The 235,265-nt window shown below is 40.3% G+C and overlaps 4 protein-coding genes across 5 annotated transcripts; 2 read left to right on the plus strand and 2 right to left on the minus strand.

Annotated features, from left to right (window-relative positions):
* Positions 1 to 371: 371 nt before the first annotated feature.
* On the plus strand, positions 372 to 44,592 carry znf366 (zinc finger protein 366). The gene is given in 6 exon segments (XM_052020005.1): positions 372 to 468; positions 18,400 to 19,693; positions 33,623 to 33,825; positions 39,701 to 39,731; positions 39,733 to 39,865; positions 42,317 to 44,592. Coding segments are annotated over 5 exon segments (2,106 nt in total). The 5' UTR covers positions 372 to 468; positions 18,400 to 18,421; the 3' UTR covers positions 42,784 to 44,592.
* A 22,165-nt stretch (positions 44,593 to 66,757) lies between these two features.
* LOC127572234 (isocitrate dehydrogenase [NADP], mitochondrial-like) lies at positions 66,758 to 121,270 on the minus strand. 2 transcript variants are annotated; one of them, XM_052019187.1, is made up of 12 exons: positions 120,746 to 120,807; positions 120,345 to 120,526; positions 105,932 to 106,023; positions 97,829 to 97,994; positions 94,869 to 95,029; positions 89,090 to 89,233; positions 86,133 to 86,269; positions 81,775 to 81,926; positions 74,081 to 74,193; positions 70,329 to 70,426; positions 68,874 to 68,966; positions 66,758 to 67,212 (listed from the first exon to the last, which is right to left on the minus strand). In XM_052019187.1, the coding sequence occupies exons 1-12, from the start codon at positions 120,781 to 120,783 to the stop codon at positions 67,128 to 67,130; spliced, it is 1,461 nt and encodes a 486-aa protein (XP_051875147.1). In that variant the 5' UTR covers positions 120,784 to 120,807; the 3' UTR covers positions 66,758 to 67,127. The 2 variants fall into 2 exon arrangements, with proteins under 2 accessions (XP_051875147.1, XP_051875146.1); XM_052019186.1 differs by lacking the exon at positions 120,345 to 120,526 and having other exon boundaries at positions 120,746 to 121,270.
* A 3,354-nt stretch (positions 121,271 to 124,624) lies between these two features.
* On the minus strand, positions 124,625 to 155,599 carry ptcd2 (pentatricopeptide repeat domain 2). Its single transcript, XM_052019189.1, has 10 exons — positions 155,459 to 155,599; positions 146,809 to 146,901; positions 146,195 to 146,324; positions 142,214 to 142,331; positions 133,686 to 133,764; positions 132,095 to 132,186; positions 131,255 to 131,368; positions 127,659 to 127,733; positions 127,175 to 127,290; positions 124,625 to 126,325 (listed from the first exon to the last, which is right to left on the minus strand). Coding segments are annotated over exons 1-10 (915 nt in total). The 5' UTR covers positions 155,556 to 155,599; the 3' UTR covers positions 124,625 to 126,324.
* A 44-nt stretch (positions 155,600 to 155,643) lies between these two features.
* Positions 155,644 to 226,762, plus strand: mrps27 (mitochondrial ribosomal protein S27). The gene is made up of 11 exons (XM_052019188.1): positions 155,644 to 155,848; positions 164,953 to 165,033; positions 171,692 to 171,762; positions 176,750 to 176,808; positions 193,822 to 193,936; positions 204,781 to 204,859; positions 205,949 to 206,064; positions 209,847 to 209,949; positions 210,561 to 210,703; positions 214,633 to 214,788; positions 226,389 to 226,762. Exons 1-11 carry the CDS (start codon positions 155,644 to 155,646, stop codon positions 226,626 to 226,628), a joined length of 1,368 nt encoding a protein of 455 aa, XP_051875148.1. The 3' UTR covers positions 226,629 to 226,762.
* The last annotated feature ends 8,503 nt before the right edge of the window (positions 226,763 to 235,265 follow it).

Here is a 235,265-nt window from a genome sequence, read left to right on the forward strand (position 1 = left end):
GTGTTTGAATTGAATGTTGACCACCAATAATGGGGGTACAAAATGCTTCTTGTTCACTAAATTTCTCATAGATTGTGCTTAAACTCTTAACTTTCTATAAAAATAACAAACCCCTGTAAGCAAGCAGTGCCCCAATCTAGGCTGGGAATGAAGGTTCAAACCTCTATCTAATTTCCTTTTTTGTTGTTTCCATATGAATCTCTTTTTTTTTCTCAGAGAAAGATGACTATCTGGAGTTTCCTTATTTTTTTGCAGGAAGTCAAAGGGCTGTTGGCTTCCTCTCCCCTCCCTTCCTTCCTTTTTTTCCGAAGGTACTCATCTGAAAAAAAGAGAACGAAGTAATTCTGTTCCTGTTCTCTTTCTTGGGTAGTTTCAAACATTGACGCGATTAGTACGTTCTTTTAATCAAATCTATGTGTGGAGGCTGTGAGGAGCAGGTAGCCAGACACGTACTTTGTAGGCTCACTGGTAAGTTTCACAGAGAAATTCAGATTTCAATTGCTGACATGTAAGTTAATTGAAAGGTAATATCCTTGTGATTTTTAGTCTGACAAGGTAATACTTGTCTAATGAATGCAGTTAATTACAAATATCTAAAACTTCACGGAATTCACATATTGCTATATAGTTCAATGGTTTGATCAGACTTTCTTCATTTGCAAATCAATGGTTCGTAAGGATACTATGTTTTTAGAAAGAAAATAATAGAAAGTTGTTAAGAATAAGTTCTGGGTGAAGCGGGTATTCTGTTCTTTTGCTGATATTGCATATTTAACATACTTCTCAAAAAGGTTGAGATCAATCTGTATAAATGATCAAGCTTTCAGCAAGAACTTCTTGTCTCATTCAGTCTCAGTGATTTAGTCAGGTCTTCAAAACTATATTTTCATGGTTAGGAATAAAACTGTGCCCATGGTCTAGGACGGCCCCCAAAGTAATTTGTGTACAATTCAAAATGTAACATTTGCCTAAGAAAGAATTTACAGATATGTAACTTATTTTGCCAGTTTAAATAAATCAGCAAAGTAATAATAATTGCATCATTTTTAAGCAATTGGTGCATTGTAATAGATTAATGTTCATTTTGATAAATATTTTCAAAAGTTTTGAGATTATCTGATTTTCTGTAACATTAACACAATGCAAAACATTGCATCAATGGCGCAGAAGTCTGCAGAGAGCCACACAATACTTACATTATGTGATGCATTCATTCATGAAATCTGGTTGAAATTTGCACATTCCATTTCAAAAATTCATGAAGTTGTGTGGAAATAATTTTAATAAATATCAATGTTTAAGCACAATATATAACTAAACTGTTTAAATAGTATTTTCTTCTCAGAAGACAGCTTTATTTTACCTAAAATCTTGAATGATTTTTGGAATAATTTTCTAATTTACATTTAAAATTAATCAGAAAATAGTCTGGTAACTTCTATCAGGTGAAGACTGCACACACACACACACACACACACACACACACACACACACACACACACACACACACACACACACACACACACACACACACGCACACACACACACAAGCATACACACAGACAAAAGATTCCCAATAATGTACATAATAGAAGTAATTATTCGGCGGGATAAATTTGCAGTTTTGCTTCAAATGCAGAAGAGCAAATTGAAACTAAAAGACTTAAAAGCAGGAAGTGTTAATCCATTTATCAGCAAATAAAGGTAAATTCCCAGTGCAAAACACAGCAACAGCAAAAGTCTTGTCTCTTTGTCTGTGGAGAGTATCATATTCAAGCCAGCAGAGAAGCCCGGTCAATTTCACTTCTCTATTTCAGTAAATCATTTTCAAAACAGATCACAGAATTTCTACTGATAAATTGACTGCCAACATTTTAGTATTCTGAGGTGTTAGTCCATAAATTTCCACAGCAGATCCTGCATAGCAAGTATGAGAAGAGCTTTTACAAATGCCTAATAACACAGTAGTCAGTCACTCTGTTCCACAAGAACCTAAATAGAATAAAATTTTTGTCTCATAAGGACAATGATTTCTAAGTGAATAAGCACATTTACATACTTTGTTAAAACGTCTGCAATTGAACAATGTATTTCATTCCATGTGAAGTACTTTGGAATGAATCTGAGACATGATCAGGAACAGTATAAGTGTAAGTTCTTTATTTTCTTTAGTAAGTTCTGCTCTGGTGATTATTTTTGACAACAATATTAATGTGATAAGGAAAGATGGATTAGCATTTCTATAATTAAACTACATACAAGCAGGACATGATGGCTTGCTTCACTGGCACCCCTTCCACCACCATAACTATTCATTCCCTCCACCACTCTTGCACCACGGCCATAACTTGTATCAGCTAGAGAGGTCTAGACGACTTCAACAATGCCATCCTAACCCACAACCTCTGCACCTCGAAGGACAAGGGCAGCAGGCACGCGCCACCCTGACATGGAAGTATATTGCTCTTCCTTCAATGGTGCTGAATCTAAATCCTGGAATTGTCTCCCCCAGAGTCTTGTTGGAGTACCTTCACTAGAGGGCTGTAGGATTTCAGGAAGGTAACTCAGCGCCACCTTAGAGATGTGGAATAAATGCTGGCCTTGCCAGTGATGCCCCCTGTTCTGAAGAAATGACTATAAAGACAATGGAATGCATTAATATTGGACTGTGTTTGTAATGGATGCATTACAATATGGATGGATTGCATAGTTCAGCCGGTATTGCCAAGCTTATTCAAATAAATAACACCCATAGGAAATGAAAAGGTCACATTGATGAAATAATGATTTTATGGCATAAAAACAGGCAGCAAAGGAAATACAATGAAAATCTGTAAAGCAAGTCTGCTGTACGGTCTAATTATCAAATTCTGCACTTATCTTTCCAGACCTATGTTTTATTTATGTTTATGCATCGTCTCTGTGGTAACATTGCCTTTTAGTTTGGAACATAGTGGGTACAACTCCCACCTTAAGAGACTTGTGAACATGATCCAGTGTTGCTCTGGTGGAGGTACTGCCTTTTGCAGGTTTGATCTGCTTTCTTAAACAGATGAAAATGATCCCAATTCAGCCATTTGAGGAGGAGCTGGTTTTCTGGATAACACCCACCTCCCCCAACTTCAAAAAATATTTCAAACAGACAACAAAAACAGAAATTCTTGAAAACACTCAGCAGGTCAGGCAGCTTCTTTGGAGAGAGCAAAACAGAGTTAATGTGAAAGAGGTTATTACCCAACTCTGAGCAAATTAGCCATTACTCACATTCCTCTGTGTTACACAAGGTTTATTTTAATTCATTTACAAGATGTGGTTGTCACTGGCATCCATTTATTGTCCATCCTTATTTGCCCCTGAACTGAGGAGACAAGTAAGTCAACCACGTTGGTGGGTTCACCCTCTCCTTTAGCCAGACTGTGTTAGGTTGGCAGATAAGACAAAATAAGATCGGATATCTTTATTAGTCACACGTACATTGAAACACACAGTGAAATGCATCTTTTGCATAGAGTGTTCTGGGGGCAGCCCGCAAGTGTCACCACGCTTCCGGCGCCAACATAGCATGCCCACAACTTCCTAACCTGTACGTCTTTGGAATGTGGGAGGAAAGCGGAGCACCCAGAGGAAACCCTCACAGACACGGGGAGAACGTACAAACTCCTTACAGACAGCAGCTGGAATTGAACCCTGGTCGCTGGCACTGTAAAGCGTTACGCTAACCGCTACACTACCGTGACTGCCCTTTCCTTCCCTGAAGAACATTAGTGAACCAGGTGGGTAGTATGATAGTTACCTTTACTGAGTTAACCTTACTGGCTGCTCTTCCAGTAACTAAGGCACTATGCAACCACGCTCCTATATAATCATTTGTGTATTGGTATTGGTATTGGTTTATTATTGTCACTTGTTCCGAGGTACAATGAAAAACTTGTCTTGCATACCGTTTGTACAGATCAATTCATTACACAGTGCATTGAGGTAGTACAGGGTAAAAACAATAACAGAATGCAGAGTAAATGTGTCACAGATACAGAGGAAGTGCAGTGCAGGTAGACAATAAGGTGCAAGGTCATTACATGGTAGATTGTGAGGTCAAGAGTCGATCTCATCGTATAAGGGAAGCGTTCAATAGTCTTATCACAGTGGGATAGAAGCTGTCCTTGTGCCTGGTGATGTGTGCCCTCAGGCTCCTGTATCTTCTGCCTGATGGGAGAGGGGAGAAAAGAGAGTGACCTTGGTGGGTGGGTTCTTTGATTATGCTGGCTGCTTCACCAAGGCAGCGAGAGGTATAGACAGAGTCCATGGAGGGGAGGCTGGTTTCCGTGATGAGCTGGGCTATGTCCACAACTCTCTGCAGTTTCTTGTGGACTTGGGCAGAGCAGTTGCCATACCAAGCCGTAATGCATCCAGGTAGGATGCTTTCTATGGTGCATTGATAAAAGTTGGTGAGTGTCAAAGGGACATGCCAAATTTCTTTAGCTTCCTGTGGAAGTAGAGACGCTGGTGAGTTTTCTTGGCCATGGTGTCTACATGCTTGGATCAGAACAGGCTATTGGTGATGTTCACTCCTGGGAACTTAAAGATCTCAACCCTCTTGACCTCAGCACCATTGATGTAGATAGGTGCATGTACACCACCCCCTTTCCTGGAGTCAATGACCAGCTCTTTTGTTTTGCTGACATTGAGGGAAAGGTTGTTGTCTACAGTATCTTGTTAACTGTGAAATATTGGTGATGATTAGGGCTTGCAAAAGGTGCTGTATGCAGGAAAAATATTTCTTTCCAGTATTTGCATTGTGGACCCTTTGAGAAAAGGGAAAGCCATAGATCCTTTGACACTAGGTTACTTTGTAAAATATTTTTCTGTATTCCTTTTCACTGCTAGCCTTCAGCTAAATAAAAAATACAAATAACAAATAAGAGCCCGCTCTACTCATTTTAGTGTGATCATGGTTAAAGTGCTATGTCGGTTCCACTTTCCCACTCTATCTCAGATCCTCTGTTGATTGATCTCCGCCTTGTATATATTTCTGAACTAGCCATTCACACCCACAGATTTCAAAAGATTCACAGACCTCTGGGTAAAGAAATTTCTTGTTATCCTAGTCCAAATGGGTGACCTATTATCCTGATTATATGACCCCTAGTTCTGAATTCTTCTACCAGGAAAATACATCCTTCCAGCATATAATTTATCCAGAATTCAAAAAATGCAATGCATTTCAATGAGTTCCTTTATCAATTTTCTTAACTCCAGAACTTAAGCACCAATTTTACTCAATTTCTCCTTTTAATACAAGTCTCTAATCCTGGTATTCAATCCAGTAAATCTTTGTTGCAAACTCTTTAAAGCGAGTATATCCCTCCTTGGGGAAACAAAACTGCACATGGCATTCTAGGTGTAATCTCACTAAAGCTCTATAAAACTGGAGCAGGACGTCCTACTCTTAGGTTTCAATAAAAGCCAATGTATCATTTGCCTCCACTGTTGCTTATTGTTAATGCATGTTAACTTCTTGTAACTTTCTTATGTCCAGATTTTATTGACATCTTCCAGACTCTCATCTTCTAAAAAACATTCTGCTTTTCCATTCTTCCAAGCAAAGTGGGCAATTTCACACTTTCCCACATAATGCTCCATCTTGGTTAATCACTTGCCTGATCTGTAGACCTTTGTGGTCTTTTTGTAACTCCTTAATGTTTACACTCAAATTAAATAACAACTTGGGTGGTCATTGGTCATGGGCTGAAAGTGTAAAGAGAGTGACATGAAATTTCAGGGTCTATTGGTTTAGCTGAAAAAAATACAGAAAGATAACTAACAAGCTATTAAGGGAACCTCAAACAAACTCTTAAATAGACTTCAAAGAAAGTAATTTTTATTTAGCACAACGAAAATATTCATTTTTATTGGAGAGCAGGAAATGTTTTTGATGCTGCACATTGCTTGTTGGAGCTTTAATGCATTGGCTGAAAAGATTTCTTCATCAAAAACAGTTCTCTGGAGTCGTTATATATTTGGATAATAAAAAGAAATCCTAATGAAACATAATAAAAAAAACTTTCTGTTCTGGCTGAAAAAAGAATCCTGTAATGAAACAGCAGTTTTCCATATTAAATGCGAGAAGGAATGGCCTTAAGAGAGGGGTTTTATTTTCACATTAGAGTGGCTCTGTTAACAGATGATCTGAAGCAAATAATACTTCTTGCTTGTAAACATCATCATTATTATTCAAGAAAGCCCTATATCCTCTGAGATTTGGGAGACAGAGCTAAGAGGATCATCTTTAGGCAGAGTTTTATCTCTAAACTCACTCTATGGAAATGTTTATCTCTTCAAACTTCAAATTCTTTATGCATTTTTTGGCACATGACCTAAACTATTTCTTGTAATTTAATTGTTTTTTTTGTTTAGACCTGGTAACATTAAGTCAGCTCCGATGGACCCTGGAGCTCAGCTGATTTAGCTCCTAAAGGATATATAGAGTAGTACTTGGTTTTAAAGGAAAGAATCAGAATATTGGTGGACAACCTTGACATGTTGAATTTAAACCAAGAGACAAACCTTTGTCCTTGTATGAGAGATCATGTGCAATATTTCTCAAAAGTATTTTTCAAAGGTCTTGCTGTCTATTTCAGAGTTTTGATAGTCTTTTTTCCTTGAAGTATCACCTTCAGAAGAAGAAAGAATGGAAAAGTCAAAAGTAAGAGAGAGAGAGGGAGAGAGAGGGAGAGAGAGGGAAAGGGAAAGGGACAGGCAGAGGGAATGGGAGTGGGATAACAGTGAGGGAAGAGGAAAATAAAACTGACTGAGAGATTGAGAGACAGAAGTGGAGAACAAAAAGAATTTAAGATAAATGAAGGACAGACAAAGTGAGAATGGAGAGAAATACAGAAATGATCAGGAGGAACAGAAAAAGAAGTGGAGAATGTAAGATACCCTTATTCTGCATATGCATAAAGCCATGATTTGGTTTTATCTTGTATAATTAAAATCTTGTATTTCTTACTTAATGAAAAGCTTAAAAGTTCATTCCAAGGATGAATCAAGGTTTGATTTGTTATTGGACTGTTTAGCTGACATTGTTGTTTAGGTGTCTTGTCACAAAGAAAAGAATTGTAGGATTTGTTTCTCTTGACATGTTTTCATCAGCTTATTACTAAAACATATGGTTACCCAGTTTTGAGATGGATGGAAAGGATGAGAGTTCTGAAGATAAGGGGTTGTCATTTGTTGTTTTGAAGGAAATACATCCTTTCTATGGCCCTTGTCCTCAAAAGCATGTCTCAAAATCAATGAAAAAGTTAATGAGAAACAGACCATGAAGATCTCAAAGTTTCCCTAAGTTATAGAGAGTCAGGATTGGAAAGCAACAGCAAGAAGCTCCACCCAGATCAATATGGCAGAATAGTTATGGTTTGTACCTGGAAGTTATCAAATGCAAATGAACAGAAGACATTGTGCATCTTTTAATTCTTTTTAGGGTTTCATGGATTGAAATGTGTCACAAGAGAGAGTAAAAATAGAAAAGGGAAAAGGGAACAGGTGAAAGGATTAAAGGAGAGAGAAAAACACAAAGGAAAGAATCTTGTTACAGACTTAAGTAGAAATCATGAGAGTTATTGGCATGATCCAACTCAATTAATTAACATTATTTAAAATCATCATAAAAAATGACATTTGACGAGAGCCCCTTGAACAAAGTCAAGCAGATAGAAGATTATGTGAGTGAGCTATGCATGTGGCAATCCTTCAGTACCTCTGCCATTATTGTATTGGTTGTTGTATTTGTGCAAGCAAGGAACGTTAGACAATGCTGCCTCACTTGGTCTGCAAATCTCCACATTTCTCTGTGTTTTTTCCCAGAACTCCACTGGAATGAGATTCCAAGTTTCTTGCAAAACTAAATCATACAGGGTTTCTTTTCCCAAATGCCTTAGCTGCCTATACACACCTAGACCTATTTATCAGAACAAGTATAGCAGCATGGAATGAGGAACAGATTAATATAATTAAATAATTTGGACAAGTGTCAAGAAGAGTTGCCCTGATATTGTGGCATCATGACATAAACAGGTTTTAGGACACTATACCAGTTCCATTTATTAAATAGGAACCACCACAATATTGTTGTCAAATTAGGCTTCCCTCCTGAAGTAAATCGAAGTGCAATATTATTATTTACATTGACATATTCACTTGGATTGTTGATGTGAAAATCCAAGTAGCATTCATACAAAATAAACTATACCAGTTCCTAGCACTAAATAGTGTGCTGCAGATCAAAGCAACTATCATATGTAATTTCTTCTTGTGGAACTGAGACCCTGTCATGTTTTCTGCTGTTTTGTTAACAAATACATTGTGTCAAAGGCCAAAGCAAGCAGACAAAAATGAGTGTTACTGGGCAGAGAGAAATTCCTATTGAAAGCAATGGAACCTGAGTTCTGCAGCATGTGTGTGCAATTTGCAATAGCTTTAGTCCACCTCTAACCCTCACCCCAGGTGATGATTTTCTATCTTTGTGAATGCTTTCATCCTGAACTACCTCAAAAACAAAATTATACTGGCAGAGTCAGTGATAGAAAGAACTTTCATAATATATTTTACTTTATTAATAGAACCAAGTACAGAAAACTAGTTTTGCAATAGCTTTCAAATCAGACATTTTTTCATTCTGCTGATCCAACTGTCTTGTGGTCAAGCATATTGCTACAGACATAATGAAAGGATTATCTAGATCTAGGTTTCTGGGGTAATATTTCAGTGTGCATTATCTTTATGCAGCCTTGCCTACTGGTAGCATGTGGTGGAAATCTGGATTTTTTTGGTACATTAAAGTAATGGTCAGTAAAGCACGTCTGAGTGTCTGATTTTTTTTTGCTAGGGAGGCCCCATCAGCAACAGTACAAAACCAGAAAATGACAATTTTGTTGTCAGTGACCCTGCACCAGATGTTAACAGGAAGAACAAGCAGAAATGAAGATCATGCTTTTTTTTTCCTTCTTCCTCTATCCTTCCACATAAAACCTTGGCTCTGGGCAGAAAACAAAATCATTTATTTTGCCATCTAGTTTAGCGTTGTCTGCAGATTTGAATAACATTTATTATAGTCCTGTATCCTCTTCACAATGAACAGAACTAATCTCAGAAAAAAACACCATGGGAAATGACAACCAACTTCCAACCACGTGAAAAAATTCTCCTGCCTTATTTCTTCCCTTCCAACAAGTCTTTAATTCAACTTGTACCCTCCCTCCATAATCACTCTTAGTTATACCACATCAATCTTCTTTTGCCATACCAGATCAAAGACTTTCTGAAAACCACACCTACCACACATTGCAATTTTCCTGCCAATTTAACCATGAAATCCATCAATTTCCAAAGAACCAAATCAGCTTTTGTAGGCATAATCTATTTGTTTCCCTGGTTACTAACTACATATATTGTGTCTTACTATTTAATTAAAGGGTCCACAATTTTACATACCAGATTTGTCAACTGTTCCAATATTAAAGAATCATAGAAAATAGACTGCAAAGGGATCCCATTCAATACTTACACTCTGCACAGTTCTTTCAAAGATTATGTTATTAGTCCCATTCTGTTGTTCTTTCTCTCACATCCACACTTTATTTTCTTCTTCAATAATTTATCCAAATCTTTTCTGAAGACTACTAATGAAGCTGTTTCTAACACCCTCTCAGCCACTGTGATCCAAACCAAAACAACTCATTGTGTAAGATATACTTCTTTTGTCATCGTTAGCTGTTTTGCCAATCACCATGAAGTAGAGCCCTCTGGTTATTGTTCCCTCATCCATTAGAAACAGTGGAATAGAAACTTGTCTCTGGTCCTACATGGCAACATATTCGATGGAATCGATTTTGGAAGCAAAATTCAGTGCACTACTGAATTGCAGGTTCTGCAAATGAGAAGAGTGATTGATTTCTACCCCAGTTTTTCCTTAATTACTCTATTTTATGCCCTTTACGATTTCAATCACCTTATCAAACTTCCTGCCAGTATTCTCTGCTTCCATCAATCCTTATATCTATAAATCCTCATCTCTGGGAAACTGTAATGAACAGCTCCGTGCCTTTACATCTTTCCTAGAGTACAGCACCCAGAATTGGATAGAACTAATATTTGATGTAGCTTTAATGCCCTTGAAATTCCGTAGTTATTTACTCTCATGCCTTCACAGATGCATAGGCAGCTGAAAACTAACGATTCACACTATTTCTTTGGAGGTTTCCTATGTCTTCCTTCTGGCAGGAAAGTGTTAGAGATCTCAGGAATGTCACTACCAATGTGCTCACCCTGTTGAATTCCACATGTTCTTCTTTTCAGACAACAAAAAAATTCCAAATTTTCAAGTACCTTAATATTATACTCTGCTGATACAGGCTGCATCCTATGGCATACAACCTGGCTCTTAAGTTTTCTGGTAGTTTTATTTACCTCAGGTTGTAAATGTTTCCCTTAAGTTTTTCCCACATGTGATTAACCTATGTATTTGTCCTCTCATTCCCAACCACTGAAGGTAATTTGTTATTATATACCTTTTACCTTCTCAGCTGCATTAAAAACACATTATATCTTTGGTCACTAAAAATATAGAAATCGTCACAAATTCTGACGCTTCATGTGATCTTAGATAAAAAGAATTTATTATAATATAAATAACTAAAAGCAGTGACATGAGGCAAATATTTTGCAAGCTGTAATATGCAATGGAAGTCCATGGGAAGAGTCAGCTTTCATCCTACTTCCTTCATAGGACATGTGTCATAACTGTTACTCATGATTTGTGAAACCCATGTTTCACAGTGGTATTAAATCTCAGCACAGTCACTGTCTAAAGAGTAATTCACAATTCCAACACAATACTCTTGTCAGCCTTGAGATGGCATCTAGAAATTTTAGCAGCACTTTCAATGGATGCTGAGCCTGTCCCAAGCAGGTCGTGTAAAGAATGAGAAAGGCTGTCTTCATTTCAGAGTTTACTGTGAATAAACTTCAAAAAGTTGTACTCTGTTTAAATATGTTCACTATATGTAAGTAGGAAACTGAACATTAGTACTTAGTACTAATCGGTAATCAGTGAAATGTCTAATATTAGCAATGTGCAGACTATCTTTTGGCAAGTAACATTAAGACTGCATCTCTCAGCCCATGATTTTCCACTGACTTAGTTAGGAGATATGGGTTACCTGAAACTGACCTCCTCCAATCTAGTTTGTTCAGTGCTCACGATGTGGCCTCCTGTACATTGGCGAGACCAAGCATAGATCAGGCGACCATTTTGCAGAGCACCTGTGCTCTGTCTGCACCAGCCATCTTGAGCTTCTGATTGCATGTCATTTCAACTCTCCTTCCAATTCCTACACCAACCTGTCTATCCTCAGCCTTATCCATAAACTGGGAGAACAAAATTTCATATTCTGCTTGGGTAGCCTATAACCCAATGGTATGAACACCGCATTTTCCGATTTCAGGTAACCTCACTTTCTGTGTTCCTTATCCACTCCATCAGTCCTCCCAGGTACTCTCTCCTTTTGTGCACCTTTTGCATTCCTTCTCCCCTTCCCCCACTTGGCTCTATCTGCCCATCAACCACCCCCCCCCCCACCCGCCCTCCCCCATCTGGTTCCACCTATCACCTACCAGCTCCTGTCCCAGTACACGTGTATACTGACCTTTTTCCTTCCCCTCCCCCCGACCCCCTTCCAGTCCTGATGTAGGGTATCAACCTGAAATGTCGACACATCCCTTTGACCTACACAGATGCTGTTTGACCTGCTGAGTTCTTCTAGCAATTTATTTTTTGATTCAGATTCCAGCATCTGGCATCTTTTGTTTCTCCACAAGGAGGTTACAAATGGTTAGAACTGGGTTAAGTGATTGAAAAAGGTCTGGTAAATATAGGGTAATGTAGTAAAATATGAAATTGTCCATTTTGGCAGGAAAAATAAAAAGGAAACATTGTGAGAGATTGCAGAGCTCTGAGATGCAGAGGGATCCTGGTGAATGGTTTGCAGGAGGCTAGTGTGCAGATACAGCAAGTAATTAGTGAAGCTAACAGAATGATAATATTTATTGCTAGATAATTAAAAATAAAAGTATGAGTTTATGCTACAGTTATACAGGACATTGCTGATATCTCACCTGGAGTACTGTGTGGAGTACTGGTTTTATTATTGGAGGGAAGATGTTAATGTGTAGCAAATAGTTTAGAGGAGATTTACTAGACTAAAACCTGGAATGGACAGGTTGACATGATCAAAGGTTGGACAGACTAATATCCACTGGAATTTCAAAGACTGAGAGATGATTTGATTGAAACATAAAAGATCTTGCGAAGCCTTGACAGGATGGATGCGGAGAGGATGTTTCTTTTTGTGGGGGAATCGAGAACTAGAGGTCCTTCTATTCCTCAATATTCCTTAAGGCCCTACTATTCATCCCTACCTTTATTAGTCCTCCCAAAATGCATCTCCTCACACTCATCTGGATTAAATTCCATCTCCCACTGCCTGCCTGCCCATCTTGCTAACTCATGAATATAGTTCTGTAGCCTAACACTGTTTCTCACTCTCAATAATACATTAAATGGCAGGGCAGGATTGAGTGGCCAAGTGGTGCACTCTTGCTTTTAATTTGTATATTCAAATACATTCTTATATTCATTAGATTATCACTAATCTTTTCTCTCAAGTCTATTTTCCTGCCCACTGCCTGTATCCCCTGATTCTCTTCAAGTAGAAAATCAAAATCTGTTGACCTTATCCTTCAATATTCTCAATGACTGAGCATCCAGAGCCCATTGGGATAGAGAGTTTCTTAGATTTGTAAATCCTTGAATGAATGAATTATGGTCCTATATTGGATAACCATATACACTGTGAATATATCGTCCTTATCATAGGCAGCACCTTCTGGGTTCAAGAACGACATCTGTGGGTTCTGAAGTGACTGGTGTATCCTCAGCAGAATCTGCCAGATGTGGAGCATATGGAATTTGACAGTGGTGCTTGTCTGGACTGTTGTACCTTCATTCTGCTGTTTGCACTTGGTCTCCATGTGCTTCTGTCAGTGAGACTTGAAGTGTTTGATGTTTTCCTAGATGTTTCTTCACCAGTTTGAGCAGTCTTGGGCCAAGGACTTCTGAGAATCAATGAGGATGTTACATTTTTCCAAGGAGATTTTGTGGATATCCTTGAAGCATTTTTTTTACCTACTGGGAATCATTTGTCCTCATGGAGCTCAAAATAGATTGTCTATGTTAGGAGTCTAATGTCAGACATGCAGACAGTGTAGCCCATCCAAAGCTGGTTGAGTGTGATCAGAGCCTCAATACAGAGGATACTGGCCTAGGAGAGGATGGTATGTTGGTTCACTTATCATGCTAATCGATTTGGATGAGTTTGTGCAGGCAGCATTGTTGATTCCTCTGCAGCTGTTTGAAGTGGCTGTCACTTGATCTGGCTTGATCTCAGTGTGGAACCATGTGCCCACTGGTGACCATCCCAGGTTGTATGCCATTGTGGAACAGGTGAAAAACAGTAACAAATCTTTGAAAACAGCTGAATTTGAGAAGAATCCTCCATATCCCCACTCAGTCAACAGAGTTATAGACATTTGTGAGGTTAAAAAAGGCTGGATTGGTAGTTTGTGCTCTTGTCTAAATTGTAATTTCTCATGCAGTGAATATCATAATCTATTATGCCCCTTGATGGACAGAATCAGCATTGAGTGGTTGATGGTCAGCAGGGACTCAGTGGGCCAAATGACTGTTTCCACACTGTGTCTCCCTGTGACATTTGGATTTTGTGAAGAGTTCCTATGCCACAGGGAGGAGTGGTCAAGGAAGAGACCTGCTATGGCTTTCCCTGTGGCAAAGAACAGGAAGAAACTTCTGTCATTACCACAATCAGACTCCATTCAAGAGAACTGTCATTAACATTAACTGTCTTTAACTTCTTGGCTGAAGTGGTGTCAATATTGCAATGTGGCTTGGAATCAAGAACACGCCAGACAACTGAGGAACAATAGTCCAGTTGTTCAGTCACTGGATTAGTTATTCAGCAGTGTCACGAACCAGCAACAAAAGAAACACACTGAGCATGATTCAGTGTTAAAAACTATTTTATTAATCACTACTATTGATAATATGTAAAATAAAAGTAAAAATGTTAGTATGTTAGAATTCAAAAATGTTAAACCTCGAACGTTAACCCCAAAACTAAACTCGTCGTGTGTGTGTGTGACAAAGTCCAAAACTCCCAGTTCCTGAATGGTTCTTAAAGTTCAGTTCCGCAAGCCATAAGGTGAAACATGAGCAAGGGCTTCTTCAACAACCACCGTTGTCTGAAGATAAGTGTAGATGTAGAAAAACATAGAGAGAGTACATACGAAATCCAAATGTTCCACGATGGAACCCAAACGACACTTCAGTGTTTACTCGGTAGTGACTTCCTCACCCCGAAAAGCATCCGAACCGTGGTCGTCCACACACAAATACCTGTTTCCTTCTACAGGTCAGCAACAAAGTGAACTCCACCGGATTACTTCCAACTTCCATACATGGATTTCAGTGGTAAACACAGTTATTGTTTCTCATCCATCGATAGAGAAAAACAAGCAGGCTGGTGTCTCTCTCCCTTCTCTCTCTCTCTTCTTCTTCTTCTGCTTCTGACCTCTTCAACAACGTCATTACGTCCTTTATCTTCTATTGACGTAAGCACGCCCCACACACACATACACACACACTCTCTATCTTAAAGGGACTTTCACTGAGTCCGTAACAGCAGGCCTTGACTGACAATCCAGTAAATTAGTTCAAATTCCACTGCATCAGCTTAGGAATTTAAATTCATCCTTCTAAATAATCTAACATTTTTGTTATCGCCAACGTCTAGTTCAGGAGAGATGAGAGGAAGTTGAAGTGGAGCTGAAATGCTGGCATGGACTATTGGGCCAACTTGTCCATTTCTGTACTTTATTTCCTAAGTAATTTTCAAAGTGCTCCTTCCAGTGGTTGCTGACCTCACTGACCTTGAGGAGCTCTCCTCTTTTCTTAGCTCTTTGCAGGTGGGTCCTTCAGCGTTTAGGCCAAAGTTAGTCTTACAGCAATGAAAAATCCACAAATGTCATGGTTGTCAGTGAGTTGTTAGGCATTCTGTCTTTTTTTTCACTCACCATCTATTCTTTAGGTCTGAAGATTTTTGTTGTCCTTTAGCCTTGATGCTTGTAGATCTGTTCTTTATCCTTGATCTGTGATGAAATTTCCTGATCAAGAATGTGTCTTTCGTGATGGAGGTGATGGAGCAAATGAGATAGTGGCTGCTAATTTAGTTACAGTTTTGGTGATGCAGGCAATGATAAAGTCTATCAGGTGGCAATGTCTGGATCTAGACTGCTGCCATGAGGCCTGGTACTTGTCCCTCTGTTGAAACAGGATGTTGGTAATGTCACGTTCATGTTATAAGCTTTTTGTCAGGAGAAGAGTCCATTGGGGTTGGCTTTCCCTGCTCCTTCCTGCTAGACTTACCTTTTCAGGGGCTTGTGTCCAGTCCAACTCTGGGAGTTAAATCACCAAGGACAATCCACTTGTCTCCCATTGGAATTCATGTCAGGGATTGCTCTGAGTTGGAGTAGAATTTCTCTTTGATCACACCTATAGCTTGCAGCATATGTGCTGATGACTGCAGGGTGCTGGTTGAGTTCTAGAATAAGTCAAAGGGATATGGGCTGGTTATTTATCCCACAAGGGAGCCAATGAGGTGCCAGATTAGTTCATTTTTGTTGGGGCATCTAATCCTATCAGAACAGTATTCTTCTTCTGATTTTCCCTTCCAGAAGGAGATCTAACCATCATTTTATTCCTTAAGTTGGCTTTTCCTGCTTGTTATATCACAGAGCAGTGATGTCAGTGTTGTAGATTCTGAGTTCCCTGAGTATGACTATAGCTCTTGGCCCTAGGTTGCCCAGCCTGAGCTGACAAGTTCTCAACAACTATCCTGTCCTCTGGTGCTATCATTGACAAATATCAATTACAATAGTTTCTGTGAACAAAGATCACTTGTGAGAGCAAGTAGGATCAATAGACCCCCTCTTACTGGTGAATTATTTGATTAAGATGCTTAAGTTTCTTTGTACTAATTGGTTTGAAAATCGATTGATGAGTGGAGCTTGCTTTACACTGAGTTAACTCTGGAGGTGGGATAAATTCTGTCACAATTGTCGTCAGGAAGCTAAATGAAGAAAATTGGCAATCGTTGACACACCTAATTTTTTGTATAGAAACGCCTCCTGGAAGCATGGAGATGTAACTGATAACTATCAGATAAGCATATCTCCAATTTTCTACCCACTCACTAATAGAAGAAGTTAATCCTTTTCTTTTTAATTACGTACTTTTATTATTATGTTGAGCATTTATTAATTTTCTTGACAACTGCTTGGCAAGATAGAACTCCCATGTCACCTGTCAACCCATGCAACTAGATAGCCACAAAAACAACATTTAGGTCATAACAACACTCAGCAAAATTTCAAACTGGGCTGTCAATTTGACTCCAATAATTTTCCCAAATATCTCACGATAACCATCAATCAGATAACTTGGAGGACCTTCTGACCGTTTTTTTTAGTTTTATCCCCATGCAGCAATCTGAAGATGATTCTCCAAGACTAGAGGTTTTCAATGTACACCTGATCTCACCACAGGAAGTATTTCACTAGATCTCTATTGGGGTTGTGAAGGTGCCAGAGCTTGAACGTCATGGGTTAAAGTTTATCTCCAAAGGCTTGAACCCTTATCTAAAATGGTATTCTAATTCAGTTCCTGGGAGTGCTGAACTGACAGGGGATCAACTTTTGGATGAGATATATAACTGAGATCCCAACTGTACCCTTGGGTGGTTGTTGAAGACAGCTGGGCAAAACTTGAAGGAAAGCAGAAGAGCTCTTTTGATTGGTTAATTGTTACTAATCTTTCAATCAAAATCTGGCAAATTTGTAGAATCTATTCCAAAGGTACATCATCAGCTGTACAGTGTTTTGGAACATCCTAAGGTCATGAAGGGCACTCAAAAAAATGCAAGTCTGACCTTTTATTTTTTACTGCTGAAATTCTTCCTATATCATTTTAAGTCAAATTAAATCAAAGCACTCAAAGGCAGAAGACTAGGATATCTTTGTTAAAAATATGTTATGATATTGATAGATGCTTACATACTTCTCTTTTAAGTTGTCTTTTTCATTCTCTATCAAGATATCTCTTCAGAATGCTTTTCTGACAATGATTAGAGGAGCACATTCCTAAAACAAGAGGTAAAAGCCTGATCTGTCACAGAACCTGGAGTTGAGTTTCTATTTATTAATGCAACTCAGGCTGAATCAACCTAATCAGTGTAAAAGATTAGGGAATTTCAAATATAAGTGAACTTCCTCCAAAATCACCTCTAACTGTTCTGAACTCAATCTGTTTTGCTGCTTCACAATTCAGTTTCACCAAGTCTAGTTACACCCCAAAAGTTGGCGAGTTCCCAAGTTGAATTTGTGAGATTCCACCAAATGTGTTGGTTAGGAAAGGCTCTTTATTTTTTTAAAACACAAATACCAGGAGCCATATCTTAAAGGCTTTTTGATCTGAAAGAAATACTCAACTGGCTAAGAAACTAACCAATGAAACCAGTAACTAAGTCATTCACTGTGATTTTAAATAAGCTATTTAAGGTGGAAGACTTAAAACCTTATTGGAAGTATTTTTGGTGAAAAATCTATTTTCAGTTGAATTAATACTGTATTACAATTATATAATTGTGGTTGTTCATTAAACTTTTACATTAATGCTTACACAAATTATTTTTAACTTAAATTATATACTAGTTGGCACAATTTCAAATTAACTCTAAGTGTAATTATGCCAAACAGAACATGTACATGATGTTTCTCATAAAATGGTTATTCTTAAATGATTTCTATCAAGATCCCTTTTGACATGGCACATTATAAACATTTATTCATAAATCAAAACCCATCTTAATTTTTAATACCTCATGTAGAGGACAATTTCTAAATTTTGTTTTATTTATTGGTTTTTCATGATTCAACATTTTTACCCATCCCTAGTTGCTGTCAGAAAGTGGTAGTGAGCCATCTTTTAAAACTATTGTTTTTTTTGTCAAGCTTCACTAACTTCACCACCAGTTTCCCATTGGGAATGAACAGAAACATGAATTTTTGGGGAAAAAAGATAAAGATCAGGCAGGATAAGGTTTAACCTGGACTACCAGTTTTCTATCATCTATTTATTTATTTTACTCTTTGGTGAAGGCCAAATTCACCACTGATTTTTCATTTTTGTGTTATTTCCTCTATTTTAAGGAGAGAAGTTGCATCAACATCAATGGAGAACAAGCACACGAATGAAAATAATAAAGACATACACGTTTCCAGAGATGTGAAAGAAATACGGACTTCTCCACACTTCCCCATGCAGCCTCTCCCACTAACCATAAAAACAAACAAATTTACAGCCTTTGAAGATGATGAACCATCAATTCCCTATTCTGGAAATGACACATCTAATGGAGGCATGGAAGGATTCTCAGCAAACTCTGAAGGAGGATCTCGTAAAAGGAAAAGTACTCCCACAAAAGTAATTCATGCTGTTCATTCAGAAGACTTGCCAAAAGATGTGGAAGAAGACATCAAAGTTGAATTGCCATCACCAAAACCCATAAGCCAAATGATAGATTTGAGCAATGTAGGATTTCAGCTGTTCAGAAATTTTGATCACCAAGACACTATGTGCTTGAAGCACGAGCCCATTAAGCATAACGTAATGTGGCCTACCAGCCCTCTGATGGTGCATCCTTCTCGACCATACTTTGCCAATCTCCCTCCAGAATTCATGCTTCCTTTTGTTATGGCACCATCAAGTCTGCATCTTAGATATCCCCTTTACCAAAATGCTGCTCTGAGAAATCTTAATGCAGGTACCACTACCCCAGAAGAAAAGAAGAGCGCAGTCGAGAGAGTTGATGTTAACATTCAGATTGATGACAGTTATTATGTTGATGTAGGTGGCAATCAGAAACGTTGGCAGTGCCGAATGTGTGAGAAGTCGTACACATCCAAATACAATCTAGTGACACATATTTTGGGACACAGTGGTATCAAGCCACATGCTTGTTCTCAGTGTGGAAAACCCTTCAAGCAGTTGAGCCACCTGCACACTCACATGCTCACACATCAGGGCACCAGGCCTCACAAGTGTCATGTTTGTCACAAAGCTTTTACTCAGACCAGCCACCTCAAGCGACATATGATGCAGCACAGTGACGTGAAGCCGTATAATTGTGGCATTTGTGGGAGGGGTTTTGCTTATCCGAGTGAGCTTAAAGCCCATGAAACCAAACATGCAAATGGCCGGGATAACATTTGTGTTGAATGTGGACTTGACTTCCCCACCTTAGCCCAATTAAAGAGGCACCTTACATCTCACCGAGGACCAACCCTGTACCGTTGTGATGAATGTGACAAAACTTTTCAGTACCCAAGTCAATTGCAAAATCACACAATGAAGCATAAAGATATCCGTCCATATATCTGCACTGAATGTGGGATGGAATTCATTCAATCTCATCACCTCAAACAGCACTCCCTGACTCACAAGGTAGGAATTTACTGTGAAATAAAGGATATTACTTTAAAACCTTCTCAAAGGTGTGGACAGAAAAAATAATTCTCTACAGCAGGAGGCGATAACATTGAAAATAATTCCTTCTTAGCACTATTCTCAAACTCCAGGCTATCCAACATTCCTTCCCGGAACACCATGTTAGCAAGTATTCTTCATGATTCTCTCTCCTCATGCACTTTTCTATTCTCATTTAAGTCATCATCACTCATCTCCTCGAAAAAACAACTATTGTCCACTCTGTCCTTACAAGCTAATATCTCATCTCCAGACTCATTTTCATTTCCTTCATAATGTTGATGCCACCTGATTTCATGTCCATCTTCATGGAGCTCCTTGCTTGAATCTTTCCAATTAGTTTTCCATCCCTACCCAAGTAGCAACATGGCTTTTATCAGACAATGGTTTTATCAAAATCATTCACCAAGAAGAAGCATGGGATTCTGCATCTGGAAAGGACAAACAAGGTAAGGGAATACAGTATCAATGGTAAATTTCTGAGGTACAGAGGAACAGAGAGACCTTGGAGATGTCCACAGATCCCTGAAGGGAACAGGACAGAAAGCATAGAGGATACCTCCTCTTATTGAGTGTGTAATTGGCTAAAGGTCAGGCTGTTGTGTTACAACAGTATAAAACTCTAATTAGCCACAGGTAAAATACTGTGCCATGCTGGGAGACTACATGATAGCATTTATAGAGGGTAAAGCACAGGTTCACAAGGATGCTGACGTAGCAGAAGGAATTAGTCATGAAGAAAAATTGGGTAGGTTAAAGTAGTTTTCTTTAGAGCAGGGGAGTCCAAGGGGGGATTTAATTGAAATGCATAAAATAATGAGATAGGGTGAGATATTTCGCTTTCCAGAAAAGTCAGTAACTAAAAGTTGCAGATTTAAAGTAGTAGATAGAAACCTTAAAGAGGAATTGAGGGGAAAATGTTTTCATTGAAGAAATGATTAGATTTGGGAAGTCACTGCTTGATCAGGTGGTGACAGTGATTGGATGGACACTTGATGTGCTGTAACCCATAAAGCTATGAATCAATAGTTGGAAGGTATATTGGTCTGAATAATTCATTTTGTCCTGTAAGGAAACAATGGGCTAAATGGCCTCCTCTGCTGTGCATTCCTTAAAGTCTTTTATTCACTAATTCTATGAAATCCTGACTGCTTGTGACAAATATAATCTATTTCTCCTCAGTCCTTCTCAACCTGCCTGCAGTCTGTAACATGATTGACCCTGTTCTCGTCCATTGAGTCTCCACTGTCATCCAACTGGGTCAGATAATTTTGTCAGGTTCAATTGTCACTCATTCAATTATAGACAGAGAATCAGCAGGAATGGCATCTCTTCCCATTCCCATTCCCATGGGAACGCTCTCCAAGAATCCAGCCTTGTCCCTTTCCTATTTCTCACCTACATGCTGCCCCTTGCTATTAGGGTGTGAGTTCCCACAGGTATATTGATGACACCAACCCTACCTCACCATCACTATATCTCTTAACCCTTCCCAAATATTAGGAAAACCACAGCCATTATCCCCAGTCCCCACTGCTAACTCTATTTCCTGGCCAATGAAATTGTCTGCCATTGAAACTGAGAGCATCATAGAGTGTACAGCACAGAAATGAGCCCTTCAGTCCACCATGTTCATGCTGACCATTGTGCCCATCTATACTAATCCCATCTGCCTGCATTAGGCCTGTATCTTTCTATGGTTTTCCTGTGCCTGTCTAGAAGCCTCTTAAATGTTGTGATGATATCTGTCTCCACCGTCTCCTCTGACAATGAATTCCAAATGTCAACCACTTTCTATGTGAAAAACCTTCCCCTCTGATCCCCTTTAAACAACCTCCTCTCAACTTATATCTGTGCCCTCTTGTTTTTGATACCCCTACCAAAGGAAAATGATTCTTACTATCTACCCTTTCAATTCCTCTCATAATTTTATATACCTTTACCAAGTGACTCCTCAGTCTCCTTCACTCCAGGGAAAACACACTCAGTCCATCAATCCAATCTCTCTTTATAAATAAAGCCCTCTGATCCGGGCAACATCATGGTGTATCTCCTCTGCACCCTCTCCAGCACAGTTTGATCCTGAGAAATTTGAAACCCCAGTGGCATATTTGTTTCTGAACTTTAGGATGCATTCTCACACAGTCCAACTATTCCCACCCTGTAACGTCACCAGTTTCACTCCTGCTTCAGATCATCTGGTGCTGAACTCCTCATTTTTGATTCTGTTATCTCTAAATTTGTCCATGACTCTTAATATTTACAGAGTGAACAATTAGAAACCAGTAACTGTATTTGGATTTACAGAAGGCATTGCATACAGTGCCACGTTAAAGTTTACTGCACAAGATAGTGAGGGGTTATATATTGGCATAGAAAGGGGATTAGCTAACTAACAGAAACCAGGATTGGATAATTGAGTTATTTTCAGGTCAGCAATAGAAAATAGTGAGGTGATACAGGGATCAGTGCTGGGGCCTCATATATTTATGAAATGTCCAAGTATAGTGTAGCCAAATTTTCTGATGATTCAAAGATAGGTTGGTGAGCAAGTTGTGAGAAGGGCACTAAAGATTAAAGATAGGGCAAAAAATTGGCAGATGGAGTCTCATATGGGAAAATGTGAGGTCATCTATTTTGGAAGGAAGGATGAAATGCAAAAAAGAATAAGACTACAAAATGTTGCAATACATAGAGATCCAGGGATCCATGAAACACCAAACATTAACAGCATGTAATTAGGAAGGTAATAAAACGTTTGGCCTTTACTGCCAGGGGTAATGATATAGAAGTAGGAAAGTGTTAATGAAACTTTACAGAGGGCTTGCAGGGCCATACCAGGAGTATCACGTAAATAGACTCCATATTTAAGGAATGATATATTTGAACTTGGAGGCAATGCCAAGAAGGTTCACGAGGTTGACTCCCAGTATGATTAGGTTGAGGATGAAGAGAGGTTGACATAGTTGGGCCTACACTCATTGAAGTTTGGAAGAATAAGATGTGATTTCATTGAAACATAAATTTCTGTGAAGAATTGACATGGTAGATACTGGGAGGATGAGTTCCCTTATGGGAGTCTTGAGAACTTGAGAGTATAGTTTCAGAATAAGTGGTCACCCACTTAAGGTGGACATGAGGAAGAATTTCTCCCAGAGGAACATGAATCTCTGGGATTCTCCACCTCAGAGAGCTGTGGTAATTGAATCATTGAGTATATTCAAGGTGGAGTCAAAGGGTATGGGTCGAGAGTGGGAAAGAGGTGTTGAGGCCAAGACGGAATCAGTCATGATCTTATTGAATGGTGGAGAGAGCTCAAGTTGCTGTTTAGTCTCCTCCTGCTTCTTATGTAACTGTGAACTTGAGGCTATCCAAAATTCTGCTGCCTCTGTCAACTCCTGCCAAGATCCATTCATCTATTAGTCTTGTGTTTGCAACCCACGTTTTGTCCCAGCCAAGTAATAACTCAAACCTCATTTTCAAATGCATGCATCTCCAGAATCTCTCTCAGTCCCACTTAGCTTTGAGCTATCTCTGCTTCTCCAGTATTGGCCTCTTGATTGGCCACTGATTTGATTGCTCCACCATGAGTGGTCATTCCTTCAGCTGCCAAGTCCTTGAGCTCTGGAATTTCCTCCTTAAACTTCTCCACACTCTTTTTGAAATTACCTTTTGATACTCATTCCTAACATCTCCTACCGTGGCTTGGTGATAATTTTGTTCAGAGACCTTCCACTAAAGTGCCTTGAATAAAAATAGTGATGTTAAAGGTATTATAAATGCAAGTTCTGTTGTTGATCTTTTTCATGTTTGCAATTAAATCGAATCTTTTTTTTTAATTGTGTTCACATTGAAGACTTTATGGGCTTATTCTGTGAAGTGACAAGAAGCCTAATTATGAGTAGACTTTAGACATCTTCCAATCCTTCAGACACTTTTCAGAGATGCATGGACTGCCCCATCTGAGATTTTGATGTGCCAGTGATTGAAGTGACTTATTATATTAATTTTTGTGGGAAGTTGTGCAGAAGGACGGACTTGGTTACAAAGAGCTAATTATCAGGAATTGATTGCAATGCGGAGGAAAATGGAGATACTGTATCTGAGAATCCTCAGCCACATTTGGGTCACAGGAAAACTCTGCCTGCTCCAGGTTCCCTCCAGAATTTACCACAAGTCAAAATTCACTTTAAACTTGTTAAAAATAAGGCACAGAAATCCAAATAGAGGCAGCAAAACCGGCGACTCCTTTAACTGCTGCACCCTGCCCGAAAGACATTATGAACCTGTAAATCTGAAATGAAAACAGAAAACGTTGGAACTACTCAGCAGGTTAGGCAGCATCTGTGACATGGCAATCGCATTTCATGTCAGTGACCTTAAATCAAAACCAGTAAAATTTAGAAGACAGGCAAGCTTTGCAAAGTAAGGGGAGAGGTGGGGGAGAGAGAACAGAGAATGTCAGTATTCTCTTTGTTCTCTCTCCCTGACCTCTGCCCTACTCTGCAACTTAAACCTTACCTATTTTAACACCATGGTCTTGACTGAGAGAATGTGGTGACAGTGTATTAATGCAGGTAATCTATTTGGAGAAGGTGTAAATAGAAGGGGGGGGCACAGAAGAGAGGGAAAGAACATTAAAATCTACATTGGAACGATGAAAAATAAAACACAACAATCACTGGAAATATGAAATAAAGGAGAATGCTGGGAAAAAAAATTCTTTTTTTCCGAATGCTTTAAAATGGCTGCCGCTTTAGTGTCAAGTTGATCCCCAGCTGTCCCAAGGTAGCCCTTTCTAAGCCTCCTTTCCTACAGCACGTTGGCCAAATCTATGCAACATATTGACTGTGACTTGACCCTTACCACCCTGATTCTACCACCCTTACCCCCACAGATTAGGGCTGAGCATCAACAGGGCCAAGGCCTCATTATTTGGTGTTCTCAATACCAAACATGAATCAGGTGTGAGCATTCAAGAATCAATATTTGAATAGCTTTTCAAATAGAAGTGTTGTGAAGGTAAAGGGATTATAAGAGCATTAAAGTGAGAAAAAAAGACATTCAACCCTTGGGTGCAACTTCATCTAAATATTATTCTTGTACAATCTGCCTCAGTACAAATAAAAATCAAAAAACTGCAAATGCTAGAAAATGGAAATAAAAACAGATTAACATTGGAAACACTCAGCGGTCAGGTAGTATATGTGGAAAAATAGAAATAACATTTCAGGTCAAAGACCTTTGTCAGACTGGGAAAGAGAGAAAACAAGTCAGTTTTAAGTTGCAGGGAAGATCGGGGAGGAATGGATCAGACAAAGGGAATGAAAATTTAAAAATTTTCAGCTGTACACAGTACTCCAAGTGCAACCTAACCAATGACTTGTACAGTTGCAACATGACATCCTAACTCTTATACTCAGTGCCTTAGCCTATGAAGACAAGCAGGCCAAATGTCTTCTTCACTACTCTATCCACCTATGTTGCCATTTTCAGGGACGTATGACCTGTACATCAACACTCCTGAGGTTCCTGCCATTTACTGACTATATCCTGTAGTATCTGATGCCCCGAAGTGCATTACATCACACTTGTCTGGATTAAATTCATGTATAATGGAATTACCTTGTCTAGTAAATGGTTATTTTCACTGGCAGAGAAAGGGTTGCATTGGAAAGAGGAGTAAGGGAAATTCAGGGCCTTTCAATGGTCCTGTCAGGTCACTGGAATTTAGTTGTGTGGATTATGATTGCTTAGAGGGGTTGAGTGGGTTGAGTCATGACTGGTGGCATGTGGGGTAGGTTAAGGGTGCAATCAGGCTGTGATTTGGTTGAGGGGACCTAATCAAGACCTGCAATAAGGGGTGGATAGTCCAAAGTGTAAGTTAAAATCTTAAAAAGCAGCTACGTTGGGAGGACCAGGCTTCAAACACCACAGTCAGTTCCCCTTAAAGTGGCACAGATGCAGGCTTACACTTGTGAAAGTTGGCCATGTAGGCATAAATTAATTTTAAGCAAATGACATTCAACCCTACCTTGAGCACTGCCTGACACCAACATGCATCCTCAAGTGTCTCCACTTGTAGGCACATAGTACACATGAAGGACCTGCAACAAATTTGACATCCCATAAGATCCATAAAATGAGTACCTGATTGTACTTAGTATTTTTGATTAAATTTTCTCACATAACGCACTGATCCTTACACTACTTCAAAGAATTCCTATTCTATAATCTTTTCCCCATTTAATAAGACATCCAAATCCTGATACACAATTGCAGAGAGCCAGCTCAATGGATACAAATCATTTAATTATCTCTAATTTTAACCATCTTTTAAGCAATTAATTTTTTTAAAAATTGGTCTTCTTCAGGCACCCTTCCCTGACTGATGATCTGCCATGTTATTCATTTCCTCCCCAGTTTAGAAGGCAGAGCAGTGCAGTTTAAAGACATTGCTCTGGATTGTTTTTCATTCAACTCACAACTAAACATACTTGAACACAACAGGAAGGGACGCCGCCTCTTGTAGTTAACCTCTCGAGACTGGTGCAGCTTTGCCTCCAGAGGATTAGAGCTACCAGCAATAGACAAAAGAAAAGTTGAGGAAGTTGACTGAAAGAGGACAGGATATAAGCAAGGCTGCAAGCTTGATAGATAGAAAGACCATGGCACTCCTGATATATACACAGCAGGAAGAGGAAAGCAGCTGGTGCTGAGATGTCTTAAAGTTGTTTTGCTTTTTGCTATTCGTTACAAATTATTAGGAGGCTCCTTTTCCCATCATTATGTGTGATTCTTTAACTTTTGGTGTAATTCTGCATAGAATAGTTCAAGTAATTTTCAATGATAGTGGACATACTGAAACATTATACAAACACTGCCCAGAAATCTTGGGGCAGAAATCCTTTCACATGCAGAGGGCACATTAGAGTCAGGCTGCATGGGCCAAGAGCAGTTTCACATGATGCTACAGGGGAGTTGTATTCTAATGAGCACAAAGTATGAAGTGTGAATCCTGGGCCTTCTGTGCGTAATTACCCAAACACATCCGTTGGAAGCAAAGTTGTGCGAGAGGCACCATTTTTACTAAGCAGGGACTCTGAGGCAGACTTGGTTGTAATTGAGATGGATACCATGTGCTTCAAACAGCTGATGGGACTATGCCATCAAAATTAGCTACTTGGGGCAACAATCCTGTGGGTAGGGGAACCCCAGCAATAGATAACTTAAAGGTTTGCAGCAGATGATGTCAGAGCTATCAGTCAGCTGAGTTTGGGATGACTCCTCTAACTGATGTGGAGGCTGGAATTCATACGGCAGTAAAGGTCTGTATCTGCAGTCGAAGCCTGTGCATAATTGCACGGCAAGTTCACAACAATGATATGAATCATGGATTAAAAAATATGTTGGAAACACTCAGCAGGTCAGGCAACATCCGGGGAGAAAGAAACAGAGTTACTGTTTCAGGTCAATGATCTTTCATCAGTATTAGCTAATGTTAAGAATCAAACATTTCATTTGCACAGAAGTGGGAGGGGTGACACGAACAAAGGGAATATCTGTTATAGGGTGGAGATCAAGAGAGACTGAATGGCATAATGAGGGTGGTGCCAGCTGAGAGCGGGTGGTGAAGGCTTGTTAATCTCAGCTGATGGCAGGTTAGGCATCAAACTGAAATATTAACTCAGTTTTTCCCTCCACAGACACTACCTGATCTGCTAAATATTTCCAGCATTTTCTGTTTCCAACATCTGCAATTTTTTGCCTTGTTTGACAATCAGGGGTTGCATATAATTACATTGCACTCAGTATTCTTCTTTGTAAGCACAACAGACACATGGAAGACAGTGATACAACAATGATCTCGGGGATGAAAGGATGAATGTATGATGAGTGTTTGATGGCTCTGGGCCTGTACTTGCTGGAGTTTAGAAGAAAGAGGGGGGATCTCATTGAAACCTATCGGATACTGAAAGGCCTGGATAGAGTGGACGTGGAGATGATATTTCCCTAGTGGGAGAGTCTAGGACCAGGGGGCACAGCCTCAGAATAAAAGGACATCCCTTTAGAACGGAGATGAGGAGGAATTTTTTTAGCCAGAGGGTGGTGAATCTGTGGAATTCATTGCCACAGACGGCTGTGGAGGCAAAGTCATTGTGTGTATTTAAAGTGCAGGTTGATAGGTTCTTGATTAGTAAGGGTGTCACAGGTTACAGGGAGAAGGCAGGGAAAAATAAATCAGCCATGATCAAATGGCAGAGCAGACTTGATGGGCCAAATGGCCTAATTCTGCTCCTATGACTTATGGTTTTATGGTCTTATGATATAATTTCCCAAAGAATCCCAGGCACTCATAGAGTTGCTGATGGCTTTTCAAGTAAAATTCTGTCATGTAGTACAGGAAACAAAGTACACAAAATATAATTTCTAGCCTATTGCCTTTATCTCTTCTCCTAGATACTTACCAGGAAAGCACTGCATGTTGTTCTGTCCTTAAGTGGCAAGAAATATTCCCAGCCAAATGCTAGACAATGAGTGTCTAAAAGAAAAGAGTACAAAACGTCTGCTTGTGGCATTCAAGGACACTACCATCATTAAATTTGTCACCATCAACATCTTGCCATTGGTCAGAAATTCAACATGAACCAGCTGCCTAAATGCCTTGGTAACTAGAGCAGGTCAGAAGGTGGGTTCTCTGCAACAAAAGACTCAATTTCTGACTTCTAAATAGCTTCGTATGTGAGGTGAAATGCTCTCCTTGTTGGAATCTTTGTCCAACACCGATATTAAAACATCTTCAATCTTTTCCCATGCATGTAAAGCTGGGCAATAAATGATGCCTATCTAGTGAAGTCTGTGCCTTGTGAATTAACTTGTTTAAACATTAGCTTCGGTGAAATACTCACATTGCTACTTTTGTGATCCTATCACATCTCATCCATATTGATAGTGATAAATGGTCTGACCTTACAACAGCATCACTGTTGCTGTGCTTGAACAAAATGCTTGTGACCTGACACTAGACTGAGGTAGAGTGAGAACTCCACACAGAAGTTGTCTCTCTGTTTTTCTATACGGTGATTTTGGGCTTTAACTCCTGATTTATGCTCCACAGGTTTAGCAATAGTGTTTTCAAAGGAGGAATAGAAGCAAAGAATGTTGCTTAAATGGAGAAAAAATAATAACTGCTAATCTGCAGAGAGGTTTTGGTGTTCTGGTTCATGAATTGCTGTTACAGCAAACATTTGCGAAGAAAAAGAACGTATTGATCTTTATTACAAGGGGGTTTCGTACAAGAGTAAGGAAATCTTGCTGGAATTGCACAAGGCGTTGGTAAACCCACATCTGGAGTACTGTGTGCAGTTTTTTGTCTCCATAATTAAGGAAGGATAAGCTTGCCTTGGTGGCAATGCAGCATCGATTCACCAAATTGATTCCTGGGATTTTCTAATGAAGAGAGATTCAGTAAGATTGGACTATGCTCACTGGAGTTTAGAAGAACGAGAGGGAACCTTATACAAAGCCTATAAAACTCTAACATGACTAGGCAGCCTAGATGCAGTGAGAACATTCTCAATGGCTGGAGAATCCAGAATCTTGGGTCACAGCCTCAGGATATGGGACATGCCATTTAGAACCAAGATCAGGAGAAATTTTGTCACTCAGAGAATGTTGAACCTGTGGAATTCTCTACTGCAGAAGGCAGTGTAGACCAAGTCAATGAATATATTGAAGAAGGAGGTAGATATATTTCTTAATGCTAAAGGGATCAAGTGGGGAGTATATGGAACGCACTGCCAGAGGAAGTGGTAGAGATGGGTACAATTATGACATCTAAAAGGCATTTGGACAGTTACAAGGATAGGAAGGGTTTAGAGGAACATTGGCTAAATGCAGGCAAATGGGACTAGCTCAGTTAGGTAACTTGGTTGGCATGGACCTGTTGGGCCGAAGGGCCTGTTTCCATGCGGTATGGCTCTATGACTTTATATACGGGGAGCAGACACTGAAGTGGACGATCAGCCATGATTGCGTTGAGTGGTGAAGCAGGCCCAAAGGGCTGAATGGCCTACTCCTACCCATACTTTCTATATGGCTCATATAAGATTCTGGGAAAGATTGATGGGGTAGGTACAAAGAAGCTGTTACCCCTGATGGAGAATCTAGAATTGTGGGGGGGAGGGTGGGTGTGGTGGGGAGGGGTGGTTACAGTTTTGGGTTAAGGCCCTTGGGCTAAGGTGAAGAGGAATTTCTTTACTGAGGATTGAGATCCTTTGGAACTCCCTGTACCAAAGGGCTGTGCATATTCAGTCACTCTGTAGGGTATGCAGGGTTAGGTCATCTTCAGATTCCAAAGTGAAGTCCTGAACTTGCAGGTGGTAACTGGCTGTTCTCCTGAAGTGGGTTGTGATGTGGTGGAATTTCCCCAGCATTTACATTGGGGAATCCATTGGAAGAACCCATAGCAGGAAAGACCTGAAAATTCTCCTCCATTCACTTCCATGGGTTTAACTTTTTTTCAGTTTGTTCATAGGACCTGGACAAAGCTGGCAAGCATCCCTGGTCAATCACATGAGTGGTTCTAGAGTTGCATATTGATCAGACTGGGTAAGGACGGCAGATTTAGTTCCCTGAAGGACATCAGGGAACCGGATATTATCTTTAAGACAATCTGGCAACTTCCTGGTCATATTATTACCCAATTATTCCAGATTTATTTAATTACTTACATTTACTTTCCCCAGCTGCCATAGTGGGAATTGAACTTGCGCCTTCGGATCAATTGTCCCGGCCTTTGGATAAAAGTCCAGTAACTTAACTTCTATACCTCTTAATTACTAGAACTCAGTATCCACATTTGTTAGTTTTAGCATTGTCAGGTTTTAACTTTGTTTACTTAAATATTTTAAGTGTTTTTAAAAGTTGTAATTTATAAGAATGTCTTTTGTGATAACTTTTTAAATAGATAGATGGAGCTTGAACAATTTTGGAATACTTTTAAATGTTTCTAAATGTCAGAAACATTCAGCAATATTTACAGGATTTTTGTAGCTTTTACAACTGGCTAAACCAGAAGGTGTGGCTTTACTATAATAAACGAAAAACAAAAAAATGCATATACTGGAAATCTAAGAGAAAAACAAAAAATGCTGGAAATACTCAGGAGGTCAGGCTGCATCTGTGGGAAGAGAAACAGAGTTAACATTACAGGTTGAAACCCCTGTGTCAGAACTGGGAAAGAGACCAAAGAAGCTTGTTAAACTGCCGGGATGGTGGGGAAGCCAGAGTGACCATGGGAATAAGCTGTAAACAAGGTTATCTGGTCAATGAGTGAATGGGAGCAGTCAGAGAGTGAGAACATAGACGAAAGAACCTAGAACAAAAGAATGTAGGAGTTGCAAAATACAGAGCAGGGAGATCTGTCTGGCAGGTCAGACTGAGCATGTCCTCCACTCTCAGAGGGAAAAAAAAAGAAAAAGAAAGGGGAAAATAAACAACAAACAAACTGAGCCAATATCACAGATGGATAACTGATCTAGACGGAAATCATGTTACCTGAAGTGGTAGAATTCAAAATTGTCCAGAAGGCTGCAATGTACCCAGACACAGGATGGTTGCTGTCCTTCAAGTTTGTGTTTAGCCTCACTGTGATAGTCCAGGAGGCCACAGACCGATAGGTCAGAGTGGATGGACAATTAAAGTGGCAGGCAATGGGAAGCTCAGGGCCACTCCTCCAGACTGAATGTGGGTGTTTCACAAAGGATTTACTGGTTGTCAGAGTTTTTTTTGGCAGTTTGGTGGGTGGGATGTGATGGGATTTATGAGTGGATGGTTCTGATGCCAAGGAGGGCCTTACCGCAGAGCTTGGTGATAGCACTTCATTGTAAGTTCTCAATGGGGCATGCCAGAAGGGTAAATGAAACCTGCTCTTGTAAGTCAGCAGTGATAGTGGGCAGCTCACCCCTGACTGCAAATTCTGGACCATTGTGTAGATTTAAGACTGAGATCAATAGATTTTTCGAATCAAAGAATGATAGAACCTGTTGAGAAAGGAAACTTGTCAGCTTGACACAAATAACTTTCCAGACATGCTAGTGAACCAAGAGTCTAATGAAAAGAAGGAATAACTGAAAATATTTTCAGTAAAAAAATGTGCTGGAGAAATTAATGGCACTGAAATCTAGTAAATCTCTGGGGCCTGATAATCTGCATTGCAGTGTACTGAAAGAGATAACCATGGAAATAACAGATGCATTGATTGTTGTCTTCCTGTGACGGCTGGACTGTTGGAGAAGGAGAGGTTGAGTAGACTAAACCTGTATTCACTAGAAATGTACAAAATTCTGACAGAGCTTGACAGGTTGGATGCAGGAAGAAAGTTTCCTGGGCTGGGTGACTGGAACCAGAGATCACTGTTTCAGGTTACAGTGTAAGGGATAATTGGGATTGAGCTGAAAAAATCCTTCACTCAGAGGCTGGCAAATCTATAGAATTCTCTGCACTGAATTATGAAGGCACTGAATATCTTCAAGAAGGAGAAAGATAGATTTCCTGGCACAAAATGCTTCAAGGGATATGAGGAATGAGAGCTATTTGGGACTGAGATAGAGGATCAGCCATGATCATACTGAATGGCAGAGCAGCTCAATAGGACAAAGAGCCTACTTGGTTCCTATTTTTCAAAGTTTCAGGTGGAGGATCAGTTGTTATAACATGATTAGAGAGGCCAAATAGACCATTTGCATTTTGATTTTTTAGGTTTTGATCTTAATGTTAGGGAGATTAAATCATTTTGGATCAACATTCAAATTGCATTGTGAATGCTCTGCTAATTCCATTAGTTTGATGTGGATGCTGAAGAATGAAGCATTTTCCACAAAAAGGATTCATCCAAGGTTGCTCAGGAGTTGGAAAATCAGACAGCCCTCTTCCACTGTTAAGTGAAAGAGAGCCAGGACTTCTAGCTGGCTGTTTCTGAAGAATCAAATATCATTAGCAAGTTTGGGACCTACCCTGAGAGAGGTCAGGGATATCAAAGAGGATCCTTGTCTCTCCAACAGAAGAGAGCACAGTAGTTCTGGAAACTTGTAAATTCTTAAGAGCAATTATGCCATTCTTAAAAGCAATTAGGGCAGATATGGACTCAGCATTTCAATCCTCAGCTCCACGAGAAAGTTAGTGAAGATTAGGCATTTCTTGTCTATGGAGTCACGCTTGAGTAAATGTGGAGCTTCTGACAGAGATGGGAGTGATGGCACTGTATCATGGCTGGCAGTGGATTTGGGGTATTTGAAAAAACTCATCATGGAATGCACACCAGCTTTCAGTAGATAAGGGTCCAGTGGGGGCTATAAGGTGTAGACTTGGGAGTATTTCTTGGAAAAGCACAGAGAATGACACATATTTCTTTCTTGAGATACAAGGTCATATGGAAGATCTGACCTCCTCTCTTCCCTCACTCAGAATTTTCCATCTAGTAGCTGCAGTGTTAATCCAGGCAGATCTGAATTCCATTCCATATTTTTCAACCCTTCCGCATTTCCTTGGCAGTTACATTACAGATAATATCCTGAGATGCAATGGAATATCAGGGCTTCTTGTTTAGGCTCATGCATGAAGAATAACCATTTGAGAGCATATGGGTAGGTGCCCTTGGAACAGTCCTGAGGTATAAGTCAGTGCATTTTGAAAAGGAAGAGAGAAAGCAAAGAAAAGATAAAAACAGAAGCATTTGTTACATCTAGTTCTCATTTCTTTGTGGCCTAAATTTCAAATTGAGAGCTAAAGAAATTACATCAAATCAACATATTTGAAAGCACAAAATGAGATGCATCAGGGGAATTCCTATAGTAAAATGTTTCCTCTTTTTGTTTCTTGTTTCAGGGCGTGAAGGAACATAAATGTGGGATATGTGGACGTGAGTTTACTTTGCTGGCAAACATGAAGAGGCATGTCCTAATACACACCAACATCCGGGCTTATCAGTGTCATCTTTGCTTCAAGAGCTTTGTGCAGAAACAAACGCTGAAGGCGCATATGATTGTTCACTCTGACATCAAACCTTTTAAATGCAAGGTCAGTACAGAGTAATGAAAGTCAAAAAAAATGTAGATGCTAGAAATCTGAAATAAAAACAGAAAATACTGGGAACACTCAGCAGGTCAGGTAATTTCGAGAAACAGAGTTAATATTTCAGATCTGAGACTTGTTGAACTTGCTGAATTATGCTGAACAAGAGGCCAAGTATCAATTCTGGGGGAATGGCAGAGGAAGGTGGTGAGGTGATTTGAATACTCACACGTTCTTGCAGAAGTTGGAAGAGTGGCTATTTAATCCCTGGCCTGTTGTCAATCTCCTTCCCACTTGGAATGGAGAGGAAAGTGGGTGGGTCAGTGGCTCATAGCTGGCCTCTAGCATTCAATTGGCTAGCAGTGGCCGTAGAAGGGAAAATGACACATTGAGTGGGGAGATCCATGCAGCTCTTATAGGGTCTGGAGAAGCACTCCTGCTGGGTCCAGGTGGCTTGAAGATTTATAAGCAACTTGATTTCTGGTGGTTGGGTAGAATTTTATTCACAAGAGGTGAAATAGTAGGCAGACCTACAGAATGCATGTAATTGTCCTGCTTGCTGTAATTTTAAGCCCCATATCAACTTTAAGAGAGCAAAATATAAGATCCCACAATGATAAACTTCACTAGTTAATGTTAAATGGTTTCAAAATTAATGCTATTTAAATATTTTAAATCTGTATGTTCACATAACTCACAATGCCACTTGAAATTTCAAATTATCAACATTAACCTTATGGTAGTTCAGTAATTCTAAGCAGATGCAACTTGCCATTTAGTAACTTAATACATAGCAGGTTCTAAATACACTTTCTAAAAGTAGATGTGTTTTCTAAATGGGGGAGTTCTGTAAATTTTATCTGGCAACCCGGACATGCTGATGACATGAAGCATTTAAAACAGAGATTCATAACATTAGTTCAATGGGCGATGCTCACATTTGCCAAACCTCTGAGGTCTCAGCTTTCACCATGTGCTGAGAAGATTGTGACTTACTGCAGATAGTATTTTTTTAAACTTTTGTTCAAATATTTTATAAGACATCTTTCCATAAACTTTTAAAAATTGGAGCCAGACAAGATTTAATTACAAAGCCTTACTTCATTAATTCCCAAACTGCCTTTCAGTACAGGAACTAAACAAATCATTGCCTCAAATCTCACCTTCAGAGAAAGCTTTTGTACACCCGAAAACTGTTTTATTGAATTATAAACATTTACAACGGAAGACAATAAAAGGCAGCAAGAATGCAAAAAATCCAGAGATGCCCTTAGGATATTATAGCAGGCTACAATTTAAATAAAGTCCAAAAAGTCATGAGGGCAAGCAATACAATAGTAGTTACTTGGTGAAGAAGGAACAGACAGGCCAAAGTGAGAGGTCAGTAAGGAAGAGCCAACTTCTGACTCCTTTCATCAACCACGGAGCTGGCCAGTATTAACTGAGCGGGTGAAATCACACTACATCATATTCAGATATAAATCCATCACAGTATTGTTATAGCTACATTTCACATAATAATTTCATTCTAAAACTGAACTGACAAAATATGATAATCCTACAAAAGAAAAAATGTAATTTACAGGAAAATTGAGCCCACAACATAATAAAAAAATTACATCATGTTTCCCAAAAATAGTCACTTAAGGCAGGATCAGAAAGTGTTGCCATCATCCATCTTATTACAGCAAGAGTCCCATTCTTTTCAACTGCTTTCGGAATACAAAATGTTTTAAAATGTCTGAAACTGTAGGTAGTGTTTATCAGTGACTTGCGCAGTGGTTAAAGGAGATTACATATTTTTTGACACATCTTCAAAGTCACATTGGGAATTAATGACCAAAAGCTAATAGTGCAAATTATACATATCTTTTGATCTTTATCAATGCACACAGTTGAGGTATGACTTACAACATGTTGCTTATGCTGAGATGCTGCAATTAATGGATACTTCATGTATCTTTCATTGCTGCCAGAATAATTCAACATTAGAAAAGCTATACATAATTAGTGATGAATGTGTATTTTGTAAAATCTAAATGATAAAGGGTTGATGAAATCTACAAAACTCAAACACACATACTATGATCATTTAACTTATTGTTTGGGACATAGTAAGTAAAAGTCTGTCTCATCATCAAAGGCTAAGATTGGTGCCTGATCTTGGCTAGTACAGGGTTAAAACAGTGACCAGATAGATGCCTTTTGGCAAGAGACTCCTCTTCAGCAGAAGGAAGGATATCGCTACACTGACTGCCTGCTTAACAATAGTTTCATGTCCCTGGGGAACTTTCTGCAAATAGATTTCATCTCGCTTTCTCTTGTACTCCTTAAAACTTCCTGTTTTCTCACGGTCCTTTTGGACAGTTTACAGACTTGTTCCCTCTCTCTGAGAACTCGGAAACCTCTCCAAAAGAATTCATAATGTAGACAGCAACATTGTTTCATAACCTCCTATTCCCAGAGAATTTAAATTTGGGATTCAGGGCTATATTTAGTGGTGTGGTGGCTACCTGTTAGTATGAATTTGTAAAGACAAACAAATTGAAACTCTGTAACTGACTGCAGGCTGTGGAAATGCTTATTTGAATCATTGGTAATTACACTTATTGAGTTATTTGCACAAGTTCAGAAGGACTTTACAAACACAGTCAGGGGTTTATTGATGTCCAAGGTTCTGGTCATCAGGATAATACCATTCCTCAATAAGACACATGCAGCTTCCTTCTCTATGTATTATAGAGAGAGAGTGGGTGTCCTGCAATGAGTGATTCACCTCCTGACTTCCCAAAGCTTTAAGATTATCTGCAAAGCATGATTTAGAGGTTTGATAGAATAGTCTCGACCTGCCTGGATGACTACAGCTCCAACAACTCTCAATAAGCTCAATACCATCTGGGACAAAGCAGCTTACCATATGGCATAACACCTCATCGCCAGATCTGACCAACAAGCACAAAGACCTCGCTTGGCTGGTGGTGAAAGGTGCCCTCCCAGTCAGAGCTTTCCTCTACAGACGACATATCACCCCCAGAGTACGCTGTCGTCGGGACAGCTGCGGTGGGGAAGCAACGGTCACCCACCTCTTTGCAGACTATGGATTTGCCAAGAGGGTGTGGAGAAGGATGCAAGGGTCCATGTCCCAGTTCATCCCCAGCAGCTGCTTGACAGAGGACTCCCTGATCTACGGGCTGTTCCTGGGGATACACACCGAGACAGACATCAAGTGCTGCTGGAAGGTCATCAAGTCGGTGAAGGATGCTCTTTGGTCTGCCTGAAACTTGTTGGTCTTCCAGCACAGCGAGATGTCTGTAAGGCAATGCTGAAGACTGGCACGGTCAAGGCTGCAGGAGTACTTACTGAGTGACGCACTGAAGCTCGGTGCAGCCAATGCTAAGGCTCTGTGGGGAAGGACCACAGTCTAGGCTCCTTCCGCTACCACACATGGAGGGGCTGAGTCGGGTGCGGAAGCCCCTCGAACAATGAAAGGTGTATCATCTCAGGGAGCCACATAAGTGGCAATGGTGCTATGTTTGTTTGAGTGTTTTTTTTTCTTTCCTAACATTTTACACCACTGAATGTAACAACCATGAATGTTAAGCTTTTGTAATTTGCACTATGTTCTTCCTTTGTATTTTTTTAATTATGAATAAAGTTTATTTTTGAAATTAAAAAAGCTTTCTTAACTAGCATCCCATCCTAAACATTCATTCCCTCCACTGCTGGCCGCTCTGGCTGCAGCATGTATTGTTTACAAAATGCACCACATTTACTTGCCTGGGTTGTTCTAGATACACAGGTTTTACCACTGAGAAGGATAAGGGGAGCAGGCAAGTTGAGCACCGTTCTGAATTGGAGGTATATTACTGTTCCTTCATCGGCGCTAGGTCTAAATCCTAGAAATCCTTGTTTAAGAGCACTGTGAGAGTACCTTCACCGGAGGGACCGCAGTGGTTCAAGAAGATGGCTCACTACCACCTTCTGAAAACCAGTTAGGGATGGGCATTAAATGCTGACTTTGTCAGCCATGCCTATATCAAAAATAAAATTAAAATCCTAGGATGCTCTCAGTCAATGCTATTCTGTCACCAACCACAATGAAGTGGCCAAGTGCAGTATGTTGTGATCTATCCTTTGATTCCCTCCAGCTTTCCAGAGAAGTTTGTAATGTGCACTTAATGCTTTTTCATGAAGTTCTGGCTGAGACAGATCTTGACATGGACTTTCTTGCATTTTCAAAATAACAAGCTGCAGCAACAAATAAAAAATACATGGCAATAACATCCCATCTTATTTGTGCTTCAATCAGGCCGTAAACAATTCACTTATAGCAAAACACAGAACGACAAAAAGTACTTACAGAACATTTCCCCCTCACTGAAGACCCTGAGTTGATTAGTTACCCATGCTGCTGTATCTACAGTACCCAAGTTCTTGGAAATAATGTGTTGAATTTTCTTCCAACATGTGTTTTTCTCTGGTCTGAGACAGTCCTGGCTCAGATGTGATCCTGGGACATGCCTCATTAGGTGAAATCTCTGGAAAAGCAGGGAGACTATCAATGTTAACCAGGGAAATCACATCTTTGGAGCACCACTGAACATGGCAAAAAGGAACACTTTAAAAGCAAGTTTAATGTCATATCCAAATGACAGCCTCTCTGACAATACAGCACTCCATTGAAGTGTCAGCTTAGACTTTATGCACTGGTTTCAGCAAGGGCAATTAAATGACAACCTTAACGTGGTCAGAGGAAAGAGGCTAGAATACTTAGCCATGTTCAGCCAAGAACAGAACAGGGGCAGAAAGCCTACAACTTGGACCATTCCTTCCAAAGGCATTGTAAGCAAGCATTTTGATGCTGTCTCAACCCGGAAGCTGGCACAGGATTCCTGCAGTTGGCTTCACTGACAGGTTTCTTTTATGTCACTGGAATTCTGTCTGGAAGAGAAGCAAGTAGAGAGGTAAAGCTCGATAAACAGACATGCAGTGGTTGATAATATAAAGGTGAATAAATATATAGATCACCCGATAGAGATGTAGGTAAATAAATAGATTGATTAACAATAGATAAATATCCAGAGAGACACAAGAGATTACAGATGCTGTAATCTGAAGCAAAAAAACAAGCTGCTGGAGGAACTCAGTGGGTTAGGCAGATAAGTATACAGGTGCTTTAGCATGCAATAATGTGAAACTAAATGGAGAAATCAAAACTCACTGGCTCAAATGAGTTTTCTGCACCAGTATTCAGACACATACTGAGACATTGTGTAACATAATTTGGTTGAATTTTCAGTAGAATGTTTATCATTTCTCCATCAGAGACAAAAGTAGCAACATATTAAATTCCCACCTGCACAGTTCAGAAATACTTCTCACTTCCCAAGTTTTTAGGAGCTTGGTATCTCAGAACTGGAGCTAGTGTCCAACAAAGGATTTAAATTTCCAATGTTGGTAAACCAGAATGGTAAATTGATTTATTATCGTCACATGCATGGAGGTACAGTGAAAAACTTGTCTTGCATACCATTCATACAGATCAATTCATTACAACAGTGCGTTGAGGCAGTACAGTATGGAACATCTGACATGAAATATATCTGTGAAATATATCTATCCACAGGCTGGGGGTACAACTTTACTGCTGACAGCTTGCAGGTTCCATTGAAATGGTGCAAAAATACTAAGGCGCAGAAGCAGCAACAGTTGTTAACTGTCAAAAAAGTCTCGGTGATCTGATGTAAGCCATAGTAACTATTTTTGGAGCGCACTGTAACCCCTGGGTCTGTTTTTATATTATTTACTATCTCAGCAGAATATTGCTTTCTTAGAAATTAATAAATCCCACTAAAATTACATCTTTATTTTTATTGACAGCTGTGTGGGAAGGAGTTTTAATCGGATGCACAATTTAATGGGCCCACATGCATCTGCATTCTGACAGTAAGCCGTTTAAATGCCTTTATTGCCCCAGCAAATTTACTCTGAAGGGAAACCTTACTCGTCACATGAAGGTTAAACATGGAGTCATGGACGGAGGGCCTGATTCACAAAGTAAGAACACAAGTTTTAATGATGTATAGAGATTTCTTTGCAAAACATTGAAAATTCATTTAACAGAAACAAGAGTGGATCTAGTTCACTACAATTGTTAGGCAGGTAGCATTGCGGGTATATTATTAGATCAGTAATCCAGAGACCTAGTCCAGTCCATTGCAACCACGGAATTTGGTACAGACTGCCTGATACATTGTCCATCGCCACAGGTGAGCTGGACATTGAGAGGGCAGAATCCTTCTCTGTTGGGAAAGTTGCCATGATATTGAAAGGATCTTGCAACATAACATTGATGCAATCATTTGCAGCTTATACCATGGGGAAACTGCATTATGGATGAAGCCTGGTTCCACTTTGCTCTTCCCTTGAGGAGTGGGATGTAATATGTGACATATACATCCCTCCAGGTGTAGAGAACTTTAATGATCTTTTTGCTATGACAATGATGTCAGCAGGGAGGTGTCATGTCACTGCTATTTCATGCTGTAGCCTGGAAGGAGCCTGTGGATTAAAAGTTAAGAGGTCACAGTGATCATGAACGCTACTAGCTGTGCACCCCATGCCATGGTTCAGAAGTTAAGTGGTGACTCCAGTGGATCGTACAACTCAGTGCTGACCTCCCCAGTAAAGCAAAGGTATCTGAGACAGTGCACATCAGTGAATTTTGGCAGCAGAAATTGCCATGTGTACATGCCTGCTCCTTCCTCTCGCCCCTGTTCCTCCTGCTCACTCTTAGCTTATTTCTTGGCCCACCACTCTTGCCTTCTGTTCCCAATGTAACAAACTGCCCATGGTTGCAGGAAAACACAGGTAGAGATGGAAATCAGTGGCAGTAATGAAAAATAGACCAAAAACACCCAAAGGTTAACCTGAAGACAAAAATGACAGACTTTCCTGAAGTAAGGACTGATGGTTGACAAGAGAGCACATTTAAACATTAACAGCAGAATTAAGGTTGGATAGAATGGAAAAGGCTTCAGTGAAATCTGGCTAAGATGTGAAACAAGAAACATTAAGCATTTATAGAATGAGAAATCATAATCAGATCAAAAAGCTCATTTCTTTCTTTATATACACTCTTCCCTGTGATGTGCTCAATCCCACCCACTTATTTCTGTGAGGAAACCTTGTGTGTAAATATTTTCAAAAGCTCAAAGGTTATCCTGTAAAACTTACCCTTGAATCTTTGTTTTTAATTCTGGCCAACTTCCTTCCACGGACTATATCCTCCTGCCATCCTTCTACAGAGGCCATTGTGTAATAGTGATTATTTGGTTCTATCAACACACAACATCCCTCCAGGACTGATTAAAGTACAGAGCTGCTTTCATGGTAACGTTTCTCAGGCTTAAAAAAAGAAGAAACTGGAGAGGTACCTAAAAAGGAAAGTCAGGAACAAGAAAGGTGAAAAGCAAGGACAGAGAGAAAGGCAGAGATGTGAAGCAGAGGTACAGAAGTACTTCAGTTATCGAAGGGTGGCAGGTGGTGTTTTTGGACTGATGTCAGCCAATAAATTGACAGTATTTAAACATAATTAATGAACAGGCAATTAATTAATGTTTATCAATGAAATATTGTACATTTTTCTTTCTTAATCTATGAAATTTACTGTTTAATAACAGTATCTATGCTCTGAATTGGGAATACGTTAATTCTTAGTATCCCTTTGCTTTCACATAAAACACATTTGGACCCTGACCAGAATGAAATGCTATTCTTTTCTATCAATATTCTATTGACATTACCTGTAATAAAATGTCATAGAGTGCAATTATTCTGCCTAGCCAAAGAAGTCAGAGCAATAAATAAATTAGTTTTCTAATCAGTATGTAGTCCAGAGGGGATGAAATCATTTGACGGTTTAAACTACTTGCAACAGGCCAGTGGTGTCATGACAGGGAGAGATTAACATCAAACACTCAAGCTCATGTGCTCTAATATTTATAGCATTTTATTCTCTTTTGTTCCAGTTGTGAATGAGTACATTTGTACTTGTTGTGACCCTGCAATAACTAAGTGTAACAGTCAAATGCTGTACTCAAAGGGTAGGTTGCGAGAGCAACAACATTTTTAAAATAATGACCTTCAGAAATGTAACCTTCAATCAAAACCCACTGAATGTATTGTTTTTTTTTCTATTCCATTCTGCTGTGCTTCTCTACTTGCAAATGGTGAATAGAAAACAGAAATTTATAAGTTTAATATGTCTTCTGTCAATAATTAAGTTAGTAGAGAGACTGGAATTGCTGTATCATAGAATTGTCACAGTACAGAATGAGGCCATTTGGTCCATCCGGTCTAATCCTGGTCTTTGAAGAGCCATCTGTTCAGAAGCCCTCATAATCTTTTTCTTAAAGTACTTAAGGATTCTATTCTTCATTGAAAATAACATAAAATATTTCATGCAATCTCTTGATGGATGATCATGTTAATTTTCCTTAATTTTAGGCTTCAGGAGGAGAGGACGCATCGGATTTGCACAAAGCAATCTAATGAGTAATTTTGTACAGGAAGAACCCTTTGACCTCTCTCAAAAGAGCAGAATAAAAAATGTATCCCAGTCTGATGGTGAGAGTGCCAAAGGGAGTTCTTGTCAAGAAGAAGAAGAAGACAACTACTATACAATAGAACAATACAGTCCTGATGAGTATTGCAGAGAGAACAAAATATACATGCCAGAAGACTTATCCCAGAAGACAGGAAGACTGATTCAAGATTTCAGAGACTCAGACAATGAAGTGCTAACCAAAGGAAGAGTGATAAATGATGAAGATGAAGACTTGATGGCTCATGAAAATTTTATGCAGAATGGAACTGAATCTAATAATCGTAGCTCTGCTTCCATGCACTATCTATTTGATATCAGTGAAAACTACAATGACTTTTGTCTCAACAGCAGATGCAGTCCAGTATGAAAATATCACAGCTGATAAATATTAATTACCATAATGATTTAGAATTCTATAAAACAAAGGATTTTTATAAACAGAATGTGGGATGCTGATTGAAAATCAGACGTGAGGGGCACAATAGTTTTTGTCATTTTAATGTTTGTTAAAATCATGCAGTGTATTAGCTTGCATTTTCTATAATCATACATCTACATCCACACAACTTGCACTTCTGTCAAATGGCACCCGTGGCACTGACAATTCCTATAAAAACATCGATTCTATCCAATGCTGCAAATTTTGATGTTTCATAAATTTTTAAGCTATTCACCTGCCAGCCATAAATGGATGCCATCCTCGGTATATTTTCTGTGGGCTATAAAATTTGACTGTTCTTTATATGTTCATACACAGAATTTAGCCAGCTTGTGTTCTCACAGTGATATGGAAAGAGTACTTGTTTACTGTGTTAATAAGGAAAAAAATAATGTGCAGAGTAACTGCAGGTTTGTCAAATGATCAGATGCAAATTAATATTATTGTTTCTCCAGATATCATTTTGAGTGCTTATTTTGAATGTATCTGTCTAAGTGTACCTGTCTGTATAATTACTAATCAGATTTTGATGTATTTCTCTGGTATATGTTCTAGATTCAAAATATAACTTTAAATTATGCCCTCTAGTGAAAACCTTCTTTAGTCTTATCCAATCCAAGCAAAGAGTTTTAAGGTCTTAAAATATATTCCCTGAAGTATGAAGCAATGCCGGAACAATCCAAACCAACAGCAAAGGGAGAAAATGTGCAACAATAAAATAACTATTGGTTTCAATGAAATGTAAAATCTCATATGTTTGTCATCTGTAACTGATCTTAAGTAAGATAAAGAAATGAAAGAATGCTCTTTTACGAGAGACATGAATGGCTTGTGTTTTTCTTTGGTCCTTGTGAAGATTTCATTTTAAAAACTCCTCCATAATTCAGGTCATTCTGGAGTAACCATTGACTTAGAAGCTCAGGAATGACAATCTCACATTACTGCTGTGGATTTAAGTTCCGGTGCTGGCTCATGCTTGAAATTTGCCATTTAACTAGGAAATAAAACTAATTGCTTTTCATCCAGGCCACATAACACTGATATGGTTTATTTATTTTGGAAAGGCATGGAGAAAGTGTGTATATTTTCATACCTAAAGCACTACTATAGTCTGGGTCTATTGGTGCTGAAAACTGTGGTGAGGTCAGTAGATGTGAACTCAAAACTTAGAGAAAAAGGCTGGATGCATGCAATCATGAGTGAGTTACTGGAAGAAAATTAGAGATGTACCTTTAAAGCATTTGTTCAGACGATATTGCCACAATATTCTGTCATTTAGTCATGCACACATTTCTAAAATTATTTAAAAACTACTGGATATGTGTGCTGGAAATCATTGTTTTCCAATATTCAAGGGGGACATCAGAGGGAGGTTTTTCACCCAGAGAGTGGTTGGTGCATGGAATGCGCTGCCTGGGGTGGTGGTGGAGGCTGATACGTTGGTCAAGTTCAAGAGATTGTTAGATAAGCATATGGAGGAATTTAAGATAGAGGGATATGTGGGAGCAAGGGGTTAGATAGTCTTAGGAGTGGTTTGAAGGTTGGCACAACATGGTGGGCCGAAGGGCCTGTATTGTGCTGTATTGTTCTATGGTTCTATGGTACTCTAAAGATTAAGGGAAATGTAGTAAAGGACCAATATGGAATACATGGAGTAATGACCAAACTGCTTGTATTTATCTTCATCGACAACTCAAATATATAATTTTCTTCATCACTTTTGTATCTGCTATATTGTCAAGTGAGCAGGTGGCTATATTATCAGAATCACAAAACAGTACCTTACCTTTATAGGTTATTAACTGCACTCATTTTTCAATATTGACAAGACTAATAGTTCCAGCATGTTTTCAAAATGATTAATAATACAGTTGCAATTTGCATTCCTAATTGTTACATATATTCTTTTATAATGTCCATATAATTTACTCAATAAAAATGTACAAAATGCCTCATGTGTTCCTGAATATCTTGCTAAATAAAGGTTCTGCAATAAGGGTACAGAAATTCAGTGAATGTTTTCAACAACTTCCAGGTCAAACTCTGTTCCCAGAATTTGGGGAAACGGGAAGAGGAGAAAGTCATTCAGTTCCTAAAATTTGTTCTGCCATTTAATTGGATCATGGCTGGACGCAACTTCATTGCCATTTAATTGTTTTTGCTCAATCCCTTCTGACACCTTCAGCTAACATCAATCTCACTTACAAAAATTACAATTGACATATTAGCCATGGACTTTTGGGCTGGGGAGTTCCAGATTTCTACTACCCTTTATTTAAAAATATACTTCCTGATTTCACTCCAAAATGGAGCTCTAATTTTTTTCTTGTTATTCTTGATCACCTCCTCAAAGGAAATAGTTTCTCTATGCCCACAGCATTGAATCCCTCTTTCATTGTTGATAAATAGTTTTACAAAAGTGGAGGGAATACTGGGTCAGAAGCTTGGCATTGTTTCATGTAGGACACTGAGATTTTAAATAGTGTGGTTCAGCATGAGAAAGAGGACAAGAGGGATTCTGAAATATTCACTTAAAATTTCACCAAAGCAGACAGTTTAATATTCCATTCAAAGTACAGCACCTCTAATACGAACCTCACCACCATGCATAATGCCAGTTTGCTTCATGGTTTAAGCCAAGGAAGGTGGTCTTAAACCCACAACATCTGTATTCAGAGGCAATTGCGACAAATTAACATCTGGAATTCAGCTAGGATATTGTTATAAGAGTTAAACAAAGAGATTCCCGATATGAATTTATTCTCTTGAACGCGTCATGTTAAGGATGATTTCATTGAGATTTCCAGAACTCTGAAGGAATTGATAGAGTAGGTAGAAACACTGAAAATCAAAAAAAAAAGCTGGATGCTGGAAATAGAAAATTCTGGAAACATTCAGCAGGACAGGCAGCATCTGTGGGAAGAGGAACAGAGTTAACATTGTCAAAGTCTTGTTGTACACTGATTGCAAATTTCAAAATCAAAATATAACATAAATAATGTTGCCTAATATTCCCAGTTTTAACAATGTTTGAAATTACTCAAAGTATTCGCCATGAAATTACTCAAAGTATTCACCACAAAGATTCTTTCGGTTACCTAGAACTTGAGTGGGGCTTTCCACTGTAATCACTCTGCTGTCTGAAATGAGTAGATAAAGCCAAACAATACACTCCAACTCTCAAAATGCAGCACTATTAACCTGTATTGTTGCTGTGTGGATAAATCTCCTGGACTGCAATTAAGATTGGCTGCTTGCAAGTTAATTGGCAGCAAGTGAGGCACCTGGGCCATTTTCCACCAGTTTTGTAGGGTGGCAATCATCTGCAGAGTTGTGTGTGTTATATATAGAAGTTAAAAACAAAATGTTAAACTGACGATTGATATTCTAAAATAGGACCATGGCCAGTATTAATCATATGACACAAAGTCTCAGATCTGGAGAGTAAACCAGACTCCAAACCCTCTGGTACATGTTCAGATGTGCACTTTTTCATTATTTTTATATCAGCCAGTTCAGCAAAAGTAAAACAAAAAGTGCTGGAATTCCTAGCATTTCTGTACTTCCTGTGAGATGATAGTACTTTGGGTGGTGGGTAGAGGGAGTAGAGCATCAATTGTACTAGAATTGCTCAGAAACACATCCAAATGGCATTGCTAAAGTGCAACTTTGATAGTTGACATTCGTGGCAATAGATCTATTGACTTTAAGTACCTTGCAGGCTTATTGGATTGGATGCACTTCCAGCAGGGGCAGCTGGATAATGGATAATCAGAATTTTGGCTAATGTTATCCTTCCTAGCACAAGGCACAGAGGCCAATTTCAATGACGCTCTGCTAAGATTCATTAATCATTACCAACTGGGTATTGACAGTGCCTTTCTTTGGCTTTGTCCAGGTATACAAGTTACCAACAATTCCAGAACTAAATGATAAATTAAAGACTGCATTAGTTCCTACAATGAAGATTTTGAGGGGCCTGTTATGGCAAGGGATTCTTCCAATCATCTCATCAGTATTTTCATTAGGATTCTATCAATCATCCAGTGTTACATTAGCATACACAGGAAGTAAAAAAGGAAATAAGAAAAGTAAAACGTTAGAGTGCATGAGAAAGAAACAAGTTGTAGCAAACATAAAAGAAAATCTTAAAATATTGTCTAGATGTATGAAAAGGGTAAGGGAGATATGGGACCAGGATAAAGGAGATTAGGGAAATCCATTCCTGGAGGCAGAAGAAGTTCTGAACAAGGATTTTTCATCAGTATTTTTGATGGAAGAAGGTACTGCTGGAAGTTCATAAAAGGGAGATGTAGTTGAGATTCTGGTAGTGCTAAAAATTGATAAAGAGGAGGTATCAGAAAGGATAAATCACTTGGTCCAGATGTTATGCTTAGTATGCTATTGAAGAAAGTAAGGGAAGATATTGCAGATGCTCTGGCCATAATCTTCCAGAGATGGAAACATAGAAAAGAGAAGAAAGAGTAGGACTTTTTTGATCCCTTGAACCTGCTTCACCATTCATTGTGGTTGAACATCTAAATTCAGCACCCTGTTCCAGCATTCTCCCTATATCCCTTGACTCCTCTGGCCTTAAGAACAACATCTTACTCCTTCTTGAGTATATTTAATAATTTGGCTTCAACTGCTATCTGTAGTAGAGAATTCCATAGTCTCACTGTGCTCTGGAAAAAACATTTCTCCTTATCTCTGTTATAAATGTCCTACCTAAGACTATGACCCTTGGTCCTGGACTCCTTGGCCATAGGGAATATCCTTTCCTGCATCTGATTCCTCACATCCTGTTTGAATTTTGTAGGTTTCTAAGAGATTCTTCTAAACTCTAATGAATGTTTATCTTAATTGGGCCAATCTCTCTTCATCCAGGTGAAGTGGTAATTCACTTGCACTTCTTCCAATCTAGTGAACTGCATTTGGTGGTCACAGTATGGTTTCTTTTACATTTGATCCGGAGCTTCCCTTTGCCTACCACTTTAATTCCTACTCTGACCTATCTGTCTATAGCCTCCTGCAGGATTACAATGAGTCCCAATGTAAGCTTAAGGAACAGTACCTCCTAGGGACATTGCACCTTCTGGAATCAATATTGAATTCTTCACCTTCAGGTGACTCACTGTCTGTGTCTGTCTTGGAATGAGCCAGGCCATATATCAGTGATGTGGGCTCAATTTCTCTCTCACAGCCTGACCCATTGGGCAGTTCCCATAGTCCTGCATTTCACAGCTCTCACATTCCTTTGTCTTTATTCTCACTCCCTAACTGCCTACACTTCATAGCTTTTATGAACAAAGGCCCACACTCTCCCTCCTCAACTGCCCCTATTAACCAATGGACCAGATGACCTTTACTACAGCTTATGTCTAGGGCAACCCTGGCCTCACCTGATCAGAGAGATTCGCTTTGTCCTATTCATCATCCCTTCCCCATCCTCCTACCCAACACCCTTCCTGCAGATTGATACTAACTTGTTTTCTCCTTATCAGTTCCAACAAAGGGTCTTTGACCTGAAATATCAGCTTTGTTTCTCTCTTCACTGATGCTGCCTGACCTGCTGAGCTCTTCCAGCATTTTCTGTTTTGATTTTCCAGCACCTACCTGCAATTTTTTGATCTTCAATTACTCTTAAGATGATTGGTCTTAAGTTGACTGAAAAAAAAATCTCGCTCTTGATTCCCTTTTTGGTGGAAGAAAGTCAATCACAGCTGAGGGTTGGAAGTAGTGGGAGGAAATCCTTGCTGGGTTTAATATAGATTGTGTAATACATATCATACAACTGCCAACAGGCTTAACATGTGCAGCTGCATCTTTATTAATAATGAATGAGGAACTTTAGTTTTTAACAGTGCTCACTTATTGCAATTAAAGTGCTGAGATAGTCATTGCACTCTGTACTTTGGTTTTATAAAATCTAAACAAATTACATTTTGTTGAGTAGTCCAGTGGAAGTTATGAGGTATTATAACACATCTCTTCTTTTTGGGCAGTCCCTCGGGATTGCTTTCACTCCAGTTTCAAGGGTTCTGGGGTGGCTGATGAGACCATGTGGAAGCCACAGTCTCTTCCAGGGACGGGCAGGGGGTGGATAATTTGTGAGGTGGTGTGCTCCTTCCACCACTTACTCAGGGCTTCTTTGTGCATCCAATGCATGGACTTGAGGTTCTCAATACCACCTCAAATGCTCTTATAATTGTAGGCTAATTATTGGCCTGGCTGGGAAATAGACTGAATAGCATGAAAGAGAAACAAAGGTAATAGACAGGTATTCAAATTGTCAGGGTATGTTTTTTTATTTGTCATTTCTGGATCTGGGCATCATTGTCAAGGCCAGACTTAATGCCCATTTCTATCTTCCCTTGAGAAAGTGGTGGTGAGCCCTTTTCTTGAACCACTGCAGTCCTCCTGGTGAAGGTACTCCCACAGTGCTGTTGGAGAGGGAGTTGCAGGATATAGACTCAGAGATGATGAAGAATCTGGAAAATATTTCCAAGTCAGGATGATATGCAACTTGGAGAGGAATCTGCAGGTGGTGATGTCCCTGTGTGCTCTCTATCGTGTCTTATTTGCAGGTTGAGGTGGTGGGTTTGAGAGGTGCTGTCAGACAAGCCTGGGCAAAAAACTGCAATGTATTTTGTAGTTGATGCACACTGCAGCTACTTCCAAGGAGGGAATAAATATTTAGAATGGTGGATGAGGTACCTGTCAAGGCACTGCTTTGTCCTGGATGGTGCCAAGTTTCCTGAAAGCTTGTTGGAACTGTACACATAGAGAATATTCCATCATGCTCCCAACCTGTGCCTTGTAGATGGTGGAAAGTCTTAGCGGTGTCAGGAGGTGAATCATTCATTGCCAGATACCTGGACTATGACCTGTTCTTGCAGCCACAGTCCTTATGTGGCTGGTCCAGTTGGTCATTGCCTGGCACATTTATACTGCAAATCTTGCTTGCCATTATCAGCTTATGCTTAAATGTTGTCTATGGTTTGAACATAGGAGCAATGATACAACTGATTGGCTTGCTAGGCTACTTTAAAGGGAATTGATTAGTCAACCTCATGGGATTGGTCTGGAGTCACAAACAGACCAGACAGGGTAAGGCTGGCAGATTTCTCCTCCCGAAGGACATTAATGATTTTGATATGAGTGGTGGGATCCAACAAAGTGGGATCTGCAGAGGCAGCAATTTTTTACAGCATTTGTAATTGACTTGGATGATAGGATAGAAAGTCATATATCCATTTGTGATGACACAAAAGTAGTACCATTGTGAGTCGTGCGAATGGAAGCGTTAAATCACATATATGTATTAATAGAGTAAGCAAATGGGAGCACAATGTTGAAAATGGATTTCATGCTAGAGAGATGTGAAGTCCTCCATCTTGGACCTAAAAAGAATAAATGTACTTTCTAAATGGTGAAAATCTGGAAGCAAGGGGGATCCAAAGAACCTCGGTGTCCACAAAAACAAACATTGTAATAACCTTTACATCCGGAGGACTGGTGTTCAAGAGGATAGAAGTTATTCTACAACTGCACACAACATCAGCTAGAAAATATCCAGAGTATTCTGGGCACTATATCTCACAAAGGTTATATTGGACAGAATGCTGCATAGATGTTGTTTGCTTGTACTTCAAGGGTAAATTACAAGAAGTGATCAGAGGCTCTAGTGTGGCATTTCCTGAATTTAGAAAGTTAGGGTTCTGGTCAAAGTTTTCAAGATATTAAAGGGACATAAGAGGACAAATAATTAAATGCTGTAACTGCCGGTTAGGGTGTGCAGGACGAGGGACATATAAAAATTAGAGGCAGGCCAATCAAGGGTGGTAGAAATTTGGAATTCTTTTCTGCAATATGAATTGCTGCTAAGTCAATTGTTAGTTAAACCTGAGATTGATAGATTCTTGGTGATTTTTGATTTAGTGCTGTGGGATTAAACAGGATGTATGTAATTAAATCACCAAACTCATTAAGTGGCAGAACAAACTGGGGAGAGATTCCTCAGCTTAGTCTCTTATGTTAATTGTAAACTTACAGTTCAATTATTATCATTTTGAAACTCTTTTGCACTTCCTAATTATACAAATCAAGTATTTTGTTCCTTTCTATCCTGTGTTAACATGGTCCAGCCGCAGTAATTAGCATCAATTAAATAGCTACAAAGAGAATGCATAAAGTGGATACTGCTTTTTTCACTATAGCAGGAAAAGGAAAATACTACAGTATTAACATTATAGTTAGGCAAAATTACAGATGAGAGTTAGTTACAAATCAATTCATTCACAGAAGACAAGATGTGGGCACTATGTGCAATGACCTACAGACATTAGGACCCATGTGGGAGCCTGTGTTGTAATCCTATGGTTATCAAGGCCCTCTAGTGGAAAGGGAGACTGAAAATGAAAATGGCTTCTAATACAAGGATCTACATGCTTTAACTGTTGAATGGTAAGTTTATTTTTATTCAAAGTTTGAATATAATGAACAGGGCAGTTATGATAACCGGTGATGGGGATGAATGCAGATGAACTAAGGTGTTTTTAGGGGTAAGTGTTGCTTGTCCCTGATGTATGAAGTCAGGGATCCTTTTTCTGGAGTTGTGGAGAGGCAATGGTGTACTGAGGACAAATTGGATTTCATAGATTTAGTCCACTGTGCTTTCAACATTTGTGTTGTAACATAGTCAGGCTGATCACACCTTCATGGTTTAATGGAGTTGTAGATTCAATTTCTGAAAAGGATGAAACATGTTTTTTAATGTAAATTACATTGTGGAAGGGAAGGTGAAGTCTATTTTTGTCTCCTTTGTAAGTGCTAAGATGTGGAAGTTGATACAAACTTTGCTGGCTCCAGACAAATCAAGAGACAAGACACATGAATGGTTGGTTCAATGAGTTGAATGGTCTAAGTGTTCCAACTCCAGTTTTAGCACAAGTTTGACAATTGAATCAGATTTATTATCACTGAATTGCATGATGTGAAATTTGTTGTTTTGTAGCAGCAGTACAGTGCAAAGACATAAAAATTATTATAAATTACAAAACAAAATAGTGCAAAAAAAGGAATAATGGGGTAGTGTTCATAGACTGTTCAGAAATCTGATGGTGGAGGGGAAGAAAGTGTTTGTGAACTGTTGAGTGTGGATCTCGCACTCAATTGGGATCAACATCTGGATAACATTTTAGCAGGTTTTTGTAAATTTAAGATAGATTGGTGAGCACTATGAATATGGTACAAGTTTAGAGAGATTGTAGAATCCAAACCATACATATTCAAAGAATATAAATGAAAGTGAGAGTAGGCTGTTTGATGTCTCGTGCTTGCTCTGCCATTTAGTAAGTTTGTGGTTATCCCTACCTCAGAACCACATTCCTGTACTAGCCCTACCTTGCTTTATTCTACTAACATCTTAAAACTATCAATGTCTGTATTGAATCTACTGAGCCTTCAGAGCCCTCTTCAGTAGAGGATTCATCACCCACTGGATGAAAAGATTCCTCTTTTATTTTTGTCCTGAATGGCACACTCATTTTAAGACTGTGAACTCTAGTTCTAGACAACACATTTAGGGGAAAAGTTATCCCTGCAATTACACTCTCAAGCCCTGTGAGTATTTTCAGCGAGATCACTTCTCATTCTTCTGAACTCATTAAAGTCCAAAGCCAGTCTGCTTAATCTGTCATTGTACGACAAACACATCATTTCCAGGGATCAGTCTGATGAAAGGAGGTTGCTCAGCAAGAAAAAAAACAGAATTTCTAATATGCACTTGATATTGCCCAGGTGATAGAGATGGTGATTAAGGTTTGCAACATCACCCAGAAGAGGCTCAGCATGTTACCGAGTTGGGTGCAAACTCTAAGGCATCTTTTGGGAAAAGGGAAAAACCATCTGAAAAAGAGATGTCAATGTGGCATCAAACTCACGAGTGCATTCACAAAAAGTCAGCATGTCGTATTTCTGGCATCAAGGGATATTTGTCCATAGTTTGTTTGAAAGGCAGCAAGACCCTGAAAAACTTGTGCAACTTAGCACTGTGAGTAACCTTCTGGGAAGGTTAAAGTACTAGGTAAGGAATTTGGTGACCTAGGTAAATCGTGTAAACTGATCACATCAAGTCAAAAGGCTATTGAATCTTTTCATGTCACCACACATTAAATGTAAAAGAATCTTATTGGAAACTGGCATTACTGCTGCAGTATCAGTGATGTGCAGACAAGAATTTGAGTGGCATTGCTCTGATTCTACAGTGAAGCTCACAGTTATCCACCCTCCTTTGCACCTACATTGGGGAAAGCATCAAGGTGAAGGGAATATGTGAATCTAGAGTGAGAAGTGGGGAAAGTGAAGCAAAGCTCCCTCTTTTGATTGTCTCCAGTTGAGAAGCCGGAAGTGGCCATAAAAGATAGAGCTGGATTGCAGAGAGATCAGGAGCATGAACCAACTATCTGTATCTACTGCACTTGGTAGGAATCAAGGTGCTTTGTGAAGGACTGACCCTCCTCCCACCCCTGAGCTGAGGCAGAGGGCTTTCCTCATGTCCTTCAAAGCACACCTTGCTTCTAGTAGTTTGAAGAGGCAAAAGAGATCACAGGAAGTGGGTAGCATTGAGATGTTTGAGCTAAAACCTAGGGAGGAATATAATGGCAGCCCATCCATTACTGTTGGTTTCCCAGTCCAAGGGGACAGTTAAAATCTCGCCCAAAATTTGCCACTTAAAATCTTAAAGAGCAAAGGGAAAGGAATGGGAATTTGTACAGATCTTTCCATTTATTTAATTTTAAGATTAAAAGGTAAAGTGGCAAAGGAAATATTTGCAGGTGCAGGAGCACAGAGGAAGGAGAGTGAAACAAATTGATAACCTTTTCGGAGAGTTACATCGGGTCATGGGTCAAATGGTCTCCCTCTTTGCTATATCATTGCATTGTTCTGATTGCCATATAGAACGATTCAAATAATCTTCAGACTTGAGTTGAATTTATCCCTCTTCTTCGCAACCTCCTGCAAAAGATTGTGGGTTGTGTGAGGGAGATTACGTTAGGATAGGTAAGGGAGTGGGCTAAGGAAGAGGCTGTCAACAAAAGCTTGTGTGTCTGTGTGGGTGCTTGTCTACATACATGTGTGTGCTGTCTATGCAGTAGAGCCTTGCCTCCAACTGTCTTTGACACTTTGCCATTGGACCAAGACCACTCTCTGTCAAGTCCTTTGGTAGCTGATGTGCAAAGTCCACTGTGTTTAAAAATAATTTGATGTATAGGCATCTTGCACTCAGAACTGGAGTGTAAGCAAGTTGTACTTAATCCCAAAGGATTGCCTAAAGAGGAAAAGAAATATAAAACAAAATCCTGTCTCAAATCCACATAGTTTTAATGTGGGTAAGGCAAGAGGGGGGGTGGGGGGGAGTTATTTACTTAATTATTTTACTGATACTGTATGCCTTGAACTTCCATGGTCTTCCCAAGAGCAGGACTACTTGCTACCCACCCACTATGATGGCCTGCCTCAAATTACACACAATCGGAGCCCCTTACCTACCCTGCCACAGTTTATAACTGGGCACTCATGATCAGATTTTATCCCCCACCATCTGACACCCCCGCCACTACAATCACTGATTTCCCACATCTTGCCCTCTGCACCCCATCCACAACTCCACAATCACCATTTGACTCTTCAAACCACATTGTCCCCGATCTTCTCTCGCAATCTCAAACGAGAGCATCAGGAATGCTACCTTTTAAATACATGGCACATGCACTGGGGAACGTTCTTTGGATTTAAGTTCAAGTACAAGAAACCTGAACATGAATTCCATAGGGTTTAGGGACCAGAATTCCAACCTGACTTGGAACTCCTGTTTCAGTAATTGTCAGGATCAACGTCACTGGGATAGAAAGAGATAATAAGCTTCAATTGATTTCTACACACAATGATTGTATTGACTCTAGCCATCGTGGACACCAACATAGAGACCCGTCATTGGGATCTACAACATCTGTATAGTGGGGAGCTTGTGTGGGAAAGCAGCAGTAGGACCCTAAAGAGAGCCACTGAACATATGAAAGAAGTGTAGGCATGCAATAGTCAGTAGTTCTGATTTCCAGATTTTATTGATTAAATGCAACTATCCATTAAATGCAATTGCCTCTAAGTTGTGCTGAATGTACAAAACAAATCACTTGAATCCAATTCTTTTTTAAATTCAGAAATAAAGAGAAGAGATTTGAATATGAAAATATGATGTCAAAATGCACAGCTGTTTAATAATCTGAAGTAAATACAGAAATAGAAAATGCTGGAAATGTTCAGTAGTTCAGGCAGCATCTGTGGAAAAAGAAAAAAAGCGAACTTTTCTGGTTAGAGACTCTTTGTTAGGGCTCCTTTTCATTTAGAAACCAAAACATCTAATGTTCTGAGTGTGCCTTTCAGGAGAAATAATGAAGGACCATATTCAACGTCAGCATCAATCTTTTATTTTTAGGGTTTTCGCTATAATTCAAGCCTTACAGTATTTTAGAAAATCATTTATTCATGCTGCTGGTAAATTAATTTCTATTGTAGTTTTGCAAAGATGACAGTAATATAAAAGAACCATGATTATAAGTAAAAATGGCAGCAGCAGGTTCATTAGCAAGTAACAGGCAGAGCAGAGTTTGCAGTCAGACAAAGGAATGATTGGAGCAAGTGAGGAGGAAGATGTCTCTTTTTAACTGGGAGAGGCTGGATTCAATCCCTCGAGGCCCTGTATCAGTGCTCCTCACTATTTCCTCTTTGCTGCATGCACAATATAAAACAAGGAGGCTGGCCATTTTAAATTCCATTTTTCTCTATGTAGATTGCAGTTGTTCCCTTATTTCTTCAAACAAAGGAAGTGGAAGGGAAAATTACCTTTGTTTCTCTGAGGGATTGTGTTCACACAAGAATGACTGATAGGGGGAAAAAGGGGATTATGAATATGGAAAAATGTACAAGATGGGTATTTTAATGTTGATCTGTTCTCCACAGGTTGAACAAGCTCGTATCCAATTTCTCTTATATTAAGTTTGCTTCGACAACTTGATATATTAGGAGTAGGTGAAACATGCTGAGAGTACCTCTTAAATGCAGTAAAATTGTTAAAGCACATCTCATTAGTAAATGTTGTCACCACAATGGAGCTTTTATTAAGTGCATGATATAGTATTTCAGTTTACATACTATGACTAGATAAGGAAGTCGAGGTGTCTAACACTTATGATATTCAAATTAAACCAGTGGTACTCTTAATTTTATGCTATAGGAGGGGCATTTTCGATGTCCACACGTCTATAAAGACAAACAAAAGTGCAAGGCATATAGTCCTAATGTGGGCAACTGGGATTGGTGTCGACGGGCAAACAGGTCAACATGGTGGGCCAAAGGGCTTGTTTCTGTGCTGTACAGCTCTATGATTCCATGACTCTATGATTCCATGACTCTATGATCATGCAACATGGCACTCTAGGTCAGTGCATGATGCACAGCCCTCTGCATCCTATTTAGAAGCAGTGATTGGTTAGGTGATTCTCTTGTGAATCTTCTCAGACTGCACTCTATATTACTACTGATCTTGTCAAGATATTTTTCTTAATTCCCACAGCTTGCATCTGTTTTGTTTTCAATTTGTGTGGATAGAGACATGAAAGTGAAACCACAATGTTGTGAGATACTCACATCCTCTTTATGGCACCCTTCTGGACTCCAGCATGTGACAATTGTCAGTAATCCAAGGATTAGTACATTTCTTTATTACAATGAAAAAAATATATTTTGGGATTCTCCATGTTTGGAAAGATACCTAATAAAATGCAGCCTATTGAATCTGCTTCAATAATAGAGACAATATATGATAATTCCTTTGGAACATGGCTTTAATTCCAAGAGCTAAAGAATCTCAGTGCATTGATTGCCTGCAGGGGAAGAAAGGAAGGAGTCAATATTTTCTGAAAAGATTGGAAAAGTGCTAGAGAAGGACATGTGTGATCTGACCTGCCGGCTGCATCCAGCCCCCTGGCTCAGGACATTTGTGCTCTGCCCCTGAGCTCGGTGCTGGGTCCAGGGGCAGTATCTGTCCTTCAGCTCGTGCCTGACTTCAACATTACAATGTACAGATGTGGAAATTAGGAATAGAGCTGAGGTGCATGCTTGCTTATGATTGACTACAGAATCACTGCTGGCAATCAGTATGATCCAGCTCAGTTTTAAAAAAAGCCTCCAAACTTGCACATTTTTAAAATAAATCTCACTGTGCACAGTTAATCCCTCACATACTATTGTGAACACTGGTACGGAAATTTGTCTTCAGCTGAATGCATTTGATGCATGGTATAGCTGTAAACAGATTTTGAACTCCAGTTATGAAATTTGGTTCCATTTGCCTGCACGTGGTCTGTATCCCTCCATTCCCTTCCTGTTCATGTGCCTGCCCTGGTGCCTTTTAAACGTTGCTGCTGTATGTGCTTCAACCACCTCCCCTGGCAGCACGTTCCAGGCACCTACAACTCTGTTTTATTAAAATAAAACTTGCCCTGCATATCTCCTTTAAACTTTCCTCCTCTTATCTTAAATCTATGCCCTCTAGTATTCGACATTTCCACCTCAGGAGAAAGACTCTATCTATGCTTCATAATTTTATATACTTCCATCAGGTCGTTCCTTAGCCTCGACCACTCCAGAGAAAACAATCTAAGTTTGTCCTTGTAGTTAATACTCTCTAATCTGGGCAATATCCTAGTGAACCTCTTCTGCACCCTCTCCAAAGCCTCTCCATTCTTCCTGTAATATGCCAACCAGAACTGCACACTGTACTTCAAATGTGGCCTAAGCAAAGTTTTGTTTTACAGCTGCAACATGACTGCCCAACTTTTATACTCAGCGGCTTAGCGGATGAAGGCAAGCGTGCCACATGCCTTCTTTACCACCCTATCAACTTGTGCAGCCACTTTCAGGGAGCTATGGACTTGCACCCCAAGATCCCTTTGTACATGAGTTCTCCTGAGGGTTCTGCCATTTACTGTACACTTTCCTTTGACATTTGACCTCCCAAAGTGCAACTCCTCACACTTGTCTGGATTAAACTCCATCTGCCACTTCTCTGCTTACATGTCCAACTGGTCAATATCCTGCTGAATCCTTTTAACGACTTTTCTCGCTATCCATAACTCTGCCAATTATCGTCTCATCTGCAGAAGCATACCAATCACACCACCTACATTTTTGTCCAAATCATTTAGGTCCCAGCACTGTTTCTTGTGGAACACCACTGGTTGCAGACCTCCAGTCAGACAAACACCCCTCCACCACTACCCTCTGCCTTCTATGGCCAGGCCAATTTTGAATCCAGTCTACCAAGTCTCTGTGGATCAAGTGCCTTAATCTTCTGGATTAGCCTACCAAAAGGGACCTTGTCAAAAGCTTTACTAAGGTTCACTGACATCCACTGCTCTGCCATCTTCAATCATTTTCATCACCTCCTCCAAAAAAAAACTCAGTTGAGCTTGTAAGATGTGAATGACCCTGCACAAAGCCACACTGTCTATTCCTAATAAGTCTGTTTTTCCCAATACATGTAGATACTACTTCTAAGAACTTTCACCAATAATTTCCCTACCACTAAGGCTCACTGTCTGATAATTAACTGTTTTGTCCCTACAACCCTTCTTAAACAGAGGAACAACATCAGCTATTCTCCAATCCTCTGGGGCCTTGCCTTGTTGATGCTCTTGTAAACATCTTCAGTATTTCAATAACAATTGGTTAAAGCATATATGGTGGCTTTACTGAAATTAGGATTAAAATTGGAATTAAAATTGGAATTGAGATTTCCAAATGTAAATGCAAATTCAATAGTGGCATGAAAAATGCAAAGGATCTTCAGAGATGCTTTCTGATGCATCCTCTATTTACTTTTACATTGGACTCATTGAAGGTTTTTGGGATTGTGATAGATCAAGAATTTAAGAACAGGGAAACCACCTTTCAGTTTGCTCTGCCATTCAGTTAATCATTGATCTGCATTTAACTGTCTTGGTGGGGGGGGGGGGGGTTGTGACATCACAGATGGTCATAGATCTCATCAGATTACTGTACCATTTTGCTTTTGTTTAGCTGATAGGTTATTTCTATTGCTCTCCATTAAATGTAAAATATTCCAAATTAATTTAGTTAGGTGACTTCCAAGGAGATCACAGAAACCTCAAGGAAAATCACCAATTACCATGGGTATTTATCCGAAGACTCCCTGTAAGCACGTCAATGTTTGCAGGAAGTTGTAGAAAACATAAAATAGGAACAAAAGCAAGTTATTTGGCCCTCATTCAAGCTTGCTCCCTCATTTAATATAATCAGATCCTTGGGAATGTAGTTAATTTCTGCACACAGAAGACTGAAGACATCTTTATTAAAAGGTAAATCAACACACTTGCATTCATTTACCTAAGAAGTCCCAAAATGTTTTACAAACACCAGTATGTATTCTTGGAAATATAATCACTGTCATCAAAAACAACATTTAACCTGCAAATAATAAATAATGATCCACTGATTGTTTGCAAAGGAATGTTCATTACGATAAGAGAACTTTTTACTCTGTTTTGGATAGAAACATGCAATCTTGTATATCCTTTCTGAACGGGCAGATGGGTTGATTTAATATCCCATTAGCGAGATGAAGACTGATCAGTGCTCCATTTCCCTCAATACCATGGTAAAATCTCACATCTACAAAGAGCCATAACATTCTGGCTGCATGAGTTTTAAGGGTAATTTTGAGTTCCAAAGGATAGATGAAGTAATCAGGTGATATGTGATAATAACACATGCCACAATATTATAGAATGATGCTTCAGTCTGTTCTGGAAGACGCAGAACTAACAATGAGTTGACTTTGCTTTCAGACATAACAAGGTTGTTTGTAAATGAGCAGTCTCTCCCATTACTTTGCAGGCATGGTGGTGTAGCGGTTAGCATAATGCTTTACAGCGCCAGCGACCCCGGTTCAATTCCAGCCACTGTCCGTAGGGAGTTTTGTATGTTCTCCCTGCGTCTGCATGCGTTTCCTACAGGTGCTCTGGTTTCCTCCCACATTCCAAAGAACATACAAGTTAGGAAGTTGTGGGCATGCTACGTTGGCGCTGGAATTGTGGCGACACTTGCGGGCTGCCCCCACAACACTACGCAAAAGATGCATTTCACTGTGTTTCGATATAATGTGGACTAATAAAGATATCTTAGGTGTTCCCTTAACCAATCAGGAACTTTCGCCTCTACTCTTCTGAGCTGTGAACAGTTCTGTTTCAAGGGCATTTGCTCTTGCTCATCCATTTTAGAGAGCATATCCCCTTTCACAATCATAACGGCATTTGCTTCAAAGTGGTCAGAAATTCAAAAGAAGTGAATTTCACTTATTTTTTATACAGTTAATTTTATATGAAAACATTTCAAGCATTAAGATATACTATTGTAAAACCATTCCAATAGATGTTTGATTTTAAAATGTGGATAATTATCTGAACAGTCATTTTCAAGAATGAGCTTAAATAGTGCATGTTGGCAGGACCACTCATTTGTAGCTGGGTTCCAGCTGAGAAGGATATTTCCCTCCCCAGTATTTATATGCATCTCTTACGAGCAACTATCAGGAATCCAAACCCCAAGCCCATTTTCTCAAGCAGTAGAGTGTTCATCAGAAGAATTTTGCTCATTTTTTTAATTCATGTACAGGCCATCCCTGGGTAATGAACCGGATTCCACCCTTTACAGATGTCCATAAGTCAAGTTTGTCCATAAGCTGGAAATACACTAAAATCACTTGATATTGTAACCCACAGTATTGTAATGAATGGCATCAAAGCTCATAGAACTGATATGAAGGAACAATTACTAAAAGTGGAGAAAGAGGAAACTCGTTCTGCTATTTATGGGAATAATCATATGTACATAAGTCAGACTTTTGGATTTAATAATATTATGGGAGCTTGTTCATATGTATGGGTTGTCTGTAAGTCGGGCATTTGTAACCCAGGGATGGCCTGTACCTTAAATTTCTCCTGGTTTCTTATTTAAACGCAAGAGTGGAAGTAAGAAAGCTTATTTTGTCTCTATTCATTGCAAGTTTACATTACATTACACCACCTGCTATTGTTCCTTGCATCTCTCTCACTGAAATGAACATTGAATGTCTTGATAAAAACATGCCCATTAAGACTCACTGTACTGTGGCTTATAAACAGTCAGTTAAAGCCATTGTCGTTCACCAAGAATATGCCAAAATAACAGCTAGAATTTTTGAGGTAGTCATCATCACTATAGGTAATCAGAATATGTGATTATGCATATTACCTTTAAGGAGGCAAGATAAGATTTTGCAGGAGAGACTATAATCAAAAGGAGAACTGGATGTCACTTGGTAATTGGTTGGGAGATGGTGATGCAGACTGAGCTGAGAAAAAGGAAGGTAACTCTGTGGTAAATGATATTCCCAAGGCCTGTTCCGGGGTCTCAGCTTGTCACCTTTGCTGCATTAGGAGGCAAGGAATCAAGGAGTGTGGGGTGAGTGCAAGAGAGTGATACAAAGATGAAAGATCAGCCATGATCTTACTGAATGACAGAGCAGACACAAGGGGCCAAGTGGCCTATTCCTTATTCTTGTGATGCACAACAGAATGCATGATGAAAGCAGAAGTAAGAATGGGACATAGACTAAATGAATGGGCTAAATCATGACATTGGACAGGGGAAGTCTCAGGTAATCCACTTTGTGTTTAATAAAGGCATTTTGGAATGTTTTCTTAATGAAGGCAAAGCAGGAATTGTGAAAGACCAAAGGATACTTGGTGATGATCTTTAGCTTTGGGTTGTCCAGTGATGCAGCTAGCAGAGCTACTGCTTCACAGCTCCAGTATCCTGCCCTCCGGTGCTGTCTGTGTAGAGTCCTCACTCTCTCCTTGTGACTGTGTGGGTTTAGATGAGTGGTAGAACTTGGAACTTGGAACTTGGGTGCTTGATGGTTGCGGCAGACTCAGTGGACCGAAGGGCCCGTTTCTGTGCTGTGTATCTCTGTGAACCTATGGATCCATGCAGGAATCTCCCTACAAAAAGCTGGTACAAAAATCTAAAGGAATGTTGGGTTTTATCATAAGAGGCGTGCAATATAAAGCAGAGGAAGTTAAAGTTAGGACATACCAACCTTGACTGGGCCCCTTTTGGAGTATAAGGTTAGTTGGAAATTTAGAACAGCAAAAGTTTGTGGATGATATCTGGAAATCTTCAAGACTCAAATTTGTATTCGCGAGAGTGGTAGGCTTCAAAGATGGGTAAATGGAGATCTGATACAAATCAGCCTTGACCTGATTAAAAGCCTTGAGACTGAATGGAAAACCGTTCCCATTAATGGTCTGGTCCACAATCTTGTAGTGGTCAGAGACCTGGGTCAGCAGATTGCAGGGTTGCTGAACCAAAACATTGACTGGTTTCTCTTTCCACAGATGTAGCTTGACTGGCCCCAGTTCTTCCAGCATTTCTGGTTTGCCCAGCACATGGTGGAGGTGGGTGGGTGGGGTGGCGGGAGGTACACAAAGCTCAGTCCCTGTTATCAATTACAGAAATCATCAGTCCAGAAAAGAGGAAATCATTCCCAGATATCCTTTCCATGTGAATTGCCCAGTAACTCCCATAAGTCTAGGTTGACTGTCTCTAGTGCTGCACCACAATGGGTGCCTCTCCCATAAACCCAAGGACAACTTTTATTGTCAATAAACCAAAATTACATGTTAAAGATCATGTTATAGCAGTGAGGATATACAATGTAGTAAGTCAAACAATAGTTAAATATTTCCAGGCTTTCATTTAAAAGGGAAGAAGGGAAGCCAAGAAGGCAAACATCATCCGATTAAAGGTGTCTCCTGTGTCAGATTGTACGGTTTGATCTACTTTTGCTGGCTGTGGACTTGAACGATTGTAGCTGCACAATGAGAAAGTAAACAGGAAGGACTGATTTCCCCGAACAGGGCAATAACTAGGTGACATAGCTTTAAAGTGACGGGTTTGCAAAGAAGCTTTGTTTTAAATCCAAGGAATGGTGAGTGTCTGAAACTTGGTGCCTCACTCAGTACACTAGAAGAACCTCTCACAACCTTTAAGAAGTACCTGAATAAATACTAGAAAAATGACACAAATTATGGTGAACCAGAGCCTCCCTCCTGTGGTGAAAGTCAATTTATACCAGTAGTAGGAGAATCAAGGGAGTGTTAATAGGCATGTGAGAGAGAATAGGTTAGAGAGAAATAAGTGGGATTGATGGGTTGCTCTAAGAGCCAACACATTTTCTTATTTGGTCATTGAGTCTATGAGAGATTGGTTGGAAGCCGCCATTTTAGATGGAGCATGTGTATTACAATTGTCCAATTTCAGAGCTATGAGAACAGTGTTGGTTCCCATCCCCCTATGATATCTCTGAGTAGTTTGAAGAAATTCACAAGATTGGCTGTTGGTTATAATGACATGGAAGTTTTTTGCCAACAAAAGAGGTGATGCAAGAATCCACCCAAACTAAAATCTTTACTTAGACTGCACAGCCTATTTACTTGGCTTTTATATCAAGCTTTCAACAAGATTTGAGCTTTGTTTACAAGATCCATTAATGGATGTCTTTGTGGTCCCAAGCTAGTGGTGTGGGGAGTGGCACTTGCATACCCCTCTGGTCTTCCTTCAATTTTAGAGCCCTCAGCTACCTCAAAGTCTCAACAACCGTGGTCCATTTTTGTTTGTACACGACTCTAACCTTGGCCCAAATATCAGAACAGCAAGATGTAATGAAGAATTCCTGAGGGGCTTTACCACACATAAAGCTACAAGTTGCAGGCATTGAGATAGTCATCTTAACCTAACCAATCTAATAGAAAAATCATCTGGTTCAGTTAGCCAGCTGACCCAATATTATTCTTCATTTGAAGACAATACAGGGTAAATTCTAGTGAAATGGTAACCAGACATCCTAGTTCCATATGGCCATTTCCCACAAGCCAGTTAAAATAAATGTAATTCAAACTACAAATGTAACTATTGAGAACCACAAGAAATTTTCTTTTGAAAGAGACATAATGCAGATGATTTTCAGTCATCAATCATGAGTCATAGAGTTATACAACATGGGAACAAGCCCTTCGGCCCAACTAGTCCATTACCAACCAAGATGTCTACCTGAGCTGGTCCTATTTGTTTGTGTTTGGTCCATATTCCTCTTAACTTTTACTGTCCATGTACCTATCCAAATGTCTTTTAAACATTTCAATTGTATCCATCTCCACAGCTTCCTCTGGCAGCCCGTTCCATATACCACCACCCTCTGTGTGGAAAAGAAATTGCCCATTGAGTCCCTTCTAAATCTTTCCCCTCTCACCTTAAATCTGTATCTTCTAGTTTTAGACTCCCCTACCCTGGGAAAAAGACTAACCAGTTACCTTATCTATGCCCCTCATGATTTTGTATACTTCCATAAGGTCACCCCTCAATCTCCTTTGCTCCAGGGGGAAAAAGCCCCAGCCTATCCAATGTCTCCTTGTAACCCAAGCCTTCCGGTCCCAATAACATCCCCTCAAATCCTTTCTGCACCCTTTCCAGCTTAATGACGTCCTTCCTATAGCTGCGCTATAGCTAATCATTTGTGGAGTTAATGTTCCAGGTCAATGATCCTTCATCTGATCAAGGGTGTGAAATATTAATTCTGTTTCTCTGTCCACAGACACTGCTGAGTATTTCCAGTATTTTCTTTTATTTCCGATTTCGAGTTTTTTTGCAATTTGGTCACCCCATCTTCTCCTTGTACGTAATAAAAAAAATCCTACAACTCACTAGGATTGTGAACTCCAAATAAATGCATTCCTGGAGGAATGGTCGAATGACAACACCTCCTCCAATCTTCCTGCCCCTGCAGCTCCTTCACACACCAATTGGAAGGCAAACAGATTTTATAATATCAATTATACCTTTAGTCCTTTCATATTTATGAATTTAAAAAAAAATTCAATAATTTCTCTCAAGTTGCTGAAACCAAATCTTAAAATGAATCTTTCAGACTTTAGTCAACCCTGGAGGTTTGGTAACCTTACTGCTCACTTAATTCCCAAGGCCTAGTGTGAATCTTTCCCCTTCACCACTGTCAAGTCGGCCTCAAAAAAAAAAAGCAGCTAACAGTCCTGACTGAAGTACGTAGGAACCTCATTAAAATATTTACGTTGGAGTCCTTTGCACTAATTTCAACCTGGATGTATTGTTGTCCTCCTATGGATGAAACATGTAGTTTGGAGATCAGAAATGACATTCCAGCAGTCCCTAAGCGTACTGCTACAGGCCACTTGGAAAACTTCAGAAAATCTGCCTTTTAATAGAAGAGTGATCATGTAAATTCACCAATTCCTGTTTTGTTATCTGCTAATCTGATTTATTAATAAATTGTCGTAGAAGATTGGGATATGGGAAGGAGGAACGGGAGAAAGTCTTTGTATTTGGAGTTTCAAAAGAATCTCAAAAGTGCAGAGCCTGAGTCATTGTCTTCACAAACGGTAAACCAATAGATAAGGGAGCTCATGATTGAAATAAAGTGTAGAGACTTCCCAGATATGATCTGCCTCACAGCTCAAAGACCTGTGTTCAGACTGACTTTGGGTACTGCAAGTGCAGAGTTTGCATTTTCTCTCCTTGGACTTCTGGGGACTCTGGTTTCTCCCAGATCCCAAACACTTGCTGGTAGGTTAATTGTCCACTGTAGGTTACTCCTTGGTGCAGGTTAGTAGTAAATATAATCAAAAGGGAAGTTGATGAACGTGTGAGAGAAATCACAGAAATGGGGAAGAAAGAAGAGGGGAATTTGGGACAGCTCCTTGGCAGCATGGACCAGATGGGCCAAAGGACCTCCTTCCAAGTATGAGATAAGTCTCATCCAATTGTGAAATATTGTTCCCTTAAGAGTCACAAGTTATTGAAGCTTACGTACAGGGCATATGTGAATCCCATCCATGTCTGTCTTTCTGTACTTGATCAGCTGAGGACATCTGCATCCCCAATCTCCCAAGTTGATGTGCCTGCCTGTCCATAAGGAATGGATTAGTTCGGCTTTATAAGGTAGACTTCACTCTCCACTGACAGTGAGACTGTCATCTGTTGAAGTAGATCTGGTCGGAAGGATGGACAAGTAGATGTGTGAAGAAGAGTAAGATGACAATCTTGATAAAGGCATCCTGCATCCACTATTTTTTATAATAGTCATTGAGTCACACAGCAGGGAAACAGGCCATTCAGCCCACTATGTCTATGCTGACCTGCAGGCATCAATATTAATCATCTTCCAGCTCTTGGCCCACAGCTGACTAGGCCTTGACAATCCAAGTGCTTGTCTAGACACTTTTAAGTGATATCAGTGACTCTGCTTCCACCAGTCTTTCAGGCAGTGTACCCCAAATACTCGACACTCCCAGGTTGAGAAAGGTTCTCCTCCCAAGATCCCCACTAAATTTATGTCCACTAAACCAATGTTTCATGTATCTCTGATATAATTAAACTAATCACTATTAACAAGTTAGCGTTCACTCCTTTTTTTGTTAACTAGGACGTTGTGTATAGGCCATGCATGTTAACAATACTGAAAGGTTTAAAGGTTGCACTATTATTTTTGTCTTAATCAACTGTGGGCAGATGGAGAAAAGTTTAAAATGAATTGCCAGTATTTTGGAATTCTTACTAACAGAAGTGTTATAGGTAGGCCTTGCTGAAAGAGTTGCTACTCAGTTACCATTCACTTATCCTGGATCTGCAGGATCTGAAGCGGGAAAAGTTAAAGTGATGCTACAGCAGAACAATTTGAGAAGAAAAGTACAAAGCACACTATTCCTTTTTAATTCACAAAAATCTACAAATTATCCATGTTCCATTGGTTACCAAACTTTCAAATGGCACTGAGAATTTGTTACTTTCAGATTTGCTTTCGTGTGACAGGCTTTGACAATGATACAAAACAGAGGTTTCAGGCAAACTACTGAAACAAAGGACGGAATTATAGGCAGTTGTTGAAACTGAATATTTTTGAAATTAAAATAAACATGTTCAAATTAACATATGATAATAATAAATGTCATTTCACTTCCAATCAAGAAAGCCCTACAGCTGGAGTAAATGTCGGCTTCAGCATAGTAACTAGCAGCCTGGAAAGAATTTAGAAGATTCTTTATTGTTCTTGGTCTGTTTCAATGACTCAACTTCTTGTCTAGGTTTTCCTTGATGACATCAAGAAATTCTTCAGTGTACACGTAATGCTGCCCTGGCTTTATACTAACAATGGAGGAAATTACAGCATGTTAGTGGAAACTTTCAGCAACAGGCTTTCAGCTTTCAATTCCTTTTCAACTCCGGCACAAAGAACAATTTGATATTTACATCTAGACCCAGTTGGAATTGGTGCCTATTGTTCTGTAACCATGATTATGAGTGACTGTTCCCTGTGCTGAGCATGAACTCTGCATTGCAGCCTCTTGATTTAAAACTTTTGATTGGTGATGCATTGCATTTGTGCATAAGACAGACTGCCTACTGATGAGCATGTTGCTTTTTATTTCCGAAAATGATTTACTTTGTCTTGCTCCCTTGCTGTCAGCGCTGAATTCTGACACTTTGATGCAAATCCATTTTGTAAACTACTTTCTATTTATAGGAATTCATTTCTTCATTTGGTATATTTTTTGATTTGCTCGTGTTTACCCAATTGATGTTTAATTATTTGCTAACAAGTGCTCATGGGGAAAGTTACAAAATTTGGTGTTAAGTTTCTTGCTATAGATATAATCTTAGATGCAATGATAAAATTATGAGGGGCAAGAGTCTTAAAATAAAACTACTTCAGATGGGTGAAGAGTTTTGTTAAGAAGGGCAGTCAGATTTAAAGTGATTGTCAAAAGAACCAGAGCCAATATATGGGGAAAAACTCGGCTAACAAAGGGGCTAGGTTCTGGAATGCATTGCCCATTGGTGTAGTGGAAACAGATTCAAAAGGGAATCGGATAAAAATTGAATGGATTCTACTGAAAGAGCCACGGAATAGGATTAACTGGTCATTCTTCAAACTAGATATTGCGCAAAGTTTTTGTCCTCAGTGCCTGTTAGAATCTCCATTCACCCTGAATCTCCATAGCACTCTAAGGCTAAACAAGTCTCGTTGCAAATATGGGGTCACACATGACCCCAAGATGAGCACCAGAACACATCAGCACAGTCACTAAGACTGCCCATTTCCACCTCCTATTATATTGCTCAACTCTGCCCCATCTCTGCTGAAACACCCATCCATGCTTTAGTTAGATCTAGATTTGAACTGCTCCAACTCATTCTTGGCTGACTTTATACCCTCTAGTTTTTGTCTCCATTACTCCCAGACACTACTCCTTTCTACAGATATTATTCTGCCCTTTATCAGTTTTTAAACCACGAGGTCTCAATTCACAGGCAGTTTCATAAAAATGTGTTGTGGAAAAACCTATGTTTCCATTCAGTGGCAACCCTCCAAGAGCTAAGTCAACATACTTTCACTGTATCTGGGCTAATTTAACTGCACCATATAACTCGCATTTCCTAATTTCATGAGAAATATAACTCTTTGCATTTTCCCCCCAATTATTTCATTAATCTTTTCCACCATTCTTTTGCTGCTTTTGTATGTCCCTCTTTCACCTCTGTTTTGCTCTCTTTAGTAAATCTGAACACTTCACTGGTCAGCTCATTAACGTAGATTAGAAACAGTAAAGGGTCAACCACTGAACTTGTGGAAATGGTGTCAGTCACAAATATACTTTCTTCGCTGTTGTAGACGAATGTGTAATCTAATCCCATACTTTATTTCCCTCTGCTTTCTGTCTACTTAGACACCTTTTAAATTTTATTTAAAGAAAGATTCTGCATTGACTACATCTCTCTCTTTTTAAAAAAAATAAACCACTTACTTCTGAAGTCCATAAATGCAAGCAGCCAGGTCCTTTGTCATGATACCACTCTCCACAGTTTCAACACACACCTGCTCTAGTATGTCAGAAAACCTAGAAGAATGTAATGTAGCATAAATATCAGACAATTTCATCATTGTAAAACAGGCACCAAGTCACAGATTGGGAGGAAGCAGGTTTGCAGACATCTTGTTTAAAAGGTATGTATAATCTTCACAGAAGACTGAAGGAAATGCAGTAAGTCATGCTTGGTGCTGCCTTCCACACTGGGAGAGGCAAACGGTCAGGCACTTCATCCCATTTAAACGTTCTGACAAATCCCTGAATCCCTTGGTTAAATCTTGTTTGGATCTGAATTCACCAGGAGCACTGTTTGCTTGAGAGTGATGTTCTCAATACTTGTTTCAACCATTGACCCAAAGTAACAGCCATGCAAGTTTCAGTACAACACAAAACCACCATAAATATGGGGGTGGCCTCGGTGTAGGTAGCTAGGATTGAATTAGACCAAAGAAAAACTGTATAAAGGAGCATCCAGTTTAAAATAAGGATTAAAATAAAGTTAAAATAGGCAAAACTAAGGGGTTGGCTTGATGTTAAAGACTGGTAAGAATCAGAATTGAATTCCTCATTCTCTACGTTTTCAGACATGACAGGGACAGAGAAGTCAGACCCCCTCCAGAAGGGAGAAAATAAAATTTCCTCCCTTTCTCTCTTCTACTGAAGGGTCAGAAATTCACTGTGGCACACTTGTGTGCCAAATGATAGAACTGTATCACAATCAGCACAACTTGCGAAGCTTGCCAATCTGCTCCCAAAGCATGGAAGTGCCCAGATATGCTTAGTGGCACCTGCTCACTTGAATGCTACTCACTTTAATTTTTCTGCCCATGAGTCCCACGACCATGGCCCACTCTTTCAGAATCCGCTTCACAAGGCATGCGTGACCCACTCCAGTTCAAGACAGAGGAGACCAGCTCTTGGACCCACCTTCAGGTAGATTCCCTCAATTTGTCAACTCATCCCTTGCTCCCAACACCCACCTTTGTTCCAGAGCTCCTCAAATGCATCCATGCCCCAACTTTCTCCACTCCAGTATCTGATCTGGACCATAACTCCGTCCTCCCCAACAATGCTAACTCTCCCTTCATTGACCTCCATTCAACTTCAATTTCTCCCCATTTGACTCTTCTTCTGGCTGGAATCTAAAGTGTAAAAGAGTGTACTCTAGTGGGTTTGCTTTAATCTGCTAATAAAATTGAAAGAAAATGACAGAGCAGCATTTTGTATTACAGTAAACACAAAATCCATCCCCAAGAGAGATTTAATACTGGATGAAAGGCCCATCAGACAGATTTTTCCCACTAAAGTTCACTAGGTAAAACACTTGGGTCTCATTCTCCACATTCTTTTTATAAAATCACTCTTTAAATCAAGATACAAAGATTGACTTACTGCTTAAGTTGCTGATTGCTGTCAAGTTTTGCTCTGTGCTCCAGCCCTCGAGTCCAGGCAAATATGCTGGCTATTGGATTTGTGCTGGTGGGTTTGCCCTGGTGTTAAATTGAGACAATTTAGAGTCACAATATGGAATGTTGAGCATAGTTTGATATTGAAACACAATCCCAGACTATGATACTGTGTACCATCTGCAAAACGTGCCTACTTGCCCACATGGGGGCCAGGCCAAGGCAGATATGTGGACCTAAGAAATAGAAACGGGGAGTAGGCCATTTGAACCTCTTGAGCTTGCTCCACCATTCAAATAGGTTATGGCTTGCCCTGTCCATATCCTCAGATTCTGAGTGTCCAGAAGTCTGTTGGTCTTATTGTTGAATATGCTCAGTGACTGAACAGTCTCAGAGGTAAAGAATCCAAAGGTAGAACCCTCTGCGTAAAGAAATTTCTCTTTGTCTTGGATCCAAATGTTGACTATCCTGAGACTACAGTTGCCATTTCCTCACTTGGAAGCAGTCTACCAGTATTTGCCCTGTTTAATCCCCCTCAGAACCTTGGATGCCCTTGTACTTCTAAACTCCAGTGACTCTAGACTAATCTTAATTTCTCAAAGCAAAGCAGGACTGTAAGGCAGGGATAATTGGACCAGGCTATACCAATGTAATTCAAACCTAACTTCCATGTCACAAATGGTATCTTTAGTTTGGCAAACCATTATAAATGTTTATGCTGATATTTATAGTGGATGCTATGTTTATAAGCCCATCCCATCCCACTGTAACTACACACTCCTGCAAAGGTGGTGCTACAGCACTCCAACAGTAAGGAAAGTTTAACTGCAGTTCCTACTGCAATTCCACTGGAATTTAAAATGGAAAATACAACAGAATATGTGCAGACATACAACAGAATATGTGCAGACATACAACAAGATTTAAAAGGCTCCATCCAACATCTTTGACAATGCAGCCCAAGTGCAAGTTATTCAACTTTGTTGTGACTTCATGTTAAGAATGACAATGATTCAAATATTCAGTTCACAAATGAAATTATACATTTTCATTTAGAACAATTATTGGAAAATCCCTGGATGAACCATACACACCTGCCACGCATTAACATGTAACTCCAAGTTCCTTCAATTAAAATGAACAGGCTATTTGTTTCTCATTAAGGTGTGGATACAGGCAACCCCCGTGTTGCTTGGGGGGGTCCGCTGCTTAAAAAAACTCTCATGATTTTTCATAATGCAAAGCTGCACCACCTGCACATGGGAAGTACAATTTACTTTAAACTGGTAATTTATTAGTTCTTTTTCACATCCTGTAAGAGCAAATTTATTCCATATCTAAAACGGAATTTTAGATTAATGCCTGTACATTATTGCAGATGTATAGCAAAGCATTTTAGTTTGACAAAACATGCTCATTTAAAAGAGCAATTAAAATGACAACATAGCAGTCTGCACAGTGAGACAGGAGAACCAAAAACTTGCAACAATGAGCTTCTGCGTCAGACAATAAAGCACACTTTCTGCCAATGTTATTTGCAGGCTGTGATGTCTTTCCGTCACAAGGACTTTGTAGACATGACTGTAATAGTGAAGTAAGACAACAGCAGCAGCTGCAGACTTCTCAGCTCTGCATAACTAACTAACTATTTATTTTTGTAACTTAGTAATTTTTGTCCTTGTCTTGCACTACACTGCTGCCGCAAAACAACAAATTTCACGACCTACGTCAGTGATGATAAACCTGATTCTGAACCAAAGGAACACTCAGCAATGAAGCATTGAGAATCCAAGTGCTTTTAGGTGGTCACCTTAGGAACTTTATTTTTGGGGAAGAGGGGAGGGGGTTTGACAGTGTTGGTGAGTTGTATAAAATGTACATAACCCACCCAGGGTAGGGGCCATACCAGAACTTGCCTTGTATTGGGTAATGAGCCTAGCCAGGTAATCGGAGTTTCAGTGGGAGAGCATTTGGGAACAGTGATCATAACTCCACATAAGATAAATTTTCAGATAGTTATAAGGATAAGACTGGACCTCAGGGGAAAGTGCTAAATCGGAGAAAGGCTAATTACAACAGTATTAGGCAGGAGCCTAATTTTGAGGAGGTGATGAAGATGATTGAGGGTAGAGCAGTGGATGTTGTCTACATGGACTTTAGTAAAGCTTCCGACAAGGTCTCTCATTGTAGCTGATCCAGAAGATTAAGGCACATTGGATCTGTGGAGGCTTGGTAGATTGGATTCAGAATTGGCTTGGCCACTGAAGAGAGGGTAATGGTGGAGGGGTGTTATTCTGACTGGAGGTCTGTGACCAGTGGTGTTCCACAAGATGGGACCTCTGTTGTTTGTAATATATGATTTGGACAAAAATGTAGGTGGGCTTATTAGTAAGTCTGCAGACAACACGAAAATTGGCAGAATTGTGGATAGTGAGGCAGGTTGACAAAGGGGGGATTCAGCAGGACATAGACCAATTATAAATATTGGCAGAGAAATAGCAGATGGAGTTTAATCCAGACAAGTGTGAGGTGTTGCACTTTGGGATGTCAAACATAAGAGGAGCATTGGGGTGCAAGTCTGTAGCTCCCTGAAAATGGCAATACAAGTAGATAGAGCAGTAAAGATGGCATGCTTGCTTTCAGCAGTTGGGGTATTGAGAATAAAAGTTGGGAAGTTGTATTGCACCTGTATAAAACTTTGTTTGAGTCACATTTGGAGTATTGTGTGCCGTCCTAGTCACTGCATTACAGGAAGGATGTGGAGGCTCTGGAGAGGGTGCAGAAAAGGTTCACCAGGATGTTGCCTGGATTGGAGAGTACACCTATAAGGAGAGGTTGGACAAACTTGGATTGCTTTCTCTGGACTGTCAGAGACTGAGGGCAACTTAAGAGAAGTATATAAAATTATGGGAAACATCGATAGGGTAGACATTTCCCCAGAGTGGAAATGTCAATACTAGAGGGCATTGCCTTGTAAATCTCCTTTAAACTTTCCCCCTTTCACCTTAAAACAATGCCCTCTAGTATTTGACATTTCCATTCTGAGGGAAATGTCTACCCTATCTATTTTCTCATTACATAGAGTGGTAGGTGTCTGAAATGTGCTGCCAGGGTTGGTGGTGGAAGCAGACACAGTAGCAATGTTTTAAGAGGCATTTAGACAGACACATGAACAGGCAGGGAATTGAGGGATAATGACCAGACAGGGCATTAGTCAACACATGAAAGTATTAATGAGCCTTTTCCCACTGAAACCACTTCATAATAAGTTGTTGCCAATATAAACTCAAAGTAATTTTCAGGCAGATGTGCAGTTTAAAATTGGCATCATTGTCGGCACATACATCGTGGGCCAAATGGCCTGTTCCTGTGCAGTACCGTTCTATGTTTAATGACATAATGAGTCATTGATAGCAAATTAAAAACATAACTATTTCAATTACTCTCCCTGAAAACATTATTCAAGGCTATAATTACATACTGAATACCAAGCGATGCTCATTTTAGAATCATAAATACTGTGGCTCCATTTGAACAAATTCAACCAGCTGTAGAATGATGAGTAGACTTAAAATAATGGAATTTAAAAGTTGTAGATCATCAACACAAAAGTTATGGGATGTGAACGCCTTAAACGTTGCCCTTTTTACTATGTCTAGTTTCAGCTGTCACGGAAGATGGATGGACAAAGCATCCTGTGCTGCATTATCTGCTCGCTCTCGTATGCAGGGCACTGACCTTCTGGTGCTCTCTGTAATGGCGAGTAACTGTTCCATGAGCAGCTTCGGCTTCGATTGTTTTCCCATCTGGACAAACCAGCACTGATGTCATCAGCCCAAGAGAACCAAATCCTGCAGAGAAAATGTCATTGCGACAGGACCAGACAGGGCATTAGTCAACACATGAAAGTATTAATGAGCCTCTTCCCACCGAAACCACGTCATAATAAGTTGTTGCCAATATAAACTCAAAGTAATTTTCATATACTCAATGAAATCCACACTTTAAAAAATCTCACCAACTTGTATTGTTTATAAAACATAAATTCTGTTAAGTTACTTTTCTCCCCACTGTACAGTTTTATGCTCATCAAGACAATGGACATCACCAAGGGAGAATGGAAACCTGCCAGTTCAGGCAATCTAGATTGTGGTTATTGTGCCTGTTATAAAAATAGAAAGTGCTGGAAATATTCAGCAGGTCAAAGAGCAACTGTAGGGAGAAACAGAGTTAATGTTTCAGGTCAATAGCTTTCCCCATTCTAATAAAGGATTAAAGATAAACGAGTTTCAAAATGCAGAGAAGGGTTTGGTGGTGGGGTGGGGGGGGGGGGGGGGGGGCGGGAGGGAGGAAGGAAGGTGGGGCAGAGAGAATAAAAGGATGGGAGGTGACTTTTTAATTTTTTTCATTTACCAGGATCTGGATATTGTTGGCAATGCCATAATTTAATCATCAAATCTAATTGGCCTTGAAGATGGTGGTAAGCCATCTTCTGGAGCTGCTATAGTTCTTCTAAAGAACTACTGCCATAATGTTGTTGGGTGGGTGTAGTCAAGATAGCTGGGAATCTATGTTTCACCATTTTGTCTTTGGCCTCTTACACTCTTTCAACTGAGCTTATTTTTACCCCCCAGCAAAGCTCGTTGGGGGTATAGAATCTTATCTTCTGACTATACTATATTCTCCTAGGATACAAAAATAAATTTCACAATTTCAACAAAGAGCCACTTCAGCCTTGTACCAGCACTTTTCTGACCCTCTCTCCTATTCTGGTAGTTTCAGGCTTCATCCAGACATAGCTTTTGTTATTCTCCAGTATCTACAGTCCTCTTTCAGCCAGTACCACTTGTCTATCACACATCTGCTCATTTCTCTCCTCGTCCCTCACACATTATCTGCAACAATATTTATATTTAACTCTTCACAGTTCTGATGAAAGGTCATTGACCCAAAACAATGGGCTGGATTGTCCATGCCTATGCTGGCCACACAGTTCTCAACGTCCTGGAGGCCTGGCCGAAGAGGACCAGGTTTGTCAGCTGCAAGTAGGCCTCTGATGCAAATCCCAAGGCCCTGTCCATGGATCACCACCAATGTCCTTCAGACAGCTTGCCGTCAACAGCTCTTTCTTTCCCTAATGTTTCAATAATAATTATTAATTATTAGAGGATAAAAAATTAAAGTGTAACAGTTTTTTTGGAAAAAGGGATAAATAACACTATTTGTCCTGTTATTAATTGTGTGTGACCCATTCAATGACTGGACCACACTCCGTATGCTGGGAACATGTGTCCATTCCTTTCAGCCCTGTATGATCAGGAATGTCCCTGGACTAGTGCAGAATCCAGGGGTTGAAGCAGGAAGTAAAAGGTGCTACAGTCGGACATCTAGCTAATTCCATTCTTCCATGTTACCAGTGACACGTGTGCTGATACAAAGCCCAGAACTTGCCATCATAGGCATTGCTCCAGCTAAAAAGTTGGTATGATCTAGCCTGTTAACTATTTCTCTCTCTCGCCACATATGCAACTGACCTGCTGAGTATTTCCAGAATTCTATCTTTAAAAATTTCCAACATTACAATATTTCACTTTTGGCTCATCACACATTTACTTGATGGTACCACAGAAGTTTGACATCTTCACCTACACTATGGAGCGTTCACAAAGCTTCCAAGGAAGAATAATCCTCATCACTTTTATTTAATCATTTTATTTCAATGACAGCAAGAACCAAGAACAAACTAATTCAGAAGAAAATGTCAGGAGCAAAAACACAATTAAAAATTCAAAAACTTATTTCTACCAGAAACTTGTATGATATGGATGTAATGCAATATTTCAGCTTTGTGCCTTAGGCTTAATGGCAGCAACACACTAGCCCCAATTAGGTTCTTTTTCCACATGACTTACTCATCATTTAATGCCATACAAGGGGAAGTTTTGTTCAATGGAGTGGTCCAATGATCATTAAAAGTCAGAGTAGGACAGAATGATGATACTTTTACCCAAATCATTGGAACCAGAATTGGATATAGGCCCAAAAGTTGAAAGCCTGCTGTTTAATTGGACCACTGTATCCAATGATCCAGCATCATTGGCAACTTGTGCATTATTTGTTCTCACTGCTAAAAATAAAATCTTCAGAAATTTTCTATTCTGATCTCTTCTGTCTCAACCACTTCACCCCACCTAGCCCAGCTGTATCCCACGTTTCCCCAACCCCACAACCCTGAAGCAAAACAAGCTCAGCATCAAGGCTCTATATCGCACCCTCTTGTTATCCACACAGCGTGGGTTTTTATTAATGACTATGCTTGACTAAATGGAAACTTTTACAGACTCTGTCACAGACAAATTTGCTGTGCTTGTTGTGAACAGCAGTCAAGACCATAAACATTTCAGAGTATCACAAGGATCCATGAGAAACTGTTGTGAGAAGTGGGAGAGTTAAACTTGTGATTCAGTCTTATTCCTCATTAAAAGTCAACAGCTACACAAAACCATATTTCCTGTTTATATCCCCACATACAGAAGTGACACTTTTAATTTGAGGGATTTTTAAAAATATTTTCACTTCTTCATGACAGTGACTTCTGTTCATGTGAAGGAATGAAAACCCTCATGCTTTTCTGATAATTAACAAGTTTCTTTTTATCCTTTCATGGGATGCTGACAACATGGGCAGGTTCAAATCTGGCCACTGTCTGTAAGGAGTTTGTACGTTCTCCCTGTGTCTGCTTGGGTTTCGTCCAGGTGCTCCGGTTTCCTCCCACTTTCCAAAGACATACGGGTTAGGAAGTTGTGGGCATGCTATGTTGGCGCCGGAAGCATGGCGACACTTGTGGGCTGCCCCCAGAACTGGAAAATAAATATTTTAGGTTCGACTGCATTGGGAACTCCAGCATGGATGGCAGATTTCCTTCCCTAAAGGACATTGGAGAACCAAATGGGTTTCTACCATACGATACATGGCTGCTATAACTCAGAAAACCCTTTACTTTAAATTTCTGATTACTTAAGTTTAAATTCCACAGGTGCCATGGTAGGCTTTGAACTAATGTCTTTGAATCGATGGTGGAAATGTCTGGCTGCTGGAACAGTAACTAACCATTTTGCTACTATTGCCCTGGAGAGGACTTCATAAGAACATCAACTGCCACATGAGGTTTTGAAATCCATTTGGAGATGAGTACAGCATAGACTAAATGTTACAACTATAACATAAGTAAAATCTGAAGACACTTCATAACATGCAAAACAAAAATTGGCACAGAGCCACAAGGAAGAGATTAGAAAAGATGACCAAATCTTTAAAACAAAAAAGTAGGTTTTGAAAAGTGAATTGGGAAAGGCAGAGATGAGAGCTTCAGGACAGAAGCAGCCAAAAACTCTTGACACCAGATGGTAAGCTAAGGGAGGGAATAATGCACAAGAGCTACTGCCAAATGGCAAGGTCTTCTGGACAAATGAAAGGAATGGAAATTGTCAGGAGAGCATAGAGTCAGCTGCCTCAGTGAAATAGACAAGGATTTTTGTGTTAAATTGATTTTGCTCGGGGGTGGGGGGGGGGGGGGGGGGAGCTGGGAAATGCAGTATGGGTCAAAAGTGATACCAAAGCAGAATTTAGTAAGAAAACAAGCTTCACGAGACAGAGTCATACAACATAGCAACAGGCTTTCAGCCCATCCTGTCTGTGCCAACCATCAATGACCTGACTACAGCTAACAACTAAAGTTTCAGGTTAATACCAAGGGAGGGAGAAATTATAACAAATCTAAATGTTATGTTCTTTCAGATGCTAATCAGACCTGCTGTGCATTTCCAGCAGTTTCTGCTTTATTTCATATTTCAGGATCAAGATTCTGACAAGGTGCTTGAAACATTCCATTGCAGACAACACACAATTTAACAGCCTGACCTGGTCAAATTACATAGATGCCACGGCCAACAAAGCTCACCAGCGCCTCTACTTCCTCAGGAGGCTAAAGAAATTTGGTTTGTCCCCTTTGATTCTCACCAACTTTTACCGATGCACCATAGAAAGCATCCTATCTGGATGCATCACGGCTTGGTACGGCAACTGCCCTGCCCAAGACCGCAAGAAGCTGCAGGGAGTTGTGGACACAGCCCAGCGCATCACGGACACCAGCCTCCCCTCCTTGGACTCTGTCTTTACCTCTTGTCTTGGTGTAGCGGCCAACATAATCAAAGACCCCACCCACCCGGGACATTCTCTCTTCTCTCTTCTTCCATCAGGTAGAAGATACAGGAGCCTGAGGGCACATACCACCAGATTTAGGACAGCTTCTACCCCACTGTGATAAGACTATTGAACAGTTCCCTTATACAATGAGATGGACTATGACCTCACGATCTATCTTGTTGTGACCTTGCACCTTATTGCACTGCACTTTCTCTGTAGCTGTGACACTTTACTCTGTACTAACTCAATGTAACTGCACTGTGTAATGAATTGACCTGTACGATCGGTTTGTAAGACAAGCCCTTCACTGTACCTCAGTACAAATGACAATAATAAACCAATACTAATCACAAAAAAAAATGCTGGCGGAACTTAGCAGGTCAGGCAGCATCTATGGAAATAAATAAACAGTTAACATTTTGGGTCAAGACCCTTCATCAGGACTGGAAAGGAAGAGTTCTCTCCAATGATGCTGCCTGACCTGCTGAGTTCCTCCAGCATCTTGTGTGTGTTGCTCCAGATTCCAGCATCTGCAGAATCTCTTGTGTGACACAGTTTAACATCCTATTGCTCACTCATTATTATTGCTGCTGGGACAACTATTAATTTGGACTCAGAAGAGATGATTGACAAGTGTTACAATTGACTAAACTGACCCATGTGGAAGCTGTAACTGGGAAATATAAAGGTCTTTATTTAACACAGCAGATCTCTGGGAGAGAATCTAAAAACCTCTTCCGACACAATGTTTTATACTTTTTAAAACATAAAGACAATAATAATCACCTACTTTAACATTTTGAATGCAGACAGGTAACTTTGCAGAATAACATATTTACAACGGTAGCACTTCCCAACTAGCAGAATTTCTTCGAATATTCAATACTGGAGGCTAATTGCAAAAGTTTCTCAGCACAAACTCCAGACACCCAAAATATATCTCTTTTGTTACAGTGCTGAGGAATGGCTCCCTGAATATACAACTAGCCAGAATATTAAGTGACAAAACAGACCATCCTGAACTGTGCATTAAGTAACAGGGATAGGCCTTTAAAGATGTGTTAAAACAGGAGATGGCTACTTATTGTCTTCCCTGATCTCACCCTGAAGTTTTCAATGGCCACCAATTAACGTGAACATTCATCTATTGTCTTTGCCTGCATAGTTTCAAGGGGGCAGAATCAGAATGTCCCACACCCAATGAATGGTTTCAATAGCCTTAAAGTATCAGTTGAAGTTAAATTGCAAACAGGTTTGATTTCCTTAAGACTGGTTTTGCAGTCTTTCATGTCCTCATTTTAAATAATATCTGTTATCCATAATTTCATAACTCCAGAATAAACCCTAACATGAAAGTGGCAATTTCTGCTCCTAGCAGTAGTGACTTTGAGTGAAAACTGATGCAGGAATCGGGAAGACTGGAAAAACAACAGCAAAGATGAGCAATAATAGATGAAAAACACTATGATGCTGGAGGAACTCAGCAGGTCAGGTAGCATCTGTGGAGAAAAGCAGGCAGTCAATGTTTTGGGACAGGATTGAAGATAGGAAAAGGGGAAGCCCAATATATAGGAGGAAAAAACAGAGCAGTGATAGGTGGACAAAAGAGGGGAGGCTGGGCGCAGGTGTTCTGTGAAATGGTCACCTAGTCTGCATTTAGTCTCACCAATGTAGAGGAGGCCACACTTGGAGCACCGAATGCAGTAGATGATATTAAAGGAGGTGCAGGTGAATCTCTGTCTCACCTGAAAGGACTGTTTGGGTGTCTGGATGGAGGTGGTATAGGAGCAGGCAGTGGGAAGTCCCCGGGATGGGTGGGGAGGGAGGAGTGAACTAGGGAGTCACAGAGAGAACAGTTGCTGCAAAAGGCAGAAAGGGGTGGAGTCCTGTTGGAGATGGCGGAGAATGATGTGTTGGATACATAGGCTGGTGGGATGAAATGTGAGGACAAGGGGGACCCTATCCCCATTGGGTCTGGGAGGGGTGGAGGTGAGAGCAGAGGTGTGGGAAATGGCAGAGATGCGGGTGCGAGCTCTCTCGACCACAGTAAGGGGAAAGCCACAGTTAGTAAAGAATTTGAACATCTCGGATGTCCTGGAGTGGAAAACCTCATCATGGGAGCAGATGCAGCGAAGGCGGAGAAATTGAGAAAAAGGAATAGCGTCCTTGCAAGTGACAGGGTGGGAGGAGCTGTAATTGAGGCATCAGTGGGTTTGCAGAAGATGTTGGTGGATAAGGAATCCCCTGAGATGGAGATGGAAAGATCGAGGAAGGAGAGAGAGGTGTCAGAGATAGTCTAAGTGAATTGGAGAGCAGGGTGAACATCTGTGGCAAAATATATGAAACTGTTGAGTTCCACATGGGTGCAAGAGGTGGCACCAATGCAGTCGTTGATATAGTGGAGAAAGAATTGAGGAGTGGGGCCGGAGTAGGCTTGGAACAGAGACTGTTCAATGTAGCCAACGAAGAGGCAGGTATAGCTGGGGCCCATGTCCTGACCCAAAATGTTAACCACCTACTTTTCTCCACAGATGCTGCCTGGCCTGCGGAGTTCCTCGAGCATCATAGAATTTTTCATCCAGATATTCCAGCACCTGCAGCCCTTTGTTTCTTTAGCAATGATAGAGCAGTCCATATATATCCAGATGGTTATATGAAGCAAATTAATTCTGAAAATACATGCCAGACATCCTCCTATGTAAAATAATGTCATGAACTCCCTCAAGTACAGGGAACAAAGTAAAGCTGAATGGAATGTATTCATGTACTGTAAACCAAGACCCACCATTTGCAGAATGATGGAAGAACAGCTATGCAAATGAGAAAAAAATGCAACTCAAGTCATGGGGGAACCAATTCAAACAAAATATAATGCAGCATCAGATAATGATTTCATAAGGCAGTTTGCTCAAACATTTTAAGTCTTAATGAAAGAAGAGAGAGAAAAAAAGAGATTTATTAATGCATATGGTGTGAAACGGGTCCCAAAGATATCAGATGCTCATATAATTTAGCAAATGATACCACAGCAACCAAAATAACTACACCTTCAATGGACAAGATCCCCCCAATGTTATCTGCTGAACAGCATAATCATTATTAACAATCCATTAGCAACTGTTTAAATTTAATAGACTGGCAAAATATATTTACAGTGAGTATAGTGATGAACAGATACATGATGAATCCTTCAAAGAAACAGTTGCCTCTCTTTAATTGACAATTACCTTGCGCCAGAATGTCAGACTGAACATCTCCATCATAGTTCTTACAAGCCCAGACAAAACCTCCCGAGGACTTCAACATCTGTGCCACCATGTCATCGATCAATCGGTGCTCATACCAGATACCCAACTTATCAAAAGTTGCTTTATAGTTACTGTTGGAGCAAAAACAAAAAAAAATAAACTTCATCTAATCGATACAACCACCCAGAGTTGAATAAAATGTTGACCAAAAAAAGAATTTGCACTTTAGTTATCTAATGCAAGCTCAGATTAACACAAGTTTAGGAGGTATATCAAGGGGTGTTCTGGCAAGTTTGTCACCAATTCTCCATACCACGGGAGCCACATGCAAAATATGAATCATAAGAGAACTTCAACATCGAGATCTTCTGTGGTTAAATCTCAGGAACCAGTTCCAAGATATCCCTAGGTAATAGCACAATTACATTTGGTATTTGGTAGTAAAAATTCCAGGCATCTAACTTTTATAGCATTGGCTATGATAATAGTTATCCTCAGGAACAAAGGATTTTCATACATGGTTGCTTAGCATGACTCCTGCTGGAGACCACGTCTGCACAATTAAAATGTCCTCTGTAGAAATGCCTACCAGATTGCCAGAGAACACAAGTAATAAGAGAAGACCATATGGCTCCTCAAGCCTGCTCTGCCATTCAGTAAGATCATATGACACTGGACTCAACAACACTTTCCTGACTACTTCCAATAATCCTATGCACAGCTATCAAACAAAAAAAAATCTTGGCCTTGAATGTATTTAATGGTTCTCCCTGCACAGCTCTCTGAGGGAGAAAATTCCAGAGATTCAAGACTTTCAGAGTAGAAATTCCTCCTCTATCTTAAATGGGTGACCCCTTTTTATGAAACAATTCCCCCATAAGGGGAAACATCCTCTCACCCTGTAAGCCTCCTAATGCTCTCTTTGGTCATTTGCTTTCAACTATTGAGCTAACACTTAAATGCCATCTATAAATTCGCCGATGACACCACTGTTGTTGGCAGAATCTCAGATGGCGATGAGGAGGCGTACAGGAGTGAGATAGATCGGCTGGTTGAGTGGTGTCACAACAACAACCTCGCACTCAACGTCAGCAAGACCAAGGAATTGATTATGGACTTCAGGAAGGGGAAGTCGGAAGAACACACACCAGTCTTCATTGAGAGGTCAGCAGTGGAAAGGGTGAGTAGCTTCAAGTTCCTGGGCGTCAACATCTCTGAGGATCTATCCTGGGCCCAACACATTGAAGCAATCAGGTAGAAGGCACACCAGTGGCTCTACTTCATTAGGAGTTTGAGGAGATTTGGTATGTACCAAAGACTCTTGCAAATTTCTACAGATGTACAGTGGAGAGCATTTGCCTGGTATGGAGGCTCCAATGTGCAGGATTGAAAGAGGCTGAAGAGGGTTGTAGACTCAGCCAGCACCATCATGGGCACAACCTCCCCGCCATCGAGGACATGTTCAAAGAGGCGGTGCCTCACGAAGGTGGCATCCATCATTAGGGACCCTCACCAACCAGGACATAGCCTCTGCATTACTACAATCAGGGAGGAGGTACAGGAACCTGAAGACCCAGCTTCTTCCCCTCCGCCAGATTTCTGAATGGTCCATGAACCCGTGAACACTACTTCGTTATTCCTCTTTTGCACTATTTATTTCTGCAACTTACAGTAATTTTTATGTCTTTGTCTTGCACTGTACTGCTGCCACAAAACAACAAATTTCACGACATATGTCAGTAATAATAAACCTGATTCTGATCACTTTCATTTTGTTTTATATAGAGTCATACAGTAATACAGCATGGAAACATGTCCTTCAGCCAATTTAGTGAGATGGTAAGTAGTTAGGAGACTTATAAATTTAGCTATGATACAATGTCTTATGGGCTGTAGATAATAATTTAGTAGCTTGTCTCTTAACATTTCACAAGCATGGGTTTTTCATTTCCTAATGGCCCAGCAGTCAGAAATTAGGCAAAATAACATGGGTCTAAAAAGGAGTGCATCTTTTGCAAAAGAAGTTACCAAAGGCAAGACCCAAGTAAATGCCAGCTCAAAAAAAATCAGAATATAGAGAAGCAATTTATTTAAAATCAATGAAAATGCAGTAAGTGCAAAGGAGAACAAGTTTATTAATAGTTTCTTAAAATTCCTTCCTCATCAGTTTTGTTCATAACCTCTCCCATAACAATTCTGTCATCTGCAAATTTAGAAATCAGAGTTTTAATGGATGAGTAACTTATGTTGCAGAGTTAGACTGGATTAAGAGCAAATTTAATACAGGTTTTGAAAGTTATGGAGGGGTTAAATAAGTGTTACAATTGCTGGTGGTTAACAGTTAAAAACTGTTAACTACCGGCAAGTGTAACCAGAGGACTTTGATTTAAAATAATTGGCAAAAAGTACAGAGGGAAGATGAGAAGAAATCTGTATTCCACCAAGATGTCATGAACTGGAGTGTATTTGAAAAGATGGTGGAAACAGATTTAATTACAATTTTCAAAAGGAAATTGGATACAAACTTAAATATAAAACAAAATGCAGTCTGCAATAGCAGAACAGGGGAACAATGTGGACAAATCTTTCAATGAACTGGTTAAAATGCAATAATTGGCCTTTTGTTATTTTATAATTCTTGATTAACGACATTGAAATGGAGTAGCTAGCATGACCATTTTATTGTAGAAAGACAAGATGCATCAAATGCACTGAAATAAATAAAACTGATTACAAATAGTTTTAAATACAAAACCCTGATGTTACACAATGCCCCCACAAATAGACATTGGTCCTTGTGAGTCATTTCCCAAAAAAATATTCAAATTGTTTACAGAAGCAACTCTTAATTGTTAAATCGGAAGAAATAATTTAGGCAGAAAAATTTGGAAAGCTTGCACTGAACTTTCAATAACATTAATGGACAACATGGGGCATACGCTCCATATTCACATTTTTTTTGGATTCTATAATAATATTTATCAATTTTGGTAACCCTTTATAGTTAGCAATAGTAAATGGTATTTGCAAATTATCGGTTCATATTCTTCTATTTATCCTGTCTTTTCCTGGGCATTCTGTCTTTCACACTCCAGTTGAACAACATTTTTTTTAAGTTCATTCACAGGTTATGGATGGCAGTGGCAAAGCCAGCATTTCTTACTCCTGAGAATCATCTGCAGAAGCCTACATCAGAAAGGCACTCCCACAATGTCAAAACATGGGGAGCTCCAAGACTTTAACCCAGTAAGAAGAAATTGGAAAATATTTCCAAGTCATGACAGTGTGCAAATTAGGAGAAGAAATTAATAGTCCCTAGCTGCCCCATATTTATACTTAATGTATTTTCTTAAAACACAGGAGGCTCATGTTTTCTTAAAACACATGAGCAATCCCATCACTCCCATTACCTCTCTTATTGTCCCACATGCTCATCAACTCCTAATTCTCCTACCATCCAGCTACACCTGGGGGTAATTTATAGCAGCTGATTAAATCTATCAATCAGGATGTTTTGGGGATTTGAGGAAACCAGAATACCTGGAGGAACCCCTGGTGGTCACACACAGAGCAGGCAAACTCCACACAGAAAACACTGGAGGTCTGGATCAAACAGAGGTCACCCGCTGTGCCACTGCACCTTCTGCCCCCGTCTTTCTAGATAGCAGAGGTTGTGGATTCAGGATGTATTGTTGAAGTAGTGTGGGTTGACTGCTGGAATGCGTTATGTAGATGACACACACTGCAGACACAAAGTGCCAGAGGCAGCGTGAGTAATAAGGTCTAAACTTCTAAAAGATAAATAGGATCGATGGCAGGAAATTTAATCTAAACGGAAGTGGGAAAAAAAGTTCCAGAGAAGTAGAGGTGAAATTCCACAACAACATGAGAAATATTTTTTTGGTGGTGATGGAGGGGTCGTGGGTGTCAGGGGATGATAAAAGTGTGACCCTTAAAATCATTCCCTCTTGAGCTTGGGTAAACAGTTTTTTCTCATGGCTTCCATCTTGTAGCAGTTTGGATATTCACTTCACAAGTAAAAAAAAGTGAATCATGAATAAAATGGGAATTGTACAGGCAAGCTATTATATTTAATAGAGAGCCTGTGCAACTTGATAGCAATCTCCAAGGCCATTTAAGTGGTGGAAAGGTCAGTGCAACATCTTATTCTCCATATTACCATTTCTCCTACCTTTCTTAATAAAGGATAATGTACATGAAGTTTCAATTAAATTAACATTTACATTAGTATCACCAGAACCACCTCCACCAACCTGAATTTAGCACAATTGCAGCAGAAAAATATTGCTTTCATTAGATTTTCAGGGAAAACTTACTCCTCAAAAATATCCTGGAATATCTCCTTAAACCTTCCATCATATGCCTTCATAATGGTATTTTTGGTACTCATGTAAAGAGGCCATTTCTTGGATAGGGCATATTGGAAGCAGCTGTGTGCAAATCCTGTAATAGACTGGGTATAAAAAAGTGAAAAGCTTATTCACATTATACGATGTGCACAGAGTTGGAACATCATGTTACAAATGTACAAAACGTCGGTTAGACCACTTACCTGGTCACCATACTATAGGAAGCTAGAGAGGTGCAGAAAAGATTTACAAGGATGCAGCTGGGACTGGAAGGCTTGTTATAACGAGAGGTCGAATAGGCTGGGATTGTTTTCCCTGGAGCAAAAGAGGCTGAGGGGTGACCTTATAAAATTGTGAGGGGCATAGATAGGATAGATAGTCACAGTCTTTTTCCCCAAGGTTGGGAATCTAAAACTAGAGGGCATAGTTTTAAGGTGAGAGGGCAAAGATTTAAAGGGGATCTGAGGGGCAATTTTTCCACACAAAGGGTGGTGGATATGTGGAACAAGCTGCCACAGGTGGTGGGAGTGGCAAGTACAATTACAATGTCTAGAAAAACCATTTGGACAGGTACTTGGACAGGAAAGGTTTAGAGGGAATTGGGCCAAGCACAGGCAAATGGGGTTGTCTTAGTTACACATCTTGGTGAACATGGACAAGTTGGGCTGAAGGCCCTGTTTCTGTCCTATAAGACTCTATCAATATCTATGAATCTATGATTGTTAAAATCTTCCGGAATGTATATAGGGTTGGTAATATTGGTCCAGTGTTCCATGCTTTGAGAGTCCCGTAACCTTCAAAATGATACTTAAAGTACTCAATTCCATCTTATGGTTATGAAGTAGAGATCAAATACAATCTAACAGAACAGTAACAGCATAGATTAGTAGACTGAGGAAGAGTAAAGGCCATTTATGCACTCCTAATCAGAATAATTTGGTCCTCAGTACTACATCTAAAAGTTAGTCAGACTGTCATGACAAAGTATCTGTTCTAATATTCAGTTTTTCCACAGTAATTTGGAAATAAAGCCAGTTTGAGCTAGTCCATTAAAGGTATCAACACAGTTTCACTGTGGCATTCCAGGTGTTAGAAATAGCCAAGAATAATTTTGATATTTTCTATCTTTTGTATTGATTGATTATACTAATTTAAATACTTAATAAACACATTCACACCTATATATTCTTAGTATTAGGGGAATTATAAATTCCCATTGCTGACTTGCTTGTACAAAACATAGACAAAGGAATGTGAAAACAGGGAGAGGAGCAGCTTTCCGGGATAGGAATCATTCGTTACCCTAGAAACAGGCCTTTGCGATGCTACAGCTGCACCTGGTAAGAGTCTGGAAGAGGAGCTTCAAGGTCACTTCATGGGAAAATAACACAAATATACAGGGAAGTGGCAAGAGAAGGAATGTGCAGGAGGTAGCTTAAGCATGCAACAAAATGTTTAAAAAATCTAAATTCCTGTTTAAAATGTTCATGATGTGTCTTAGTGTTTTAATATTGCTGAGATGAAACAATGTTATAAAAATTGTTAAGGCAAATATGACAGGTATTAACATGGTGTCAGATTGAGAAACAAAGTACAATGCTGAGTTGAGACAAAAAATATTTTTAACTGCATAGAGTTATGTTTAAAACTTGTTAACTGAAAAGGGCAGGCGCTAGTTTAGACTGTGGAGTTACGTTGTAAGCAAACACAGCCTGGGACAGATCAAGTACATTTGTGGCAGAATGCAAATTAAGAGATGGGGAGAACAGAGGAGGGGTTGAAACATCCAAAGGGCTGTTTCACTGAAACAGAAGACATATATAACAGAATACAAGACAATTAACATGAGGGCCCATTCCAGGAGTAGCTCAGTCTTCAATAGAGCAAACAAGGCTGATGATTTGCAAAATGGATTATTGAAATGACGTGGGGTTAGAAAACCATTTAGGATCAAACAGAAAAAGAGTATAAAGACTACGGGATTAGGAACAAGCATGGTCAGAAGAAAACAAACCTGGAGTCAACATGACACAGCAAGTGGAAAGGACAAGCCTCTTAGGTTCTGAGAGATGAACTGCGATTTTCATCTTCGTTAAGTATTACTGCTTTGCACTGGATGCAACTTCCTTAATAAATTTGTTGCGTTTATAATCAATATACCTGGACTTAATGGTTTGTTGCAGTCATGAATGAGTCTCTCTAGTTAGTTTACCTTAAATTTTGACTGTAAAATAAACCCATGAACTGGCAAATCTTGCAGAAGGGGGAGGAGGAGGAGAGGGGAAAAGGGAATGAGAGGAGAGAGTCTTTTGTCGGGTATCTGGAAAGTAAATTGAATGCAGTCCATTATATCTCATGCATTGTGAATATTTGCTCAATACGGTTTGCTTTTATATTATAGATATGCCTTTCAGTAAATAAGGTTTACCATTATCTAACTGTATTGTCAGTTTTATTCTGAACTGTTCATTTATTCCTTGATCCTGGCACAAAGAAAAAAGGAAAGTTCTTCCAGCTCTCCTCCATTGTCATGTTCAATTGCTCACCTCAGAAACGCTCACTCAGAAACACTACACCAATGTGAACAGGCTCATATTCTACACCAATGTGCATCAAGTTGTGGAAAGTCTTGTGTTGTGCAAAGTCGTGCATGGACTTGTAGCTGTAAGAGTTGTGCTGAGACCTTTTGACTTAGAACCTGGGAAATTTACAGGACTTCTTCCTGTAAATTCCTCAGCACCACCTCCCCACCCCCTCCCCCAAGTGACGTGCTATCCTGACTGGGGGAAAATAAAATCATTGGCTCCCTACCTAACACCAATATGGAAGACTCATCTTGACCTTCCAGGGCAATTGGAGATGAACAGTGAACACTGATAATATACACAAATAAATCTAAATTCAGTCAGTTTGAAGTGCCTCACCTCATCAGTGTTGTACATTCCCATTCCCACCCCTCCACCAGGAAAGTCAAACACATTCCATTCAAGGGATCTGCTTCCATCCTTGGGTATGAAGACAAGTTTGAAGTTGCCTGGTTTGTCCATGACGAAATCAATGGCTCGATACTGAAATGGAATTATTTGTAATATTAGATATGGAAGATTCAATTCAAAATAAAGCAAAAAATTCATAAAAGGCCTTTCAAATTTAACTCTCCATTCTTGGTTCCCAAATCAGATGTGAGTACTGCCCCAAAATGAGATTCATTCAATTCTCCTGAATTTTAATATGACACTCTAGTCCTTGGTTTTATTGCTATCCTGCGCTGTGTAATTTCTGTTGTTGTTTTGGGGACGAGCTGAAGAACAGAAGAGATGCAGCGGTCAGTCCAACAGACGTTAGCACCTGTCATTGTATGGGTGACATGACTATCCGTGTGGTTTCTCACTGCCATAAAGAAATAAAAAACTTGGAAGATAAAGCACCCTGCAAAGTTAGTTGTTCTCACACATTTCAGTCAACCTGATGATCCCTCTAACAAGCAGCTCGGTGTCCACAGTGCTGGATTGGCCTGAAGTCCACCATAATTAACACCTGTCAAGAGACTCTTGGCTTTGAACCAGAAAACACCAGGACTGGTTTGATAAGAATGACCAGGAGATCCAGGAGCTAATGACTCGAAACACATGGTTTTCCTGGATTACAAGCTCTAACCCACTCAACAGAAAACAAACAGGCCCCTGATGACCAAGGAACAACAGAAAACGAGTGACCCAAAGAACAGATGGTGGGTAGAGAAAGTGCAGGAGGTCCAACAACTGGCTATTCCCCATGAGAAAAGCACTGTTAGGTCGACCTACAGTCTAAACACCTTAATAATGCTCACCCTGCAGACAGCTAAGAACAGAGGTAAACTTATAAAGGAGAGAGGAACAATCAGCAGCCACTGAAAGAAACACTGAAGAGCTCCTCAACCTAGATGTGAGCATCCTTGACCCCATCCCACTGGTCTAGCCTCGCCGCTACCCCAGACCAACAAGTTGTCAAAAAGGCCAAATGTCAACTGTAAAAAACAAGGCCCTGGGTGCAGACAATATTTCTATTGAAGTTCTAAAAATTAGCAGAGAAGAATTCCCGTCATAAGTTCACAACCTCATCTCCCACGTCCAGGCAGAGAACGAAATGCAGGGGAACCTCAGAGATACTATAATCATGACCATCTTCAAGAAAGGAATCAACCCAACAGTGGTAATTGCAGAGTGGCCTTCCCACAGTCTACTGCAAAAAAAGACATTGCTGAGATACTCCTCAACTAGCTCCTCCCATTGGCCAGAGAGCTGTTCCCAAAAGGATCCGACCATTAAGGGGTGGAACGGGCTTGATCTTCATTAAGAGAAATGCAGAGGTAGCATCAAAAACTGGACTGTTTTCTTGACTTTGAAAAGTCTTTGACCATTCAGGCAGACGATATGGGAAAGTTTTTAATTCAGGGAGGGGTAATTACGACGGCATTAGACAGGAAGTTGGTAAACTGGGAACAGATGATCTCAGGGAGATGCACAGCAGAAGTGTGGAGGCTGTTTAGGGACCAGTTGCATGGGGTTCTGGATAGGTTTGTCCCACTGAGACAGGGAAAGGAAGGTAGGGGAAAGGAAGCATGGTTGACAAGAGAGGTGAAACATTTAGTCAAGAGGAAGAAGGAAGCATACTTAAGCTTTAGGAAGCAAAAATCAAGCAGGGCTCTTGAGAATTATAAGGTAGCCAGGAAGGAGCTTAAGAAGGAGAGCTAGAAGGGGACACGAGAAAGCCTTGGTGAGTAGAATTAAGGAAAACCCAAGGTGTTCTACATGTATGTGAAGAACAGGAGGATGACTGGAGTGAGGGTAGGCCTGCTCAGGGATACAAGGGGGAAATGTGCCTGGAGGTGAAGGAGGTAGGGTATGTCCTTAATGAATACTTTGCTTCAGTGTTCACTAGGGACAGGGACTTTAATGAATGTGAGGTCAGTGTAGAACAGGCTAATGTGCTGCAGCATGTTGAGGTTAAGAGAGAGGTAAGGTTGGAGCTTATGAAAAACATTAGGATAGATAAGTCCCCAGGGCCGGGTGGGATATACCCCAGGTTACTATGGGAGGTGAGGGAGGAGATTGCCGGGGTGCTGATGATGATATTTGCGTCCTCCCTGACCACAGGAGTGGTACCAGAGGATTGGAGGATGGCAAATGTTGTTCCCCTGTCCATGAAAGGTAATAGGGATAATCATGGGAATTATAGACCAGTGAGTCTTATGTCAGTGGTGGGCAAGCTATTGGAGAGGATTCTTACGGACAGGGTTTACGAGCATTTGGAGAAGATAAGATTTCTTTATTGGTCACATGTACATCGAAACACACAGTGAAATGCATCTTTTGCATAGAGTGTTTAGGGGGCAATCCGCAAGTGTCGCCACGCTTCCGCTGCCAACATAGCATGCCCACAACTTCCTAACCCATACGTCTTTGGAATGTGGGAGGAAACCGGAGCACCCGGAGCTAAGCCAGGCAGACACAGGGAGAACGTACAAACTCTGAGAAGCATAGTCTTATTAGGGATAGTCAGCATACTTTGTGAGGGGCAGGTCATGCCTCACAAGCCTAATTGAGTTTTTCAAGGAGGTGACAAAACTGATGAAGGTAGAGCAGTGGATGTGGTGTATATAGACATTGTGTCGGCAGAAGGGATTAGTTTAGTTGGGCATTTTATTACTAATGCAATTGGTTCAGCACAACATTGTGGGCTGAAGGGCCTATTCTGTTCTATGGGGGTTTGACAAGATTCTCCATGGTAGGCTCATCCAGAAAGTCATGAGGCATGGGATCCATGGAGACTTGGCTGCGTGAATTCGGAATTGGCTTGCCAACAGAAGGCAGAGTGGTAGTAGATGGAGAGTATTCGTGGAGGTTGGTGACTCGTGGTATTCCGCAGGGATCTGTTCTGGGACCCCTACTCTTTGTGATTTTTATATGTGACTTGGATGAGGAAGTAAAGGGACGGGTTAATAAGTTTGCAGATGACACAAAGGTTGGAGGTGTTAAGGGTAGTGTAGAAGGCTGTCATAGGTTACAACAGGATATACACAGGATGCAGAGTTGGGAGGAGAAGTGGCAGATAGAGTTCAATCTGGAAAATTGTGAAGTGATACACTTTGGGAGGAACAAACTTGAAGGCAGAGTACAAGGTTAATGGCAGGATTCTTAGCAGTGTGGAGAAACGGAGGGATCTTGGGGTCCAAGTCCATAGATCCCTCAAAGTTGCCACACAAGTTGATAGGGTGGTTAAGAAGGTGTATGGTGTGCTGGCCTTCTTTAGTTGGGGTATTGAGTTCAAGAGCCACGAGGTAATGCTGCAGCTCTATAAAACTCTGATTAGACCACACTTAGAGTATTGTGTTCAGTTCTGGTCACCTCATTATAGGAAGGATGCGGAAGCTTCAGAGAGGATGCAGAGGAAATTTACCAGGATGCTGTCTGGATTGGAGAACATGTTTTACGAGGAAAGGTTGAGCGAGCTAGGGGTTTTCTCTTTGGAGTGACGCAGGATGAGAGGTGACTTGATAGAGATGCATAAGATTACGAGGGGCATAGATAGAGTGGACAGCCAGCACTTTTCCCCAGGGTGGCAATGGCCAATACCAGAGGACATCAGTTTAAGGTCAGAGGGGGATCGTTCAGGGGAGATGGCAGAGGTAGGTTCATTACACAGAGAGTGGTGGGTGCCTGGAATGCACTGCCAGGGGTGGTGGTAGAGGCTGATACAATAGGGACATTTAAATGACTCTTGGATAGGCACATGGAAGAAAGAAAAATGGAGAGTTACGGGCTGTGTAGAAGGGAAGGGTTAGATTGATCAGGGAGTAGGTGTTTATATAGGTCGGCACAACATTGTGGGCTGAAGGCCCTGAACTGTGCTGTACTGTTCTATGCTCTATATTAATCATTAAGGACTGTAGGGCATCCTCCTCAAATTTAGCTTGTCTGCAGAAATTCACCCCCATTGTACATCTGCTACACAATGGCACGCAAGCCTCGATTCTAACCAACGGGTCCACAACAAACCCAAAAGATCTCACTTCTAATGTAATCTTTAAAATTCTCCTCTTCACTATCCCTCTTAATTTTTTGCCTTAGGATCTATTAGTTAAATCTGCCTCTAAGGGACCTTACAATGTGTTTCTGCATTAATGGTATAAAAATGTAGGTTGCGGTCAACGTGGACTCAAGCTTCACCTTCCCACCACTGGACAATGTCACTGGTGAACACAAAATATGACTGACCTATGCCAGTGGTCACAGGCTTTCTTTGATGAACTTACTACTGTATGTTCAAGACAGACCTACTAAGTGGACTTGAGGTCCAGGATTAAGTACAATCTTATCGAATGGCAGAGAACTCAAAGTCTTACGGTATACTCCTTAAATAATTCCTGCTGCTGAGTGACAGAAAATGACAAGTTAAGAGAAAACTGACCCCCCCCCCCCCACACACACACACTTTGTCTTGCTAACAGCTGTATTCTGTGGCTGCCATTTTTTTTAACAAAATAAACTTTATTCATGATATAGGAAACTATATACAATAATAAAAACTGTTCAAACCTTTACATTCGTGTACAGTTCAATTCTTAGTGTTACCTTTTTATATATAAAAAACACAGCACCGATGCCACACGTGTGGCTCCCTGAGGTGATACCCCAATCCCATCTTTACAACATTTGAGCGGCTTCCTCGCCTGACCCTGCCCCTCCCTCTCCAGTGGCAGAAGAACCCTAAACTGTCGTCCTTCCCCACCGAGCCCTCACGCTGGCTGCACCCAGCTTCAGTGCGTCCCTCAGCACGTACTCCTGCAGCCTGGAATGTGCCAGTCAGCAGGATTACCCTACGGACACCTCGCAGTGCTGGGAGACCAGAAATTTTCTGGCAGACCAAAGGGCGTCTTTCACCGAGTTGATGACCTTCCAGCAGCAGCTGATGTCCGTCTCTGTGTGTGTCCCCGGGAACAGCCCGTAGATCAGAGAATCCTCTGTTACGCTGCTGCTTGGGATGAAACGTGACAAGGACCCCTGCATCTTTCGCCACACCCTCCTCGCAAACCCACAGCCCGCAAAGAGGTGGGCGACCGTCTCGTCCCCGGCGCAGTCCTCCCGGGGGCAGCGTGCGCTGGGGGTGATGCCCCAACCGTGCAGGACGGATCTTAATGGGAGAGCCCCTCTCACCGCCAGCCAAGCGAGGTCTTGGTGCTTGTTGGTGGGTTCTGGCGATGAGGCATTCTGTCAGATGGTCTGGACAGTCTGCTCAGGGAACCACCCCACGGTGTCCATCGAGTCCTTCTCCTGCAGTGTCTGCAGGGTGTTCCGTGCTGATCACTTCCTGATGAACTTATGGTCCAAGGGGTTGGTCCGGAAGAACTTTTCCACGAAGGACAGCTATTTCATCTACTTGTTTATAAACCTAGGTAGTTATGTTAGAGCAAAGGCAAAACACTGAATACATGGAGCTACTTATACAAGAACACATTTACATAAACTGATCTTCAACAATGAAGCTTTTAGTTCTACTTAAACTCCACTAGAGAATTAAGCTCATAATCTGGGCCAACTCTTCCTTGGAGGAAGTATTACTTTGCAAGTGGTGGTCTCTTTGTGAAAAAGATATTCACCAAAGGCCCCAGCCACCTAACCCAGCTTGGTGCACGTTCAATAGCTCTCATCAGGAATGTCTTACCTGATCTCCATATGCATGTCGTCCTATTGTGATTGGTTTCACCCAGCCAGGAACAAGTCGTGGGATGTTTTTGCAAATAATCGGTTCTCTGAAAACTGTGCCACCTAAAATATTTCGAATGGTCCCATTTGGGCTTTTCCACATTTGTGTCAGTCCGAACTCTGAAAAATTATCAGTTGGGTTTTCATCATTAGTTTTTCACAATGTAAACCATAGAACCATCGAACCATACAGCACAAAAGAGGCCCTTCGGCCCACCGTGTCGTGCCGTCCATCAGACCACCTTCACACTACCTAACCCCTTCCTCCCGCATATCCCTCTATCTCACATTCCTCCATATGCCTATCCAACAAGCTCTTGAACCTTTTCAATGTATCTGCCTCCACCACCACCCCAGGCAGTGCATTCCATGCACCAACCACTCTTTGGGTGAAAAACCTCCCTCTGACATCTCCCCTGAACCTCCCACCCATAACCTTAAAGCCATGACCTCTTGTCTTGAGCATTGGTGCCCTGGGAAGGAGGCGCTGACTGTCTACTCTATCTATTCCTCTCAATATTTTATTCTACCAAGTCAATGTAATGAGTGCAGTCATTGAAACTTTTACAGATAGCAGGTCCTCGATTCTTTTCTTTTTACAATATTTTTATTAATTCCACATAGAAAATACAGGGTACATGAATCAGAAAAAAGACAAAATACTACAAAATACATTGTGTTAAATCATACTTGAAATCACAATACCCCGTATTGATAAAACAAAAAAGATAGTTAATTAATAACAATTAGATTGGAATAATTTTATTATAAAAAAAATCTAAACCCACTACCAAAACCGAAGCTGTTTGGTTAAAAAAAGGACAAAGAAACACCCTAAACAGATAATAATAACAGCCAATATTTGTACTTTAACCACCAAATCAAAGGTTTTGAAAATAGTTCAAAAAAGGTCCCCACAATGTTTGAAAGTCTAAATTAGATTCAGAAATTGAACAATGGATCTTCTCTAAATTTAGGTATGACATAACATACCATAGCCATTGGACATGAGTAGGGGGAGTAACTTCCTTCCATTTAAGCAACACAGCCCTCCTGGCTATAAGAGAAATAAAGGCCAATACATGTAAATCAGAAGTCTCCAAAATTATGTCTTTTCCTCCTACAATCCCAAATAATGCAGTCAGAGGATTAGGCTTAACATTTATAAACACTTATTTAAAGAAAACTTTCTTACTTTATTGAACTATGTGAAAAGGGTCTTATCAAATTGGTCACCCCTCTCTATATTGTTGATTGGCCGAATTAATTCTATTAAAATGAATATTTTATCTAAATTTATATACCTATTTCAGGCTTTACCTGTTTTTATTCCTAAGTCCTTTCTTGACTCTCGTGATTCAATTATATCTTCTTACATATGGAAAATCAAACATCCTAGATTAAATAAAGTTCACTTTCATAAAGCAGGTTCTTGATTCTGAATCAGTGACATTTGCACCACCTGGTGGCACTTGAGTACAGATGATTTTCAATAAAGGTTACAAGCACTTTTTGAGTACATAGAATGGTCTAATAGTTGGGCCTGCTGACTGCACTCACTTCCTATGTTCCTCGTTCCCCCAGGCTTGCATTCATAGAGTCCAGAAGACTATCTTGTTGGCCCGGATAGTACCAGAGCCAAGAACTGAGCCCCAAGCTGTGGCAGGGCCTCAAATTGATGTGACGAGAGTGGGCTAGAACAAACTCCAATCACAAAACTCCTCTGAAACCCTCTGACAGATGGCAAATCCCTGTTCCTTCTTTGCTGACTGAATATCCTGGACAGATTTGACAATGCTTCTGGATGTCTATCATTTTATGAATGTTTCTGAATGCTAAAAAAAAGGAAATAAAATTTAACATTTTTAAAAACAGCAAAACATAAACAATTTAAAAAAATGTAATGCAAATTTTTCTTTTCTGAGGTCTCAAACAAGTTCTAAATTGGCACAGAGTCCAAAATCAATTTCTTAGAGGAATTGCTAGGGAACCTCAGCAAGTTTCTTCATCATCACAGGATTCAAGAGGTCATATAAGCCACTCTTGCCTCTACAGTATTTATTCTATCTTTATATTCTGTTCTCCTTACCATTAATACCATCATTTCACTAACCAACTAGAGAATGCTAGGAAGACCATCCATATTTGAACAGAAAGCTGTCAATAGCCATCAGAAAGCCCAAACCTCATCTTCTTGTGACTGCACTTTACCTATTTGCTTATAAAACCACACCTCACTATAAACTATAATGGGTATACTGGTGCAAATACTAACACTAAATATGCACAGCTTTATTAAAAAAAATTATAAGAATACTTTGCACATAAAGTGATATTCAACAAATTTACAATCTTAACTTAATTCTTTAGTGCATATTGAGGGAATGCTACATTGTGGGAGGTGTTGACTTTCAATGAAACATTAAACTGAGGCCCCAGCCATTTTGTCCAGCTGGATGTACAGTCACAGAGGAATATAACAAAGAAATAGGTGGAGGATCTATGGAGAGAGAAACAGATCTGATGTAGGATTATCGAGTTGAAACATTAACATTTTTTCTCTCTGCAGATGCTACCCAACTTGTTGAGATTTTGCAACATTTTAAAATTTTTATCTCAAATTTCCAGCACCAGCATTTTTTTGGTTTTTGAATAATACAAGGAACTTAACTGCAAGGTTTGCAACTTACATGTTCACATACAAGTCCCAAACATTCAAGTGGATAAGCACCACATACACACTATAATTATGTCACCGACTAACAGATAAAGCAATCTTGAAAACAGAAAAATTGAATGTGCACATTTTGAATTTTGACAACAAAACAATAGCCCACTATATGTAGTGGGCAATTAATACTGATAATGAAATCAATGGTCTACAAATTAGCTTATAATTCAATTCCCTCCACTGCATACCTTCCACACGGGCTTCATCTGGTGTAATGGTGGCACACTTCACTGCAACTCCATATTTTTGTGTCGCCAACGCAGACTCAATGGTCACCTGGTCCTCTGTTTTATCTCGACTGGGGAGACCAAGATCAAAGTATTTCAACTCCACGTTAACATTAGGCAGAATAAGCTGTAAAGTAAACAACAGCATACTATTAACGTCTGTGTACTATGATGGCAAGTCTGTACTTGATTCAGCAGCCACATTGCCACCTTTGGCAAAATGCATCAAATAGATTTTCAATCGTAATACTGCTCAGTACTCTGGCACTTAAGAACTTCCATATTTTACACGGCATCTGACAACTTGGGCGGGGCTTCTATCACATGCCATCTTCCAGATTCCTCTGAAATAATTACATTACTTCTGGTGCAGTGGTAATTCACACAAGAAACAGGCCAGATTAACTGATCTCACAATTATTCGCAATACTTTGGCTATGAATGCTAATTAACTCACAGAAAGTCAGGACATCAGAATCCATAAAGGATTGGCTTGTTGCCTTGAAATTTGTATCACCCACATAAAAGCATCATCCATGAAAAGACTGGTTCAGCCAAAAATCTCAGCTATTTCAAGAGGTACTGTAATTGTTCTGGGCTGATCTTAAACAATGTCTACATAACGTGCATTTAGAGCTTCCACATATGATTCAACCTGTAAACCTTAACACATGCACATTTTGAACAGAAGGGGATTGAAATGTCACCACCACCCCCCCCCCCCCAACCCCTGACAGCCTCCAATGCACCTGAACCCACAGTCACCGTTGCAGACGTAAGATCAGTCTTCTGGAGAGTGAACCCACGAAAAGCACCTGGCTCAGATGGTGTCCCTGGTCATATCCTTAGATCCTGCACAGATCAACTGCCAGGGATATTTGCAGACATTTTTAACCTCTCCCTGATTCAATGGGAGGTTCCCACTGTTGTGGGAAAAGGTTCTTTGGGGTCTCAAAGGTAGAGGACTCTGGACAGTCTTTGGATTTTAAAAAAGGGTTTATTTACAAAGACAAACATGGGAACGGAATAAACGGGAACGGATGCACACTCACACACACACACAGTGAACTAGTTACAAACGATCAGGGAAAATGCAATACGGTGCCTGAACCCCCCTGACTCCGGACAAGCATCGGCTCTACGCTACCAGGAATCTACTTAGGATGCTCCTAAACCCCTGTGGAAGTGCACACTCTTACCAGTGGTCCCTTGGCGTGGTTTCGACTCCGGCTGCAATTGAAAAGAGAAAGAGCCACGCACATGTGGCATTCTTTATAGTGTTGGAGAGATGGGTGGAGCTAGCTCAGGTAATTCAACAGGTCCAATAGATCATGGCCAGGTACAAAAGGTGTGCATGGGAACCAATGGTCAAGAGTGTGTGCTAATGAGTGGGTGGAGCCAGACCTTGATTGATAGTGGTGTCGCTTTTGACCAGTACTCGATGTCACATGACCTTTCACACTACACCCACCTGCTTTAAGAAGACCACTATCATCCTGGTACCTAAGAAAAACAAGGTAATGTGCCTTAATGACTACCACCCAATGGCTCTGACATCCACCATCATGAAGTGCTTTGAAAGCCTGGTCATGGCACACATTAACTCCAGCCTCCCAGACAACCTTGACCCACTGCAATTTGCCTACTGCCAAAACAGGTCTACAGTGGACACCATCTCCCTGGCCCTACACTCATCTTTGGAGTATCTGGACAGTAAAGACACCTACATTAGACTATTGTTTATTGACTACAGGTCCGTCTTCAATACTATAAGTTCCAAGAAAACTCATCTCCCAACTCCTAGACCTGGGAATCAACACCTCCCTTTGTAACTGGATCCTTGATTTCCTGGTCAACAAACTGTAATCAGTGAGGATAGGCAGCAACACCTCCGCAATGATTATTCTCAATACTGGTGCCCCACAAGGCTGCGTCCTCAGACCCCTACTCTGCTCCATATACACTCATGATTGCGTGGCCAGATTCTGCTCTAACTCCATCTACAAGTTTGCAGATGATACCACTGTAGTGGGCTGTATCTCAAATAATGATGAGTCAGAGTTCAGGAAGAAGATAGAGAGTATAGTGACATGATGTCATGACAACAACCTTTCCCTCAATGTCAACAGGCTCAAGGAGAGCTTCTATCCTGCTGTTATAAGACTGAATGGTCCCCTGGTACGATAAGATGGTCTCTTGACCTCACTGTCTACCTCGTTATGCCCTTGCACCTTATTGTCTATCTGTACTTCACTTTCTGTAACTGTAACACTTTATTCTGCATTCTGTTATTGTTTTACCTTGTATTACCTCAAATGCACTGTTGTAATGAAATGATCTATATGGACAGTATGCAAGACAAGTTTTTCACTGTACCTCAGTACATGTACCAATAATAAACCAATTTACCAATTTTCTCTTTCTTCTTAGGCTGCACCTTGGAGTCAAGGATGAAAGCCTGATTCTGATTCCACTCTAGTTCTGTAGGTTCAGAAATCAATGGTGAGGCCAATGTGGGATCTGCAGATTCTGCCACAGATGGGGCAAAATATGATTGATGGGATGGACGGATAGGAAGTCTGTGAAGCAGTGTGCTCTTCCCACCAATTTGGTTTGGCTTCTGCATGCTCCTAGAGGGACGCTAGGCTCAAAATACTCAGATCAGACAGCATCTAGAGACAGTAACAGATCTAATATTTCAAGTTGATGGCCTTTAATCCTTGACTCTGTGGAGGTGCCTAAGCAGCAGATTTACAGGTTGAATCACAATTACCATACCTCTTTTGAAATGTATTTTTTGTCCAGTTTGATAACTGAGATTTTTGGCTGAAGCAGACAAATAAAACGAGCATGTTTTAAGTTGCACAGGAGGGAGAAAGGTGGAGAAAACAAAGGGGATGTCTGCAATAGGAGACAGAGTGTAATATAAATGGTGGTGCCAGCAGCGAAGGCGTGTTGATTGCAAATGATCTGACTGGACAGGTGCAAGTATAAAGAGATGAATGATGACAGAGGAGTGAGGGAAAATATCGGTGGAACTGAGAGATACAGAACAGTGCAGTTGCTGAGACAGTTGCAAGAAGATCAGTGTGGGAATGCGACGGAGAATTAAAGTGACAGGCAGCAACAAACAATCTGCTGGGAGAACTCAGCAGGTCAAGCAGCGTCTGTGGGAGGAAAGGAACTGTCGACGTTTCAGGTTGAAACCCTGCATCAGGACTCCTGATTGGTTCTTCCAGCAGTGTTTGTTGCTCCAGATTCCAGCATTTGCAGTCTCGTGTCTTTAAAGTGACAGGCAACTGGAAGCTCGGGACACCCTAGTAGATTAAATGGAGGAGGTGCTCTGCAAAGTGGTAAGTAACCCAACCTCCCTTTTTGAGCTCTTACACTGGCCCAGCGTAAACTCTAGGAACAGTTCATCTTCCGACAAGAAATATTACAGACTCCAGGACCCAACATCCAATTCAGCAATTTCAGAAAACCTGTTCTTCTAGTTGGTGCTTGAATTATCTTCACTTGCCGAGTATTGTTGAGATTCCCCACACTGTCCCAGATGCTCCCTCTTCATTTTGAGTGGTTATGATGTTGGGATTTTCCAAAGGTCAGTGAGAATGTTACACTTTTTGCCCAAGAGGTTTGAGTACATTGTTGAATCTTTTTTTCTGTCTTTCTGGTAATCTCACATAGTGCCAGAGATTTGTTTCAGGAGCCTTGGGTTTTGTATGTGAATGGTGTGGACTGCCCATCAGAATTACCTTAGTGCAATTAGAGCCTCAATGCTAGGGAATATTGGCCTGGGAGAGAATGCTGATCCTGGATTATTGTGCCAGTGGATTCGGAGGATTTTATGGAAACTGATTCTACCACGGAGTGTGTTGGCAGTTCCTGTCTTGGAAGCTACAGGAGGGTAGGAATCACTGCTGCCAGGTAAACCGTGTGCTTCTGGTCACATTTGAGGTGTTGGCCTTTTCCTTAGATGCTCTCAGGCTGTGCCTGTGCACTGGCAAATTTCACCATCAATGACTGCCTTTTTCAAGAAGAAATGGAAAGTGGTCCATTTTTTCCAAGTTATTTGCTGTAACCAAGAAGATGGATTTGGTGGGCATCTCACATGACCTCCAATATGCTATCATGAATCTTCCATGTAAACTCCATTTAACAGTATTACAGAAATTTATTAGAGCTTAGAAGTTTTTAAAATGTCTCCAACATTCAGAAAGATATAAAAATGACAGAAGTTGAAATATTATAACAAAAATTTTAATTAAAAAGAATTCTCCCTCCCCTTTAAAGATAGCGGTTAGCACGACGCTATTACAGTGCCAGCGATCGGGGGTTCGATTCCCGTTGCTGTCTGTAAGGAGTTTGTATGTTCTCCCGTGTGTCTGCGTGGGTTTCCTCCGGGTGCTCTGGTTTCCTCCCACATTGCAAAGACGTATGGGTAGGTTAATTTGGGTTTAAAATGGGCGGCGAGGACTCGTCGGGCCGGAAGGGCCTATTACCACACAGTAAATAAAATTTAAATTTAAAAAATTTAAATTTATTTATCTCCCAACCCAAGTTGAAACTAATGGGCTTTCAGATTACAAGTCCGACATTTATTGCAGGTTGAATGGCTGAACAGTGGTTGTTCCAAACAGAACTGCTGGGCACACCCAATGTGATTTTCCCCGACACTTTAGATTGATCAATTGCTTCTGAAGCCTTACCAGTACTGGAAGAAAGTTTGAACAAAATATTTTCCATCTTCATTTCCCTTACCCCCTGATATGAGCTACTTGGGCAGGAAATTTTCAATGTCCTTCTTGAAAGATGCAAAATCAGTGGGGCAGTCCCTTCTGAAAGGTACTCACATGTGTCACCATTACAGAGTTTTAAAAAAATGGCCAATATGGTTCACCTACCCTCTAAATGATGTAGCAAGACAGGTAGTTCATAGGCAATTAAATGTGGGCAACAAACGCTGGCCTCATTAGTGGCTTCCATGATCCAAGAATACGTTTCTCCAAAGAGAAGCAGGGAAAGAGGATAATTTAGAATAATGCAGAGCTTGTGGCTTACTTTACCATAATCTGTTCTGAATTATTTTCAGAAAAGTGCAGTTTTTTACTCAAATATGGATTATTTATTTCAATAACATGGAAGGCTATTCACTTAGACCTTAAAATGAAAGACACAGATTACCTGGTGCAAGGACCATATCCTGATTGATTGATAAGACATAGCAGGAGAACTCAAAGAGCAAGTAGCAAGCCATCTCTCTCCTCCTCCCTCCCAGTTCAGGTTGATGGGGTGGGGGGGAGGGCAGGGGAAAGAGGCGAAAGTATTGGAATTGCACAACTTAAATTAGAAATGCAAGTGATACGTTTTCAAATAGGTTCTCACAAGTGCCGTTATTATTTTACTCACTGTCCTGCCAACGTACTGTCTTTCAAGTGCCATGGTTCACAGATTAGGTATAAAAATCAATTAAAGGAACTCCTATTCATAATTGCCTTAGCTACAAAAAAGGTAATTACTAAGATATCTTGTCAGAAATAATGCAGATAAGTAATGTTTTCCTTTAAAGTTTCCTTTACAAACTTTAATGAAAAACATAGCCACAGGGATTATAAAAACAGTATAGAAAGAGACAGACAAATATTTGCACATAATGAGGTAACAAGAGAGAAAAAACACAAACGGCAATGAATAAAAAGTGCAGGAAAGTAGTTTGGCTTCTCCAGACACATTCTCTTGGATTCCAAGACTGAAAGGTAATACAGTACTTTCGAGTTGTGTTATGGTCTGTGGTTCAAGTTGAAATTTACCGACTGTGAGACAAACTCAGTTTTCCAGTCTATTAATCCTGTACTTTGTATTTTGGACTGAAAAATCTAAAATTTGCACTAAGGTCATCAATTTGAGGTCATCATGCATCATTTACACAAGAAATTATTTACCTTTTCTACACCATCCAACTGCAGTTCAGCAAACTCAATAGTTAGACAGCATTGTTTCAGTGACTTACAGATAAGAGTGTTTGTTATATGCACGCCAACTGAAATGTTCCCACATTGTGATAAATATGGATACATGAATTTGCTAATACTCTAACATAATTTAGATGTAAACACTCTAATCACAAAAAGTTAGCAGGCAGGTCCAACAAGTAGTAAAGATGGCAAACAACATTTTGGCTTTTATTGTAAAGGCCTTGGAGTTTATAAGTAGGGAGGTTTTGTTAGAATTGTACAGGGTGGTGGTGAGACTATAACTGTAGTGCTGGGCACAACTTTGGTCCCCTTACTCAAAAAAGGTTACAGAGCATTGGAGGCAGTAGATGGAGATTCACCAGGCTAATTCCTGGGATGAGCGGGCTGTCCTGTCAAGAGAGAGTAGACAGTTTGGGTCTGTATTCCTTTTGGTGGGGGGGTGGGGGCGGTGGTGGGAAGCGGTTGTGAAACATATGAGGGGGCAATGTTGAGATGTTAAGATGTAAGGAAAGCACCGGAGAGAGGCCACATTTTGTGTGTTGCCCTGTACTGCTGCCACAAAACAACAAATTTCACAACATACATCAGTGATAATAACCTGATTCTGATTCTGTTTTTACTAGTGGGAGGGTCTCAAACAAGGTGATATAGTTACAAGGGGCTGATCACTTCAGGCGGAGGTACATAGACATTTCTTTTTGCAGAGGATAGCAAATATCTGGAATTCTCTATCCCAGAGGACTGAGGAGGTCAGATCATTAGAAGTACTTAAGGTGGAAGTAGATACATTTTTTGAAAGATTGGGGAATTGAGGGCTATGAGGAGTTGAGGCCTGGGATAGATCAGCCATGATCTTACTTAATGGCAGGCCAGGTTTGAGAGGCCAGATGGCCTACTTCTGCTCAGTTTTTCTTGTGTTCCTGTGTAATGCCTTTTTTACTTTGTTGATTATAAGAATAAAGGGCGGGGGGACAACTAATGAGGAATCTGAAGAAGGAACAACAAACTGAAAATATTGGAAATGTACAGGTCAGACTGTAAAGAGAAGTCAGTGCCACACATTTTAACTCTGGAACTTTTCATCAGTTTCAATGACATAAGCACCAGAAATACAAATCAGTTTTTTCCATTCACATCTGCTGCCCGACCTATTGTGCATTTTGTTTTAGCTTAGGGTGCAGAAGGGAACAATCTTGTCAATTTAAATGATTTTGTAAAGACTATATCATCTCCAGGGAATGTGGTTGCTCTACAGCTAAAAATTAATTTATCAAAGTACTATGTGCAAGACAATAAGTTCAAAGTGATGGGGATTCAAAGTACAGCCTTGAAGTGGATAAGAAATTAACTGGAGGGTAGGAAGCAGTGAATACATGTTAGAGAAACAGTACCAGATTAGAATGTGGTAGGGTAGTGGTATATTAAGTGTGCCAGACATTGGTTCTAAAACCCCTAAACCCCATCCCCCCTACCCTAAATTGATGACTTTGGTCCAGATTAACATCTGAAACCTTGATCCATCTGCTAGGCACCAACTAACGTGGAAACCGATTCCAAGACTGCTCGGGAATGACGGCATGCATAAGATGGGCAAAACACAACAAATGATAATTTAATGTGAACATTTGAAATTCTGCAACTTTTAACAAAATAAAGGCTTCAGATCATTGGTAAGCTCTTACATCAAGATAGACATTATGAAATAATTAAAAATATCTGTATGATCTGAAACTAAAAAAAACAAAGCACTATTTGCTTCTAATTTTATTTCAAGAGATTCTCAACTCAAATCAACAAATGGTTCATAACTTTTGGCCTGTAAAGGATAATTACATGGTTACAATTAACTGGATAATAATTGATTGTATGGGTTAACTTTTGACAATGCTGCTGGTTTCTACAAGAAAGAAATGATATTGTATTGAAAAAGAGATGTTTTTTCAATTTAGAGGTCTACTGATTTTCTATTATTGTTAGCAAGTTAGATGAAAAAGTATTAAATGAAGCAAGGATAGATTGAACCCACTTAGAAAAGAGAATGCCACTAAATACAAAGGCCATATTCATTCAATTTAATCCATCACGTTACCTTTTCTTTAACGAAACTCCAAATCACTCTGGTCATTTCATCTCCATCCATTTCTACAACAGGATTTTCTGCTTTGACTCGTTTTTTAGCATCTGCAAAAAAAAATATTTCAAATCACTGTGAAAAACTTAAACAAAAATCAAAAGAATGCAAACTGGTGTCTGGGCATAAATGCAGACTTGGAGGGACTTTTGTAGGAAGTCAAACGTAGTGGGAAAGGAAGAAAGACATTCGCATATGTTAGTGAATTTATTTGAAAGTGCTGCAGTTTACCTTGGTCCAGGTTTTCAATCCAAGGCTGGCACTTTAAGAGAAACTGCCGTATCCAGCCTGGTCAAACAAGGTTAATGCATTCACCTTACAAGCCAAGTCAATGATTTATGACACAAGAGACTATAAGTTATTTCCATAAGTTCTATGAGGAATTGAGTTTAAAACCTGTGTGGGTTTTGTAGTTTCCAAATTTTTTTTTTCCAGATCCTCCACACAGATGGCATGCATTCCAGATGGTTGCTCTCAGGAATGCATAAGTGATATTAAGCTGTATACAACAGACTCAGTAGTGTAATTTGCAGTCCTGAGACTTGTGCAGAAAAGGAGGCAAGCCTTACCCCCAAGATGTCATTCTTCACTCGGCAGAAGACTTTTAAAAAAAGCATACTCTTTCCACTCACTGCTAGTGTAGTCTCAGACCACTCCCCATAAGTCTTTCCCTCCTAAGTGAACTGCTGGCCAATCAAAGCTCCAATCCCACCCCCACTACCTGGTCACATCTCTAATTCCAAGATCTCCTCACCCTCAAATTCCAGAGCCTTATCCCAACCCTACCTATCCTTGAGCACTGCAATCTATGAACTTTCTACTTTCGTCTCCCACAAGTTTGTGAACATAATGCCTTTCCATTACACATACAATGGCTTGGACCTTATGTGCAAAAGATTATTGCTGCTGGGGCTCTGCACACTAAACTGGCATAGATGTTACTCCCTGACCCACCGCAGTCAGACTCTAACTTCCTTGCTGCAAATGAAGCTCAAGATCAAGATTTTCCAACCCAATCCAAAAAGATACAACCATATTTTTGGGTAGCTTTTTTAAAATGAAGTTAAAACAATGCCTAAAGAGTATAATTACTGTTGGAATCTGGAATAACTTGTCTGTCAAGTTTTTATAAGGTCATGTCTGGATTTACAATTGATGATGCCTTCCAAATGTCAAATGCTAATTCATTCTCCAGTAAGAGGTGAATCAGAATTTGCACCTACAAGCTCATAACCTGGGTTCTTATTCTAACAATATATAGTTCCAGGAATACAATGACTCACTAAGAGACAGAACTGTTGAAGCACAAATGGCTTAATTTCCAGATCCGAAGGAATATCTAGTTTATGTTAACATAGACATCCTGTAGTTGGTTGAAACAGTCCTGGAGCCAAGCAGCAAGGTCCTGAGCAATGGTACAGCCTCAAACAACATACCTGGGTCACACAATTGTTAAGTGCTGAGGAATCTCAACAGGTTCCTGCTCCTCTGTTCAACATGCAGAGCTTGGCTGGTAAGTTTGAGGTTTCTATATTTGTGTGGTTGGTCCTGAAATGTTGCTGGTAAACATCAGCAGCTGGATGCGAGGTGGCTGGCAAATCCTAGCCATTGAGTTTAGAGTCTAATATGAATATCCTGTTGTTGACAGTTACTTCCTATTATCACACCTATACCTTGACATTTGGCTCAAACAGGAAGCATCATCCAGACTCTGCATCCTAATCAAGAATTGAAGGAAATTACATTTAGAGAGCAGAATGTATAATGTTTGTGTCCGTGTTGCACCAGTAGGTTCCCAAATGGAAACACATATTAATGTATGTGACAATACTCCTGACCTTGCAATCTACCTTGTTATGACCTTGCACCTTATTGTCTACCTGCAATGCACTTCCCTGTAGCTGTGACACTTTACTCTGTATTCTGTTATTGTTCCTACCCTGTACTACCTCAATGCACTGTGTAATGAATTGATCTCTACGAACAGTATGCAAGACAAGTTTTTCACCGTACCTTGGTACAAGTGACAATAATAAACCAATACCAATGAGGATGAAACCATACTCTGCCCTGCACAACTTGTTCCACTGAATACAAAGATATACAAAGAAAAATATTTGCTTAACTGAGGATTTTGATCCACATGAATATAAGAAATAAGAGTCGTAAGCCACACAGCCCTGAGCCTACTCCAGTATGCAAACAGATTACGGCCAAGGAATTCCTTCACAACATTCCAACAAACAGGATGCTTCACAGTTGGGTGGGAGGTGGGGTATTTTTTTTGCAGTGACAAGGGAAGAAAAGAAAGTCAGCATTGCTCAGAGTAGTGACATTGCCCCTATTTCTGGGTGTTTTAGCACCAGCAGAAAATTTGACTCCTGATGTTTTGGAGGGATTTTCCTTTGCCACAGCACATACTTCCAGCACAAAGCTGCCTTGAATGGCATCAACTGTAATACTACATGCTAAATTTGTCCCAGGTGTGACTAGGCTGAAAATTTATAGTTCTTATTTATTCAAATTAACAATTAGCTTTACTAATCCCCTTTCCTCCAAAATCATGCCACTTGCAAAGGGACAACAGTCACATTGCAATCTTTGTCCTCACCGCGATCTGCTACCTCAAATACAACCTCACACGTGTGGACTGCTTTCTCCATAGAAGTCACAGTCACTTATTTTTATTCAAAATAAACTTTATTCATAATAAAAGACAAACTATATACAATAATACAACAGTGCAAGCCTTTACATTCTTGTGCTGCACCCAGCTTCAGTGCGTCCCTCAGCACGAACTCCTGCAGCCTGGAATGTGCCAGTCGGCAGCATTCCCCTACGGACATCTCGCAGTGCTGGAAGACCAACAAGTTTCAAGCAGACCAAAGGGCACCTTTCACCGAGTTGATGACCTTCCAGCAGCAGTTGATGTCCGTCTGTGTGTGTGTCCCCAGGAACAGCCCGTAGATCAGAGAATCCTGTTACGCAGCTGCTGGAGATGAACCGTGACAAAGACGCTTGCATCTTTCTCCACACCCTCCTTGCAAACCCACAGCCTGCAAAGAAGTGGGCAACTGTCTCGTCCCCAGCGCAGTCCTCCCGGGGGCAGCGTGCGCTGGGAGTGATGTTCTGACCATGCAGGAAGGATCTGACTGGGAGGGCCCCTCTCACTGCCAGCCAAGTAAGATCTTGGTGCTCATTGGTGAGTTCTGGCGATGAGGCATTCTGCCAGATGGTCTGGACAGTCTACTCAGGGAACCACCCCACAGTCTCCGTCAAGTCCTTCTCCTGCAGTGTCTGCAGGATGTTCCGTGCTGACCACTGCCTGATGGACTTGTGGTCAAAGGTGTTGGTCTGGAAGAAGTTTTCCCACGAAGGACAGGTAGTGTGGCAACGTCCAGCTGACTGGGGCGTTGCGCGGCAACGGGGCCAGGCCCATCCTTCGCCACACCAGGGACAGGTAGAACCTCAGCATGTAGTGACACTTGGTGCCTAGGTACTTTGGTTCCACACACAGCCTGATGCAGCCACAGACGAAGGTGGTCATCAGGATGAGGGCGACATTAGGGACTCTTTTGGCCCCATCGTCCAGGAACTTGTGCATGGCGACCCGTCAGACCCGCTCCATCTTGGATCCCCAGATGAACTGGAAGACGGCAAGGATGATTTTCAAGCCAGAGGAGCGAGGAACAGGCCACACCTGCACCAAGTATAGCAGCCCTGAGAGCGCCTCACACCTGATGACCAAGTTCTTCCCAGTTATTGAGAGGGAGTGCTGTTCCCACTGTCCCAGTCTCTGCTTCACCTTCCCAATCCATTCCCACCAATTTTTGTTGCACGCCCCAGCTCCTCTGAACCAGATCCCCAGCACCTTCAGGTAGTCAGACCTGACAGTGAAGGGGATGTTGAATCAGTCGGGCCAGTTGCCGAAGAGCATGGCCTCGCTCTTCGTGCGGTTAACTCTGGCCCCTGATGCCAACTCAAACTGGTCGCAGATATTGATCAATCTGCGAACTGACCTTGGGTCCAAGTAGAAGACGGCGACATCGTCACGCAGCTTTCTAGCCTCAGGATCTTTTGAGGTTGCTGCTGCTGATCTACCTTATGTCTCACATTAGGGTCAGCAGTCAAACTTCATACTCAATGTGAGGAGACTTCATCTTCTTTTACTTCCACTACCAAGTGCAGGCAGTAGGGAATGGGCATCTGTCCACACTGCAGGCTTTCATAGAGACAGCACTCATGTAGTATTACCCCCTATTGAGACATCCCTGGCAAGCTCCTGCTAGGAGCACCTGGCTGTAAGGGCCTTCATGGATCTTTTCCATAAAGGATATGCCCCTGTGGGCACAGTTCTTCACCAGCCTCGCTTATGGCCAAATCCCTGCCACACTCCCTCCATCATTATTACATCCCCCTGTTAGTAGCTGGAAAGAGTGCTGCTTACATTGTGTTATGTCCCTTTACGTGCTGCCAGTAGGGATCACAGCTGCTGTGCTAAATGCCAGCAGCTTTGTGAACTGATCAATAGACGAACATTTGCATGAAATCACACGGGGAAACCCAGTAACACTTTTTTGTGAACCTCACAAATGAAGTTCTTAATCTCCATGGGACTTTCACAAATGGTGTTAGGCTGACCCACAATGCCATTAGCAGGTATTAAAGCAATTTCTAGACTCATTATTCAGTCTACGCCTTATTCATTTTTCCACCAACCATCACATCCGACAATACTCCATAGAGTGGCATGTAAAAGTTTGGGCACCCCTGGTCAAAATTTCTGTTACTGTGAATAGCTAAGCGAATAAAAGATGACCTGATTTCCAAAAGGCAAAGTTAAAGATGACACATTTCTTTAATATTTTAAGCACGATTACTTTTTTATTTCCATCTTTTACAGTTTCAAAATAACAAAAAAGGAAAAGGGCCCAAAGCAAAAGTTTGGGCACCCTGTATGATCAGTGCTTAGTAACATCCCCTTTGGCAAGTATCACAGCCTGTAAACGCTTTCTGCAGCCAGCTAAGAGTCTTTCAGTTCTTGTTTGGGGGATTTTCACCTATTCTTCCTTGCAAAAGGCTTCCAGTTCTGTGAGATTCTTGGGCCGTCTTGCATGCACTGCTCTTTTGAGGTCTATCCACAGATTTTCAATGATGTTTAGGTTGGGGGACTGTGAGGGCCATGGCAAAACCTTCAGCTTGTGCCTCTTCAGGTAGTCCATTGTGGATTTTGAGGTGTGTTTAGGATCGTTATCCTGTTGTAGAAGTCATCCTCTTTTCATCTTTAGCTTTTTTACAGATGGTGTGATGTTTGCTTCCAGAATTTGCTGGTATTTAATTGAATTCGTTCTTCCCTCTACCAGTGAAATGTTCCCCATGCCACTGGCTGCAAGACAATCCCAAAGCATGATCGATCCACCCCTGTGCTTAACAGTTGGAGAGGTGTTCTTTTCATGAAATGCTGCACCCTTTTTTCTCCAAACATACCTTTGCTCATTGCAGCCAAAAAGTTCTACTTTAACTTCATCAATCCACAGGACTTGTTTCCAAAATGCATCAGGCTTGTTTAGATGTTCCTTTGCAAACTGCTGACACTGAATTTTGTGGTGAGGACGCAGGAAAGGTTTTCTTCTGATGACTCTTCCATGAAGGTCCTATTTGTGCAGGTGTCGCTGCACAGTAGAACAGTGCACCACCACTCCAGAGTCTGCTAAATCTTCCTGAAGGTCTTTTGCAGTCAAAAGGGGGTTTTGATTTGCCTTTCTAGCAATCCTACAAGCAGTTCTCTCGGAAAGTTTTCTTGGTCTTCCAGACCTCAACTTGACCTCCTCCTGTTAACTGCCATTTCTTAATTACATTACGAACTGAGGAAATGGCTACCTGAAAACGCTTTGCTATCTTCTTATAGCCTTCTCCTGCTTTGTGGGCATCATTTATTTTAATTTTCAGAGTGCTAGGCAGCCACTTAGAGGAGCCCATGGCTGCTGATTGTTAGGACAAGGTTTGAGGAGTCAGGGTATTTATAAAGCTTTGAAATTTGCATCACCTGGCCTTTCCTAATGATGACTGTGAACAAGCCATAGCCCTAACATGCTAATGAAGGTCTGAGACCTTGGTAAAAGTTATCTGAGAGCTCAAATCTCTTGGGGTGCCCAAACTTTTGCATGGTGCTCCTTTCCTTTTTCACTCTAAAATTGTACAAAACATAAATAATACACTAATCTTGCTTAAAATGTTGAAAAGAATGTTTCATCTTTAACTTTATGACTTTTGGAGATCAGTTCATCTTCTACCCACTTAACTATTCACAGTAACAGAAATTTTGACCAGGGGTGCCCAAACATTTGCATGCCACTGTATATGCAAAACAAATCCAACTATGTTAACCCAGAATATATTCAATAACTGAGAATCCTCAGCCCTCTGAAAGTTAGAGAACTAAAAAGAATTAGGATCCTCCAAGGAAAGAAATTCTTCTCAGTTCTAAATGGCCAATGCCTTATACTGACAATATGCCTCCTAGTTCCCGATTCACCAGTGGGGGAAATAGTTTTACACTCTTTCCAGTTTCACTGAGATCCAGAGATTCAACACAGCCAGCCCAGGAATCCCACTCATTGTTCTGTAAAGTCTATTTCTACTTGTGTATAAAGAGCAAGACTGCACACGATACTTGGGGAGGGAGGGAAAGGGGGGGGTCTCAGTAAAGGGAACATGGTGATTTTCTTACTCTTCTTTTCTAAACCCTTTGAAATAAAAAGGCAACATATTATCTGCTTTCTGACTACTTATTAGCACTGTGCATTCCAGGAAATGTCACACAACGATCTCCTGATCAACAATATTTATTTGTTTATCACCATTCCAAAATACCAAAATAAATAAATTCATATATTCCCTCTTTATATTTCATTTTACACCTTTGTGCCCACATACATGACATCTCTACGTCCTTATGCAGACTTGTTACAACCTCTCCTCAGTTCATTTTCCCTCTAGCTTGGTAGTAGCAACAAACATGGATACATTTACACTTTGTCCACTGCTCAAAGCCATTAATGTTAATAATGCTTGATTTTGATGACTTCTTGCCAGAATAAGAAATGGGCTTGATCAGATGGCCTGCGTTGTTAGTCCAGCATCACACTTGCACAAAACCAACCGAAACTGGTAACTTTACCTTCCTGTCCCCACCGATGCCTTTGTTGCCATTTGATTTCAGCATTTTTTGAATTAATAAATTCAGATTTCCAGCCTCCACCTGTCTTTTACGATGTATCCCACCACAGCCACAAGAAACATTATACAGAATTAGATGATTTACTTATTAAACCATGAGTAACTAATGGAATTTCACAAACTATGTGTGGTTTATGTGTGGGTGTTTGGATGCATAATTTAACTGCCCTCTACCACCACTTGGTCCTGAAGTACAAATCACAATGCCACAGAATGGATCACCTTCCATTTGAACTTTCACCTACAGAATAAATTGAAGTATCTTAACACAGCCAGGATGCCATTGTCAGAACAAGGGAATTCTAAAGCTGCTTAACTTATTAAAAACATGGAAAACCTTTAATTAAAAAAAATAAATTCCATGCAGTTCTTATCCAAACTTAGTATTCTTCGTGACGTTTCATTAGTTTGTTTTAAATAAAGGTGACAAGTGGCTACAGTGCATTATTGAGCTCTTAAGCAATCGCTAATCTAATGCCACATGAAGGAAACTGACACCTGTGGCTGTTGCCAGGATTGTGAGTCCACGATGGGATCAGACTCCGCAGCAGAAGCAAACCGGATGGTATTAATTACAGATGATCATTTTGATTCCCAAGGTAAAGGGTCACCACTGCCAACTTGTAGGAGAAAGGGAGTGAAAGAGAAATACAGACAGGGGGAGGAAAGAATGAAAGGAAGCTTGGGGGGGGGGGGGGGGGGGAGAGAGAGAGAGAGAGAGAGAGAGAGAGAGAAAAGAGAATTGTTTTATCTGATTGTTTCTCAGACTGGAGGCCTGTGACTAGTGGTGTGCCTCAAGGATCTGTGCTGGGGCCATTGTTGTTTGTTGTCTAAATCAATGATCTAGATGATAATGTAGTAAATTGGATCAGCAAGTTTGCTGACGACACTAAGATTGGAGGTGTTGTGGACAGTGAGGAAGGCTTTCAAAGCTTGCAGAGGGATCTGAAACAAATGGAAGAATGGGCCAGAAAATGGCAGATGGAATTTAATGCAGACAAGTGGGAGGTGTTGCATTTTGGAAGGACAAATCAAGGTAGGACATACACAGTAAATGGTAGGGCACTGACGAGCACGGAGGAACAAAGGGATCTGGGAGTTCAGATACATAATTCCCTGAAAGTGGCATCGCAGGTACACAGGGTTGTAAAAAAGGCTTTTGGCATCCTGGCATTCATAAATCAAAGTATTGAGTACAGGGGTTGGGATGTTATGGTGAGGTTGTATAAGACATTGGTGAGGCCAAATTTGGAGTATTGCGTGCAGTTCTGGTCACCTAACTATAGGAAAGATATCAGTAAGATTGAAAGAGTGCAGAGGAGATTTACTACAATGTTGCCGGGTCTTCAGGAGTTGAGTTACAGGGAAAGATTGAACGGGTTAGGACTTTATTCTTTGGAGCGCAGAAGAATGAGGGGAGATTTGATAGAGGTTTACAAAATTATGAGGGGTATAGACAGACTTAATGCAAATAGGCTCTTTCCACCTAGATTAGGAGAGATAAGTACGAGAGGATATGGCTTTAGGGTGAAAGGGGAAAGGTTTGGGGGAACATTAGGGGGAACTTCTTCACTCAAAGCGTGGTGGGAGTATGGAACAGGCTGCCATCTGATGTAGTAAATGTGGGCTCACTCTTGAGTTTTAAGAATAAATTGGATAGATACATGGACAGGAGAGGTCTGGAGGGTTATGGACAGGGTGCAGGTAAACGGGACTAGCGGAATAACGTTTCGGCACAGACTAGAAGGGCCGAATGGCCTGTTTTTCTGTGCTGTAGTGTTCTATGGTTCTAGAGTAAATGAGACAGACTAAAAAACAATTTAGGTGAGAATAGGTCAGTGAAGTTACAGGTATAAGATCCAGATTTCCTGGAAATAGTTGAAAGCCAACACATAACAAACCCAAATGATGCACTATGTCCAAGGTGGTGAGTATGATAAGATCTTCTGTGTATATGTTGTGGCTTCCACATGCACAAACCATGTGCTCCTGTGAGCACGTATTCACGAGAGTGCCCTCGGTAGACCCGCTCTGGCAGCAGTACCCGTGATTGGAAGTATGTTCTCAGGCCGCCGAAATGTATCATGGGCACTTTCTGATAGACATCCTCACCAGGATACTGCACTCAAAAGTCACAACAGGCAGTTTAGTCATCCTCAGTGCAAGAAGAAATGTAGCAAGGTCATTGTGATACAAATTACAAGATTACAAGTGGCTAATGTAAATTAATATAATCTGTTTCAGATACCACTGATGTGCAATGGAGAGAAAGCTCTCACCTTCAAAGGACATTGAAGTCTTTCACAGCAATGGTTCACAACCTTTTTGAGTGAAAGCTCCACACTCAAAAATACTCAAACACCCTCACTCCACCCCACAATTGCCAGATGACATCATGGACCACTCCTTAAAAGGATTTGGAGCTGTCCCAGAGATTGCTAGCATCCCTTTAGTATATAAATTAATTTAGAATGTCAATTTATATACTTTAGTATATAATTAATTTAGAAATTAATTTCTGTAAGCCTTTAGTATACAAATTAACTTAGAAACTTCACCAAATTTAATAATTTGGTGAACTTTCTAAATTAATTTATACACTAAGGGCCTGCAGAGCCCCTTTAAACTTTGCATTAAGTAGGGAGCCACTGTTTCATGAGAATATTTGCCCATATCATATGCCTTCAAAGGTAAGTATTGTACTTTGTATTCAAATTCTACTACACATCTAATTAAAAACTGGTTTAAGTGTACAGTGCAACAAAGCTTCCATTTGTGCAGCAAATTCACAGCAAATACTTCAGCTCAGCAACACAGCACAGCTGGAAGACAGTCTACTGTTAGTACAGGAGAGGTATCCAGACTCCAAGTCCATAGCCCATAGGTTATAGTTGCAGAAAGATGACAGGAGATGGTTTCTGCTGGGCACCTTCTGTAGCATCTAGTTCCAGACCCCCACAACCTCTGGGTGGAAAAAAAATCCTCAACTTCCCTCTAACCCTTCTACCAACTACCTCTCGGTCCATTTTACTAATCTCACTGCTGAAAGAAGTATGTCAATAATATACAACTCAATTAAACCTTTTCTCAATCTCCCGTCTTAAAAAGAACCACATCCTAGTAGATCTTGCCTCGTAACAATTATGTCTAGTCCTGGCAATATATTTCTTCGTTGAAACTGTGAAGCCACTCAGCAGTGCCTCTGTACCATTTCTAAATTGCTTCAAAGAGTTTAACAATATAAAGTATGATATTGAAAAAAAGGTTTAAAAAGTAGAACATTTGTAATTTTTTGTGATCAAAAATGTCAACTGTCTTTTCTTGCCTGTAGAACTTTCTTGTTCAAATGATTGCTTATATAATTTCTGGACTGCTGGAGGCCTGTTTGAATACTGGCTTCATTATCTAATGCAGGATAATCTGGTCTGTTTGTTCACCATCAGCAATGCCTCACCCAAATTTTCAAACAAACTGTTGTCATTCTCTTTTATCCACCCTCCCTTTTAACCTTATCTGCACCGACAGCTGGTATCATTTCCACTTCTGAGTGTTCAGATAAATTAGTGGTGGACTCCAGCAAATTTATGTTGAATTGAGTGTTTTCTCCTCATAGAACATTCATGTCAACGTTCACATTTTCTGCTGAAGAAGACTTAATTTGCAAAACCCCCCAAAAATAGGTTCTTTATATATTAACAAAAAAAACCCACTGAAAATATGTAACGTAATTAACATTGCAGGAAAGCATTCTAATTATAATCACCACCTTGAGCATTAACTCTTCTTTTAACAGAAGAAACAGGATCCTAGGCAAATATTTCCAGCATTCTGCTCACCAATGGTAGAAAGATGTCAGTTATTACTCATCCCTCAATACCCTGAGAAGAAGAATTTTCAGTTGCAAAGTGCAATTTACCAAACAAACTGCGGGAGGAGCTCAGTGGGTCAAGCAACATCTGTGGGGGTGGGAGGGAGGATTTGTTGTGTCCCTGTGCAATTTACCAATTTGGTTTAATTTTTTTCTTAAACTCAGCACGATCCCAATGAATTTTTGCACCAAATCAGAAGTAACAACCAACCATATTCAAAAGTTGAGAGAGAACTTGAAGACATCTGTAATGTGGTAGATTTGAAATGTGAAGAATGGAATTTCAGTTGGAATGCAGACGAAGTGTTTTCATCTAAAAGTAACTCCTCTCTCCACATGAGTTTTCTGTTTTCAATAAATCAATGTAGATGTTGTTACCATGCTTCTACCACTGATTCGGCAGATCTATGTTTGTGCAGCTGAGGCCTTTTCTGATCTTGGGTTGTGGCACATGCCAGGAACATTGAATGGTTTCTCACCTTGGTATCAGGACCATTTTGCTTACCATTTTAAATAAGGTAGGTCAAATTCAACTACAGCAAATAACATCTTCTGGATGGTAAAATACATCAATGGAGGAGGTTTACCAGAGAAAAACATTTAGTCATTTCTGGTGTGACAAAATCAGCTGTTGCAATGATTTCTCAAAATACATTTCCATACATTCCATGCGTTGAAACTGTGAAGCCACCCAGCAGTGCCTCTGATGTTATTTTCAGCACACCCAGGTCATTAGGCAAATGCCTTGCCTTTTCCCTGACAAAATCACCACCTTCAGGGCTGTTCTTATTTGGTTTATTTACTCAGTGGAGTTTGCATTCTGATGAAATTTTGACTTTTTTTAACCATGTTCGTGGTCTATTTCTGGAATGAAATGCTTCTGAGCAAATTCAATATCATTCCAGGTACTACTGCAAATATCTTCAGTGGAAACTGTTTAATCTCCCCTTATTTACACTGCACTATCACCCTAATGTCTCATCTTCACTGCATTGCTTGAAGCAAAATAAATGAATTGGACAAGGCCAGTAAAATCTAAGACACAGCCAGAATCAGACTCAGTCTGTCACATGTACATTGTAATTCAGAACAGGATTCAATGTGGCAGTCACAGATGTTCAACTGAGTAAGATTGGGCTTGGCAATCCAAGAAAACTCTTAAATTCATTTCTGATATGGTGGACACAGAATCAGATTTGACATCGCTATTCCATGCACATTCTTAATTCAGAATCAGATTTGATTTAGCACTTAAGGGCAAACTACAGAGTCAAATTTGATACGACAAATCCAGGGTACAGACTGGGTACAATGACATATGTACATCATATTTTGCTGGAAACAACTGAAATTTGCAATATGATCCATGAAAATATCAATATGCATCAAAGAAGTTGATGGTATCTGAAGCCATTCCATACAGTTTGCTGCACTGATTCACATTATCCAGTTTACACCTAGTTATTTTAATAACTGCTCTAAAACTTACTGTGACTGAGTGACTGGCTGTCCTCTATCAGCAATCTGTTTTTTTAACCCACCTGTGACTTTTTCTTTGTTAGATTGGCACAAGCTTAATTAAACATTTAGTTACCAACAGGAAGTAGATTTATCCCTTTCATTCAAAAGGGTCTGTACATTTCCTGCAAGTTTTGTTTTAAATTTTCAACATTCCTGATTAATATCATGCATGTCAGTATTTAGAAAATGCGCTGTTTTATAATACATATACTACATAAATTATACAAAGTAGTCTGTAAAGATATTAAATGTAGACATATGTAATTGTAATTAAGCCTGGCTAATTTCACGGTTGGGCATGCAGGCATAGAAAAACATTTTCTGAAAATGCTGGTCAGGTCAGTCAGATAGACTCCAGCCAGAAGCCTCTGTGAGGAGAGAGAATGGGGGTGTTGGAGATGGGGTAGCTCAGAAGTGCTAAATTGGATTCAAAACTGAGATCCATAGATTTCTGGATAATAGGGAATCAAAAGATAAGGCTTTAGATAGTGCTGCAGTAGAAGAGCAGCCATGACCTTGCTGGGTGGGGACCAGGCTGGAGAGGTCTATCCCATGCAAAAAAAATCAAACTGCTGGAGGAACTCAGTGGTTGAGCAGTACCTCCCCCTACAGATGCTGCTCCGCCAGCTAAGTTCCTCCAGGAGCAATACACAAAAAGTGCTGGAGGAACTCAGCAGGTCAGGCAGCACCCACAGAGAGAACTAAACAGTTGACGTTTCAGGCCGAGACCCTTCATCAGTTCCTCCAGAAGTGTGGTTTTTTTGCTCCAGATTCCAGCATCTGCAGTCTCGTGTCTCTCCTGGCCTACTCTTATTCCTGTTCTTACGTTCTGGAGAGCAAGTACAATATTGGAGGGATGAAGAAAGGGGACGAAGAATAAAGTAGTCAGAAATAACGCACAAACCAGCAGGCATATTTTAGAAACCCAGTAGAAAGGTGCTCCAACAAGGTAACCAACCTACAGGACTAGGCAGGAGTCCCACGAGTTGATGTTTAATCTCCAGGATACCCAAACCACAGAAAATTCAGAGGGATGCAAAAGTGACCTTTTAAAAAAATGCTGTTTCTTTGAGCACTTTTGTTTAGTGACCATGAAACAAATGCTGCAGATGTGAGGAAGAGGTGTTTGATTGGTGGTTAAGAATCATTCGATTGAGAAATGGGGAGTTTCTTTTTCTTCCCGACTTTCTCTGGAGGCGAGCCGACCAGAAACAAGAAGTGCAGAACGCAGGAGAAACCTGCTGGAATTCACGCAGAGTTAGGAACGCTATTCACAGACCGCACATTAGGCACTCAGTGGCCATATTGCATACCCACAACACAGCAAGTCAGTGTTAAAAATGGACAAAGGCATTTCCCGTGCAAAACAAAATGTTGACGAAACGTGATCTGGGGAAATCAAACAGGGCGGACAAAAGTAGAATATCTTTTTGCCATCATTACAATTGACTAAAGCATCATTGCAAAAGGGAAGGTGGAAATTGGTCTTCAATGGAACTTACAAGGAAGATAAATGGGAACCTTTTATGAGCTGCAAAAGCCAGTACAAGAAACGGAAAGGCAACTGATGGAGCCTCGTGGATTTTTACTGAGCCCAAACCATTGACAAATGAAATGCCGGGCGTCCCAGGCAACGCCAGCAAGAACTTTACGCGCAAGCAGTCACGTCGCGAATTGATACGGAGTGTGGAGTAACTAAAGTTTTCCAGGAGTTGATGTCAAGCGAGTATGGGGTTGACTCACAGTCTCTTCGCGGGACACTGCCGAGGGCTGGGAGAGCCCGGGCTCCACTCCCGATTGAACGAGGCACAATCTTTAATAACCCGGCCATCGCCTCCGGTGAGTGCAGCAGGAAGAGCCCCTCACGCAGACAGCGCGGAGCCGGCCAGTGACGTACTCCGGGTGGATTTCGGAGGAGTCCCTGGCTGTGAGTTTGCAGAGAACAAATCTGGTTTAGACTCTACGCTACCTTTCAAATCTGATTGGTTAAAAGAGATGCACCTTTGCATGTTATCATTAAGGTCCCGCAGAGATCGCCTTCCTTATTCTATCCCCACAGACAGCAACTTCCCGTGCCAATATCTTGCAAATTAAACCGGGCAGATCGAACCAAGAGCCAGCCAGCCAGAGTATAATTTTTTTACCTCTTGTGTTTTGGCTGATCAGCACCTTCAGAATGCATCTTATCATGGAATGTATGCTTCCTGACTGCATTACGTGCCTTGGCATCAGTGGTCGTCCCTCCCCTTGGCGGGACATCAGGTACCTGAGGATGGCCATGGAGGAGCCTAGGGTATCAGGTGACAGGGTAAATCTCCGAGCCCATTGCCTGACTGGTTTGTTCCATAGCTTTCCCAAAGTTGGCATAGCCCCTCATACGTTAATGAAGAGGACTTTGCTGGGTCAACGAGGCCAAGACCTGATAAAACGCATCAGATTTGAAGGTTCATGGCAACAATAACCATGTTTCTCTCTTCACAAGTCTTGCCTCAATGGCTGAGTACCTCCAGCGTTTTCTGTTTTTCTTTCTTTAACATCAGAGCACGTTTCCTCATCTATTATTGAGCCATAATATCTACACTAGCATCAGTCCAGCCTCAGAGTTTAAGAGCAATTAAATATGACAGAAATGTCACAAATGTGCTTTCTACTTTTACATTAGCAACACTATTACTAATTTTGAGCGAGGTTATGCAAATAACATTTCACAAGAACATATGTAAAAGAACAGGAAGAGACTTCCTGACTTGCATGTCTGTACATGCACTGCCAATTCCATCCCACCAACAGTCACAGGAATTCTCAGCTGTCAAAGAGCAAGAATGTAATGTTAGGCTAAATGTACTCCAAAGCTCCCGCTGACAATTAAAAAAACAGGAAACTAGCCTCTTTTACTCAGCTAATTTCTTTAACCTTTTAACTCCTCCCACAAAAACAAACTCCTGTTTTAGGATATTAAGATATTTATTTATTAGTCACATATACATTGAAACACACAGTGAAATGCGTGTTTTTGCGTTTCTGAGAACGTGCTGAGGGCATACCGCAAGTGTTGCCACTCTTCCAGCACCAACATAGCATGCCCACAACTCCTAACCTGTACGTCTTTGGAATGTGGGAGGAAACCCACACAGACATGGGGAGAATGCACAAACTCCTTACAGACAGCGGTGGGAATTGAACGTGGGTCACTTGCGTTGCAATAGCATTACGCTAACCGTTACAGTACCGTGCCAAATAAACGCCCTTCCTACCACATCTTCCCCTCACCCCTCCCTCCGCGACTCCCTTGTCCACTCACAACCCCCCCCCCCCAGCACTTATCCCTGCAACTGCACCAAGTGCCACACCTGTCCCTACACCTCCTCTCTTATCACCATTCAGAGCCCCAGACAATCCCTCCAGGTGAATCCAAGGGTGTCATTAATTGCATCCCGTGAGGCCTCCAGTACATCGGTGAGACCCGACGCGGATTGGGTGACTGCTTCGTTGAGCACCTTTGCTCCGTCCACCGCAACAGCCAGGACCTCCCGGTGGCCACCCACTTCAATTCTACATCCCACTCCCATACTGACATGTCTATCCATGGCCTCCTCTACTGCCACATTGAGGCCAGACGCAGGTTGGAGGAACAACACCTCATATTCTGCCTTGGGAGTCTCCAACCTGATGGCCTCAACATTAATTACTCTAACTTGTGGTAACCCCACCCCTTCTTTGTCTTCCCTTATTCCTGTGGCTCCCTTCCCCCATCTTGACGACCTGCCCATCTCCTCTCCTCCCCTCCTCCATCCTTTATTAAGATTTCTTTATTATTCACATGTACATTGAAACACACAGTAAAATGCATCTTTTGCATCGAGGTTCTGGGGGCAGCCCACAAGTGTCGCCACGCTTCCGGCGCCAACATAGCCCTACCACAACTTCCTAACCCGTATGTCTTTGGAATGTGGGAGGAAACCGGAGCACCTGGAGGAAATCCATGCAGACACTGGGAGAACGTACAAACTCCTTACAGACGTGGCCGGAGTTGAACCCGGGTCGTCGGTGCTGTAAAGCATTACGATAACCGCTACACTACCATGCCTGATACTCTATTCTACACTCTGTTATTGCTTTTCCCTTGTACTACCTCAATGTACTGATGTGATGAAATTATCTGTATGGATGGCATGCAAAACAAAGTTTTTCACTGTACCTGTCCACTGCCCTCTCCTACTGGATTCCTCCTTCTTCAGCCCTTTGCCTCTTCTACTTTATCACCTCTCAGTTTATTGTATCTCCCCCCCCTCCCCCACCCCCACCCACCTATCATCCCCCTCTCACCTGGACACACCTATCACCTGAACTCACCAATCACCTGCCTGTGTGTGCTCCTCCCCCTTCCCCCACCTTCTTAATCTGGCTTCTGCCCTCTGCCCTCTTCCTTTCCAGTCTTGATGAAGGGTCTCAACCTGAAACATCGACTGTTTATTTCCCTCCATGGATGCTGCCTGACCTGCTGAGTTCCTCCAGCACTTTTTGTGTATTGCTCCAGATTCCAGCATCTGCAGAATTTCTTGAGTCACCCTTCCTGATATACATAGGATAGTATAGTATAATGGTTACAATATTGGATCAATAATTCAGAGCCCTGAATACAAATCCTATCATAGCCTCTGGGTAGTATAAATAATGTAAATTAAGTACATCTAGATTTTTCTTTTTAAAATGTATGACTGTGGGGAAAAAATCTGGATCACTAATTCCTCTTAAGGAATGAAATCTGCTATTTTTATCTCACACTTTTATCTCCACATGACTCCAAACTGACTTCAGTATTAACTCATAACTGCCATTTGCAATGATCTAAGCAAGCCATTCCCTGCACCGAACCATTCCAACTAAATATTTTAAAGACTGATGGACCACCTGAACTTGATCAACACATCAGGTTTGTACAGAATGAAGGCATCCTCAGCTCAGTTGACCCAACAAAGTCCTCCTCAGGGGTTGTTCTAGCATTGGGAGGATCAGGCACCAGACTCAGAGATTCACACTTTCAGCCAGTGCTAGGCTTCTCCATTGCCTTTATCACCAAGAGGAGAGATAAATCTCTGACACCCAGACAAATGATACATCATCAGAAAGGAGTGCCCTGGTGCCCTCAACTTCAATTCTGTTCTGTTTTGATTGCTCTTTATAATATATTGGGTTATACCTTTAAATAGTACATGTCCCATGTGTTATGACATCTTATGCTATATCAAATCAGTTATTGCTGTTAGCTGAAAATCCAAAAACTGCAGATACAGAAACCTGAAATAAAAGCAGAAAATGCTGATAACACTCAACAGTTGTTCTCACGACTCCTCTGCCCCAATCCCCTTCTGCAGTTTAAAACATGTTGAATTGAAATGTTAACTCCAATTTTCTCGCTCCAAAGATGCTGCCTGACCTGCTGAGTATTTCCAGCAACTTCTGTTTTTATTTCTGTATCTGCATTCTTTCCCAGAACTTTGGCTGCAATCCTTGAATCTTATAGCCCATAATGGAATTTTCTTCTTAATCCTTTCTGCTCCTCCCATTTAAGATCTCTCCCAAACTCACCTCAAAACCCCATTTCCTCTTTGCCTTGGTGCGTTTTAAAATTACTTTTGGATAACACTTCAGATCCAACACAACTTGCTCTGGGTCTTTGGGAAATTTGGTCTGATTTGGTTACGTGGTCTTTTCAGAATGGTCATCATCCTTAAATTCATTTCCATTTGCAGCCAATATAATTTTAACTTCTTCTCTGACTGCCTTTTCCTATTATGGTACCGAATGCAGCCTGATCTTGGTCTAAAAACGAGTGAAGCCCACAGTCAAAGAGATGGATCTGATAAGGAGCCACTTGGAAAAGGAACAAAGAGCCCCGTTACAAAGGATAAAGATGGAGACTGTTAGCACCAGTGTCTGAATTGATCTCTGCTAACCTTAGCAGCTCTCATTACATGCATGGTCATGCAGTATGACAAATCAATATGGATGCCACCTGATAGCTGACCCTTCAATTTATTGTTCAGTGGTATGTGAAGGTGGACACAACAAAACAAGAAAATAGCAATTTGAAAAATTGGTCTAATTAGAGAGCATCTTACAAGCCAAATAAAGATTTTTTTTTAAACGTAAAAGCTGTTCTCTCAGGGCCAGCATATTGTCCATACATAATTTATACTTGCTTAATCCATCATATTTGTACTGCATTTGTTTGAAAAGAAACAAAAAAAAGTTTTTATACTTGAAAACAAAATCTAAATGGTCTTTCTTCACTAGATTACAAAATTCAGTTTCCTTTTAAAACATGCAGTATTCATTTTATTTCAGTTTCACACAAGGACCAGCAATCAAAATACAAAGGATGACTGCATGTGCAGAGGATACTGCAATATTTTATTGCGTATTTATAAACACTGCAGAAATTGTTACTGTACGACTTGGTTAAATTAATCACACTATTTGACAGAGGACTTTTAATGACTCAGAAGGATCAATATGTTGAATTCCACCAATTTGGATAAATGACATAACCAACTGTAAGTTGTAGTTTGAAAAATATTACCCATCGAGACAATGTATTGTTAGTCAAAGGAAAATGGGGATATCTCCTTAAGCTTATTAATTGTAACAAATATGTTGGATGAGGTAGAAGAGGCTCATTTCCGGTTTATACTTACATCAACATTTTTGCTCACTTTTAAGAAAGAATAGCTAAAATTATACCTCACCAACTGGTGATAAGGAAACATGACTCAACCAAAAGCTGTCTCTTTCTCTCTCCACTGATTACACACAACCTATGGAATGTTTCCCCAATACTTCACTTTCATGACCAAGAAATATCATTTGTTTCAATCAAAGCAGGAAGGTAGCAGGAGACAAGTGTTCCAAACCTGTTGAAAGCCAGGAAAATATTCTAAAACAAAACTACTACTACTTTCACCATTTATGAAGTATCCCTTCAAGTAAAGGAGGCTCAGCTTTGTTCTAGCTACAATAAAGACAACTGTCAGCATTGTTATAACTTCACAATATTCAAAAAAGCATGGTTGGTGACGAATCAGCTGGAATTTCATTGTGCTTTTGGACAAGTGTATGGCTTCTGATTTAAACTGAACCAGAGCATGTGATGAATTATCAGCTTCTCATTAATAAAATGTGGTAAAATATTCTCAATTATTTGCAGGGTGTACAAATAGAAAGGCAATAAGTTTGGATATTGCTTTTCCTCCCCCATCTTATCCAAGGTAAAATATTCATTTGCAACCTTCTCATAAATGAAAGCACAACTATTTCCAGTTAAGGTAACAATTACAATCTTAAAAAAATGCTCATCACCTTTCATGTATGTTTTATATTGTTTAGTGTTGCATTGAACCAAATCTTTAAAAACAGTTCTTTCAGGTGAGTGGATAGAAACCACTAATTTACAAAAGATGTAGGGATGCACATGTCCAAGGATGCATAGTCCAGTCAAGTTACTCAGACAGCAAGGCTGACCTCAGAGGTTTGAAAGTCCGTCGGCTAATTTTCCTTTGATCTAGCAAAGGGTTAAGAGGTTTCTTTCCAACTGGTGTGTGGCAGAGCATGTCGTCGAGACTCAGTGCTGTGATTTGTCCAGAATTTTCCAGTATTCCATAGATATCCTCGTACTGGCTTTGAAGCTCTGAGTTGTTCTCCACGGTTTCTTTCACTACAGCCATCTTGATGAGAAGTAGATCACAATTATTAAGGGCCTGTGATATACATGCTTTCTTATCACAAATATTAATACTTTTGTTTTTAAAAAATGCCTCCTGTTTTGCCATATTCAGTGATGAGACTAATAGCAAGCAAAGTGCATTTAATCATGTACACTAGCAATGCTCAAAATCATTCCCATGGAATAAGTTTGGTCCACAGGCTACTCTTGACTTGGCCTACTGATTGGGAGACTCCAATATTCTACCACATACAAAGCTCAAGGCATCATGAGGTGTAGATTTGGCAGCAATACACAGATGAGTGTGCCAGGGAAATGATGCCAAGGATAGCTGGTAGTGGGGGGGAGCAGAAAAAGAGTCACATGGTCGACTATGCAGTCCAGTGAATGATGGTGACGTTTTTGCAGTTGGATGGGGGTTGAGAGGTTGGTTGGGTGGATGATCAGTGGGGGAGGGTACTGCAGATGACTAATCAATGCCACATTAGATTAATCAATACCTGGCAGTTTGAGACTACATTTAACATCACTGGACAGGATTTAAGGAAAACAAAATGACCCAAGGTTCCATTAGTCCTAAAACTACAGAGGAAATCCATGTAAGTTGACAACAAGTGAAGAAAGAATTGGATATAAACAAGATTGACCTTTAAAGAAAATTATTTCTCAGGACACAAGGTTACCAAGCAAGTCGGGTATTTATCGCTCACCTGTTGTGGCAGTGGCCCACTACACACTGTGTGAAATTATTCCCCAAATATTCTTAGGCAAAATATTCTGGAATATTGACCTAAACAGTATTTAAGAGTTCAGTCAGTTAGGATATAGGTTAGTCAATTTATGTTCTTACCACTTCTTGTGAAAAAGATTACCTTCTTCACCAAATTTTGAGACACTGCTGCCAAGTGCTGCCTCCAATACAGAGATCAGGTTCTGTTGTTCTCCTGACAAAGCCAGTAGAAAGACCTGAAAAAGTATTGCAGTTACATTTGATATGGTGTTCAACAAAACATGTTCACAGTTGGTGAAAGTACAGCACATCAAAAATGTTAAAGTCCTCCACCAGATCGCCAATCAAATTCCTAAACTCAAGGTACATAAATTCACCAGAATCATACTGCGTTATGTGGTGCTGTGCACATTGGGCTGCCAATATCCAGAGAATAAAAGAGAAACTACTCTTCAGAAGTACTACTTTGGCTATAAACACCGTGAGATGTCCTGATGTGAAAGATGCTGTGCAAATGCAAGACTCTTTTCATTTCTTTGTTGGGTCTTGAATAGTGCTACTAAATGAGTCCAAATCTTTCCTGAACAGTAACAGAGATACTTACATGAAGATTATGACAAATGTTGCTGGCTGTGTGTATAATCCGTGAATAGATTGACCGAGCATTTTCAATATCATTCTGCAATATGAGATAAAGAAAACATTAGCTTTTACATAAAAACAAAGAATCGTCCAAAGGCATTATATCAAATTTGCAGTGATGCATAACAGATATTAAGTCGATTCAAACTTATCTTTTGTTACTGAGGAATAATACAAATGAAGCATTTTCCATCTTAAAGAAAGCTACATTGAAAACAGCATTTGAAGTTAAAAATAAGGTAATACACCACTGCAAAAAAAAAATACTCAGATTAATAACTTACTCAGATTAATCTCTGACAAGGCCCTGCACTGTAAATTTTGAGAGATTAATTATTTAATATATTTTATAATATCGGGATATAATATTTTATAATAATTATAATAGATTAAAATTATAATATTGGGATATTGTTTATGAAACAAGATAAATTTTTAAATAAAACTTACGACCTTGTAACATATGGCAGTAGCGTACACATACTTGGAAGACTAAAAATTTTGTACCACTGAAAGCTCATTTGCATTCCCTAATCCCAATTGGCAGCATTTGATACGTTGTATTAATAAAATCCTTCATCCTTGTCCTCCTTTCCCCACTGGCAGAATTATAAAATCCTGACTGCCATTCAGTTCTGATTGACTGAGCTCAAGTACTTTGCCTGCTCCCTCACTGATTTGAGTCAAAGTCCTGGAAAACGATACTTGACAAAACTGGGGGAACAGGTTCACATGGATTGCAGTGGCCCACTCCTATCACTTCAAAGATAACTAGTGGGGGTCAAAATGCTGGCCATGCAAACAACCCTAGTGTCCCGATTATATTTTTCTTTAAGCCAATCTTGCCTGTGCATCGGTAGCAAGTGTCAGCAGGTTATCTGACTGTGGGGAAGGACAAAGGTTGATTTCAATTGTATTCCTGCTGTGGTTCTGGGTCAAGTGGAACTTCAGCTCATTATATTTTTCTCTAATTCTGCCCCGATGCGCTCACATTAACCGTAGTATCAAACTGCCAGGTCTTTATTCATCTAATACCGCACAGGATAGAGTCAAATCAGGAGAATGAGTAAAGGAGATACATATTCATTATTTAAAACAAAATAGCTTACAAGATCTGGGTATCATGGCAGGAACAGCATTTGCTGCCCATCTTTGTCTCGTGGGAAAATAGAACCACCTTCTTAACCACTGCCATCCTTATGGCAATAAAACCTTCACAATGCTGTGAAATCCAGTGGTCACCTCAGGGATCTGTACTGGGACCCTTGCTCTTTGTGATTTTTATAAACGACCTGGATGAGGAAGTGGAGGGGTGGGTTAGTAAGTTTGTGGATGACACTAAGATTGGGGGTGTTGTGGATAGTTTGGAGGGCTGTCAGAAGTTACAGAGGGACATAGATAGGATGCAAAGTTGGGCTGAGGAGTGGCAGATGCAGTTCAACCCAGATAAGTGTGAAGTGGTTCATTTTGGTAGGTCAAATATGATGGCAGAATATAGTATTAATGGTAGGACTCTTGGCAGTGTGGAGGATCAGAGGGATCTTGGGGTCCGAGTCCATAGGACACTCAAAGCGGCTGTGCAGGTTGACTCTGTGGTTAAGAAGGCATATGGTGTATTGTCCTTCATCAATCGGGGAATTGAATTTAGGAGCTGAGAGGTATTGTTGCAGCTATATAGGTCCCTGGTCAGACCCCACTTGGGGTACTGTGCTCAGTTCTGGTTGCGTCACTACAGGAAGGATGTGGAAGCCATAGAAAGGGTGCAGCGGAGAATTACAAGGATGCTGCCTGGAATGCAGAGCATGCCTTATGAAAGCAGGTTGAGGGAACTCGGCCTTTTCTCCTTGGAGCGACGGAGGATGGGGGGGGCACCTGATAGAGGTATGTAAGATGATGAGAGGTATTGATTGGGTAGATAGTCAGAGGCTTTTCCTCAGGGCTGAAATGGTGGCCACAAGAGGACATAGGTTTAAGGTGCTGGGGAATAGGTATAGAGGAGATGTCAGGGGTAAATTTTTTCACTCAGAGAGCGGTGAGTGTGTGGAATGGGCTGCCAGCAACGGTGGTGGAGGCGGATATGATAGGGTCTTTTAAGAGACAGTTGGATAGGTACATGGACCTGAGAAAAATAGAGGGCTATGGGTAAGCCTAGTAATTTCTAGGGTAGGGACATGTTCGGCACAGCTTTGTGGGCTGAAGGGCCTGAATTGTGCTGTAGTTTTTCTATGTTTCTACGCTGTTGGGAAGAGTATTCCAAGATTTTGATCCAGGAATATCCCTCGATTTCCTTTATATCTAAAGATCTATCCATCCCTGTCTTTAATGTACTCAGTAACTGAGCCTCCACAGTCCCCTTTAATACAGAATTCCAAGGATTCATTGCGTTTTAGGTAAAAAAAAATTATTTTTATCTCAATCCCCAAGCGTTACTGCCTTATTTTGAGACCATGGCCCACGGGATCTCGAAAACAACCACCAGGGAATCATGCAGATGCTGGACTGCACCTTCAGCAATTCCATCCAGGCCTACTCCCTCGGCTTCCAGCACCTGCAGTTTTCTATGTTTCCACCATGGAATCATCATCTCTGCATTTATCCTGTCAAGCTCCATATGAAATTTGTATACTTCAAGTAGATCACCTCTCATTCTTCTAAACCCTAGAGAACATTGGTCCAGTCTGCTCAATGACGAACTCACAGTCCCACAAATCAATCTGGTAAACTTTTGCTGCAATCCTTTCGCAAGTTTATCTTTCCTCAGGTAGGAAGACCAGACCTGTGCACAATATTCCAGAGAATATATTTCTAAATCAGGATGGTGTGGGACTTGGAGATGAAATTGCAGCTGGTCGTGGGTTTGGGAGGAGCTGTCAAAAGATTTGCTGGGTTGCTGAAGTTCATCTTGTAAACTGCATACTGTGACAACATCACAAAGGTAGCTGATGGAGTCGATGTTTAAGATGGTGGATGAGGTGCCTATCAAGCAGATTGATTTGTCCCGAATGACACTGGGCATCTCGAGCATGTTTAAAACAGTTTACATTCAGGCCAATGGAGAATATTCCATTGCACTCCTATCTTGTACTTTGTAAAAGGTGGAAGGGCTTTTGAAAGAAAGATAAATTACTACCTCCTCAACCTCTGACCTGCTTTTGTAGCCATGGTATCTACTTGGCTGGTCCTGGTCAATGACAATGCCCAGAATGTTGATTGGGCATTTGATGACAGCAATACTATAGAACCTCCAGGAGATTCTCTCTTCCTGAAGTCTGCTATTTGGATTACAAAAAGTCTCATCTAATTTATTTAGTCAAACTGCAAAATAAAGGAATTGCAGTCAAAATTGCAGGAGTATGCTAGAAAGTAGCTAATAGCTTAGTTTGCAAAATAAGTAAATGAACTTTACATTATTACTTTTAATTGTGCATATGTCAGGTAAGAACGTAAGAAACAGAAATGCATAAAAAGGAAAGTTTCCTGTATGCTTAACTTCTACACAATGAGGGCTGGAAGCCACTTTCTTCTTCAATGATGCTAAACTCGGTAGAAAAAACATACCTGTTTGATTGCAAGTGCTACTGCAAAGCAGTATGCATGACGGGGGATGTAACTGCCTCTTGTCAATGATTCTTCCAACAACACAGTGCAGATCCTGTATGACTCAATGGTATTCTGTGTGAGCAACGTTCAGGAAACAAAATTTGAGCCATCAGCACCACAGCTGCCCAGCTTCCCCACCCCACGAGAAAAGCCACATTACTTCTTCGCTTAACTAGTTCTGTAGGTCAAGCATACTCAAACTATTATACATTGAAAGGTTAAGCTGATGCTCAAAGTAATACATATACGGAGCAACATTCAATGTGTCTGTACCACACAAAGAAGCAAATGATGATATTTACTTTGACTAAAAAGAAAATTTCATACACTAATATGTTTATATTCCAGATAAAAATACCAATAACTTCAGGGATGGTATTTGCATCTGGATGATGAACAAATGTTGTAGCACCTCAATTTCTAAGAAATTCAAAAGAGTCCAACCTGAGGCTACAATTCTACATGTTATGTGGACTTTGGCTGATTGTAAACAGCGTAGAAGCCAAGATGCAACGAACAAGAAAACTTTGTTTAATGGTAACTTTCCTACACAGCAAGGATATCTTACAAGCTTCAGTTGTTTCTTGATTCAGTTTTACACAAATCCTGCATGAAATGCCTTGTGCTTTTTAACCAACTTTTCTGTCTTTAGATTCTTTATGAGCAGGCATTTCCTTCCAGTTCCTTATCTTCACCACCAGTTGGCAACAACCTCAGCACTAATCTGACTGACTGTTCTCCATAGTATGGCAACAGATTTAAAGTGGGTAGTGTTTGATGAGTTTACAAATTACTTACCAGCTTGTAACAGACAGCAAATGCCAGTGTGTAAGTGTCTTTATTAAATTTTATTCCTTGATTTTTCATTTCCAATAGGACTCCCAGAGCACCTACTCAAATAACATAGGAACACAATGATGGAAACTAATGAATTAACCCTGACATAAATATCAATAACTCTGTAGTTTTAACACACCAGAATCACACTATATCCCAGCAGAATAGGAGATATTATTCTTCAGTTTGCGTTTAGCCTCTCCATAGCAACGGAGAAGGCAGAGGACAGGTCAGTGTAGGAGTGGGAAGGAGAGTTAAAATGACATGCAACTGGAAGCTCAGGATGGCCATTGTGGACAGATCATAGATCCTCCACAAAACAGTGGCTTAGTCTACACCCAATTTCACCAATGTAGATGCCACACCAAGAGCACACAATTCAATAGACCAGATTGGAAGAGATACAGATAAACCTACCCACTACCACACCAACCAGTCTGTCCTTGGCTTCTCCATTGCTATGGAGAGACCAAATATAAATTTCTCATGTTGCAAAGATAGGAAAGCAAGTTGTGAAGAGGATACAAGGAGATTACAAAGGGAGAAAGATAGGGTAAATAAGTGGACAAAGATCTGGCAAATGGAGTATAATGTGGGACAATGTGAAATTATCCACTTTGGCAGGAAAACTAAAATAGAAGCGTATTATCTAATTAGTGAGAGAGTACAGAGTTTTGAAATGTAGATGGCTCTAGTTGGCCTGCTGCATTAAAGGCTACAATGAAGGTACAGCACGTAATTAGGAAAGCTAACAGAATGTTAGGGCAATTGAATACAAAAGTAGGGAGATTATATTTCAATTATAAAGTTCTGCATATATTATTGATCTTTTTTAAGGAAGGATGTGAATGCACTGGAAACAGTTTAGAGGAGGTTTACTAGACCAATGTTTGGAATGGGTGAGTTGTCTTATCAGGAAAGGTTGGTCAGACTAGGCCAGTACCAGCTGGATTTTGGAAGAGTAAGAGAGGACTTAATTGAGACGTGCAAGTTCCTGACTGGTTTTGACAGCTGGATGTGGAGAATCCAGAACTGTTTAAAAATAAGGGGCCACTCAAATGAGAATGAGGTGAAATTTTTTCTCTCACTGAGTCATAATTCTTCGAACCTCTCTTCTTCAAACTGCGGTGGAAGCAAAGTCTGAATATTTTATGGTAGCAATAAATAGATTTGTGATAAGGGAAAGAAGGTTACTGCAGGTAGTTGAGGTTACAATCAGATGTGCCACAATCTTGAGGGATCAAGTTGCCTGCTCATGCTGCTAATTTGTCTGTTTTGCAAGATATGCATTTCTTCACTGTTGCATTAGTACACCATGTGTTTACCATCGTTACTATGCACTGACTGCAGGGTCTGGCACGAGTTAGGAAATTGCAAGTCCAGTATCCAATATTCTACCCATTAATTTGAACAATTAGTTTTATTTTTCACATTGGAAGGACACAATGGTGGAATGCGGTCATTGAAGAAAAAATGATCCATGGTTACCTACAAAATCCTTTGATCAGAATACATCATAATGCAATCTATTATTTCCTCAATGCTCACTTACGCTCATAGCTTTCCTTCATGAACAGCATATCCATCAAAATGTTGAATGAAGTTGAATCATTGAAGAAACCCTTCAGATTCTAAAAACAGAAAGGTGTCATTTATAGGATTCCATAGGAATAACATCCATACACACAATATTCTGGACCAGAGATTACAAAAGGAACATTTCAAATGCTGGATATTGAACCAATTCCAAATGTGATAAAGCAAACAAGACTATCTGGTTTATAGTTTAAGAACAGTATTCCTGATATCACGGTCCAGTGAGGTTGGGACATTCTGCCAAATACAATTAAAGGCTTGTTGATTTCCCATGGCAGTGACTGTGGAAAAAATGAGTATAGAGCACAGCTAATCAATCACTAAAAGTGCAGTAAAAAAAAAATCAAGCAGCTGGAGGAACTCAGTGGGTCAGGCAGCATCTCTGGAGGGAAATAGATAGACAATGTTTCGGGTCGAACCCCTTTGTCTGGACCCAGGCACAGTGGTGTTTTAACTTTCTTAATCTTTTTAGGTGATTGCTCAGTTGTCTAAAAATTCATTCCCATATGGTAGCATTAGACCCATTATAAAGTCATAGCAATATATGGTACTCCACTTCCAAAATTCATCTCCACTTAAGTATACCAGACAGAAAATGGCGAATCTCTGGGATTCTCCACCCCAGAGAGTTGTGGAGGCTAGATCATTACAAATATTTAAAGTGGAATAGATACATTTTTGACAGATCAGGGAATTGACACAGAGGAGGAGTTGAGGTCTGGGATAGATCAACATGATCATATTGAATGGTGGGGCAGGCCTGAAGGGCTGTGTGGTCTACCCCTACTGCTATTTTCTCGTTCTTCTGAAAAGGATTTCAGGAGCAGAGTACCACATGCTGCCACTATTGTACCACAAGTTTATGATGGACTTAAGTTCAAGTGCTGCCAACTCTCTGCAGCTCCTGTTGGTTGGGGATCATTAGATTTTGAGACACCATCAGAGAAGAGCTTTCTTTCTGGTGTCTTTGGCGTTTTCTTGCAGCAGGGCTTCAGTTGCTTTTGCTGTTTTGGGGCTGTGCTGATTCAAATGACAGAGCGGATTAGACCGTGGTGAGGTCAACAGGCATAGTGTAGGTGACTGGACATCCTGTGGTCTCTCATTTGGATGTTGACATAACTTAATAGGTGACACTGCCTGGATTGGGAGAGTTGCAATGACCTTTTATACTCAGCTCTCTGACAAAACAGGGTGTCGGGAGCCATCTCTTAACAAAAGCCACAGCCTTCAATGCACCAGCACGGCCTTTGGCTACCTGAGAAAAGAGTGTCTAAAGACCTCAAACCAGGTACAAAGTTCATGACTTACGAAGCAGCACTGATCCCTGCCCTCCTCTAGGGTGAACAACCCACAGCAAGCACCTCAGAGCACTAGAGAGGTCCCAACAATGCTACCTCCGCCAAATCCTCCAAGTTCACAATGTCAACTTCCTCTCCCAGGCCAATACCCCCAATATTTAGGTCCTAAATACAAGATAGTGGTGGAGCGTGGCGACTTGTTGCAAGCTGCTCTCTGCAGATCTACTCATTACTTTTACTATAATCGTTCTACACTTTTAAATTTACCTCAATGCACTCTGTACTACCTCAATGCACTGTGTAATGAATTGATCTGTATGAACAGTATGCAAGACAAGTTTTTCACTGTACCTCAGTGCAAGTGACAATAATAAACCAATACCAATAATTACATTCAGACAACACCAATGGCAAGGCCACATCATCTGCACATCTGGCACTAGATTATTCAAAACAGGCACTCTATCCCAATCTATCAGAGCAAGAAATTACCCAGAGAATCGTGGAAATGATTCAAGGATGCTCCTCAAAACTCCTTGAGAAAGTATAACATCCCGACTGACTTGTAGGGATCCCAGCTGTGATTGCTCAAAATGGAGGAGCAGCATTCAGGATAACAATGAGAACGTCAAGTCCATTTGTTGGGAGTACATGGAAGCCCTGCAAAAATGGCAGAAGGAGCTCACTGTCTCCCATTCTCCTCACACATCTGCCAAATCAAGCTCTTGCCGGCCCAACTACAGCAAAACCTGCTGATCCCGCATTGGCCTCTTCAGCTACCTCTGGCCTACAGAACTGGAGTGAAAGCAAAGTCAATCTCAGCTCTGAGGTCCTGCCCAAGAAAGAAACAATAGTGGCTTTAACACAACCAACCAAAGGATTTCCAGGCAAGTTAATCCTCACTGGGGGCATCACAATGTCATAAGGTTCCTGCTGTTGGACAAGTCAGATGGAAAGACTGGTCTTTTTCAGTCCAATACACATTTATGTCTTCAAGTTTCTCCAGATTGACACTGACTTGGTTCCTTGTTTTGCACAAATGATAGAATAATAAGAGGTGAACTGTTGCCCAAGGGCAGCGTGCATTACTTGAAGTCTTATATTAACATATTACCAGGTTATTACCCAAATACTGTAAAGCCCTCTTTAATCCTAAATATTGGGCTCACCAGTGATCAAGGGAATCTGTCACAAAAGATTGAGTGATCTCTGTGGCATTCAATACCCCCTTTTCCCCCCAATATCATTTCCTGGTTGTTGAGGATCTCTGGTGTCCAGTAACAGTGATGCCATTAAGCAGGATTGGTAGAGAATCGCTGTCTTGCAGGTACGAGTGTGCGGCCTTTTTCTTGTACGCTTCAGTGAGTGCTGGCGATGGCTTGAAGATTGGCTTCTAAGCATTTGCAAACGCAGAGATAATCTGCATACTGCAGTTCAATTACTGAGGTCTAAGCGATTTTGGTTCTGGAATGTAGTTGCCATAGGTTGAACAGTTTCCCCATTAGTCTTTACAGGAAGTTTGTTGGAGATGAGATGTGACATTGCTGTAACAATGGCTGAGAAAAGCATTGGGGCAATCACACTGCCTTCTTTGGCAACAGTCTTCACTGAGAATAATTCTGTTGCAGACCATTGGGTAACATCATGGCTTGCATGCCATTTTGGAGCAAGTGAAAGATGGAAACTGATTTCTGTGGTCAGCAGAATGAGGACAGTGTTCCACAATTCCTCCCAATCAATGGAGTCAAAGGTTTTAGTGAGGTCAAAAAAGGCCATGTATAGTGGCCAGTGTTGCAGCCTGCAATTCCTTGGAGTTGTTGCACAATTAATTCATGTCCACTGTGCTTAAAAGCCATTCGCCAAATGGCCCCTGCTGCATCACACTATCCTCCTACAACAGAAGTTCACAATGAGACTCTGGCAAATGTTGACCACATCCCATATCTCGAGAGCCACTTCTTGGCAACAGCAGATTTTGGTGATGAAATTTACCACTGCCTTCAAAGTGCCAGCAAACCTTTGGTCGATTGAGGAAAAGGGAACCTGAAGATCAAGACCTCAGACCTGTCACTAAATACACAGTCTAACGGGCCACTGTGATCCCTGCCCTCCTATACATTAATGAGACTTGGACTATATAAAGCAGGCAGCTCAGGCACTTGAAAAATATTATCAATGTCGTCTCTAAAAAAAAAATCCTCTATATTCACTGAAAGGATAACATCCCTATTATTAAGACTCTAGTTACACTTGGTTGACAAATTTTGACAAGCCCATGACTGACATTAGACACTGTATTCTGAGCTCTGTCATAGGAAGAGATTCCCAGGTGGGCAGGGGAAAAGATTCAAGTGTGTGTTCAATGCAACATCCCCGCCGACTCCTAGGAATCTCTGACCCATAACTGGTCACAGTAGAGACAGGGCATTTGGGATGGTATTGAGAACCTTGAGGCCATGCATCAAGAGTAGACAGAAGCCCTGCATAAACTGCAGAAGCAGGTCACCTCAGAAGCGACCCACCACTTACATTTTTAAGATTTTACAACATGTAAAATCAAGTTGAGAACATGCACAAGGTAGAAGTTGAAATACCTTTTTATAAAAAAGGTCAAAAATATTGGAAATAGCAGAGTAGAAATTTGAAATAATTATTTGTTGAAAGACAGTCAAACTGCTCTTGAACTTGAATGCAAAAAGCAAGCTCTGTTCATCTCTACTTCAAAATCCAACTTGATTAGTTTTAATTTGCCTCTGTCCCACACAAGAAACTACAAAAGATTATATGACATAACACACCACAAAATGTCATGCACTAAAGTGATCTTTTTATTTTAATATGGCTTTCCACAGCTTTAACTCCTGAATGTAACTGTAACTTCCACTTACATGTACTTCTCTCTAATTCTGACTCTCAACGTGATTCATTTTAATGAAAACTCAGAGGAGCTTGTTCCCATCAGTCACAATGATACTGAATGATTACTTTTTAAATGGCAAGTTCTACTCAAGGACCGCTATCCCCCGACTTCCATTTTCTCCTAATCAGGCCCCACAGTAGATGTCAAATCACAGAATCATCGTTGTCCTTTCACATCTTGAAATCTTTTATGGAGACAGCAGTACAAGTTGACTCATCAGAATCTCACTGCACAGGTTGCTCCAAGACTAAACAATTAGAACCCTGTTGCTGACAAGAGATGAAGTACAAGTTCCACTAAGTAACTTGTTCAGAGACTGACTGATCAAAGAAAGAAATCTCACGTGCCAATTCTGGATGAATATTCATAATATTCCTATGATCAATTTAATGAAAAATGTAGCAGTAATCAGCAACCAGCTAATTAGGTGCAGAAAGGTTACTGAGCAGATTATGTGTGTATTCTTTCAAAGAGATTACAGATTTCAGAGAAGATTGCAAACCTTCCTGCAAATTTATTTTGAATATAACTTAAGGTATTTAAAATCACATTCAAATTCCAATGCTGATGATCAACTCAAGTATTGTCAATAACATACAAAATAGAACTAGGAAGAGACCATTCAGCATCTTATGCTTTTTCCACCATTTAATAAAATCATAGCTGATCTTTTGCTTTGGTGCTACTTTCCCTAACTAACCCATATTCTTTCATATCCAAAAATCTATTGATTTTTGTCTTGGATATACTCATTGCCTGGGTCTCTGCAGTTCTTTTGGGTATTGGAATTCTTTGTTCCCAAGCAAATACATTTCTTCTCATCTTTGTCCTAATTGGGCCACCAATTTTGAGATTGTTATTCCTTATACGAGCCAGCCAGGAAAAGCATCACTTCTTCATCAATCCTGTCAAGTCCCATAAGAATTTTACAATTTCAATAAGATCACTTCTCATTCTTCTAAATTCAAACATGTATAGGCCAAGCCTGCTTAATCCCTCCTCACAGGACAAAATTCCAATCCCAGAAATCAACCTGGTGAATCTTCATTGGACTCCCTCCATCACAACTATACCCTTCCTTAGAAATGTAATTTTTATTGAATTGTCTTTGCTCTTTTACTCAAATCCTTTTATAATAAAGGCCAACATGCTGTTTGCTTTCCTAATTGCTTGCTGTACTTGCTGGTACCTTTATGTTTTAATGTACAAGAACACACAGGTCCCTTTGAAAACTGATGTTCAATTTTGAAAATTTTGACAATACTCTGCTTTTCTGTTTTTCTACCAAAGTGAATGACTTCATGTAGATTGAATACTCCCCATAGTAATAAAAATGGGGCATATTTTTTTAACAAAATAATACACTATCTGTCATCAAATCACAAGTTCAGCATGCTGTTTGACACCTGCTATAATGACCTCAGCTCCTTTGTCCCTATCATTTTATCCAACTACAAGATCCATCTAGTTCTCATTTATGAAAAGGGTCTATGCACTAAATAATGCATTAATTTTTCATTTTAAAGATAGTATTCTGAATACCACTCGTTACCTCACCTGGTCAGGCTTCAACAAAAGATTTCCCTGGTCAACTTGACCTAGTGCCCCACTGCTGTATTGAATTTAATTACCAAGTCTCAAGGATATTTATTTCTGACCAGTTTATAACACTGTACTCTTTTTTGAACATCATTTTAAATTAATGTCATTGCATTATATAACAGTACGGCAAATACAGCTCAGTTACAGTCAAAGTTTGTTCTTTTCCTTGACCAGCCAGGTAGACAAATATCCTGTTGTTGATAATGCAGTAAGGAGTAGATATCATCATCTCCCCATGGAGGTGCAGAACCACTTAGTGCCTCTCTCCCCACTCCCCCACCTAGTCCTGGATGGCACCAGTACTTGTCTGCAAAGATTTATGGAGTCTCCTGCAGTAACCCATCTGTCTTCCATCTCAATTCAAGTTCTTAATTCACGGAGTTCCATTATTCACTGAAATAAAGCTGTCTTGCTTTTATTGAGCATGCTTATTACAAGGACATTGAAAGAAAAACTGCATTAATGTTAATGTTAAAATGTGACTGGAATTCAATCTCAGATTCTTGCATTTGCTTCTGAACCACTTCTGTTAAATGAGATCAGAACTGCTTGAATTGATCTAACATCTTCTAAATCATCATCTGCCTTTTATCATACAATGCAGGAATTCCACACATAATATTACATTAGGATTTGGTTTTTCAAAAAGCACTGCTATATTAGAAATGAGATCAAAACCTTTGCTATGCTTGGATAACTAAAGTCAGTCAAATCGCGCGCGAGAGAGAGAGAGCGCGGGCGAGGGAGAGAGTGCGGGCATGTACACACATGCAGGTGAACTTGGAGTGTACATTGCCTACAGGTGAACTTGGAATGCAAGTTGCAATAGTAAGTATGTTATGCTTCCATTAAAGGTTAGCCTTTCATTTAAAGAGAAATCTGCATGGGAGTACAGTCAGAAAGCTTAGAAGTTGGTAAGCCTAGAAAATCAAATGGCCTTACATTGTTCCATATCCTGGGATCCTTATTCTTGACAGTTGCTGTTTCTTTGATTTATTCATATAATTTAGAGTACTAAAATAATTTTCTGCAACTTTATTTTCTCCATTCCAGACAGTAGTCAATTACCATGCAATGATCTAGTTGGTAACAGTCCACAGACAGTCTAAAAAAACCTTTAAATATCACGCGATTCTAACAGAAATAACTGGAAACTGCACAACCAACATGTAAAAGAGATGGTGGGTTGTACAAAAATGAACCTCTATTTCACATGTTTCACATACAGTGCATTATACAGAAGGAATGCACAATGACATTTTAATCCAATCTAAACATTGGCTGGAGGCATTACATTAACATTCATGCAGAAGAATTATTTCTTCTAGACTGCACTGCCTTCAGTGGAGTTAAAGTACTTTGTTGTCAATTAAAACAGTTAGTGTTTACAAAACAAAAGTGAGTTGTTTTGATCAGTTAAGATCCTATAGAAGTCGATATCATTACTTTTACTTAATGCCAGTTGGCAATGTTCATTAGTCAATGCTGAAGGACAGAGCTCATGCAGCAGGGCAAATCAGCCAGGCTCAAAGAGACCAACACTTAGAAAACCAAAGATTTTTTTTACAAGGACTCCCCGTGTGCTAGATGTAGAGTTGGCATCCTGCATGGCTTGATGTAGCTGGCCATCAGCAATGACAAGTTCTACACTTTTGGAACCACAAATGTTAACCATCCTATTGACATTTATATCAGAATAGTTTATGAATATTACAGGTGACATACAAATTCAAGTTGCTACTGTGTATAAAATCTCTTGCCTTCCACATTTTTCTATTCTGCCAACAAGCAATGGATTATCTATTTTTATCATTTTATTTTGAAGAAATGGGAATGAAACTGATTGTGTAAAAGAAGGAAATTGATTTACAATTGTACAATAATTTAGTATATCCAAAATCTTTCAAAGTGCTTCATTTATAAGGTATAAATGTTACATAGATAACATTTGTAAAGATTTTAGCAAAATGCACATTTTAAATTGCAAGTACATAGTACAATTATGGTGTACCAGGAGTGGTCATATAAACAAAAACAAGTGGTTCCAGATTTGTCATTAGGGTTGCTAACAGGCTGACAATTTGAAATACAGTTATAGTCATTGAAGTGTTACATTTATCAGAAGTGAGAGAATAAATGTATTAGTTTTAGGTTTTGTCTACCAAACAAATTTAACTGCAATGAACAACCAAATAAACATTTTAAATAAAAAGGTACAGATGTTTGACTTTACTAACTCATAGTAATAGGAAAATGGTAGGGGCAGATACAATTACAAAGGTTAGAAGACATTTGGACAGGTACATGGATAGAATATGTTTAGAGGGATATGGGCCTAATGCAGACAAAAGGGACTACCTCTGGAAGGCACCTCGGTCAGCATGGACGAGTTGGGCCAAAGAGCCCATTTTCATGCTGTATGACTCTATGACTCCATAACAATTAATGACTCACAAGCTCAATTTTAAGGGAAATGCAGATCTTAACTTCCAGAAAACTAGATTTTCTTTTTACACATGGGAAAATTACACCAATGACAATCACTCTGAAGCGCACCAAAATTCTTTATCTGTATAAGAGTTGTACATTAACTCCATTTATCTGTTATTTCTCCTAATAACCTTATCTAATAAATAGCTATCGACCTTAGTCAAAAAGATGTACCTGGTCTTTCACCATCGCTTCTGCTGTTTCTTCAAGGCCCAATTCATAACACAGTCTTACAAACAGAGGTCCAAACTTAAATTCTCCAAAGGCCATGTTTTTGTTTTCAGCATGGTATCTGTAGGCAAACCAGTATTGTACTTCATATTAATAGCACCAAATTATACAAAATGATAGCAGTGTCCAAACTAGTTGTTAAAACTTCCAACAACTGTTGTTCTAATTTCCCTCTATGATTTAGCTGATTAACTTCATATGCAAGCTATTATGTTATCCTCATACTAACCCAATTATCAGTATTTTAAAGAACTGAATATATTACCCATTTTAACAAAAAAATTGAGCTCTTCAAATTTAAATGACGTGGAAGAAAATTACTGGAATGGTGGGAAGGATGATAGACATCAATCACATAGAGAGGTAAGAAAAATTCAGGCTCTTGCTCTCACATCAAGAAAGATGAGAGAGGAGTTTTCAGGAAGGTGTTCAAATTCCTCAAGAGAAAGCAAGGAGAAAATGTGTGAATGGGCCAGTAAACACATGACCTAGACTTGTCATTGACCACGGACCCAGGGCAACACGAGGATAATTTATGGTGATGAAGTGAGTTGTTGTGATTGGCAGTGTATTTCCTGAAATGGGTGTTGAAGCAGATACAATAGTGACTTTCAATGGGGATTGGGAAAAAGAATTAAAAACAGGTTAGTGGGACCAGCTGAATAAATCTTTCAAAAATCCAGCACAAGCATGAAGTATTGAATGGCCTGTTTTGGTGCATTGCAAATCTGCATTGTTAGTCTCCATTTCAATTTCAAATCTACTTCTGTCATCATGACTGGAACCCAATTTACCGATCAGTTCTGGGTGACATCCCAATAGATATCCTATCATCCCTTTCCATGTGTTGTTAGGAAATAAACTGTCCAGTGTGCCTATATATAACTGCTTTATTTCAACCTCTCATTTGTACCTGAAGCATCTTTAGTTCTGACATGTTCAAACTATCACCTTAGGTGAAGTAAAGGTTGAGAGGGGAGGGTTTAGAAAAATATTCAACAATTCACTTCTGCTTCTCCATCCTATATTTCTTTTTTTTTCCAGTGAAAAGCCAACAGCTCCATTAGGGGAAAGACTCCCTGCAACACTGACAAGATCTTGAGAGGCAACTGGATTTTGGCAGAAGGTTTGCATCTTCACTGTAGGAGTGGGCTTGGGCTGGAGTATAGAGAGCATCTCAAAAAAATAAAATCGATCAAGTATGCAGGATTACTGCTTCAGTAGGGCTCCTGCCAACATGATTGGAGCTTTTCCAGGTATCATTGGGAGGGGTCTTCAAACATTGAAAGCTAATGGTTCGACTGTTGCAATGTCAATCTTGACAGTTTGCGGGGAGATATTACTTGGAAGTCCTTGCTTTGCCACCTGGAAGCTGTAGTTTAAGGCTGGAAGACAGCTGGGGCTAGGTTTTTACATAAAGAGAGCTAGGAGAAAAAGGAGCAACATGCTTTTTTTCTGGTTATCACATGAGGTTTGGAAACAATTGCCTGCTTTTTGATGAAGAATGCTAAATTCTTTTTGGTTGCTTTGTGATTTTTTTTTATATTGTTTCATTAACCAAAGCTTTCACTTCAAAACAGTTGCCTGGATCAAGGTTGACATGAAAAATCATCAAACTCCTTATTAGACACTAATACAAATCTGGTTACATATGTTGTAAGTCTGTATTTCACACTGGTTTCTTATAATCTTACCACACTTAAAGAGCACTCCGTGCATCAGAAAATATAAGAATACAAGCCTATAATTCTTTCATAACGTAAGCATGACCAGTATATCTATGCGTATTAGAAGTAATTTCAACGGACAACAGTGATTGGTCTATAGATACATTTGCCTGCAAAACCACTGTGTTATTCAGCAAATATAATTAAAACTGATAGAATGGAACATTAGTGAAATAATAGATGAAGAATGAACTATATTTGCAACAAAAGTAAAACAATGCAGATGCAGGAAATCAGAAATAAAACAGCAAATGCTATAAACTCTTGGTAGGTCAGGAAGCATCTGTGAAAAGAGAAACATGCTTCAGTTAACAATGTTTTGTCAGAACTAACCACTCATCAGTCCAACCCATGAACTGTTTCTCTCTCTCTCCTCCCCCACCCCCCCACAGATGCTGCCTGCCCTGCCAAATTCACCAGAACAGCCTTCACTTCTTCCTTGAAAATAGTCAATCAGTCCCCTTCCATCACCATCATCCTTCCCCTAGAAGAACTTGCTCTATTGAGCAACTTCTACATTATCTCCACAGTTCATCCAAAAAAATTTCAGATTGTAGAAATCTGAAATCAAAACAAAGAATGTTGGAAATACAGAAGCTTGGTAGTGAAGAGGGAGAGAGTTGATTCTTTTCAGATGATGACTTTTCATTCATTCCATTCTCTCATTTCCATCAACTATGACACATCTGACAATACCCCTTTCCATACCAGTGCTTCTAAGATGTTTTCCTTTTTCCTTAACTATGGTTTCCTCTTCACCATTATTAACAGAGCTCTCAACCGTGGCTATTACATTTCCCACACCTCTGTTCTCACTTGCTTTCCTCCGATCTAGAACAAGGATTGCCCTTAACTTCATCTTCCACTCCACCAGCTTCCATATTCAATAGATTATCCTCCAATAGTTCTGACAGCTTCAACGTGACAGCTCCATTATCATCCACCCTCTTCTCTTTCAGCATTCCAAAAGTATTGTTTACACTGTGACTCCCTGGTTCACTCTTGCGTATTCACCAATGCATATTCCCAGCACCTTCTTATGGAACCATAGGAGATGCAATATCTGTTGTTTTACCTTCCCACCATGTAGGACCCCAGACACACTGTCCAGGTGAAGCTGCGATGCACTTGTACTTCTTCCAATCTAGTGCATTACATTCAGTGCTCACAACATGGTCTTCTATTCACTGGAGAATCCAAACGCAGATCAGAAGATCACTTGTGGAACACATCTCTTCAGTCCACAGGATGACCACGAGCTTCCAGCTGCCTTTCACTTTATTTCCCCATCCCAGTCCCATTCTGACTTTGCCCTTTTATACTATTCCAGTGAAGCCCAATGCAAGTTCAAGGAAAAGCACCTCATCATCAAAAAAGGCTTTCAAGACTCAACATTGAATTCAACAACTTCAGTTGATCAGTCATTATAGCTTTAATCTTACATTTCTAACATTCAGTTTTTCTTCCCACTTCTGGTAATTTCAGAATTCATTCATCTCTTCCTATTTGCACCTCCTTCAGATATACGTGGCATTTACTACCCTCTTACAGCCAGCACCACCATCATGTGTCATTCAAGTTCTTCTCCATCCAGAGACCTTCCCTTTCTGATCTGGCAGCCACTCCATCCTTCCTCTGCAACCTCACTTGTTTCACCTCTAAATGTTCCCATACAGGTTGTCCGCAGGTTACAGCAGGGTTCCGTTCCTGTGAATTGTTCATAACCAGAACAGTTCACAAGTTGGAAATGCGGCCACGAACTGCAGAAGACGCCTGCAACCCCTCAGCAGCCGGCAAACCATGCTGCCAGTCTCCTAACCGCTCTTTCGTACGTACGGGCTGTATATAAGTCAGGTATTCATAAGCTGGGGACCTGTATATGAGGAAATGTTATCAACTCGAAATGTAAACCCTGTTTCTCTCTCCACAGAGATGCAAATCAGCTGAGTATTTCCAGCACTTATTATAATAATTTCTGGTTAGAGTCACTGAAAAATTTTACTTTAAACTCAATTTACATTGGAGAATTTTATTGCCTGAAAGTGCTTGATTTTTAGGAGAGGTGAAATAAAAAACTGTCAACACACATTACCTTGAGTCCTGATGAGGAAATATAAATGGTAATTAATAAAAAATTCTCTTTATGCAGTAATTCACAATTATGGAATAAATTATGTTTAATGATTTAGAAGCATACCTGTAAATTACATCCTTTGCTACTTCTACATCCGCTGGCATTTGGCACAAATGTAACAACGTTTTTAAATCATCCTTGAGGATTAACTCATTCTTTTTTAATTTTTCCTCAATAGATTTGAAATATTGATCTGTAAAATTAAAACAAATTTCTAGTGTGAAAAACAAGTGAGAAAAAGTTAAACAACTACAAGATCTCCAAAGCACAATATACCTTTAGCATTTAGTAAATCTCCTTCTGCCTCTTCATTTTTTACGGGGCAGAAACAATAGAAAAATCTCCTTCTTGTTAGCTTGCTGGAGAGGCCAATTGTAATGAATGGAAAACCGTTAGAAAGCTGGATCGGCAAAGGGAGAATGCAGATCCCCTTAAAGCAGCTTCAGGGAATTAAGCATTCCCATCTATGACAACTCTAGCCCAGTGTAGATTGTCATTTTAAAGGAAAGCCAAACTTCTAAAACAGTTGGAAAATAAATCAGTAACTCAATAAATATGTCTTTTTAACAAGTGTCCCATGCACCAGCAAATCTATTACACATTCAACCTATGTAGCCAATCACAAATTCACAACTGTTAATTCTAAAGATCTTTTTAAACACAATGGTATAACTCACCTCTACTAATAAACATCTGATTTGCAAGTGCCACCTTCTTCTGTTGGAACTCCAACAAACGTACAACATTGTCTGAAAGTAAATACCTTCTTGCTACAGATATAAAAATAAATATAGATTGATTCAGATTAGTTTATTGTCATTTTACACCAGGGTGCAATGAAATTCCTTGCTCACATGAAGTTCACTGAGTAAACAGCATACATGGAATAACAACAATAAATACAACAAGCTCAAAACTAAAGAATGGGGCAAAGACAGTGGTGCAATCTAAAACATACTTGTTTGCACTAATAAAATGGTTTGCTTGCTATTACAAGTGATATTATCATTGAACACTCCCTGAATTACTGTTTCTCATAAGAACATAAACATCATGTTCTTCACACAGATTGTCCAACTTGTCTCCTAATGAGTGACAGAACTGCTGCATTTTGAACTCATTCTTGCTCTTAATAGGCTGGTGAATGTTGCTTTTAGTCCACCTAATTCTTTACATTTTGTATTTCTTTGCAATTTTTGTAAACTTTACCATTTTATTTCAGAGTTCTAGCACCTGCAGCTTCTTATCCTAATGCAAGGCATCAGTGATGTGTATAAAGTGACATACTCCTAACAATTATATACGATTCTATTGTTGGGCACAGGATAATGCTCACAAGGTGGCTTTGGAAAGATCCCAAACCATGCAGAGCCCATCCTCTAGCAGTGATGCCAGATGGTCTGTCACATCACAATTGCTGGTCTCAGATATTGTTGCTTTGCCCCATTTCACCATGTTGACTCTTGACCAGCTGGCTTGGGTACAGAGATATTTTGGGTCTTTCAGTTGGCAGATTAAACAAGCACCCATTTGTCGTGGCACTTAACCAATTCTAGCAATTCCTCATCTGACATCTACTCTTGGAGGAGATAAAACTTGCTCCAGTTTTACATTGAGAATATCAAAGCAGTTATCTTTTAACACTTTCCATAAATTCCACTTCCTCCACTGCCCATTACCTACTCTGGTTTCAGCAGACATTTTGCAATTTTCATTATTCTTAACTGAGCAATGGAAACTGAACGCTTTCCTTTATACCACTCTGCAACAATAGTGCCTTTATTAAAGACCTAGAACTATCACTTCAGTTTTCTTAAAATCATTTTCCTTCAGTTATACAAAGCCAAGTAAGCTTTTTGCGGAAATGACACAAATCAGGATGATTAGGAGTATTCATTAATGTATCTCAGATGGCCAATAAAAATATTACATCTATTGGGCTATGGATGCTTTCTTCATGTGAACACCTTGTACATAAAATTCTAAATGCATATTTAATATTTTATATTATTCATTACCTCTGGCTTTTATACTTGTCTCTTGAAATAAACCGTTATATAACCTTACAAAGCCTTATCAACTGCAGCTTTTCCTTATTGTCCTTAATCCCAAATCTCCCTGCTTTGCCACACATAACCAATTTCATCAAAATGCATTCTCTTGCACTGACATTGAATTTCATCTGCCACATCATTTGCCCATCTTATCAACATCCTTTTAAGCTTCTAAAGATTTGACTATACCCCCTGTTATACTATCACCTCTATGTTTCTCCACTATCCCACCTAAGCCCAAGTACAAATTATTACAGCCAATCAGTTTCCACATGACCTTCAATGTTAGCTTCATTGTTAAGGCCCCACCAGGAAGGCAAGGCTTTCTGCTTCTTTCTCAACAACAGACCCAACCAGTTCCCCTCCACTGCCACCCTCCTCCGTCTGGCAGAACTGGTACTCACCCTCAACAACTTCTCTTTCAGCTCCTCCCGCTTTCTCCAAACCAAAGGTGTAGCCATGGGCACTCGCATGAGCCCCAGCAATGCTTGACTTTTCATCGGCTACGTGGAACAGTCCACGTTCCAAGCCTACACCGGTAACGCTCCCCAACTCTTTCCCTGCTACACTGATGACTGCATTGGTGCTGCTTTCTGCACCCATGTGGAGCTCGTCAATTTCATCAACTTTGCCTCCAACTTCCACCCTGCCCTCAAATTTACTTGGTCCATCTCCGACACCTCTCTCCCCTTTCTGGATCTGTCTCCATCTCCGGAGACAGATTATCTGCTGATATCCTTTACAAACCCACTGACTCCCACAGTTAGCTTGACTACACCTCCTCCCACCCAGTCACTTGCAAGGATGCCATCCCCTTCTCCCAGTTCCTCTGCCTCATCTGTTCCCATATTGAGGCTTTCCATTCCAGGACATCTGAGATGTCCTCCTTTTTCAGTAAATGGGGTTTCCCTTCCAGCACTATCAATGCTGCCCTCACCTGCATCTCCTCCACTTCCTGCACGTCTACCCTCACCCCATTCCCCCCACCGACATAACAGGGACAGGGTTCCCCTTGTCCTCACCTACCACCCTACGAGTCTCTGCATCCAACACATCATTCTCTGCAACTTCCACCACCTCCAATAGGATCCCACCACAAGGCACATCTTCTCTTCCCCGCTTTCCGCAGGGATCACTCTCTCCGTGACTCCCTTGTCCACTCGTCCCTCCCTACAGATGATTCTCCTGGCACTAATCCCTGCAACCACACTAAGTGCTACACCTGTCACTACACCTCCTCCCTCACCACCATTCAGGGCCCTAGGCAGTCCCTCCAGGTGAGGCACTGCTTCACCTGTTAATCTGAGGGTGTCATTTATTGCATCTGGTGCTCCCGGTGCGGCCTCCTCTACATCGGTGAGACCCGACGCAGATTGGGTGACTGCTTCATCAAGCACCTTCGCTCCATCCGCCACAAAAGCAAGGATCGCCCGATGGCCATCCACTCCAATACCACATCCCACTCCCATACTGACATGTCTATCCATGGCCTTCTCTGCTGCAATATTGAGGCCAGACGCAGGTTGGAGGAACACCACCTCATATTCCGCCTTGGGAGTCTCCAACCTGATGGCCTCAACACTGATTTCTCTAACTTCTGGTAACCCCTCCCCTCTTCCCCTTTTTATTTTTTCCTTCCTCCCCTTTGTCTTCCGTCATTCCTGTGGCCCCCCTCCCCTTTTTGCCCACTCTCATGACCTGCCTATCTATTCCCCCCTCCTTTCCTTTATTCCATGGCCCACTGCCCTCTCCTACGGGATCCCTTCTTCAGCTCTTAGCCTCTTCTACCTATCACCTCTCAGCTTCTTACATCCCCCTCTCCCCCACCCTCCTATCTTCCCCCCTCACCTATCACCTGTCTGCGTGTGGTCCTCCCCCAACCTTCTTATTCTGGCTTCTGCCCTCTTTTTTTCCAGTCCTGATGAAGGGTCTCAACGAGAAACGTCGACAGTTTATTTCTCTCCATAGATGCTGCCTGAGCTGCTGAGTTCCTCCAGCATTTTGTGTGTGTTGCTCCAGATTCCAGCATCTGCAGAATCTCATTGTTAGCTGATCCTGTTTTGATTTTTTTTTCCACACCCCTCTTCCTAGTTGTGTTACTTCCCTATCAAACATTTTGGGTATTACCAAAACCATTACGCCAGCAGAATTGAATCCCCAAACTCACTGGGGATTTTCACTGCAATCGAAGCTGATACAAAATTCATGCTTAAGAGGTGAAGGGCATTATGTTAATTCACTACATGCACTGTTGTGCTTCCAAACTTAAATAGAAAACACTTAATATTCTGTCTGTGGAAATGACAATGATGCAACCTTGAAGCAGTTTACACAAGTTCACCTGACGCTATTTAGTACAATAACAACATTTAAAAGACACCTGGACAGCTACATGGATAGGAAAGGTCTAGAGGGATGTGGGCCAAATGCAGGCAAATGGGACTAGTTTAAGATGGGTATCTTGATTAGCATGGATGAGTTGGTCTGGGGGTGCCTGTTTCTGTGCTGTATTATTCTATGGCTCTATGTACTGTCACATACATCGTATGCATCATTCAGGTGCAAGACATAATGGGATTGTTCATGCGACTTAAAGGATGCTCTTGTGGCGACTCACCGTCTAGTCGGGCGAACCGTCTCGGCAGTCGGGTCGCGCGGCGTCGGAGCGACGAGGCCCAAGATGGCGGCGGGCCTCGTCTTTCCAAGCGACGGGGAGAACCCGCGCGCGGGGAAGTCCTGATGACGTAGGACTTACGTCATTGCCGGTTTTTTTGGGCGGGAGTTTTTCTCCCTTAAAGGGCTACATTGGTGACCCCGACGGTCCAAACGGCTTTTGGACCCGCGAAATGGACGACAGCGCAGCAGCCAACGCAGTGGCCCTCAAGCTGCCCACCTTTTGGACACTTCGGCCCAGCGTCTGGTTTGACCAGGCTGAAGCGCAATTCCACCTTCGGCAGATCACCTCCGACTCCACGAAGTACTACCATGTGGTTAGCTCTCTGGACCAGGAGACAGCCGCCCAGGTTGGAGACTTCATCCAGTCGCCTCCGGAGGCAGATAAGTACCCGGCTTTCAAAGATCTTTTGATCCGGACCTTCGGCCTCTCCCATCGTGAGCGCGCCAATGTAGCGGTTGCTACCGCGGAATAAAACAAGACTCTACTCGGAGGATTGCCAAACAGAACTGGTTTATTTTCCCGCCTTGTGCGGGCCCTTTAAGGGAGAAAAACTCCCGCCCAAAAAAACCGGCAATGACGTAAGTCCTACGTCATCAGGACTTTCCCGCGCGCGGGTTCTCCCCGTCGCTCGGAAAGACGAGGCCCGCCGCCATCTTGGGCCTCGTCGCTCCGACGCCGCGCGACCCGACTGCCGAGACGGTTCGCCCGACTAGACGGTGAGTCGCCACACTCTCACGTACATGTAGCTTAGCACTAGTGATTTTCTCAATATTCTCCAGCCAGAACTAAACTGCTGTCTGGGCATTGGCTTCTAGTGCTTTCAGAAGGCCAGTGGAAAGATCTTCCCCTCATCTCTTCTCACAATCCAAGTGAAACAGTACTTTTTTTTCCCCCAGTTTGACAAGGGTCTTTGATCTGAAATGTTAACTGTTTTCCTTTCCAGAGATGCTGCCTGATCTGCTATTTCCAGCATTTTTTTTGTTTTTATTTCACTTTTCATTACTTCACTTGTCCCCTAACTCAGTGGGTTTTCAACCTTTTTCATGCTGCGGCCCCCCAGAACATGTCCTTGTTAGATGGCGGACCCCCCAAAGCCCACAAAATCAAACAATTGATAATTCATGCATATAACACTTAAATTACTGCACATAGGCCCTATTGAAATAGTGACTATTTCAATCACCAATAATTACCAGCGGTGTCTTTCAGTGTTCAGTTCAATGTGAAGGTTGTGCCTGTTTTGCACTGCAGAGTTTGTCCAAACGTGGTAGCATGTGTGACAAACATAAGCTTATGTCATCCTTAATATTCAGTCTTGATCTGTATTTGGTTTTCCTGGCAGTGACTGCAGAAAATGCTATTTCGCATAAGTAAGTGGTTGCAAATGGTAACAGAACATTAATGACTTTGCCGGACAGCAGTGGATACTCCTGGGAACATGCTATCCAGAATAACAACAGTGATATTCGGTTGAACTACAAGCGCAAAGTCCTGTCAGATGATAGTTCAGCCAATTCTTCTTGTTCACGTCCAGTTAAATCAGTAAGCATGCATTCAAATGGATTTCGAATCCAATCAAACATGCTCGTGTCATCGTCGCTGAAATACTCATGGAAATAATGTGACAGCTGTTGAATGTGGTTCAAAACAGTGCTCGCAATGGCCTCTGTCTTAGTCTCGTTCACCGTCAGAAAGTCAGCCAGCAATGGAAACATATCATAGACGCCTTGCTCGCATCTTCCCTTCCAGATAGAGTTTTTTCTGGAAGGCATTGATTTTGTCATGCGTTTTCAGAACATTTGAGCCAGGTCCTTGCAATGATAGATTTAAGCTGTTCAAAATGTTGAAAATATCTGCACGATAAGCTAATCTGGCAACCCACGTCTCATCTGCCAAGAACTGTGCCAATGATCTGTTATGCTCATTTAGAAAAATGAGCAGTTCATCTCGCAATTCATATAGACGCTGCACAACGCGACCTCGAGACAGCCATCTGACTTCTGTATGTAGCAACAAATGCTTATGCTTGGCTTCCATTTCACGGCATATGCTTTCAAACAAACAATGATTGAGCGGCCTGGCTTTGATAAAGTTAACAATTTTAATGCACATGGAAAACACACCCGCAAGATTTTTATCCATATCCTTTGCAGCCAAAGCCTCACGGTGAATCATGCAGTGGGTCGCTGCTACATGTGGAGCTACTTCTTTCACTCGTGCGACTAGACCCAACTTCTGTCCCGTCATTGCGGCAGCACCATCCGTGCATACTCCAATACACTGTGTCCACGCCAATGCTGATTGTACAAAAAATGTCAAGCACACGGAAAAGTTCTTCACCGGTTGTATGCCCTGGGAGCGCCTTGCAAAACAAAAAGTCTTCCAAAGCCTCTCCTTCCCAACAATATCGAACATAAACCAACAACTGCGCAGCACTGGCAACATCAGTACTTTCATCGAGCTGAATTGCAAATCTGACTTGCTGAAGATGTGCTATCAGCTGGCTCTGTATATCTTCCGCCATATCGCCAATTCTTCTGCTTACTGTGTTATCAGACAGTGGAATGGCTTTCAGTTTTTGACTGGATTCTTTTCCCAGTACAATTTCACACATATCTACTGCTGCAGGCAGTATAAGCTCTTCTCCAATTGTGTGAGGCTTTCTGGAACGTGCTATTCGTAATGCTACCAAATATGATGTGCGAAGAGCCTTCTCATTTACAGTGGCGCAGGCTGTCATTTTCCCTTTCTGCTTGAGGTACAGCTCCTTTTGCCGCTCAAAATATTCCTTCGGCTTACTGCCAATATCTGGATGCACTGTTGTTAAATGGCGCTTCAATTTTGCTGGTTTCACTGCATTGTTGGACAGTGTTTGCAAACACACAACACAGAGAAGTTGGTCCGCATTTGTCCCCACTGCGATGAAGCCATATGAAATGTATTCTGGATCGTACTTGCGCTGTTTTCTCTTTCGGTCACCCTTATCCCCTTCGTCATCAGAATCTTCCAGTTTCTGGTCAGCTTTTCTCTTCAGAAATTTCTCCATACTCAGCAATACATGCTGGACAGTTTAATTACTATTACTGGTAAACAAAATTATCAAAACTAATCTAAAATTTACATGCTTGCGCACTTTTCGTTTAACAGTGACGTCACTGTGGTGTAAATGCACAGTAAGTAAGCAATATTATTAAGGCACACCAACAACATCACTCAGTCTCGCTAACACTACAGTGCACAACAGAATAGTAGTGAGTAGTGAACACTACTGACTACTCTGACTACACAAATCGAATATTAAGCAGCAGCTTACCCGAAGGGAACACCGTCTAAGTCTCTAAGATTGTCACCTATAACAGATAAAATTGATATGGCCGATTTTCTGAATAGTGGAAAACTGGGGCAAGCAAGTAAGCTACGTCTTTGTAACAGGTCGCTTTTCCATTTTTTTCTTGGCTTGCTCCGCGGACCACAGGTTGAAAACCTCTGCCCTAACTATCCCCTTGCCTTGTCTCAACTTTGTATCACTTAATGTCCATTTTAGATGATCTAACAAACTATAATTTATATCCTGTGTGTTGTCTCAACCTACGTGCCTGTGATGCTGCTGATGTACCTGTACCTCACCGTACCTGTACACATGACAATAAAATCGACTTGACAAACTTCCCTTTTGTTCTTTCTTCTCTCCATTCCCTAATACTTTTCCAGTTCCAATGAAAGGACACTGACAAGTAAAGGTTAACTATTTCCCTAACCACCTGACTCGAGTTTTTATTAGTAATAATTACAATCCTAATGAAATACCATTCCCCTATTACTAACAAATACCCAAATTGAAAAGTATAGTTAATACCCTCAGTAGGCTGCAGATGATCATAACTCGTCATTCACAATCTAACTCACGATATTGTTCTTACACTGCAAGAGAAAGCACATTTGCTAGAAACAATATTCTGCAAGATCTCTTTCTACTTTAAGTTATTCAGTTCTCACTTGAACTTTAGAACAGAGTTAACGTTGTCACTGGCCAGTGAGCAGGAGGAGCGCATTTCAACTGGTATTGGTTTATTATTGTCACTTGTACCGAAGTACAGTGAAAAATTTGTCTTCCGTATGAATTGTACAGGTCAATTCATTACACAGTGCAGTTACATTGAGTTAGTACAGAGTGCATTGAGGTAGTACAGGTAAAAACAAGAACAGTACAAAGTGTAGTAATAGTAAGTAACACAGAATTTAAGTTTAAAAGTGTAGAACGATTATAATAAGGGTAATGAGTAGATCTGTAGAGAGCAGCTTGCAACGAGTCGCCGAAACTACCACGCGTTATCTTTGAGAGTGCTGGGCAATTGGTTTGAAAACACATCCTATTTTAATACTTTGCAAAACAAAACCCTTTCTTTTAAAAAAAAGTTACATGCAAAAGGACGAAGTTCAGTTCCTTCCCTTTCAAGGGGGTCCGCCGAGTGCTTGGTACAATAATGCCCGTGTGGTGTTAAGATGGTCCCCCTCCCACCCTGCCAGTGACACAGGGACGCAGTGCTGCGAGGACCCGGCCCCTGCCCCGGGCCCAGCCCCAGCCCCCGCACTCACCGCAGCGCCGCCAGTCGCGGACTTCCCGCGGCGACACGATCGCGCCGCGCCCGAGGTTCTGCAGAACGCGGAGCCCCTGCGTCACAATCACCGCCATTCCAGCCCGGCCACAGTACCCAGCACGGCCGCAGAGGGGCTTGACATCACCTCTCCCAAACCTCTGTGACCCTCTGGGGAGAAATTGCATGCAGTCACCGTTCATTTTGTTATTTAGCTCGGATGAAAAGACTTCAATAGTCGTGAACACGATTTTTAAAAAAGTCTTATTTATTTATTTATTTAATCTGTCGGACCGACCTGCCGGGAAGGGGTTGGAGCGTTCCAAGATGGCGGCCTGGTTACGGCGCTGCGTGTTGCTGGGCAGGCTCAGAGGGGCGGCGGAGCGGCCAGGTAATGACCGATGGGCCGAGCGGCCGGGGCACGGGCAGGCACCGGGCTCGTCAGTGCCCGAACCGGCGGCAGCTACGTCATAGCCTCGCAGTTTGAGGACTGGGTGTAGAGTGTTGGCGAGGCCCCGGGCTCGGCCGGGAGCGTGTGGCGGCGGCTGACATTAGGCGGCAGAGCGGGGCAGCCGAGCTTCGGCTGGGTCATCTCAGACACATCACCCGGGCGCTTTAGTGGGACACAGAAGGGAGAGGTGCTGCAGGAGAAAAGTCTTTACTTAACGCACGTCACTGTCTCTGAGATCTGGGGGTGTGGGGATAGGTGGAGGTGAGTGGCGGTGGTGGTGTGGGGATAGGTGGAGGTGAGTGGCGGTGGTGGTGTGGGGATAGGTGGAGGTGGGTGGCAGTGGTGAGTTGGAAAGGCAGTAGCAATTTGTGTAGAGCAAACTTTCTGGAATTAAGATCGCTAGTATTGTGTCTTTTTTTTAAAAGCGGAGGTATAACTGTTGGCCCTGCCTTCTGAAGTAGTGGGATAGGATTTTTATAGCCAATCAGAGAGCAGGGCAGATCTCAGTTTCACATTTCATCTCGACTTCATCTTTCTTCTGAAAGATCCAGTTGAAGTTCAGACTGCCCCTCATGCAAACTCACTTTTCTGATGAGAATATTGACAGGAAACATTAACTCAGTCTTTCTTCACAAATGCTGTCTGACCTGTTTTGTATTTCAGAATTTTGTTTTTATATTTGATTTCCAACATCTGGAGGTTATGCCAGCACATTGGGCCAAACAGTCTGTATCCTTGCTGTATTGCTCTAGGACTCTAAGCTGTTACACTAAGTCTGTAAAACTGACAGCCAGAACCGCAGTGGTATCAGTTTCTCCTCCAGTAAATTATTGCAATTGTTGAGGCATAGTCCAGAGAGCTTACCCCTGTCTGTCAGTTTCCAAAGTAGCTCTTAAGTGGTTCTCTAGTTCCTGATTGAAATTGTGTGATAACCAATTCAACTCATGCAATGCATATGGTGTTCCCTAATTTATCAATCATGTTATATCCAATTTGCATTACGGAAATGTGCACTGTGGAAGAATCACCTGTAGGATATTTTCAGCCTGGGAGACTGACCAGTGAATGCTGCAGGGATAAATGCCAGGGATCCAGCTGTTCACAATCAAAATCAGTGATTTGAATGAGGGGAATCAAGTGTAAATGATCCAGGTTTGATGATGATTCTAAACTAAATAGCTGGGTAGTGAAGATGCAGAGAGGCTGTTTGATGATATGGAAAGCTAAGTGAGTGGGGAAGGATATGGCAAATGGAAAACAAGGTGGAAAGATTTGAGGTTATCCAGGTTGGTAAGAAAAATACAAAGGTGAACAATAGAAAATAGTACAGCACTGGACAGGCTATTCAGCCCATGTTGTTGTGCTGGCCTTGATGCCAATCTATTACTGAAATGTCCTCTTCCTGTATATCATCCATATCCCTCCATTCCCTTCATATTTGGGAATCTATTCAAAAGGCCCCTTAAATGCCTCCAAACTGCCTGCTTCCATTACTACCCCCTGGTAACCCATTCCAGGCACCTACCACTCCCTGCATAATAAAAAGAAACTTGGCCCTCACATCACATTTAAACTTCTCCCCTCTAACTTTAAAAACCATGTTCTTCTGGTGTTTGACATTTCCACAATGGGGAAAAGATTGACTGTCTACCCTATCTATGCCTCTCAATTTTAACAACCTCTATCAGGTTTCCCCTCTGCTTCTGACACTCTAGGGAGAACAACCAAAGTTTATTTAACTTCTCCCAATTGCTTATACCCTCTAATCCAGGCAGCATCCTGGTGAACCCACAGCCTTTCCACAATCTCCACACACTCACTGTAATGGAGATACCAGAACTGTACACAATACAAGTGTGGTCCATCTAAAGTTTTATATAGCTGCAGCATGACTTTATTTACACAGCACAGTAACAGGCCCTTACGGCCCAACGAGCCCGCGCCACCCAATTACACCTACTAACCTGTACAGCTTTGTAATGCGGGAGGAAACTGGAGCACCCGGAGGAAACCCACGCAGTCACAGGGAGAATGTATAAACTCCTTATAGATAGAGGCTGGAATTGAACCCCAATCGCTGGTGCTGTAATAGTGTTATACTAACCACTACCATGCCGCCCAGATTGACCCCACACTTCCAGCCATGTTGCGCATGAACAGTTGGTTTATGTGTGGAGCATAGAGTGATGTAATTCCTTGTGCAACATTTGAAATAAAAATTAAAAAATGCAGACACTGAAAATCTTGCAATAAACAGAAAAATGTTGGAAAAGCTCAGCAGGTCAGGCAGCAACTGTGGAGAGGGACACAGAGTTAGTGTTTCAGGTCAAAGACACTTTCAGATCTGGGCAAGAGAGGAGGTAGTTTTAAGTTGCAGAGGAGTTGTTACTCTTATACTCAAGACCTCTGCCAATGAAGGCAAGCATGCCATACACCGCTTTTACCATTTCAGTGAACTATGGACTTGGACCCCAAGATCCTCCTGTACTTCAATGCTATTGGTAGGCCTACTTTCTCCTTTCATTTGACCTCCCAAAGTGCAACACCTCACATTTGCCTGGATCAAGTACCATCTGCCACTTCTCTACCCATATCTGTAACTGATCTACAGTGGCATGCAAAAGTTGGGGCACCCCAGTCAAAATTTCTGTTACTGTGAATAGCTAAGCAAGTAAAAGATGACCTGATTTCCAAAAGGCATAAAGTTAAATATGACACATTTTTAATATTTTAAGATTACTATTTTATTTCCATCTTTTGCAGTTTCAAAATAACAAAAAAGGAAAAGAACCCAAAGCAAAAGTTTGGGCACCCTGCATGGTCAGTACTTAGTCACACCCCCTTTGGCAAGTATCACAGCTTGTAAATGCTTTCTGTAGCCAGCTAGGAGTCTTTCAATTCTTGTTTGGGAGATTTTTGCCCATTCTTCCTTGCAAAAGCCTTCTAGTTCTGAGAGATTCTTGGGCAGTCTTGCATGCACTGCTCTTTTGAGGTCTGTCAACAGATTTGTGATGATGTTTAGGTTGGGGGACTGTGAGAGCCATGGCAAAACCTTCAGCTTGTGCCTCTTCAGTTAGTCCATTGTGGACTTTGAGGTGTTTAGGGTCGTTATCCTGTTGTAGAAGCCATCCTCTTCATCTTCTGCTCCCCCCCTTTTTTTTCCCCAGACAGTGTGATGTTTGCTTCCAGAATTTGCTGGTATTTAATTGAATTCATTCTTCCCTCTACCAAAACCATACAGCACAAAACAGGCCCTTCGGCCCACCATGTTGTGCTGTCCATCAAACCACCCTCACTATCTAACCCTTTCGTCCCACATATCCCTCTATCTCACATTCATCCATATGCCTATCCAACAAACTCTTGAACCTGTCCAATGTATCTGCCTCCACCACCACCCCAGGCAGTGCATTCCATGCACCAACCACTCTGAGTGAAAAACCTCCCCCTGACATCTCCCCTGAACCTCCCACCCATAACCTTGAAGCCATGCCCTCTTGTCTTGAGCATTGGTGCCCTGGGAAGGAGGCACTGACTGTCTATCTATTCCTCTCAATATTTTATATACCTCTTGTCTTCTCTCATCCTCCTCCTTTCCAGTGAATAAAGCCCTAGCACCTTAAGCCTCTCCTCATATTCCATACGCTCTAATCCAGGCAGCATCCTGGTAAATCTCCTCTGCACCCTCTCAAACACCTCCACGTCCTTACTATAATGCAGCAACCAGAACTGAACACAGTACTCTAAGTGTGGTCTAACTAGAGTTTTGTAAAGCTGCATCATCACTTCGCGGCTCTTAAACTCAGTCCCATGACTTATGAAAGCTAACATCCCATAGGCCTTCTTAACTGCTCTATCCACCTGTGAGGCAACTTTCAGTGAACTGTGAATATGAACCCCCAGATCCCTCTGCTCCTCTACACTGCCAAGTACCTTGCCATTTACCTTGTACTCTGCCCTGGAGTTTGTCCTTCCAAAGTGTACCACTTCACACTTCTCTGGATTGCACTCCATCTGCCACTTGTCAGCCCAGCTCTGCATCCTATCAATATCCCTCTGTAAGCTCCGACAGCCCTCCACACTATCCACAACACTGCCGATCTTAGTGTCGTCTGCAAACTGTGAAATGTTCCCCGTGCCACTGGCTGCAACACAATTGATCCACTCCCGTGCTTAACAGTTGGAGAGGTGTTCTCTTCATGAAATTTTGCACCCTTTTTTTCTCCAACCTTTCTTGCATCCTCACCACAAAATTCAGCATCAGAAGTTTGCAAAGGAACATCTAAACAATCCTGATGCATTTTGGAAACAAGTCCTATGGACTGATGAAGTTAAAATAGAACTTCATGACTGCAATAAACAAAGGTATGTTTGGAGAAAAAAGGGTGCAGAATTTCATGAAAAGAACACCTCTCCAACTGTTAAGCATGGGGGTGGATCGATCATGCTTTGGGATTGTGTTGCAGCCAGTGGCACAGGGAACATTTCACTGGTAGAGGGAAGAATGAATTCAATTAAATACCAGCAAATTCTGGAAGCAAACATCACACTGTCTGTAAAAAAAAAAGCTGAAGATGAAAAGAGGATGGCTTCTACAACAGGAATAATGATCCTAAACACACCTCAAAATCCACAATGGACTACCTGAAGAGGCACAAGCTGAAGGTTTTGCCATGGCCCTCACAGTCCCCCGACCTAAACATCATTCAAAATCTGTTGACAGACCTCAAAAGAGCAGTGCATGCAAGACTGCCCAAGAATCTCACAGAACTAGAAGCCTTTTACAAGGAAGAATGGGCAAAAATCCCCCAAACAAGAATTGAAAGACTCTTAGCTGGCTACAGAAAGCATTTACAAGCTGTGATACTTGCCAAAGGGGGTGTTACTAAGTACTGACCATGCAGAGTGCCCAAACTTTTGTTTCGGGCCCTTTTCCTTTTTTGTTATTTTGAAACTAAAAGGTGGAAACAAAAAAGTAATCTTGCTTAAAATATTGAAGAAATGTGTCATATTTAACTTTATGCCTTTTGGAAATCAAGTCATCTTTTACTCACTTAGCTATTCACTGTAACAGAAATTTTGACCGGGGTGCCCAAATTTTTGCATGCCACTGTATATCCTGCTGTATTCTTTGATAGTCCTTTACACTGTCCACAACTCCACCAATCTTGGTGTAATCTGCAAATTTACTAATCCACCTATTTACATTATCATCCAAATCATTGATACATATCATAAACCAAGGTCCCAGCACTAATCCTTGTAGAACACCATTGGTTACAGCCCTCCAGCCAGAATAACAGCCTTCCACCCCTACTTTGTCTTCTAATGGGTAAGCCAGTTCCAAATCCAAACTTGCAGTTCACCCTGGATTCCCTGCTTCTTCATCTTCATCTTCTGAATCAACCTACCATGAAGGACCTTATCAAATGCCTTACTAAGGTCCATGTAGATAATGTCCACCGCCTTGCCTTCATCAAGCTCATTTGTCACCTTCTCAAAAACTCAATCAAATTTGTAAGGCTTGACCTACCCCACACAAATCTATGCTGACTGTCCCCAAGCAGGATATGCCTTTCCAAATGCACATAAATCCTATCCCTAGGTATCCTCTCCAATAGCTTCCCTACCACTGATATGCAGCTCATTGGCCTATAATTACCTGGATTATCCCTATTTCCCTTCTTGAATAAAGGCTCAACATTTGCTATTCTCCAGTCCTCTAGGACCTTGCCTTTTTCAAGTGAGGACACACAGATTTTTGTCAAAGCCCCAGCAATCTCCTCACTTGCTTCTTTCAGTATTCTGGGATATATGGCATCAGGCCCTGGGGACTTAGCCACCTTAATAATTTTCAGAAGACCCAGCACTATCTCCTCAATCTCAAAATGTCCCAGCACAATAGCATGCCCCACTGTGTTTTCGCTATCCTCCAATTCCTTCTCCTCAGTAAATAGTGATGCAAAGTACTCATTTAGTGCCCAGCCATTTGCACAGACTCCAAGCACAAATTCCCTCCTTTATCCTTGAGTGGACCTACCCTCTCTTTAGTTATCTTTTTTTTTTCTTAATCTAAGTATAAACTTTGGGATTCTCCTTGATCCTACTCATCAATGACATTTCATGGCCCCTTTTGGCTTTCCTAATCACCTGCTTGAGCACTTTGTTGCTATCTGCATATTCCACAAGGGTCCAGTCTGATTTTAGCTTCCTAAATCTTACATATACTTCCTTTTTCATCCTTACTAAATTTAAGACCTCTTGGGTCATCCAAGGTTCCCTTACCTTACCACTCTTGTCCTTACTCCTTATCAGAACATACTGATCCTGAATTCTGATTAGCTGGTCTTTAAATAACTCCCACATGTCAGACAGGGACTTGTCCAACAGCAGCTGCTCCCAATCAATGCTCCTTAGCTCCTGTCTTATCCTGTTCTAGTTTGCCCTCCCCCAATTTAGTACCTTCCCAAAAGATTCAGTTATAACCTTATGAATAACTATCTTAAAACGTAATGAGTTGAGGTCACTATCCCCTAAATGTTCAGCCACTATCAGGTCTGTCATCTGCTCTAGCTTATTTCCCAAAACTAGGTCCAGTAAGTTCTCTTCTCTGTTTGGACTCTCCACATACAGTTTCAAGAACCCCTCTTGGATGCACTGAGGAAATCCTGCCCCATCTAAGCTTCTTGTATTAAGGAAGCTCCAGTCAATACTGGGGAAGTTGAAGTCTCCCAATCTTTTGTCAGTACTTGGGAAGTAAAAGTCCCCCAATCCTTTTAAAGATTGGAAGAAAGATAGGTTTTCAGAGGGACCTGGCATCCTTGTATACATCACTGGAAATTAATACACAGATTTAGGGACCAAATGCTGCAATAGCCTACATTGCAAAAGCGTTTTGAGTAGAGGAATAGAGACGTTTTAGTTCAATTATATGGAGTCCTAGTGAGACTGCATCTGGAATTTTGTTTGTATAGGTCTAATCTCCTTGAGCAAGGATATATTTGCAGTTGAGAGAATTGATGAGACTAATTGCTGGGATCTTGAATTTTTTTTGTATGAGAGATTGAGCCAACTAGGCATGTATTCTCTTGAATTTTGAAGATTGACAGGTGATCTCACTGAAACATGAAGTTCTTCCGGAGCTTGACAAGATAGATGTAGAATTGATGTTTACCCTGGGTGACATTAACAAAAAACTGCAGACGTTGGAAATCTTAAATAACAACAAAAAATGCTGGAAATAGTCAGCAAGTCAGGCCGTATCTGTGGGGAGAGAAACCAAGCTGATGCTTCAGGTCAAAAACCCTTCCTCAGAACTGGGAAGCAGACAAAGGAAGCTGCTGAGCTAGAGTTCCCTGCTGATGAATTTAACCTTGGCCTGCTTCTCTTCATCTACATACGGTTCTCTTCTGGTATCATCTGAACACATAGCATTAAGACCCACATGTATGCTGGCAAACTCACCATTTCTTGAAACCATTTATTGCCTTTGTTAGATGAAACTTGCCTAATGTTGTCCCGGACGAGCCACGTATTCCTTCAATGAAACATTCTTGTTTTATATTTTTTTCATTTTATTGTAACAGCAAAGAAGGAGATCATTTTGCCTATTGGTGGCAACTCTCAAAGCATTCCTATCAGTCGCATTTTCTCATTTATTTCCCCATAACCTATTCTCTCTCACAAGCCCATCAACTCCCCTCTGATTCTCCTGTCGTCCACATACACTAAGGAAAATTTGGCATCATTAATTAACCTACCAAAAGGTCATTTGGATGTGGGAGGAATCCAGAGCGCTCAATGGAAACCCACAAGGTCATAGCAAGAGCACGTACACTCCACGTGGACAGCATCCAAGATCAGGATCGAACATGGGTTCCTGGAGCTGTGCAGCAGGAGCATTAACTGCTGTACTACTTTGAATGCTGAAGCTGTTGTCATTTTAGTGCTGTCAGGAAATGATTCTTTCTGGTAATTATATCACTTAGAAGCTAATTGTTTGCAACATCTCTGTATTATTTAGCCCAATCTGAGTTTACAACTCCTTATTCTCTCCATCACACCATAACATTGACTATCTGCTGTTGAAACACTTGTCTGTGCCTTTAACAACTACAGTAATGACTTTCAGTACCCTTCTGTACTGCCTCCCCCATTTCACATACTTATGTGTCTCATAAGGTGACAGCCAGACATGTGAATTATCAGTAATAAGCAACAAATGCTGATAGATATGTATGTGGTGGCTACATTGAACATTTGCATTTTCTCCTGAGGGAACATGCTGGAGGCCCAAACTCTTGAGATTGGCTTATTTCTGAAATTTCTAACCATTGAGCTTAATTTGAACGGGCAATCAGACAGATAACAAATCATTAAGCTTTCTTAGAAGAAAGAGTGACACAGAATGTAATGCTTTGTGATTTGCTCTCAAATGCTCACAAAGACTTTTTTTTAGACTTATTAGAAGACCATTCTTAGCTGAAAGATATCTAAAATTGCTCTAATCAGAGCTAAGATTGCTTAATTAATATATAGTTTATGAACCCAGTTCTATCAGGACAGAGTGTGAGTATTTAATTTGGATAAATGTGGACTTTGAGATCATAATGAAGAGTAGAGGTTCTGTCAACATGGGTAGATTAGTTGAGCTGGCTAGATGGGCCGGAGAAATCAGTACTCTTCATTAAAATGTAGAATTAAGGTTGATGCCAGGTAGTGTTTTCTGCAGAGTTATTGATTTCTGGTGTGGGATAGCAAGAGGTGCTGTGGGTGTGACTGGCTGCAATGTTCAATAGGGTCTCCTGGTGGTGATCGGCTTGTGGCAAGGAGAGGAATATGTTTGATGTTTCTTATAACCAGTTATAGGAATGAGGGAGGGGAAGGTAATAGAGGTGAGGTGGGTGGAATAAAGTGCTGATGGAAGGTTTGAATGATTTGGTTGTGCTGTGCTTGAAATGCATTGGCTTGATGTAATAGCTGGTCTTTTCCTGTCTTTTTTTCTCATGTTCTTATGGTGGGATTTACTAATATTTTTCTTCTAGTTGCCAGAAGGTGCCTGTTGTCTGCAGCTTATTTGGATAGTAAGAAATGGGACCAGAGAAAGAAAGATCCTCAGAGCCTGGGTAAGTAAACAAAAAGTCATTGGGAATGTATGTTGTACCATTTTGTAGGATCTTGCTTCTACAGTTTAATTGAGGCTCTGTGAGAAGTGTTGTATATCGAGGGTATTTGGGGATGAGCAGTAAATGATGGGCTTCCCAGAATACCCACAACTGAAAAATAAATATATTTTAAAAAATCCCTGATAACTTTCCCTCAGTTGTACAATGCTTAGATGTCATCATTCACATTCTTCTTCGTTGGAGATTTTGTATTCTTATCTACTTCTGTGTTACAGGATGCATCCAAGTAACACTAAGACACCGAAAATGCTATATTGGCCCAGTTAAATTTCCCCTGCTATTGCAGGCCTCAAAATACAACACAGAAACAGGCCCTTCAGCCCACAATGACCATGCCAACCATCGAACTTGTCTATACCAGTCCCATTTCCCCACAAGGAAGGAAATACAAATGACAAAGGATAAAAGAAATTTGCATTTATAAGTTAACAAATTCCTAGGCACCTGGCATTGGTAAAATATTTTGTGAAGTTCTTTTTTTTGGATAATAAGGTTCAAAACACTTGTTTATTTACTATAAAATATTTTACTGCTGAAGGATGATGTGACTGGCTTTTGTTTTTCCACGCCAAGTAGGTTTCTTTTTGGAATGTGAAATTACTATCTATTATCCTATGAGGATGTCAACACTCATTACCCCAAAACAATCTGATCTTTTTCCATTGCAAAGCTTTTTATACGTTTTCCAATTAGGCAAGTGCATGCAATTGAGCTAAAATCCTCTACTTTCTAAAATGGAATTACTTTTACCATTCTGTCCAAATTGAGTTGTGCCTTTTGTCATTCTCATGACAATTTTTTCAGTGCTGTTTCTGCCGGATCTCAATTATAATAAACTGGTGATATAAAGCCTTTTGATCGAGGGCAATAAAATATGCGTTTTGTTAAAATTCTATAAATGTCAGATTAACGGTATTCACTTTTTAATTATCAGTGTTTCCAATCCCTGTTCCAGCTGTTTCATGACTGTCAAAATTAGTACAGTCTTATATAGCCTGAAGCTAAAGCTTCACTGAAGGAAGGTCAGAAATGAAAATATCTTTTTATTGAAAATATTCATTTTATTTGACATCAGGTGATTTTGTCCTTTTAAAATGCTGATGGCAATGAAAGTTTTCATAATTTCATAGATTCTTATGCGAAGTAATAATATAGACTTTTCATATAGAAAACAATGTAAATCTGATGCTTCAGTTATTTTGTGCAAATTTCCATAATGTAGGGTTGATGCTCATTATGGAGCTGTCATAAGGGAAATAAAATCTGAAAAGATTGCATCTGGTTATTGCATGTCTGTTATCACAACTTCATTCTTCTATAAATTTGGTATAGGATAAACTTTTTAATTAAAATAATAATTACTTTTAATTATATTCCAAGCTGCATTATAAATGACCAACTATTGCTGATTCTAGTTGAAATATTACAGAAAGCATTTAGAATATGCATGTCAAATTGCAAATTGTAGTCAAATGTAATCAACACAACTGACTTTATATAAGCAATACTTGTAGTTTCATCCCATTATTTAAAAGGCTTGGAGACGTTCTCTCTTCAGTTTATACTTCTTGTACTGCTAAAGTTATGCACAGGAAGTGTTTGAGAAGCAAATTATACCCGAGTGCGAAATTACTTGAAACTGGGTTCCAGAATGAAGAAAATTTTCTTTGATCTAAAGAATGTTCATTTAAAATATCTGCATTAATTTTTTTTAAAGTGTAGAATCAATGGCAGGTTTCTTCACCCCTAATAACTTTTTTTCTGATTGGTTACATTCTAATTTTATTATTTACAGAATTTTATTCAATATTTCATTCTCCATCAAAGCTCAAATAGAACATAGAACACCAACAGTACAGCACAGAACAGGCCCTTTGGCCCACAATGTTGTGCCGACATAGCTATTCCCTCCTCCCTACAGAATGCCCATATCCCTCTTTTTTCCTCTCATTCATGTGCCTATCCAAGCCCCTCTTAAAAGCCCCAAATGAATTTGCCTCCACCACCCTATGTATCAGGCAATGCATTCCAGGCATCCACCACCCTCTCAGTAAAAAAAACAAACCCCTCACGTCTGTTCTGAGCCTACCCCCTCACCTTAAATACATGCCCTCTGGTATTGGATTGCTCAATAATGGGAAAAAGATGTTGCTTGTCCACCCTATCTATGCCCCTCATAATTTTATACACTTCCAACACATCACCCCTCAGCCTCTGCTGCTCCAGAGAGGGCATGAAGGAAAACTTTTGATAGTCATTGATAGTTTAAATATTTGTTGATTATCATTTGCTCCTGGGAATAAAATTGCACAGAGATAACCTGTTTTAGACCAGAATGAGAAGGATGCTTCATTTAAAATGTCTGCACCTAGTTTCTCTCCTATTGATACTTGGTGCTTTTGGTATATTTATACCCCTCTGTAAACTCAACCAGTCTGCTGTCCCCCTGCTCTTCCATCACATCCATCTTCTTGCTGCAGCTAAGAGCTGCTTTTTCTTTGTGGACCTCACCCCTGACCCTTCTATTGCTGCAATCTTCTGCACCATCTAAAACCTTTCATTCCTTTCAAGATCTTGAACATGTTATCACTGCCTAAGTCCAAGCCTCTTTCTTTTTCAGAACCTTTATTTGAAGTCTCTAATTAAGTTTCTGAGCATGCCAGAGAACTGAACTGACCAATAGAAAAATGAACATAGCACTGTATCTCATTCTTCTCTGAGGATTCCAGCCTCTGACATGTTTGGGCATACCATCCTCGTCCAATGTTATTCCTCTGTTTTCCAGCTGTTTTGGGTTGCCCTCACTAGGTATAACCACAATTTTATTATAGTGGTTTATCTTGTTGGTCCAGTGACATTATTTCCAGGATCCTTTTACTCATGTTGATATTGTCTCTCAGTGATTTTATCTAAAAACAGGACATAAATTTTCATATATGTACTGAACATATCTGGTCAACTCATCACCATCTCTCTTGATCCTTGCACTAACTCTAATTTGTCATACTGCTTATCTAGCACCCGGTATTTAAGTTCCTCCAGCATTGGAAAGATTGAATTCATTGTCTTTGATTTCTGTCTTGGATCTTTGATCATATGCTTGCTCCCTGGGCATTAGATTATGGTTGAACCTCTGCATCAACTCCATTTTTGTCACCCTGTTCCCTGAGTGGCAAATCTATCAATGTCAGCCTTAATATATTTATTCACTGAGCATCCGTTGCACTCTAGGGTAAAGAACGGTAATGGTTTGCAAACCTCCTTGTCTCAGTCGAAAATCACTGACTGCATATCATGAGATTTTGTCCCCAGTTTCTAGAATCTGCTGATTGGATACAGCCTCGCAGCATCTGCCCTGTTAGGCTCTCTTAACAAATGTTCTGTGCTTCACTGAGATTGCTTCTCATTTTTCCTAATTCCAGAAAGCCAGACTCACTGGCATTAATCTTGAGTCAGCAGGAGTTCTTAGGTTAATATGAAGGGTGTTCCACAGCATTGTCCACACCCGAGTGCATTGCCTTTTCAGATTGGATTGCCAGAGGATAGGTGTAATTTTTATGAAGTCCTAGTCTCTACTGAGTGATACAGTTGGTTATACTGTGTAGATTCAGTTATAGTTGATTTTTTTTTCACTTAGGAATTCATTGGTAGTTGACCTTGTTGCCAATTCATTTTTGTAATAGCTCCCAATGTGGTTTGCAGCATCTGTGGCTTGATGTCTGATTTTCATGTTTACCCACTTTGCATAGTCAGTGAAAGGCAAATTTAAACTGTTATTCTTCAAATAGAAATATGGTCAATATACAATGGTAGGCAGCTTTAAGTTTTTTCTTTAGCCCATGCTTGTATTGTTGCTGGAGATTCATTCAAGAGTGCTGTTGATGTGTAAGTATTGTACCATATTGACTTGAACTGTGGGGAAAAAAAAATTCCCATGCTGTAATTATGAGGGACATAGGTAGGGTGGATATTGAGAATCTTTTCCCCATAATGGAGATGTCTGAAACCAGACAGCATTTGTTTAAAGTGAGACATTGAAGAGGAAAGATTTTTTTCATCCAGAGGATGGTTGCAATCTGGAACCCACTAACTGAGAAGGTGGTGGAGATAGGTACTCTCAAGATATTTAAAATGTATCTGGACAAACATAAATCGCCAAGGCTTAAAGGTTGCAGACCAACTGCTGGTGAATTGGATTAGTACACATGGATTCTTGATGGTTAGCATGGACATGGTGGGCCAAAGGACCTGTTTCAGTGCTGTATGACTCTATGACTCTAATATTATTTAATCTTGCATTACACAGAATTGGCCCAGTTGGTCTGTGCTGATGTTGTATGTACTGTTCAGCTTCCTCTCACTCCACTCAGTTTTCTCTTTCTTGCTCCCTCATAATTCCTTTTATCATGTTTCCCCTTAAACAGAGGTGAACCCAGGGATTATGCATTATATTTGTTGAGTATCATGAAAGTGCATTGTTATAAGATTTCTTTATTAGTCACATGTACATCAAAACGCACAGTGAAGTGCATCTTTTGCGTAGGGTGTTCTGGGGGCTGCCCACAAGTGTTGCCACACTTCTGGCGCCAACATCGCATGCCCATAACTTCCTAACCCATAGGTCTTTGGAATGTGGGAGGAAACTGGAGCACCCGGAGGAAACCCACGCAGTCACGGGGAGAACGTACAAACTCCTTACAGACAGCAGCCAGAATTGAACCCGAGTTGCTGGCGCTGTAATAGCGTTACATTAACCGCTACACTACCATGCCACCCCTTTAATAAGACCTTAGACTTTATACTGGAACTTTTCATTTTCTGCTTTGGAGTGTTTTGGTCATTGGTCAGTTTCTGCTGATCTGACAAGAGGAAGTTGTGCTCTGCCCATGAAACACTGGAAATTAGATGCTTTGTTCCCACTCAGTTCCCATCAGCAAGATGAGAGCTGGAGATGAAATTATGGAGATATTTACTCATTATTTCACAATAGTGAAAGATTTCTCAAGGGATATTTTTATATTGGAACTTCAAGTATAAAGATTATTAAGTGATCAAAACTACACTTAAAGATTTGATCTATAAAACTTTATAAATATACATAGCTATAATAAAATTTGCAACATTATAACAAGGTTCTCAAATTGAAATGTAACTTCCAAGATTTAAAATCCAAGAATGTAAAAGTTCCAGGAGAATAGGAAGGCTGAATATTTGAATAATTTAGAATCTCCTTGAAAGCCAGTAATCAAGTGTTCATAATTTTACTCACTCTTACAATGTGCACAGTAATTTGCATTAAAGTAATGCAGTTGAATAATATTAATTTTAAAAGGATTCCTGGAAATTTGTGGAGAAATTTAATTATTTTAATAGCTTTTAATGGATTAGTAAACAAATGTATGAAGCATATCTTAATTGAACTGGCTGAATAATATGGGAATGGTGTACAGACGACTCCCACGTTAAGGCTGTTTGGTTAATGGAAATTCGCCCTTATAGAATTCACAAATCACTACCCAAATATTTGAGACACAGAATAAAATTTGCTGTTACAGAATTTATATGAAAAAGTAAATAAATAAACACTATTTTGTTTAATTCGCACAACTTTTTTTTCAATTTGTGTTTTTTGACGCATGTGCAAATGATACAGCATTTATGAAAAATTTCGATATGGACAGTTTTCTAGGAATGCAAACCCCACCCCATAATGTCGGGGTTGTCTGATATTTAGATGAAGTTTGAAGTGGTCGAATACAACAGCAGGTGGCAGTGTAGGTTTCTTCCCAGAGGATTTTTTAATTACATCTCAGTTTTTATTATTTAAAAATATATATGGCTTAGGTCACTGCTATGTGCCAAAATGTGCTGCAGAGCTGATTTGTATTGCCAATCCCCTTTGTTCTAATAATCATCAAAGAACCATGCCCTTTTCCCCAAGAATTTCTAGCCTAATCTGGAATGTAATAATTGATTTTTTAAAGAAAATCTTTTCGGTTTACTTGCATCTTTATGCATTTTAATTTTGAAAGTTGATTGCAAGAAAATAAAACAGCAGTTTCTGAAAGATATTTTTGAAAAGGTTGATGCATAGAGTTACTTCAGGCTTGTATTGAAAATTATTCATTATCTTTTAAGAACTGTACAACGTGAATATGAGGGAGAACAGATAAATGTTCTGAACAATATTTTATAACCTTGATGGAATATTGACTGACTGAGTACTTTGGCTGATGAGAACTGATGAGTTTTTTCAATGGCTAGCTCATTAGAAGCAAATGCCTTTTGTAAATAGGATTGAGCAGAAAATAAAGGTCAAGGACTGAGTCTTCCATTTAGGTTTAAAAATCTCTTAAACTGCAGTGAAATTACCTGTTAAATAATTTAAGTGTTTAAGATAGGTTTTTCAATAGGTTACAGTGGATTTAATAAATATTTTGCAAGTAATTTTATGCAAAAACAGTAACTGAGTTCCTGCTGGAAAACAAAAGGCTAATGCACTAGTTTCTTTGTAGAAAAAGAATCTTTCTTCTATTTTGATGTGATTAGGAATATCCAATGAAAAAATACATAATTAAGCATTGTTTTTTTTAATCAGCTGAATTAGCTGGACAAATGGACATGACATACGAAAAGAAACTTCCTGTCAGCTCCTTAACTATAGCACGGGTAAGACTATAAAAGCATGATCCATATATTTTTAATAGTCAAGTGTAATACCTTTGTTGTAAAGGGGGCTAGTTAATATTTACTCTAAAATAATCTCTGATTCCAGTTTCTAAAAGATCAAGTATTATGCCTTAATTATATAAGCTAATTGAAAGACTGTAATCTGTATTCGTAATACTTGTGGAGCAATGCTATTAATAGACTTTTTAGTATTGTATGCTTCTGGGGTGAAATATTTGGAGTAAATTTTGTAATATTTATTTGTAATATTGGTGGTAAAAAAGAGGGGGAATGATGCATTGAAACTATTTGGTATTTTGACTGGCCATGTGCAGTCATGAATTGTGCTTACATATAAAGCACGTTTTGCAGGCCACGTATGAATCAAATGAGAGTGAGCCGGATAATGCTGACCAAAGCTCACATCTTGTGGTCACCCTGACAGTACTGAACTTTTGCTGCTGCACGGCTCCCAATAAGCTGTCAGCATCAACACCACAGGGCATGAGCAGGAACTAGGTAATGGGGCATAGTTTACTAGACTAACTAGGTCATAGTTCAGAAAGTAAGGTCCCATCCACTCACCGCACCAATGGGCCGAAAAGAGCTTGCGATCAGAGATATTTGGAAATGGTTGAAAAGAAAAATAAATAAAATTAAATTTTTGCTCATTTAAACTGTTGATTTAAAACACAAATTGCAAATAATTAATTAAGTTCATTAATGTATTGATATATAAAAATAGTTAAGCTTAACTTTTAGATGAAGCTCAGTGGTTAGATGAGTCAGCCATGGACAGCACAATGGTGAGGGGCCAGACTGCGGTGCATCTGACCTTTTGGCTCAGCACCTTGTGGACGTAATGATGAGTCTAGTGACAGAACAGCAGGGTAGATATGAACACATGCTGCGCTGTGCAGGAGAAGATGCCTGGAATCCACTGTCATGTGCTCTTCAACCAACCACCAGTTCTCTATTGAACTTGGTGGCCCATTATTACAACTGTCTTGGAGAAATTAGACTATTTTGTTCCAAGGCACTGCTTTCATTGGGCATTCTCAAATAAACAAGGTTTTAATACCTGAAATAAAAAAACCTGCAGATACTGGAATCTTAAATAAAGACAGAAAATGCTGGAAGCATTCAGTAGGCCAGGCAACATATATGGAAAGAGATAGTTAATGTTTCAAGTTGAAAACCCTTCATCAGAAATGGGAAGGAGAGAAAACAGCAGAGAGAGAGAGAGGCAGGAGGGAAGGATAGGACAAAGGGAAAATCTGATAGGTTGGCCGTTGAGATATGTTTTAATGGATTAATGGGAGTTGTTATTGGTTATTTAAAAAAAAGAAGCAAAGAAGAATAATGTGTTGCAAATAATAGGAATGGGATATCCCAACAAGTCAGGGTGTTGAGGTGGACAAAGATGGATAAATCCCCAGGGCCTGACCAATTGTAGCCTAGGATGTTATGGGAAGCAATGGGAAGAAATTGCAGAAACCCTTACAGAGATTTTTATTTCTTTGTTAGCCATGAGTGTGGTATCAGAAGACTGGAGTGTGGCTAATGTTGTGCCTTTATTGATGAAGGGCTGCAAGGATAAGCCAGCGTACATCAGTGATGGGAAAATTACTCGAGGGGATTCTGAGAGACAGGATCTCTCTGCTTTTGGAAAGGCAAGTACTGATTAGGAATAGTCAGCATGGCTTTGTGCGAGGGAAATTGTGTCTCATGAATTAGATAGAGTTTTTTGAAGAGGCGACAAAGAGCATTGACGAGGGCAGGGAGATGGACATTGTCCACATGGACTTTAGCAAGGACTTTGACAAGGTTCTGCATCGTAGGGTGATTGAGAACATTAGATCACATGTGGTCCAAGGTGGGCTAGCAAATTGGATATAATACTAATTTGGTGGAAGGAATCAGAGTGTGGTAGTGGAGGGTTGTTTTTTAGATTGGAGGCCTGTGACCAGTGGTGTGCCTTAGGGATTGGTGCTGAGTCCCCATTTGTTTGTCGTCCATGTTAACGATTTGTATGAGAATGTAGGTGGCATGATAATGGCTGGGCCCATGGGGAGAGTTGTGGAACAGAGAGACCAGGGGTACAAGTACATTGTTCCTTGAAAGTGGTGACACAGTTAGACAGGATGGTGAAGAAGGCATTGGGCATGCTTGCCTTCATTGTTTGGGGCAATGAGTACAAGAGTCGGGACGTCATGTTACAGCGTACGAGATGTTGGTGAAACCACATTTGAAGTATTGTGTGCAGTTCTGGTCGCCATTCTGTAGGAAGTACTGTATGTGATTAAGCTCAAGAGGATGCAAAAAAGATTCACAAAGATGTTGCCTTCACTGGAGGGCTTGAGTTATAAAGGGTGACGGGATAGATTTCCCTGGAGTGAAGGAGGCTGAGGAGTGACCTTATAGAGGTTTATAAAATCATTAGGGGCATAGATAAGGTGAATGATCAGTCTTTTTCCTAGCAGTTGGAGTTTAGAACTAGAGGGCATAGGTTTAAGATAAGAGGGGAAAAATTTAAAGGGGACTTGAGGGGCAAGTTTTTCCACACACAGGCCGGTGCATATATGGAATGAGCTGCCAGAAGAAGTGGTAGAGGCAGGCAGGTACAGTTACAGTGTTTAAAAGATGTATGGGCAGCTTGCTTAAATTGCTCTCAGGGATCCCTTCGCCCAGCTTGTGTGGCTGAGTTTGTATCCCTACTCCTCCCCTAAAGCCACTAATTTTTCAAAATCTGGGGTACACAACCCCTCCACGCCTCATCTGGCAATATTTCTCACCCCCCAGTCCTGGTCCTGCTTCAAGACTTGTCAGACATTTCCTTTGCACACTCTTCAATGGCTCAGTGTGTAAGAATCATTCAATAGTGCCAATGTCTCTGGCTCTACTGAATTTTCAAACAGTGACCACATAACGTTGGATTAAAACATTCCCATGAGGATCGAATGATTTTAAGGCTGTGTTATTGGAAAAAATTAAACATATTGCAGGTGGTGTTCTGGCTACCATTTTCTCTTTGTGATGTCCAAAGGCTGACAGCATCAGATTTGCCTCTGATATGTTATGAGCCCAGGGCTGAAAAACATCATTAGGATTGAGCAATTATCTCTTGTGGCCCTCCTGCCTCACTTCTGTTCATGCAGTAGTGGCACAAAAAGTTGGGACTCAGTGTCCAGTATTATTTGAATGTTGCTACTTCCTTAATTACCCAGGAATGAGATTTAAGTAATGCTATTAGTTTTTGTTTAAACATTGTTCATAGCAGTGGATTTTTGGAATTAAAACTAGTCAGAATTCCCAATCCTTCATTATACCCTTTATATTATACTGACTAGTCTCAAAACAGTACCACTGACCTTGCAACACAAAACAATGTTGAATATATCCTTTTCATTTCCACTTGATGTCATCCATTGCAAGTAAACTGCATCATTCAAGATGGGCAATTTTGCTTTTTGCTACAGGCATACATGAAATAAAAAGATTAATAAAGCACTAACTGATGCACATTAACAAAACCCACATTTTCAATTGAGTGAAAGATTTTCTTGGAGAATTTTTCTCCCTCCAGGCTTGTTTAGCTGATTTAATGGTAAAAGAAGCAAGTTGATGATTTTATCGCTTTGCCGTTTGTTCTTTGTGTTGCTGATACTGGCAGATAGCTTCCAACAATATGTTGCTGTTGCTTTAATGCAGTAGGTTTGATTTATATTAAATATTCTGAATTGTTCTACAACAGTAATAAAAATAAGATATACTGCTGTTGTTGGGCCATAAGAAATGGGAATAGGAGTGGGCCTGCTCCATCATTCAATAAGATTGTGGCTGATCCAGCTTTCCTCAAGTCCACTTTCCCACCCTCTCCCATTGATTCCCTTATTAAAAATCTGTCTATCTCAGCTTTGAATATATTAAAAGATACAGCTTGCACATCTTTCTAGGCAAGGAATTCCAAAATTCATGACCATTTGTGTAGAAATTCTTCCTTACCTCAGTTTTAAATGGGCAACAATTATACTGAGATTATGCCCTTTGGTCCTTGATTCTCTGACGATGGGAAACCTGTCTTCCAGAATTTATTCTGGCAAGTCCCCTAAGAATTTTAAGTTTCAATAAAATTCCTCTCATTCTTCTAAACTCCAATCAGTAGAAATCCATCCATTTCAACCTTTCCATTCTAGACAATCCCTCCATCCCTGTGATCGTCCTAGTGAATCTTCCAATGATAATATATTTTTCTTAAATAAGGGAACAAAACCATTCGCAGTACTCAAGATGCAGTCTCACAAGTACCACTTTATTACTCGCCCTTCTTTCCAAAGTGAACAACTTCACATTTTCTCACATTATACTCTATTTGCCAACTTTAGCCCACACACTGGGGGTTACCTGAAAGTGACCCCCTTGTTTGCTGCTTTCTGCTCAATAGCCAATCTTCTATCCATTCCAATATATAAACTTGAATACATGAGCCCTTATCTTGTGAAGTAACCTTTTGTGTGGCACCTTGTCAAATGCCTTTTGAAAATCCAAATATATTGCATCTAATGGTTCCCTCTATCCAAATATATTAGACCTAATGGTTTCTCTCTATCCACTCCGGGTAATACTTCCTCAAAGAACTCTTGATACATTTGTCAGACATATAGTCTTCCCTTCTTTAAGCCATGCTGACTCTGCTTGATCAGAGTATGGCTTTCCAAATGTTCTGCTATTGCTATCTTATTAGTAGGATTACTGTTTAAAGTGGCCTGGATGGATGTAACCGCATGCCTTAGTGTAACTACTTTTCCAAAAGCAAAATATCACAGATCCTGGAAATCTGAAATAAAACAGAAAATGATTTAAGCATTCACCAGATCAGCTGGTGTCTATGGAATGAGAGAAACAAGGTGAAAATATCTTAATGTCTTTTATCAGGACACTATAAAATACTTTTCCTCTAAATTCATGCAATGTTTTATTTCTGTAGTTTATTGACAACATTTCTACAAGAGAAGAGATTGATCAGGCTGAATATTATCTTTACAAGTAAGTATATTTTTCCTGTTTTCCTAAGTTTCTTGCAGAAACTTGTACTGTGAACAAGTAGAACTTTGTTCTATTCCATATCCACTGGCACAGACCAGTTGAGCTAAATGGCCTGCTTCTAGTTTAAAAGTAATTGAGCAGGGATGGAATGAGTTGCTAAAATCTGAAATTGTTTTCCCATCATTCTAATTTGATTTTATAATTCATTTCCTTTTCCTTTCATTCCCCCCAGAAAGACATAACCCTTTAAACCTGCCTGGTAAATTTTAATTAACTGTTAAGTATTTTAACTGGTTTACAAGAATGATAGCATGGTGCATCCTTAATATTGAGGTCATCTGCAAGTCTGCTGTTCTTTACCGCATTATTGTTCTTGATTTGCTTTAATTAGTGAAAAAACACAGAAATTATTTTGTAATTGGCCCACATTAGTCCGAGTGTCCACTTTGGTGTTATTATAGTTTGTGTTGTTATTGTTGTGGAGAAAGAATGTGGTGGCTCTTTCTATTTTGCACTCTGAGTATTAAGTTCATACTTCTGCAAGAAGCCATAAGGAGGATGACAGATTGTTGGGTGATTTTGTGTGTGTATTTGTAGATGTATTATGTAAGAGTGTGTATGTAATCTGATTGTGGTGTTCCTGTGAAATTGGTGACCTTTTCCTCGGTAATGGGTTTGGGATTGGTTGTTGGAATACCTAAGATGAAGAACTGTGCTCTTTATAGTTGGTATGCTGATGGTGAAAGCAGTAATTGTTTAGGCTGGTGAGTACAGTATCAATCAGGTGGACAGGCTTGTCCCGGATTGAGTTGAGTTTTGGTAAGCTGCACTCACCCAGGTAGGTAAAGAGTATTCCACCATCTTCTTGATTTGTGGCTTGTACATTGTGGAAACATTTTGAAGTATCAGGAGGTGAGTGAATCCTCCCAGGATATCCAGTCTCTAGCTTGCTCTTGTAGCTGCTCTATTTATGTAGCTCATCCAGCTGAGTTTATGATTAATGTTAACCATCCTGTCTGTAATGCCTAACCTTTGTCCAGCACAAATGTTACGCTGCACATCAGTCCATGCCTGAATGTTGTCAATGTGTCTATCTATATGCAGTGCATTCTATTATAATATGGAGATATCTAGTAAATAAAAATGCTACCTAACAAATCAATCACCTTAAAAGAAAAAAATGTACTTTTTTGTTAAACTTCAATCTTTTACAGACTAGACCGGAAATTATGTTTAGAACTTTGCCGTTTGGAAGCATTTGGGGCGAGAGATTGTGATCAATGGGAGTCTGTGTTGTATGTTCTATATTCTATGAGTCTGGGTTAAATTTTACACAATCAGGCCCAAACTACTGGAGTAATGTTGTCTCCGCTCTACCCCTAGTTTTGAAGTTGTAAACTTGAAAAACTTAAAGCAAACTTTGAGATAGCTGGAGTTTACACAAAAAGTTGATCTCGCTGGTATTACAGTGTCTGTATCTCTACTTTTGACTGAGAGAGATTGGTACTCATAGTACTTCAGAATGATAGTGGACAGATAAATGTGGCAAAAACTGAAATCTTCATGTTGGTGAGTCTGAAGTTTTGCTTCTGGGCCATTGATCAAACACAGTGACATTTCTTCAAAAGTAATTTCAAACAGAAAGGTCAGTAACATACTAAGAAGTTTCTTGCTAGGGCTTCACCAATAAGTAAACATTGTCAGAAGCTATTTTTGATTTGCTGTACACATTGCATTCTCAGTTGACAGGAATTAATGAAGCAGATATATTTTTGGTATTCTAACCATCATACAGAGAATTTGCTCATTTTTTTTGTATACAAAGTCTATTATCACTATGAGATTGTTAAAAATCAAATGACATAGGCTTGCAACATATGCTTAATCCTGTAAGAAAATTAGTTATTCTAACAGTAGTTGAAATTAAATAATAGATTTTTAATAGTGGTTCAAGACCAGAGGCCATAGATTGGCTTTCTGCTCATGGAGTACAATGAGGCAGCATGAACTTCCACAGATTTTATCTCTGAGAATGAGAATTTTAACTGCTGAATCCGGGCTGGGTTAACTCTGCACAAGTAGAGCTCCTCATTGAGATCCATGGGAGAAATCAGTTGCTGGGAGAAAGGTAAGTAAAGGTTTTATTTGATTTAATTTAGTTAGTTGAAATATTTTCAGTAGCTCTATTTTAGCTTTATCAATTCATTTGCTGTGTTCTGAAACATTGTGAAGTTTTAGTTTTGAAATCCATAATCAATATCCAAGATATATGAGCCTCTTAAAATTATTAAAATGTACCAATAAATAGCAAACAGTTGGCCCCAGTTACATTGAGATGAATTTTCTTCTTGACAATATGCAACATATATGCATGTTGATTTCAGCTCATTGAAGCACAGCTACCCTAACCTTTCAACTTCAGAAAGCAATTCTTATAATGTTACATACACATTTATGTGGATTGTGCAGTCTGAACACGTTTTTTTCTTTCACTCTTAGAAGTTTTTTAGGGTTGTGACACATTGGCTTGCACGGTACCAACCATAGCTTTCTCATGTCGTACATTATTTTCCTGCAATGTTACATCTATTCTACATTTCATTACTCAAGATCAACACTAACCTTTTTAAGCATTGTTTTTAGACAAAGGAGACTTGGCAAGTGCAAGGGCCTCAACAATGAACCTCATTATTTGTCTTGATGCTGATTTCTGAATAAAGTGAGGTCGGCTTAGATTTCAGATTTGAGCTGTTTAAATGGTTATCTGTGGTGCTGACCAACATGATTAGATTCAGTCTAAAAATACATAAGTATTTTTGGAGTGTATTGCTGTGCCAAATCAGCAAAATGACACTGGCAGTCTTCCAGTTGTGGCTTAATATTTGGAATAAAACGTTGGTATGATAAAGGGTTTAACTAACCTGATGCCAAGACTAGGGGAAGATGTTGGAAATTTTAGTTCATGCTTAGCAAGGTGAAATCATTACCAGATGTATTAAAATACTTTCAACTGCAGCAGGCTACATTATGAAGCAGAAAACTCATCATTTGTACCTCATAATCCTAACAAAAACTTCTGAATTTTAGGTATCAAAGCAGATTTGAAGCCTATAGCTGATATAAATCAGATGCTGTTGGAACTGCATTAGCACTTAGCAGAGCACTGGAGGAAATTTCATCACTGAGTTACTATAGCAACCACTCACCCCATCAGTCTGCTCAGCATGGTTAGCCTATCATAATTTCAGATTCCATTTGACACTCTACTTCTAAACCAATAAAAATATGGCTTTTTTAATGATTTGTGTGTAAATCTTTTATCAATATATAATACAAAACTACTTTGGAAAACTAATACGGAATATTTCAGATCTACTTTCTTCAGCTTTTAATTTGTTATGTTTCATGGATAGGTTTTTTAGGCTTTGTATAAATAGAGAAGCCATGTTAGTGTTGCTAATAGCGTCATTGCCATGGGCCTCCTACAGATGTTGCATTGCTAAAGCAGTATTTTGATATTTCTCTGTTGAGATTATGGACCTGGTATTTTGCTGTAGCTCTAAGCAAATAATAGTATTGTAGTCTCCTGTTGGTATTCTGTGATGCAACTGTTACTTCTGAGAGTCCTTCATTTTCCCTTTTTGTCATCTTCCTGTCTCAAAAGCATTCTTCCCAGTTTAGAGAACAGGTTATTAGGCTGTGGTCCTTTGCATCAATCAGTTATCAGAGGCCAAGTGATTGAGACTGCTGATGTGAAGGCAGTCACACTTGCCTTCCCCTAATTTAATTCTTCCTCTTTCTCTGCCTGCTTGAAAACTAATGAGATTGATTGCACTAATGAGGTTCATTGTTGAGGCCCTTGCACTTGCCAAATTACAGCATTTCCCAGCATGAGAACGCAAGATAGATTTTCAATTGCTTTCTATTTTCAAAGTAGTGAAAAGCTAGGAGCAGAGAGATGTACTGAAATCACTAAGCTCTGGTGTACCAAGAACAAAAGATAATAAAAAAGGCTAATTTAATATTAGCCTTTTTGTTCAGATGTGTAAATGGACTTGGCAAATGGCTGAATGACCTACTCCTGTTCTTATGTTCAAATAGTGATCAAGTCACCTTCTTTCTTCCCCACCTCAATTTTCTAGATTGAGAATTATCTTGAGCAGGTACAGTGGCATGCAAAGTTTGGGCACCCCTCATCAAAATTTCTGTTACTGTGAATAGTTAAGTGAGTAGAAGATGAACTGATCTCCAAAAGTCATAAAGTTAAAGATGAAACATTCTTTTCAACATTTTAAGCAAGATTAGTGTATTATTTTTGTTTTGTACAATTTTAGAGTGAGAAAAAGGAAAGGAGCACCATGCAAAAGTTTGGGCACCCCAAGAGACTTGAGCTCTCAGATAACTTTTACCAAGGTCTCAGACTTTCATTAGCTTGTTAGGGCTATGGCTTGTTCACAGTCATCATTAGGAAAGGCCAGGTGATGCAAATTTCAAAGCTTTATAAATACCCTGACTCCTCAAACCTTGTCCTAACAATCAGCAGCCATGGGCTCCTCTAAGCAGATGCCTAGCACTCTGAAAATTAAAATAAATGATGCCCACAAAGCAGGAGAAGGCTATAAGAAGATAGCAAAGCATTTTCAGGTAGCCGTTTCCTCAGTTTGTAATGTAATTAAGAAATGGCAATTAACAGGAACGGTGGAGGTCAAATTGAGGTCTGGAAGATCAACTTTCGGAGAGAACTGCTTGTAGGATTGCTAGAAAGGCAAATCAAAACCCCCATTTGACTGCAAAAGACCTTCAGGAAGATTTAGCAGACTCTGGAGTGGTGGTGCACTGTTATACTGTGCAGCGACACCTGCACAAATATGACCTTCATGGAAGAGTCATCAGAAGAAAAGATTTTCTACATCCTCACCACAAAATTCAGCTTCAGAAATTTGCAAAGGAACATCTAAACAAGCCTGATGCATTTTGGAAACAAGTCCTGTGGATTGATGAAGCTAAAATAGAACTTTTTGGCTGCAATGAGCAAAGTTATGTTTGGAGAAAAAAGGGTGCAGAATTTCATGAAAAGAACACCCCTCCAACTGTTAAGCACGGAGGTGGATCGATCATGCTTTGGGATTGTGTTGCAGCCAGTGGCATGGGGAACATTTCACTGGTAGAGGGAAGAATGAATTCAATTAAATACCAGCAAATTCTGGAAGCAAACATCACACCGTCTGTAAAAAAAAAGCCGAAGATGAAAAGAGGATGGCTTCTACAATAGGACAACGATCCTAAACACACCTCAAAATCCACAATGGACTACCTGAAGAGGCACAAGCTGAAGGTTTTGCCATGGCCCTCACAGTCCCCCAACCTAAACATCATCGAAAAGCTTGGATAGACCTCAAAAGAGCAGCGCATGCAAGATGGCCCAAGAATCTTACAGAACTAGAAGCATTTTCCAAGGAAGAATGGGCAAAAATCCCCCAAACAAGAATTGAAAGACTCTTAGCTGGCAACAGAAAGCATTTACAAGCTGTGATACTTGCCAAAGGGGGTGTTACTAAGTACTGATCATGCCAGGTGCCCAAACTTTTGCTTTGGGCCCTTTTCCTTTTTTGTTATTTTGAAACTGTAAAAGATGGAAATAAAAAAGTAATCTTGCTTAAAATATTATAGAAATGTGTCATCTTTAACTTTATGCATTTTGGAAATCAGGTCATCTTTTACTCGCTTAGCTATTCACAGTAACAGAAATTTTGACCAGGGGTGCCCAAACTTTTGCATGCCACTGTAACTATGCAGCAGATTTCTGTAAAAGTGAATTGAAATTCATGACACACTAAGTATAATAGAGTAACAGTTTATGTAAAGATGTACGAGAGGGAAGCAGGAAAGAGCCATGTCATCTTAAGCCTGTTCTGATATTTAATAAGTTCATGACCAATCCTACCTCAAGCCCACTCTTCTTCTCCTCCTCTACCCCACCCCACCCCACCCCATCCCACTCCTCAATAAACTTCCAATCACAATCCCTATGAGGCCGAATATCTATCCATCTTGGTCTCTTTTGTTCTTAAGTACTGAATGCCAAAAAACTGTGAAGCTCTGTGAGAACATATTTCTCATCATCTCCATTCTAAGTGGCCTTCCCTTAATTCTGCAGCCATGTCCCTAGTTGTGGATAGGAAATAGTCTCGCACATATACCTTGTCAAGCCCTCTCAGAATTTAATTTTTCAATGAGACTTCCTTTCATTTCTCCATCCTAGAATGCATGTACTCATTTTCTCACATAAGATAATGCCCCAACCCAGGAATCAATCTAGTGAGCCATTGTTGCACTCTCTTAAGAATATTACGTTCCTATTCTGTTTCTCCAAATCACTGTATAATTGTAGTGAGATTTCCTTACTCTAGTACTCCCCATCTGATGTGGCCATCTGGATCTCATGGTTGCCAGTCATTTTAATTCTCCTCCCCATTCCCACACTGACATGTCTGTCCTTGGCCTCCTCTACTGCCAAACTGAGGCTAAACACAAACTAGAAGAACAGCAAATCGTATTCTGCCTGGGTAACCCACAACCTGGCCTATTAACATTGAAGTCTCCAACTTCCAGTAATTGCTCCCCCTCTGTCCCTTTCCTCCCTTCTGATCCACCTGGCTCCCATCACCTACACACTCTTCCCACTGGTTCCCCTTCCCCACTCCTCCCATCTGCCGTCCCCAGCTCCCTCACTTTATTCCATGCTTTACCTTCCTCTGCTATCAGATTCCACGATCTTCAGCCCTTTGTCACTTCCATCTATCATCTCCCAGCTGCTGGTGCTATTCCTGCTCACCCCTCCCCCATCTACCTATCACCACCCCTACTTGGATCTACCTATCACCTGCCAGCTCTTGCTCTACCCCTTCTCTCCACCTTTTTATACTGGCTATCTCCCCTCTTTCTTTAGTCCAGATGAAGGGTCACAACTCAAAATGTCAGCTGTCCAAATCTTGTGGTTTATTGGAGTGTTTAAATTGAAATCCATTCTTTACATCAAGATTTGCATACTAAAGTTGTGAGCAGTCTCCTAGACCTTTCATTCAGTAAAGCTATTTGAGAGAGCAATGATAGCAAGAATATTGATATTGAATTGGCGATCTGTAAGTTATGTTTTAGTTTTTGCCATTGTTTGGTTTTGTCCACCTTCTTTCTCCCACCCCACCCTGCCCTACCAGGTTTACTTCAGATTTTAAAATGAACAGTCTAATATCATATCAATGATAATTTATGTGATAATTATATAATACATAATAAATGTATCAATAAAACATGAAAATATTTTATTTTATTAATTTATATTAATATTTTAATTGATTTGTATTAATATTTTACCATAAAATATTAAAACAAAATATGAAATGTATTGTCTCTCCTCGCTTTTCAAACTTCTTGCTGATTGTGTCTGATTTCTCACAGGTCCACTGCTATTTGTGCTCTTTCCCTGAACTCTCCTTGCTCTTTCAAACCTTTTACTGCTGGTGTCTGACCCCATCATGTCCACCACCAATGAAATACAGTAATCTAGAAGCAAAATAATAAGAAATCTAAAATAAAAATGGAAAATGCTGGCAATACTGGACAAGTCAGGTGAAATCTTTGGAGAGAGAAATTGAGTTAACGTTTCAGGTTGATCACTTTTCATGAGGACCAAGAAAGTTGTTTTACAAAACACCTCACTGACAGCATATTACAAACTATTTAATTAATCTGTTGCATTTCCTGAACAATTTCCACACCAGGTTCTACACCCTTCCCACCAAATTGTGTACTTGATTCAAATATAAAAACAACATTCTTTTTTTTCAGACTTATTCTGTGCTCTCACCATGACTCATTATTTGCTGCAATGCAGCACCAACAAAAAAGTAGCAAATTGCTTCCTGTTCCTAATGCACAACAAGGTTTTATATTAGAAAATGAGCTGTGCTACAGAGAACCTTGGAGGTCTTTTCTGATCAGCGATTGAGTTTTGCTTTTCATTATAGATGATTTGCAATTTGTCTCAATACAACCTTTTGCTTGTGTCACTCATTACTGATTTCATAGCACCAACCCTCAGTCCTACAAATGTGCAATTGCTGTTTGGAGCTACTGTCCCAAAGGAACTGTGAAAAATAGCATATATATTTTAAGGAAGCCTCCTTAACTGTATTAGAAAGGCAGTCTGTTAGTACCATGTTTCTCTGAGAAAATTAAATGGTTATTTGTAAAACGTTGCCTCTGCTATTTGAGAGTCTTATTGAACCACAGATTAATGGTTAGAGAAAGACGTGTTGTTGAGTTGATCCACTGAGAAACTGACACTTAAAAACCCAGACTTGATCCAAATTTGAAAGAAAACTAAAGAAGAAAAAATTAGGAAGGGCAACTTCAAGGTCTTAAGGATGATTCTGCAGGAGGAGAAATATGGTGGCAGCACAGGTAGATCAGGTGATGAAGAAGGCAAATGGGATATCTGCATTCATTAGCCAAGGCATTGAATATAATGAGCAATGGGGTTATGGTAAAACTTTATAAAACAATGTTTAGGTTCCAGTAGGGGTATTGTATAAATTCCTGGTCACCACCATAGGAAGGATGTGACTGTGCTGAGGGAATGCAGAGGGAGATTCACCAGTATGTTGCCTGGGATGAGTGACTGGGTTTGTTTTCCTTGGAGCATTGGTGGCTGAGGGGTATCTGATAGAGGTATACAAAGTTGAGGGACACAGGTAAGGCAAATAGTAAGACATTTTTCCTCATAGCAGAGAGCATGGGTTTAGGTTAATGGGTCAGAAGTTTAGAGGGGATCTGAGGAAGAACTTTTTCCACCTACAGTGTGACTGAAATCTGGAATGCACTGCCTGAATGGGTCATGGAGGCAGGTACTCTCACAACCTTTAAATATCTAGACAAGCCCTTGAATTGCCAAAGCTTAGAAGGTTATGAATTAAGTTCTCTAAATGGGATTAGTATAGATAGATGGTGAGTGAAGTGCCTGTTTCTGTGCTATGAGAAGGCTGTAGGATTGGAATTCTAAAACCAAGTTCCTAAATGGCTGAAACCTTAGCATCTAGTGGTTGAAGAAGGCAACAGGAGGGTGGGTTCAAACTAGTTGGATAGTTGTATGATTGGAAGAGGTTGTGATAATGGGCACAGCTGTGATCTTGAATGCAAGAATAAACAGTGGATATCAATTTCTTGATTTGCTGCAACTGATTTCTTTGGAATAATTATCATGTAATTCATTAGTAATAATTTGAATTTATATGGTGGGAGAAAATACCAAAGATGCTGAGGTCGAGTAACCACATGCTAGAATGCTGATTCTGAAGTATACAGAAATGATATAGAAGGTCATCCCAGAGGCACTGGAATGGTCATAGAGACATAGAGCACGAAAACAGGCCCTTCAGCCCAACTGGACCATGCCAACTAAGATTCTCATCTAAGCTGGTCCTATTTAGCTGTGTTTGGCCCATATCCTCTAAACCTTTCCTATCCTTGTACCTGTCTAACGTCCTTCTCCAGAGGATTGGAAAATCACAAATGTCACTCTACTCTTTAAGAAGGGAAGGAGGCAAAAGATAGGAAATTATAGACCAATTAGCTTGACTTCAGTGGTTGGTAAGATTTTAGAGTCCATTATTATGGATGAGGTTTCTGGGTACTTGGAAGCACATGATAAAATAGGCCAAAGTCATCATGGTTTCCTTAAGGGGAGATTTTGTTTGATGAATCTGCTGGAATTCTTTGAGGAAGTAATAGGCAGGATAGACAAAGGAGAGTCAGTGGAAGTTGTTTACTTGGATTTTTAGAAGGCCTTTGACAAGGTGCTGCACATGAGGCTGCTAAACAAGATAGGAGCCCATGGTATTGCAGGAGAGGTATTAGCATGGATAGAAGATTGGCTGACTGGCAGAAGGCAAAGGGTGGGAATAAAGGGAGCCTTTTCTTGTTGGCTACCGGTGACTAGTGGTGTTCCTCGGGGGTTGGTGTTGGGGTCGCTACTTTCACATTATATGTTAATGATCTGGATGACAGAATTGATGGCTGTGTGGCCGGGTTTGCGGATAATACAAAGATGGGTGGAGGGGCAGATAGTATTGAGGAAGCAGAGAGTCTGCAGAACGACTTAGGTTGGGAGAATGGGCAAAGAAGTGGCAGGAGGAATACAGCGTAGGGAAGTGTATGGTAATGCACTTTGGTAAAAGGAATAAAGGCATAGACTATTTTCTAAATGGGGAGAGAATTCAGAAATTGGAGGTGTAAAATGTCTTGGGAGTCCTAGTGCAGGATTCCCCAGAGGTTAACTTGCAGGTTGAGTCGGTAGTAAGGAAGGTAAATGCATGTTAGCATTCAGGTCAAGAGCACTAGAATATAATAGCAAGGATGTAATGCTGAGGCTTTATGAGGTGTTGGTCAGACCACATCTGGAGTATTATGAGCAGTTTTGGGCCCCATATCTAAGGAAGGATGTGCTGGTGCTGGAGAGAGTCCAGAGTGGGTTTACGAGAATGATCCCAGGGATCAGAGGATTAATGTATGAGGAGAGTTTGATGGCTCTGGGTCTGTACTTGCTGGAGTTCAGAAGGATGAGGGGAGATCTCATTGAAACCTGCCGAATATTGCAAGGCCTGGACAGAGTGGGCGTGGAGAGGATGTTTCCAGTCGTGGGAGAGTCTAGGACCAGAGGGCACAGCCTCAGAATAAAAGATTGTCCCTTTAGAACAGAGATGAGGAGGAATTTCTTTAGCCAGAGGGTGGTGAACCTGTGGAATTCATTGCCACAGACAGCTGTGGAGGCCAAGTCATTGGGTATATTTAAAGCGGAGGTTGATAGGTTCTTGATTAGTAAGGGTGTCAAAAGTTAGGGGAAAAGGCTGGAGAATAGGGTTGAGGGGGAAAAGTAAAATAGCCATGATCGAATGGCAGAGCAGACTCAATGGGCCAAATGGCCTGATTCTGTTCCTACGTCTTGTGGTCAAGTGTGGAATATTCAAGGAATGTAGGATGTTGCTGAGTCAGGGGAGGCATTATGGAGGTTGGAATAGGCAGTCTTTAATAATGGAGAAGATATGTAAACCCAGCTCCAAAAGGCTTAAGTAGGGTGCAGAAGTCTGGTTTAACCTGAATTTTTTGTTGAAGAGAGGTGTGAGTTTATTGGAGGGCACTGACGTTAATGGCTAAGGTTTTTGTCAATGTTTAACTGCAGAAAACTGAAGGTTAACCTTGACAGATTCAAGCACATAGTGGAAATAGGGTGGCCAAGATTGATGGTTGAGCTGGGTGTTAAAGGCTTAAATGTGGAAGTTGACCCCATGTCTTTGGACTATACCACCAAAAGAAAAAGTGGGCACCATGAATAGATCCTTGAACTGTGGAGGAAACAGTGTAATGGATGGAAGAAAAATCATTGTGGGAGTTCATTTAGTATTTTCAAATTGGAATGACTGGAAGTAAGCAAGGATGGTCCAATGGAACTGAACAATGGAGGTGTCTTGGAGGAGAAGAACGTTGGTGTTGTGTCAAAGTCTGTAAATAAGTTAGGGAGAATAAGGAAAGATAATTCACTCAGTCACATTCATACTTGCTGTTTGTGACTTTGGTTACGATCAGGAAGAATAGGAAAACTGATCAAAGAGATTGAAGCAGGGAGCTATACATTTTATGGGCATTCAGGTGACAAGTGCAGTAGAGTGCGGTTCCTGACAGCTATTTGTATAAACCATTGAGGCAAGTACAGAGACTAACAGGAAAAGTATAAGTTGGGCTACAGAATCTTGCAGTTTGGAGCAAGCCTGATATTTCACAAGTGTGACCTTAAGTTTATCAACTGTTTGAGTACAAATTTCCAACTACATTATTGGTTTTAAGAAGAGAAATATACAGTTTTTGTCTTGATAATTAACTTTTTTGTTTTGGATTAGCAAAATTAAATTTGTGTTTTGAGTATTTCTAAGAACAGCAATGAATAATGAATTATGATAGAGTGCAATGCAGTCAAATGGAAGCGAATGATTAATAACAGAAGGATGCCTAATCCTACAAAGATTATGTCCTTACTAACATGTTATTTTTAAACTAGAGGCATGTCGTATTAAGCTCTTGTGATCAAAATGCTGAAGACACTGAATACAAGTGACTGAATTCTTGTTTATATCTCATTTAGAAATTGCAAGCAGCCCAAAGTCATAGTTTACTGAAAAGCCAGCAGCAAAACAATCATGACCTTTTAAGTAACCCAGTTAATGTGGTGGAAAGTGTGTGCATCCATACAGATGAACCAGTCGTGAACCTGACTGCTGGAACAAATTTGCTTTGGGCTTTTAATGTCAGGCCTGTTAGAATGCAACCTAGTGTGCTGTCAATTGGTGTTTGAGTTGGAAGTCTTTTTGTATCCATCACATGCTGGATTTTCTATAACAGAGATGCTTATATTTCCTATTATTTAGTTTAAAAATCTTCTTCACCTCCAACTCCGTCTACCAAGCCACGTTGACAGTTGCCAGATTTAACACTCTATCAAATATATCCTTTGTTCTTTGCTGACACTAGGTATATATACCACTGCAGGCTTCTCAAAAATATAAATGTTGTTATCATTAGCAAGAACCAATTAATTTAACAGTTTTTGCTCCATACATTGAAGAATATTAATGAAACTGCAGTGTCCAGTTCAGCACAAGCAGATGCTAAACATAGCTCCTTGCACTCTGATCCTTAATGTGCCTCAGGCCCAACCTGGGGAAAATGTCCATTGAAACATTTTATTTCTATATCACTCTAGCTATCCTGTGATCTTTAAGCGTAATTGCCAATTAGTGCTGAATTAAAGACAGTTTTGTACTGAATCTGCCCAGGCTAATTTTCACGCAAGACCCACAGAACCAGGAGATTGAGAAGGAGCCTTTCATCTCACCGGTATGGGCTGGATTTGTACATGGATTTTGGAGATGAAAGACCAGTGCATGCCGGTGCTGCAAACTCCACTTCTGAACTTCAGGCAAGCAACAGCATTGCCATTCATCTTACAATGACTAATTTTAATTAATTCCAGTCTGTTGTGTCTCATATGCCGAGACTCATTAGCATGCTTAATCATCTCCAAACTAAATGACAGACAAATCAAAATAAAATCTTTCTTTATTTACCTGACTTATTCTGTACATTTTCTACTCCATAAACTTAACTCTGAAGAATCTAGTTGTGGTTTGGATCAGAGTCCCCAGTATCTGGCTGGCTTGCTTGCCAACTAATTGCAGGCAGCTTTCCAGCACACAGTACTGGTAAGCTTTACATTGCTTGTCCGGTTAGGGCCCTGCTAATTATTTGGACATCGGATTTCCGGGTTATCTGAAGGTGACCATTTAATATTTCTCTCTTGTGAAGACCTATGCAGGACAGCTTGATGAAGGAAGAGATAATTATTAATAACCAACAATTATCATCAGCAGATGAATACAGAAAGGTGAATACATACATGTTTATACATTTGAGAATATTTTGCCTGACTCCACTCAGGAGTAGTGCAAAACATTAGCACCTAGGTGTCCAATTGTGCTGTTGTTAGAAATGATATGGTTGTTAGACACAAAATTTGAATAAGGAAGATCCTGTAAATGCTTATTATATTTGAAGAGATTGATAAAATATTTCTATCCTCCAGCTAACAAACATGTGGTGACTCAGTGGGTTTTCATGAGCAACTAGCAGCAGTAGTACATAGCTCTGGTGGCAAATATAATTTCTGTGCCTGAGAAGGAGATAGACGACTGCTTCTTGTGGCCATGGCTGAACTAAATGCTGAGAATAAAGATCTTGCCTACTAAGGTAATTTGACAGGAAGATGAATGCTAATATCTGTTTCAAATTAACCTACTTTTACACTGTTACTGCTATTACAACATACATTTAGGAGGTGACAAATCTACTATTCACATTTTACGGAGAGAAACAGTGGCAGGCAGAGTGAGAGTAGAAGACAGGGGCAGGCAGCAAGAGAGAAAAAGCTAGAGGCAGGCAAAGAGAGAATGAGATATAGAGACAGTCATAGAGTCATAGTCTTACAGCATGGAAACAGGCCCTTCAACGCAACTGGTCCATGCCAACCAAGATTCACACGTAAGTCAGTCCCATTTGCCCGCATTTAGCCCATATCCCTTAAACTGTTCCTATCCAAGTACCTGTCCAGGAGCAAGAAGGCATAAGCTGGATCTGGAAGGCAAGGTTAAGGAAAATCCCAAAAGATTTTACAGGTATATTAAGGGTAAAGGGGTGGTTAGGGAGAGAATAGGTACCCTTAAAGATCAGCATGACTGTCTATGTGTGGAGCCACAGGAGATGGATGAGATTTTTAATGAATATTTCTCACCAGTTTTACTGTAGAGAAAATAGTGGATGCTAAGGAACTGAGGCAAATTAATTGAAATGTCTTGGACCACATATTATTTACCACTGAGGAGGCAATGGAAGCCGTAAAGCACGCTAAGATGTATAAAGCCCCAGCGCCTGACCAAGTATATCTTGGGACCTTGTGGGAGGCTAGCGAAGAAATTACAGGGGCCTTGCAGAGCTATTTGCTTCATCTTTAGCCACAGGTGAAGTTCCAGAAGACTGGAGGGTGGCTAATGTTGTACTTTTATTTAAGAGGGGCAGCAAAGACAAGCCAGGGAACCACAGGCTGGTGAGCCTGACATCAGTGGTGGGTAAGTTACTGGCAGGATCTACTAGTATTTGGATAGTGAGTAAGGCTTTGTGCATGGGAAATTGTGTCTGGCAAATCCCTTAGGGTTTTTCGAAGAGGTAGCCAAAAGGATAGATGAGGTCAAGGTGGTGGACATTGTGTATATGGACTTTAGTAAGCCCGTGTGGGAAGCCAGTCTGGAAGGTTAGATCGCAAGGGATCCAGGGAGAGCTAGCTAACTGGATTCATAATTGGCTTGATCATAGGAAGCAGAGCGTCATGGTGGAAAGTTGTTTCTGGGACTGGAGGCCTGTGACTAGTGGTGTGCCACAGAGATCAGTGCTGTTTGTTATTCATATAAACCATTTGGATGAGAATGAACAAGGCATGGTTTGTAAGTTTGCGGATGATACTAAAATAGGTGGTATCGTAGACTGTGAAGAAGGTTATCAAAAATTACAGGGGGATCTTGATCCGCTCGGTAAGTGGGCCGAGAATGTTAAATGGTGTTCAATCCAGATATGTGCAAGGAGTTGCACTTTGGGAAGAGAAACCAGTGAATGGTAGCGCTCTGGAGAGTGTTGAAGAACAGAGGAACCTAGGGGTACAAGCACATAGTTCCCTGAAAGTGGCATCACAGATGGACAGGTTGGTGAAGAAGGTGTGTGGCACGTTGGCCTTCATCAGTCAAGGTATTGAGCATAAGAGTTGTGACGTTGTGTTGCAGTTGTACAAGATGTTGGTAAAGCCGCACCTTGAGTATCATGTATAGTTTTGGTCACCCTGTTATAGGAAAGACATCATTAAGTTGGAAAGAGTGCAAAGAAGATTTACGCAGATGCTGCCAGGACTTGAGGGTTTGAATTACAGGGAGAGGTTGGGCAGGGTAGGGCATTATTCCTTGGAACATGGGGGATTGAGGGGTGACTTTAGAGGTGTATAAAATCATGAGAGGCACAGATAAGGTGAATGCACACAGTCTTTTTCCTAGGGTTGGGGAATCAAGAACTAGAGGGCATAGGTGAGAGGGGAGAGATTTAAAGGAGACCTGAGGGACAACTTCTTCATGCAGAGGATGGTGCCTACATGGAACGAGCTGCCAGAGAAAGTAGTTGAGGCGGGTACAATAATGACATTTAAAAGACATTTGTATAAGTACATGGATAGGAAAGTTTTAGAGGGATATGGGCCAAACACAGGCAAATAGAAGTAGCTTAGATTGGCACCTAGGTTGGCATGGACAAGTTTAGCCAAAGGACCTGTTTCAGTGCTATATTACTCTATGACTACCACAAAAGTTTATTGACTTGCTGGGGTGTAAATTTTGTATCCAAAAGTTGAAAGCCAAGGCAGTCTTTCTACAATTTCTTACCATAATTTTGGCAGGCGATTGGTGGAACTCCCAGTGAATAGTAACTTTTAGCTGTTGTATGCCATTTCTCCAGGGCTTCCGCCATCATTCAGTTGAAGTTATTGCGGGAGATTGAGTAAAACCCAGGAAAAATTCCAGGTGCCAGTATGGTTTAACAGTTTAATGTTCCCAGTACCAGAATTTATTAAGATGTAGTAGTTGCACTTTATAAGTGATTTGTATAGAACAAAACAAGCAGCTTTGCACAGGTATGCCTAGAAACTGGGTTGTGTAATTCCACTACAATATCTTTCCGCAAATACTTATTCTACCTCCCATCATTTCCCAGCAACCAACCCTCATCTGATCACTCTACCTATAGATTGACCCTACGCCCAGGCTTTGACCCTTGTAGCAAAATGCCAGACATGCTTTACACTGTCCACAGTGAGAGCATGAAGAGGAAAGGTCTTGAATATGTAACACCTGTTCAGTAGCATTGAGCCTTGTGCACTACTTTTGGATCTTGAATTAAACATTTGATGAAGGCTAATGTGCCTTTAGAGGTGCTTACCAACTTCTATGCAGTATTTTTTAAGTCATGAATTATAATGTATATTTCTTATCGGTTTACGTCACAAGGTGTAAACTGGTAAGAAATATACATTACAATTCATCAATTTACACTAAGCAATTCAAAACAAATCCCAATCACTCTCCATAGCCCTGTATTTTCTTGTTTTCAAATATTTTTCTTTTAAACAGTGCAATAAGTTAGCAAGTGTAAAAGAGTATGTCTATCTGCTTGCAGGCTTTGATTTTATTGCAATTGATAGTGTGTGATTCCAATACAGCTGCTGCCCAGATTGGTTTGTATTCAGCATCTCAAGTTATGTTTACTGAAGCAAAAGTTTTTAAGTATTAAACTTTGTCTTTATTTCTCTTCAAATCTTAGGTTTCGACATAGTCCAAACTGCTGGTACTTACGAGAATGGACCATCCACAGCTGGATTCAACAGTGTCTGAAGCACAATGCTAGGGACAAGGCCTTGCACACCTTAAGAAACCAGGTATAATAATAAACTATTCCATTATATGCATAAACACATTGCAAAAGATCGTTTTAAGAAAGTATGAAAAAATAACTTAGCAGAGAATCTGAAACCAAATCTTAATCTTGGCAAAAATTGTATTTTTCATTCTTTATTGCTGCTGGTGTTAGTCTGAAAGAATTGCCAAACAAGTTATTTCTGCATGTTTTGATCTAAAAGTAATTCATGTTTCATAATACATGGATATAGTTTTCAAAGTATATATTTCCAAAATCCTGCTTATGGAATTGGTAATGCATAAAATTGAGCCTCTATTGTACTCCCTAAGTGGGATATAGCAGCATTATCCAATAACATAGGGAAAGCATAAAACAAACCTACTGAAAATAAGGATCAAATAATATTGCATGTTGTCATCTACTTAAGCACCACCACCTCATTCTGACTCGTATATTGCAGCTACTGAGTCAGAACTTGCTGCTACCAATTTGCATTAAAAACTGTGTTGTGGTAAAAATTTAATTGGGCATACTTGGAGCTTTGCTGATGTTGGAGTGGCAGAATTTCCATACTATTGGATGTAACTCCAATTAATACTCCAGCACACAATCAATTCACTTTTTGTTTTAAGGTGTTATGTAGTAGTTTAATAAATTTTCCAGAGAACTCGGTAAGTATGAATAGAGTGCAGGAAACAGGACTCCGGTGATTTTAAAGGGAGTACAGGGAACAGAACCTGGTGAAATTCAAGGGTGTATGGGGAACATAACCCTAGTGAGTTTAAAGGGAGTACAGGAACAGGGCCCTGTGAGTCTAAAGGGAGCATGAGAACCAAGGCCTTAGTGTGTTAAAGAGGATGTGCGGAAAAGCACCTGGTGTACCAAATGCAGAATCATTGAGTTTTTCGAAAAACAGGTAGTAGATTATTGCGGTGTTATCACACATAAATATATATATTTCCAGAAAGTAATGAATCTTTGAAAGCAGTATTTATCAAAGTATTTTTCATAGTAGTTTTAAGCTTCATAGTCTGTACAGTACCGGACTCTGGAAATAATTTTGAGATTTATGCAAACAGGAGAGTAGAACTTTGATAACATCTAAGACTATTCACATTTTGGCAGCAGTGCTTGTGCACTGAAAGTTATTCCTCAGTAGTAAATAGACACTAATATTTTTCTGACAGACTCCTCCTGAAATCTAATGAGGAATTTTACATTAAAGATCTTATCGTTGTTATTTGTGTTTGTGATAAGATTACCACTTTGACAAGAAAATCTGGCAAGCCAGATGGGAAAGAATGAGGTAACCAAGGGTAGATACAGCAGAGCTGCTAACCTTTTAAATTCTGCCAGTTATTCAATCTCAAGATAACCTTAAGATTCAATGGTGAACTGATCACCTTGATATGAATAAATCGTCCATCTTTTGCTATTCTGCCTTGTCTACCTCACAGACTTTTACAGAGCGCAGAAAGCCACCCCCCATTTTTCACCAATGACTATCTGCATACATCTTCCAAAAAGAGCCATTATGTTATAATGAGCACTGTGAATGCTGGCCAATTAATTTTGTACCAGGAATGCATAATCTAATTCATGGCTACCTTAATTGATGTCCGATTACTTGATACATACCAAAGACTGAAGGTGAAACTTTAGGTGTGTATGCTTTGGCACGCCAAACTGTGGGGGTAAAAAAAACACATAAGATATAATAACACAAGAGTCGACTATAGACCCCTTGAGTCTCCACCATTCAATATGATTGTGGATGATCCCGTGCCTCAGTTTTACTTCCCCATCCAATTTCCACATCCCTTCCACCTCACCATTGAATATACACAAAGGTTGAATGGAAAGTGCTCTTATCTAGAACATTAAGCTAAGATTTTATCTCTTTATTAGAAAAATTTAAAGCATGCAAGTCTTTGCAAACATTGCACATAATGTGTGAATTAGAAATCCAGCCCATACAACTATTACGTGGCAAACTCAAATGAAGAACAGAGCTAATATGTAGTAAATCCAGTCTTGCCAGAGGGACAGATACGGCAGCATAATAGAAACATAGAAACAAGAAAAACTACAGCACAATTCAGGCCCTTTGGCCCACAAAGCTGTGCCGAACATGTCCCTACCCTAGAAATTACTAGGCTTACCCATAGCCCTCTATTTTTCTCATCTCCATGTATCTATCCAACAGTCTCTTAAAAGACCCTATCCTATCCGCCTCCACCACTGTTGCCGGCAGCCCATTCCACACACTCACCACTCTCTGAGTAAAAAACTGACCCCTGACACCTCTATACCTACTCCCCAGCACCTTAAACCTATGTCCTCTTGTGGCCACCATTTCAGCCCTGGGGAAAAGCCTCTGACTCTCCACCCGATCAATGCCTCTCATCATCTTATATACCTCTATCAGGTCTCCCCTCATCCTCCTTCGCTCCAAGGAGAAAAGGCCAAGTTCCTTCCACCTGCTTTCATAAGGCATGCTCCGCATTCCAGGCAGCATCCTTGTAAATCTCCTCTGCACCCTTTCTATGGCTTCCACATCCTTCCTGTAGTGAGGCGACCAGAACTGAGCACAGTACTCCAAGTGGGGGCTGACCAGGGACCTATATAGCTGCAACAATACCTCCCGGCTCCTAAATTCAATTCCACAATTGATGAAGGACAATATACCATATGCCTTCTTAACCACAGAGTCAACCTGCGCAGCCGCTTTGAGTGTCCTATGGACACGGACCCCAAGATCCCTCTGATCCTCCACACTGCCAAGAGTCCTACCATTAATACTATATTCTGCCATCATGTTTGACCTACCAAAATGAACCACTTCACACTTATCTGGGTTGAACTGCATCTGCCACTTCTCAGACCAACTTTGTATCCTACCTATGTCCCGCTGTAACCTCTGACAGCCCTCTATACTATCCACAACACCTCCAACCTTTGTGTCATCCGCAAACTTACTAACCCATCCCTCCACTTCCTCATCCAGGTCGTTTATAAAAATCACAAAGAGTAAGGGTCCCAGAACAGATCCCTGAGGTACACCACTGCTCACTGACCTCCATGCAGAATACAACCCTTCAACATCCACTCTTTGTCTTTTGTGGGCCAGCCAGTTCTGGATCCACATTGCAATGTCCCCTTGGATCCCATGCCCCCTTACTTTCTCAAAAAGCCTTGCATGGGGTACCTTATCAAACGCCTTGCAGAAATCCATATACACTACATCTACTGTTCTCCCTTCATCGATGTGTTTAATCACATCCTCAAAAAATTCAGTCGGGCTCGTAAGGCAGGACCTACCCTTGACAAAGCCATGTTGACTATTCCTAATCATATTATACCTCTCCAAATGTTCATAATTCCTGCCTCTCAGGATCTTCTCTATCAGCTTACCAACCACTGAGGTAAGACTCACCGGTCTATAATTTCCTGGGCTATCTCTACTCCCTTTCTTGAATAAGGGAACAACACGCACAACCCTCCAGTCTTCTGGAACCTCTCCCGTCTCCATTGATGATGCAAAGATCATTGTCAGAGGCTCTGCAATCTCCTCCCTCGCCTCCCACAGCAGCCTGGGGTACATCCCATCCGGCCCCGGTGACTAAATCAACTTGATGTTTTCCAAAAGTTCCAGCACCTCCTCTTTCCTAATCTCTACATGCTTAAGCTTTTCAGCCTGCTGCAAGTCCACACTACAATCCCCCAGATCTTTTTCCGTAGTGAATACTGATGTAAAGTGTTCATTAAATACCTCCGCTATTTCTTCCGGATCCATACACACTTTCCCACTGCTGCACTTGATAGGCACTATTCTTTCACATCTTATCCTCTTGCTCTTCACATACTTATAGAATGCCTTGGGGTTTTCCTTAATCCTGCCCGCCAAGGCCTTCTCATGTCCCCTCCTGGCTCTCCTAATCTCCTTCTTAAGCTCCTTCCTATTAGCCTTATACTCTTCCAGATCTCTAATATTACCTAGCTCTCTGTACCTTTCCTAAGCTTTTCTTTTCCTTTTGACTAGATTTATTATAGCCTTTGTACACCACGGTTCCTGTATCCTCTCGTGACTCCCCTGTTTCATTGGAACATGCCTATGCAGAACTCCACACAAATATCCCCTGAACATTTGCCACATTTCTTCTGTACTTTTCCCTGAGAACATCTGTTCCCAATTTAATCTTCCAATTTCCTGCCTGAGAGCCTCATAATTCCCTTTACTCCAAGTAAACACCTTTCTAGTCTGTCTGTTCCTATCTCTCTCCAGTGCATCGTAAAGGAGATAGAATTATGATCGCTATCACCAAAATGCTCACCCACTGAGAGGTCTGACACTTGACCAGGTTCATTTCCCAATACCAAATCAAGCACAGCCTCTCCTCTTGTAGGCCTGTCTACATATTGTGTCAAGAATCCTTCCTGAACACACTTAACAAATTCCACCCCATCCAAACCCCTTGCTGTCTGGAGATGCCAATCAATGTTTGGGAAATTAAAATCTCCCATCACAACAACTCTGTTATCATCACACCTTTCTAGGATCTGCTTCCCTATCTGCTCCTCAATATCCCTGTTACTATTGGGCGGCCTATAAAAAACACCCAGTAAGGTTATTGACCCTTTCCTGTTCCTAACCTCCACCCACAGAGACTCCGTAGACTGTCCCTCCATGATGTCCACCTTTTCTGCAGCTGTGACACTATCTCTGATCAACAGTGCCACTCCCCCACCTCTTTTGCCTCCCTCCCTGTCCTTTCTGAAACATCTAAAACCCGGCACTTGAAGCAACCATTCCAGTCCCTGGGCCATCCAAGTCTCTGTAATGGCCACCACATTGTAGCTCCAAGTATTTATACAAGCTCTAAACTCATCGCCTTGTTCATTATACTCCTTGCATTAAAATAGACACATCTCAAACCGGTCTGAGCACGTCCCTTCTCTATCACCTGCCTGTCCTTCCTCTCGTACCTACTATTAGCTTTCTCAATTTGAGAGCCAAACACCTCTTCCCCAACCCCCAACAAATCTAGTTTAAACTCCCCCCAGTAGCCTTAGCGAACCTCCCCGCCAGGATTTTGGTCCCCCTGTGATTCAATTGCAACCCGTCCTCTTTGAACAGGTCATACCTGCCCCAAAAGAGGCCCCAGTGATCCAGAAATCTGAATCCCTGCTCCTCACTCCAATCCCTCAGCCTCGCATTTAACCTCCTCCTCATTCTATTCCTTTACCCACTGTCACTTGGCATCCTGAAATTACTACCTTTGAGGTCCTGCTTCTGAACTTCCTTCCTAACTCCCTATAGTCATTTTTCAGGACCTCATCCCTTTTCCTACCTATGTCGTTGGTACCAATATGTACCACAACTTCTGGCTGTTCTCCCTCCCTCTGCAGGATATCTTGGACACAATCTGAAACATCCCGGACCCTGGCACCTGGGAGGCAAACTACCTTCCAAGTTTCTCTCCTGCGTCCACAGAATCGCCTGTCCACCCACCTAACTATAGAGTCCCCTATCACTACTGCCCTCCTCTCTCCTTCCCTACCCTTCTGAGCCAGAGGGCCAGACTCTGTGTCAGAGACACTGCCACTGTTGCTTCCCCCAGGTAGGCTGTCTCCCCCAACAGTACTCAAGCAGGAGTACTTATTGTCAAGGGGTACAGCCACAGGGGTACTGTTTAGTACCTGACTCTTCCCCTTCCCCCTCCTGACTGTGACCCACTTGCCTGACTCCCGTGGCCCCGGTGTGACCACCTGCCTATAACTCCTGTCTATCACCTATCTATAATATTGTAGATATTGTAGATATAACCTGTCTTTAATATTTGTAAGTGCAACAAATTTTATTTGAATAAGTGGCTTTAATGGGTAAAGTTATGACTGTGGGCACCAAATTATCTTTGTTGTATGGGGATTGAAGGTTATGGGAAATCACGTTGGGACAGAATACTCTGCTTCAGTTTGAAGAGATAAACCACGGTAATGATCAATGTTACAAAGTCCAATGATGTTTAAATATCATTAATAAAATAATGGTGTTTATTTATTGCTCTTAATGATGCTTATGATTTGCACTTCAAAATGGGACCTTTGCTCAAAAACAAGCCATTAAAATGGAATGGCACATGCATTTCCATCACTTACAAGGTACAAATAAGGGTTGTGATAGAATGCTCTGTGTCTGCTTATTTGCTTTTGTTGTATTTTCTCTATTAATAGACAAGGATTCCATCTGCTTTTTCAAAAGAAAACATTTTAGCTTCACCGTCAAAAATATGTACTCCGTAGGTCCTTCTGTTTCTGCGTCCTTTTTTAACTGTTCTTGGGCTGTGTGAAACCCTGTTCAAAAAGGGGGTGAGGTCCATTTACAGCCATGACTAATAATGCTGAATTTGAGGGAGAACATAACACTTAAGCCCAAAGATTTTGTAAGAGCTATTTGATTTGAATTCTTGCTTATGACTCTTGTAATTGGGGAGTTGGCAAATACTTGTGTCATGGTTCAGCAATGATAGCTATTGCACTTGATAGTTATATTCATTCTTTACAAATCATGTTTTATAGTTCGTGAGGTTGTTTGCTCCTTCTGCTGCTTACATGGGGCTTCCATGTGCTCCCAATGCATGAACTTGAGGTTCTTAAAACCATCTTGAATGCTTCTTCTTTACCTTGAGCAGTCATAGGCCAAAGATCCCAGAGTAAATGGGATGTTGAATTTCTTCAAGGAGGCTTTGAAACTTTTCTTCCGTTTACTTGATAATCACACCCCATAGCAGAGCTGAGAATAGTGTGTCTGTTTTGGGAGTCTGGTTTTGGCCAAGTGAGTGAGAAAGCTTGTCCAACTTAGCCAATTGGGTATAACTCAGGCCACAATGTTGTGGATGTTGGCCTGGGCAAGGACGTTGACGATGGTTTTCTTATCCTTCCAGTGAATTTGGAGGATTTGGAGACAACATTGGTGGTGTCTTTTCAGTCTGTTATAGATAGCCTAAGTCTTAGAAGCAGAAAGGAGAAGTGTCTCACTGTGCATCTTTAGTTTTGGAGGCATTGTAGTCCAGCAGGAAAAGCTTTGTGGATGACCTTTGTCTGCAGATGTTGAGAATGGCTTGTTAAATATATTATTATGTTTATCACAAGAATTTTTGACTAAATTTTTTACCGGCAAAAATATCAGTGCTTCATGTTCAGCTGATGAATTTGACCTTGACAAATGCAATTTATTTTTAGCAAAGATTGCTTCTTCTACTATGTACATATATGAAACCTCCTCTAGTAATAAATCAATACAATCTGAAAGGATTGCCTGATGTGGTTGTTAAGGATGAGTATATTGGAAAAATTGCTGCTTCATTTGTTTTATTGAACTGCTGCTGACAGTAGCCTGAATTTGGAAGTAACATGTAATTAAGTTACTGTTGTCACTATAGTTCTGAGAGCCAGCTGCCATTGGAGACTGGTTGCAACTCTGATTGGTAGGTATAAAGATGAATAGAGGAGCCAAGCAAAGATATAGTCCTCCATCTAATTTTGAGAGGATAATAAAATCCTGAAGGCTCTTGACAAGGTGGATGGGCAGAAGATGTTTCTTTTTGTGGGAGAATCTAGAATAAAGGGTCATTGTTTTAAATATGTGTTCACCCATGTAAGACAGTTGAAGTGAGATTTTCTTCACTGAGGGTCACAAGTCTTTCAAACAGCTATCCTAAAGGGTGGTGGAAGAAGAGTCTCTGAATGTTTTTAAGTCAGAGGTACCCGCTAACATATGAATTAGGAGCAGGAGTAGGCCTCACAACCGCTCAAGTCTTTAAGAAGATAGTGGCTGATCTGATTGTAACCTTAACTCTGCATTCCCATCTAACCATGATAAACTTTCACCCACTTGCATATCAGGCACCTATTTACCTGATATGCAAGTGGGTGAAAGAATATCATGGTTAGATGGGAATGCAGAATGGGGAGAAAATATTCAATAGTTATATTTCCACTTTGAGGAAAAGAGTTTGGTAAATTGATTTATTACTGTCACATATACCAAGGTACAGTGGAAAAACTTTGTTTTGCATCCATCCATACAGATCATTTCATCACATCAGTACTTTGAGGTAGTACAAGGGAAAATTAATAATAGAATGCAGAATATTGTGTTACAGTTGCAGAGAATGTGCAGTGTAGGCAGACAATAAGGGGCAAGGCCATGATAGAACATAGAACAGTACAGCACAATACAGGCCCTTCGGCCCACAATGCTGTGCTGAACTTTAAACCTCGCCTAAGACTACCTAACCCCTTCCACATATCCCTCTATTTTAAATTCCTCCATATGCTTATCTAGTAATCTCTTGAATTTGACCAATGTGCCTGCCTCCACCACCACCCCAGGTGGTGCATTCCATGTCCCAACCACTCTCTGGGTAAAAAACCTTTCTCTGATATCTCCCTTGGACTTCCCACCCATTACTTTAAAGCCATGCCCTCTTGTATTAAGCATTGGTGCCCTGGGAAAGAGGTGCTGGCGGTCCACTCTATCTATTCCTCTTAATATTTTATATACCTCTAACATGTCTCCCCTCATCCTCCTTCTCTCCAAAGAGTAAAGCTCTAGCTCCCTTAGTCTCTCCTCATAATGCATACTCTCTAAACCAGGCAGCATCCTGGTAAATCTCCTCTGCACCCTTTCCAACGCTTCCACATCCTTCCTATAATGAGGCGACCAGAACTGGACACAGTACTCTAAGTGTGGTCTAACCAGAGTTTTATAGAGCTGCATCATTACCTTGCGGCTCTTAAACTCGATCCCATGACTTATGAAAGCTAACACCCCATAAGCTTTCTTAACTACCTTATCCACCTGTGAGGCAACTTTCAGTGATCTGTGGATATGCACCCCCAAATCCCTCTGCTCCTCCACACTACCAAGAATCCTGCCATTAACTTTGTACTCTGCCTTGGAGTTTGTCCTTCCAAAGTGTACCACCTCACACTTCTCCGGATTGAACTCCATCTGCCACTTGTCAGCCCAGCTCTGCATCCTATCAATGTCCCTCTGCAATCTTCGACAATCCTCTACACTATCCACAACACCACCAACCTTTGTGTAGTCTGCAAACTTGCCAACCCACCCTTCTACCCCCTCATCCAAGTCATTAATAAAAATCACAAAAAGCAGAGGTCCTCAGAAATGATCCTTGTGGGACACCACTAGTCACAGCCCTCCAATCTGAATGCACTCCCTCCACCACAACCCTCGGCTTTCTACAGGCAAGCCAATTCTGAATCCACACGGCCAAGCTTCCCTGGATCCCATGCCCTCTGACCTTCTGAAGAAGTCTACCATGTGAAACCTTGTCAAATGCCTTACTAAAATCCATGTAGACCACATCTACTGCACTACCTCATCAATCTGTCTGGTCACCTCCTCAAAGAACACTATCAGGCTTGTGAGACATGATCTGCCCTTCACAAAGCCATGCTGGCTGTCCCTGATCAGACCATGATTCTCTAAATGCCCATAGATCCTACCCCGAAGAATCCTTTCCAACAGCTTGCCCACCACAGACTTAAGGCTCACTGGTCTGTAATTCTCTGGACTATCCCTACTACCTTTTTTGAATAAGGGGGACAACATTTGCCACCCTCCAATCCTCCAGTACCATTCCCGTGGACAACGAGGACTCTAAGATCCTAGCCAAAGGCTCAGCAATCTCCTCCCTCGCCTCGTGGAGCAGCCTGGAGAATATTCCGTCAGGCCCCGGGGACCTACCTGTCCTAATATTTTCTAACAGCTCCAACACATCCTCTCTCTTGATATCAACATGCTCTAGAATATTAACCTTACCAACACTGTCCTCAGCATCATCAAGACCCCTCTCCTTGGTGAATACTGAAGAGAAGTATTCATTGATGATCTCACCCACTTCCACAGCTTCCAGGCACATCTTCCCACCTTTATCCCTAATCGGTCCTACCTTTACTCCTGTCATCCTTCTTCATCACTTACAACCCTACTCGCCAAAGCCTTTTCATGGCCCCTTCTTGCTCTCCTCAGCCCCTTCTTAAGTTCCTTCCTTGCTACCCTATATTCCTCAAGAAACCTATCTGATCCTTGCTGCCTAAACCTTATGATGTGGTAGATTGTGAGGTCAAGAGTCCATCTTATCATACAAGAGGTTCGTTCTATAGTCTTATAACAGTGGGATAGAAGCTGCGCTTGGGCCTGGTGGGATGTGCTTTCAGGCTTTTCTATCTTCTGCCCGATGGGTTGGGGGTGGGGGGAGGGGGAGGGGTCTTTGATTATGTTGGCTGCTTTACTGAGGCAGTGAGAAGAGTAGACAGAGTCCATGGAAGGGAGGCTGGTTTTCATGATGTTCCAAAGTTTCATGATCCCCTAAAGGGAAAAAAAACCTGTCTCAAATGGATGACCTTTTATTTTTAAAAGGTGATACCTTTTTTCAGATTCTCCCATAAAGAACATAAGAAATAGGAGCAAGAGTAGGCCATTTTATGCATACTCCACCATTCATCAAGATCACGGCTGATTTTCCACCTCGATGTCATTCATAAACACTACCTCTTTGATTCAGACTTATGTTTATCTGTCCTAATAGCTCCTTTTGTAACTTGTAGAATTTTGAAGGATAAAGCTCTGATAAACACCCTGGACAATTCAACACAGTAGTGGTGTAATATAAAAACAAGTTGGTATTCTGTTGCATTCTATATTAAAGAGAAACATTCGATGGACATTATGTATCCTTAAGGAAAAAAAATCAATAACCCTAATGCTTTGCTTTAGACATGGAAGATTTTATTTTCCTCTTGTGAATCCATAACTTACAAATCTGTTTGCAGGTGCAATATGGAATTTTTCCGGATAACTTCACAGCAAATTTACTCATGGATTCTTTCATCAAGGAGGGAGACTTTACAAGTAAGTGAGAAAAGTTGATTGAGAATAATTGTATATTTGGAACAATTGTTCAGTTTGAGGAGAAAGTACTCCCAATCTTTTATCTGTTTATCGCACAAAAGTAAAAAGTGTGCCAAAATATGACTTTTAAATGAAATAACATACATATTATGGAGTATTCCTGCCATTGGTTGATGAGGCCATAAGTTCAAGTATTTTTTAAGTGTCATATCACTAATGGGAATGCAGTACATTCCAAAGATCAATATTTCCTGCCAGAGGATAAAGATACAGTGAGTGGCTGATACTCTTGCTCTGGTTTAAGTCTAGCAGCCATTTCTGAATTCTTGTCGTTGAGTGTTTTCTTATTTGAATGGTGATATCACCCCTACCTATGTCAATGTCTTGGGTCGTGGTGATTGAGTTATAAAGGTCTAACCATCATGGTGTATGAAGTAGGTTTGATATATCCACCTCCCTTTCCACATTGTTTGTATTCGTCTGCATGACGGCCTCCACCCAGCTCTCTATCCTTTTGGCCAACCAAGGTTGATATATTAACGAGACCCTATCAGGAAGACACAAACCTTTCTTAAATTTTACTTAAAAACAAATTTAATGTGGCTGATGGTCATCCTTTTCATCTAAACTGGATTATCTAAATATTTTTCCTTCTGGTTAACTGTTTCTTGCAGCCACCCCATCCAGTCAAATATTCATGAAAGTTACTTGTTTGAGGAGGATGAAAGTGCTAGTAAGCCATCTGAAAGTTTTCCCGCACTTAAATGGACCTTTATGGTTTAGATCCATATTTTCACCTGCACCGTATGCTGAAATCGGTTTCATTTGTACAAATATCTGGAAATCTGATTGTGATAGCTATAATGAGACATCCTCTTTAAGGCAGAGTTTATAATTGAGAATCACAAAGCATTTTCCATTGTTGTCATTTTAATATTTAATGGTTGTGCAATGGATTTATAATCTTCTTCACTTAGGGTGTATGTGTAATCAGTAAGATGCAAAAGAAATGCATTATGCCTTAATTAAAAATATTTTGCATCTAAGTTGACCAAGGATGACACATGAAACCGCTGTTGTCTTTCTTAGATGCCCTCGCTGTTGTCAATGAACTGATGCTCCAGGAAGTATTTGATGAAAAATGTACACAGCTTCTTTCCCTCTACGTTCTATATAAATATCTGCACAGTAAACCAGAACTGAAGGTAAAATAAATTGAGATTTTCTCTCTATGCAAAAGTGCATGCTATTTCTGATTAGGTGGTTGACATGGTGACAAGTTAAACAGGAATTTATGTTCAACCTTGAGAATTTAAATTCTGTATATGTCTCCACTTTCATTAGTAAATTACATTTTGTTTGATATCTGAAACTGCATTAAATCTTCTGTATGCCTTTGTAATCTTGCATAAAGTGGAAGCTGACATGCTTAAAGAGCAGCCAGATAAGCACATGAGGGAGAAAGGAACAGAAGGTTTTGCTGATGGGCTTAGTTGAAGAAAAGGTGGGAGGAGGGTTGTAACTAGATGAATGGAGGCATGATTGAGTTAAGCCAAATGGCCTGTTTCTGTGCTCTGCTGAGATAACTGATAGACCATCGCAGTGGTAAAATAAAAACAAACTGACATTTGAGGAATGGTGATAGAAATCCATTTGGTGGCAAACTATTTTTATTTAAAGCATTGGCTTAAAAATCCATCAATGTGTTTTAACTATTTTAGTCATGGGTCTGCTGCTTGAAAATTTAGTGGTATCCAAGCACTCAATCAGCATTTGGGGTGTGGGCTGCAGTGAATGGGGGCCCTGCAATTTCCAGTCAAGAGAGGGGGCATGTGGTGAATTTGGGGGCCTGTGATTGGTGTAGAGGAACAAATGGTGAGTCAGGGTTTGTCTGTGGGTGGGTGTGGCAAGGGCTCCTTTGGGTGATTGAGGCCAGGAGATTGGAGTATGAAAGGAAGCAGTCAGATATAGGTCATGTACGGTGCAGTGGAGCATGGGGATCAGTGCTGTAGGGAGAAGCTTGGGGGAATGGATCTGAAGGACAGCTTAATTTGTGTTCCCAATGCTAGTTTGGGAACACAAGAGGGAGGCAGGTGGTGAATTTGGGGACCTGCTCCTTTAAATTGCAGCACTGCAGAGTAGGCAGCGCTGTTAAAACCTGGTACCCTAAGACAGACAGGAACCTTATGAACAAATTTCTCCTAGTAAAAGTGCACTGCACAGGAAATAGCACTGTTACCTGTGTCTCTGATAAGGAACTGTTCCATTTGCAAAGCAAAGTTCCAGAGTGACATAATTTGACACTGAAGTCATTGTAATTGTGTTCCACTCCAAAGTTTTGATATATATTGAATGGAAGATATCAGCAGTGCCTGACTGAATTACTAGACCACTGAATGCAAAGGTTTTCATAAATAGGAAAAGATGGTTTTGCAGCTATTGTCCTGATGACCTTCAGATCTGTATCAAAACCTTGCACACAGGCATCTTGATTGTTATCAGTAGGTGTTATAGATAAAACTCTGGATTGATTGATTTTAAAAGCACAAGTCTGCAACCTTGAAGGTTAAGACAAGCAAACTTGTATGCATTTTGCACATTGCTCCAATGTAAATTTACACGTCAATCCCACCTACTGGTTCTAATTTTTTTGTATTTACGATGCTGAAATAGTCCTCAGAGGATTACTCCCAATCCATCATGGTGTGAAAGCAAGCATTAAGTAGCATAATTAAAATTAAAATATCTCTTTATTCTCTTCATGCAACACCGATAGTACTTTTTACCTTGTGCATTGACAGATTAATCCTGACAAATTTATAAGATCTGATAGGCAATTAAGGAGGAATAAATCCCTCTCTGATATTTGTTGGATTTTTATTGGTTTTGTTTCAATTATGGATAAGTTTTAATAATTCCTCTTGTTAGTTCAGATGTAATAATATATTATTGCTAAAGCACATTTGTTACCTGAAATATGTCAGATCATATTAAAGAACATAAACTAAAGAGCTCAGAGGTTCAATAAAATTCTGAGTTTTGAATGTGCAATTTTGTGAGTTTCTCTGTAGGGCAAGGCTTGGATTTCCATCAAAATCATAACAAGTTATGTAAGTCTTTCTAATCACTGGTTTTGTTACATGTGGCAAAAGCAATTGGCAATTCATCATTCATGACTTGGTATGTATAAGAAAATCTACAGAACTTTTGCAGTAAATCTAAATTTAAAGGGGACTTGAGGGGCAACTTCTTCACACAGAGGGTGGTGGGTCAAACGCAGGCAAATGGGACTAGCTCAGGTAGGCAACTTGGTCAGCGTAGACAAGTTGGGCCACAGGGCCTGTTTCCATGCTGTACAACTCTAGGACTCTAAGTAAAATGGAAAATATATAATTGGAAAGTTTTTACTTCTGATTATTTGTTTTATATTCTTTCAAACTTTGCATTTCAGTCCATCTTTGTCTCTCTGATTGTCTGTAGAAGACATGTTAGTAAAGAGATTGGGAACTGATGTCTTGTATTATTCTATCATTCCAGGATTGTCACCTATTAGGTAACCCTAAATGAGAAGCGTGTTCCAAGAACAAAAGATTGTTTTGCCTAATAGTTTAATATTCATGCATTAAGTTGACCATATTTTTAATTAAGTATCTTTGCAACTAGCTTTTGGTGATAATAAAAATACTTTTTAAAAAAAAATTAACATCCTTGCCTATTAAGTTCCCTTTGATGCCATGGTCACTTGCGCTTACCGACTTGTTTCATTACAATAACTATGGTACCCGACTAAAATATGCTGAGACCAACTGCAGTATCTTCTATCACCAGCCAAGCTGAGTCTACCTAACTCGGTATCAATTATTAACCTTTTTAACCTATGTTGTAATTCATTATATCACCACATGGCACCTTCTAGTTTAAAGGGGGTGCAAAAATAAGTATATGCTGCCTGACCAGCTAAGTGTTTACAACAATTTCTGTTTTGATTTACAGATGCCTTGATTATCATTAATCCCATTTATAGTTTTTGTTTTGAAGTAGCTACTAATTTTCTGCTAAGCTTAGAACTCATCCATGGAAACAGGATGTGTAGATATTGTATATCATATTTTAGTGTTTTTGCAATTATTTTTAATAAAAGTTAATATTTAAAAATTTAATGCTGTTTAAAGGTGATTTGGGCATATTGAGGTTACTATGGCTCTGACTTGCTCTGATTCATGATGACTGGTCTCGGCATTTTACTGTGCCGTGGTGTAGGTTTGTAGATTCAATGATTGACTGTGTCAGGAACATTGAGCTCAATGCTATTGCCAAATCAATGGGCTAATGTGATCTAACGCCCATTTCCATAACTGATGTGTGGGAACTTCAGACCAGAGGTGACCTGCCTGCAAGTTGGCATTTTTTTACGTTACAAATAGTATATTTTGTCCATAGTCCTCACTCTGACTTTTCACTTGTCAATTTTGCACGACCTGGGCCATTTGAGGTGTCTAATAGGAGCTCTGTAGAGTTATTTTCTACTTAATCCCCATCTGAATTTCAGTCAGAGGCCTTTGATAAAACCTGAGAAGATTTCAATCAGTTTTGCATTAATGTAGGTTACATGGTACTTTTACTTTTTAGCTTCTTGCAGGATCTTTTTGCTTCTGCATAGATAGGAGAGCCTAGTGAGCATACCACATTCTGTAGAACAAAATTAAGAAGTAGTTAGTTATTAGTCTTGTTCCCACTCTCAACTATTGCGAGGACATACATTTTAGTTCGTGGGAATCTCAACATGCAAAAACTGAATTTTTGAAATTAGAAATTAAGCATGGTGTAAGAAAGACTAATCCTAAAAATTAATTCTGATTTGATTTTTGTTTTCATCTTAGTTTTGTTAGCCTAGTCGAAATCTAACTGCCAGGCAAAAATTTTCACTTTCAATATAAAGATTTTCATATGTAATGCTGATTTTTCTGTCAAATTTTGTATTTTCCAGTTGGAAGATGAGCAAAATATAGGTGCAGCTTTACTTTTGCTTGGGCTGAAACAGAACAACACAATTGGTTTTAGCTCTCGGCTTCTGGGTCTTGCATTCATTGGTATGTTTTTTGTAATTGTTTATTTCAGTATATCTAATGTGCTACCTTGCAAGAGGAATATAGAACAGTACATCATGATACACTACCTCCATTATCCCTGAGAGATAGGGGCACTCACTTACTGCAGATAACAAAAATGTGGATACCACTAAGACCCTTTCTGTTGTATCCAGTACATCTCCCCAATAAAAGTAAATATGTCCTATAATCTTTTAAGTGCAGTAGTAACACCTTACATACCTAAAAGGAGATGATATTAGTAAACTATTTCCATTGAAACTTACAAGTAGTGCTTGGTTTTGAAATCACAAAGTGCAGCTGTGTAAATAAATACTAGTTCTATTAGAACAGTGCACAGAAAGGAGCCACTTGGCACAATTGGTCTGGAAACTGATCACAGTATACTGACAATGATTGCTCCTCAATGTTTACATGTATATAGATGTATGTGTTTAAAAAAAACTTGATGGAGTGTGGAACCAACCTCATGAGTACACAGATCTACGAATAGCAAATCAGCAGATAATGAGCATTAGGTGTATATTGCTTTGAACTCTAAACAAATCTATCTGTACCTTTAAATTTTCTGAAATAGTGTACTATCTTAACAGGGAAGATTGAGGTGTATAAAGGAATCCGTGCAGTTTACACCAAAATGCCCCTGATCTGGACCCCAGGATACTTGAATCGAGCTCTAAATGTAATGGAGGACATGGTGAAATCATCAGATGGAACAAAGCTTTGTAAAGAAGCGGTAAGACTTAAGATGTGAAGTTTACAAATATTACACATTTTATTAAATCTAGTAATGTGGATGCTTGGCTTTAACCTTTACTGGCTATCTTTTAAGCAATCTCTTAATTTTAAAATTCTTATCTGTTGTCTCAAATTCTTCAATAATTTCCACCTTCCTTATCTCTGTAAACGTTTCCAGCTCTGTAACCTACCAAGGTTTTGTACTTTATCAATTATCACTTTGTTCATTCAGAGATTTAAGTGTTACATCATTAGAGGTCATGCCTTCAGCTACCAAAGCCCTAAACTCTGAAATTCCCTCACTAAATCTCTCTGCCTGTCTTTCGCTCTTTAAAATATTTCTTAAAACCTATCTCATAGACCAAGCTTTTGGCCTAGTGTGTGAACATGATAAATTTGTGTTAGGTGACATTCTCATAACACACTTAGTGTTTTTGACATATAAAAGGCAATATTTAATGGGGGCAAATGGTTGATGAATGATCGTATCTATCTTCTACTTAGCTGGCACTTGAAATGTGTCTCAGTATGGCTAGGGAATGGAGCCTGGAGTGTACCTCCAGGGTCCTGCTAAGGGCACAGTAGAGAAAAACAAAATGTTATAATTTACTCCATTCAGAATGCCAGGCATTTACAGTAGAAATTAATTAAATTTTTTAAAATGTCTGGATTTCCTTTTAACAGTTCCAAGAGAATGTTTGGTGACCATTCACGTATGGAAGAATGTGATGTGTGAAGATATCTTGGTATACATTAAATCAGCCAGTCCTGTGGAAGTCATTAAAATATCAATAATTCATATTTTGAATATTTCCACTCCTATAAAGCATATATCTTCTTCACCTGGGGACGGGTGTGAAGGCTGTAACCATTCTCAGTGAGTCTCCTCTTCCTGCATGACCTGGATTGCCTGCGTCAAGAGGATTTTGCCAGCAGTTGTCATTTTACCGACTATATTCATTTGCTGGCATGAGTTGCACTTATGTAAAGGATTTTGTCTTCTAATTCCTGTTGTACCATTTGTTTTAATACATTTCAATAATATTCTATCTGTGTAGCTCCCTTGACAAAAATTCAGTGAATTCTATATTTGTAGAAGCTATTTTTACAATTGAACATATTTTCAACAAAGGATGGAATTTCTATCTCTTCTTCACCAAATTCACACCACTGAAATTGCATTGTCCCTGAGCAGTAACTGACATAATGCTGGCACTTGACCATCTAATTTACATGCCAGCAACAGTCTGTTGCCATTAACATCCTCAAATACTTAAGCTGGTTCTGGGAAGTGGTTCCTGGTGTTAACGTTTGGAGCACTGTATCCTTTACTTGGAATATTATATTTTATTGTTTAAGGGTTTTGGTGCCTTACTTATGAAACTGATTAATAGAAGATATTTTAAAAAGTTAACATAATTTTTTCTGTTTATTTGAGTCTATGGGGAGCATGCTCCTTCACATTACAACAGCAATGAAAGCCTATTGAGGATTCAGTTTTGAAATCTTAATTCCAGCCTCTGTGGCAAGTTAACCCAAAAAACAAAATAATTCCATTTTTAGGCACAATGAGTTCTTGGCTTAAATATCTCTCACCCGCTCGTCTTGAAAGTAAAGCCTGGTTAGATTAGTATTACAGAATCTTGGCACATAACAAAAATGTTGTCATGACATTGCAGTCATACTGAGAAGACTGTGGCTTCTTATTGAAGTTAAAATCCTTTATTGTGTTTGGTGACACTGGGGAGACAGTATTGTGGACTTGGAGTGTCTGCCAAAAGTTGCTTCCCAGTTTTGTATTGGGCCAACAAAATAATGTTTTATCTGCTGCCATCCCATTTTGAAATGTGGTCTGACCATTAATAGAACTCATGAATTTACTTACCTCATCTTAAGGACGTTGGGAAATGTCAGTTTTGATTAAGGGTCCCAGACCTGAATTGTTAACTGTTTCTCTTTCCACAGATGCTGCCTTACTTGCCAACCGTTTCTAGAATTTAATGTTTTTATCTCAGATTTCCAGCATCTGCAGTTTCTTGATTTTCATTTACTCTTGAGTTACTCTGTATCATATAAACGAAATTCAGAAATGTCCACTCGTATTTGTTCAAAGCTGGATATAACTAATTATATATCAGTGTGCATTTTATATTATCCGCTTCTTGCAGAGAGCAATGCCATGGAACAGACTAAAGGCCCATCCCACTTTGTACACTTGTTAAACTGTATTATCATCATCACGTAAACCACCCTCTGTCTTCTATAGACGAGCCAGCTCTTGAATCTACATTCTATTATTACTGGCATCCTCTTTATCCACTCCGCTCGTTAACTCCGCTCTCCACACCAGCTATTCAAAGGTTCTCCATGTCATTTGAGGCTGGGGTAATCAGCCAATGTATGCTTTTGTTTTGAAGATTACCTGTAACTTCTATCCCCACCAAAAAAAATGCATCTGATTTTCTGCGCTCAATATCTGGTCATCCTAATTTAAATAGATAATCCTCTGGCTTCAGTGAGGGAACACAGTCAGGAAAAACCATTTGGTACATAGAGAGAAATGAATAATAGATTTGAAGACACCACGGATGCTGGAATCTGGAGCAAACAACGAACTGCTGGAGCAGAATCCTCCTGATGCAGGGTCTTGACTCGAAACATCGACTGACCATCCCTCTGTCTTCACAGATACTCCCTGACCTGCTGAGTCTATCCAGCAGTTTGTTCTTTGGAAATAAACTTGAAGATATAGCCAGAAAGCCAAAATGTGACTGGCTGTCAGGATCCTTGTCAGGAACTGTAACAAATAACTGAAATGTTGTTGGTCAGACAGATATGGACAAGTTGAAGACCAACGGATGAGAAACCTCTTAAGTTGCCATACATCAAAACACTGCTTCTTACAGGACATAAACGAGAAGCTTGTGTGAGTTTAGCCAATGGATATTTCCAAATGACAATGCATGTTGTGGAACATTCCACATTATTGCAAGGAACTCTTGCATTACTCATCTAGACTATTCTGACAGAACCTCTAAATCCACAGCCTCTTAAGAACAAGTTAAAAGCAAAAGAGGGATGGGAACACTGCCACCTATAAATTCCCCTCCAAATGGCACACTATCTTACCTTGGAATTATATAGCTGTTCTTTCATCACACTCTATCTAAACCAAGGAAAATCACGGGATTACCTTCACCAGAAGACAAAGACGATTCAAGAAGATGCCTCACCACCACCACTTTGCCAACCAGAGATGAGCAAATAAAAGCTAAATTTGCCAGCACAGCTCTCAAGAGTGGCACATTTAGTAGAGCAGCTGCCTCACAGCTCCAGTAACCTGGGTTCAATCCTGTTTGTTTGGAGTTTGCATAATCTTTGTGTGAGCATATGGGTTTCCTCTGGGTGCTCTAGTTTCCTCCCACATCCCACAGAAATACGGGTTGGTGAGTCAATTAGCTACCATAAATTTCCTCATGTATGCAGGTAAATGGTAGAATTGGGGAGAATTAATGAGAAAGTGGGAAGAATAAAAGGGGATTAATATAAGTGGGCACTTGATGATTGGTGGAGACTTGATGGGCCGAAGGGCCTGCTTCTCTGCTGTGTGACTCTAAAAACTTAATTTGGATTCAAAAACCAATGGAAAATGATCAAATCAGAATAATTAGTTTGGCAGGTATAGAGGGTTTGAGAAGATTTACCAGTGGGCAAAAAAAAGACAGATGAATGTTAAATATTACCCATGTGGAATGGAAAAAAAATATTTCAAGAGTACTGTTGAAGTAGTTAAGAGTTAAGCTGAAAAAGGTCCAGGAATCTTAGTCAATGAAGGAGTCTTAGTAAATCACAAACTCCAAAGCTGTAATTGCAAATGCTGACTTGTTACCTGTGAAATCACAGGAGATTTGTGCTCATGTTTTGCAGGTGGATGTCATGGCAACCATATTGGAGACAGCAGCATCTGAGACCAATGAATCCACAGTGACAGAAGAATCACAGGAAACAAAACAAGAAGCTGCACCTGCTGAGGAGGATCATAATGAAAGATCAAATCTTGCAGACTATTTAAACAAATTTAAGGTATTTAGAACATAGGCAAAGTACATTTTAAGAAAATGTTCAGGAATTTCTAATACAAAATATTGCATATGATTATCATCATCTTTGGCAGTCCCTTGGGATCGAGGATCACTTGTTTCATGATGAAGTTGATGTGAAACCCATGGATAGCTACAGATGGGGTAGAAAGTGCATGATGGTCTGGGTGGAGTGAGTAGTTTGGAAGATGGTGCTGTCCTACTGCCATTTACACTGGACTGTTCTACGTTCCAGATGAGTGAACTCAAGGATCATAGTGCCATTCCATATACTTCTCCATTTTGAGCAGACATGAACCAGGTATTCCCATGAGTCAGTGGGAATATTGTACTTTTTCAAGAAGGTTCTCAGGACCACCTTGAATCTTTTCCTACGTCAAGCTGATCGTCTCGTCCTGACAGAGCTCGGAATGGAGTGCCTGTTTCAGGAGTTTAGTGATGGGCATGCAAACTATGTGGGCCTGTCCATCAGAGCTGATTGAGTGTATCTAATTTCCCAATGTTAGGGATATTGGCATGGGAGAGAACACTGATGTTAGTTCACTTATCCTGACGTATTTGGAAGAATTTCTGGACTGTGAGTGATATTTCTCTGGTGCTTTGAAGTGCCTGCTGCAGGTAGCACATGTCTCAGCAGCATACAGGACAGGCATTGCTGATGTCCAGCAGACCATGAACTTATTGCTGGGTATGAGGTCTTGATCCTCAAAAAATCTTTCCTCAGATGACCAAACACTGTGCTGGCACTCTGAAGGCAGTAATGAAATCCTCATCGTTATCTGTCATCATTGAGATGGCTTTCCCAATATGGGATGTGGTCCATGTTGTCAAGGTATCTTGGTGGACCTTTTTTGTCATATTTGGTGTTGTGCACCGGGAACAGGTTGGTAAGGAACCTTTGTTTAGCTGATATGAAGGAGAAGACCTGTTCTTTCTAGTGCTTCAGTGAACAAGTTGACAGTGACAGCCTCCAAATGTGTGCATAAGCAAGTGTCCTCTGCATGCTGCAGCCCATATAGATTTGTTTAAAATGACATTGTCCCAAGGGAGCCTGAGATTGCCATGATATAGAATGCTGCCAACATCCCTACTCTATTATCTTGTTTAAATACCTAATCCAGGCTTTCAGTGATAGACCAGTGTATTGCCATTATGTACCAACACAAGGTGAAAAAGTATCTTTTAATTTGAAATTTTTATGCAAATCTTCTAATATCCTTTACGTCCCTCACAATAATTCAAAATATTTGCATTTCTGCAACTTCTGGCATAAAAATAAGGCATTATTTCTCATCTTTTATTTAAAGAGCATTCAAGCATCCTGGATTGATGCAATTCTGATCAGGAAATGTCTTTGTCAAATCAATAGCTTCATTACAAAGCAACCTTTCAATATCTGTTTTTTGATTGAAACAGGAAATAGATTATCGACAAGCAAAGCATGATACAAGGCTGTACATTTTCTCTGTGTAGATATGGCTAATGTCACTGTAGATATTTATGGTCAGAGTTACATTACCAATGGTGACAACTTTCAGAAAGGTCTATTATTGCAGTTTCCTGCTATTTCTTACAAGCACAGTTTTGTTTGTTCAATGTTTCAAATTAATTGTCTAGTCTGTGAAATTATAGTCTGGAAATTAATTTGTGCAGTGCTGTTGTTTCAATGCTCTGTGATTGAAAATTGATTTTGTCTAGAGTGAAGCATGATAATGACCATTCTGGGTCATTTCATGTTGACCTTAAACCTTTGCTCGATGCTCTTGGACCTTAATCTTTCCTTTAGACTCCACCTGGTCCTGAACATTCTGACATATAACATTATCTTCTTAGGCAGTCCCTTGGGGTTGTGAATGACTTGCATCCAAGTACAGTTTCATGGGTTCTGAGGCCAATGTAGGAATTGCAGACTCTTCTGCAGATAAGGCAGAAGGTGCGTCAGAGGTGGGTAATGGCTTTTCTGGACTTCTGTGTGCTCCCGATGCATGAGCTGGAGGATCTCAAAACCACTTTGAATGCTCCTCCTCCACTTTGAGCGTTTGTGGACCAGAGATCCCGAGGATTTCATGGAGATAGTGAATATTTTCAGAGAGATTTTGATCACATTGTTGAATCTTTTCCTCTGTCCATCATGTAATCTCTTCCTGTGAAAGAGGTCAGAATAGAATGTCTGTTTTGGGAGTCTGGTGGTGTCCAGCTTGTGAACAACGAGTTGCCTTTTAGAGCCAACTGAGCATAATTAGGGCCTCAATGCTGAGGACATTGGCCTAGCAGATATTAGTTTGCTTATCTTTCCAGTGGATTTGGAGAATTTTGTGAAGACAGTGTTGGTTTCTTGTGGCTGTTATAGGCAGTCCATGTCTTGAGCAGGTGGGAGGGCAGGGGTCACCGCTGCCCAGTAGACCATGAGCTTTGTGCCAAGTTCGAGATCCTGATCTTCAGATACCCTTTTCCTCAATCGACCCAGGAATGTGCTGGCGCATTGAAGGCAATGATGAATTTTATCATTGATATCTGTCTTCTCTCAGAAGTGGCTCAGAAGTAATGTGAAGTGGTCCATGTTTTCCAGGCTCTTGCTATGAACCTTTATTGTCAGAGGGCAGTGTTGTACAATCAGGGCAGGTTGGTAGATGACCTTTGTCATGCAGTTGTAAGAACAAGATATGATTCATCCTTTCCTATGCTTCGGCAGATGAATCGTGAAGAAGTTTGGTCACGTATCTGCCTCCCTCATGGCCATTTGCCCTGTTCTCCAACCCAACTCCAGCCCCAGTCATTGGCCCACTGCCACCAGCCATCTCCTTCCACCCCCAAACCTCTCCTGGACCCAGCCTTGGTCCTGGGCAGTGCATTTCCAAATCTGAAGAAGTGCAACAGTATTTTGATCTTGAACCTTTGGCACTATTGAAATCTGCCGGAGCTAGCCCACAGCCAAAATATGTTCTATTCAAGCTGAACAAGACATAGTGCTTGATGTTGACTGAGAAATAGGATTCAATAAACAGGATGAAAATTCATTAATTTTAAATTTTCTTTTTTTGGAAGCTGTGCAAGATTTAAAAGTTTTGCAGTGAGTTTTAGAGTGATAATACCAGTTGAAAGATTGGATTGCTTTGGACTAGTTGCTGAAAAAGGATGTGGCATTTAATATTACTTAAGATTGTTTGAATGTGATATTAAAATCTTGACATTAATTTTAAATCTTATTTTAAGTCTTGAAAATTTTGAATCTAAAATCTTGAATCTTGAAATTAATTGATATTAAAATACTGTACGTTGAGAAATTTAATTTTTCCACAAAGACAACTTCTGTACAGTTTCTCCATTTGGTTTTGTTGCAGACTTTTGTTCAAATATAATAAGCGACAAAAACTCCTGGTGTTAAATACAGTGGCATGCAAAAGTTTGGGTACCCCTGGTCAAAATTTCTGTTACTGTGAATAGTTAAGTGAGTAGAAGATGAACTGATCTCCAAAAGTCATAAAGTTAAAGATGAAACATTATTTTCAACATTTTAAGCAAGATTAATATATTATTTTTGTTTTGTACAATTTTAGAGTGAAAAAAGGAAAGGAGCACCATGCAAAAGTTTGGGCACCCCAAGAGATTTGAGCTCTCAGATAACTTTTACCAAGGTCTCAGACCTTCATTAGCATGTTAGGGCTATGGCTTGTTCACAGTCATCGTTAGGAAAGGCCAGGTGATGCAAATTTCAAAGCTTTATAAATACCCTGACTCCTCAAACCTTGTCCCAACAATCAGCAGCCATGGGCTCCTCTAAGCAGATGCCTAGCACTCTGAAAATTAAAATAAATGATGCCCACAAAGCAGGAGAAGGCTATAAGAAGATAGCAAAGCATTTTCAGGTAGCCGTTTCCTCAGTTCGTAATGTAATAAAGAAATGGCAGTTAACAGGAATGGTGGAGGTCAAGTTGAGGTCTGGAAGACCAAGAAAACTTTCGGAGAGAACTGCTTGTAGGATTGCTAGAAAGGCAAATCAAAACCCCCTTTTGACTGCAAAAGACCTTCAGGAAGATTTAGCAGACTCTGGAGTGGTGGTGCACTGTTCTACTGTGCAGCAACACCTGCACAAATACGACCTTCATGGAAAAGTCATCAGAAGAAAACCTTTCCTGCGTCCTCACCACAAAATTCAGCTTCAGAAGTTTGCAAAGGAACATCTAAACAAGCCTGATGCATTTTGGAAACAAGTCCTGTGGATTGATGAAGTTAAAATAGAATTTTTTGGCCGCAATGAGCAAAGTTATGTTTGGAGAAAAAAGGGTGCAGAATTTCATGAAAAGAGCACCTCTCCAACTGTTAAGCACGGGGGTGGATCGATCATGCTTTGGGCTTGTGTTGCAGCCAGTGGCACAGGGAACATTTCACTGGTAGAGGGAAGAATGAATTCAATTAAATACCAGCAAATTCTGGAAGCAAACATCACACCATCTGTAAAAAAGCTGAAGGTGAAAAGAGGATGGCTTCTACAACAGGATAATGATCCTAAGCACACCTCAAAATCCACAATGGACTACCTCAAGAGGCACAAGCTGAAGGTTTTGCTATGGTCCTCACAGCCCCTCAACCTAAACATCATTCAAAATCTGTAGATAGACCTCAAAAGAGTAGTGCATGCAAGACAGCCCAAGAATCTCACAGAACTAGAAGCCTTTTGCATGGAAGAATGGGCAAAAATCCCCCAAACAAGAATTGAAAGACTCTTAGCTGGCTGCAGAAAGTGTTTACAAGCTGTGATACTTGCCAAAGGGGGTGTTACTAAGTACTGACCATGCAGAGTGCCCAAACTTTTGTTTCAGGCCCTTTTCCTTTTTTGTTATTTTGAAACTATAAAAGATGGAAATAAAAAGTAATCTTGCTTAAAATATTAAAGAAGTGTGTCATCTTTAACTTTGCCTTTTGGAAATCAGGTCATCTTTTACTCGCTTAGCTATTCACAGTAACAGAAATTTTGACCAGGGGTGCCCAAACTTTTGCATGCCACTGTATCAGACTCCAACATGTCTGTGTTTCATTCGTTATTTTGCATCTTAGTAGGCAAGCAGTGATAAACAAACTACAATTTCTCCCAGGGCATGTGTTTTATCTTTTTGTCTGCTGAACAGGTGAACAGCCTCCAACCTAACTTGATACCTGAGCCCCTGCCAGCTCTAGGGACAACATTTTCCTGTATTTGCTTACTGGTTGTGGGAGCTAGTCTGTCACCAGAGAGTATTCATGGATGTTGTGTTCGGTTTCTGCATGGAGTATTCCACCCCTCCAAAGATTAGTGAAAATCTCCTGTTTATTTTTTTCTGCTGAAAGACGGAACAGCATCAGGTCCTCCAGTCTCTAAAATCTTGTCGTCCTTAAATGTGGAGCCAAGATTGAACACAGTAAGCCATCTGGGACCTTCCTTACTTTTGTGCCCTGTCTCTGGCATATGCCTATTTAGCAGGCATTTTAGCTTATCCTGGAAACTTCAGGACTTGAGTACAAACATTTGCATGCCTCTCTGTTCCTGCTGCCCTATTCAATTTTTACCATACAGTTCATATTTCCATTTCTCATTCTTCCTACCTGTGAATCAACTCATAATTTCCGTATTAGACATTATCAGTCTGTTTCATCATTCTGTCTACCTCCTCTTGAAGACTGTACTTCCTTCTTCACAGCTTTTTATATAATTCATTGTGTGTGGCAACTGCAAAGTTCAAGTTTGAAATTGTTTTGTATAACTGAGGCCAGGATATTAATTTAAATCAAAATAAGAAGTAGCCCCATAGATACTCCTGAAGGAGCCCATTTTGTGCTTGGTGTCCCATAGCCAATTTCAATCCGCTCAATTACTATTGACATGGGATTCCATTTTGATATCTATTATATTCGTGAAACACCCTTTGAAATTTATAAACACAACAGCCATCATTATCTCATCAACTCTCTTCATTACTTCATTGAAGAGCTCAGTCAAGTTACTTAACACTGGCTTTTATTTATTAACCCATCTTTTGCTAATTAATTTTGTCCCACGTTACTGTCTTGAAAAATGTCAGTGTTGCTGGTGTTAGGCCGATGGCCTGAGGTGGCCATGTTTATCCCTGTCTGCGAAGGTGCTGTGACATTGGCACTACTCTATTAATCAAATTAGACTGACAAGAACTTCTGCAAATCCTAGCCTCTCTCCTCTCAGCAACCTGTCCAGAGCATGAATTTTCTCTATAGACTATTGCCAAACGAAAACTGCCTCCTCTATTTTTATCCTTAATCCCTTTATGTACTTCAGCCAAGTGTTCTGCCCTCAGTAAAACGCTTTCTTTTTGATGTTTTGCTGGTCTTGACATTCCTTGGCCACCCTTTTTCTACTATAAAATAATTTGGGGATCTATTTTATGTTACTTGCTATTCTTATATTCTCCCTGTGACACTTAATTTTTCTTTCATTCCTCCACTGAGTTGTAACAATTAAAACAAGCCTCCTATTTTGGTTTAATTTTAATCCATTAATCTTTAGTCATTCGTGGAGCTCTACCTTTGCTGAAAGAAGGGAATGATATCCAGTGTATCTGCTGTTTACCTAGCTTCCTCTTTCTTGAACAAATTCCTTGTGCTTAACTCCACACATTACCCTAATGGATTTGTGTTACTTCGGAAGAGAGACTTTGCACACCAAGGGTACCAGCAACATAGAGGAACCGGCAACACATGTGAGACAGCAGCATATTAGGGGTGGCATAGTAGCACAACTAGTGGGCTGCTGCCTCACAGCTACAACGATCTGTATTCAGTCCTGACTTCCAGTGATGTTTGTGTGGAGTTTGTACGTTTTCCCTGTGACTGTGTGGGTATCCTCTGGATGCCCTGGTTTCCTCCCATATCCCAAGAATGTGTGGCTTTGGGAGGACTGGTAAGTTGCCCCTAAGTGTGTTGCCAAGTGGAGTTGATGGGAATGTGGGGGCATAAAATGAGATTAGTCTAAGTGTTTGTTTTGGACCTGTTTCTGTGCTGTATGGCTCGATGGCTGTACTTTGGACTGCATTCCAGACGGTGGGGCTTGTTCTGAGGTGCCTGAATTAACACAAACTTAGCTGCAGACATTTAGATATTGCACATGGTCGCCAAATCCAGTGAAGGTCTAACAACATTATTATGCATTTGTTGGATAAATATCTGTTGGTCATTTACTGGCATATCTACCAGCAAGTATGCCAGTATCTACCTGATGCAGATCCCTTTATAACTCAGAGATGATTTCTTTTCCAGTTGAGTAATTTTCATACCACTTTTCTATTGTCGTCTTTCATGATGACTTTATCATCTTTTTCTGGAAGTTTCCAAAGAAACATGCATAACTAACTCCAGCTCAGACCCCAGAACCACACTGATGCTTTCCCAGTTGGTGTGGAAATGTACAAGGCAAAGCTGATAACGTAAGCTTTGTGTGGTGACTTCAGTCTATTAAGATGGCTGATTGTTTACTCCATATTTTGCTTTCAAGTGGAAGAAAGCATGCAACAAATTAGGGTTAAAGGACCAGGGATGAGGAAAGAAAATGCAAATTTACCATTGTTTATAAAGTAATAATCCTGAAAATTTCAAATATACCTTTGTACTAAAGTTTTAATATAGCCAATTCAAAGGGTTAGATGTAACATTTCAGCCTCTTATTAGATACCAGTTTTGTCAAACTTATGTATATCTAGTAGTTACATTGCCCATTTATAAATGTCTTTATCTTATTGTTTAACAGTTTTTTTTTCATCACTATTTAATATTTAAAATCCTTTCCCTGGGTAAAATGTGTTGCAAAACTATTAATGCCTATGAACACTAGCCAATGGCACTTTCAGATTTGAAGGCACATTCTACCACTCTTTTGCCAATTTTGTGATAATGGTTTGCAGTGAGATGTGTAAGTGGTTCATGACTAAGTATCTTAGACCCAGGGGTTGCTCAGTTTAGCAATTGAAAAGCAAATAACTGTAGGTGCTGGAAGTCTGAAATATATACACAAAACGGCGGAAGTACTTTGCAGGTCGTATCGAACTCATGGAGAGAATCAGATAATGTTTGAGGTCAATGACCTTTCATTAGAAAGTTGTATCCTCTGATGAAATGGTATAGTCCTGAAATGTTAACTTTATCTCATTCCAGAGGTGCTACCTGATCTGTTGAACATTTCTATCATTTTCTGTTTTTATTTCAGATTTCCAGCATCTGCAGTTTTCTTGCATCTTCTCTTTTCAATTTAGCATGAGGTTGCTAGTAGTGGAAGGAGTGGTACGATTTGGGCATGAAAGTAAATGAACACAGAATACTTAGGTTGTGTATCCCTATATTCTTTGCTTTTATTATTTCTGTTTATGTTTTCATACAGCTTCCTTGCACTTATGCAAACTTAATGGGCTAGATCATGGTTGATCCAGCTTGCTCCCCACACTATCCTCACATCCGTAGATCTTGCAGCAGTGTGGGTCTGATTGTATTGGAGGCCTCACTGCATTTGCTGCCCCACATAATGGAGGCAACTAAGCCTCATGTGGTGGATGCTGAGGCCCTGCCCTGACCACCTTTCTGTCAAAGCTTTGAGTAGTTCTTAAGTGTTTTTTGAAAAATTTACAGCATTTATCTTTTCTGTGAAGACTGGTGATCCCATTCAAAATGAATCAGTAAATGTAGTAATGAGGTACTCCCCCAAATGAATGGGATTGTGTTGTGTACACCTGCCTTCCCCAGTGTACAGCTGTGGGACAAGATGTGAAGTTTATCAGCTCTGAATTTTTGTGCTCTTCCTCTGGACTACATACTAGATCCAGTGCATTCAAGGTCCAGTACCTCTGATTCCCAACTTGTTCCTGGCTTCTGCATTGCAATGCACAGGCACAGAAGTCAGAGGCAAGCTGACCATGTGTTGCAATTTAGCAGGTGGTTCTCTGTGGAACCATCAACTAATACTCAGCTCTTGCCCAGAAGTTCTCAAAAATCTTTTGTAATTGATTCCACAGAAGAATTCTTGTCAAAAAATTAATTCTGCCCTCAATGGCTTTAAACAAGTTGTATCATAGCAACAGTTGTACTCTGTGGATAGAAGATTGGAGACCCAGTACAATGACTAATCAGGGAATGAATTTCTGGGCATCTGTTTTTTATGCTTTGTGACAAAGTAAATAGAAACTGGTATGTGTGGTTGCAAAAGTTTCTGTCCCCCTCTTTGCCTACAGTGCTTTACATAGGTTCCTTGTGTGTATTTTCCTCTCCATCATCTGTGTCCTTCCTGTGTATCTCAGTTCTGTCCTCATGTGGTTTTATCTGTTACTCTTTTGCTTCTTGAGGGGTAGCCCATGTGGAGCATAAATACTAGTGTAGTTATATTGATTGGCATATTTCTGTCTTGTATATTTAGAAATTTTCTGTGTTCATCTGTTATATGTTACTGCTGTCCTTATCCAGCTTAGTTTTCTGTTCTGTCTTTTTCTTAGTTGACATGTTCCTACGTCAGTCTCAAATTGCAATTTCTGCTGGAAATCCAGAACAACAACTGAAAATACATTGGAATTCTGCCAGTGTCTGTAAAAAAAACCAAAGTGTTCCTACTTTTTGGGATGGCTCTCTTTGCCAAAACTGAAGATTGAGATAAATAGGCAATCAAAATGTAGAAAAATATGCAAACCACCTGATAGCCATTCACAGAAGAGGACTTAATCTGCAAACTTTCATGAAAAACTGGTGATATAAAAGACAATTAGTGAGACAGGCATTAAGAACAGAAAAATGATTATGCCATTTGTGGGAATGGCATGAAAAGAAATAGCAATGATCCAAGTGCAAAAGATAGTGTGGAGAGAGGAAAAAAAAATCTGGAAAACTTAATGGTGACCCAGCAGATATAAACCGTAAATAAAATAAATGAGGCTGCATCTGCCAAGAACATTACATGGAAAAAAAACAGATGCACCACAAGTCCTCCAACCCACATCATTCCTGAAAAGGAATTTGAAGTTGTTTTTATTGGGAAAGTCACTGGTGCAGCTCTCCTAGTTCTTTGCATCATGCCATTATTTACATACTCCTTTGTCCTCATACCTACAACTTTTAACGATTGGTCTTCTTATGTCAGTTCTGTTTGCATTAGAACAGTTCACACATCATTTTGAATGCAACTCTTTGAGTGGGGTATCTGATAATTTTCTCTCCCCTTTCTCTCTTTCCTCTACCTTTTTCATCTTTACTAATGTATATTTTTCTAGTCATAATTTTGATGGCAGATATTCAAAATTGCACATCGCCTTTTCTCTTCATTGATACTGATCAATCTTACATTTCATATTTTTATTAATAGTACATAATCTAATTCTCTAAAATGAGCTAATCTGCTCTTGTTCAGTCCACTCGTGTTGCTTTGCTTAACTTGGCAGGGGTCAGTGGTTGATGTAAAACCAGAAAATGCTGGAAATACTCAGCAGGTCATGCAGCATATTTACAGAGGGAAACAGAGTTAACAGTTTGGGTTAATGCTCTTTGAGAACTAAGAAAACTTGAAGATCAAATATTGTTTAATTGCAGAGCAGTGGGAAGGGCAGAGAGAGCAAAAGGGATGTCTTTGATAGGGTGGAGATTGAGAGACTGAATTACATAAGTGGTGGTGATGCTTGCTGATGTAGTGGTGAGGGCTTGTTGATCACAGATGATTAATGATGATTTATCTAAAAGTGATATAAATAGGAGAAACATGAAAAAAAGTGCTGAAACTATAAGATGCTACAGAAACAAAAATATAGCCTGATGGAAATACTCAACAGTTCAGATGGTGCTGATACAAATTGGAGAGGCTGGTTAACAAATCATTGAATTCACTTTTGAGTACTGAGGTCTCTAACATGCCTAGTTGGAAGATGAAATGCTATTCCTTGTGTTTATGTTGTAGCAGCATCAGAGATCACGGTCAAGAGTAGGAGTGGAATGCAGAATTAAAGTGATTGGTAACTGGAAGCTTTGTGGACAATGTCTCCCCTACATTGGAAAACAAAACGCTTCCAGATTGGGTGATGGGTTTGCAGAACAGCTCCATTCAGTGCTTGAGTGATCCTGAGCCTTTAATTGCCTGTCACTTTAATTCCACATCCCATTCACATTTTGACCTTTATCTTTGGCTTTTTATACTATTCTAACAAAGCCCCATGTAAGCTTCAGGAATAGCATCTCATCTTCTGACTTGGCACATTATAGCCTTCAAAACATAACACTAAATTTAAACATATCAGATAACTGGACCTTCAAGTTTGTATCTGAACTTGTCATTAACCTGAAGCATTAACTCTTTTTCTCTCTCCACATATGCTGCCTGAGCTGTGAGTATTTCCAGCACTTTTGTTCTTATTTCAGATTTTCAGCATCTGAAGTTTTTTGCTTTTCACTCAATGATTTATGTTGATTCCAGGAACAAGTTCCTTTGATTCATTGTATTTGTACATCATCTTAGTCTGTAAGCTTCTAATAATGGTTTTGAGAGCCTCATTATAGACTAATTGAAACTCTCTTCTAGATTTGTATTCTACTAATGGCGGATATATATTTTTCTGGTAGGAACTACATGCAAAGCTAGAGTCACTTGGAAAGATTGAAGAAGAAAGTCTATTGGCGCAAACAGACAAGCTCATCAAAGAAAATCTTCCATTATCTGAAGCTGATGAGATCCTTAATTATGAGAAGAAGTTAGAAAAATGGGAAGAAGAACGTGCTGGATTGATTCAGCGTGAGGAAGAGTTGAGGGAGAAAGCTCGTCAGGAAAGAGAAGCCAGACTAGCAGCAAAAGCTGCAAGTTAGACCTATTTAAGTGCTCCTCACTCCTGACCCCCACCCTTTGGACCTTCTATGAATGTTACTATATTGATTAAATCGTGCCATGAAACACTGTGTAATATTTTTGCATTCTAATTAATAAACAGTAAGAGCATTTATGATTCTTGTTGAATGAGATCTGTAAAGCTTAAGATGTACATTTTCCCCAAGGTAATTTTATTCAGATTTCTGTAGATGAAGCAGAACACTAGAAACAGACAGCATCTATAAAAACAGTTAATGTTTCAGAGTTAAGGTTAGAAGTGACAAAAGGTCTTTGACTTGAAATGTTAACTGTTTTTCTTTCCACAGATGTTGCACGATCTGAGTGTTTACAATGCTTTCTGTTTAGATTTCAAATTTTCAGCATCTGTAGTTTTTAATTTCAATGCAAGAGGATTTGAGTGCAGGAGCAAAGACGTCTTGTTCAGCATGGAGGGTCCTGGTGAGACTGCTTCTGCATTACATATTCTTTATTTGTTTTTGGGATCTTGTCATCACAGTGAGGCCAGCATTTATTGTCCATCCCTAATTGCCCCTGAGAAGGTGCTGATAAGCCACTGCATTAAACTGCCAGAGTGCTCTTTGGTGGGAAGGAATGATGAACTGGACCTGTGATATTTCCAAATCAGGAAGGAAGACAGTTTGGAGGGAAACCTGCAAATGGCGGTGCTCCCATGTAACTGCTGCCATTGTCCTTGTTAGAGGGTGGACGTGTGGGACATGCTGTTGGGATAGACTAAGCAAAATAGTAGGAGGTTAATAGGCTGATTGGAATAGACAGTACGATTTGTAGATGATACTGCAGGTAGCGTGCCAGTCAAGTGGGCTGTTTTCTGATTGGTTTGAGTTTCTTGAGATGTTGGCATTTCACTCATCCAGACAAGTGGAGAGTTTTCCATCACATTGTCACCAGTAGATGATGGAAAGGATTTGCGCTGTGAGACAGTGAGTCACTTACAGCCTCTGACCTATCGTAGCCATGGTATTTATCTGACTGGTCCAATTGCTATTGGGAGATATAAACTTTAATACAATTTGGAGAGTAAAGCGCCACTGAAAGTTAGCATTTTAGATGTGCTCAAGTTGTTTGAACGAGGTTGTAAAATTCTAGAATTATGAAGTTTCCACTGGAAAATTATTTTAAGTTATTTTTGGAGAATGACTTTATCTTTATTCCACTTTAAACAGATATTGATGAATTGTTTCAAATGAATGTATATAGACCTTAATGGGAAAATCCCTATTTTAATTTTTATTTCCTGGTAAACATGTTAAGTCTCTAATTCAATCCTGATTCAAATCATTTATTAGACCCTTTATATATGGTTTAGATCAAATCAAAGAGCTAGTAATTAATAGTCATAAAGTAAAAATATTGGAGTTTAGTTCTTTCTTACTCATTCTGACCTCTGACAATTTTCATAAACCATAATCTAAAGTTTCATTTTACTCCTTACTTTGTCCTTGTACTTATTTATGCACCCAATATATCAGTTTGTCATTCTAAAACAGGCCACCTTAAGCTGTTAAGTGAATCTTTGCAAAATAATCCTGTTCTTCCAAAAGGGTTGTTGCAATGCAATGAGTGTCACATTCAGAGAATGAAAGCAAAAATATGTATACATGTGTCTGGTGGGGTAGAGATGGGTAATTGAATATATCTTTACTTCATCTCCAAATGGGAAATTAAGGTAGATAATGAAGGCTAACAGTGTAGAATGATTAAATTTGAAAAGATTAAAAGCAAAAGTGAGATATTATAGAAGTATTGATGCCAAATCAAGTTTTAAAAAACTGAAGCTTATACAAGGAAAGCAATATGAAATGGTTAAAAGTTTTATGGTTTTGAAGTTCTTTGAGAGAGTGTGTTCTATTCCAGTATGAATCTTGGCCTTAGAACAGCAAACATAGCAAAGGAAGAGTGTTTGAACCACTAGATTTAAGAAGTTGCCTAATTATTCATTAGTATCTCCAACTATGGATACATAAACAAAACATTGATGAGCTAGTAATCTATAACTAGTAATCTGCATTTCAATCTTTTTCTTTTTACGGAGTTTAACCAAGGCATTGGCTGGTTTTATATTCTGTTTTTCACACATCTATACAAGTATATATTTTGTAAGTACTTAATCTCCAATTTTCTCCCTTTTAAAGTGAAGTTTCATGCCAGAATATAGTCAAACAGACACCAGCAGTTTCTAATTTCTTCACCAAGTGAATGCTTCAAATGTGAATTTCATCAGTATGTGGTTATAGTTTACAGACATTGCAATTAAGGCTGCTTCCAACTGGGGGTTCATATATCCATTTTCCAGTATAGATCATTGGATTATGATTCATGTATACTGACAAACATATGAATTTTCCTAGTCCAGGTTCCTAAAAGCCAATTGTAGTGCCTCTTGTCTATGCAGAAATCAGCTAGTTGATCCAAGACTCAGGTTTGTACTTGGTATTGTCCTAGCTTTCAGAATCTAGGTTTTGCCTGATTTCTTTTTAATTGTTATTCAGCAATGTACAAACTGGAATAGAGATAGGAAAAAAGCAACTTGATTCTAAATGCAAATTAGTATCTCCAACTATGAATACATAAACATTGGGCTATTAATCTGAAACTGAAAAGGTGATGTTATCACGTGAATTCTTTCTGTGAAGAACTAAGCTGATGGCCACTTAACCTCCATCCAGATGGTCTCTTCATGATCTTAAAACTCTCCTTCAAATCCACTCTGCTTTTTTCTGCTCCAGTGGAAATGCCTCAGTATCTCAAGACTCAAAGCTATGTACGTCATCCTTGGTAGTCTCATGGTGAACCTTTATTGTGCATCATGGCAAAAATGGACAAGCAAATATAGGAGTAATAAAGCCCATTTTATGCATAGAATCATCTCAACTGTACCTGGCTCCTATTTATAAAACCCAAAATTCTACTTGCCTTTTTATTGGTTTCATCCATTTACACTTCCACTTTCAGGGAACGTTACCGTTGTACCCTGCCACTTCAGCTGTTTTTACTCCAACAGAAGACTTGGATTATTGAAGTGCTACTCTGAGGCCATTCAATATAATCATGGCTGATCTGCCCCAGGCCATCGCTTCTGTGCCAGTTCGTCTTAGCTCTCAATTCCCAATCTATTAAAAATTAATGTATTATTTAAATATTTCCAGTATCTAGTCTACACAACCTTCTGGGGTAGAGAATTGTGGAGATTCACCACCTGTGAGAAGAAATTACTGCTCCCTTACCTTGTAATTCAGCATCTATTCTGTCAGCCTCCATGAATACTGTGAGCTCATAACTTGCGGACCAGCCTTTTATGTGCCTTCTGGAAATCCAAACACAATTACAGCTGCAGGTTCCCGGCCCTCAATTATTTGGCTAGAGGGGCTGAGTAGCCTATTCCCTCTCCTATATTCTTATGGATTCACATATGGCACAGAAACAGGCACTTTGCCCCATCCCAGGTGACAACATCCCAGTGAATGAAGACGAGACTGCAGATGTTGGAATAAACTGCTGGAGGAACTCAGCAGTCAGGCAGCATCTGTAGACGGGGATGAACAATCGACTTTTTGGGTTGAGAGCGTTCATCTGGACTGAAAGAGTGGAGATAGCTAGTATAAAGAGGTGAAGAGAAGGGGTGGAGCAAGAGCTGGCAAGTGATAGGTGGATCCGGGTGAGGAGCAATGGGCAGATGGAAGAATTGAAATAGCGACAGAGGCTGAGAGCTGATAGGTGGAGGCAACAAAGGGCTGCCGATGATGGAATCTGATAGGAAAGGAAGGTGGAGCATTGAACCAAGTAAGGGAGGTGGGGTGGGCAGATGGGAACATTGGGGGCAGGATGCTGACTGGACGTCTGTGAGCAGTGGTCTTCCGCAGGGGTCACTGCTGGGACTTCTGTGATAAAATGATTTGGATGGATTAGCTGTCTGAATGAATTGGCTGTCTGGATTAGCTATAAGGAGAGGTTGGACAAACCTGGATTGTTTTCTCCGGAGTGTCAGAGATCAAGAGGGCAACCTGATAGAAATATATAAAATTATGAGAGACAGATAGGGTAGATAGAGTCTCCTTCCCAGGGTGGAAATGTCAATTAGTAAAGGGCATAGATTTAAAGTGAGAGGGATAAAATTTAAAGGAGATTTATGAGGCAAGTTTGTTTTTTTTTTACACACAGAGAGTGGTAGGTGCCAGGGGAGGTGGTGGAAGCAGATACAATAGCAGTGTTTTAGACAGGCCCGTGAACAGGCAGGGGATGGAGGGATATAGACCACGTGCAGGCAGATGGAATGAATTTAAATAGGCATGTTCGGCACAGATATCATGGGCCAAAGAGACTGTTCCTGTACTGTTCTGTGTTCTAATCTTTGCACATGGTTTTGTTAACAATCCAGAGATTTTCACCTTTGAGGTTTTTCAATTTTGCCCCAAACTGCTCATTATCCCTCAGCAAAATCTCCTCCTTCATCCTTCCTTAGTGCCTATGTGGACTCTGGCAACTGGATCCTCTCCTCCAAGTTCTCTCCAGCCTGGAAGACATATCCTTAACCCTGACACCAGGCAAGTAACTCAGCCTTCAGGACTCCTATTCTTGGCAGCAGGTAACAGTGCACATTCCCCTAACGTTGCAATACCATTACACTTCTCTTTTCTTGCCCCCTCTTGAATGGCCCCTGTGCCAGAGTGCAATGGGTAGTTTGCACATCCTCCCTGAAATCCCCAACCTTGTCCAAACAGGAGCAAGAACTTCACCACTGTTAGGAGTAAGGTTAAGGCACCTCCTAAACTACTCTGTGTCCCTCTGCCTACTATTTGCAGTTACACAATCCTGTACATGATCACTGATCAACTTTAAAGTAACTAATCTTAAGGGAATATGCCCAGGTAACTCCTCCATTTCCTAATGTGTCACTAATGAAGCTCAGACTCCAGCTCATCAACCCTGAACTAAAGTTCCTTCAACTGCTGATATGGTCACTGTGAATCACAAATAGGTTGCACCAGTTCCCACATGTTAACACTACAATATATCACCTGCCTAGCCATCTGTTCTATTTAGTTAATTGGACTGGTTTTAATTACTTTAAATGTGCACTCCTTTAATATACTAATTTGCCCTGATTTAAATCTCTTAGCCAATCAGAAGAGACTGGGAAAACATACCCACCAATCACCTACCCATTTCCTGTGACACCACATTTTGGCACTGGCAACCAGAAACAAAACCGTGATTGTGCCTGTGGCTCCCACTCCCACTCAACTCACCTACCTGACCAGCACCAGTAGCACACTATCCAACCACAGGCCAGTGTTGAGAAGTTCCCTCAGATCCTTTTCATCCATCAAAACCAATGAGACCACTACACTATGGGAGGGGGAACCCCCCCCCCCCCCGCCCCCCAAATTAATGGATTTTAATTGAAAAGGTTATAATTGCAATGGGGATCCCCTCTGAAGATACTTTGTCTACCTCCACACCTGAAACTATAGGTTCCAGCTAAAAATTCCAAACTGACTTTAGCTGTTTAAATTAGCTTACACTGCTTCTAAAATCATAATTAGTTCTAAAGCAGGATTCAAAGTAAACTTAAAGTGAAGATGTTGTTTAAAAATATGATGCCATTGAGGACATGTTTGTACTGTGGTCTCATCAGGCCTTTTAATTAATATCTTTTGGAATAAAAATATTATGCTTGAGGAGGAGAAGTTAGAGTTTTCAAAAAATTGTTAGTAGCAGGTCAGGGCACAGATCCTGCTAAATACATTTCATAAATCTTAAATCTGCTACATCTTTAGAATGAGAAAATTTCTTGGTTAACTTCCAACAAACATTACATTTATATTTTAGATCTAAAACCTAATATTTACATTCCTCCAAAAGAGTGATTTTTTTTAATAAGTGATGATTTATTTTCTGAGATCCATGAAAAAGAACTTGATTTGCAAAGTGCCTTGCAGTTTTTCCTGAGCAAGTCAACGTGCTTCAAAGGCAATTTCATGCTAATTGCAAGGCTCTACGTAAATGATTGAACAGGATCATAATAAAAATGAAGATGCAGTTGATGTATTCTTGCACATTTCACACCAAGGAAGACTTTTTGATTTGTGATTCTTTGGTAACTTTAAATAGTGAATTAAACCAGATAAATAAAATAAGGAGAATATTGAGATATGAAACTGCAGATGCTGGAACCTGGAGCAATAAACTGCTGGAAGAACTCAGTGGATCAAATAGCATCCATGGAGGTTACGGACAATCAATGTTTTGGGTCGAGATCCTGCATCAAGATTGAGATGTAGAGGGAAGATCGCCAGCATATAGGCGTGAGAGGGAGGGGGTGAGACAGAGAATGGTGATATGTGGAACTCTGTGTGTGTGTGTGTGTGTGTGTGTGTGTGTGTGTGTGTGTGTGTGTGTGTCTGGGGGAGGGGTATGCTGATAGGCAGACGGAGTCAGGTGGGGCAGGGGAAGTGTTGAAACAGAGGCTGATAGGTGGAAACAGATAAACAGGTAAGGGAGAGCTAATGGGCAGATGGAACCAGATAGGGGCGAAGAAGAGGGGATAGGAAAGGTGAACCAAGGGTGAAGAAACCCAGGTAGATGGGTATATGGATGATGGGCAGATGAAACCAGGTGATGGGAGGGTAACAACTGTAGGTAACGGGGTGTAGAGGGATAGAAAAATTGAACGAAGTGAGAAAGAACTCTGATGGACTGGTGGAAGCGAGAAACACAGGAGACGTGAGTTACCTGAAATTGGAAAATTCAATGTTCATACCATTGGGCTGTACGCTACCCAAGGGGGTTATGATGTGTTATTCTAGTTTGCATTTGGTCTCACTGCAGTGGAGAAGGTTGAAGACAGTCTGGATGGTGTGGGAATGGGGAGTAGAAATGACATGCAACCGGAAGCTCAAGATGGCCGTTGTGGACAGAGCAAGCTATGTATCTGATGGCTAAGTCATGTTGAACATGCTATAGCCCTAAAGATTCAACAGTGAATTCAATAATGTCAGATAACCAACCTTTCAAGTTTATTTCAGAACTAGCTCTGAGGAAATGTCATCAACCTGCAATGATACCTCAGTTTTTCTCTCCAGGATTTGCCTGACTTGCTGGGTATTTCCAGTATTCCCTTTTATTTCAGATTTCCAGTAATTTCAGTGTATTGTATCTCATAATCCCAGCACATTTTTCTCTTGCTCTTCAGTTCTCATTCATCTGCTTCTGATAGAACAGCATCAATTGACTTTTATATTAGGAGTCCTGATGCAGGGTCTCGACCCAAAACGTCGATAATCCCACTGAGTTCCTCCAGCGGTTTGTTTTTTGCTCTATATCACCATTTAGTCACTCTTGGGTCCACCCTACCACAGACATACCTTTTTGTTCTCACCACTCTTCCTCAAATTAATTCTGATTTCTAACTTTAGTTTCATGCAAGGTCATTGATTTGAAACTTTGCCTCAGTTGCTCTCTCCACTATTCTGCCTGACTTTATGATTATCTCCAGCATGTTCTATTTATGTCATATTTCCAGAATCTGCAGTTGTTTGGTTTTTGATCATTTATAAATTGTAGTTGTATAATGCAAACTAAAAGTGGTATGTGAAAATGTAAAGTTCAGTTTGTTAGAAATGAAACAAAACAAACGCCACATTATAAAATGATATATTTTTCCCTTCCCTTACACTGTGACTTATGGTTTAAACAGTTAAAGCTGGTAAAGGCAAGAGTGGGACCCAAGCTCTAAACGAAGCTAATTGCTGATACTGTAACAGCTACTATTGTTAGTGTTATAGTGCAAATTATAATATATATTGGATAAGATAAAGGTGCAAGTGAAACATTGTGTGATTTGTGCAAAATGGCATTACAAGAGCCATCTCCAGTAATTTATAATGCAGTCATAAAATCAAATTCTTTCCTTTTCACCAAATATTAGTTCAAAAAGACATCAAAATGAAATCTCATATCCTTAGAGCAGTTTTTGAATTTTGAAATGTCTTTACCGGAAACAAATTTGCAAAGTCACTCAGCGGTTAAGAGGACTAGAACTATACTCACTGGAATTTTGGTCAACTCACATGGTAATATCTATGAAACATATAAAATGCTTATGAGGCTTGATAGGGTAGATACTGAGCTGATGTTTCTTCTGGTTAATGTGTCTAGAAAAGTCTCTAAGTAGGAGACTGGCCATTTAGGACAAAGATGAGTAGAAATTCTTTTTCATTAGGACAAAGATGAGTAGAAATTCTTTTTCATCCAGTGTATCTTTGGAATTCTCTACCCAAAAGGCTGTTGGGGCTCAATTGCAATGTTCAAAGCAGAGATTTGGGGAATTTGTACATTTGGGGAATGAAGGATTATGGGATTAGTACAGGAAAGTGCAGCTAAGAGATCAGCAATGATAATGTCAAAGCCGACATGAGGGCTCAGATAGCTGACTCCTGCTTCCATTTCTTATGTTAAGCAAGATATTGCCACATACCTTTGCATGAACTTTAAATACTTCTTTAATTAGATTGCTTATAGGTGCCTGAACAACCTCTGGGCCTCAGGGTTACATCTTACCTGAAAGATAGATGCCACACTCCAGTCCCCCCCTC

The sequence above is a fragment of the Pristis pectinata genome, chromosome 7 (assembly GCF_009764475.1).
Source record: "Pristis pectinata isolate sPriPec2 chromosome 7, sPriPec2.1.pri, whole genome shotgun sequence".
In the NCBI taxonomy this organism is placed as follows: Eukaryota; Metazoa; Chordata; class Chondrichthyes; order Rhinopristiformes; family Pristidae; genus Pristis; species Pristis pectinata.

Bases quoted from the DNA above. Each gene is read 5' to 3' on its own strand.
- LOC127572234 (XM_052019186.1), bottom strand. From the start codon at position 120,968: ATGCCAACTTTGGGAAAGCTATGGAACAAACCAGTCAGGCAATGGGCT. The intron at 97,995-105,931 runs GTAACGTGATGG...TTTACTTTACAG, and splicing joins GGAGTTTCGTTAAAGAAAAG to CTTATTCTGCCTAATGTTAA. The intron at 70,427-74,080 runs GTCAGTGCCCTG...ATTTAACACCAG, and splicing joins ATTACAGAGAGCACCAGAAG to GGCAAACCCACCAGCACAAA.
- ptcd2 (XM_052019189.1), bottom strand. From the start codon at position 155,555: ATGGCGGTGATTGTGACGCAGGGGCTCCGCGTTCTGCAGAACCTCGGG. The intron at 133,765-142,213 runs GTACATCTTTTT...TTCTGTTTTTAG, and splicing joins AAGCGATGGTGAAAGACCAG to AATCTGAAGGGTTTCTTCAA. The intron at 132,187-133,685 runs GTAAGTGAGCAT...TTATTTGAGTAG, and splicing joins CATGAAGGAAAGCTATGAGC to GTGCTCTGGGAGTCCTATTG.
- mrps27 (XM_052019188.1), top strand. From the start codon at position 155,644: ATGCAGTCACCGTTCATTTTGTTATTTAGCTCGGATGAAAAGACTTCA. The intron at 165,034-171,691 runs GTAAGTAAACAA...TTTTTTAATCAG, and splicing joins GAAAGATCCTCAGAGCCTGG to CTGAATTAGCTGGACAAATG. The intron at 214,789-226,388 runs GTATTTAGAACA...TTTTTCTGGTAG, and splicing joins ACTATTTAAACAAATTTAAG to GAACTACATGCAAAGCTAGA.